The sequence below is a fragment of the Mus caroli genome, unplaced genomic scaffold (genome assembly GCF_978045245.1).
Source record: "Mus caroli unplaced genomic scaffold, Mus_caroli_1 scaffold_4, whole genome shotgun sequence".
NCBI classification, from domain to species: Eukaryota; Metazoa; Chordata; class Mammalia; order Rodentia; family Muridae; genus Mus; species Mus caroli.
The window spans coordinates 14,869,251-15,157,608 of record NW_028227259.1 but is presented as its reverse complement, the minus strand read 5'-3'; the positions used below and the strand labels follow the sequence as shown (position 1 = coordinate 15,157,608).

The window sequence follows — 288,358 nt, the reverse complement described above, 5'->3', positions numbered from 1 at the left end:
GGAGTGTTTGTGAACCCCAAAGACCACCAAAGAGCTGATTCCAATGCACACACTAGGGTGTCTTTACTCAAGCTTGAGATTGGACCACACCACCTTCTCAGAACCAGAGGGTGCAACAGCAGGTCTAATTTTAAGCAGGTATTTATAAAGGCAAGGGGGTATCTAGGTTGGCTCACACCTGATTGGAGGGCCATTATGAGCTTTAACATAATTGGCTGGTGCTGGGAGCTAGCTAAACTTAACTTCTGTTTTTTCTTCTGATTGGTGGTTATTAGTAAGTGAAGTGCCAGCGGCAGGCTTTGTAACCTAGAGGTACAGATTTGTTGGGGAGTGACTTGGAAACTGGTGCTAGGTGCCAATTTGTTAGTTAACTCAAGGTCAACTTTAGGTCAGGTTCTTTAAGGTGGAGTCTGAACCCAAAAGATCTGGTCTCTCAGATGTACATCAGTGTTAGGAGCTGATAAAGGCTAGCTTTAAGTGTGCCAGGATAAGACGCCCCATGATTTACACAACACCAGAAAATGTGATATAAAATCCAAAGTATCAGAAATAGACAAAAGCAATGGCTGGAGGAAAGGTAGCTCTCACAAATGATGTATAACAACATTTACAGAGAAAGCTGAGCCTGAGGAAACACCAAGTAAAAATGATGAGTAAACCCACCCAACATACGCAGATGAAACTATGGGTGAGCGTGGTCTGGTCAGTGGGAAGTGTGTCCAGTCTCTGCTTGATGGCTCAGGTCTCCTCTCCAGACCTGAGATCAGAGGAGGAGGAAGAAGAGATAAGTTATGCAAATGCATCATTATAATCACATGTCAAATATTAATCTCTGTTTTACCTGAATGGTGATATTCCTAAGTTTAATTATACATTAAATAATCTGGGGATAACTAGCGAGATAAAACCAAGCAATAGAGAAAAGATTAGGAGAAAATCAGGGAAATGAGAGAGAAGAGAGAGAGAGAGATGAAGAACTTATTCAGAAAATGGCAAGTAGAAAAGAAAAATGTACAAAGAAAATAAAGGCACAGAAAGTAGATTGAAACATTCCAATATCCATTTTTTTAGCCTACTAGAATGATAAAATGAATAGAAGCTTGCATTCAAACAAATAAATTCTGAGGATTATAATATTTAAGCTAAGCATAAATCTTCTAATTTAAAAGATGCATACATAGCCCCACACACATGTATCAGATGTACAGCTTAGTCTTCATGTGGGTCCGTAGCAACAGGAGCAGGTGCTATCCCTAAAGCTGTTGCCTATCTGTGGAATCCATTCTCCTAACTCAGCTGTCTTGTCTGGCCTCAGTGGGAGAAGAAGCGCCTAGCCCTGCAGACTTGATGTGTCAGGGTGGGGGATATCCAGGGGACCCCAACCCACCCAAAGGAGAAGGGGAAGGAAGATCAGGGGAGGGAATGTGGGATGGGGGACAGAGGGGAGACAGTGATCAGGATGTAAAGTAGATTAATTAATTAATTAAATGAAGAGGTATTTGAAAAACAGCACTGGGTATGAAGAAGAAATCTATATTCTTTCCTTTATTTTCTGTTGCCATTATTATAAATAAAATGCCGTGGATTGAACACACCCACCAAATGTTTTAACGTTAGATATATATAATTAATATATACTATATTAATCATATTATAATAATAAAGATATAATATATTAGCCGGATGGTGGTGGCACACACCTTTAATCCCAGTACTTGGGAGGCAAAGGCAGGCAGATTTCTGAGTTCAAGGCCAGCCTGGTCTACAAAGTGAGTTTCAGGACAGCCAGGGCTACACAGAGAAACCCTGTCTTGAAAATCACCCCCCCAAAAAAAGATATAATATATTTAATGTTATATTCTATATAAATATATATTTATATATGTTACATTATATATAAAAATAAAATATGTAAACATACACCTCTGCATAAATACACATACATTGTAAATACTTTATTAAATAGTATTATAATTTGTCTTTTTTTATATGTTCAACCTGTGACGTGCATCCTAATTTATTTATATGTTATACATATATATGGCCATCTATATACTCAGGAACACACATATACCTATACCTATACCTATACCTATACCTATACCTATACCTATACCTATACCTATACCTATACCTATACCTATACATACATATAGAATAAATAATGTTAAAAATAGTAGTAGTTTCATGTTAGCACCATTATTCTCATTTGGTTAATCTTAAAATAATTACTGACATACTTTAGTGAACAAATTTTCAGGGTTTGGTGTAAAGGTCAAAAAGTCAGTCAATCAATTTTGAGCAAAAGCAGGACAAAATTTCCCAAACAACCTTATCTCTGGACCACATACAATAGCATCCTGTGGAGCAGATTCTGTCATAGATGCAAGAGACTATGCTAAACAAGCCTCGTAAGTGAACAGGCTGTGAGATTTGTTTATTTACTTTAATGCTGCCTATATAGATTGCAGTCACTTTAGAATAAAGTCCATTTTAGGAGTGATATTTTTGAAACAGAAAGCTATATGTGAATTGATACTTTATCAAAAGCCTTCGTATCTCAGACCTCAAGGTAGAAAGAAGGGCATTCACTAGCACTTGAAAGGAATTGTCCTTGAAAACCTCCATGAAAAGGGCTTTCCATTTTTTAAATATACACAATTTAGGGGGAAAAAGTAGCAAGTTGATTCGAAAATGTCAATCAAGTGGTAGATATAATCATTTGTTCTTTAAATTTTATAATGAAAATTTAAAATGGTAGTATATCCTATTTGAAAAATTCAGTAATTGTTGTCATTTAGTATACTAATAATTTTCTAAGAATGATTTGAATGTCTTTCACAAAGGCTTACAATTCCGTAAAGCAAAAAAGTTCCACTATGAACAATGAACTGGAGAAAACTGGAGAAAAATCAAGCATCAACTATAAGTTGAGAAACATTTTCATCAGAAGAAAACGATGCAGGTATATGAAATTTAAACAGAGGATGGAGTATCTTATTGTGACATATGGTCCGATGAGAAAGGTCAAGATATGCCCTCATGCAAGGTACCCTGCTGAGGGGACTTGGGTGCTGACATTAGTGTTCCTTTGAGGGAGGCAGTTGTTACAGTGAAAGTATTATCTGGCGCATAGTTAAGCCAGTAGCTTAAGTTCCTGAAAACATTAATTATCCAGTCATCCTGTGAGTCACTGAAGTAATGAAATTCAAGATGGGTTGATTTGACATTGTTTAGGGTCTTGAAAGAATGTGGAAGGGCCTGCGCTGATTTGAGGGATCAGGCCAGCATGAGGTGTGTGGAGAATGTTGCAGGCAAAACAGCGGCAGTGAGTCATCTCCAGGCTGCTGTTGGCTGAGTCACTCCTCTGGGCTTCACAGTATCTTGTATTTCTCCAGGTGGTCATGGCCACTGTATTTCCCTGCATTCCAAATCCACCATCTTTTCCTGTCCTTCCTTTTAAATGACCTCTTTGGGTCTATATAGCTCTTTTTTTCTAATTCAAAACAACAACAAAAAGGATATGTGTACAAATGTCAAAGAAAGTTGATAAACAGACAAAATATGGAGGTATACCTAAAATTTTAAAAGTTTTTTTACAAGTTTAAAGTTTTTTAAAATTTCAACACTGTGACAATATTTTTGAAACAGTTTAATAAATCATGGAATCATATTATGTAAATTATATTAGTGTGAAACTATAACTTATATAAAATATATTATTTGTAACATGGTACATAGATATTTATAGATTATTTCCTAAAGTTTTAAGAACAGAAAGAGAAAAAAATGTATTTCTTCTTCCATTTTCAGGGTGTTTGATTCCGTTTTGAAAAACTAAATGTAAAACCTTACATACAACTTTTGTTTGTTTGTTTGTTTGTTTTGTTTTTTGTTTTTGTTTTTTGAGACAGGGTTTCTCTGTATAGCCCTGGCTGTCCTGGAACTCATTCTGTAGACCAGGCCGGCCTCGAACTCAGAAATCTGCCTGCCTCTGCCTCCCGAGTGCTGGGATTAAAGGCACCATGTATGTGCAGTACCTATGAAGGACAGGCCAGAAGAGGATTTTGAATCTCTCTGAACTGAACTTGCAGGCAATTGGGAGCTGCCAAGAGAGTTCTGGGAACCCAAGACTGGGTCACCTATCGGAGTAGCACGAGCTCTTAACCTCTGAGCCATCACTGCAACCCCATGACTTTTCCAAAATTTAACTAACTTTTACTGTTATTTATACTTTGAATAATAAATATTCTAGTTCATGTGAAGTATTGTTTCAGTATAACTTTTCATTTCAATAATAATAATAATAAGCATTTTCTATATGCTTGCTGAAGTATTCTTGCGCAGATGCCTACACATCCATGTACAAATTATTATCACCATTTTGAAAGCAACTTGTTATTTCTTCAAAAAAATTAAGCAAAGTTGCTTTATGATGCATTGTTCTACTTCTACACTTCTATGGGTGTGTCCAAAAGAAATGACAATAAGTGACACTTGTATATGACTACTCCGTGACATTATTAATAATTATCTAAGGAGTTACAACTGAAAACATGCCCATTGACTGATAAATGGATGAATAAATTTTACTAACTCTAGTACTGCTAAGTCCTTCACCATTAAAAGGAGAGAATGACTGATACATGTTAGACCTGTGAGTAGTTTCTGGAAACATTGTGACACATGAAAGAAGGCAGTCACATGAAGCCATATGTAGGATGATTCCACTGACACCGAAAGGTCCTAAATGAGAACTGGGGAGTAGTGGCTAATGCATATGAGGTCTTTGGGGGCACTGATAAAAATGCTTTTTTTTTTTAAGTTTTTTATTTTTTTTTATTTTTTTTAAAGATTTATTTATTTTTATTATATGTAAGTACACTGTAGCTGTCCTCAGACACTCCAGAAGAGGGCGCCAGATCTTGTTACGGATGGTTGTGAGCCACCATGTGGTTGCTGGGATTAGAACTCTGGACCTTCGGAAGAGCAGTCGGGTGCTCTTACCCACTGAGCCATCTCACCAGCCCTAAAAATACTTTTAAAACTGGGCCTGGGAAATTGTTTATTATGTTAATGTGCTTCCCGGCAAGCTGCTGACCTGATTTAATCCCTAGGATCTACATGGTAAAAGGAGAAGACTGACTCATGGGAACTCTCCTTAGACATTCACATGCATGATATGACACGCACTGCACACGCGCGCGCACACACACACACAAATAAATATAATAACAATATTGCAAATTACAGTTATAGCTATACAATTGTGGGTGTAGCAAGAACCACCACATTGTACTGTTTCAGTGAATACTGAGTGAGACTATTCAGTGAAAACTGTATTGCAATGAACCTGTTTAGCAAAAGAGAAAGTACAGATGGAGATCTTGTCTTAGTTTGGGTTTTATTGCTGTGAAGAGACACCATGACCAAGGCAACTTTTATAAAAACAAAAACAAAAAAACCCAAAAAACCCCAAAACATTATTTGGGGCTGGCTTACAGTTTTCGAGGTTCAGTCCATTATCATTATGGCAGGATGACAGTGTCTAGGTACATATGGTGCTGGAGAAGGAGCTGAGAGTTCTACATCCTAATCAGAAGGACCCCAGGAAAAGACTCACTTCTGTAGGCAGTCAAGAAGAGGCTCTCTTCCCTCCCTACTGAACAGACCGTGTACATAGAAGGAGACCTCAAAACCTACCCACACAGTATCATATTTCCTTTAGCAAGGATACACCTTCTCCAGTAAGACCACACCTCCTAATAGTGCCACTTCCCATGGGACAAGCATATTCACACCACCACACTTTCCTATGATTACGACTTCCCATGTACATGACCTAGCTGCTAAGATGCCATAAGTAGGAAGCTCATTTGTCTGTAGCCAGCTGGACCACATAGCAAGACCTGTTTCAAAAGCATGACTCTATCGATCTCACCTCTTTAGTTATGACATACTGCGATGTGTAGAGGAGTGACTAGGAGGTAGAGCTGATAAGTGACGTGTATGTGGAATGAGATAGACAAAATGAATTCTGGGTTACTAGAACTGAATTACTGCACATTATTCCTAGGTTTTGAGATATTGATGAGGTATAAAAAAATGTAGATAGAAAAAAAATGACAGTCAAATTGACCTTGAGGTATCATAGGAGCCTAGCCGAGAAAAAGGTTACAGCTTACTATAGAGTATTGCCCTTCAGTTCCCCAAACCTCCAACAAGAATTTACTACTGACAGGCATATTGTTATTATTAGAGCTCTCTGCCAGCCACAATTGACTAGACCATAAATAAATTCTTGGCCAAAACTGCTCCAGATGTTTTCTCCCAGGAATTGAGAATTTGGATTTAGGTGGGTGTAACGTGAACTGAGGGCTGTAAATTTGAGGATTACATGTCTGCCATCAACGATTATCTATATGGAGAGGACAAGAAAGCCAATCTGGGAAGATGGATGTTAAAAATGGTACCCAGAGAGAAGAGACAAGATATGAAAAGCAGACACTACTTGGATACAGAGAATTCTGTCCGATCCACTGCTTGGTTTAAGTAGGGGTTCCTCAATTTTGTTAGCTACTCCAGAAGTCCTCCAACAAAATTAACCTTTCAGAAAAAAAAATGATTATAAGAAGGGATAGAGCATGAAGTTGGAATATTCCCTCCTATGGAGTTATACAGCAAGACCACAAAAGTTTGAGATTAAGCAGTGCAATATTTGCTCTAGTAAATTTCATGTCTTCATATTATGATTATTTACTATGACATTACTATAATAACATCTAATCATCTCCAAAAAACAATATGTTTTTCTTAGACAATACCTAACAAACTTCATTCGATCCATAATAATGATTTTTTTCCACACAGAAATTGATACTTTTAAGTATCAGTTGATAGTATAAGAAATCAGAACACAGAAATCTCAAGCTATTGGGCAGGAAAATGTTCAAATGTTAGGTAAGCACACATAACTACCTGAATTTATTGCCAGAATATCCACACTCATACACATACACACCCAAAATGTAGCATGCATAAGTTATCCCAGCACCCCTGCAGTATGGTGGGAGGCAGACAAGGGAGAATCAGAAGAATCCTCTATCACCTAGCGCTATATAGTTGAAAACTACCTAGCCTAAGTACTCAGTAACAGTACAAAAGACATCAAGAAGATCCTGACCCAACACGGTGGAAGGTGACAACTGGTTGAAAGTTATCAGTTGTGTTCTGACCTACACACACAAACACACACACACACACAAATGCCCTCAGATGTACACAGCATATATACATAAAATAATGATAAATACTCCTTTAAAGTTTGTGGGAATTCATTTAAATTCGAGGCTTAGGTTTTGTTTCTCTCAATGTTCAGAGCAATGCTTTAGAATAGTTAATATTCAGTCCATATACATATTAGAAATTTCAATTTAGAAAGCTTTAGAAGCGAAAACTGATAAGGAAGCAGTCCAATTAAAATGCTTAAATTGAACACGGATTTGAAAAATTACATGAGAATATGGAGAAAGATTTTCAGAGCTTGAATTAGGTAGTATGAATAGAAAGAAATGGAATAACATTAATAACTTTCTTAAAATTTGCTTACCACTTTTATAGTCTTCTAGCCAAGAATGAAAATCTACTAGTTCATTTTATTATCTGAAACTTTGCCCAGTACCTTTTTGTTTGGATTGATCCATATGCATTTTAATTAATATTCTATTTCTTTTTTGTATTATCATTCAGAAGAATTTAGCAAAGAACATAACTCCTTGTCACTCATCTTAGTTCCCCATATACTCCTCAAGGTGGCCTCACAACAGTAGGAACAAGAACCTCAAAGCAGATAGCTGCCATGCTTGGCATGTGGTAGATAATGAGAGGAGGACAGAATCTCATCACTACACCAAGTCATTTGTACTTACAAATGTAACGTACACAGAGTTTTGCGTTCTGGGTCACCCATGCTAATTTTCCAAATAGAAACATTTTACATATTTGAGCAAGACTGATGGATGCAGATAGTCTAGTTGCTGATTTTCATAGCTGATGTTTTTATTATTATTGCTCTAACTGAGGTAAAGCTGTCAGTTCACTTTGCCATAAGTAAATCTATTAAAAATCACATGTAATTTTATTAACCTGTTCCAACATGGTTCTGAATCTTAACAATAATTATAACCTTTCCTACAGTATGGCTATGGGCTTCTCTAACATTTTACCAATCGCTTGAAGCTGTCCAGATGGTACAGTAGCAATTACCCCACAGCCTATAATTCTAGATTTCTCTATAATTCTAGAGATGACACAGAGGAATCATTGCTCTTGTGGGGGCCATAGGTTCTGTTCTTGGAATCCACATGGAGACTCACAACCAATCTTCCTCTAGTTCCAGGGAGCCCCAATACCTTTTCATCTCTCTAGTGACCAGGCCCACAGTTGGGCACATAAATGCAGGCAGGCAAAATACTCATACACAAAGTCAAATGAATACATTCATTTTTTAAAATTAAAATGTACCACTCCTGCCAGGCAGTGATGGCCCATGCCTTTAATCCCAGCACTTGTGAAGCAGACACAGATGGATTTCTGAGTTTGAGGCCAGCCTGGTCTACAAAGTGAGTTTCAGGACAGCCAGGGCTATACAGAGAGACCCTGTCTCAAAAAACAAACAAACAAAAAACAACAAAAAAAATTACCACTCAATGTTATTTAGGCAAACTTTAATTTTGGGCATTAATGAAAGTATTAAATATAGAATAACATCATATGTACAGTACTATTCTAAGTCTAGTTTTACTTGTGCCTCCTTTAACCTTCTCCATTTTTGTATCTGTCCTTTGGGCCCTTTAGTTGTTGTCTAGGTTCTCCTAATCATTTTGTCTCCAGAGCCTGACATAAGGTCTATAAACAATAGATCCTCACGAACTAGATCCATAATTTTAGAACATTTCTCGTGTTTCTAGTATTTCTTGGGGTCAGGGCTATGGTGGAGCTGGAGAAACTATTTGCCAAACGAGTCTGACAAGCTGAGTTGGATCCTTGAAACCTTTGCAAAACAAGGTAACAATGGTGCCTATCTGAGTTCCCAGGACTTCAGTGGGGTGGTGCAGTCAGAAGAGGGGAATTCCTCGGAAACGTGCAGTCCAGCTCACCTTGAAAGTGCAGTTCAGCAGCAAACAGGGGACTCAACTTGGGCATGATGCAAGATGAGAAATGACGCCATACCTTGGGTTGTCTGTTCTTCAACCAAGGAGACACATGCACCAGGGGACACACACACACACACTCACACACAAAGACTTAATTAAAATATTTTCAAGTTTTATCTATTGTCAGGTCCTTCTTCTAGGTAATAGATGGTAGACTGTAGTAAACTAATTTAAAAACAAACAAACAAACATAAAAAAATCCTACTCTCATGAAGCAAACATATTGCCCATAATCAGACAGGTAGAAGTTTGCTTGATTTCATCCCAAGCATTAAGATATAAACTCTAAGCCGGGCATGGTGGCACAAGCCTTTAATCCCAGCACTTGGGAGGCAGAGGCAGGAGGATTTCTGAGTTTGAGGCCAGCCTGGTCTACAAAGTGAGTTCCAGAACAGCCAGGGCTATACAGAGAAATCCTGTCTTGAAAAAAAAAAAGTGTTGGCATGTAGGTATTTTTTTCAGTTCCTCTACAGTCTTAATTTCCACCTCAGTGCCCTTCTGTTAAAAGAATATTAAAGTTTCAAAGGTAGAGGTTGCTGAAAGAGTTAAATGAGTAACACCCAACACCTGTGTAGTGTCTGCCACTCCTAAGAAACACCACATCATCCTGACTTTCCCTCAAAGCTATTGATAGGGCTCACCATTAGGGCAGGGAAAATAATGGGACCGAGAGCTTTAATAAACTCTGAATTTCAAATCTCTGTAAACAAAAGACTGTAACCTAGGGGCTGACAAGAAAGGGACGTAGGTGGGTGGTACAGAAAGACTGCAGGATTAAGGATGCAATTAAAAGAAGAAAAGACATGAAGGTGAAGGTGACCAGGACCCCAGCAGTGTCAAGGACAAACTAACAGTGGATGAAAGGCAATGGCCTCTAGTTTTGCCCCTCTGAACTATTCACCCGTTTTCAATTGTAAATCAATGAGGCTTAAAAATGTTAAACCTGAAATTAATTTATTTCTCTGAATCTCTACCTGAAAATTCAATGTTCTTGATATTTTTGCTCTCCCCTACCATCCATGTTACTTCTCTCAATTTGTTTCCATTTTTACCATCACCAACTAGAAGTAGGCCTTTGTTAGTTAACTTTGTATTGTTCTTGCCCTTGCTTTGCTTATGATCCAGTTTATATTTTATTCTGTTCTATTTGAAATGTAACTCTATCTGATTCGTCCCCCCCCCAAGCTTGATCATAATAATTAATGTTAGCTATTATTTCAGAAGGAAGCTAACTGCTTTGGCCTGACATTGAAAGTCTTTCTAGGTTCAGACTGAAGACCGTCCCAAATGTGCTGTTATAAAGAGCAGAACATTGTGTGTTCAAAGCATCAGCCCTTGCCTTCTTTTCTCATCTTAACTGAATTTTCCCTCTGTCCTCAATGCTTAACAACCTCTATTGCTTTCCAGAAGTTTTGTCTTTGCCAACTGGTCTTCTGGATGCATTGTGATTTAAATTTTGAGGAATTATGCCAGAGAAGGACTTGGAGAGGGGTTGCCATACCATGGGTGGGCAAAGAGTTTTGCTTTGATGGGGAAAGGAGGAAATAAGCAGGTTTTTAATATGAAAACACTCAGCAGGAGAGAAAATCTACAACTTTGACACCCCATTTTATGAAGGACTGTCTCAGTATTCCACCTAAACCATGCAGGAAGAGGATGGGAGATGAAGTTTAAACTGTAACCATGCAATTAGCATGTGTATGACAGGTCTGAAAGCACTACTGCTGCAGGGTTCTTCCCCAGAGGCCAGCAGTATGGCTTTGCTCATAAAAATGGGTGACCCAGATTTGTACATGAATGACTTAGTCTCTGCCTTGGCCCTCTCCATAACCTCCCCACCCATGGACTCTGAATTCCTACCATTGTTGAAGCAAATAAGGCTGAGGTAGAGAGAATGGCTACTGTGCAACTGCTCAATAAACAGAGATGAATGCCCTGAATGCTGGCGCTAAGGACCACCTCCAGGGTAGTCACGCAGTGGGAAGTGATCACAGATGCATATGCTTTTCCATTGTGGAACAACAAGCAAGGTCCTGATGACCCGGATTACAATTTCCATTGCTGTGCCCAGAACTCCTCGCCCCCATGGCAAGCCAATCCAGAGTTCAAGAGGAGGCCTTTCCCTCCCTGCGTTTGTTTCCATGGAGGTGTAGAGGGTAATGAGTGGGTTTTTCTTAGTGACTGCGCACTGATCTGTTGATGTTTTAAGAACAATAGTTCTCTTGGGCTGAATCCAATGTTTATCTTTAGACGACCAAAAACACTGAGTAGGCTTAGCATTTTTTAACTTGTGTCTCAAGTGTTTGATGGCAATCTGCCCCTCTGAGGGAAAGAACGCAAACTATGCAAACAATGCTTCTTAGCCTGTGAAGAACACAGGCATTGGGAGAAAATGACTTTAAATTCTAATATTAATTTATTTGTTCTCCCTTTAAATTTCTAAGAGGAAAAATTTTTAAGTCAAGTAAGGATTTCCATAGGTATTTCAGGATAAACTGAGGGAGACTAGAGCGCAAATACAAAGTACTTCTTGATATTGGAACAAAGAGAAAGCCTGCCATCCTTTCACAGAGAGTGCAACTGACAGGAGCACTGTGAGTTCAAGGTCACCTGAGCTATGAAGTGATGAGCTATGCAGTGGAGATGGGAAAGAGGAGAAGAAAAAAATGAATAAATGAGAGAGAGACAGAGAGACACACAGACAGACAGAGGCACACAGACAGACAGACAGAGACAGAGAGAGAAGAGAGACAGAGAGAGCATGTTGAAGGTTTGTGAAACATGAGAACATACAGACAATGAGAAAAGAATTATTTACCTGTACTTTTCATCCCTGTCTTGTCTTCCCTTTGCTAATGATCATTCAACTGCTATGTCCTTTCTCTCTTCTATGGCCTGGATGTTTTCACAATTCTCACAAAAATCTCAGGATCCAGCAGCCCCCCAAAGCTAGGCTTGATTATCCATCCTAACACAACAATTATCAAATGCCTAATGGTGAAAACAGGGTGAGAGTTATTGCTGGTGGCCCTAGAGGGAAGAAGAACAAATAAAGTGTTCCACAAAACCTGAGTCTATCTTCCGGGTACTTATATGGGCTTTACATTTGTTTATGCTAAGAAACAATTGGGGTAGGTAGGCCAGAGGTATGCATACTAAGCAACTGCAGGCGAAGTGTGGTCTGGTTCTGCAAGGTGGTCCCGAGGAAGCTGTTATCACAGTCATTGCTTGAGGGAAACAATCTGGCTCTTGAGATGATTACTTCTGCTCCAGGATCCAGCCTCCCTATCATGGATAATTGCCCCTATTTGGATGTAGTCTGTCCTGCTGGCTGGCTGATTGCTTGGGGGTAGTTTCAGTTATATGCCACAAAGATGTTTATCAATCAGTCCCTTTGTCCTAGTAATTCAAGGTGACTCAAGGGGGAAAGGTTAAGAAGTCAAAGAGAACGACAAAACAGAGTGACCCGAATGACAGTGCTCTCGTTCACAAGTGAAAAGCTGTGATAGCATCCACAGCCTATGAATCTATAACAAAATGTAAGCTAGAATAAAAAACATTCATCATGTCATGCACAAAGGAAATTCTAATCCCCAGACTCCAAAAGGCAGTCCTGGATTATAGGATCTCTTGTACGTAGATTGTTTTACATGCAAAAACAAAGCCCTGCACACCCAAGGGAAAAAACCTTTACACATAGTTTTCCTAAGGAATGCACGGCAAGGTAGATATGGGATTGCATAATGGGAGTAGGGGATTTCCCTTTAATAGAATGAAGCAAGAAAACAGGAAAGCCTCTGCTCGGATTCTCCCTGGCTCATCTGTAGCATTCATCCCAGGTGTGGGCCAGGACCCTTCCTGGATGTAAGGAGAAAAGAGAAAAGGAAGAGTGAACTCCTTCTGCTTGGTTTGCTTTAGGATAGATGGTTTCTGGTTTTTATGATCTACCTTATTTGGGAAGAGGTCAGAGAACAGACTACGGAAGTCAATTCTTTCATGTATGTTCTAGGAATCAAACTCACATCAGCAGACGTGTTCACAGAAGGCTTTGCCTGCTGAGCTACTTAGCTAGTCTGAATTTTTAATTGTCTAACTCTTATTGGGGTAAAGAAGAGACAAAAAACAGGATGGAAGGAAAAGTAAGAGACGTTCCTATGGAACCATGTGATTGCTTTACTTGAATATAGCCATGTGCTGCACAGCACTGTCTCAGTCAAGGGCAGACTGTACATGACAAGCCCCAAGAGATTCTATGTCCAATGACATAGTAGCCTTCTTTGAGTATGTAAGCATCCTGCATGGCACTCCCACAAAGACAAAATTGCCTACTAACATGTTGTTCTCAGAATACATCCCTGTCATTAAGTGACATGCATCTATACTTAGCAGTACTGAGCTTGGATCTCAACCAAATCCAGGTTAATTTAGAATTGGAAAACTACTGGAGGTAGAGGGAGCAAAGAAAAATTTAGTTGGAACAAGTTCAAGGATGATTCCTTTTTCTTACTGCAGGAGACAGCATTTAGCAGCAAAGAGTAAGCAGCTGTTTCCACATGAAGTTCTAGGTAATGTTTACATGTAGATTCTTAGTCTGGCTTTCATTAGAATTTTAATTGCAGGTAGGTCATATGATAATGGGAGACTAGTAAAAATAAGACAAAACAAAACCAAATAAACTAGAGCAGACACCAAACACCTCCTTGAACTATCCTAACCACAAACACTATTGATTCCTGAGGTGAGAACCCAGGCAAGACAGCCACACCATCAGCTCTTGGTAGAACTGATGGATCTGCTCAATCCTCAAGGCCTGATATTATTCATTAATCAAATTATCAGGAAGTAACCAAGTTACTGCCTTGGTTAACTTCTTCAGTACTTTTTTACCCTTGACTTTTATTTAAAAGACAACTTATACTGTAAACTAAAAAGGTACTATAAAGCAACTTTCCAAATTGTCGACTTCTATTGCATTCATTCCACTTGAGATGAGTTCTTCCCTCATCCTTATTTGAAAAGTTAGGCCTTAATTTTCATATGCAATTTCAAATGTTCCCTCCTCAAAGCGTTTCTAATTTTCACAAGGAGTTCCCTAACCTTCTCTGAACATTTTGGCCATGTAACACTGGCCACATCCTCCTACTGTCTTCTTTCCTATCAGTTCTGAATAGAAAGACTTAGAGCAGCGACTGAATCTCATTCCTATCTGAGACTTTAGAAATAGCTGCAGCGTGGAGATAAGCTCCAAACCGTCTTCTTTATAGATGAAGACCCGGAAGCAGAGAAAGCAGAAGTGGCTGACTGAGAAGCAGAAAAACAGCAGACATGAAGCCAAGTACTGTATCTTTTGACTCAAAGTAACACAAATCCCTGCATACCATTTGAAAGAAAAATAAGTGCCTAAACATGTTTGATGTGTACATCATTCAACAAATGGTTCAGGAGAAAATAATTTTATAATAAAATAGATATAAATCAAGAAGGTATGGTTTTTTTTTTTTGGAAAATTGGATCTAATGTATATTTAATTTGAGATTAGCATTAAAACAAAGAATATTCTTATTCACTTTTTTAAAAGATTAATTTATCATTATATCTAAGTACACTGTAGCTGTCTTCAGATGCACCAGAAGAGGGTATAAGATCTCATTACAGATGGTTGTGAGCCACCATGTGGTTGCTGGGATTTGAACTCAGGACCTTCGGAAGAGCAGTCGGTGCTCTTAACCACTGAGCCATCTCTCCAGCCCTCTTATTCACATTTAATGGCTAAGTAAAATATATTGACTTTAAGAATTTCTGTATAGCCAGGCGTGGTGGCACATGCCTTTAATCCCAGCACTTGGGAGGCAGAGGCAGGTGGATTTCTGAGTTCAAGGCCAACCTGGTTTACAAAGTGAGTTCCAGGACAGCCAAGGCTACACAAAGAAACCCTGTCTCGAGAAAAAAAAAAAAAAAAAGATTTTCTGTACATTTGTAACTTAATGAGGTAATAAGGAAGATACACATTTACAGAACATATAACAGTGTGAAATTCTGCAGCCACAGAGAAATTGGTAATTTTACACCATAACTGGAAATCATACTGTTAGTACCAGCTGTGGGTTTTTTTCCATATGAAATTTTAACTTATACTCAATGAATTTCAGAGGTTTTTTTTATAAACTTCTGGAGATATTTATTTCATATTATATACTGAATTTTTCATAGTGACTTTATTTTCCTTGGAAAAGATGATGTCAAATATTAGTTTGATGAATTATAATACAAAATATAACTTTCTCTTATTTTATTTTTGTAAAGCTGATTGTCAGCATAATAGGTAATGGTCCAAACCAATCCAAGTTATAAATACATAAAATTACATATTTATAATTTTTTTTCATTTTTATACACACTAAATATATTGTAGTTGTTTTTTTGTAAAGTAGCTCCCTTTTTTAGATGACAATTAACCCTGTTGTTTCTAAATTTGTACACATGAATTATAATTCATGAAGACAATTAGCAATACATTTCTATGCTTCAATGTTTCCTAAATTCCCATTCTAAAGATAAGTTCCTCATACAAATGTAATGTCTCATGACTCAACTTCCAGTTCTCTAGCTCTTCTATCTTATGAGCAGATGAACCTATTTGCATATCTCTTCCTGTTGCCCTTCTCCCAGTTAGAGAGCTAGATATAATCTCTCTAAATAGCCCTGCTGACCCCACTTCCTGTACCTATGACACAGCTATGTTGACTCACATCCCATATTCAGGATTCCTTTCCATCACCCTGCTCCCATCTCCTGGGTTGAACATAGATATTCTAGATTCCATCTTTTTCTCATGGCCCTGTGAAATATGCTACTGTTTCTCTCTGAGATCTGCACATCATAAACTGTTGCAGCTGCTTCCTGTGTTCTGTAACACCGCCTCTTCCATGTCTCACCTATCTAACACACAAGGACACCTTCCCCACTCAGTGTTTTCCTAGAAAGAAGGAATCTTGGTACCAATAAAGTGGACACAGGTCAGATGAGAGCTACAAAGGTGTTTGCCAGTATGAGCAATTTTCTTGTGAAAGTGATCCCTGGTCATAGGTCAAACAATTAAGCTTTGGCTGTCTGCCAGAATAAATAACTATTCCATGAAAAACACACTATAAACACCCATGACAAAATCTCCCTAAATCCCATCAGAGAAGGATTGGAGTTTATAGCTTTTCCCTAAGAGACTCTTCAAATACAAATTAGTGAACACACACATGTGCTTCTGTATGTTCATGCATGCATGAGCACACACACACACACACACATACACACATACTCTTAAATATCTTGAATCATAAAATATAAATTTTTACGTGACGCTTCTTTTCATATTTTCACATCATAAAGAACAATGTCAAGGAATGGGAGTCCAGAAAGATTGGGATTTTGAATACACTGCTCTGGAATAAATTTGTGCTTACACTAAGCACTCATGCCAGTATAACTAACATTAAGAATCCAGATCTTTTAAATCTTGAGATAGATTTTTTTTTCCTAGGCCTCAAGTGGTTCAACACTGTGTGTTTCTCCTTCTTCTCCGGAAGCCCTCAGAAGTCGAGGTGTGGCACTAAAGGATCTGACTTTAATCAAGGGACCACGGAGTGCTTGATATTCAGAATAACTTAGGTTTCTTCTGTTTCTCTTCTGCATTAAAGGTCATAAATTTCTAGCAAGAAATTGTTAATATTACACTGGATTGTGAATATTTTAACTTATGACCTGAGTTTATTTTAAACTGTGTTTCACAATTTGCTGTCTGTGTAACACACCATCTCAGAAAGGTGTAGGAATTCAAATAACAAACTCCACACTTATCTCAGCCCTTTGATTTCTGTTTGAAGGAACTGGGTATTTTAGACTTTCAGGCAACCAAAGGATTTGCTTTAATGAGGGATTGCAACTATTTTTACAATGTAACCCAATTTCACCCTTGCAGCCAGTGTTATGCTTAACACAAAATACACTACTCATCATCTCTCCTCTAAACGGTTCTTCAAAATGTTTATTTTAAGTAAAGAAAATGTCTTAAATATTTCTGGAGTTCACTATTTAAACAAAAAGTACACAAAATACATGTTGGAATGAATATTACACAGAGAATTGTCATTACAGCAGGCAGACAAGCATAGAGTGAAAGGCAACTTAAAAATCAAAACTAAACAAAATCAAAGCCACATACTACCCCCAAATGCAGACACTGACTCCCAAGGGATAAAGAGCCACCCAGAGAAGGCAAAAATGAAGTGCTCCAGGACACGTTTCAAAGCCTCTCTCATCATACTCCCTCCTTGTCCTTGAGCAGGACTGAAGAAATTCAATCCTTGGCCTACATCCTGTTTAGTGAAAGTTTTTATGATTGACAACTTCAGTAGTTTTCAGATCAGTTATAGTTATACGTATGAAGAATATAAATTTTCGGTAAGTACATAAGAAAATTTGATGATGTAGCATACAATAAGTAGTTTCATTCAACTATATTGTTTTAAAGCTATTCTGATTTTTTAAAATATTTTTATTAGTATTTTCCTCATTTACGTTTCCAATGCTATCCCAAAAGTCCCCTATACCCTCCCCCCACTCCCCTACCCACCCACTCCCACTTTTTGGCCCTGGCATTCTCCTGTACTGGGGCATATAAAGTTTGCATGACCACTGGGCCTCTCTTTCCAGTGATGGCCAACTAGGCCATCTTTTGATACATATGCTGATTTTATTATTTAAAAGGAAAAATTTTTAGGTTTTAGGTATTTAAATTAAATAGTTCAGTTCTATAGTTGGCTTGCTGAATAATGTTGGGGAGTATGCTTCTCTGATCCACTGCTCAAAGCCGTTCACAGGATAGTGAAACATTTATGCATCTACTACAAGATAAAGATAATCCTATTAGTAGCTCCTCAGACTTCCCATTAATTTTCCGAAGGAAAATATCTGATTGTTCATTGATAGTGTTGAGATGTTTTTGGACTCATGGAGGAAAGAAATCATCTCTTAAATAATTACTGACCAAAATAAACAAATAAGAACAATTGAAAACATAAAATAATTAATAGCTAAGAGAAAGGTAAGAATTACAGTATTTAAAAACTCAGAGAATGAAGGTATTAGACAAATCAGAATAGGCGAGGAACTCACCTATTATTAGTTTGATTGGGAAATAGTAAGAAATAGAATTCATCTCATGCATTATTTTAGCATGCAAGTGTATGAAACTAGTCATTATAAATGATTAAGAAGAGTGAGGACACAGCTCTTGCTTTTGTTGAGTAAAAAGTTTCAGATGATCCTTTATTGAGACAAATTTATGGTGTAAATTTGCTCTAAAGAAAACACTCTGTGGCCTGGAGAGGTGAGGCACATCTTTAATCCCATCACTGGGGAGGCAGAGGCAGGCGATCTCCTTAAGTCTGAGTCCAGTCTTATAATCTTTAAAAATAAAGAATGAAATAAAAAATCTTTATTTTTTTGGTAGCCTGCTCTACAGCATAAATTCCAGGACAACCACAGCTACACACAGAGAAACCCTTTCTCAAAAATCCGAATCCAACCAAAATAAAATTATGAATTAAGATTAAGATAAATTATGAGATAATGGTCCAAGATTCTCCAGACCTAATTTTATGCCTCATTTATTAACTTTTTAATCTTGAGGATATTGTTTTAAAACATTATTCCTCAAGTTTCACATTTAAAAATTACAGCTATAGGAATATTAAACATGATGGTGATATTCTTACTTTTGGAGGTGTGCAGTAAATTATTGTTTATTATAGGTAGAAAGCTGTACTTAAGAGATCTATCCTTTGACATTTCTTTTTTATTTTTTTTATTTTTTTAGAAAGAGAGGGTTTACTTTGGCTTATGATTCCAGAGGGATAGCCCATCACTGTGGGGAGACATAGATTGGCAGGCATGGCAGCAAGAGCAAGAAAGACGCTTAGAGCTCACATCATTAAACAGAAGCATGAAGCAGAGACCGAACTCTCAAAGACTACCCTTCCTCCAGCAGAGCACACTTGAGACCACGTGTTCAAATACCTGAGCCTACAGAAACAGTTCTCCTTCAGACCTCCACAATTTACCCCCTGGCTCCAATAAGCTCATGGCTATACTATAATGCATGTAATACAAATTCAAATGTCCTTTAACATTTCTTGATAGAAATGTTATGCCTGTAAATCATTTTATATTCCACACCACAGCGAGTTAGCCAACTTTCTTTCTTTTTAAAAAAAAATTTATTAGTTATTTTCTTCATTTACATTTCAAATGCTATCCCAAAAGCCCCTATACCCTCCCTCCCCCTCCCCGCCCTGCTCCCCTACCCACTACTCCTACTTCTTGGCCATGGTGTTCCCCTGTACTGAGGCATATAAAGTTTGCAAGACTAAGGGGCCTCTCTTCCCAATGATGGCCGACTAGGCCATCCTCTGCTACATATGCAGCTAGAGACACGAGTTCTGGGGGTACTGGTTAGTTCATATTGTTGTTCCACCTATAGGGTTACAGACAGAGCTCCTTGGGTACTTTCTCTAGCTCCTGCATTGGGAGCCCTGTGATCCATCCAATAGGAGAAGGAAGGTAGTCAGAGAGAATAAGAGTAAGAAAAGAGGCAAACAGCCACTTTTATAGTAAGCCAAGCCTACCTGGCTGTTGGGGCAGATCCTAGAAGAAATGCTAGCACAAGTGAGCCAGCATCCTGATGGTCAGACTCCCTTATTTGTAAACAAATCTTTGAACCATCCTTTCCTTTGGTTCCAGCTAGCACCTCTTTAGTTAAGTACCACTAAATATCTCAGAACTTCTCTCATCTACTGTAGTTATGATTCAAGCTGAGCACACTGTGAAGCACCCCTGTTCACCACTTCAACCTCTCCAACATGCTCTATTCCTATTACATAAAGCTTAAGATGCTCAAATAATAGAGCTAGCCATTCCTAGAAATCAATCCCGGATCTCTCGTTTTGAACTCTGATCTTAGCTGGAACATGCTTAGTGATGGACAACTTAAACTAAGCACACCCAGGAATGTGACCTCAAAGTGTTGTTTCTGTAGACTGTATGGGCTTCTTGAATAAAACGTCCATGTGTCCTTTATATGTAGTTAACTTTTCTCCACTTTTTAAAAAGTATCTGGTTGTATTTTCTATTTAGCATTAACCTACACTGTATTTAGTTATAGACTTATTAATTTGTAGCTAAGGGCAATTTACTAAGTTTTGTCAACTAACATGAGCTGATTCATTCCTGATACTTAGACTACTAAAATCTTCTAAGTTTATTGACCTAAAGGGTATGAAAAGGACAGAGAAACTAAACCTACAGATGATCAGAGTTAGAGATCCAAGGCTCTCTTAGGCCTCAGCCACACCACAGAGCAAGGTGCTTGGTGCTAACCCACCTACTCCCACTTCTTGGCCCTGGCGTTCCCCTGTACTGGGGCATATAAAGTTTGCAAGACTAAGGGGCCTCTCTTCCCAATGATGGCCGACTAGGCCATCTTCTGATACATGTGAAGCTAGAGACACGAGCTCCGGGGGGTACTGGTTAGTTCATAATGTTGTTCCACCTATAGGATTGCAGATCCCTTTAGCTCCTTGGGTATTTTCTCTAGCTCCTCCATTGGGGACCCTGTGATCCATCTAATAGCTGACTGTGAGCATCCACTTTTGTGTTTGCTAGGCCCCGGCATAGCCTCACAAGAGATATGGGCACAAGGGAAATTTTTCTGAATAGAACAGCAATGGCTTGTGCTGTAAGATCAAGATCTCAGAAGATGGAAAGATCTCCCATGCTCATGGATTGGCAGGATCAACTTTGTAAACATGGCTATCTTGCCAAAAGCAATCTACAGATTCAATGCAATCCCCATCAAAATTCCAACTCAATTCTTCAACGAATTAGAAAGGGCAATCTGCAAATTCATCTGGAATAACAAAAAACCTAGGATAGAAAAAACTCTTCTCAAGGATAAAAGAACCTCTGGTGGAATCACCATGCCTGACCTAAAGCTGTACTACAGAGCAATTGTGATAAAAACTGTATGGTACTGGTATAGCGACAGACAAGTACACCAATGGAATAGAATTGAAGACCCAGAAATGAACCCACACACCTATGGTCACTTGATCTTTGACAAGGGAGCTAAAACTGTCCAGTGGAAAAAAGACAGCATTTTCAACAAATTGTGTTGGCACAACTGGCGGTTATCATGTAGAAGAATGTGAATTGATCCATTCCTATCTCCTTGTACTAAGGTCAAATCTAAGTGGATCAAGGAACTCCACATAAAACCAGAGACAGTGAAACTTATAGAGGAGAAAGTGGGGAAAAGCATCGAAGATGTGGGCACAGGGGAAAAAATCCTGAATAGAACAGCAATGGCTTGTGCTGTAAGATTGAGAATTGACAGATGGGACTTCATAAAATTGCAAAGCTTCAATAAGGCAAAAGACACTGACAATAAGGCAAAAAGGCCACCAACAGATTGGGAAAGGATCTTTACCAATCCTAAATCAGATAGGGGACTAATATCCAATATATATAAAGAACTCAAGAAGGTGGACTCCAGAAAATCAAATAACCCCATTAAAAATGGGGTACAGAGCTAAACAAAGAATTCTCACCTGCGGAATACTGAATGGCTGAGAAGCACCTGAAAAAATGTTCTGCATCCTTAATCATCAGGAAAATGCAAATCAAAGCTAACCAGTATTTGCTACTCACTGTGAACGACCTAAGACTGGAATCTAGACTCCAGTCCCTTCTAAAAACTTGTATCACAACAACATATAATTTTACCAGTTTTCTTGTTCTATTTTATTGTTATTGAACTTTTTTACATTAAGCATAACTGACTGTATACTTACAAAACTAACAAAACTAAAACAATCAAATTACAATTTGTGATTTCTGCAGTACTTACCGTATTTAAAACCAACTTACAAGTTTCAGTTTAAGCTGCTCAAAGAACCAGCACTCGGGAGGCAGAGGAAAGCGGATTTCTGAGTTCGAGGCAAGCCTGGTCTACAAAGTGAGTTCCAGGACAGCCGGGGCTATAAAGAGAAGAGAAGCCCTGTCTTGAAAATCAAAATCAAAAAAAAAAAAAAAAAAAAAAAAAAAAAAAAAAGCTCAACGATTAGGATTTTTAATAACTAGTCAAACTCCACATTTTTCAAATACTGAACTGAGGCTCAGAGTGGCAAAGTTATCTCCAGAGGTTATGCAGTTTCTGTGATCTAGTGCAGAGTGCGTGCCTATCCTCTGATCCTATAATGTCCTTAAGTTTACGTTCTTCGTTGCATAATTAGGTAGCTGTTACAGATGCTTCAGTTATTTACGGTCATAATAAAGATTACACCACAATTTTAAGCAACACTGTAATCTGAGTAACGCTGTCTGGTCCGTGCCAAATCTGTAGATGCGCTTCTTAGATAACGCACTCACTCTTTGACATCCTCCTGCTCCTCCTTGTGTTGTTTGTTTGGATTTATTTCAGAAATGTGTGCTGAAGGAACGCCAGGAGGACGCAAGCACTGAGTGTTGAGTCTTCGCTTTGATTTATGGGCAAATGCTGGCCCCACTCCTACTGAGGCTTCAATATCTCCAGTCTGTTGAGGCCTGGGAAATAGTGGAGAGCTTCCTGCTGTTTCAAAGCCCTAGGTAAAGAGGAGAGTCCACATTCCATCCATTCCTCCCTGGAAGGGAGTCTGTTCCTGTTTCAGAACAGGTTGCAGCTGAAACCACCAAAAGGATTCCCACAACACTAGGTTTTATTAATCCTGAAGCTCTGCCCAGTATTTCTCTAGATCACACCTGGGCACCTGCACCTTTCACCTCGGGCAAAGCAGATGTGAGCCCCTGGTGCTTTGTGAACTTTCTCACAGCTACTTAACCAAGTGTTGCTACACCCTTAGAATTTCAGTACAGTGAGCTTTCAAAAATCTGAAATTAAGGAAGTAACAATAGAGCCAAAAATGTAACTAAAAAGAATGATTTTCTGTAACTTTTTATATATCTTTGAGATTTTTTTTTTTAAACATAGCCAATAACTCACATTATGCTGGAAACCCAATAGAATTTAAATTACTTGGTAACTAAAATCAACTTAGTATTTCCCTTGAGAAAGCATACAAATAACAAATCAGTCCTACCAAATCGATTCAAAATTCTAATTATTAATCTACAGACTATGAAAAGTTATAAAAACTTCTAAGTTCAGTGATATCATTTCAATAACTGTATTAAAGGAATAGTTTTTACACGGAGATATATGATATTAACATAGTGCAGTCCTAACTAAAGATCCTAAAATGTTTGTGAGTGCAGTAAAGCAATTATCTATAGATTCTATTTTTTTTTTAAAAAAAAAGGGTTATTTTATTTTTAATTTGGTGTGTGTGTGTGTGTGTGTGTGCACGCGCGCGCGCACGCGTACATGTGTGTTGGTGTGTCAGTATGAGTGTAAGCTACAAGTATGTTTATGCCTGTAGATGCCAGAGGCATTGCATTCCTGGAAGTTAGACTCACAGGTTAGTCACCTGACCTGGGTGCTATGGAAGAAGAAGCTCTCTTGACTTTAACTCCAGTATTTAACTTCTGTATTAGTCAGGGTTCTCTAGCGTCACAGAACTTATGGGGAATCTCTATATAGTAAAGGAGTTTATTGATGACTTACAGTCTGCAGTCCAACTTCCAATAATGGTCAGTAGCAGCTGTGAATGGAAGTCCAAGGATCTAGCAGTTGCTAAGTCCCACACAGCAAGCAGGTGAAGGAGTGAGAGAGAGACTTCCTTCTTCCAATGTCCTTATGTAGTTCTCCAGCAGAAGGTATGTGCCACCACGCCTTTATTCCCAGATGATCGTGAACTCACAGATCTTCCTGTCTTAATCTTCTGGAATGTGTAGCCACTATGCCTCAAGATCTCCATATCAAGAATCTTCAAAAAAAATTGCCTATGAAATATTTAGGTGAAAGCAATGGTCTATTTTATGTTTTGCTTTTTTGACCATGAAGGTTTATGTATTGGCACTTTAGTTCCTAGTTATAATCTTCTTTTATCCTCATGTATTTGGGAGTTTTGCCTGAATGTATGTCTGTGCACTGAGTGTATGCCAGATGCCCTTGGAGGCCAGGAGATAGTGTTAAGTCCCTTGGAACTGGAGTTAAAGATAGCTGTGAGCTGTCATGTAGTTACTGAGAATCAAACCCAGGTCCTCTGTAAGAGCATGCAGTGTTCTTAACCACTGAGGCATCTTTTCATCCCATTCCTTTGCATTTTGTCTATTGATTAACAACTCAGTTATGAATATTCAATATTTTTCTCTTACTTGTGGAAATTACAGAGAACCTTTCTATATAAAAGTTTCAATGTAGTGGAAAGATTTTCTTAACATATCACATATTAGTGCGAAGTAATTACAAACTGTCACATTATACCAACACTCCTAATTTATTTTCTATATTGAATTCAAAAGCTTTGATTTTGAAACTGCTGAACACAACAGTATGATTTATTATCTTTATTCTTCTCACAGACCAGAGAAAGCTGGTCATAGTGTATACTCAAGGTGAGGAGTCATTTGGGGAATATGGGATCATATGTTATATGATCCTAACATTATATTACTTTTTCAGCAGTCATAATATATCTTATGTGTCTATTAAATGAATGTATTATTAATCAAATCAGTGACTGCCACAATGTAATTGTCAAAATCAAAATATTGTTTGGATTTTCTATTTAATATTGGTTTGTACTAGTCTCATATTTTTGACTACTTTCTTGAAAGCTTTCATTCTTCTCTTAGTTCTTCTATGTTCAATATTTGAATTTTTCTTCCTTTGTTCATTCAGAGTTTTTCTGTATAAAGCTTAAGTATTTCTGCTGTTCTGGCTTCTTCCTTCAGTCAATTTCTATGCTTGCATTTCCTTTTACCAAATATTTACTTCTAGTCTCAGAACCCCAATCTCAGGTGAAGTACACAATTCACAGACTAGTCACTTCAATTCAACACCCTCCAGTTGTACATAGACAGGTTGCAGAGAAAAAAACAAGGTAGACATAGATGAAGACGGAACAAGCCATAGAATAAGAAGGAATGAGAAGACTGGAATGTTAGTATGAGGCCAAGCAGAGCAATTCAGGAGAAGCCAAAGAAGCTAGATTGAATCAGTTGGCTTGGAGAGCAGTTTGAGCCAGAACAGCTTAGTTGAATCAGCCAGCCAGAGATCAGATAGAACTGGGAAGGGATGCCCTTATTCAGCAGTAAGTTTCAGAAGCTGAAAACAATCTAGGGATAGATAGGATTGTATAAAGGCTATAAGCTCCCAGGACTTGGCCTAGGTTAACAGACAGAGGCAGAAAACCTCAGAGAATAATTACATCAGGTGAATAAAAGTTCTTTTATTCTTCCAAATAAGTATAGTATCTGATTGATGTATAGCATAAGGACACAATCTCTTTATCATCTCACTAGGACCAATCATTTCTCTTTCTCAAAGTCTTTACTTTTCCTGTGTTCTTTGACAAAATGCATCTGACAGGTGTGTGTATTTCTATGGTCCTTCCATGTACAATCACTTCAGAATCAGTATCCTAAATCCCAAAATATGGTAAAGATTTTAAGCTAAGGGCTTTGGACTCAGAAATGGGTAAATGATACATATATTTTGTGGGTTACTAAAATAGTACTTTGAAACGAGTTACATTGCTCTCAAACTTGAAGATATGGTGAATGTGTGGAAGTAGGAACGCAGGCCCTCTCATATGATATTGAATTTGTTAATAGAAATGTTTTTATTATCTTTTATATCAAGAATAGTAAAAATTAAAGTTTTTTCCACGTACTCTTGACAAATACCAGATACTCCCAGTAATTGGTATGGATAACCACTTTTATGTAGAAATAAACTAGAAAATTTGTCTTGGTGTAGAAGACAAAAATTTGGGGAATATGTGCAGATCTTAACATTTATCATATTTGCTTCTACATTAGAAAATATCATAAGTAGGGAGGAAACAGCAATAGATGCTAAAAATATAACCACTAACAATAAATACCAACGATTATGTTAAAGGAAATATTGGGCACATAAAATGTATATTATAATTAATTAGAATTACAAAAATATGAAAAACACTAGTTTTTTTTCTGATCAAATAATTTAACAATTATATTTGGATATAACTTTTATATTTGTTCATTATACAACAGTGGAAGTGGAGGGTCATACATATAATTTTCCTTTTCCAAAAACCTTAAATAAGAAATTCCTTAGAGCTAAGAACAGAATCTTATTCATATCCTGTCCTGTATACATGAGAGTTAACCTTCGCCAGTCATGAGGAGGAAGCTTTGGTTTCTCTTTGACTGTTCTGCTAAGATCTTTAGCAACTCACTGGAAAAACCAGGGTCAGTAAGAATTCCAATAGATTCAAATGTGCTTAGAAACATTGGAAAACAACACATCAAATACCAATCAACTCCTGAAGCTTAATCCATGGACAATTAAAATGATTGCCAAAAATGAAAACAAGGTATTTTTCACCTATTAAATAGGCAAAATATTAAGCAGGTGCTCATAAAATGGATAATAACCTACCACACTTCCTGGTAGGAACCTACATTGGTACAATGTTTTTGAGGAGTATTTAGTGATAACTATCAAAGACTTCAAAAATGGAAAAACACTAGTTTTTGCCCTAAAAACTTCCAGTATAAAAAAAATTTTCAAGTTGTGTATACTGATTATTTTAGATAATAAAATTTCTTTCCCAGAGAGTACTTTTATAAGCATTTCCCAAACTTTATAAGGAATCACTTGTAAATCTAAAAGTATGTTGATTTGTTACACTAAACCTTTATGCCAATGGACCCTGGGTACTCATGAGCTTTCTGGATATAAAAATAATATCCATTTTATATTTTATATAAAACGACTACTGCAATTTAAATTTTTTAACTTAAAAAGAACGATTTCATCTTTATTTTATAATAATTAAAATTTGTAAAATGGTTCATAAAAGACTGAATGTGGTAGTGACAATCTTGGAATTTTTTTTCTTTGAAAATCCTAAGTATTCTACAAATATGTTCTGGTTTTAATTCCAGGTGTGGGATATGGAAGTGCTTCAGACTGCCTGCTGCAGCTGACTGTGATTTGCCTCATGCTTCAGGCTGCCTGCTGCAGCTGACCATGATGTGCCTCGTGCTTTAGCAGAAGCCTTGTTTTGCCAGCTGCAGATAGTTCTGTGATCCAGAAACATTTGGAATTGTGAAGGTTTTGAGAGGGTTTATAAATGCTATGACCCTGAGAGGCGGAGCTGTTGTTGTTGGGAGGTTGATGATTGGTTGTTGTTCATTATTGTTAGCCACAGTTGCTTACGTAGTTGTTAAGAAAGCAAGAAGAAGAAATTGGATATCTTATGGTGAAGATTAAACTTGTCAGAAGGAACTTGATAACCCTAATCAGCAGGAAGTACTTTAATGATAATGTTGTCAATCCCTTTCCATTCCCTGACTTTATTCAGGGATCTCTTTTGTTTCCCTTCTATCCTTTTTTTCTTTTGCCCAGTATTAGGGAGGTTGAAAGGGTGGGATAAATGGGTGGAGAGAAAGGTGGAAGAGGGAAGAATCCACAGTGTATCAAAAGACCAGCTACAGCTTATAGTTAGGCTAACAATATGATTTTAGTACGTTAATATGCATACAACATATAAGTGAATGAGGGAAAATAGGAACCTTCAAATGTATAAATAATTTTTATTTGTTTTAAAAAATTAAGGGAGACATATTTATGTTGACCTACAGTTTGAGAAGAAACACTCTAACACACGGGAAAAGAAGAGTCAGGAGTACCTGGAAGGAGGAGGATGCAGAGGGAGGTGATGCTGGAACAGTTTGCTTTCTCATTTTTCCCTGGTTGTTCAGTCCAGGATTTCAGTCCATGTGATGGTCTGTATACTTTCAGGGTGAGTGTTCCCTTTTCAGTTATGCTTTCAGGATATGCTCTCTCTCTCTCTCTCTCTCTCTCTCTCTCTCTCTCTCTCTCTCACACACACACACACACACATACACACACACACACACGCACATATCTAAAATTGTGCCTTACATGTTTTAATTCAATCAAGATGATAACTGAAGTTAAGTCTAAAAGTGAAGTTGCTTTTAGCCCCGAGCTGGAAGCACAGGTATGAAGGCATTGAGTTGTTGTTCGACTAATTTGAAGATGATATCACTATTGCTATGATGTCACTGTTCCACTGGCTAGCAGATGCCACCTCCTAAGTTATTTCCTGTGCTAGAGAAGGAGGTTATGTGTAAGGTCTATAAGATCATGAACTGAATTTCCATGAGAAAGCAGGATTCTGAAGAATTATGACTGAAACGTGGTGATCATGGAGAGTGAGAATGCCTGGGACAGAGCACCAAAATTATTGTGGGCAATTGTGGATTTCAGGCACTGCCTCGTTCCTAGCTACCCCAACTGGTATAGACTTCCAGTCTGAGCCTTGCTCTGAGTGACTACATTTTACAAAACAATATTTGTCTCCATTTCGATTGTCTATTCAGAAGCAGAATGCTTTTTATTTCATTTGCACATATACACACCACCACTTGTTCAGCATCAAACATAAAGCACAGACTGATAAATAACTTGTACAGGTAAAAAGGTGCATCTATGAACTTGTCAAAGTAGATTAGAAACATATGAACATACTAGCTTCATTATGAAATGACATCAGAAGGCTGGAGAGAAGGTTTGCTGTGTAACAATTAAGAACACTTTATGTTCTGCCAAAGAACTGGGTTCAGTTCCTAGTACTCACATTGCAGTTTAATAACATTGCCATGACAACAGCCCCATCAACCTGTCATTTAAACATCTAATGAAGGTGAACAACTAGTGTAGAGATTGTCAGATAGAGAACAATTCACTATTACCTATGGCTTCAGCTCATCAAGATGTCAGATTCAATGGCCTCCATGTAATTATTGGATCAACACTCTTTACCATGTCTCTTCTATGACAAATAAAATTCCATCTTACATAAAAAAGAACAAAAAAAACAAAAACAAACAAAACAAAAAGCCAATCAAACAAAACCAGAACCCTTCACATTTGAAGCAGTAGTATGGTAGTGACACTTTGTAGATGCAGCACAGATCTTCCTTTATATAACTACTGATAGGGATCACACATTCCTAGTATAATCAGTACAACTGACTTCCAGTCAGTTCAATCTTGCATAAATCTAGAAGACAGTAATAATATCTTTATAGATATAGCAACTAACATTAATCTATCCCTACTGTGAATGTCCATTGCATTTTGATTACCTCAACTGTATGTGTGTGTGTGTGTGTGTGTGTGTGTGTGTGTGTGTGTGTGAGGTCTCTGAATAGGTTTGTTAGTATTCTGTTCCTTAGTTTTAAATTCTTTTTCTTCTCTCTCTCTTTTATTTCAGTGAATTATAGTTCAGTTGATTTGTTTGTTTCAACAGTTACGTGGAACAATCTATTTTAGTTCAGGAATTGTCAAACATATTACAAAACCAACTATTATGCAATAAAAACTAAGTGTTAAAGGATGAAGAATTTATATTTTAAATAATTTGAAAGTTATATAATTCTGAAATAAATAATCTTAAGAAATCATAATTTATCTGGAGGTGGCATTGAGATGGAGCATTTGATTGGTCCAGTAGCTTCTTTTAGAAACTGGGATAGTTCTAATGAAAACTTTTCACTTGTGGGAGACAGAGTTTATATTGGTCAAGTTAACCATCTTTTCAGTGCTGACTCTAAAATCGTACCCTCTGCCTTCCTATCTTAAGGAAAGCTTACTTTCCTTCTCCTGTCCTGGGAGAAACAGCAGCCAGTTGCATCCTATTGTCAATCATTATGATCACTTTTGTTTCTTTCTTCCTTTCTCAACATTTGCCTACCAAAAACTCTTTCCCTACCATCCCTACCACTTTAAATGACTTAGTCGATAAATTTGTTCTTCCAGATGTTCAGGCTATACTCAGATGTTTACCTTATACCCCATATCCAGTGGATTAGCAAATTCTGACAGTTCAAAAATAGGTCCAGAATCCAAGCTGGTTTTCATCATTTTCAATACTCTGTCTTTCTCTAGTCCAAGAATACATCATCTTTTCTAGACAAAGAGTTTGATTTGCTAACTGGGTTAGTATTTCCTTGCTCTGTTCTCCCTCTAGACTATCCTCAAAGGTCAGATGCTAAGTCAGAATTACTCTCTACACAGTCACACTTATTTTAACCTGAACTTCTACTCTATGCCTCACTACCACTTGAGATGTATGCCCTGTACTCTTGGCTAGTTCTCTATCAACTTCCTTTCCAGGTCTCCTCACAATCCCAGGAGTCAGGAGTTTCCGCAGGAGACAGAGTAAGCATAGAATGAGAGGTTATCATTGGGGACAGCTTTACTGTCTACAGGATGTTTTATTGTTTGTTTGTTTGTTTGTTTGCTTGTTTGATAGCTGGCTCTGAACTCTCTATATAGTTGAAGATGGCTTTGAACTAATGATCTTCTTTGCCTCCTTCTTATGAATGCTGAGATGACTGGCATAAACAAACATGCCTGGCCCAATAACCCAATTTTCCTCTTTGATTTTTTTCCCTGTATTTCATTAACTCAATATAAACTTATATATCTTGTTTATTGTCTTTCTTTCTTCATAAGGATAGTTCTTCTAGAACATTGTCCCATGAGTCTATTGTTGATTTCTCACTAAGTACAACAATATTTCAAAATAATTTTGGTTTAATATATGTTTGGCAAATATAAAATTTCCTTGATGAGTATTCTTTTACATTATTAAAAGTTGAAGTAGTTACTCAGAAAAAATGTGTATTTGGCCAAACCTTGGTAATCAGAATTAATTTGGAATCTAGAGACAAAAGATCTTGTGTTCAATGTTTTTATTTCTCAAGATATAGACTACATATCTATATGATTAAAGAAAATGCCCACTTCAAGGCATGATCTAGTTATATTGATTGAAATCAATCAAGCCAAGGTGTTTTGTAAAGTTCCTGGTCATACTTACCATTGCTTGTACTAAAAATACAAAAGTCGGTGATAAAATGTGACTTATATCTTATATAGGGAATCTTAACTTTTGCCTACAAATAAGACATGAACTGCTGTTGCTTCTGGAGACTCCATAAAACCTGGACTCCTCCAGTCCAAGAAAGGAATGGCAAGTTTGCTGTTTTATCTGAGACAGTGCCACGGCAAGTGCACACCAGATATGTCTTCCTCTATTTTGCAGTTACTGGTGCTCACTAGAACCTACTAGAAATATAAACAAAGAGTACTGTTCATTCTTATGAGTATGATGGGAGACATAAGAAAATAAAATAGTGTTATGAATAAATTCTCTCTGAAACCCTGGGCTGTTCAGGAATGGTGGGGACTCCTTGAGTGGGTTCCAGCTCTGCAGATCCCTATAGGCCTTCAGGGTGTTCACTTTCCATCAGGGTGTTGGTCTGTGACTCAGGTTGAATCATCAGAAGGTTACTAATTTAATTATTTCTATTTGTAAGGTTGCAGGAACCTCTTTGGTCTCAGGCTGTTAGAGGACTCTTTTATGTTGGTGAAATGGCTTCGACCTTTCAAAAGTAAAACATAATTCTGAACTGTTTTTAGACTTGTAAATCTACTGTAGGCCCAATCCTCAATTACAAAAAGTGGAAAAAATTATTACTCCAACTCTCCACTTAGAAACCACTCACATTGCTACTTACCAGTACATGCTAGCCTAAAAAAGAAAAAAGAAAAAGGGGGCGGGGGAGATTAACCAGCAATATGGTAACATTTCAAAAACAGCTTTGCTCATAATAGAAGAATTTAAAAAGGAATTAATCTCTTGTAACTCTAACATTTATTTCTGTAGGTTTGTTAAGGTCTATAAGTATAGTTGAATGGGTCTGAGTTACTCTGGACGAATATATTTTATGCTATTTGTGGACGTGTTTGCCTGGCAGTGGTAGTAAAGTATTCAAAGACTAGAGATGGCTTTGGCTTAGTTCCCAGAAAATACAATATTCTGTAAAGGAAAGCAGAATAATCAGTTTCTTATGCTACCCATTCAGGTGCCTTGTGTTTTGTGCAAGTTTAAACCAGATACTAACAGTAAATGTATGTAAAACATAAAGAAATAACTAAATACCTACTGTAACAAACAATGTTTTGGGGACAAGAAGTTTCAAAGCATGAAATACATAATTGTCATAGAATTCGTGGAAAAAAAGTGAATGTTTACAGAATTGTTAAACTAAACAAATTTTGAAGGTTAAACAAAAGATCAATTTTACCTCCATAAACATCATCATCAAATAATTCCTCACTGAATTCAATGGTAAACAGAACTGCTAATCCCGGTTCTAGTGGGAATGTGCCTCCTTTAGAGGAAGCAGTATTCTTACAGTAGGATAACTTCAACTAAACTATGCAGATACACACACGCATACACACGTACACACACTATATGTAATTTTAAGCAAACATGAAATAAGATCATTTTCTATGGCTTTTTAAAGCACACTTAGTGTAATTGATCCTTCTTCCCTCTCCCTCTGTGTTGCCCTCCCTCCCACCTCCCCAGGTAAATAAATCTCTGACACCTATTTTTCCCATTTACATAGCAACCTTATTCTATTTCCCGCTCTAGACCGACTTCCCTTTCCACTTCCCACCCCTGTCATAGTTCATTTATGTTTTTCTGGTATCTGTGGTTACTCCAGCTCAGACCAAAACAAAACAAAACAAACAAACAAACAAACAAAAACAGTGCTAGGCATGGGAAAACTCCTTTTTCCTTCTGGGTCAGGGGAGTCCAAGAGACCTCCTATCTAAACTGTATAGGCCATTGCTGTAGCCCTTAGCTCCCTTCCGGGGTGGGGAGGAGGAGGTTAAGACCCCATGACTGAAGATATCACAGTACTACTTCAGGCAGAAGACTTAAAAGACAAGTAGCCTGTAGAAGATGCTACAGGAGCTGCCAAGGGGGGTGGGGGGTGGGGGGTGGGGGATGGGGGGTGGGGGGTGGGGGCTGGGGAATCAATAATCCCACGCAGCCTATGATTCACAACAGCAACCAGCAGGGTAATGTTGCACCTTCATTCTGTGGGTTACCAACAGCTACCATATTGGATTTCTGTAGGAGAAAATGCAGCGTGCTGCATGATCCAGGCCAGCTTACCTGGAACACTGTGCTTCTCAATAAGCAGTATGGCACAGCATGCTCCTGAGTAGTCTGAACTCCTGAGTAGTCAGAACACTGACTTGTCCCCCCCATCCCCACCCCTACCCCCTTCTCCCTGGATGTCATAGGCTCTCCATTACAGAATGCCCAGTCAAATGGTCAAACTGATCACAATGTAACAACTGACTGAAGGGTGGTACTCTGACCCGGCCCCAGTTAATACAACTACGCCTATTGTTAACGGACCATTGTGAAAGAGAGGGGTGGGGGGAGACTGAAAGAACCAGAAGCCCAGGACATTTGCTGTAAAATAGTCTTTTAATTTGTTATTAGAACTAAACAAACAAATAAATAAAAGGAGGACACAAATTGGAGGGGTGTGGGGAGGACAGAAAAGTTATGGGAGTACGGATTTTCAAAAAACGAATAGGATGTTATATTATTGAGAAAAAAGAAAAGAAAGCAATGTGACTCATAGAAATCAAATGAATGAATATGTGATAAAAATATCTGTGAGGCAAACTGAGATTTGCTGAAACTCAAGATTTTGAAAGTCAGCAAAATGTCTAAAATTAGTTGGATGGGTAGATTATTGTGTTTTGTAAAATGGTGATATAACAGCATGGTGGGGAACGTGTTGGGTGGCCCATGCTGTAGTCCCCCTACACAATCAATCCATGCAACAGACCTGGATTTATTGCGCTGGGGGGGGGGGGCGCGGGGGCGGGGGGGGGGGAGGGTACCTGTAAAGGAGTTGAGACAGAGAGAGGTGGGGACAGAGAAGGACAGGAAGAGGGAGAAGAGAGAGAGGAAGAGACGAAGAGACCCACCAGGAACAGAGGGGTCACAGAGGGAGAGAGTAAAGAAGGGAGGAGAGAGAATGGGAGATGGAGAGAAGGTGTGGGAAACCTTCTTATAAGGTCTTCTTATAAGGTCTTCTTATAAGCCTGGTTTGTACTTAGCTGGCAGAGACCAAGCTGTTGCTAGGTAGCTGTTAGGAGGAGCCTAGCGGAAATGTCTGTAAACCAGCATAGATAATCCCACATTATTGTTCAAATATTTAATTTCAAAGCACAGTTTTCTGTGTGTTTTGTTTTGCTTTGCTTGGTTGAGATGGAATTTCTCTGTGTGGCTCTGGTAGGGCTGGAACTAGCTCTGAGGACCAGGCTAGCCTCAAACTTGGAGATACCCCTTCCTCTGCCTCCCAAGGGCTGGGACTAAAGGTGTGCGCCACCACTGCCAAGCTGTAGGATGGGTTCTTAAGGAATTTTTTATCATCAGGAGTTCCTTAGCTTCTGTGGGCATTTCCAGTCTTACAGTTATTGGGACATATTATATCATCTCTTATCAGCTGACAGCCAAAGTTGGTGGTCAACCCACAATGAAGATGCTATCCCAAGAAAAATGCCTTACATTGCTTTGTAATACTTTGTTTATTTTTCATATAGTCAAGATCCTTCTAGTTATCTTAATCTACAATCTCATTGCACATTACACATAAACATTCTTTGCATATTTCCCTATGCTAGGTTTACCTGGAATACAACTACAGAGTAAATAAAATTGCATACTTATTTATGCATGTATTTACTTGTTTTGTGACCCATACCTAAAACAAATCACCACTCTCTGTATAGTTTAAACTGGAATTCAACATACTGGTACCTTTCTGGACCTTTGTCCTCAGAACAACCATCTTTGTTAACCAGAGGCAAGGAATCTTGGTTCAGGGGAAAGAACATTTCTTGCAAGGCCTAAAAGAGCTATAATAACCTGGGCTCTGTGCCTCCCTACCCCTGCTATGCTAAAGGACCTCCCAGGGAGATGTAATTGCAAGCTCATCCTTAACACCTCCCAGCCTGAGGGGAAAGAAAGTAATTTCCACTGTATGGTAAGTCCAATCAGAGCAAAGTTTGTAATTGCTTTGCTGTTCCCTCAGCCTTTCTTTTCTTTTCTTTTTTCTCTTCTTTTCTTTTCTTTTCTTTTCTTCTCTTTCTTTCTTTTCTTTTCTTTTTCTTTTTTTCTTTTCTTTTCTTTTTCTTTTTTTCTTTTTGACACAACTATCTGTTTTGTGTCTCTCAATGATAAGAACCAGTGGCCTATACAAGGGCTGCGGTAGCAGAAGGCCACCACATATGTGTACCAGAGCTACTTCTGTTGTTTTGCAAAACAGCTTGGAGAAAAGCTCCCAGAAAAGGGAAACAAAATCTCAGTAATCATAATCTAGTAACTATTACACATCTTACAGGTATATGTGTCACTACTCTGTTATCAATGAATACTGTAATGGCTTTGTTTTTATGTATCAGCATGCTGAACTTTTCTTTTATTGAAAATAGATTTTTTTTTCTCTCACATAATGTATTCTGATCATGGTTTCTCTTTTCTCTACTACTCTCATTTCCTGCCCACTTGCCCTGTCTGGTTCCACCTCATTTTTGTCTCTCATTAGAAAACAAACAGACTTCTATGGGATAATAATAAAAAAAGATAAAAAACAAACAACATGATAAAGTTATTTCTCCCCCATTGAAGTGAGCCAATTCAAAAACAGATTAGATTATATTAAATGCAGGTTTATTGGGAAGCTGCTCTCAGGAGAGTTCAGTGGCCCCAAGGACTGAGGCCAGGGAAGTCAACATCTGGGGAGAGAAGGGGTAGGGTAGGGACAGGGAGAGAAAGAGAGAAGTGAATGCTTCCAGAGAGAGCTGAGAGGAACAAGAGAAAGGGGAGGGCAACCCCAAAATAATAGGGTTATATAGGGAAGAGCCTCTGGGCTGCAAAGTTCAGGTTTGGGGGCAGGGTATGCCACATAGGGATTGAGGAATGCTGGGAGAACCTGGAGGCCAGGTTTTCCTTGATATGTAAAACATGCACCTCAGTCCCTAGTCCCTGGGTCTGGAACCAAACACACAACACCAAGATGAACAAAACCCAGCCAACCAAACAACCAAACAAGCAACCAAACAAGGAAGAAAGCCCAGGACAAGGCACAAGAAACAGAGATCCACTCCTTTGCATACTCAGGAATCCCATGAAAACACCAAACTGAAAGCTATATATATATAAAGGGCCTGTTGTGTAAAAAGTGAGACGAAAAGATATAAATAAAATGTAAAAATAAAAGATAATAAGGTAAAATTAAAAAATGAGAAAATAAGAGTCCTGACATGACATTGAGACAAGGAAGCCCCAGCATTGTACAGCTGAGCTCCTTTCTGTTGGTCATCTACTGCCAGCATGCAGTCTACCCTTAAGACTAGTTTGTTTCCCCATTAAGACTTTCTTGGAGGAAACTAAGTTTCCATTTAGTAGTGGCTATCAATTGGAGATTGCTCTGCATGAGGTATGGAGGGCATGTTTCTACTTCCTTTAGGTCTAGGACCCCAACAGGTACAAACCTGTACAGATCCTGTACATACCATATTAAACATTTTATATATGCTAGAATGTTTAGATATTTTCCAGTAAAAATTTACAAGAGTGCAATGCATTCTCTGCCCATTTTCATTTTTAGTGATTTCCAGTAAAAAGAAGCTGTTATATTTTATACATAAACACATGTACACACACGCGGAGACAGACAACGATTCTAGAATTGAAGCATAGTGTATGTATTTTACACATTACGTCAACACAGTTTCTCAAGCTTTGCTGACTTCAGTACAGGTAACAGATGCTTCAACAGCATTAACGTCACTTGGAGTTTGATTGAGTTGCTGACATCCAATGCCCAGACTCAGAATCAGCACTCTATGCATTTTTCTAGACGGTTTTTATATACTCAAATTCAAACATGAATGACAGTGTACGTGGATCAGCAAGTTTCTGCAGATGTCTTTTGTGAATCTACTACGTTCTGTGAAACATTCTCTCTCTAAACTACTCAGCCTGAACTCTGTAACAGAAAAGTGCCCAGTGGTCACATGTAAACAAACAAGCAACTTGTGACCCATTTTCCAATTGTACCTCATGAGCATGAAAGTCATTTCAAAAAATGTTATTGAATCAGTTCTTTTTCACATTTGAAATTGTAAGAGTCCTCCTAGCCCATTCTGCATTGCCAGGGATCTGGGTGCTCTAGTTGCTGAGCTTTGCGTTGAAGCACACTACCCTTTGGGAAGGTGGCTATTTATCGAGAGGCAGCAGAGTCTCTGAGAAGCAGAGAGTACTACTGCATGTAAAAGAGATTGAACTTCAAACATCTGAGGACGTTAAGGTTAACTGACAATAAAGAGACAATGCAAAGAGAAGACTATGTCCCTCATTATGCACAAAAGTCATGCATGTGCAAAATGCCTATCCAAAAAATATTGAAAAATAAGGTGTGCTGGGCAGTAGTGGCACACTCCTTTAATCCCAACACTTGGGAGGGAGAGGCAGGTGGATTTCTGAGTTCGAGGCCAGCCTGGTCTACAAAGTGAGTTCCAGGACAGCCAGGGCTACACAGAGAAACCCTGTCTTGAAAAAAAAAAAAGAAAGAAAGAAAGAAAAAATAAAGGCGAAAAGATGGTTATGCATATTACTTCCCTCAGGGACACACATGATTATTTTCTTAATCTATTATTTACAAGATATTATACAATCATACACGTATTAGTACAGTTATAGTTTTATGCTACTTTCAAAGATCATGAACTTTAGCGACCGGCCAAGGTTCTAAATAATGACATGTCTTGGTATTTTTAAAAGAGCTACAGAAAATACACAGATGACTACACGCTAGGAGAATGAGTAATACTCAGATTAACATGCCAAACCTAAAAAAACTCCAGGCATTTTTGTTTTTTTGGGCATGTCTCTACTTACAGGATCTACTAACTAAGTAAGGGGATCAACTTGAAGAATAATCTTCAGGCATGGTGGGCACCTGTACATATGAAGGGAAGGTAATAATCCATTTTTCATTGCAAAGATCATTCATATAGGAAGTATAACATGCGAGAGATGTCCAAATACTTCTGGTATCTTCCTGAAATGAAAAATAAAAATAGAAAGTAAAGTTAAACACAGCAACCAGAAGAATGTAATGTCAGAGCTACTGTAACCAAGAGAATCAAGATAATAAATGTGTTGACACCATCCAGAATTGCTGCTAACATACGGACCATACACTGTGTCCTTGAGGACAAAGTATGTGCTAAAATAGAACTTCTTTAGGCAGGGGTAAAGACAAAGATGGTGCAGCAAATACTAAAATATTAAAATGAATTTGCTAATTGTGTGTGCACCACGAAAAATGCTGTTCCATTTGCTAACTCAGTCTATCACTAACAAGAAAGGGAGCCCTAATCGTCTTCGTTTTAGAAAGATATAGTGTTTTCTTCTAAGTCAGAGATGGAAAGAATTAACTAGTGGGAGTTTAGTTAAATTTTATGCAGTTTCAAATCTCAATTCTAAAAACATTATTTTATGTAATTAAATTTGGTTTTAATCTAACAAGTTAATTTTGTAAACATTTCTTCAAAGTTTTCTTCAAATTATCAGTTTATGGAGAGGCACAATGCATATATGAGTTTTTGTTCCTTAACATTAAGCTACTTTGAGTATTTATTATTCATAGATGAACCATTATTAAAGGACTGACTATTATCATCTAAGCTGATGACATATAATTCTCAGGATATAATTTTGCACAATTTCAGAGGAGATGAAGTTTTATTTGTGAAAAGGGAAAATTGTGTTATTTATTTATTCATTACATCCCAATGGCTGTCCCCCTATGGTGCCCTCTCACAGAGTTTCTTTCTCTGTTCCCCCTCCCCTTCTCCTTTGAGGGGATAGAGTTCCCCTGAGTACCCCCCACCCTAGCTCATCAAGTCTCTAGGCATATCCTCTACCACTGAGGTACGACAAGGCAGCCCTGTTGGGGTGGGGAATAGATTTGACAGAGAGGTAACAGCTTAGGGACAGCACCTACTACAGTTGCTGGGGGACCCACATGGAGACTGAACTGCATGCAAATGCTATGTGTGTTCTTGGGGGCCTCAGTTCACCCCGTGTATGATGAAAAGGGCGAATTAGTAAGCCAGCTACTGTAGTTTCTTTTCTTTTCTTTTCTTTTCTTTTCTTTTCTTTTCTTTTCTTTTCTTTTCTTTTCTTTTCTTTTCTTTTCTTTCTTTTTTTGTTTTTGTTTTTTTGTTTGTTTTTGGGGTTTTTTTTGGTTTTTTGTTTGTTCGTTTGTTTTTTCGAGACAGGGTTTCTCTGTGTAGCCCTGGCTGTCCTGGAACTCACTCTGTAGACCAGGCTGGCCTCAAACTCAGAAATCTGCCTGCCTCTGCCTCCCAAGTGCTGGGATTAAAGGAGTGTGCCATCACTGCCCGACTTACTGTAATTTCTTCTTAAGAGTACCAGTAAAACACTAAAAAGAATTGGGGAAAAAAATGAAAAAAAAAAAAACAACCAAAACCAAAACCCTATTTTGTTATAACCAGTCTAATATATTATTGTATATAAATTCTAAACTGAGTTTTAATTATAATGAAAGTATTGCTAAGAATTTATATAAACTATCATAAAAGCACAGTATATCTTAAGTGACATTATTTCAATTTAAATTATAAACACTGAAAAGAATACACAGATAACATGAAAGACTAATTTTTAATAACAAAAATGTACCATACATGACTTAGAATACATTTCTTTCTTTTTATGAAAATACTTTTTATTAGTTCTTATAAAACTGCATACAATATATTCTGGTTATATTTATTCTGATCTCTCAATTCTTTCTAGCTCCATACCCACTTCAATATTTGCCCAACTTCTTGTATTCTCGTTCTCTCTCTCTCTCTCTCTCTCTCTCTCTCTCTCTCTCTCTCTCTCTCTCTCTCTCTCTCTCTCTCTCACCCATTAAATCAAACTTGCATTGTCAAGTACTCTTGGGTGTGATGCTGGACCTGCATAATAACCTATGCTGGGTCACAATATCACAATATTAAGGAACTCTCACTCTTTTCTACCAGCAACTATCAAATTCATGTAGCTCTCCATCTAGAAATAGCGCATCATGCCCACTTCACCCAGTTCTTGCTGGGATATTTATTTATTTATTTATTTATTTATTTATTTATTTATTTATTTATTTGTTTTGAGACAGGGTTTCTCTGTATAGCCCTGGCTGTCCTGGAACTCACTCTGTAGACCAGGCTGGCCTTGAACTCAGAACTCCACCTGCCTCTGCCTCCCAAGTGCTGGGATCAAAGGTGTGCGCCATCACCTCTGAGCATTGCTGGGATTTTGAAAGGCTTCAGTTTGTGCAAGTCTTGTACATGCTGTCACAACATCTGTGAGTTCATACATACATCTGTTCTTTAATGTCTGGAAAACACTGGGTTGTGTGTGTGTGTGGGGGGGTGTTTTTTGGTTTTTGGTTTTTGGTTTTGTTTTGTTTTGTTTTTTAATTTCTTTCTCTCTACCACCTTTGGCTCTTACAATGATGTTTCTGTCCTCTCTCTTTTCTGCGATCCTTGAACTTTGGGGATAGAAGTTCGATATGGAATCCCCTATTGGAACTAAGTGCTCAGTACTCAGTTATTCTCGACACAATGACTATTTGTGGGCTTCTGTATGAACTGGCATCTACAGCAACAGGAAGTTTCTTTAAAAAGGCCTGAGAGATACACAGATGCACTAATCTGTGGGTATAACAATACGTTATTAGGCTTTACTTGTTGTTTTAATTCTCTGCCCATTTTTCAGAGCAATGCTACTAGGTTCTCCCCCTAGGTCTTATTTATGTTCTACCTATACGTCTTAGCCCTAAGTTGAGGTCAGCTATGGGTTCTCCTTCATCACGCTGTCCTTATAACAATCACAGAGTAGCTTATTACTCTCATAACATGTGTGCTGCCTGTGGCCATCTCTTACCAGGCCAGGATTCACAACTAGGTAAGAATGATGGATGGTTGATTTTCTCCTCAGGTACCATATATTAACATGCCAGCACTATGAAAGCTAGGGAGTAGGAATGAAGTTTCCAGGTTAGCAGAGCTTTATTTCATATTTTCTACATCTCAAGTATGTGGTATTTTCTCAATAGAGTCTTACCACCAAATTCTGGAAAGTACAAAGAACAAGGGTTTTGTTACTCTCAGAGCATTCCCTTTTTATAGGTGAAAAGCTAAACTCCTTAAGGAGACGATTATTTATATCTACTCACATATCTAGAAATTTTAAGATTGTAAACAATTTTAATTGATGGAACACGTAAACTGATGTTACAGATGATCAGAAATGTCAATAAGTCTGTCTTGACATTTTGGTACTTTGTATTTTCTTCTCTGAAAAGGAAAAAAAAACAATAATTCTAGTAAGCTGTTGCAGTTTCAGTTTTAGTTTTAGGAAGCCAAGTTTTAGAACAGAACATGATGACTTAAGTTAATTTTCTTTCCAAATTTTTCCATCACAGGATTTCAATGATATAAATCTAAAAATTAAAGGAGTTCAATTTTTATCTGATATTCTATTTATCTTTTTCTTTTACTGAGGCCTAAATGTCATACAATAAGACACATTGAGTACATATAATTTGATAAATATGACACATGAAAATCTTTATAATCAAGATCATGGGCCTAGAAATAGTGACTCAGCAGTTAAGAACATTTGTTTTTGCAGAGGACCCAGGTTCAGTTCTTAACCCCCATACCACAACAATCCATAGGAACACATCTGGTGCACATACATATTCACAAGCAAGGTAATCATGCACGCAGAATGAAGTAATTAAATGAAGATAGTGAATATGTTCATCACCTACAAGATTTTGTTTATGGTTTCTAATACTTGTAACAGCCTGATTTTTAAACTTTTTTTTAAATGTGCCTTGTGTTGTTGTTTGTGAGTGTATGGATGAGTGTGTGTGTGTGAGTGTGTGTGTGTGCACATATTTTTTTATATTGGTGACCTTGGAGGCCAGAAAATGGTGCTGGATCCATTGATTCAATTGGACTTATAGGCAGTTATAAGTCAGTGAATGTGGGTTCTGGGATCTTAACATTGGTCCTCTGCAGGAATAGAAAGCACTTTTAACCACTTCACTATCTCTTTAACCTACCACACAGTCTAACTTTAACTTGTTGTACTTGATATATTTTATTTTATTCATTCTTGTCATTTTAATAAGTTTATATTATATATCAAGATACATAAGTACCTAGATTTTAATGATAGTCTTATAATAAAGGAATACAGATTCTAATAGTAAACATTTTACAAACATGTAGCTAATTGATATTTTTTATATTTCTTGATTGGTCTGTTTTTTTTTTTTTTCTTCCAACAGTCAAACTCTATAGAAAAATACTCTAAGTGACCAACTTTATAGAATACATTCTCTTTTGCAGATGCATTTCTTCAGCATTTTTTTTCAAGGCATTTTTTATTCTGATATTCTGACAACATGGAAATGTGCTAAGGTTATTCTTCTATTGATTGTGGGATATGAGCTGCCTTTCATCCTGAGAGCTGTATTGTCTTTCTGTAAAGGTCATTCATTTCAGTAATGGGATGAAGAGGTGTTGAGTTGCCTGATGCACAGATCTCTTCAACACTATACAAGAGTTACTCTATATCTTTAGTAATGCCTCTGAAAATATAAAGCATTTGCAAATGACACAAAAATAAAAAAAACCATGTATGCTTCCTGTAAGGCTATTTTCAGTGGTGGCAGTTTTTAGGGGAAATAATATTTTATTTCATTGTTCATATAGTAAAAATTTGGTTCCATGAATCAGATACTAGAGGTCAGGTTTGCAAGGCAAACACTTTTCCCCATTTTCCCATTGAGCTATTTTCACACTTTAGACAGAAGAAGGCAAACTTATTTTAATAATTCAGAATTCTAATGGCAAAATAGAACATAGACATGATAATCTCTAAAAATAAATATTTAAATACATTTATACCTTTCTCAGAACACTTACATTTTCCACTACATTTTGCATATGCTAGATTGTAATGTTCCAAACAATAAATATTTTGATTAAGGACACCACCCAGCTGCATGATATTAAAACAGAATTCATACCCTCCCTTTTACTCCAAATATTGTCCTAGGAATTATTTTCTATGCTAAAAACATCACTGTAAATATTGTCACCTAGTTTAAATATAATAAATTAATGTTCAACATCACAAAGAATAATTATATTTAATATTTATTTATTTTTCCTTAGTGATTGTGTATTCCTGAGTCTCTTGCTTTTAATAAGAAGAGTTATTTTCATATGGACATGAAAGCAGCAGGATCCCAGGCCTTGAAGCAGGAATGTGCTTAGTAAGGCAGAGAATTTCCAGGAGGCCGTAAGTGTAGCATGAGGAGCAGAAGGCAGGGAGATAAAGTTAAAGCAAAAGCACAATGCAGAAGCCTGGATCAAGATGGAATTCTTAGACTAGTACAAGGGTTTTACTCTTTGGATTGGCATTGAAAGAGAGAAGATCTAAATATTTCATAGACGAAAACAAGTCTCAAGATGGAAGGAAAGTTACAAACCAAACTTGTACTTTGAAGATGTTAAGGTAAATTTGTTGACTGAGCATCTAAGCAATGATGACTGGAAGATGCTGGATGTAAAGATCTGAACACGAAAGAGCTGCTGGTTTGTGTTTGCAGATATAGATTGGTATCTCATCTCTTAGATATGATGAAAAGTCATGGTCTTGCTTGGGATTACCAGTCATTGAAATCAAAGGACCAGCATATCTAGGAGATAAACATGGATTTGCTACAGGGATTTAGCCTGAACCATTTGTGGAGGTTGGCCCATAACTCTTTGTTGGGTGGTTTTCTTCTTGCCAGGGACTGGATTTGGAGGACACATGGCAGCCAGAGGAGAATGGAAAGTGTGGAGAAGAAAAGCATGAAAAAGAACGCAAAGACAGATGGAAACCAGCCTGGCTCTGTTTCCTCTGATTTCAGTAATGCCAATGTTTTCCAGAGGCTTCATCAGGCCTTCATCCTGAAGCTGGCCCAGGGAACCAAAAATCTGAAAGGGATGGGACCATTGCAGAAAGAGTAGCTATGTAACTAACCCATCAGTTACCTGCTTCTGCTCTCTATACTTCCTAGGAACTTCCTTTTTGATTTGTATATCCAGAAATAGAAACAGAAATAGAAACAGAAATCTTAGAAAGGTTGACCACTTTGGGAAAATGACAGGTTGTACATCTATCCAAAAGGGTTCAGTGCAAATGGAGACGAGGTAAAGCTCAGTTGTACATGCTCATTATGAGGATATTTAGATGTGAAAAGCACAGACAATTTTAGGAAGAGTCTTCAAAAGTAAACAATGCATCTTTTTCATTACATCATAATTATTACTTCTTGGAAAGAAGATGTGATGTTTGGTGTCTGCATTGTGATTTGTTGGAGATGAATCATAGAGGGTGGGAGAATTCCCCTCTAGAACGTGCTTATGTCAGACACCTGGACATATATGTCATTGATGCATTATTCCTAATAGCCAAGTTATAGAATCAGCTTAGGTGAACAGTTAAATAATATGTCGTTTCTACACAGCAGAGTTTTACTCAGCCATAAAGAAAAATTTAAAATAAGTTTTTTATTAGAAAAATGGATGGGAATGGAGACCAGGGAATGAAGCACATAAGCCATTTTTACAAACCATAGCATACATGTTTCTCTCAAAGGTGGAAACTAGGCAAAAGCAAACTGAAAGCAATGGAATTTAAAAGGGATTATTAGCCAGTGGTCATGATGCATACCTTTGATCCCAGCACTTGGGAGACAGAGACAGGTGGATCTCTGAGTTGGACCTGGTATACAGAGCAAGTTCCAGGATAGCCAGGGCTACACAGAGAAACCCTGTCTTGATAAACAAAACAAAACAAAACAAACAAACAAAAGAGGGGGGGTATTAAGAATGTGGAAGGGAAAAGGTGAAGGGTGGGGAGAAGGTGAGCAGATAGAGTACAGACCAGAAAGAAAAAGCAAAGTACAGTATACACATACGTAGAAAAGTCGTAACTCCTTATCTTATAGAACTATTGCATGTTAGTAGAAAACAGAAAGCTCACATCAGAAGCAACCATCACTCTGCCATAACAGCTCTGAACCTACTGCATGTTGTCTGTTTATGAAACCAACTGTATCATAATTATAACACTATTATTTGTGGGTCTTTGTATCTGGTGGATTTGTTTGTGTTTTTCTACTGCTGACATTAACTAAGAAATATTCTCTCAGAGCAAACACAGTGTGAGATGAAGGAGTGAAGACAGCTTATACCCAGCATTTTGAAGGATTTTTTTTCGATTTATTTATTTATTATTATATGTAAGTACATGGTAGCTGTCTCCAGATGCAGCAGAAGAGGGTGTCAGATCTCATCACGGGTGGTTGTGAGCCACCATGTGGTTGCTGGGAATTGAACTCAGGACCTTCGGAAGAGCAGTCAGTGCTCTTACCTGCTAAGCCATCTCTCCAGCCCCAGATTTTTTTTTAATCAATTTTTTTAAATGGAAAATAGATGTTTATCTGGAAGGTAAGTTAAGTTAAGAATGGTTCATTTTTAAGGTAGAAAATGTAACATTTGTGAAGCTGAGGATTTCTAAAAGAGAGGAATTATTTAATTATATGAAAAGAATTAAATTAATACAAGGAATTATGCAGGAGGTTGTGGTAGAAATGGGAAATTCTAGGAGAAGCATTTAAGTTGAAAATTTATTCAGAACAGGGAAATTTACTCTTGAATTATTTATACCTTAGGTCAATGGTAATATTGATACATACAAAGAAAAGTACACCACACAGACTTTGAGAATTTATATTAAAGCATGAGATAACTAAAGGATATATCATATTTTAATGCAGTAAAGAAGCAAAGATGGCTTTGTTGAAAATCATTGGTAAAGTAGGCACGTTTGCTTTAAAATTTACAGCACACAATAAATATTTAATTTGATCTTCACCTTTATTTTTTAAAAAACACATTGTTTCTTGTATTTCAGAGCTTATTTAGCTTCTTATAGGAACATAGTGCACTCAATTACATTTTCCTATTTAAGTATTAATATTTCATGTGACAGTTTTTAATAAAATTCTATATAGCCTTTTCTTTTCTTTTTTTTTTTTTTTTTTTTTTTTTTGAGACAGGGTTTCTCTGTGGAGCCCTGGCTGTCCTGGAACTCACTCTGTAGACCAGGCTGGTTTCGAAATCAGAAATCTGCCTACCTCTACCTCCCAAGTGCTGGGATTAAAGGAGTGTGCCACCACTGCCCAGCCTATATAGCTTTTCTTATGGGGAGAAATGATCCACCTTCAGATGATTAAACATGTTAAAAATCCTTGTAATTAATTCTGACCACAGTTCTATGCATGTACACTAATCTCTCCTTGGAAACACGCTAGTTTCTGGCCTCGTGTACTACAAAGTCAAACTGTAACTTGAAACAGTCTTTGTTTGAGAGCTCTGGGTGATGACACTGCTTGGTTTTATTTTCATTATTTGGCAGAAAGGATGACAGTGAGGTTTAGGGTACTTGACATTTTCTGTTTTTAGTTTTGAATTTTTATTTCCAATTATAAAGCAGATTACCTAAAAAAAATATATGTGGCAACATAATTATCCCATAGAGGAGTGATACTAGAGATGGCACAGGTATGGGCATCTGACTCACGAACCAGGCCTCCTTAAATACAGAGTTTTTCAAACTATCAACATTTCAACTGGGTTTGATTATGTTAACATGCTAACCCACACATCTTCACAAGGTATATTTTTTTATATAACACTTTAGTTTATGACATATCATCTTGTAAAAATTCTAAGATATTTAGTCAAAATTATTTCTCCAGGAGAAATTGTAATATTCTTGAACCTTAAATATTTTATTAAAGTATTTAAATGCTTGGCTTCTTACCTGGAATCACCCATTCTACCAACCATGAGACACAGCTGGGTTTAAAATATATAAATTTACATTCTCACTGGAAAATGTATTTTTTTAATTTTGTAATAATACAAATGCAAAAATTGAATGTGTAAATAAGTTATTAATAATCAATTTCATTAGTAACTAAAACCACTCAGTACCAGGCTTTGCCTGCACATGGTGCTAGTGCTGTGTTCTGACACAACTCTCAGAAATACCTATCACTCTGTACCCATCTATAAGAACATTAACAGATTTGATTATAAAGGCAGTATATCTGAGATCTGCCTATGTGTGAAATCTGGCTAACCCACAGTAATGATTTTGCTAAGTTATTTGTAGAAATTACAGTGAAGTCAAATAAAGGTGATATGAAATGATTACTCAAGATTTCCTCTCCCACTGGATAGAGGTGACACATGATGACAAATGCCTTTAATCCCAGCACTTGGGAGGCAGAGGCAGACAGATTTCTGAGTTCGAGGCCAGCCTGGTCTACAGACTGAGTTCCAGGACAGCCAGGGCTATACAGAAAATATACCCTGTCTCAAAAAAAACCAAAAACCAACAAAAAGATTTCCTCTCCCATCTCTGGATCTCACTAATGACTTCACGGGCACTTTCATTTATCCATACATTGTTTTCTCCCTACACTGGATGGTTATTGGGTATATGCTAAGAAAATCAAGTCCTTGCAGAGAAAAATAGGGTCACATACTTACATATGTGTCTGTAATATATTCTTTGTAATGGTTATTGTAATTGTTTTGAAGTCTAAAAATTACTTTCAAAGCCAAAACATAGCTTATTTAAAACATCTTGATTTTCCATTACTGTCTTTGAAAATGTTAGTGTTTGTTTCCAATCTGGCAAGGAAGGTACCTGACTATAGGAAAATGTTCACTATTTGTTTCCCTAATTTTTAAAAAAATATGTACTGATGTGCAGCTTGGTCTTCATGTGGGTCTGCCAACAACTGGAGCTGGGGCTGTCCGTGACTCTGTTGCCTGCCTGTGAATCCCATTTCTTTCACTGGGGCTCCCTTGTCTGGCCTCTGTAGGAGAGGATGCTCCTAGTCCTGAAGTGACTTGAGTTTCCAGGGTGAGTTGGTAGCAAGGCGGGACCTCCCCTTTCTCAGAGGTGAAGCATAGTGGTGGGGGAGAGGCTATGTGAGGGGCATACTGGGAGGAGAGGGGGGCTTCCAGACGATGTAATGTGAATAAATAAATAAATAAATAAATAAAAGTATGACTGGTCTCAAAGTCTACTTATGAGATTACAGACACAAAGTGTTAGACAAACCCATTGCTATAGTTTAAGGCATTTATCATTGGTTTCATCATTTACTTTTAAGCAGACAAAAGACTTTTAAATGTTTTGGTTAGCTAGTTTAGAAATAACACTGTTCGAAATTGTTGAAAATTTCCCCATAAAATATCATAAATATCTGTAAATCTTTATACATGATTATCTTTAAACCTTTTTTTGGAGATGTCTTTCCTTGTAATTAAATGACACATATGTATATCTGTGTGTCCATATAGTACATGGATATGTTTATGAAAACACAATAACCATTATTACCTCATGATTCTTCATAAAACTTTCATTTTCTTAGTTACTTTAGAATGTATTCTTTAATAGTTTTCTCTGCCATATTTAGCTCCAGTAATTGCTAAGTCAAGATGACTAGTTAAAACACGCCTGCCTAAAATGGTCAATTTTCTACCTTCTGACTCAGCCAGGGATGGAGGATACAGCTGGTGATGTCACTCCTAGAGGATGATTGTTGAGGAGCGGAGCAAGCACCTAGAGAACTTTTTGTTTCAAAACGTAGCACAGTGGCAGTGTTATTGCCATGTCTTAAGGGTAAGTCACAGAAGTGGGAGGACTTGGAAGAACTGTGATGAAATTTTGCCTCAGGAGTATTCTCTGAAGCGTGAGGGTCCTGGTTGGAATTGAGACTCTGGAATCAAGGTTTAAGATGGGAGTTGTTCTTTCTTAGAGAGCTTCACCACAGACAAGCTATTGGCATCCCTGCCCTATGTATGAGAAGCCTTGTTATGTGTAAGAGCCTTGCAAAAGGCTGCTCTCAGAGTTCAATCAGATTCCACACAAATGTCCCTCAAGTGGTGGCTAGCATGTAGAAAACAGCATATCAGCAGTCCTCATTACTTTTACTCTGTGACATTGAACTCAACGCCATGTACTGAGGATGTTAGCAAAGCCCTGGGAGCCTCTCAGCAGAGACAGCGACAAAGCTGGAAAGGCCACAAACAGATGCCACAGCATGCATGGAAGACACCGTATTCTTTCAAAGTTGCTGTGTAGCTTTTAAATGTGGAGCTCTGTCATTTAAAAATAATTCTCTGTGATCCATACAGAAACGGAAATAAAACCTGTGTCTAAAAATTAAAGGCTTTTCAGAATGAGTCACATCCATAGTAATTTCATTTTGCCAAAGTCGGGGCACAAGTAAATATTGTTCTTAGATTAAAAGCCATTAAAGACTTGTTTTACATTATAAAATACTTCACAGAAGATGAAAACAAAGTTTAAGTCATAAGCAAAGAATTTGAAATTTTTATAAAGGATTTTTTTAATCCAATTTCCCACTCTTCTTCCTTGTTCTCATTTTCCTCCTTCTCTCCCTCCTCCTTCTCAATCTTCTCCTAGAATGGTTAGACTCAATAAAGGCTTATTTACTGACTTTTTTCTTCTCTTCTCTTCTCTTCTCTTCTCTTCTCTTCTCTTCTCTTCTCTTCTCTTCTCTTCTCTTCTCTTCTCTTCTCTTCTCTTCTCTTCTCTTCTCTTCTCTTCTCTTCTCTTCTCTTCTCTTCTCCGAGACAGGGTTTCTCTGTATAGCCCTGGCTGCCCTGGAACTCACTTTGTAGACCAGGCTGGCCTCAAACTCAGAAATCCACCTGCCTCTGCCTACCAAGTGCTGGGACTAAAGGCATGTGCTACTTCCGTCCAGCTCTGACTTTTCATCTAAATGCGGACATTAGAATGATACCAGTCAACAGGTGAGTAGATTGGACCCTGAGTGGTATTAATTGGTGTCTTGTCTTTCTGTCTACCACCAACAGAAGCATACAGTGGAGAAGAATTCAGGTGTCTATTTGTCCTCTACATTTTAAGTGACAGAATGGGAGAGATAGTTAATACAGTTGTACATCTTGTGAGACAAGGCAGCGTCAATGACAGGCCAATAAAAGAATCAACAGGTTTGGTCTGTAAAGCTTAGCCTCAGCGGTAGGGAGCAGCAGCTGCGGCGTTGATGGGACACTTGAGATGCTCTGCACTGGAGATCCTTGGCATAGCAGGCTAGCAGAAGTAGAAGGATTACTGAAGGCAAAATTCCATGGCTACCATAAAGAAATTTTATCTCTAGTTTTGAAAAGGCTCAACACCATTGCTATTGGGATACTATGGCCTATTAATAGCTTTAATCATGACGTTCCTGAGATGTGGTTGCATGTTGTTCATAGATAAATAGTGTTTATGACACTTCTCAATAGTGTTTATGTATTTCTGAATACAGTACTCAACTGGAAAAGCTGAGGGCACATCTCACTATACTAATAGAGACTCCAGAAATCAATTAATCTCTTATTTAGCCTCCAAGTGTCCATACCATTCTCTGGCTTTACTGCTGACATCAGTAACAGACAGCAAAGGGAGATGATGGCTTTCTGATGATTTGCCTGCAAGAATGATTACCGAAGGAGTAGATTAAGCAGATACATATTTAGCCAAGGGAGTTTGTGCTATGATATGGTACAAAATTTAAAAAAAAAAAAAAGCTTAGCATAAGTTTTTGATTCCTTCTCATATAACATCTGTTGTGTTTCTGAGTAACTTTCTCAAGAAACTGCCTCCAATATGGTGATTCAATAATCCAAGATGCTTCAGTTTCCTGCCCCAGCATTCATTGTTTAGTCCTCCAGGCTTGCCACAAAAAGACCTGAGAATGCAGAGTGTTTTGGGAGTGTCTATTTCACTGTCTCAGGCTTGATATAATAACTATCACTTCTGCTTTTATTTCTCTGATCAGAATTAGACAAATGTTTTCACAAATTACCCAGAGACTAGGCAGATTGACTTTCATATGTCCAGAAAGAAAGATGGGAAATTCCTGGTTGCATCGACAAAGTGTAGTCTCCCAAGGTACACGTGACACTTTTTTTTTTTTTGGTTGTTTAAAGATTTATTTATTTATTTATTTATTTCATGTAGATGAGTACACTGTAGCTGTTTTAAGGCACACCAGAAGAGGGCATCAGATCCCATTACAGATGGTTGTGAGCCACCATGTGGTTGCTGGGAATTGATCTCAGGATCTCTGGAAGAGCAGCCATGCTCTTAACTGCTGAACAATCTCTCTAGCCCCACAAGATAATTTTAAACTGTGCAGAGGTACCAGGTCTCAGCGTGTATTTGGTTTGGCTTATATCTTAGTAGCTCATCAATGCTATCAGGTAATCATTTTATTTTATATAAAGTATTTTAAATAAATAAATTTAAATTACCTATGCTATAAAAATGAAAATAGTTAATGAAGCATCCTGATGTAGAATGTTTAGATAATACTGGTAAAGGGATTTCTGTAAACCAAATTTAATATGTAAAACTTCAACAAAATTGAAAACCTGGTATAACAGGAATCTGTTCTTTTAATAGATATTCCACATGATTCACAAAATGGGCAAAGGCTACCTCTCTGAAGGATTGTGTTAGAGGCCAGTTGCTCTTCTGCTCATAAGACTGGGATCCAGTGATTGATCTATTTACACCAACACACTTGGAAGGAGCTGGAACTTCTGATCTTAAATCCCTACACCCCACCTTTATCCCTTATTTCCAGTTTGAGATTGTTCTTCATACAATAAGATTAATATTGCCAGGTGGTGGTGACCTAACCCTTTTATCTTAGCACTGAGGGGACAGAGACAGACAGATCTCTGAGTTCAAGGCCATCCTGGTCTACAGAGCTAATTTTAGGACAGCCAAGGCTACACAAAGCAACTTTGTCAAAGAAGAAGAAGAAGAAGAAGAAGAAGAAGAAGAAGAAGAAGAAGAAGAAGAAGAAGAAGAAGAAGAAGAAGAGGAGGAGGAAGAGGAGGAGGAGGAGGAGGGGGGGGGGGGGGGGGGAGGGGGAGGGGGAGGGGGGGGAGGGGGGAGGGGAGGGGAGGGGAGGGGGAGGGGAGGGGGAGGGGAAGAAGAAGAAGAAGAAGAAGAAGAAGAAGAAGAAGAAGAAGAAGAAGAAGAAGAAGAAGAAGAAGAAGAAAAGGAAGGAAGGAAGGAAGGAAGGAAGGAAGGAAGGAAGGAAGGAAGGAAGGAAGGAAGGAAGGAAGGAAAGAAAACAACAAAACAAACAATCAAAACAACAAGAATCACCACCAATGGGAGATTTAGAATGAGACATTTTTTTTTTTAAAGATTTATTTATTTATTATATGTAAGTACACTGTAGCTGTCTTCAGACACTCCAGAAGAGGGCACCAGATCTCATTACGGATGGTTGTGAGCCACCATGTGGTTGCTGGGATTTGAACTCTGGACCTTCGGAAGAGCAGTCGGGTGCTCTTACCCACTGAGCCATCTCACCAGCCCCAGAATGAGACATTTTATTTGACAAGAATAACTTTGTTACTGGCATTGGTTACCTGTAGCAACATAGCTGCTCTGGCAAGGAACTACATCCAAATACCTTCCTGATCTGTGTGATTGGCCTGAAAAACACACTTTTAATTCCTCTGTTTGGAACATAAACAGATGGATTAATACATACATTTAATCCCAAACAACGAAGATAAAGTTAGTTTGAAGAAGGATGCATCCATGTTTGAAATCAGTGTCTAATTGAGAGGCAGACAAAGTGATGAATCAGAGAAAGATTTGACAGAAAGAGTCAGAGATTACTCAACTCTCACCAGGAGAGCACAGGAAGGAGAAGGTATTTGAGAGCAGCACAGGAAGAAGGGTGAGTCAGTGGGGAGTCAGTGCAGTGAGTACAGTGCAGAGGAGCTGAGTTCATTCATGAGTTCACACAGCTCAGTGCAGGTCAGCAGAGGCAGTTGAAGCCAGACAATGAGAAGGAGCCAGAAAACTAGAACAAATTGCCAGAGTTAATTTGAGGCTAAGCAGAGCAATTCAGCAAGAAGCTGAGAGAAACCAGATTGAAACAATCAGCTTAGAAAGGGGTCTGAGCCAGAACTGCTGGATTGAGACAGTTATCCTGAGTTCAGGATGAACTAGAAAGGATGAGCTCATTCAGCAGTAAACCTTCAAGACAACAAGGACATCCATCAGGTTAATAAAAGATATATTTACAGTTACCTGTTTTGTTCTCCCATGTCTGTATATTGCTCAGACTGACAACCTGGAGCATCTCAAATCAAACATTAAATCATCAAATACTGATGTTTATCCTTAAGACCCACAATCCACGGGTTTACCCACAATCCACAATCCACCCAAAATTACTATTGAATTTATTTTATTTTTTCAATTTCAGAAATTTCCACAGTACATGGGATTCTTCCCAAGCATTGTGCCTTTCATGTCCTGGTTTGTCTATATTATTCTTGGATTGTACATAATTACTTTTTAAAAATCCACTGCTCAAAATGTCATACTGAAATGAGAATCTGAACGGCAAACCCACTTCTGAATTCATATTTTCTGAAACTAATTATTCTTAGTTTCTTTCACAAAGAGAATAGCCAATTTTGTCTCAAAGACTATTCCAAAGGATAGTCTAAAAACACATGGAGGAATCTGACAGCCTCGTGAGTACTAGATGTGTAGTTTTAATAGTCATTTTAATTATTAATTTATTTCACATTATCCATATGTTTTCTATAACACACACAAAAAGGTAAAAGGCCATAGAAAGGGTTTGAAGGGACACATAATACAAACATGAAAAGAATAAAACAGAGCACATTTTGTGATGGACAAAGGAGTGGATTACTGTGGTAAATGCTTTGAAATTGCCCATGCTCACTTTGAGGAAGTGAGAAATTTTAGCATTAATAGTACTTATTCTCCCATTTACTTTGAGTCTCAATGAAGTAGCTATGACCGTCTTTCTTTAACCCTATAGCAATCTTAGGTAGATGTCAGTTGAATAAGGATATTAATTTCAGTAACCAGTGCACAGACCCTGCCCTTAGGTAATGCTGATGAAGTTGTTATGTATGTTCTAGTTACTTTGGTTTCTGGAACAGAGTGAAATGATTGTGAAGTTACAGTATGTTACAGTTAGGTCTGTAGCTCATCTCCCTGGCTTTTAAGTGTCTACAAAGACCACCCCGTTTTAAAAGTCTACATACTTCATGTTGTTAAGCACTGTTTAGAGTTTGTTATCTTTTGTGAACCTTGTAAATCTAATTATTTATAATCTCCAGTGACATTTACATCTTGCTAAATATACTCTGCTTGAATAAGGACATGTTATCCTTTAAACATGGGTAAAGGATGCCTGGTTGGACTTCTTGCTTGTATAGAATGTAGGATATTGGAATGACCTAAGTTATCTTTTTGTTATAATCAAATCATTTTAAGCTCATAATTCTGAAAACCTGTCCACAGCCATTGCTATATATAAAATGAAGAATAAGAAGAAAAAGCCATCATAGCTGATATCATTTGTTTACTATTTAACTTTCAGCTGTGAGACCAAACAGCTATTACAGCTTATTGCTATCTTGAAATAATACAATTCATTTCCATGCCAGCAGCTCTAGAATGTTTGGTTTAGTTTTTGAAACTGCTTGAAAGTAGATGGAACAGCTGACCTATTGTGTTAAGTTTACTTACACAAACATGGTGTCATGAAAATAAACTCTGAGAGTGCACAGCACTGACTTCCAAGGTACTTCACATCCTGTGTTAATGCTTGCCTGACCCAGGCCCACCAAGTAGAGAGTCTCAACTTTACCTACACCTCTCTACACCGAGACACCTCTCTCAGAAGACCAATACCTTGACCTTTAATCTTTCTTAAATGTGAGCTGAGATATGTTTATGTTTTAGGAAAATGAATATACGGCAGATTTTTTCATACTAACTCATTTATGAAACGATGGAAAAGTGACATTTTACCCCTCTGGCTCTTGAAATACGCACTTTCCTCAAGAGTCAAAAGTAACATTTCTAAGATGGAAAATACAGAAAACTTGAATTGTGAACAAGGTTCTGTGGAAACAGTGAACAAATTAATTTGGCTCCCGGATAGTGGTAGATTTAGACTGTGGATTTATTCAAAGATGAATGAGCATTTCAAAGTCCTTCCTGAGGCCATGGCTCAGCCTTTCACATGCTCAATAGTCAGAGTATTCTGCAGGTCTTCCTGGCCCCGCCCCGTCAGGGTGAGGACCTGTCTCCCTTGCCTGGCGGGCGGGCCAGAGCCGGGGAGATGCGGCGAGGCACGTGGGCTGGAGACACTTCCTAGAAACGCGCGCGGGCTCAACCCTGCCTGAACTTTCCTGTAAACAGAGCGCTGACAGGCGGCATCCCCGCTGGGTGGATCCCGCGCTCCTGGCGCAAGTGGCACTTCTTGCTTCTAATTATCGAGAGGAGAGGCGAATACGAACTAGCTGCTCGGCAAGTCAGTGCAGGAGGCTGACTTCTGGGAGGCTGGGGGAAGAGCTGGGGGAGGCTGCTGCTCTGCTCCGACTGTTTTCTCAATGAATAGCTGGCGGGGAGACTGAAGCTAGCCACAGCCTCCTCCTCACTCCGCGTCTGGGTGACGGCGACAGCACCAGCCCGGACCTGGCTCTCAAGACGCGCTCCTTGGACGGTCCTTTGCTCCGCGCTTCTAAACACCGGGCCCAAGGACAGAAAGGTTTAGCGGATCCAAATATTGCCCGGCAAATGGCACTTGGGAATGGTATTTTCTGATGACAACCCCTTCTGTTTGTGACAAAGCCTGTCGCCCGCAGTTGCCCCTGGAGGGAAGTACTAAGTAAAACTCAATACTGTCTTAAAGTGTGGCTGCAGGGGCCAGAGGAGAGCCAGCACGCACCATGGCACCGGCCGGACACATCCTCACCTTGCTGCTCTGGGGTCACCTGCTGGAACTCTGGACCCCAGGTCACTCCGCGAACCCCTCCTACCCCAGGCTACGCCTGTCACATAAAGGTAGGTTACCTTTCCTTATCCTTTTGTTAGGAAAATGACCGAATGGAAAGTCACTTAACACAGGTCCATGTTGCCCCCAAACCCCTCAAAGTGCACCTGAAACATATTGCAACACTCACCCAGGATTGTAATCACCTCGAGTTAACATATCCTACCTCATCTGGAAAAAGTGTTAAATCGCATGCCAACTTGGAGGTGTTATTTTTGCCCTAGAAATATCAGATATTATTCTGGAGAAGTTCACTCACCGCTGTGCAGAACTGAGAAGGTGGGGCGCAGTTGCTAATAGCTGGAAAGGCTAAATCCCCCAAGTGAGCTGTAGCTACTGAAATACCACTACTTGCACTATGGGAGGCCTATGGGACAGGCTTTAAAAGTAGAGGCACACTGTTGTTGCTGCTGTCGTTGTTGGGTGTTTTGTTTGTTTTCTTTTTAATGAGATTGAGAGGAGAAAAGAAAATTCCTGAGGAAAAAAATGATATCATCCCCGGTGTAATTAAAATGACTAACAAATAATACAAATTAGCCTTCACACTGAGTTGATTATTAGAATATTTTAATATGTGGCAAAATAAAGTAGTTTATTGGCAATCATGATAAAGTGACTTGTAATGATTAACTATTACTATGTACTAGCTGTTTCTTTAAGTGTGCATTCATCTATTTTTACTGAATGCTTAACAGAATGTTTATTTTATTCTGCACACAGCTCCATCATATTCATAAATAAATGATCAAAAGATAGGTTCTGCATCAGGACCAGTCAAAGCCAATCATCAGTCCTCCTGTCACCAAACAAATAAGGAGCAAAACCTGTTTTAAGAGGAAGTGATTTTGTTGACTTGAAAGGAATTTGGAATAAATTATTGGGAATGAAGTATTCATTACCACCACCAATTAAGACAGAGAACAGATGCAATAATAAGGATTACATAAGAGCCATTTTATTCAACCGAGTAAGCTTTTAAATTGTCTTTCACTATGGAAAGAACATAATCTGCATTTCTGAATACAAGGGAAGACTTTTTAGCAGAGGATGGAACCAGAAGGTCTGAGTTTAGTATGACATAAATGGCCCTTTTGTCTTCTTATTGGGCAGCAGTAAATGTAATGGTGGCTGTAGAAATTTCTCATCTTAATACTTAAAATTATGGGTATCTTCTTGATTTAAATAATGTTCTTGTAACTTTAAGTTCTAGGTACCAAAAATGCATTAAGTATATACACATAATTCATTTGTAACATATTTAAGATGTAGTGTCCTGCATTAACACACGCCTTTTGATTTGGGTCGATATATTATGACAGAGAGAGCAAAGTCTCTATTTCTAAGAAGTTATAACCAAATACATCAAAGTGCGAAATTTGACAGGATGGAATATGGAGAAATGAAGATGCCAGAAAAGAATAAGTTGATCCTGAATCTTATGAGTGGTATTTATCCTAGTGCTATTACGAATGAGTTATTTCTTCCTCATTTATTTTTCTGAGTGTACACTGTTGCTATATATGAAGCCTACAGTTCTTCATATTGTTTTCATGAGAAAAGTGAAATCACAGAATTTACAGGAAAATGTATGGACTTGGGAAGTATACCGTTAAGTGAGGTGAACCAAACTCATGCAAGAAAGCATTGCAGGTTCTTTCTGAAATGTGGATCCTAGCTTATAATATATGTACTGTGTGTGTGTAAACAGCAAGCAAGCATAGCTAACTATAGGTGTAGTGTAAGACTTAGAAAGGAGAGCAAGGAAGGGTGACATTAGGTAATGAGGAAGGATGGAATGTAGGCAAAGGGACACATGAGTCATGAAAGGATATAGGGCTTGTTTTTCTCCCTTCTAGTTTCAACTCTGCCATAGTTTCTTTCTTCCTTTTTTTTTTTCTTTTTGTGGTGGATAACTGAATAAAAATGTAGAAAAAAAGGAAGACAAATGGATAGGCTGTTGGTTTTGACATGCTGCTGTTCTGTTGAGCCTTCAATTGACCTTTATACCTCAGGCAGACTTGGCTTTTGATAGCTCCGTATCAGTCAGTATGTTTTCCAAACTGCTTCATTTGATTTTGTACCGGAGAGCTTATAATTTGGTCAGTGTACCAAAATTCCATGGTATAGTCAATCTCATTTAAATATTTTTTTTTAATCAAGCTCATCTTCAAGATGTCTCTCTTAATCAGGGAAATCAGTGTGACTGATTTTATGAGCCATGTCATATGTTGTGGAGAGGACCTGCATGTATTTGTGTGTACTCGACTGAGAACTCTCCCAGGATTTTTTTCTGGCATGTCTTCTCCACTTATTGGGACTGGCTAGGCAGACAATTTTATGGTGATAGCTTTATATGAAGACAGTGTAGTGATATCTTCGAATAAAATGTTCTTACTTGTGAATTTTAGTTAGGATAGTCAGCTATGAGATCACACCAGAGAGGCAACTGGGAACAGCACATGCTTGCTGTACCACAGGTTTCTCAGTGACTCGGAAGGCAAGGAATGTCAGAGCAAGGACATGTAGTTCAGTCAGCATGAAATGAACTACTCTCCACACTCTGGAATTCAGTCGATGGTCCAAGAGTCTTCAAATATTAAGGATCATGCAGCGCAGGTTAATCTTCTGAAGTATTGCATGGTGACAGGAATTTAGGGTTTTCAGTTGTAGGTGGAGTTAAGTGATTGATATTACCAATGGTTGCTCAGTCTTTCAAAGTAAGATATGCAGGTGTGTAGGACACATCACCTCTGTGCTGCTGCCTGACCCTATGGGGTGACATGGTCGGCTCCCTAGAGGGCCCATGTTGTGTACATCCATCATTCTTCTCATGGCAGTGGTCTATGCCATGTGGGAGAAGGGCAGCCAGTTTTCTTTTACTCTCTACTTCTAAGATCACGGCAACAACATCAAAATTCTTTTCTTTCTTTCTTTCTTTCTTTCTGAGAAGGAGGAGGTTTAGCTGTCATATACAAAGCTTGAGTTATTTTCTAGAAAAGTATATTCACAAACATGTTGAGAGACCAACTGGTCTTTTCCTTTTTTTTCCCCTTTGCTTTCTGTTCTCTACTTCTGGCAATGGTCTGCTCTTAAATAAACCTTTGCAGAAGAAGGCTTCTAAGAGGCTTCTACTTTAACAGGTAGAGAGCACCTCTCGCTAGTTTCCAAGCATTTTTCACCTGTGATGGGATGGATGGTCCTCAGTCCATCTTAGTATTTAGAAAATGTGTCAATTTGGGGCAAATAGAGGACATGAAAGGACAAGGCAACTACTATTCTGGGAATACATGTATCTCTTGATGAGTTTTCTAAGAACAAATAAGGTTATTTAACAAGTGAAAACATAAAAAAAAATTAGGTGGCAAGATGTTATCTCCCCCTGAAAGAATTTTTCAGTCGAGATTTGAGTTGACTATATAAGGCAAAAGATTTAAAGTCCAAGGGTAGCCATACATCTTGTGCATCATAGTCCTTTTTTCTAGCTAAGGAGCCTACTATTGGGGAGATTAATGGAGAATGAACTTTCTGTTCAGAGAGTTTTCTTAAAAACTGTTTGTGATTCTCCAGAAAGAGCAACTGGAAAGAATGAGGAGGAGCCCTGATGAACTGTGTTGCTCCATGTTGATATCTGTTCTTTCCTTATCTGTCACCATCCTGCATTAATGAGGTTACTGGGAAGGCAAAAATAAACTTCTCCAGAATGGAGTTGAAAGAAGGAACATACAAAAAAACAAATTAGCAAAGAACCAATCACGAGAACTGTAGAAAGTCCCAGTCAACCAAGACTCCAATCAAGGACAGTCAATTAGGAGTGTCTGGAAGATAGGAGTTCAAAGTCCCCCTGAGGAGTGACAGTCACAGAAGACACAGAGAGTGATTGCTTCAGCAAGACAGACTTCTAGGATGTTTGAGGAAGAGGCAGTTAAGTCAAGATATGTTGACATTATAAATGGAGATTTAGGCTTTGAATAGATACCTATGTACATAAAACTTGCAAGTGTTAATCAGTATGACTGTATTCTGTACACCCCTATCTGTCATAGTTCAGAGAGCTCGGGATTCGCCATCAAGAGCCTCCACTCCATGTCCTACTCTTTCTCCTAATAATGGCAGTTCCTGAGTCAATGTGAAAACGACTGATTGTCATGGTGCCTTCCCTGCATATTTCATAGAGGGTTAGAGAAGAACTACTGTCACTAAAATACTTGTGAATTTTTTTCCCTTCAAGACAGGGTTTCTCTGTATAGCCCTGGCTGTCCTGGAACTCACTCTGTAGACCAGGCTAGCCTCGAACTCAGAAATCCTCCTGCTGGGGCTGGTGAGATGGCTCAGTGGGTAAGAGCACCCGACTGCTCTTCCGAAGGTCCAGAGTTCAAATCCCAGCAACCACATGGTGGCTCACAACCATCCGAAACGAGATCTGGCGCCCTCTTCTGGAGTGTCCGAAGACAGCTACAGTGTACTTACATATAATAAATAAATAAATCTTTCAAAAAAAAAAAAAAAGAAATCCTCCTGCCTCTGCCTCCCAAGTGCTGGGATTAAAGGCGTGCACCACCACCACCCGGCGTGAATGTTCTTTATAATCTAAAATTGTGTATATTATTAATAGTTCTTAAGCACCACTGTGAGTTGATTATTTTGGAAGGCCGCCTGTTCTAAGGCTAGTAATCCTGGGGAATTGTAGGAAGTTAGATATGGGCAAGGGTTTTAATAGTGCTGCCCTACGAGGAAGAATTGGGTCTAAAGTACTATAAAAATGTTATGGTTGGTCCTCCTAGACCATTGATTCTAAATGCCACCTTTCTACCTTTGGTCTTGAGTTATGCCAGCTTGGAAGAGCATTACTCCATCTTCATTTTCAACATTTCATAGCTAATATTTGCTCACATTTAAAAATTCTTCACATTTATCAAACCAGGGCACTAAAATACAGTGTCAAGAAAAGCTGTGTGAAAATGTTCCAGAGACTGGTGTTTATTTTCTATCCAGAAAAAATGAAAAAATAAATAAATAAAACAAGGCAGTGATTAAGCTGGTATTTTATGACCCAGCTCAGAGTTTTGGTTTTAGCCAGTAACTAAGCATTATCAATGGTGATATTAGTCACACATCTCTGGGTGTTAATAAATAAAAACTGGTCATACGCATGATTCATAACCACAGTAGTTAAATAGGACTCGGGAGTAAATATTAACTCACATGCCAGACTCCATTAGGGAGGGTTGGTGAGAATTAAATGATGGTTTTATTAACCAACAGTTTAAGAAAGAAACATGGAACAAAATGTGAAGAATTATAATATGTTTTGTGGAGTTGGACTTAACAAAAAATTTTTTTTCTAATGGGAAATCTATGTAAGGGTGCTTTCTTTCCTGACTAATGATTTCAAGACCTCTTTTGGGACTGTGAACTTGCCTTCTTCCTGTGATGCGCCTTTGTTGGTCAAGACAATTATTATTCAAGAACAGCTGTGTGTGAAGTTCTCTTGCGTAGATTAAGATCTTCCCACCTATTACCTGGGTGCTCTAGACTGCAGTCTTACAGGTTAAATGCCAATAGCACCTAAAAAATACCAGAGAATCCACTGATTTACTTGAAGATTTTTTAAACTGAAAAATGAGATTTCACGTCTATAGGCGGTACCTTACTTACATTCTCAGCCATGACTGCTCTCTGCCTAAAGGTTTAGGAGTGCAGGAATGGTAAACAGAACAAGTACTTTAGGCTCAGACATTACAAAACACTCTCACATTCCTATTTTGATTGCCTTGATCCCCCTAGGTTTTGATGAAGCATCCCTAATTTAAATCTTGCTTCTGGTTCTGTGGCTTGAACAAGTAACTTATGTTTTGTGACCAAGAGCCCTCTCTGTTTTAAAGCAGTGCAACATTTAATTTGCAGATTGGGGGGGGGGGGCGGGGAGGGGCGGGGCTGGGAATCAGGGAAGATGATACAAACGGATGTGGTACAATACTTCGAGGCCTTTCACAAATAACTCAATGAAGCAGAAGACACTTGAGCATCATGCATGCTGGTTTCCTTTTTAGATGTAAAAGGAACCATGAACAAAACTCTCAGCTTCCAATTTAAAATACTTTTAAATTGAAGATACTTACTCATCACAGGTTTTCCCTAAAAGCAAGAGTTTTCCTTAAAGGCCGTTGGGACCACTGTAGGTGACTACAAATTGCAGGCATAGTTGGAGTCCCTTGCATTTATATGTTACTGTAGAATTACTTTGTTAATAATTTAAAGGAAGTTGCAACTTTGCCAGCTGCCACCTGGGAGACAACAGATCAAATCCTGAAAATACCTACCTAACAAAGGTAATTGTAGGCCCGCCATTGTAAAGCACAATAGAGCTGATATTACAAAAGCCAGACCACACTGAGCAATGTTAGTCTAAACAGTGTCCGGTAGGCGGCTATCAGCTCAGCATGTGTTGTTTGCTTTGAAAGTGAAAGAGAACCTTCAGCTCTGTCTTTTCTGGCACAAACAAGGTAAGGTGGCTGGGACAGAACTCACTCCTGACACTTAGTTGGAATTCCGTGAATGCCCATTGCCATACAAGCAGGGCTAAATGTCTTAGACACTGATTTCCAAAGGCGAGGGTAATGGGATGGGGTGAGAAAGGTTCCAAGGAAACTGAGGCATCCTGAGCAACTGTTTACGGCTCCTTCAAAGGATGCATTAGAAGAGGGGCTTAGCCAGGTCTTTCCATTCATCTCCTTTCCCCTTGGTGAGCGAAACAGCAGGGCTTCAGGAAGTCCTTTGGAGGCATCTCTCACTTTCCCATCTATGCACAAACTTCTATTTTTCTAAAAACACTATTTTGCATGCATGTGCCAATCTTGCGTGATGATACGCCTCCTCTTTTTTGCTGGCTTGTTCTTGTGCTACCCAATGTGCTCTTGGCAACAACTCTCTCCCAGCTCTTCCCAGAGAGCGATTCCTTATCTTTTTAGGCCAAAGAAATGAAAAGAGAACAACTTATAGTGGATGAAAGGTAGTCATTCATCCCCAGTTTACCTTCAAACTTCATTTAATTGTCACCCAAGTTGATAAGCAGAAAGCAAGATCTTTAAAATTTGTTGAAATGCATCTTATAATGAAATGCACACCATACAGCCAGAAATTGGCCTGTTTTTCAGGGTCGTGGCTGATGCTGAAAGGTGCCGTGATTCTGAGGCAGTGGGATCTTCGGGCGGGGGAGATTACGATAGGAAGCTGAACCTGTTAATTGACATAATCTGTAGCTAAACTTGAGTTAGGTGAAAGACAGACTTCATCAATGCAAACCTATCAACTTCAATGCTCTGTGTTTTGAGCGTTAGCTTGGGAAAACCAGAAGAAAAAGAGGGTTGAGTCATAGGTTATTGTGGGGGCATAGAGTTTCTAAGAATAAATCCCACTGGTGATTTCAGGTAGCCATAGCACCACAGCCAGATAGAGTGGCAACAAAGATAAAGAGAAAAAAAAAGAAGGAGAGAAGAGCACTCAGCTGGGCCTCCTGACCCAGCTGGAAAGGAGGGAAATGAAGAGGCCTTTAAATTGTGAGTTCAAAACATACTGTAGATCAAAAGGTCAAACCAGAATGTGTTCACAACGTTGCTCCCAGCTTTTTACTGCCCCTGATTGCTCCTTTCCTGAGTGAAAAGTTTACTGTGCAGTCTCAGGCCCTCCCAACTTCACAAATGCAAAGACTCCTTTCTTCTCCTGATGGACCTCCCTGTGTGCTTGATTTCTCCAGAACCTTTAAAACCTGCACACCTGGGACACAGCATGCTCTACTGGGACATGGACAGATTCATGATTTTTAAGTTTCTGGATCTGAACTCACAGTACATCTTATTTATGCTTCGTTATTCTTGTAAGTCACCGAGCTGAGCCCTCTCTGAGTCTTATTTTCCTCAGCCTCAAAAAGAAGCTAATGGAAATGTTCTGTGCCTTGAGATCCTTGCAGAAAAATGTATCCCAGCATAGAGATACAACTTGATATTGTGGCCTTTATACTGCTCCTTAGTTTACATGATTTTAAATGTCTTTAAGCTACTTGAAGTAGGGAGACTATTTTGTGATGCAGTTGTATAGTGAATAAAATTACTTCTTCAAGTCATTTTTGAAACCTGCAGTTATTGAGCAGTTGGTTACTATGGTGGTTTTGTTGGTTTTCAAACAAAACCCTTTTTAATTTAGTTAGCTTCCATCCTCTGGTCAAATAAAAGCCAACTTGATTTAAGACTATTACTAAATATAGTATTTTTTTGTTTGTTGTTGGTTATTTATTTATTTATTTATTTATTTTGTGACAGGGTTTCTCTGGGTAGCCCTGGCTGTCCTGCAACTCACTCTGTAGACCAGGCTGGCCTTGAACCACAGAGATCCACCTGCCTCTGTCTCGTGAGTGCTGGGATCAAAGGCGTGAGCCATGACACCAAGCTAGTATCTTACTATCCAAATTGTTGGGTTGGTCATGATAAACACACTCATAGAAAAGCTGAGCTATCATACTGTTCCCTGATCATTTTTAATTAAACATGGTGTGTATGCATTTATTGGTCACAGGGTAATATATAAATACGTTTTATTCATTATTGATGTTATAAATTGGGGGCACATATTGCTATATTAAGTTCAGAACTTTGGTCAGTTTTGGAGAAAGAAGCATTCTGAGAAATTCAAAAACATGTATATCACACAAAGACATGTTTTCCTGGACTAATGACAGCCAGTGTCATCACAATTTAATCCCTGTGCTCTGAATCTTGGTCTCTCACATTGGAAATTTAGAAATTTTTAACCATTCAAAAAAGGTGGATTCATTTAACAATAATACCTTATTCTGTGAATATTTGTTGAGCTTTATCAATGTTTTAGAGACTAAGCACGTGGCTAGGATTTTAGAATATAAGGGAACAGTTTTATTAATATAAATGATATACTGGATGGGATTCTGGAGGGAGTAAAGGGTTATCAGGTGAAAACTAAGGAAATCTAAGCACGGTATGGATTTTAGTTAGTAATTATTCATCAATGTTGATTCATTAGTTGCGATAATGTTACCATTAGGTAAATGTTATTAAATGGAAAGCTGGGTCTAAGCAGTATGGGAAACTTGTGTATCAGTGTATCAATTTCAAAATTAATATTTCTGTAAACCTAATATTATTCTAAGATAAAGTTTTCTGTCTGTTTGTCTGTCTGTCTGTCTGTCTCTCTCTCTCTCTCTCTCACACACACACACACACACACACACACACGCTCATACACAGAGAAGCACATACACAGAGAAGCACCACGTACATGCAGCCATGCATCAAACCCTATTCCCAGGAGGACTGAGATGTATTTGTAAAAAGACTTACAATGATAAAACAAGACAGTTTAATGTATTGAGTATTAAGATGGGGAGCTGGACCTTTGTCTGGATGACTAGTGGGTGGCAGCAGGTAAGAGTCAGTCACTGGCCTCAGTTTTCTAACTTCTAGCCCCTAGCTGTGCCCCCATAGTCATCCCAGTCTATCGAATGATTGTGCCAGAGACACACTCTTCTAGATGTCTACTTACCTATTTTCTCATTTGTACGTTTACCACACACACAAGTATCACCTATGCCATTTGCTCAATCACCCCCTCCCAATACACACACACACACACACACACACACATACCATTTCTGTGAAAATTTGAGAAATTTTCATTTACTTAGTATGAGGGATATATAATTAATGAAAATTCAGGTAGATTTGGATATTTAAAAAAGACTTTAGTTACATTTATGTATGTGTGTACGTATGTATGTATATACAAGTATGTGGTCTTATGTGCCATGACCTGTGTGTAGAGATCAGAGGACAAATTAGGGGAGCTAAGATTCTCCTTCTATAATGTGCTCCTGGGAATCCTACTCAAGTTATTAATGTTGGCCACCTGTATTCCTGGAGCAACCTTGCTTTACAGCTTGGTAGCAGTTTTTATTCTTTAGTTTGTCTCTAATAAATGTTAGCTATGTAATATGATTTATTACATATTGTAATATCTATGATATAATTGCTCTACAAAATGTCATTAATTTTATCTATTTGATTTTTTTTTTGGCTGGATGTCACTTATAAATATGTTCATATTAGACATCACAGAAAATGAAATGATTCAGCTCAGGAGCACATCAGTGAAAGGAAAGATAGGAAAATTTACCTTTCACTCCTTCTTCAAAAGGGTCTCTATTTCAGAAGTTCTGAAAAGGATCCCAAGTGCTTTGAAACAATCCAGAATACACTAAGAAGCCGATATCTGAGGAGTGCACCGAAGCAGTCTGAGGCACATGGGGGCTACACAAGTGATTCCTTCAGCGGCCCATCAGCTCTCATTTGATCCAGTGACCATCTCCCAATTCCAATACAACATCTTGTTGATTCCCACACTGATAAATCCTGACGAAACAGACACAAAGAATCAATTAAAAAGCCGGGCAGTGGTGGTGCACACCTTTAATCCCAGCATTTGAGAGGCAGAGGCAGGCGGATTTCTGAGTTTGAGGCCAGCCTGGTCTACAAAGTGAGTTTCCAGGACAGCCAGGGCTACACCGAGAAATTCTGTCTCGAAAATCTAAATTAAAAAAAAAAAAAAAAAGGAGAGGGAGAGAGATGGCTCAATGGTTAAGAGCACCGGCTGCTTTTCTAACAGTCATGAGTTCAATTCCCAGCAACCACATGGTGACTTACAACCATCTGTAATGGGATTTGCTGCCCTCTTGTGGTGTGCCAAAGACAGTGTGCTCATATACATAAGATGGATAAATGAATCATTAAAAAAAGAAAGAACGAAAGAAAGAAAGAAAGAAAGAAAGAAAGAAAGAAAGAAAGAAAGAAAGAAACAATAAAAGAGCCCGTGACTTCAGCTCAGGAGAAGTCACTGGAAACAAACAGTGACAAAACAGGGAGAGGGAAGAGAGGGAAGAGAGAGCTAGGTAGAAATGGAAACCTGAGTAATAACTGCTGGATTGAAAACCTAATAACAAATCTCAAAGAATGGCAGGAAGAAGAAAATATTATTATTTAGGCAATTGTAATTCCATTTAACAGAAATAAATTTTATCCCCCATCATATCTCTCACAGACAAAGGTTATAGATTGGGCATAGCTTTTGAGAGATTTTCTTTTTTGCCATTTTTTTTCTCTCCCTCTACAATGTGTATACCCAAATTGAAATCAGATGTATCATCAGGATTGACAAAGACTTTTCATATTTGAAGGGGAAAAAAAAGACAATGATTTAAATCTTAAGAATAAGTAAAATTGAAAAATAATAAAAATAAGAAATAAACTGGGGAAATTCATATCAACATCTTTAGGCTAAAATGGAAATACTTGCTTAGAAAGACATCAGATACGTTTTTAGTGCTGTAAAATAAATGCTATACTAGGATTTTTATTATGTGCAGTTTTGTTTGAGTGTACACAATTATTTTTACTAGACAACTGCATCTCTGCATTAGTCAACATGTAATACCCCACCATATGTGGTCCTGGATGAGCGATGCTCTTTTGCCTTTTACCTCTCATTTATTTCCACTGGATCATTAGAACAAACCTTGGTGTAGCTTACTGTTGAATGTCTGCATGGTGATCAGTAATGGACTGGGAGTTGCTATTGGATTAGTTCTGTGAGGGGTGGGGAAAGCTCTGGCCAGCAAATGCCCTCCTGGGTATGCCCCTGAGGATGCTTTGTCAGTACTGCAATTTGTTGTAACGTCATTGTAGCATCCTGCTCCTCAGCCCACCCGCACCCCACCTCCCAAATTTCCATTCATACTGCTAGCCACCGAAATTGCCCTTTGTCTTCCCAGCCTGCTTGCCTACTTTACAAATAAGCCCAGCTGCTCCTCAGCAGGTTGTTTACTCCTACTCCCCCGTCGTCCTGCTCTCCAGGAGGATGGCAGCCAGGGCAAAGAGTAACAGCTGGGCTGGGCTTACTCTGGCATCCAAGTAATTTGGGGTGGGTCCATTCCTAACTATTTCATTCAGATTTATAATCTTTCCTTCTGTTGATCATTACAGAACAGATAAATGATATTTTTCTAAATATCATCTGCCAATATATCTATCCATTCAAGACAGAAAAATTACACTACTTTACCGATAGTTCTCTTCATTCCTTTTAAAGACTATTTAGAAAACAAATGAGGGGAAATGTATTAGTGTGACTTTTAGACATAATATACAGCAGTTGTTTCATTGGTTGGATAAGGATTAACTGAAAGAATTTTTAATGTCTTCAGAATAGGACTTGACACATAGTAATTGCTAAGTTGGTATTTAATAGGAAGGAAACAAAATGGGTGAAGGGAGTGAAGAAGAGAGGAAAGGAGGGATGAAGGGAGAAAAACAGGGAGGATCTCCAGGGGAGGGAAGAGAGAGAGGGAAGAGAGAGCTAGGTAGAAATGGAAAGCTGAGTAATAACTGCTGGATTGAAAACCTAATTGTACTCGGGTGATTAAAACCAGTATGATATATTTAACGTTTTCTTTATCTACTTCAAAAGTAAAGTAAAATAAAATAAAATCACCAGTGGAAAAAAGGTATTGATTTAGGAAAGATTTTGAAAATTCCCTGTCTGCAGCCACTCAATAATGATCAGGTGCCCACACACCTGCTATTTGTACTTATTCAGTGTAGCTCTTAATAGTCTAGTGAAAAGAAAACAATTGCCAACATAGTCTCAAATGTGAATTATTGCCTCTTTGTTCATGTCACTCCATCTGATATTATCCTTTAATGTCTCCAGGACATGAGTCTTGCTGGACTGACAAATATTTAAAGGTGCTTGCCGTGGCCTTCTTTCTTTGGAGACTTCAGACATTGCCGTGCTCTGGTCCTGTTCCTGTTTGCCACTGTTCCTCTTCACCATAATTCCTCACCCAGTGAGGCCTGTCTTGCTCACAGGAGAGTCAGGCTTTTTAATCAGCAAGCTTTATTTGTCAAGGCCACCTGGAGTTGACATGCCTTCCTTGTCAAATATGCTTTCTGTTCATTTGCATTGAGATGGCTTTCAGCCCTTCTGAGAGCTTTGCTTAGCCCCAATAAAGCCAGCCTCTTTCTTTGTTATTTATTTTATTTTACACGTGTGGTTTCTTCATTGAAGTTAAGGAAAGCTCTCTTCTATTCTTGTCAGTCTGTGTCGATCCTAAGCAGCATGACAGCACACGGTTGTGCTCCCAAGGAAGGACATGAACTTGAGCCAGAGATCCTTCATCAAAATTCTATGTTTGCCTTAATTTGCTTAGCATCAGTTTCTACATTTATTATCTTCAGAAAGTTAGAAATGACAAGGCTTGCACTAGTTATAAAAATGCTTTTAAAATTATTTTCTCTAATATAAAATACGCTGATCATTGGCTCTATCTAAATACCAGTAATTGGAAAGAGATTTAAGAGATTTTTTTTTCCACTAGATTATGTAGCATGTGTGCTTTTGGTGTTTATGGAATATGGACCAATAAATACCATTGCTTCCTGAAATAGATATTGTAAATTTATATAATTATAGTTAATGAAATATGAATTTGAGATTTCTTAATACGGAGGCACAGATTCTTTCTTCATAGCTAAAATAAACAGGAGACTTTGAAAATGTCTGAACAAATTTTTATGTAAAAGGAATCTGGAATGGTCACCACACCAGAATGGCAGAATTAAAATACCACCATGGCTGTGATTGCTTAATTTCATAACTTTAATTTGCTGTCGTTTTGTAGATTTGCCAGTCTCTCTGAGTATGCATAGCAAGTCCTGTGTTGTAAAAAAGAGGCATGTAATTTTTTTTTCAAAAAAAACCCCCAAAAACCCAAGTTTTTATTAACTCCTTGTAATTCAGACAGGAAGCTAAAGGAGACCATTCTTGAGAAGATTTTACGTGTGTAAAGTACTCTTGATTGCTTCTCAGTTAAAAAAAAAGTCTTGTGTAACCCAATTTCCTTGTAGTTTTGATTCATTTTTTTCCTTATAATAATTGGATCCACCTAATGCAGAGTTTTTAATGTTAGTAGTCTATGTATGTAGTTTTCTTTGTTTTAATATACAGGAACAATGCCACAGGACTATTGTATGAATAGTCAATTATTGCCATGATAATGTAGATTTCACATAACTATGTGTTCTCATCATCATACTGTCATTTTTTTAAAAAAAGATTTATTTTATGTATATGAGTACACTGTAGCTGTCTTAAGACACACCAGAAGAGGGCATCGGATCTCATTACAGATGGTTGTGAGCCACCATGTGGTTGCTGGGAATTGAACTCAGAGCCTCTGGAAGAGCAATCAGTGCCCTTAACTGTTGAGCCATCTCTCCATACCCTGTCATTTTTATATTAAGAAATTAGTGAGAGAGTTTCAAATTCTATGTTGTGATAAAAAAAAAAACGGAACATATCATAAGACAGACACCCATGTGCAATATTCCCATCTTTTCTTCAGAAGTTGGAGTTTATACTAACACTAAGTTTTTAAGCTGTCTTCAGACTATTTACAGTTAGTTCTGCCCTACAAGTTCTATGCATTGATGAAAAGACAGCCTTTGCTGCTGCTTCTACATCACTTAATGTGGCAGCCATATAAGTTTGAGGAAGTGGAAAAAGTAATCACACACATTCATATTATTATAAAAATGGTTGCTCTTCTTAATATACTATAATTTATGCATGCATTTGTATTATTATGGACCATTTAAGTTGTTCTATTTTTTTTCTTGCAGTATAAATACCCTTATGTTCTTATTTGCTTATCTCCTAACATCTAACCTATTATCAGCTGAAATGATGCTTTTGCCCTGTCCCGGTATAAATTTAGAATAATATTTATCCATGTTTTTATCCAAATATCACCTCAGGCACTTTAATATGCCTACATTCTATAAGCAAAATGTATTCAAGGGTCAATGCTAAGTATATGCCAGCTTTGATTTATGTGGGTATTAAATACAACCCATAAATATATCAAGGTTAGTGAGGAAAATTATCTTGCAAAATATTGCATTGCATTCATCATCTGGACTATTTTCAGTACAGGAGTCTGCAGAAATTCTTACAGAATGCAGAACAAAGGCTACATGTCCATTATTCATTTTATCCATCATAAGCTGTGCGGGTGATGGGGGAGCTACTTTCCTCACCGCTGGGATATCTTGTTGGGCCACTTGTTCATAGGCTTTATATTGGCTTAGGGTTCCCTTGGCATCTTGCATAACTCTTTATAGTATCATGACAGTTTTCAGCGTAGAAGCTTCCAGGCCAGTTCCAGCTGGGGTCCTCCAAGTCCTGTGTTCAAAGTATGACATGTTCAGAGTAGGCTTTCCATTAATTTCTGGGAGGTAACCATTGGCAGCAGCAATGGAGAGAAATTGCTCATGCTTGACACTGTTTTGTGTTTGCTTCTTGATAGTCTATTGCTCTTGGGAGGAGTATTATCACATTGGGTAACAAAACCCCACTTAAACTATTTTCACATGCATATATATGTATATATATGTACATATATATATTAGCACATGTACTCATATATAGATACATATATATGGTAATGTTATAAAAATAATGTTTCCTTGTGGCATTTTCAAACACCCATGTGTTAGTCCCTTTCTTCTTGATCCCCTTTTACCATTTAAAACCTCTCTTCCCCATTTTCCCTTTTTCCCTTTGTAGCACCCATGTAATATCTTCTTTCTAAAGCTCCTTCTCCTGCATGGGTCTGTTAGACCTTTCTGTGCCTGCTGTTACTCTGTGGTGCATGCTCCCAGTTGAGGATTTAGAGCTAGGAACTGCAGATAAATGCGAGCACGTGACATCTGTCTTTCTGAGTCTGGATCACATGACTCTGTGTTTTCTAGTCCCATCCATTTATCTGACAATTTTATGATTATATTTTTTCTTTATAGATGAAACAGTATTTCATTGTGAATGTGTACCACATTTTCACTATTTAGTCATCTGTTGAAAGGCATTTAGGTTGTTGCAATTTTCTGGCTATTGTGAATGAACTGGCAATGTACAGAACTGAGCAAGTAGCTCTGTAGCAGGATGCCAGGGAACCGTAGAGCTGGGAGTACAGGAGATCTACTCTGAGTGTTTTGAAAATTTCCTACAGATTTCTAAAACAGCTGCAGTAGTTTCAATCCTACGAACAGTGAAGAGAATTCCCTTTTCCTTGAACCTTGACCAACATTGTTATTAGATGTCTTCTCTCTTTTTAGCCATTACAATTGAGGTAAGATGAAATTTCAAAGTTATTTCAGTTTGTATTTGAATAATTATGAAGGATTATGAACACTTTCAAAGATATCCCCTTCGCCATTTTAATTTCTGCTTCTGAGAGCTCTCTGTTCACATCCTTAGCACACATTTTAATTGAATCATTGCATATAAATACTTTTCATAAATTTTATCATTATTTTTATTCATCTATGGGAAGAAGCTTATGAATTGTTTTTACTTTCTCTTTAATATATAGTTGTACTGGATTTTACTAATATTTATAATTAGAATGATAAAAAATCATTTTACTTTTATTTTAAAAGTCAGAGAGTCACAGGCCAACTTGCCTTCCTTTAGCTGACTCTAAGTCAGTGTATTCAGAATTGGATGTTATTTTCTACGATGATCATCTGTCCCTTCCTTTTTGTGGTCTACGAACTGCACATGGATTAACCCAGCTGGTCCAGTCCCACAGGAACTGAGGATAATTAATCTCCATCTCCTTCTTCCTATCTCCTGCCACCAACAGTCCATCTGTTCATGGAGAGTGAGATGGCCATACAGGTGGCTACTGCATTGTTTTTCAAGTCTCTTTCTAGCTTTCGAGTTCCATCAATGGTTTGGAAGGTGAGCATTATAGCAGTTGTTTCATGATTGATATTGTCCTTACCAGTAAGTGACTCTTCTTTGCATAGCATAAGCAAAGTGATTATTAAAAATTCAAACCATTTCTGCTTCCATTCCTCAAAATAACACTAATGGAAGAATGCATAATGCAGTTTTAGAAAGATGTATACTTGGCATGATTATGCTGTGCTCTTTAAGATTCAAGAACTTTCCTTCTTGTCATATTTTCGAACAGTTCATTTGGTTTGATATTTAGACAGGGTCTCATTCAGTTGCTATGGCAGTTTCTCAAACTCAAAGGCAAACAAAAAACAAAAACAAACAAGCAAACAAACAAACAAACAAACAAAAAACCCTCCTGTATTCAGACATCAAGTAGCTGAGATGATATTATATGCTACTATAACTAACTTGCTATGCATTTTTACAGTCTCATTTTCTGGTGATACCGAACTCTTGACTACTCTTGAGATCTGTCAAGCATTCCTTGCCTACATGTCTCTGTTTTTTCTGCCTTTGCTCCTTAAAATGCCTTTTTTTGTGTGTGTGGGAGGGGGATTGAGACAGGGTTTCTCTGTGTAGCCCTGGCTGTCCTGGAACTCACTCTGTAGACCAGGCTGGCCTCGAACTCAGAAATCTGCCTGCCTCTGCCTCCCAAGTGCTGGGATTAAAGACCACCACTGCCTGGCTTAAGATGCCTCTTGCTTTTCTTCATACACTTCCTGGTCACTATGCTATATATTACCACCTTCTTATCATTTCACCTTGATGTAGACATACCAGTGCTCATTGTACCTCTGTACTGTTCTTTGTAAAATGAAAACGGCTTTGTAGTCATGTTTACCTAGTCTTCCTTAAGCAGCAATCCAATCTTCTTTGCATACTATAAGCAGAGGGTTTATTAAAAATTCAAACCATTCTGCTTCTATTCCTCAAAGTAACACTAATGGAAGAATACATAATGCAGGGTTAGAGAAATGCCCTAGAGTAAACTCGCCAGGTATAGGGACAGTATTTTATTCACGGTACATTACAGCACTTATTAGAAGACCTATGAGAATCAGGCGGTGGTGGCTCACACCTTTAATCCCAGCACTTGGGAGGCAGAGGCAGGCGGATTTCTGAGTTTGAGGCCAGCCTGATCTACAAAGTGAGTTCCAGAACAGCCAGGGCTACACAGAGAAACCTTGTCTTGGAAAAAAAAAAAAAAGACCTATGAGAAGCAGCCATGTAATAAACACATAAAGTCAGTGAGTTAGCTGTGCAGGGCTAACTGGCCTTTCAATTCTATACAAGAAACATGTGGAGAAGTATCCACATTTTACACAAAAGAATCTTTTCTCTAGCTCAGGAGATAAACAGCCTATTCATAAATAGCTCCAGAATTACCCACAGTTATGTGCCCATATACTTAATCATCTCTAGGTTGATGTGACGTTTTCCTTGCTGTGAATGAGTACCTTTCCAGCATTACTTTGTGTGAATTCCAGACTTTACTCTGTCTGAGTTCCCGATCAATATCTTTGGCAAAAGCTAGTATGTAAAGCAAGCTTGTGAAAGCCATCAGTGGTTTACAATTTCCTCTTTCATAAAATCATTTAGTTACTAATATATTCAAATTATAAATTCCATAAATGAAATGGAAGCTATTTATACTCTGTGATTTGATTATGGAAGAATATTTTGAGGGTTAGCTTTATCACTCTATAGTTAGCTGCTTTAGAGCTTATATTAACCTTCATATATGAAATGGAAATAAGCATTCTCCAAGGAGGGCTATTAAATTTCCTCTTTTAGAGTGAGCATTATACAGCAGCCTAAAGCATTAAGAATATGAAGGAAGATTATAATGACCACCAAATATTTTAAATTCTAAAATATATTTACACATTGTGTTTTTTATTGAATTTATTCAATTTATTTATTTATTTTATTGAAAAGAATGATTCTTAAGATATGTTAAAATTTTAGCCACATTAATTATTAAAACAGACAAAGTGTATTATTGGTTAGAGTCTTTGAAGACTATTTCTTGGCATGGGTGGGATCTCTTGCCCAACCAAGAGGGAGATTCTAAATCTGAGTTTCCATCATTTCAATAATTATAGTCAGCTGGGGTGAATTCTACCTGCTAATTGTATATGAGTCTATCTCCTTATTTTGTGAGAAATGGGTTAAATGTTTAAAAAAAATGTCAAAATGGGGTGTCCATTATGATGACTAATTATAGAAGTCTTTGATTATTACAGTGATCTAACCAAGGTAAACCATCATTAGATATCTTTTTAAAACTATGTGTACTTTTTTCCTTGCCTTTCCTATTTTTTTTATAAGGAAACTCTTCATCAAAAGAATTTTATGCGGGTTATGCAGTATTTGACCTAATGTTTTCCAAGGCAGTATTTAACCCCCCAGGACTCAAGTGCCTTTCTCCTTTTCTTTGTCAGGCTGATCTTCTAGTCAACCTTTAAGCAGGGTTTCTTAGAAGCTCTTCTGGTGATAAAAATGGTTACATTTAGTGCTTACATGTAGTGGCTCAGTTTGCTGCTGCTTGCATCATCCTATAGCTAAAACTGATTCCTTAAGATGTGGTTGCTCAGATGTGGTGGCCCACACCTTTAAGCCCAGCACTCGGGAGGCAGAGGCAGGTAAATTTCTGAGTTCGAGGTCAGCCTGGTCTACAAAGTGAGTTCCAGGACAGCCAGGGCTACACAGAGAAAACCTGTCTCAGGAAAAAGAAAAAAAAAAAAAAAAAGATGTGGTTGCTCCTGGAGAGCAGATGCACATGTACTCCAGTGATGCCATATGGCTAGAGCCTGTGGTTGAGCAGTGGAAGAAGTAAGGTAGGACAGGAGGTTGGAGGGGAGGTCGGAGGTGGGAGAGAAAGGAGGGTAGATAGAGACCACCATGGACCAGAATAACATGGTGAGGAGAAACAGCAAGTAACAAGGGGCTTTATAACTGAGGGAAAAGTTAGAATTGCCTAATATTTGGCTTATAAATAAAATATCTGGATTGTGTGTGTGTGTGTTTTTAATATGGACTTATTAGAATACTAATTCCAACAACAGTTACAGAGTCTGGAGAGAGAGAGAGAGTCTATGATAGCTTAGTACTGACTTCTGGTTTGTCTAGAAAATCTCACAGAACAAATCATTTGTGATATTTAACTTAGCCCCTTTGTGTTTGCCATTGAGATCTAGTTCCCCTAGCACTGTATAGCCCATGCATAGTAATGGAAGAACTCCTTCACGTTTGATATGATGTGACTTTAATGTGGATGAGTGTGGTAGATCTGTTCAAATCTTTCCCCTCTGTTTTAAAAATAATAATAATAAAAGGAAGGAAGTAGAAAAGTAATAACAGCATTAGGCTAATCTTCTGCTACTCCTTTTCCAAAACTCAAATATCTGTCTTTTCTTCCCGAGTTCCAGTGGCGGCTCTATTTGTCTATAGCTAGCACCCATTGAGCTCAACTTTTGTCAAACTCAAGCTTTCTATATTTTTCTTTTACACTATTTCCAGGTCCCTAGATGACATACTTTCCTCTCAGTAAAGAATCCACAGAACCTTTCACAAGAATTGAATGCTATATTTAAATGATATAATTAGAATATTTGTATTCAAATATGACTATTTTGAAGAGTCAACATTAATGGTAAAAATTAAGGATAATTAGGTAAAACTTTAGGCTGCTTGAAAAATACAGCATACACAGTAGCCACAGATGCATTTGAACAAGGGCAATGTCCACCTCACCTCAGCTGTAGCTTATTGGCTGTGGTGTGGTAACTGCTGTTGCAGTATTGTCTAAGTGTGTCAGGGCAGGAACTGTGCCTGGTCCTTTGTTTTTCCCCCTTGGACTGTAATGCTTTCTTTTATGTAAGATGTGTGTTTAGAAAGCTTGTGTTGATTCAACCAAAATTACTTTAACAGCACAACACTGGAACGTTCCTTACATTCCTGAATCTTCTCATGTTTCATGGGGTATCATTGTTAATAACTTTTCTGTCTTTTGGAAGTTAGTATGGTTTTGTGGCTTGCTTTGACCAATTGAATGGAAACAAAACTGATAACCAAATTTAATGACTACCTCTCTAAACATAACTCGGGGGCCTTATTGTTTAAAGAGTTATTGTTAATTCCCTTTTTCCTACACCTATAGACAGTTTCAAACCCACGGGCCTAGAATGAATCTTTCCTGCTGCGTCTGGACTTACTGGTAAGGCAGGATTCCCTTGAATACCTCTTTGGATATATCAAATAAGATACATATAGACATGTGTTTGAAACTATTAAGGGTCTGTTTTGTTTTGTTTTGTTTTGTTTTTCTGCCATAAAGTGTCCCCTCTTGACTGACAACTGGCAACACACTTGTTCAGGAAGACAATATTTTGACAATTAAACACGACCAAGCAAATTATTTTCTCGGCACACAGATAACTTATGTTAGGTGCTACTCTGCATAATTGATGGTCTCACACCAACTTTCCTACTCTGGAATGTGTCAGGATTCTTCCTAAAGGGGAGAAGCACAGCAGATGTTTAAACAGGAAAGCTGCTGCTGGCTGGCTGTCCACAGTGCTGAATCTGGAAGAAAGTCTCGCTGCTACCCCACCCCCCTTCTTTACTTTCTATCATTATTTATTTATCTTTCTGATTCCACGGAATGTGAGGAGTCAGATTTACCTACATGATCTCTTTTTTTAAAGTTTCAAACTCTCATTTGAAGCATTACACAGGGCTGTTGTGTGTTTCTTCGTAGGAGATTGCTGATTTAGCACACCCTCCTGAATTCTTCCCCTGCAGCAACTAATAAACAAACCAAAAGCAAAACAAAAAGCTTCAGTAGGGAGGGAAGCCCTGAACTGTGCAATTAACTTCATATGTAGTAGTTATGATGTAAATCCTTTGGGACTTAGCAAGCACTACCATTTTTTTTTTCCTGTGAACAAAAAACCCCCCTGCCAGGTAGAAGAAGTGACCCTCCTCACTTCCTCCTTACTTATTCTTACTTCCTCCTCAGTTCCCTCCTCACTTCCTTCTCACTTCCTCCTCACTTCCTCCTCACTTCCTCCTCACTTCCCGATCACTTTCATTTGTCTGTCTCATATTCTTCTATTTTGCTTAGAGAGTCAGTCGATGGTGGTTACCAACTTCTTTTGTTCTTTATTTTAATATATGAATATTTTGTATCTCAAATTCTCTACAAGATATCTTTATCACACCCTTAGATTCTTTTCTTTTAAAAATAGTACAGTTGCTTTATGTTTTTAATGGAAATCAGTAGGAAACTAAGGTGAACTATTTAGGTTCAGGAGTAACAGAAGAAGTTGTCTTTAGCATACAGAATTCTCTTTAAGCTATGTTAAGTTAAACGAACGGACTTGTAGACTTTGTTTCTGTCATCTTCTGAACTACTGATTTTATGTTTAAGAAATTCTTGCCTAAATTTAACTGCTTGGTGTTAGGACTAAAAAATTTTGTTCTAAATAGTTGAAATAGGGACTGTAGATGACAAAAAAATAATTATCATAGAAAACTACTGATATTCTTAAGGCAAAAGCATTGCTAATCGTATTCGTCTGATTATTTTTAGACCTGAATGCTTGTTTTCATGTTACTATAAGCCTGTTATCTATGCAGATGGTAAATAGGGCTCTTGTTGGTTCAGTGTTGGATGAAACGAGTAAAGAAAGAGTACTTTATAAAACAGTAACCGGTTCATATTGTATTGTGGTTTTACAGTGGTTTACTTAAAACAGTGCATTATTGTTAGGCTTGTGGTTAGCTTTCATAATGTTTCATTCAGAAACGAGAATTGATCATTCTTTCCTATGTATTATTTCTGTATATCATTAGTTATCTTCCTTTATGTTATTTTCTTGTTACGAGGAAGGCAGGCTGGGTGAAACACAGTCAGTGGATACAGAGAAAGGACAACAGTCTCCATTGCTTTCAGAGTAGAGACGTTTCTGATATTAGGTCACACTCCCCATCTGAGTAAAAGGAATCATCAGTAAACATCTCTTCTGTTGTCAGAGCTTTAAATGATCAATGCAAAACCATGCCACATTTATTATTCACTCATCAACTTAAAAGAAGGTCAGTTGTTTAATGAAGACATGTAGCCAGCAGATGACATTGTCTTGTCTATACACTGAGTATAGTGGGTTCATAGGAGAAGGTTTTAAAAGACTGTTCACACTTAATATATCATAATGCCTTCTCCAGTGGTAGGGAGATTGCTCTTCGTTGTGTTTTTCTGAATGAAGCATTAAATATGGTAAATTTTTCAAGGATGGAGAACTCTTACTGATAAGGATATTGTGTGAACTCCAAAGCATTGAGTCTAAAGGCTTGGTTTGGGGGTTGGAGTGAACCTATTCTAAGCATTGAATCTAAAGGCTTGGTTTGGGGGTTGGAGTGAACCTGTCCTAAGCATTGAATCTAAAGGCTTTGTTTGGGGGTTGGAGTGAACTTGTCCTAAGCATTGAATCTAAAGGCTTGGTTTGGGGGTTGGAGTGAACCTGTCCTAAGCATTGAATCTAAAGGCTTGGTTTGGGGGTTGGAGTGAACCTGTCCTAAGCATTGAATCTAAAGGCTTGGTTTGGGGGTTGGAGTGAACCTGTCCTAGAAACAGGTGCTTATGTAGCTTACCAGTCCATGGGAACACTTGGAGCCCCCTGGTTGTTAACATTATGCAGATAAGGATTTAGCAGAACAAACCAATATTATCCAATCTTACTCTTAGTATTAGAAAGGCACTGGGGATTGAGGGAGGGTATTTTGCTTGCCTAGTTTTCTGGTTAATTGAAGTAGAGATATATATAGCTGTGTCACCTCCAGGATGGACTGTGTTTCACAGTAGTACCTGTGTTTTAGTCTGTTCAGGGTTGTTCTTTGAATTAAACATTACATTTAATGCTTGAATTACAGAGCCAGACATATCACAACCTTAAAATTGTATATATTTACCAAGAGCACGAAAGCATAGTTAAGGAAATGTTTAAAAAATTTTTATGTTTAAGAAATTCTTGCATAAATTTAACTGCTTGGTGTTAGGACTAAAAATTTTTTTTCTAAATAGTTGAAATAGGGACTGTAGATGACAATTTCTCCTCCCTTCCTTTCTTTCATCTCCATCCCCATCTAGTTTCGTCTCTTACTTTATTTTTTGAATAGTACTCAGAGTGAAATAAAATATTTATTATTATTATTATTATTAGCAGTAGTAGTAGTAGTAGTAAGGATTTATTTATTTATTTATATGAGTACACTGTAGCTGTCTTCAGACACACCAGAAGAGGGCATTGGATCCCATTACAGATGGTTGTGAGCCACCAAATGGTTGCTGAGAATTGAACTCAGGACCTCTAGAAGAGCAGTCAGTTCTCTCATCCTCTGAGCCATCTCTCCAGCCCTAAATTAAATTTTAAATTAAGCAATTTCAGGGCAGGGCACTGCAAGGAATCTCACACACAGTATGGCCGGGGAGAATGTCTCTGGTAAAGTGGTATCTAAGTAAGTAAGTATTAAGAAAAATAACATAAACGTAGTCAGAAAACATCATGGTTGGAAGAACTGTAAGTGAATGCTCTGTACATATGTCATCCTCAAACAGTGAGGATACAGTAATGTCTGCCAGTGTCTCTTCCAGTCTTACACTCCCAAATAGAAGCCTTCCTGTCAGGTACTTAAACGAACGTGTTGGTTAATATTCAAGACATACAGAGAACTCACACAATGCAGTTGCAAAAAAGAAAAGGCAAAAGCTGGGTGGTAGTGGTGCACACCTTTGGCCCCAGCACTTGGCAGGAAGAGGCAGGTGCATCTCTGAGTTCAAAGCCTGCCTGGTCTACAGATCAAGTTTGGGAGCAGCCTAGAATACACAGGGAAATCCTGTCTAGAAAAAAAACCACCACCACCACCACCACCACCACCACCACCACCACGAACTACAAAAAAGAGAGAGACAGAGAAAGAAAAAGAAAAAAGAAGAAGGAAAAAAAAAGATAAAATCCCACCGGAACAGGTAACTTTTACAAGGAAGCAGAACTGACCAGCCATGTATGTGAGCAGACATGGTTTGGGCTGTCATGTCTCTCTAGCTCGTTTTAATTGTATTGCTGTCATAATAAAAACTTCCTTGTCAAGAAAAAAATATAATATATTATAATTTGTGGGTTTTTTGGCTCATAGTCATGTTTAGAAACTTTACAAAAATACTTTGGCTTTATTTTTTAGTTTACTGTAAGCATTCACATGGCTGCACTGATAATCTATTAGAAGATGACTAGCACACAACATTTTATTTAACTACCTTTCTGAAAAGATTTCATTTTCAGACTAACTTGGTAGGGATAAAATATTTATTTTACTTTATATAAATGGGAAAAATATTATCTTCTTTCATGAAAGAAATAACAACCTGTTGGGTGTGGTGGCATACACATTTAATCCCAGCATTCAGGAAGTAGAGGCAGGCAGATCTCTGTGAGTTCAAGGTTAGGCTGGTCTATAAAATGAGTCTAGGACAGCCAGGGCTACACAGAGAAACCCTGTCTCAAAGAAACCAAAAGAAGAAACAGAAATAACAATCTGTAATGCCACATTGTTCCTCATGAGTTTTATGTCACAGAGAAAACATGTGACTTGACAAATGAAAATGATTACCTCTGTGTTGCTTGTCACTCGTGGCCCGAAAGATACAACAACCATACTAAAAAAAAAAACAGCTGGTGTGGTTTTTAAGCATTGTAAGCTAGAATGCTGGTATTTCCTCCAGGATAAAACAATTACTTCTATTTAGAATTGTCTACTTCAGTCAAGTTTTAAAACTCAGTGAAAAGTCAATCACCCAAAACGCTTTACATAATTTAGGTGCCATATGATGTGATCATTTGTCTCTGAAAACATAAAGACAAGTTAGGGACATACATTTGTTAAGGGACACCCTGTACCCCAAAACGTAGCTTCATATTTCTCAGTAAACATAAACATACTTTTTCCCTTATTAAATAGAATTTATATCTTTAAACAGAATCGCCAATCCACTTATAAAGTAGGGACTAATGTACGTGATTTTTATATAACTTGTTTGTATTGCTGATGTAGCAATTTCAACATTTGTGGTGGTGCTATGAGATAGAATAGTTTTGTAATGAGCAAGAAAAGATATGGAAATAATAGCATACTGTTTAAGTGACCACTTATAATTCTCACCAATCTGTCAAAAATAGCTCTATATTTCAGTACCTGAAAGTTGTTTTCCAGGTTTTTCATTTTACATATTGGCAAGCTTTCTTTAAGATCTTCAAATGAAAGAAATTTTAATCTACAGTTTGCACCATCATACTAACTCTATGTTTATCAAAAAACAACATGAGATTTCTACCAGTTGTGAAGGCATTTTGGGTCCATAACCATTTCGGTTTGATATCATTTGAAACATTTTATTAATACTTCCAGTTCTGCAGAAAGATTCAAAGCTATGCATGTACATTAAATGTGTACATAAACTTCAAACAATTCATGTGTTTCTGAGGGACAACATGACTATTCATAGACTGTAAGTCATAGTTCTGCTCATCAATATAAAAGTAGGCTGATCCATTTTGATATATTATCATGATGCATTATAACCTACAGAAGAAATAGGAAGGTTATACTTAAGGAACAATGAATTCCTGCAGTGTGGTATTTGTATTATAATGAAAAGGTGCATCCTTTGGATATAAATATGCCAAAGCTCATGTATACAAATTAGCTTTTTAAGGGTTATAAGATCGTAAATATTTTGGTGCTCCTTTTAGAAATCCTTTACCATTTTTGATTTTAGATTTCTTCATTTTACTTCATGTGTATGAGTGCTTTGAATGCATGTATGTATATACATAATGTGTCTACTGCCCATGGAGTTCAGAAGAAAGATCCCTGATGCTGGGGTTACAGATGGTGAGGAAGCACCTTGTGGGTGCTTGGAAAAGAACCCAGGTCTCTGGGAAAGCATCAAGTGCTATTAATCACTGAGACGTCTCTTCAAGGCTCCTCAGACATTCGTTTTAATGCTATTACAAATGATACAGTAATACAGATTAAAAATAACACAGTGATATGAGCCTTAAGGAAAAGTGACAGTTTACAGGCTGACAAATGTCACCATCCCTTAATTGCTCATCAAGCACTCATTCTGTCAAGTATTTTCTGTGCTGTTGAATACATCTGCTGGGAGTGTCTATCTGCTTATCTGTACTTCTGAATAGAGCTTCCAAGGGCTTCTGATTATTCCCAGGATAAAAGCCCCGAAGGTGATTCCAAAGGCCCTGCTTGCTGAGATGCCTGGTGCCATTTCACCAGTCTTCCCAATAGTCTGCCACTGTACCCTCGGGGGGAAATGCTTCCTGCTCTACCTTGTGGCTTTACTTAGTCTCCTCATGGCCACCCTTTCTCTTTCCTTAGATCCTCCTCAGCCTTTGGAATTTAGCTTCCAAGTCAGTTTCTCAGGGAAGGGCCTGTGGATTTCTCACTGTGATCACAGACAGCCTTCTGTTTCTGGTTTATGTGTTTTCTTTAAAACAGGATCTTACTGTGTCTTCCTATCTGGCCTGGAACTCACAATATAGACCAGGCTAGCCTTGAACTCACAGAGTTCCCTCAGGCTCTGCCTCTGAAGTACTAGAATTAAAGGCATTAGTCAAACATACACACACACACACACACACACACACACACGAATGAATAAACCAATTTATATTTCATTGCACATTAAAGTAGCAGACTAAAAATTATAGATTTGGAATTTTCTACATAAAGATAATAATAAGGATGAACCATTGAAGTTTTTAATTTGCTCCATTTAGCTCTTTCTGCCACTCCTGTTTGTATCTAAAGGCTTATCAAGAGATAATTGCTGCGATTGGTTAACTGCTCAGCAGTTAAGAACACATATTTCTATTGTGAAAACCGATTTGAATCCTACCATCAGCATTAGGAGACTCACAAGACTTTATAACTTCATATCCAGGTAATTCATCCCTTTTTTTCTGGCCGCCAGAGTTACCTGAACATATGTACACACACACACACACACACACACACACACACACACATACAGACACACTTAAAAACAAAATAAATCTTAAAAAATTGCAAGAAAAAATGCTCAGTGATTTGGAGAAGACATTTAAAACATTTAGCATGTATTTCTTAAAATTTAGGCTGACAGCATGACCCCAGTCTTTCCAGTGATTGTGATTTTTATATATTCAGAAAAAGAAACCGAATTGTCTTGAAAAGGACGAACAAAACACATAACAGTTGTCTGAATTTCTGGTTTTTTAAGGTTATGTACGTGCAATTTTCAGTCATTTCACAGGAAGATGGTTCAAATGCAGACTCAAATGAGCCCCTGGGCAGCCTCTCAGCATCTTCTCAGCTGTTGGTACAACATTTGCTTCTGCTAGTTTAGAAGTACCATCCTCCTGAACTATTTTCAGCTTCATTTCAGCAAGCAGAAGGTGGCATTATGTCACTCATGTGCACTTAGGACTTAAGGAAGAACTGAGAGCATTGCCGCCATTACATTTCCCAAAGCCTAGCTTCTGCACAGACCATAATTTGGCTTTACCTTCATAAAGTTCATGGAATCTCAGTTTAATATTCTTATTCTGTTATCTACTATTAGTCAAATAATATGCAAAAGAATGCACATACTTTAAAATAAGAATGTCAAATGTTTTTGAAAATATTATATTTCCAACACAGCAAATATCACAACATCAACTCAAGGCTTTTAAAAAACTGAATGATTCATTGCTATATATATATATATATATATATATATATATATATACACACACACACACACACACATATATGCTTGTAACAACAGTTAATGACAAAAAGAGGCCATGAATTTTAAAGGAGAGTAAGGACAGGTACCTGGGAGGGTTTGGTGGGAGAGAAGGGACAGGGAAATATGTAATTCATAATTGTGTAATTACAATATCGAAAATAGTATTAAAAGTGAAGATTATCCTACTAGAAATGACTTTTCTTGATATACCTATTCACTGAAGAGGTATAGCACATCAGAGAGACTAGTATTCAGTGTAGCCTACTATCCCCAGCTAGTCTGTCCTTATACGTTGCCTTCAGAAGAGATGAACCAATCTTATTGCAACTTCACATCTCATTTTTGCCTGTCTGTCTTTCTTCCAGCTGATGACCCCTGTTGAGCAAAAGGTATTCTTTGATTTATTTGTTTGTTTCCAACGCAGCACAAATTCTTGAGATTCTCTGATATACTTCCAATAATGGATAGATTCTGTTCTTGACGATTAACTTTTTAGGTGATTTATTCACTATTTGAAGTAGACTTTGAAGCCAAACTCAAATTTTGGTAGGTGTGAATTGAGTGCATTTCTTTATGAAGAACTGTGCAATTAATAAAAAACCTTTGTTGAAAAGATAAAAGAAGAAAAGTCAGTAGAGAGCCGCATCAAAGGAGTTTTCAAGTGAGTGTATGATTTAATCACACAAGATTGATGGGAAACTGAGTCTTATCATGATGTCAAGCATTCTATAAACTTACCTTGTAAAATGTCCATTGCTGTTTTGAAAATATCTGTTATATATACATGGGTTTACCCCTCAAATTTAGAGACAATTAAAAGTTGTTATACTGTGGTGGCGTACGCCTTTAATCCCAGCACTTGGGAGGCAGAGGCAGGCGGATTTCTGAGTTCGAGGCCAGCCTGGTCTACAGAGTGAGTTCCAGGACAGCCAGGACTACACAGAGAAACCCTGTCTCGAAAAACCAAAAAAAAAAAAAAAAAAAAGTTGTTATACTAATCACTTCTTATTTGGAAACACACACAACCACTAACACTGACAAGACATCATGCAATTCAGGCTGTGAAATGTTGGTTGAAGGGTCGTAGACATAGACCTTTGAGCAAAAGTTTGAATTATTAGGTTTATCTTATTCAGTAATTCTGATTTTTCATAGAATTATTTGGTTGTGTGAAAATGACTAATGCTGTACACACTCATTGCTAAGTCGCAAGCAAACACTAGCCAGAATGTATACTTATTTTTATTTGATTCAACTTGGTTAGAACTATTCATGTTTATGTTAAAAATAAAACACAACTTAAATTCAATTACTTTCATAAAGGACCAACCATGTAAGCATTTAATTGCTCTGTGCCAAGTTTTCAGCAAAGTTAGGCTACTTGAATTTGAATACTCAGTATAAATGAACTATTTTGGCATCTGTTAGTTTAGAATGCTAAAATGGCTTCTCTCCTGTGTCTCATATTCACATAGTAACTTTTGTACTTAACCGCAAAACACTTTACCCTCTCGGTGAGATAACTAGTTCCATAGCTTCCTAATGAAAGGAACATTGTGTTACCTGTAACTAATGTCTCCTCTAGAATTACTGTTTTAGGAAAGGGCCAGAAGTGGAAAATATTAAGCATTAGCAACTTACAATGACATCATTCTGTGTTTAATTAAAATGTGTCCTTAATATTTCATCAAGGTGTTCAAACCATACAGCCTTATCTGATTTCACTTCTTTTAACATAAACTATTTTTAGTTTTCATATTTGACACTTACTTTCTGAAGACTAATGAAAGGTACCTCAAAACAGTTAGGAAAACTCAACTCAGAAATACCTTGCATAATTTTTTTTTGAGAATCTGTTTATAAGGAAAAAATACATTGTTTCCTATACACCATTTAACTGTATATATGATTTTAGGTCATATGGATAGAAAGGTATATAACACAAGAAGAAATTTGTCATAAAATTAAATACATGGCCTATGACAGAACAAATGCTAAAAGACATTGTCGCATCAATAGTTCCCATAGGCTTTCTGATCCTACTTTTCCCATGCAGTTGGTGCCTTTAAGACAAGGTTTCCCCTTTCCCTGCCCATGCTCTGCAGTACTTGAAGCAGCAGACTGATGTTCTTAATACAGCATGTCCTGTGGAGAAGTAGTGAGGCTGTATAATAGCATCATCTCATCACTGATATTAGATACAGAAGCCCTGAGCAGACAATATATATGGGCAAACAAAACATGAATGAAAAAACATAAATTCTCCTTATAAAAGGCATTTCAATGTCTTCTCTCAATAGGTTATTTACTAAAATCTAACAGTGGCCATCAGAATAGTAAAGTGGCCTCATTTATTACAATGGGATATATAGATATTAGTTTGTTTTGCATATTGTTTTTTTATTTTTATTTTGAGACAGGGTCTCTATGTAGCTCTGGCTGTTCTGGAACTCACTATGTATATCAGGCTAGCATCAAACTGAGGGGTCTACCTGCATCTATCTGCATGCCAAGTGCTTGGATTAAGTGTCTTAGCTGAGCCCTTGCTCATGTGAACGTAAGATATTAATGTTGGAAGAGATATATGGATTTACCTCTAATAAGGAATACAGTTATTTGTTAAATAGACGATGGTACTGATAACTCTAAGTTGAGCATTATCATTCTGTTTCATAGAGTCAAATGATCTATTCATTCACTGAGACCTTTGACTGTAGCATGTGGTGTTAAGTCGGCAACCTGTAATCAGGGAAAATGAAGGACTGCTGGTGTCGAAACTTTTAGGAGGTGAGAGATCGCTATACTCCTCCATGTCAGCAGTCATTTTCACCTAGTTGGACTGACTCTTGATAACTGCACTTCTGTGCCTGGGATAATTTTAGGGAGTAGCCAATGATTTTTCACAGGTTCAGAAAAATATTGAAAGATTCAAATTTCACAAATGAGATTGAAGGTCACAAGAAATGGATAGAAGAGAGATTGATGGGATCATGGATTTGAATAAGGAGCTGGGCATTGGTGAGTAACTCATCTGAAGATGGCAAAGCCAGGACATAAAGATGGCTGGTAGGCCAAGTTCACAATTATTCTTATAAAACGCATATATACACATCAAAGATAAAGAAATAAATTCCTCCTTTAAGATACATATCTATTATATAGTTAAATTACAATAGTGTGTGTGTGTGTCTGTCTCTCTGTCGATCTCCTGTGTTTACTCACTGAGGGATCCTGGAATTAATGACATTTAAATAGTAAAACCTTTATCCACCAAATACCAATCTTATTAAAAGGAATCAAGGATCCTTGTACAAGTGGCTTGACTGAAACATAGAAAACATAAGATGAACCTTAGATATTGATGCGCAAATTAAGGAAGGACGGAAGGAAGGAAGAAAACAGGGAGGAATACCAATAAGAGACTAAGAGATGGAGGAAAGGACTGGAAAAATATATAAGATTGATGTAATGTCATATGTAATGACATGCATATATCAACATGTGCATATACATACATTAGTATATATGTATGTACTACTGGGATAACATTGGATTTTAGGAGTAGTCACTAGCCAGCGGATTTCTCTTCTGTATCTATTTAAGAACTGAGAGCATGATGCTGAGCAATTTAAAGTTGGTTTAAATGGGTAGACAAACATAGGCCAAGGAAGGAGAACTATGTATTAGGAAATAATGTTCACTGTCCATTATAAAATATTTTTCATACTAAATTCATGGAAATCATCTGATATTAATAAAGATTTTGATTGACATAAAATGCTAGGTTCTCTAAATTACATAGCTTCATAGACAACTGTCAAGGCTGCGTTTTCTCTGTCTGCTCCACGGTGCTATAATTATTTCATTAGCCTAGGAGGTAAGTTTATTAATCTTTGAAATTCCATCACTGATTAGTCTGATCCCTTTGCACATGTCTCAATCACCATCTATGGAAATAGCTCCTTTGTTTACACACATTTGGCCCAATTCCCACCTCCTAATTTGATCACCTGCACCTGGAAAAACTGGTAATTTCATTTGACAACTCAGGTGCCCTCATTAAGGAACAAAGCATTACATAAATGCTACCGAACAAATTTGGATTGTTCTCACATATGCACCTCACTTTCCGACACACAAAACGTTCTGTGAAAAGCACAACAGAATCGTATCTTTTGGCTGAGACTAGAAATACTCCATGCTGTCTAGAGGAAAACACCGTGCAACTGGAATGAGCTGGCAATGTTCTTTCCATTTCTGGCATGGTTCAACACGAGGAACAACCTCTGCCACCAAAGTGGCTGGCGTGGGTTCTGTGTTAAAAGAGACAGCTGGCTTATGGACCTTGAAACACAAGCGTCGGTTTTCACAAATGCGAAATGAAACAGTTCTGACTTGTAACTTTCATCATTGAAATATAATTTTGAGAATGATTTGTATGTTGTCGCAGCAGCACTTACGGACTTAGGGACTTTATTTTCTGCTGTGAATTTCCATAGTCTGCTTCGACATGTTTTAAAACACAGGTGTTTCCCCTGCAAGGTGTACACATATCTTCATTTATAGATACAGTGTGGCTCTACTCCAAGCGGATAAAACCCGGTGAATTAGATTGTTCAAAAATTTAATCAATTGCAATATAACACAAATCTATACCTTCCTCTTGTACCTCTTTGTAATGAAGGAGTGGAGGAATCTATAAGGCAAGAAATCACTGCCCATATGTAATTTTTTCTGCTGATTCTTAGCTTCAAGATGTAGTTACCAAGTGCTATTGGTTGTGTATCTAGTGTTTAGTAATCTCTTAATCTGTGCTTTGCCGTCCATTCCTGCAGTCCCTACTTTTACTCTGGACTATGGCTCCAGATTCTCCCCATTCTCTGGATACACTCCCCTTCCCTCTCCTCTTCCTCCTCCTTATTCTCCTCACCTCTTCCCCTCCCTTTTCTTTCTTTTTTCTACCTCCTCTCCCACCCAGTCTTTTGTTTTGTCACTCTTCTCAGTTTAGATAGCACATAATTAACGTTTTTACTAATCCTCACATCATATCAGATGGATCACTACTGTCTAGTGAGTAAATTTAGTCAACAAACTACCCCCAAATTTAGGACAAACCATCTTGACTCATATTTACCACAAACATCTGCTTTTCTGGTATTCCAGATAGCTTTACATCTTGGTGATTCATTTTGAAAATATCATCTTGTTTTTGCCATTATTATCAAATATATTTCTCTGTCGGTTTCTAGATAGCCCTTCTCTTCTATCTCACTTCCCTATTTGATTAGAATTTATTTCCATCTGCTCCTCCTATTTTAGCCCGTGCCTCCATGGAAATTGCTCCCAAATTTTATACCATCAGCTGAGTAACTTTCAGGAAATTTAAACCTACACACCAACCACCTACTACTAAATTTGTATTCTTGGACAAGAAATCCAACTTATCATCCTGTCATCCATTTTGTATGTCCCTTTATGTCCAATCACCATGCTATAACAAATAAAACTCAAATAATATAGTGGTGTATGGGAGTTTTAACGCCTTTAGCTTGATCCACCCAATTGCCACTAGTAGAGTAAGAAAGGATATGGAATATATAAAAAAAAAAGTGTGTACCTTAGGATTTGTTGTTTGAAAAGGACATCTCAGAAAGAGACTATAAAGATGGCAGAATAGACAAAAGGCACTTTAAAATCTTTAGATCTTTTATGTGAACAAGAAAATTATCACTCAAATAGAAATGCAAAGTAACTAAATCCTAAACTGCTTTTCTATCCCCTTTGTTACTGTTTCTTTTTTTCTTTTTTTTTTTTTTTTGATGTATGTAGTACAAATGTGTGTACGCATATTTTTGTATTTGTGTGGTCACCCAAGTTTGTATGCCTGTGCGTTCACATGGAGGTTGCTGTTGGAAACGATCAGTTGTTCTTCCACTCATCAGTTTAGGTGATATCTCTCAATCAAACCCAGAACTCACAAATATGGCATGCCTTTCCTGGCAGATTTTCTGGGGATCCCCTGACTCCATCAGATTACAGGGAGTTACTAAGCCCATCTGTAATATATGTGAATTTCTGGGATAAGACCTCAGTATAATGCTTGAATGGTAATTGCTTAACTATTGAGAAATCTCCCCAGCCTTCTTCTTCTCCCATTCCCTAATTTTCCTCTTTTCCATGTAAATGATATGTTAAAAACATTACTATATCTAGCATCTCAAAATTTATGCTAGATGTAATTTATTTTAGTATGCTCTTTACAATTTTTTTTTTTCCGAGACAGGGTTTCTCTGTGTATCCCTGGCTGTCCTGGAACTCACTCTGTAGACCAGGTTGGCCTTGAACTCAGAAATCCACCTGCCTCTGCCTCCCAAGTGCTGGGATTAAAGGCGTGTGCCACCACTGCCCTGCTGCTCTTTACAATGTGATAAAGCACACATTAATTAACCCCATGATACTCTAGAGGACATACTTGAATGTGAATAGAACACAGTATAAAACAAGCAAATTTGAGGTTGCATTTTCTTATAACTTCATATACAAGAATGAACTAATGTCACAGCTGGAGTTAACATAAGAAAAGTGATTTGAGTCATTGCCATTGAACAAAATCCTTAATTTACTTCTGTTGTATTTGCTGTGATAAATTTGTCAGATTGAATGTAGTTATAGTTTGCTTACTGTTTCAAAGTATATTTTCTAATTTTTTTTTTTTTTTACTACATCCATGATGCCTGATGTTAGGATGCTTTACGTTTCAAGTACCTCAAACAGGACTCAGTTGTTTAACAATGAGTATATTAAGACACCCATTTTACATAGGTAGAAATGATCCAGTTTCTTGCCATTCCTTGGCCCTCCAAAGCTTGATTCATCCCCTTGGACTTTTAAGTTTGTTACTTAAGAACTGCTCCATGGCTTCAGGCATAAGATGTTCAAGACAGACAGAGTATTTCTTTCATACAGCTGTGTTTTGATTTTATTGCAAAAACTAATCATTTCCTTGTCTTTTGTTTTTACTGGACACAAGTGCAGCACATACCTCTGGCAAGTCAGTCATTGGCTAGAAAAAGGTAATACCTAATTGCCTTAGACTAATCAATATTCTCCATTTTAGTGTTTCTCTTTGCACAAGGTAATTGGAAAGTGAGCTGCAGGATTCAATGGTGGCTTTGTCATCAACAAAGAAAGCAGTGCCTACGGGTAGGCAGTCTGCTGTTCTTGATAGTCATCAAACATGTTCATTCACAAGGCCTTGCTAATGAGACTACAAGTCTTCACTGCAGGGAAGAAAACCTATACCAAGTGCTATAAATGAATCTAGGTATTAAATGCATTTTCTGGACATTTATAGAAAACATTTATAGAAGGATACACAGTAAACCTCTGAGTAAAGAACAGAAGAGATGTTCTAGGGGACTACAATTGCACTCTTTAAAGTTTTATTTTTCTATCTGTCAAACTTTTTACAATGAGACTCTGTCATTAGTCTTGTACATTGGAAACAATGATTATAGTGTTCCTTAGCTGTATATTAAAATATAAAAGCTCCTGGATTAAAATATTCTTCCTGCAATTAAAAAGTCAGAATAAAGTGTAATGGCAGAGAGCATTCTGCTAGTCAGTCAGCCAAGAAAGCAATTTCTGGAGGTGTAGGAGGGTGATTATTAAATACAATGGAGAGAGAGATGATATTTAAAAAATATTAAAGGATCATACCAGGGTAAGCCATCAAGCCACTTTAAAACCAGCATTTCTGGACCTGTTAGTTCTTTGCCAACCAGTATGTAGCCACTGCCCACAGGAACCCATTGAACACTTGAAGTCTAGCTAGTTGAAGTGAGATGTGCTAGCACTATAAGAAACACACTCAATTTCAATACACTTAAATAGGCCTTGAAGCAATATTCTGGATATAGTTGGCTTCTCTAATACCAGATTAAAATTATATTTGTCTGCTCCAATGTATTTATTTACTTAACACTTACTTATTCGTTTATTTTAGCTCCTAAAGCTGTGAAGGTACACAAGTGATTCATCCTGTATCTGTCATAGTCCAGTGGTTCTCAACCTTCCCCATGCTGCAACCCTTTAATACAGTATCTCATGTTGTAGTGACCCCCAACCAAAAAAGCATTTAGTTGCTACATTATAACTGTAATTTGGCTACTGTTATGAAACATAATGTAAATATCGGATAGGCAGGATACCTGATATGTGACTCCCAAAGGGGTTGTGACCCACAGGTGGACAACTGCTGGTCTAGAAGTTACATGATGTGACTGTATGAGCTTTTCGGTTGTGGGGTTGACTGGCCTCATGTTAACACTGGTAGCAACAGTTAGATATCTTGGGAGCAACATCCATTTTAATAGCACAGATAAACAGAATCTAGATGGATGTGATCTATACAGAAACAAGATAAGTAATCCCAGGTAGGGAAGAAACACTTTAAAGACACAATGACTTTTAAAATCAGGATAAAGGAATGTTATTAAGAATGCTATGAAATTCTATCAATCAGATAAATTTCTGGGTGTGATAACAAAGATGGATACAAATACAATTAATTTAAGTAAATGGTAATTGAGTGAGTCAATGTTTTATACTCCACTGCACTTGATTCTGACCTAATGATGACATTGCGATTAGCAGCGCATGGAATTTCTACCTCTTTTCAGTTCAAGAATTGTAAGTTTACTGAGACCCCATGCTTAAAAGGAAAAAGAAAGACACTTTCACTGGGAATTTCTGATAATATGAAACTTGAGACTCAGGGGCTTATTAGTCCTTCTGAGAGACATCTGGTGTGCAGAATTTTAGGACAGAAGGATGCCCTGGGAACCTCAGGAAGTGGCTGTAGGAATTTCAGGATAAGCTGTTGGCAGAAGCAATATTTTAAATACACTGGGCTGTTCAGATATACTTTTAAAATTATATGTGTTTATTACTTATTTACTCATTTGTTTATTTTAGCCCCGAAAAGTTGTGAAGATATATATGTGATACATCCTATCAGTATCATCTTCAGAAACTTTTCATGATAATCACATCCAAAGCTAACATAGACTTCAGTTTAGAACTGGAGGGATATGTTTGCAGTGCTCAGGAATGAGGGACACTGAATATTCAGTGTATACATTCAGGACTCTAATTATATGAGCATCTCCCTCTTTAAGACCCTCTGAGACTGATAGTTCCATCTTCCCACCCTACCGCACCCCAAATTTTCTGGCTGAATCTGAATATCAGCTTCTTAATACCCATTTGCCGAGTGTCCTAGTTTACTCTTGTTACTATGATAAAAATCCTAACCAAAAGCTATTTGGGGAGGAAAACATTTATTTTGCTTACACTTACATTTCATAGCCCATCACTGAGGGAAGACAGGGCAGTAACACCAGGCAAGAATCTGGAGGCAAAGACCATGAGGAAACGTTGCTTGTGGGCTTGGTCCTCATGGCTCGTTGAGCTTCTTATTGTATGCAATCCAGGATCAGCTGTCCCCAAGTGTGCGAACCTTCTCATATCCATCACCAATCAAGGAAATGCCTTAAAGACATGCCCACAGTCCAATCTGATGGAGGCAATTTTTCCATTGAAGTTTTCTATTCTCAACTGATACTCTGTGTGTCCAATTTGGCAAATAAATCAGCTTCAAACCCAGGGAACCAACTCATAAATTCTTTTTCAACTTATAAGTGATTTTTAATATTTTACACATTTTGAATTTTACAGATTTTGATTCTTATAAATAAAAATATTAAACTTTTAACACTAACCATAAAAAAGTATCTACAAGGCTTTTAGTACAAATAGTGTCAATTTTCTACCAAATTGACATCAACTGCATACAAGAAATCACACGAATGCAGTGATTTCTTAAATATATACATTTCATGAAAATGTAGGTGCTACTGTCTGGAGTTTTTATAGGATTTCTTGCTTAGATGAAAGTATTTATAACATGATTACACCTACTTTAAAAACGAGTTATTTATTTTTAATTTATGTGTACATATTGGATGTATTTCAGTCTACATCTGAGTTTACTGCCTATGGAAATGGTAAGAGGGCATCAGAGCCCCTGGCACTGCTTTACTGATGGTTGTGAGGTGCCATGTGGGTGCTGGGAATTAAACCACACTCCTGCAAATGCAGCTTGTGCTCTTAACCAGTGCTGGGTTGTATATCTCGATTCTGAAATTCACTTCCATTCTTCTCATGTAAAAACTAATTATTTATTAATAATCAGATAATAAGATACTTTCAAACAGTTATATAAATATATAAGATACAGAAATGAGTATATTTTTATAATTTTCTATATGCAATAAATACATGTATATGTAGATATTTATACTTGCATATATGTATTAATGCCACCAGATAACTATACGTTTTTAGACAAATTTAGTGTCTTTTAGATGCCTTTTCATTTTCTGCAGTTTACCCTAAATTTTATCACATTATATAATAATATAGTATTTATGAACTTGATTTTCAATAAGCAATGTATTTAAGGTCATTCCACTTTTAACATATATATATCTATATCATTCTATGAAAAGCTACTTAGGCTTATGTAGTATGTAGAAGTATTTAAAATATATTTCCACAAAGTCTGAGGGAAACCACTTGGGTTATTTATGAATGAATAAACTATACTTTTACTCATGCTCTTAGGCATTTCTGCTTTAAGAGGTTGGTGTCTATTTTCCTCTACATTTACAAATAAGACAATTCCCAGCAAACATCAACCCAGATCAGTCAGAAAGTGTCACTCTGGCATGGGATACTTGGCAACCTTCATTTCTGTCTATTGGATTAGAGCAAATTATATTGAATGAAGGATATAAGAAAGGATAGCTTTCCAAACTGCATAAATTGCTGTGATAACTATTTACAATTCGAAAAAAACTCAAGACTCACTAGATATTGCGAAATACAGGCTGTGCTTGTTAGAATAATGGAATCACAATGTCTAAATGACTGCCCCAGAATTTCAGCTTCATTTTATAATGCACAGATACACTGGAGTAACAACCACCTTTCTGCTTTTCTGTTAAAAACATACAGATCTAAAAATAGTGGAAGAAATCTCCAGTTGTTTCACAGATGGTGGAATAAACAAATGGACAATGGATTCCCTTTATTCCCTCTGATACCTATAAGAACCTGTACGACTGAAACACAGTCCAATAATAGCACAAGGTGGAGATATTTGAGTCCAAGTCATTGCTAGTTACTGTTAACCATGGCCCCAATCTCTATCTTTTTTTTTTTTTTTTTTTTGCATGACCCTAGTCAAGCAAACTTAGAGACTGAAGGCAAATTTAATTTTTCCAATCCACTTTTTATACCATTTTAATTACATGCAAGTATTTTGGGCGAGCAGTACAATAAGGAACTAGCAAGGCAGTAAGAGAAGTCCTGTGATTACTCCCATGACAGTTGTTTAAAAAGGCTTGTCATAATGACCAAAATACTTGAGCCCACTTCCTTGTCCAAGCTCAAAATCTTGCCTGAAGCCTATTTCTTCTGTTCTACCCTAAGACTAAAATTCCTGCCTTACCCTACTTCCCTATTATAGCCTAAAGTTAGGTTCTTGCCAAAACTTACTTCCTTATTATGCCCTAATGTCAGATTCCTGCCTGTGCTTACTTCCTTGTCATGGCCAATGTCAGATTCCTGTCTGAAGCCCATTTCCTTGTCCTTGGCCAATGTCAGACTCCTGCCAAGCAGTATCCCAGAAGCCTTTTCACATCTCTCCCCTTTTAATTTAATAAACAAGACTGAGCCTGTCTTAGGTTGTTCTGACAAGAATGCCTTCCTTACCCATCCTCAAGACATGCACAACTTGTTTGTGTTATATGAATAAACATGGCCTTTTAGTGTTTGTTATAAACAAACATGGCCTGTTAGTATTATGAACAAGAATGGCCTTTTGGCACATGCCTCTGTCTTAGGTTGGCAACAATCTCTGTCCTTAATTCAGCTAGTTTTATAAGCCCCAGCAATTTCTTCTGGTAGGGGGTAGCGATCACATCAAACATAAAATGTTTTAGACATATTTGATACATTTCACAGAGATATTGCTATTTATCAAATAATAAGCAACAGTTACACTCCTATATTCCATAAGCTGTCATTCCAGATCTGCAGATTTATTGCACATGGTTCTCATCCAGTAATTCAGTTGGACTTTTATTCTCTTCATATATTATTATATTCCTAATGAACAAATGAAAATTTAAGTTTTTTTAATTTTCAGGAGGGATTGCTAAGAAATTCATAATACATTTTCTCTAAGCCTTAAGTTACATAAACTTATATTAAATTGAAAGGGTCTTTGAACATAGGTAGTGCGTTTGCAAGAAGGTTTGGCATACAATTAATGGCATGCTTGGCCTGTAGACATTTGCTTCTTGTGATGTACAAAAAGTAGTTTCTGCTTGTTATTTTAGGAAGGAATAAAAGAGAGAAAATAATTTCTAATAACATAATCATATCTAATCATCCTCATATAGATGTCCATTCTAACCCAGGTTTTATGGGCTTCGGGATACAATGTAATGATGCAGATGTTCCAGGAAATACAACCTTAAAAGCCTCCAGCACTGAAAGAAATAAGGAAACTGGGTATTTGTAATTTGCTTTCCTTTCTCTCTCGTCTTGAATCTCTGACCCTTTAACTTGAATATAGCAATTTCAGAGCTCAAGGAAACCTGGACTCTGTATTTATGTTGTTGACTATAGAGATTACTTCCTTTGCTGGAGCATGGTGGGTAATGACAGGCCATACACAAGAAAACGGAAACCTGTAGATTTTATTATAATGTTTAGAGGGAGATAAGTTTACTTAAAACAATCTCTATTATAGTCCTTTCTTTTGCTTGCCCTTTGTGTACAGAGGAAGGATAGTACTGGTTAAAATAGCATGCCAAACCACTTGGGTTGCTTTAAAATGATATAAACCTGAAATATTACACCAACATCACAAACAGAAAGGACATTCACCATTCTCAAAACCTGAGGTTTTAAGGTCCCAAACTTAACTGACATCTGATGAAAGTATGTAGATTCTCTTCAGAGAGACCTTAGGATATAAATGTAGCATTTGCCAGTAGGCAGTGATGCTTCAGAACCCAGAGGTGTCCTTCCAAGTCTACTCTTAGAATCATAGCTTCTAATCCGGATCAAAGTCAGAGATAATAAGATGATCTAATAAGATAGGTTTAAGGACACAGGAAATAAGAATAAATTACCTCTACAATGTAATGTGTCTATTTGAATAAATACGTGTAATACTACATTTGCCTTTCTAATGTATATAAATTGTGATCAGGTAATGTAGCCCCTGCCTTTCAATTTTATAGAAATCATTATGCTTTATGAGAGTATTATAGGATGGAATTTAAGGTGATGTCACCCTGGATGTACTTATTTACATTTACAAATATTCTTCCCCAGTAAGATGCCTTCATGTGCTCTAGTATATGAAAAATGTGTTAGGGGAGGAATATCATTTAACACATTATGATTACCATTTATGGATCAATTGCTAGGAGCAAGGCATTGGTTGTATAATTTCTCTCTATATTCGTAAAATCCTCGTATTAGCTATAGTTAATGGTAGAGTTCTTGCTGGTCCTGTGTTCATAACTGCTTGAATATGAAAAAAATCTCAAAACAGACATCCCTTAGAAGATCATCATTTATTGAACTAGAACACATATCAACATAATTACCAGGAAAAAGTATTTACGTGCCCTTAACATATATTGACTACCCTATACTGTGACAAATTCAGATGGTTCAATGGTTTAAAAGAAGGTAAATGCTAGATGTATCATCATGGACTGTGTATTGCAATGGGACAAAGAGGCTTCAAAGAAAAGATATATGCAATGAAAGGTATTTCTGGATAGTACAGTGAAAGCTATGAAGGATTTGTAAAGAGCCTTGTGTAATTGTGAGCATTAGAGAAGATCACTCTGTGAGTAGAGCATTGCAGCAGAGATATAAACAAAGAAAGAGACTTATCTAAGAGAAGAGGATAAGAAACCATCAGTGCAGAATAAGGGAACATTGTGCCCACGTGGCCCAGTTCCAGAAACTATTTAACATTTGTAGAGAACTAAAAGCAATGTTCAGTTCAGGGACATCAGATAATGTGAGGGAAGTCTTGCATTAGATCAGGAGTGAGGATTATTCTCAGGTATACTGGAAATATCACTTAGTTCTTTTTGGAAACAATATGGTTGGTTGCTGTTCTATGAAGAGTGGATGGGAGGGTAGCCAGATAGGAGGAAGAAGAACAAAAAGAGAGATTATGAGAAGTTGAGTATATTTCAGCAATCTAACTTCACATAAATCATGCTGACACTGACATAGAAGAGTGCATTGTATATTAAACTATAGGAACTAATAACTATGGTTTCTTTGGGAATTCACAGATGATAGGATAGTACACATAAGAGACTCCAAATTTTCTACCAAAGAACTTCTACAACTGATAAACATCTTCACCAATGTGGCTGGAAAGATTAACTCAAAAAAATCATTAACCCTCCAATATACCAAAGACAAATGTGATGAGAAAAAAAATGAAGCAAACAACAACCTTCATAATAGCCACAAATAATGTAATATCTTGCAGTAACGCTAGCCAAGCAAGTGAAAGACTTATATGAGAATAACTTCAAGGTTTTGAAGAGAGAAACTGAAGAAGATATCAGAAGTTGGAAAGATCTCCCACATTCATAGATTGATAGGATCAACACATTAAAAATGGCCATCTTATCAAAAGCAATCTACAGATTCAATGAAATTCCCACCCAAGTGACAACACAATTCTTTACAGAACTTTAAAGGACATTTGATATGGACAACTTTATATGGGGAAAACAAAAACCCAGGATAGCTAAAACAACCCTATATATTAAAGGACCTGCTGGGGATACCACAATCACTGATTTTAAGCTTTATCGTAAAGGTGTAGTAATAAAAACCACATGGTATTGTTATAAAAACAGACTGGTTGATCGATGAAATTAAATCAAAGACTCAGGCATAAATCCACACACCTACAGACACCTAATTTTTAATAAAGGAGCCAGAGATATACAATCTTCAAAAAAATATCTTCAACAAATGCTGTTGGTTTAACTGGGTGGAAGAATGTAAATAGATCCATGTTTATCACCCTGGGTAAAACTCAAATCCAAATGGAAAAAACCAGATAAAATGTGTTGCAGCTATGTTGGAGGGTTTCGGGTCTGCTGTGGTAAAACTGGTGGGATCTGGTGGAGACATATTGTCCTGGTTATTATTGTGTTCTTAAGCTGGTGCTTAGGTATCTGGCCTTGATGTAATTATAGGTCTAGATGATGAGTTCTGCCCTTGTCTTTGTTGGATAGTTGTTTTGTTCCTTGGTTTCTGTTTCCTCTGAATTTTCAGGGAGTTAGTTTATTGTGCATGGCTGGTGTGTTCTCAGTGAATGCCTGCTTGTATCACAGTGCTAGGGGCTAGAGTGAGGGATTTGATCTAGGAGAACAGTGAGAACAGAGAACAGAGGACAGGCTACCTTGATTTTTTAATGGGAGTGGTCTATGTTAAGAAGGGGATGTGTTTTGAGTTTTGGACTGGAACACATTGATTAGTGGGAGGGAGACCCAGAGAGACATAGGCAGGGGATGGGGAAGGAAGCCACATCTGGTGGTTTGTTGCAGAATTTAGGAGAAGACTAAGGGATTTGGTATGGAAAAACAGACTGTAAAGGTATTCTGGCTGGTGTGACTGGTTGTTGACCAGGGGCGTCTGATTGAGTTGGTGGTTAGAATACAGGAAGAGTGCAGGGAGTGTAGTAGGATATATAGTCTGTGAGATTCATAGGATACATGAGCAGGACAAAGAGAGGCTGCAGCTGGTTTTCTATTGCAGAGCTAGGGACAAATCTGAAAAATTAGGCTGAGGGGAACAGAAAGAGTGGATCAGGTCATCTAACTTGTTTTTCTTGCAGGCATTGTCTGCATCACAAATAAGAGTTCTTTTTTTTTAAAGATATTTATTTATTTATTTATTTATTTATTTATATGTAAGTTTACTGTAGCTGTCTTCAGACACATCAGAAGAGGGCATCAGATCTCATTATGGGTGGTTGTGAGCTACCATGTGGTTGCTGGGATTTGAACCTTCGGAAGAGCAGTCGGATGCTCTTACCCACTGAGCCATCTCACCAGCCCACAAATGGAGTTCTTAAGTTGGTTTTAGAACAAAAATCAGAGTTAGGAAACTCCATGAGCCTACATCCTAGTGTGTCTTTTTTTACATATTAATTGGGAAGCCTCAACAATATGAATAAAACCCTTTATCTTTCTAATCTCCTAACCTACAATTCAAGCTCCCTTGCTAATCTAATTCTCCTAACACAAGAGCCTCTGCAGTAGTACCCACCCAGACATTCAGACAAAAAGAAAAGATACTTTGTGTCTCTTCTCTTAGGTCTCCTTAGCATATCCAGGAGATTTCACCTAGTACTAGTATGCTAGCAAAATTTCTTTTTTGTCTCATCCTCTAACATGCCAAAATTTAGGTGAGTCAGTGAAAATGAACGGCATTGACAAGACAGTCAGAAGTAGACATTTGACTACAGAGCTTGGGATGCAATGCAATGACTCAGCAAAAATGGGGAGGGGCTGGACATGGAATGCAGCTCCTGGCACCTGGCTCAGAATAGCTCCTCATCCCTCTTGTGCATTCATTCTTTGGTTTTAGGCCTAGCACTGCTTTTTGTCTATCAGAGATGAGCCATTTTTCAATATCCACGAACACATGGAATTCCAAAGGTTATAGCTGAAGGTTTTAAAAAATGCATCACACAAACAGTATGTAGCCTTGCAAATGAGCTAAGACCATATAAATATTGCATATAGGAACTGTTGACTTAATTAAATAGTAATAAATGTTTAATCATATTCTAATGTCAAGATCAGAGAAATTACTGTTTTCTGATTAATTTATAATTAATTAATTTCTATGTTAATATAGTTATGTCAGAAAAGGAAGTCATCAAAAGGAAAGGGTGATTTTTTTTAATGTAACTGTACCTATACATATTGAAACTAAAATTAAGATATCTTATTTTATGTTACTTAGCTTCCAATGTTGGTGTATATTCCTATGTACAGTTATATGTAAAATCTGAGAAATATTTATTTTAATTCTATGGAAAGATGAAAATTTATTTAACATTTATTTCTAGAGAGAGGTTAGCATACTTATAATTACAAGATAACCCTGTTGCAGTAATTCCCCTACCCAAATATGCCCAGACAATGAAAACCCAACTCAGTTAATATGAATACATGCTGTGCGCCTAGATTAGGCAGATCTACCACTACACTACCATCTTCCCCATCTATGAGACCCCTTCATACTTGCGGTTTCTCCAGGATACGTGCTCCTCCTTCATCATCCCCTCTCTCTCCCCTCTTCCTCCTCCTCTCTCCCAACTTTCAGTTTCACCTTCCCTTTATATACCCAATCACACCAGAAATCACCTGAGTGCTGACTCATTTCTTGTTTATAGCCCCTCCCAGGAGAATGAAATTAGCATCAAATTACAAATGGCCCAAAAGCTATCCGCAAGATAACCCTGTTTTTATTTTTATTTTTTGTTTTGTTTTTGTTTTTTTTTAACATCATCTGATGAAATAGAATTCTTATCACTGAAAGATGTGTTTTAATGTTGTTTTGGTGTATGCTGCTGGCAAGATTTAGTAGAATTCACATATTATATCCAGCAGAAACCATTGGTCCTCAGAGAAAGCAACCAGAAGTGGCTGTAATTTGCATCTAAGGTATTATGCTCCTAAATTCATCTCTAAAACCACAGACTTCATTAGTTTATTAATTTGTATCTACTGATTTTATTAATTATGTCTATAATCTTACTTAGATGCCGGGTTGTGGCCAATTGTTTCGAATTAAACTTTACTGTTATTTTTGTTTTCTGGTTTTTATCCTTTAGCATTTGGAAAGGATACTTGCATTTATGATTGAAAACAGAAACACTATTCTCTGTACTCCTGGGCCACTAAGGGTTCCTAGGAAGTAATAACTCCTCATCAGATTTCTTTTAACAAGTCAGCATTCTTTAGATTTGAATTCTCTTCCCTTTTTTCTTTTTAGCACATTAAGAATAATAATATTGGTAATTTTGTAGTTAACTTAATTACTTTCCACTTTGAAATGATGATAAGAGTTCCTATTACTGTGAAAGTCCTCCAACGATTGCCATTAATAAGCATTATGGACAAAGCTTGTGAATGAAATAGAAGCATGCCAGCTCATTCATGTCCACACACACACTGAAGCAGATGATGATGTCACATGGAGTTTCAGAGCATGGCCTGCGCTTTCTACTCCAGTAGCAGTGTGATGATCAGTGGGATGGCTAGTCCTACTTCTCCATCTCAAGCTCAGTGCTTGCAGTGATATGAAGAAGTAATATCATTTTATATCTTATTTGCACTTAGGATGTTAACGATCCTTACAGTTTTTTTTTTTTTTTTTTTAAAGATTTTATTTATTATATGTAAGTACACTGTAGCTGTCTTCAGACACTCCAGAAGAGGGCGCCAGATCTCGTTGCGGATGGTTGTGAGCCACCATGTGGTTGCTGGGATTTGAACTCTGGACCTTCGGAAGAGCAGTCGGGTGCTCTTACCCACTGAGCCATCTCACCAGCCCTATAGCTTCTGTCATAGCAATTTTTTTTTTTTTTTTTTTTTTGGTTTTTCGAGACAGGGTTTCTCTTTATAGCTCTGGCTGTCCTGGAGCTCACTTTGTAGACCAGGCTGACCTCGAACTCAGAAATCCGCCTGCCTCTGCCTCCCGAGTGCTGGGATTAAAGGCGTGCGCCACCACGCCCGGCTCGATCCTTACAGTTTTTCACGCTGAAAAGGTCAGTGTTCATTAAATTAAAAACTCTCAAGATAGTAATTTGAAAAAAAATTAAAATGTTAATTCAATTAAATAAGCTATTATACTATGGAGAACAAACCAACCAAAATGAGATCTTTGTAGTTAAAATTCAGATGTCTGTATGGATAAGACATGTCCTTCAAGTGGGAAAATTGTGATGACTTTACCTGGCTGTTCTTCTGACACAGAACTTTACATTACAAGAAGACTATTTTTGGACCCTGAGAAGTGAAAGGGTCACCTGTACTGCAGTTGACAAATACAGTGAACCACTAACTAGAAAAATAAAAATAAATTGGAGAAATAAATAGTTCTTATCCAGCTACTGCTCCCTAGTTCAGTTTATTGTTCCTGCCCCCTCTTCCAAATGTACTGACTGAAAACACCTGCCTTCTGCATTTGGGGTTCATGATTCTGGGTTTGGGATGAGTCATGTATTTGTTTGATGATAGCCTCACTGGTCTTTGCTGGCCTTCCTCGGGTGTGTAGTTAGCTGCAAAGTTGGCTGGTGTTGACTCACAATGGCCTGAAGCATGCCTGGCTACTGCTTTTTTGTGGCCTCTTGGTTGTTGTCTGAGTTGCTTCAATTCTGAACACAACAATGGTTTCTGTATGAGATTAATGCAGGGTTGCATTCAAAGTGGTTGCTAAAGGTTAGCAAAAAAAGAGAGATACCATACAGGCATATGCTCGTGAAGGCTCTGATTGTACAGTCTGCTTTTCTCGAATTTGCCTAAAAGTACACATGATTAAGCTCAAGTTTATGTGAATAAACATGCCCTTAGGTCCAGATGCCAGACAGCTTACTGGGGCATAACAATTTGTTTATTCTCCATTTGAATGTATTCTTTTGTGAGACTTCCAACACCACTATCCCCACCCGCCATCCCCACCCTCACCCCCATTAGTTGTTCTTTTTGTTTGTGAGTCTCAGTCTCACTGTGTAGCCCAGGATATCCTAAACCTCACTTTGTAGCCTAGGATGGCTTTGAGCTTTCTATAATCCTATTTCCTGGTCTGCCTCTTTTATTTTACTAGTATAATTTCTTGACAGTTATAGTAATTAGGATACTTAAAGAAATATGATAATAATTGAAGACTTAAGGGTAAACCTTTGTTAATGATTGCCTTTGATTTTTGCCTAATGCTAGAGCCATTTGTATATGTACCACCTTCCAATCTAGTTAAATAGAGTAAAGGGAAGGAATTATGTTAAGGAACAGGAAAGCTAGGCATTAACATATTAATTTCCTGAAGGCTGGAATTTAGCAAATGTCTCAGCAATGATCTGGGTTCATTCTTTTGCTCTGTGTCATTTAATATTTCTGTTCCATCAAGATTGATCCAAAGTAGAACCATAATTATTTGTGAGTATTTATTGGTTATTATTAAACACCAGAATGGGCTTATCGCGGTGTAGCTGGTTTGAGTTCTAATTTTCTTTGAACCCTATAAACTGCAATATAGCAGCTATCACTTTCCACCAGAGAGACACAGTTAATTCAAAGAAAGCACGAGGAGTTTAAAGCCTGGTAGCTTATGTTTGACTAATGTTGTAGTTCATGTTTTTAAAAAAGTTATATATTTTTATTCCATGTGGATTGGTGATTTGCTTGCATGTATGTCTGTGTGAGGGTGTTAGATTCCTTGAAACTGGAGTTAAAGGCATTTTTGAGCTGCCATGTAGATGTTGGGAACTGAACCCAGGTCCTCTAGAAAAGCAGCCAGTGCTCTTAACCTCAGAGACATCGCTCTAGACTGTATTTCCTATTTTTTAATAAAGAAAATATTTTCATATCTTGAAATATAATTTGGTGATGACATGACATTATTAATCATTGCTAATGAAGTTACTTGTGGAGTTCTACTTTTCTGATTTTAGGTTATTACAATAAAAATATTATTTTATTATGGTCTTTCATTAGCATTGGTTGTCAAGTATGTTTTTATTAAAATATATTAGAATACTTGCTTTATCTCTGAAATATAGCCATAATTTAAGAAGCCCATCTGGTATATATCTTTACTAATTTTGGTAGCACTAATAATTTTTATTCAGCATAATTTAATAAGTGTAGTTTTGAAATGTAGATAAATATATATTTTTAACATTTTCCCTCTTTTAAAGCTATATTTCAAAATTTAAAGGGAAATTACTAAGTAAATGCTCTTTGAACAAGTCTATATCTTTTGAAATCAAATGCCAGTAGCACAGGAGACTATAAAGTTATTTGGTAAAATATTGGTACCAGTCTCTAGATGAAAGCAAGAATGAAAAAAAACCTTTGTTTTGAAATTTCAAGGTTGGTGGGTTTCTTCACATTCATATTTCCCTGAATCACCTGAGTATACATAATCACTCTTGCCATAATAGAGCTCTGTGATTTCTTCGAATCTTTGCTTTTTAAAAAAATACTTGTAGTTCTTTTAAGGTTCCTTCAGCAATATGGAACTTACGGAGGTTGTCTACCTCATTCCATCTGCTTTGCTGTCTACTAGCTTACAAATGTAGAAGTTACTGGGAATATATTTTCAATAACAAATCAGTGCAGGATGTAATTGGACAGCTGTTTCGATTTTGTTCTATACTCTCAATACCTTAAAATCATATTTTGCAATATACCCTATTTAATAGAAAAATCATATCTCCTTGTTTCATAACCTATTTGGGTATATGTACAAATAAGATGGTAGATATACAAACAATATGTTTTGGACATTCCAAACCAAATCCAATCCCTGTTCCCATGACTGCAGCTAGAGTTGCATTTCCTACTACCTACCCAGCAATGCTAGCGCAGAAGCATTACAGAGCCGTGCAAATTGGCCTGCCCGACTGTTAGATAAGCTACTAGCATCAGTAAACTCTTTTGTCAGAAAGTCAGGCAAGACACCGGAATATGCTTCTTTTGTTCAGGCAAGACACCGGAATATGCTTCTTTTGTTTGTGCAATTGTCAAAATCTTTATTTTCATAGCATGCAGAATTAAATTCATTTTAATTTATAAAATGTCCCCAAAGTATTTCCTGAATAACATGCCAAAGATAATCAATGGGCATTTTCTGTACTTTCTGTGTCACTTGATAGTTTTGGGATAATGAGTAACACGAAAAGGAATGACCACTGCTTATTAGTGTTAATTTTACATAACAACAAATACTGAAATGTTTATAATGTGAAACTGAATAAAGTATAATTAATAATGTTGGGTAGATTAAAATTTTATTTTGATATGCTTTATTGACCTATACCCTTAGTGTGTGTACTAAGTAGTGCTCCTTTTCATTATGTTCTGTTTGGAGATTCATGTAAATTAACTATTACTTATGCAATAAAAATGAGAAAAATTAATATATTATAAATCTAATTGGAATGCAGACATGCAGACAGTACTTTAGCTATTTCCCACTTTCCTGCTTCTGTGCAATATAGCCCTTAAGCTGGTCTTTTTTAGGGGAGTGTGTTCAAGACAGGGTTTCTCTGTGTATAGCCCTGGCTCTCCTGGAACTCACTCTGTAGACCAGGCTAACCTCAAACTCAGAAATCCTCCTGCCTCTGCCTCCCAAGTGCTGGGATTAAAGGCGTGTGCCACCACTGCTAGGCTAAGGTGTTCTTTTAAAATGCATCATATAATTGAAAAGAATTATATTTGCTAAATACATTTTGTACAAAAGCAAAGAGACTTTCAAATAAAATGTATTGTCATAGACTTTATTGATTTTTTTTAGCATAAGTCTTGTATTTATTCATTAATGTATTAATAACTCAGTAACCGATTTAGTTTATTCATGTCATTATAGAACAATAGTTGACACTGGAGAATTTGTAAACATCAGAAAATTATTTCCCACAGTTCTGGAAGCTGGGTGTTCAACATGAAATTTTGGTGAATTCTGTCCCTGGGGAGAGATTGGTCTCTTCTTCCAAGATGGCGACTTAATATTTTCTGAAGGGTTAGAAAAAACAAAAGCAACAAACCATCTAATCACGTCTCTCCAGCCTATTGTAACTCTCCAACCTGTTCATAAGTACTCCCTTCTCAAGGTGTAATCACTTATCAAGGGCTACACATCTTAATCGCGTTACCATGGAGATTAAGGAGCAATAGAAAGGTTCGACAGCATACAGTTATACAAACTTGAGAACTAGACCGACTCATCAATAAAGCTACAAATTTGTATCACACAATAACTTTTTAAAAAATCTCCACAAAATACTCTATGTCATCTATATGCTGTTTATACTTACAAGTGCTTTGAGGGCATGTTCTCTATTAAGCTAAGTAGAAGTCATTAAAATGTATACTGTGTTTTCTGTCCTCCCCTCAAAATTTTGGCTTTCATACCCAAACAGTTTTCTCACAAAATATAAGGCTTGTGAGTCTGGAAAGATAGCTCAATTAATAGTTAACAGCACTTGCTGCTATGGCAGAGGACCTGAATTTTTTTCCAGAACCAACATGGGGGCTCATAATTCCAGATCTAGGGGATCTAACACCCTCTTCTGGCCTCTACAGGCACCAAACATGCATGTGGTACACACATGTACATACAGGCAAACACTCACAGGCATAGGATGAAAAACACAAATCTTTAAGAAAGTCTAAGATCTGTGAACCATGAATAATTTTCTATTCCCTTCCTGGTATGATGTGACTCTGATACTGCCTGATATTTAACAATAGCCTCAATAAATAGCAGATGTATTAATAAATATTACTGGTAGCTATTATGGTAGGTAATACAAGTTGAATACCTGTAAAGTGCCAGACTGGATCCCATTTTTATCAAAATACTTAAAAATAGTCACTTAAGCAAGAGAAGAGAACATGCAAGGAATCACTAATGACCTTTGGGAATAAATTAGTAGAATTTTACTGATATGAGCATTTCCTGTCAGTGTTGAAAAAAGTCATAATAGCAGCGAGACATGTCTTCCTTCCTTCCTTTAAGATGTTGGGGTGGGAGAGTTGTAGGAAGCGAAATGGATACCTTTAATCTCATGATGTAAAAGTAGAGGATGTTAGGGTGGGGTGAGGTGCTACACAGCTCTAATCTCAGCAGTCTGGAGGCAATGGAGGGCAAATCTCTGTGAGTTTCAGACCAACCTGGTACATATTGTGAATTTTAAGCAAGGAAGAGCTCCACAGTGAGACCCTGTCTCAAAGGAAAGTAACAGATTAATGAGTTAATTAAAATTCAGGGATGACCATTTGGTATTGGATAAATAATTGGGGTGTTTTCCCCAAGGAGGACTGTCCCCTCTCTTCATTTCCTAGTTTCTTGTAGCATTTCGTCTACACACACACACACACACACACACACACACACACACACACCTACAATTAAAGAAAAAAGAGGCCATGAATTTGAAATGGAGCAATTGGCAAAAGAGGAGTGTAGAATGATTTGGGATTTGGGCAAATGATGTAATTAACATTTTATTTTAAAAAAAAGAATATGAAAATGTCAAGCAAAGTGCTGGAGACAATACACATCCTTAGAGTAAAGCAGTTTCTTGGCAAGTTCTTTATGTGATTCTCCTACTCAGTAGGTGATCAGTTTGGAATAAATTAACCCATATTATCAAACTTGGATGTGGGGCAGCAGACATGGGGGACTAAAGCGGCTGTAGGAGAGAACCCGTGCTCTCCACGCGGCAGGAGTGGGTGTTTGGCTGTCTGAAGCCATGGACCCAGACCTCTGTAAGGTCTCTGGGCCTCACAGAGGCCAGAGATAACAGGTTCTCAGTTTCAGACATCCCAAGTGACACTATATGTCACGGAATTGCTGAGAACAAAGTGGGGGCCCCATGGGTGGGGTGGCTCGGTTGGGTAGGGGGTGAGGGGGAGCTGAAAGTTTCCCAGTCCTTGGTCTGGTCCGTGGCTGGAGTGTAGGAAGGCCTTCTGGCAGGAGGTTAAACACAGTTCTTTAGGGTAAAGCCTATTCCATTGTTCAAGCACAGTGGGCCTTGATGAGCAGAGACATTTTATGGTTTTAGAGCTTTATTGTAGAAAGGCAGAGAGAAAGAGAGAAGGTAAAAGAAAAAGAGGGGCCGGCCATGGCCATGTGGAGAGAAGGGTGAAGGGAGGGGGAAAGGGAGAGCTAGAGATGAGAGTAAGAAAGGTGACAGCTTAAGAGAGCAGGAAGGGGCCAAGCAGCTCCTTTTATAGTGGGCTGAGCTACCTTACTGTTGCCAGGTAACTGTGGGGAGGAGCATACCTGGCTGTAGTCAGGTAACTGTGGGGGTGGAGTCTAGCCAGAATGCCAGGAGCTTGGGACATTGTCTGAGTGACTTATAGTCACAAGATTGTGGAGTTGGGGGCTCCGTGGCTGTCAGGCTCCTATGTCTGGCAAGGTGGCTCACTATTCCATCCCTTGTAGAGTTTTCTACTGGGTCTCCGAAGCGAAGCAAGCTTTGCTCAACCAAAACAGGCTGCCTTTCACGGTCCCACACATGGGTACAAAGAAGCAGATAGGATTCACTAATGCACAGGGAAAATAACATCCTCTAAGATGCAGAGATTAGAAGGCATCACGAGAATGGGAAACAAAAATCTAATTTTCAAAATAGTTAAGCCAGTGTTTCAGTAGGGGCTTTTAACATGTCCAAATTATGGGAAGATTCATCTATTGATTTTTATCGAGATGATGATGATGATGATGATGATGATGTCTCAGTGAGAGAGTCATGGGGATGCTGCATGCCAGCTTTCTTAGGTTCAGTCTCCACAAAAGGGAATATAGAAACTGGAAAGAAGAATCTTTTAGAACATGGTCATTTCAGCTAACAAAGCATATATTTCATGTTAATTATGGGAAATGCTTTGTCTTATAATATGATCCTTTTTATTTAAAAAAAAAGATTTATATATGACTGCTCTATCTGCATGTATATCTGCACGTCAGAAGAGGGCGTCAGATCCCATTATAGATGGATATGTGCTACCATATAGTTGCTGGGAATTGAACTCAGGACCTCTGAAAGAGCAGCTAGGGCTCTTAACTGTGGAGCTATCTCTCCAGTCCCATGACCCTTCTTCTTATAGAAGCATTAATTGAGAGAAATTAATCAGGGCATAGTAACACATCCATCACTTTCAACATTTTGATATAGAAAGTTGACTCCAAGTAGATTCACTCTGTACTTATCATTCACAAAATTACACAAACTGTATGGAAGAGTAATTTCAACATGTCAATTTAAGTGGTTTCCATTAACTTGAATTGTTTTCTGATAAAGACTCATCTTAATAAATTGTGCTTAATCTGTCTGTAAAAGGAAGGTTTTAGAAATAATAATAATAAAAAAGTACAGTCCCTGGGAGTGGGAGTTTCTTTTAACTTGTGTCATGGTAATTGCTCTTAAATTAGTAGATTTGGGAGTGTTCACAGTCTATTACATTTGTTTATCCTGAATAAAAAATTTAAAGTATCATACGCCTTCTTATTTCCTACAATTTTCTTGAATGTTTGTTTGTAAATTTTTAGAGCAGTAAGAATTATTAGGCTTGGTTCTGTGTAGATGTTGGAAGTATTAATTGTGTACACATATCTGTAGCCGGAACCTAAAGGGATGTGTGGGTATTCTTATGTCAGAGGCTATTTGACCTCATTGTTTCTCCCTGAATTTATTATTCCAAATATTATTTGTAAACTGATAGCCTGCACTTAAGATGGCTGTTTCAACTTAAAAGGGAATTGTGGAATTTTATACTTTTAAGTCTTAAATTGGGATTAAACATTAATTAAATGAAATAATGTTTCATTTCTACATTTTTAAAAACATCTGTATATCATAAAGGTGTTATTTATCTCCTCCCGTCTTTCCTCTATTGCCCAACTCTTTTTCCCTTTCTACTTTTATATCTTTCTTTTACCCATGTAGATTTCCCATATAAGACAAAGCGTGTGATACTTGAGGCTCTCGTTCTGGCTCATATCACTTAACAGCATGATTTCTCTTGTTCCATTCATCTTCCTATTCATTAAAATATGAAAAAAATCATCAAATTATGTTTTTATTCATTTGTTTATTGATGGGCACTTCGGCTAATTGAATAATGAATGTGTGTGTGTGTGTGTGTGTATGTGCACACACACGCACCTGAGTGTAACAGCCTATTTAGGCTAAAATGGAAGACAGAAAAAGAATGATTTCTTAGTGGAAGTGAAGCATTCATAGATATATAGTTCATATAATCCATAGAAGCATTGTTAGAAGTCAGAATAACATGTGCATTTGTGAAGAGGAAAGTGGTTTTTGGTATATACATTCTGGCAGTCTTAGTGTACATGCATTTTACTGACTCTGAATCATACATCATGCACAATGTAAAAGCATCTGATGAGTAAAAATTACTGTGATTAGTAGTGCAGGTGATGTGTGTATGCACATCCATCTGTTGGTGTGTAAAAGTGGCGGTATCAGGATTTTAAAATCCCAATATACACTTGAAAATACAAGCAATATGATTTCTTGGAGGTTTCACACAACCTATTCATACAGAACAGTAATCTCAAGTAGATACAGTTTTGCCCCAGGAGACGCTTGAACTGTGTGCTGACATTTACTGTGTAATTACTAAGGAATATGTTTTATAAAGTGTCCAAGGAAAATGAGGGTGCTACCCTGCTGTGAGTGAGACCTCTATCTGAGAACTCCCTTTTCCATCAAAAGTTCTCATTGTGCTGAATTTTATAATTTCCATTCTTGCTGCTGGTGCTTACTTTATACTTTAGTAAAGAAGTATATTCTATATGTTCTTTTACTATATGATGTCTTTACGATAGCTTGCTAGAGGTTTTTTTTTTGTTGTTTTTTTTTGTTTTTTTTTTTTTTTTTTTTTTTTTTGTGACAGGGTTTCTCAGTGTAGCACTGGCTGTCCTGTGTCCTGGTCACTCTTTTTAGTTTTTTGAGACAGGGTTTCTCTGTATACTCCTGGCTGTCCTGGAACTCACTTTGTAGACCAGGCTGGCCTCGAATTCAGAAATCCGCCTGTCTCTGCCTTCCAAGTGCTAGGATTAAAGGCGTGTGCCACCACGCCTGGCAGCTTGCTAGAGTTTTAAGATACTCTCACACAGATGTGAATAGCCATATTTCAATGTTTCTACTACTACATGTTACTGTATGAGGTAAGCTATATTAACTTTATAAAGGCATGAACTTATTCTTTTGATGGAAATTTGGGCTGGTTTCAGAAAATTCTGGGGCAAGAAACATAATTTTTCATCAGTATCTTTGTATGTTGTAACACGTTTTGTTTCATGGTAAGTTTCTTTTTATATATGTAATATAAAAGGCTATATGTGTATACAAATTTGTGTGTGCATCAGAATTTAAGTTTCCTATGAATACAAATTTCTATATATCTCTGTATCTATATGTCCTGTTTTTCCTCTCCCTCCCCCTTCTCTCATTCTTTCTCTCCTGGAAGCAGATGTTTACCGTGGTGTCTCTTGTAGCTCAGGCTGAACTTGAACTTGTGATGTAGTTTAGGAGGAACTGAAATTCCTGATTCTCCTGTGTATAGATCCCAAGTGTTAAGATTAGAGGCATGAATCACCAAATCTAGTTCTACAACACTTTCTTTAGGATATATGCTTCTGAGTAGATTTCAAACCCATAGGGTATGTGAATGAATGTTATGAACAATATTTTTCCAGAAGTTATCCTCATCCAAGGCCACCTATAAGTATGTGTGAGTGTTCCCTTTATCTATATGTTCATCAACACTTCAAATGATCTGATTTCATCAGTTTTTCTAATTTTTTTAAATGTCTCAGACAAATTCTTGCTGAGGTCTTTAGTATGTTATTCTTTTGAGGTTGCACATTTTTATACATTTACTCCCACCCATATACATCTTTTTATAGTGAAATCCCAGCCAAATTTCTTTTCCTTAACATCGGAATATTTGGATTTTATTATGGAATTATTGCACTTTTTATATGTTTGCCAATCCTCTTGTGCAAAGTCAAGGATTAATTATTGCAAGAAATGTCAGTGGTTTCTATTTCTGTTTCACCAGAGATCTTTAATGAATGAATGTGGTCTCTAATGAATGTATCATAGAAGAATATATACAATAATAGAAAGATATTCAACCTGGTAGTTATTCTGTAGTTTAAAAAACATATATAAAAAATGCCTTTCAAGGGATGTGTCTCCTTAATAAGTAAATACAATATTTCTCATTACATGAAGGCTGTCTACTTCCCACGTAGTAATTTCTTCTTAAACTCAGAATATTTTATGATGTGTACTTGTGACAAATAATTGTTTAAGAAATTCTATCAATCAACACAGGTAAAGAGACTAACAACTATGGTGTTGTGATCATGGGGAAGGGTAAAAGCTCTAATGAAATAATGCCTAATTTCTTCTGAATGTGTAAGCAACCCATTGATATTGCTGGGTACCACACATATACACAGAGATCAGAAAATTAGCCTACTGAAGTTGAAAAACATAGAAAAAAATTTGATCAGTTTTTAAATCAAGGGTGTTGAATCCATAGAAATTATCATGACATATTCAATTGAGATTACAGGTGTTCCCACTTCTCCAGTTTATAGTCAATCCCATGTGTGTTTAATATTATCAGGAGCTAGATAAATGGAGACGGTTGATTTCCTTGGCACTGAATGTTTCTTTAACATATTTTCTGTGGAAGGATTTGTGTAACTTCAAACAATGTAAATAAAACTGTGGTCTTTACTTTGCAAAACTAATGGACTAAAGTAAATGTATTGCAGAATAGGGAGAGGGTGTTCAGACATGCCAAAGTTAATAATGTAGACGGCCGAGCTTGTTTGATTTGAACTACAAGTCCCTTGATTTTGAAAATGAAAATGGCTCAGTCTAATTATTTACAATTCACAGTTGAACTGAAATTGGTAAGGCAGTGGATACACAAAAGAAATGGAGGTTGAAGGAATACATTTTTCTAGGGATCCTCTGATCATTATATTCTGGGGAAGAAAGTGAGCATCCATGTTTGTGGCATTGGTGCTGCAGGAAAGACTTGGTGAAGTATTTGTCTGGGGTCTATAAAGGAAAAATGATAAGGGGGGACTGGGCATTTAAATATACTATTTTATCTTTGATGTTACACTCACAGCTCATAGATTTGGGTGTAACAAAAGAGGAGTAGTACGTACAGATGATAAAACATCCCTGGAAACGAGTGGAGAGTTAAAGAACAGTAGCCCCACTCCTTTCAGTGATAATGAGAATATTGAACGATGAAAACTAAATCATTTGAACAATCCTGCTTTCATATTGAGAAAGTTATATATGTCAATGCATGTAAAAGGGGGGAAATGTTTTGGTTGATTTAGTTATCAGATTAAGCCGTGAAGATCCCAGCCCAGAGTTCTCTGACAGCAGATTCCCTTGACACCTAGCTGCAGCCAAATGATATAAAATAGCATCATCACAGGATTTATAGAAAGGGAGAGTTGTATGAGTTTGTTGAGCAATTAAAGATAGATGTTTAATACAAACTAACGCAATTTACACAAGTAAAGTTCCTAAGTATTGTTATTTAGGATTCAGTGTTGAACTGAAATTTGCATGACAATGTATGGAGAAAAGTGTATGGTTAGAAAAAGTGGTGTAGAATATTGTTGTGAATGTCTCCTTATGATTTAAAAACTAAATTTTCATTGTGTGATAAAAGTTAATTTCCAAGATAAAAAATTTGTCTTAGGTTGGAAATATTTTTTGAAGTGAGATATAAGTTTCTTATGTGACACTTTTGATTCCACTGTCTCGGAACCACACATTGTGTTAGCAGTGTCTTGACGAAGGTAAGTCTTCTTTCTGTACTTGTTTCCAATCCAGTTTAGACATTGAAGAAAAGAGGTGGGAATCAAATGTGGTTGAGCCACATCCATACGATCCATTGGGTCAAGGCCTGGAGGCATTAGGAAGTAACTGGGTACTTAACCTTTATCATTCTTCTTGCTCTGGGAATGCAATCTTGGTTTTCTATTCAGAAGGCAGGTTATAATCTAGGTAGGGACAATATCCTAGTCCATCTGGGACAGTGTAGCAGGTCCCTACTGCTCCAGGTACTATGATTCTCAGCCTGAGTAAGATTCCCAGTTCCCAAGTTTGGTGACCATCAGAAGGTCAGTCTTATAGGTAGTATGTATCTTGAGGCCACAATATATTAGAAGTGGCGAGATAAACCCAGGATCAGCAGTCAGAGGACCTTTTTACTGGATATTGTGTCTGGATGTGAAAGGTGTAGCACCTCCTCAGCACTTTCCAGCAGAGGAACATGTCTGCGTAATCCATCAGTTTAAAATCCCTCCTTCTTGTTTAACAGAGCCTGAGTCATAAATAGGGTGATGTAAATGTTTTTACTTCTATGAAAAAGACAAGTCTTGAAAAAATAATAAATTGTGTTATGTGTATAGCTTGGGGTTTGTTTTTCCTGGTGAAGTCTGAGCGGAAACAATGTTAAAGTTACTGCATATATCAAGCGTCTAAGGCATCAATGGCGGTGGGATTTGTGATCAAGTTCATCTCATTATGCTTCTTTAAACACGATCTGTCTGTCTGTGAGAGTAGAGAAAGCCTAGGAACAGACTGTGCTACAACTGAGTAAGTAAAAGAAGATTGATCTAGGAACAAAGACAGGAAGGACATGGTGAGCCTAAAGCCCTGCCTGGTGAGCCACACAGAAACCAGGTCCAGAAGGGAATCTACTACCAAGGGCAGCAAAGTTCACTCCTCCTGTTCTGGGTGCTTTATCTAGACTGAGAAATGCTACCAATTCCTCATTCCTCTGTATTTTATTTTCTGTTGAAAGATTGATGATTACTTTAGTATCAGAGTGGGCGGACTTTTTCATATGTCTGCTGCAGGAAGCCTACTGGAGTCTGGCAGTGTTCCTCACCTGGCAGCTAAGAGGCAGGATATACCCTTGTGAAACTCTGTGGGTGGAAGAAAATTTGTCTTGGCCCATGTTTGCCTTAGAGAAACCTACTAACCACCATTTCTAGCAGCAACCAAGAAGTTTGGGCAAGCAGCCAATTTCCAAAGGTTACGTATAAATTTTTAAATATGATTTGATAAGAATATAATACCATGCATTCTTCACTTAGGGAGCATTTAAAACATGTGTCTGATCACAGCAGACCAAGAAAACCTTCATACCATAAATTGTCCTCCTTATTTTGGCTACAGATGAGAAATCTGCTGTGAAGATGAAAATTCATATACTAATTGGAGCTAATGGCATTGTTGCATAAAGTGTAGATTTTCTTAAGATGCTAACAGCAGTTTAGCAAGTAGGATCAGGAGGGAAAAGGGAAACAGATTAATGTGTACGCTGATGGCATCTCTCAGAGCTGGACTTTATGTTGTTCATGGAGTTGAATGATACACATTTCTAGTAACTGTGACTTCTTACTGCCTAATTACTCATAAAGTATTCATTTACAGTGTAACAGATTAATAAGTGCAGCTATTCAGAATAATTATAATGTTTATTAGAATTCTGAATTCTTATATGATTTTTTGGATCCAGTTAATGTCTATAGGCTTTTAAAATCGTTAATGTATCTATGCACATGCGAGGGATTGAGCTGCTCGTCGCTCTCTGTTGCTATTCTTTTTGTGAGATGAAGCATTATGTTTGCTTCATGCTTCTTCAATTAATTTTACCTTGTACTTATTTTAAGAGCAACTCTGATATCACCAATGACTATCGACCTAGACATTAATTTTAACTGCTTTGCTTTGGATCTTCGTGCAAACAAGCCATCTCTACTGATAAATAATTGTATATACACAGAACACAAATACATTGGATTCTGCCAGGTCTGGAAATTATGTTTCCTATTAATGTACTTATGGCTATCACTTCATTTCTTCAATTGATAACATTTATTAGATAATAGCAAAGACTTAGTATTGAGAATGTTTTATACATTACCACAATCAATTCTGTGAATTTAGAAAAAAAATAAGCATTGGAGTCTTTTTTTTTCAACAATTATTATTTGTTTAAGTCAAAGAAGCCATTAAATCTTGAGTTTTTTTTTAAAGTAGCAACCGGATCTGGAGAGATGGCTTGGTAGTTAAGATTGTTGGCTGCTCTTCAGAGGATCAGAGTTCAAGTCACAGGGACTACAGAATAGCTCATAACTTTCTGTAATTTCACTCTCAGGGAATCTGATGCTCTCTTCTGGACCCCAAAAGGAACCTGGCATGCATGTATGTGGTGCACACATACATACAAATGAAATAAATGAATTATTATTATAATATAATATTATTATGCAAAACATACCTACACATGAAATAAATGAGTAATTAATTAAAATAGCAACTAATCATGTGAAGTGCTACGAAACAATGATATGAAGTGTCCCACTTAGATAAGACACAAATATTATGAAACTAGGTCATGAAGGCCCTTTCAGTTTCATAGTTACAAAAGCCCATTTGAAAGCTTAGATTCAGGGTTTCTTATTTTATCTCACCTCTGCTGGTGTGTTAGCAGTATGTGTTTGGGGGAAACTAATTAAATCTTGGGTCAGGTTCCCCATAAAACCAGTATTTACAAGGTTGAGTGATTCCTGACATTAATAAGGCAATACATCTAAAATACTTGGAATAAAAGGGGACATGTTGGCGCATGCACATTCACCACCTGACACTGGTTCCATTACCTGGGGTGTAGGGCACAGCACAGTGGGAAGGTATTCCTTTTGTGAGTGAAGCTTTCACACCTCGCCAAGTGGAACAATCTTCCACAAATCCCACAAGTAAACAGTAATCAGCCTGGAGCTCTCAGATGATTATTATTTATGTGTGCAGCTGTTCAAATGAGGAGTTAAGATGGCTTCCAAGTGATATCATTATTTGATATCATATACACTGGATTTGTTCAAGCACTATGATTTTCAATTATCTTCAATTAAGGTTTTAAAGAAATGGTGACGGAAGGAAACAATATGAAGGATTTACAGATCCCTCTTAAGCATGTTTTAACCTTCCTGTCATTAGAAGCCCATAAAGAGTTGTATTTTCTACAAGGCAATTATACAGATGTCTGCGTCTAAGAGGTCTTATGAAATCACAGGAAATAATTTAATTGGCACTTTACAACATTTTTGGTTAATGTCTTCATTCTAAATGAACCTGTTCTATGAAGTGGAAAGAGAAAGTAACAATTGAAACAGTCTTTAGGGTGAAAGACTAAATGGAACATATAATGAACCATGGATTTTTGACCCAGGTAATGTATAAGGTTATAGTAAATGGAGTAAAACAGGTGAAACCAGACTGGTATAGAAGCCACTCTGACTTTGAAGTGTTATCTTCTTTTCTCTTTGCCCAACACTCAACCCAACAGTGGTTCTCAGTTCTAAAGTCAGCATGCCTGGTGCATCATCATTTATAGGAATGCAGAACAAAGAAAACAGTCATTCCCCTGCCCAGGAAGAGAGCCACATCTACCCAATTCCCCCACTTCTTTCCACCGATGTCATTTTCTTCTTGTCAGGAAGAGTTCACGTTACTGGTTTAGTTATAAGCTAAGCTGCCTTAGCTTGTCAGTTTCCTACAAGCATTTTTACAAGCATATATCACCTTGAACGTCTCTACCCATTAAATCACACCCTTCTCATTAAAAGGGAGCTTGTTAAGACGATCGGAACTGGAACTTTACCTCACTGAGAGACCAGAACTGTAGATGTGAATTAATATGAGCTGGATACATCACCACCGGCCCAAAGTTATCACAGTGGGAGGACTTCAGTGGCTGTAACCCTTAACTCTGTTTGTTCTTTTCAAGAATGTAACAGAGAAATCTCCAAACTTTTTCTTATTGATACTTCTGCCATGATATATCACATAAGTTAGAGTATCGATGAAATATGTGAGTTTTTTTTCCTTGCTTTAAATAAGATATCACATGTATTTTGTGGTGTGTGTATGCGTGTGCTCCACAGCATGTGAGTAGAGGTCAGAGGGAGACAATTCTCTTTTTCCACAATGTAGGAGTCAGAGATCAAACTAAATTCTCCAGGCAGAGTAATAAATTGTATTTGCCAGCTGAACTTTTTAGCTAGCACCCAATGCCTTTTTTTTTTCTTTCTCAAATACCTTTACATTTCTTTGTGCCAGTTATCCCCACACCAAAATTCAGTTCATTTAGGTATCAGTAAAATACTGTTAACAATGGCAGCCACTTGTTGAACATGTGCTCCATAGAAAGTAGTTATAAATTGTTTGATAATAGCCTTATAGGTGGTAGAGTTGGGGTAAATGAAGAATTATGTCAACACATAAGGTATTTTCCCAAAGTCTTATGATGAGTAAGCTTTAAAAAATGGATCTAGACAGATACAAAAAAGTGGATATTTTTGAAACTATAAGCCACAAATTTGCTTTCATTAAAATTTTCATTATCCCTTTTCATGTTATCAATTTTTATCTTTAAACTCATATCTATTATGTACCATCTAAGTCTTATCATTTAGAAGTTTAGAGTCTAGTGAGAGGTACAGATTTTTAAAGCTGATCATAACACCAACTAATATAGGGGAGAAAAAGGCAAAGCTGGGCGTGCACATTAGTGCACACATACAATCACACATTCACAAGCTTTGAAAAGAAAATGCAGGAGAATCATGAGCTTCATGCCAGCCTGGGTTACGTGGGAACACACTGTCTCTGGAGGGAGAGGAGATAAAATTGAGACTATAATCTTTGACAGCAGGAAAATGACTGTATCTTCTACTTGCTTTCTAGGCTGAATTGTCACATCTTATTTTTAGTCATCCTTTGGAAAAGGTCAACTCTTCTCTGTGCATTTAATTTACCTATCCAGATACTCAAAATTCTCAAAGAATATGACATTGATTTCTATGTGCTTGCATCTTAAATCTTTGCATCTTTGTAAATATAAAATAGAGTTAACGAAGAAAACAACGATTTCAACAGCTACGAACTCTCTAATCGTCCTTGGAGCTTTCTGTCGGTTTATCTAACTCTAGTTTGGAGAGAGCTGCTTCCTTCCTGGCTCTCAGGAAGTCCCTCCAAAGAAGGACCTTCTGGGGAGCTAAACCCTGCAGAGATGTGGCTGACTGCAGCAGCAAGCTGATTTTGCCAAGCTCATCCAACCTGCTCTCTAAAGACTGTACTTCCGCCGGTTTGCTCCTCTGGGAGCCTCTTCAGCAGTCTGTTTTCGTGCCCTCTTCTCTAGGAGGGCTCTTTGGGGAAATGTCTCTTCCCTAACTTAGAAAATGCAAGCCACCTGCACTCTGCGTATTTGGCTCTCTTAGGATGTATGCCAGTGTGCAGCTGTCTTTTCCCACGTTCTCCGAGGAACTGGAGGGTTGCATGAAGTAACTCCTATTTTGCTTCTTTCCAGCGGAGAGGAGGAATTGATGAAGGGAGCTGGGCTCCCAGTCCTCACTGACTGCAGTAGCATTTTCTTTCGTAACTTTTGTACGCTCTTGGTTTCTTGGGAGTACAGCCGCTCGTTCTGAGGTGTAATTAGTTTGCTTATTTATTCATCTTACTGACCTCTGTGTGGAACTGCTGGCTACTCTGCTGAATGCTGAAACACGACAAGGCACTTGACAGACATGGGCCCAGCTTCCCCCACTCATAGAAACGTTAATTACCACCCTCATGCCACTTCAAAGCACTTCTGAAGAGCTGAGAGATGAGCCCAGCCCAGGCCCTTTAGCAAGAAACTCAGAAGCTATATTTGAAAATCTAGAGACTTCTTGTACTCTGGTACTCGCTCTAAAGCAGTGAAATTAATATGCAGAATGTCTATGCCTATCTCCCCATAAGCAAATTATCCACATGTGTAAATTAATTTATTTCTAATGGATTTGCTCATCTTAAAACAATTGTGTCTTCATTTAAAACATAGGCAATTCAGATCTTTCTCTTAATATTAGGATGTAACCATTCTGTGGAAATTAACCTTGTACTCCAATTGTCTCACCTTTTCTTCCAGAAAAAAAAATTGTTATATATAAACGAAACCTCTATCTTTATGCGACTTGGGCTATTAAAATTTTATCAAAGCCTTAATATAAAATTAAGTCTATAACTTTGTTAAATGTGTTTTGATTTCAACATAATTTTTTTTCATCATATTACCCGGGTAGTTGAATAAGTGGTCAAATCCTCTAATTTCACCCAAGAATTCCTCACACAGTGGCTTTTGGATGGTGTTAAAGAGTCTATGCTTGCATTTAAAAATTTCAGAAGGAAAGCAAAACTCTGTGGAGAAATATTATTTTAATTAACAACTCTCTATCTGTTCTTAAATTACAGCTGCAGAATGTCTAATAGAGGATCAGATGTTGACTACTCATCAATATTGAAAAAACAGAATGTTTCTACTTTGTACTCTTAGAATAAAATAAGATAAAATCTAAAGAAGAAATTCTATAAAATGTTGAATCACACACACATATATTTACTTAGATGAGTTATCATAGTTTAATATATATTGGATTATTCTCAATTCAAGGACCAGTAGCCCTCTTGAAGTTTTCAATGGATAAAACACTCTAAATTAATAGGATGAGTTCATTAGCTTTTGACTGCTGTAGTGTATACATGACACAATTTAAAAGGAGAAAAATTTATTTTTATTCACAATTTCAGAAGTCTATGGTCACTTGACTCTGTTGTTTTAGAACCTGTGGTTTCAGAGAACACCACAGGAGGGTTGTGTGGCAGACCAAACCACACAGCTCCAAGTAGGAGACAGGGAGATGGTTCTGTGATGGCTCAGGAACACAAATGTGTTCTCTCTTTAAAATATGTAAAGATACATAGAATTTTAACTCATTCTATTATTGATTGATTGATTGATTGATTGTGGAAATGTATATGTGTGTGGGCTTGCACGTGCTGCTGGGAAAGTATGTTGGCCAAAGCACAGCTTGCAGAAGTCTGTTTTCAGTTTCCACCAAATGGGGACTGGGGCTTAAAGCCAGGTTACCAGGCAGGGCAGCACACATCTTACACTGAGCCGCCTCACCAGCCAGATACCGATTATCTTAACAGTCAGCTGTTTTCATTCACTGAAATATTTGTTTTTAACTTTTCTTATGTTAGAAATAATGGAATGTCCAGTTGTGTGCAATTAAGAGTGGATTTTGCTCAAGTGTTGGTAAAATACCCTGTTGCCTCCAGATTTTTAGAAAAGTTCTTTTTCCACTCAATTGTGTTTTAACAAGCTGCTCTTCCTCCTCTGTGCCATAAACCTAAATGTTCAGGACATCCAGGAAACAGTGGATATCTGCTAATAGAAAAGAAAATGAGAATCTTAAGTATTTTGTAAATAGACTATCAGTAAATCTCAGGTATTAATTAGGCTTGTGGTAGCTGCTTTAACCCCTGAGCCATTTCACTGACATTTTAGATCAGAAATATTTCACTGTACATCACCTTTATGCCACCATTCTACTGTTATGGGTTGGCTATTTTGGGAAGAGTCTCTGTGACTGGCCTGGAACATGTTTTGTAGATCAAAATGGACTTGAACTCACAAAGAACCCCTTACCTCTTTGTTTTCAATGCTAGTTTTAAAGGCACTACAATATCTAACAGTGGTTTGGATATTGAACCTCTCCCAGGGACATATTTTAAGAGCTTGGCAAGCAGTCCCTGGAACCACAAGGAAGGGATCGAACCTTTAAAAGGCACAGACTACATACAAAAGGAGTTAGGAGCCTAGGAAGCCAGTTTCCAATAGAAAAAAGGAAGAGGATCTTTATGGACCTGTCAACCAGAGATCTCCAAATAATATGTCAGACCACATGGCTCACAAAGGTATTTATTCATAAGAAAGCAAAATTTCCTTTGATGTTTTGACAGGTCTTACAACTAAGAAAAAAACATAGGTATAGGGCAGTGAGACCCACACAGAAAATTACAGACCTATGGCAATCATTCTGGAGTAGTAAGTGTTATCAATTATTCTCTTCTTTTTTATTCCTCTCCTCAGCTTTTATTTATTTATTTAAGTTAACATTTGTTTTCATACAATACATTTTGATGTTTATTTCCTCCAAGGTCTTCCCACTTCTCTCTCCACTCAACTTTAACAAGACCATTTTTTTTTAAATTTGATATCCTTATATAGTAAGTTTAAAATTAAATATTGTATCTTGTGAGGAGAGTGGAATTTGCAGATATGCTTGCTAAAAAACGTTTGGGTATCGTGGGAGACAAGAAATCTTGAGTAGACATTTTCCAAAAGGGACCTACAGACAGCCAACAAACAAAAGTTATTTAACTATTAATCAAAACCACCTTGACCTGTAGAGAACTAGAATTATGAAGGTAAATAAAAGAGAGAATATGAAAAATCAGAACTCTCACACTGCTGTTGGGAACCTACAAAGGTAAAGATGTTTGTGGCAGCTCTTTCTCAAACAATGGCATGCATAGAGTTGTTACAACCATGAAGTCCCACTAGGGATGTTCAGCTCTCTAGGGCAGTGGTTCTCAATTTTCCCAATGCTTTCACCCTTTAATACAGTTCCTCATGTTGTGGTAACCTCCCAACCATAAAACTCTTTTCATTGCTACTGTAATTTTGTCACTGTATTTTTGTTATGACTTTGAATTGTCATGTAAAATCTTTGTTTTCAGATGGTAGTAAGTGAAGTGAGAGGGCCATTCAGCTGTTGCTGTAGGGACTATTCTCCACTCCTCATGTCCCTTCTTCCTGTCTTCTGCCATTACTCAAGGCTGTATACTCACATGTAAAGAGTTGGAGCAAAGAACTACACATACAAAACTGTGACTTTTCATTTTATAGGCCTGGGTTACAAGGTTAATATAATGCCTTTTAGATCCACCCATTTGCCTGCAGATTTCTTGACTTCATTTTCTTTATAGTTCCGTTGTGAATATGCATTGTATTATCTTATCAATTGTTGTCAGCCAACAATTTAGATTGTTTCAATTTTCTACCTACTGTGAGTAGAGCATCCGTGAACGTGGCTGAGCAAGCATTTGTGGGTGTCTAGGTGTTGAGAATGTGAGAAGGGGTGATGTTGCTGGGCCATATGGAGGCTGTTTTTAGCTTTCTGAGAACACTGCACACTGATTTCCAGAGTGGCTGCACAAGTTTGCACACCCAACACAGTGGCTGAGTGTTCCTTCCTTCCTTCCTCACCAGCATTGTTGTTGGGTGCTCCGCTTACCTTTGCGTTCTCATTCAGGAAAGATGAAATCCCGAAGCTGTTTCTATTTGCGTTTCCCTAATTGTTAAAAATGATAAACGCTTCTTGACATATATTTTAGTCCTTTTTCTTTCTTCCATAGAGAACTCTCTGATCATAACCATAGTCCATCTTTAAAATTGGATTATTTGTATCCTTGAATGTTTTTGTTTTTACTTTTTAATGTAACTTGGATATTAATCTGTGTAGCTGGCAAAGATTGTCTCCCATTGTCTGAACGTTTTCTTCATTAAGCTCTTTCCTTTGCTTTCCAGAAGCTCTTGGACCTATGCTGCCACAATTGTCAATGGTTGGCTTTAACCCCTGGGCAACAGTCCTTCCATACACCTTCACCATGTAGGGCATAGTCTATGTTTTCCTCCAACAATTTAAGCATTTTTGAATTCATCTTGAAATCTTTGATCCATTGGAAACAATTTTTGAGCATGGCACTAAATATGGGTCTAATTTAATGGATGTACATGTGGGCATTCAGTTTTTCCCAGTATCTTTAAATGAAAATGCTGTTTCTTTTCTTCAGTATGCATTTTTGTATCTATCTTTGTCAAATACTAGATAGCTATTGTTATATGCACTTATTGATTAGATCTTCTATTTTGTTCCATTGGTGTCATGGAACCATGCTGTCTTTATTCTAGGATCATCCTATCTTTCCAACTACTCTGCAGTATATCTTGAAGTGTGGAATTTTAATCTTTCCAGAATTATCTGCATCGCTAATGGTTGCTTTGGCTATCTGAGATAATTTATAGTTCCATGTGAATTTTAGGATACTTTGCTTTATTTCTGTAAGAAATGTTGTGGTGAATTTGATAGGAATTGCAGTGAATCTGTGAATTGCTTTTGGTAGGATGGTTGTTTTGCACAATGTTAATTTAGTTTAGTTCATAGCAAAATGTAACACTGTATAAAAGAAAAAGTAAGTGTTGGATTTTGTTTAAAAGAAAACAGAAAAGTTACTTTTCTCTAGGGTTGCTTATGAGGACATCAGTTCACAGATAAGATTCCACTCTCATGGGACTTTATTGCAAATAATAGGGATTTCCCCATCCTTAAATTTTATAACAGCTTAATTTTCATAGTTATTTTATTTCAAAGTTGGTGGTGAATTAACCAAAAAACCCTCTCTCAAATTATCTAGAGTAGCTTTTAATAACAGGGGTGTTTTAAGAGACATGAATATAATTTTTAATTTATTTGCTTTATTGAGCTTAAGATATACTTGAACACACATCACTATGCTATATATATTTTTAAGAGTGACACTTGGATAAAAATCACTATATTTTTATAAGAGTGTAACTAGAAAAAGTTCCATAAGTAAAATATTTACCTAATTTTATGTCAAGCAGTTTTGAAGGAGACTTAAAACACATTGCTATCTCTTACTCAAAGCCTTCACAGTGGTGCTAATAACAGACAATAGTGACAGTTGACCTAGGACCCTGTTCTTACAAACTAAGTCATTCGATGTCGCGATATTTCCAGAGACACGGATCCTCTTACAAGCTGCTATTTCATCAAGTCATTGTACAAACCAAAGCGTTTTGATCCAGGTGATCAAAGCATCATTTATATTTTTAGCAAATTATTCATCTTCTTTTTTCTCTATACATTCATCAACCTATATAAGAAACAACAGAGCAGGTACATTCGCAAGAATTACCTCATTTATCAAACTGACATTTTGGCTGCTTCTCAAAAAAAGCAGATTCCATCACTGGTGTACAGGGAGGCAAACTCAAATCGAATCTTGTGTGCCATTTGGGGACATATGATTAATGAGTATGTGCTCAGTTTTATTAATCTTTCTGAATTCTTGACATCTTACTCTCATCACATAACCTCTCATTTTGGGAACCACCTTTATTTTCTGAATGTTTAATGTAGATAAAAATGTAGGTTTGGAATTTTTCCTTAAATTTAAAAATTATACTGCTTTATGAGACTTTTATTCCTATGTTAAATACATTTATCTACCCTATGCATATTATAAATAGCCATCTATTTCCCAGCTTCTTATTAATAAAACACACTTGGCCAATCATATTTAAATGACTAACTGGGGCTATCACCTGAAGCATGTGTTGCTGGCCATAATTTCAGAATATATAGAGCTATAATAAAGTTTTCAATTGTAATATGATAACATTTATTTCAGTAGCCCTCACAAGGCCTAGGACAGGTTCTTGAATGCAGCCTTTGAAGCAGATGTAAACAGTCTTAATCACCATGTAAAGATGTGGAGGCAGCCCCCCTTAGCCATCCTTATCTAAAGTCCAACAATGTTTGAGGGTACTCAAAAGATGGAAACATTTAGAATATCTGTCAGTAAGTAATTAACTTTTTGGAGAAAAGAAAGTAGATTTTTTTTTTTAAATCTAGTGAGTTTATAAATACCATAGTGGGTTCCGGTAGGAAATGATCAGTCACCAAAACAATCTCTAAGAGAACAACTAAAACCCCCTTCTAGGTAGATACAATATGTGTAAGGAACATGGGACAATGTTATGAGCTGCTTGATGAGGCTCAAGACTTGTTACAAATACGAAAGAAGTCATAAGTTTTAATAGGGTCATATTTAAAATAGGAAAGGGCAAAGTTCACATTTCGTGGGCTCAGAGAGGGTCAATTGGTGGAGCCTAGCAATGCACAGAAACAAGATGTGACTGGATCTCTCCTTAATGAGCTCTGTTTTGAGGGTGTCAGAACCCATGAGAGAGCACTTACTAGAACAGAACTTCATCCACAAATGGGGTGATTCATCATCAACCTAGAACCTATTTGCCCTCTCTCTCTCTTTCTCTCTGTGTGTGTGTGTGTGTGTGTGTGTGCGCACACACACACTTGTGGAGAGAACAGCAGGAAGGTCGAAATTAGGGAGAGGAGGGAGGGGTGGAGGGAGAAAGGGAGAGAGAGAGAGAGAGAGAGAGAGAGAGGCTTTCCCTTTCTATATGACACAGAACAATTTATATAAGTGTGATAAAGGGCATCTCAGATGCAGGAAAGCCTTCTAGAAAGGTCAGCTTAGGTTAAAGCACAGGGGGCATGTCTGGCCCCCGTCTACACTGCCCACCTCAGCCAGCCAGGTTCAGAAGTGCCTTACACTATTTCCTTTTCAGTTACTTGGGTCTCAAGTAGGTAGACTGGTAAAAGCAAAGGTGCTTTTAGAATCAACTTTTCCTACTTAAAGCATAGCTAACCTTGTTTGCGATATACAAAAAACCAGAAGCTCCTGGCTCACTGTCTTTTCCCAGGTGGAGCTACCTGACGCTAAGGTCTAACTTTTTTTTATCTGTGTCTGTAGTAAAAGAACACCTTAGGATGAGAGTGAGTTGGCTCCATTTTGGTAATAGCTACTGTACTGTGTATGATTCCCTAAGGAAATTGGACAGATGAAGGAGAGAACTTATGAAGGAAGTGATTGCAGAATTCGCTAACACAGTATTTGTGTTTGGGGGAAGGAGAACAAACAGGAATTTTAACAGAATGAATGTGAAAGGACTGGAAACAGCAGTAATATACCACAGAGATAAATACAAGTGTGTGTGTGTGTGTGTGTGTGTGTGTGTGTGTGTGTGTGTGTGTGTCTGTGTGTTAACATGGAGGCTAGTGGACAACCTTGGACCTTGGATTATAGGTATTGTTCCTTGGGTACCATCTACCTTAGTTTTGAAACAAAGTCTCACTGGCTTGGAACTGGCTGAGAGGCTATTCTGCTTGAGGGGTGAGACACCTCCCCAACACATACCAGTAGGCCATGCTTTTTATATGGTTCTGGGAATCGAAGTCAGCTCCTCATGCTTACACAGCAATCACATAACTACAAACCGTCTACATGCCATCCACACAATCTGTGACTATGAGACATTCTCATCTAGTAGATCAATTACATTCCTCTTCAATCAACAAAAATGTGCAAAATAAAATAGTCTTATCTTTAGTTTTGTTGCTTTTTTGTTTATTTAGACATGCTGTGATCTAGTCTCATTCTGATCTTAAAACTGGGAATATTTTCAAAACCTACAAAACCATATCATTAAAAAAAACTCTTCTTTTTCAGCTGATGTACTGAAAGAATTATTCAAACAATAAGTACAGATTCCAGTTGTTAGGATTCCTGGTTGGGAATTTCAACCAGGGTAGAATAAAGAAAAGTGATGTCTGTGGTAACAACCCATTCAGCCATTAATTCAGTTTTTAATATGTGCTAGTCCCTCTTTTAAGAATGAGATACAGTTGGTGTCTGCCCTCTTACATTCATCTCTTACAGGGAAGAAGAATGGTAAATCACCATTCCAGATGCAAAGACTGTTGAATATAGCTTTCCATGGTCATGGGCCTGGATATTAATTGAATCTGATTGTTAAGAACATGAGAGTAGCCCTTTATCTTCATTTTTGTTTCCAACTTCTAAGAAAATGTGTCATCAATTTAACAAGAAAAATCACATAGTAAAATGAAGAACCTTAAACTCTGAAATGAGCTTGTCCTTTTTAAATATCTTAAAATTTTCCATTGATGTATCTCTGTCAGGCTTCCCTAATATGTGCATGTTTTTACTGAGAAGAAATAGCAGACAGCAACATATGCCAGTTTTTAAAATTCAAATTAATCACACTGGTTTGAGAACCCAGAGCCACATGTCCCAGCTCTTAAGAATCCCCGGATGTAACCGTGGAATGCTAACATTTAGAATCAAGTCATTTTCATAGGTGCCAACCTTTTGTTTTAATCTGGTTCAGATTAATAAAGAAAGACTATACAATGCTATACAATTTTCCTGTCATATTTTTTGCCGTGATTAAAGTAAAATACTTATTAAATATAAAATATGTTGACAACTTAAAATTTATGCATTTTTGTACTTAATATCTATTGGAAGTTAAAATTTAGCTAGGTTAATACAGATTTGCTGGGGATATAATGATTATTTCGATGGAATGTAATAAACACAAAGCTTATTGTTTAAAAATAAGTTAGCTTTGCTTTTGAGGTGTGGCATGTCAAGAAAATAAACTAATATAGGCTAACATGTCCACATTTTCCTGAGATCTTGTTTCCTTGTTTGATTTTTGCTACAAACAAATGTAAAGAAATAAACAAACTATTGTCCTGTGCTTGTTTAAACGAGTTCTTCCAGTATGGAGTAACCATGATGATAGGCTGCTTTCATGTTATACATTCTATTTTATTATAGTCAATACCAAGATAAAGCTTTAGACTGGACTGCAGACATATTCTTTGTTATACGAAAATGTATAACAATTTGAATGAAAAACATTCTGTGTATTTGTGTGTGTGAGTATACATACAAAACACAATAGACTCCTGCTGACTGAATTCATGAACACTTGAGTTTAAACAATATATATTAGAATTTGTTGCAAACAGAATAAGCAAACCTACACATGCTTTTCAGTGGTGATATATGTTTCCTGGTCAGAAAACCCTGTGATTTATATTTAATCATGATCTAGATTTATAGCTGAGGAAAGGAAATCTAGACTAACGATGTGAAGCTTCCGCCACTGTCTTGAGAAACTACAACACATAAGGCTTCAAAGGAGGTGGATTTCAGTGAAGATACCCAAAAGCCAAGCCACGTTGAGTACTTTGTAGATTTATTTTAAATATATTTGGGCCACTGGATGGTCATGCAGTTTTGTTTGATACATTCATGGTATGCATTAATTATGCATTTTATACAAAATATGAATATTTGAACAGATGCTTTAAGCCCTCATAAAACCATATGGTACCTAAATTGGATTGCTTATGATACTGTGTCAATTGGAGTCCCATGTAACAATGGGCTGAACCCAGGTACCGGTGGCTGACTCACTCAGTGGTAAAGCTCACGAGGAAAAAGTTGATGCTTGTTTCAATAATTGTATTTTATGATTTTGTATTCCTGTGCTAAATATTTTTACAATGTTTTATTTCATGATTGTATCAAGGCCATTTTAATTAACATTCTTTTGAAAGTTTTGAAAATAAAAGCAAAATAAACAGTCTCATATGAAAATATTTTGATTACTCTTTGAAAGACTAAAAAATATGTTTTGGATAATGTTCTTTTAGTTTCAGCATAATGTTGCAGTATTTTCTGTAGAAGCTATAATCTAAACAACTATCCTAATATTATTTAACAATAATAATAATAATCTAAACAATTATCCTAATATTATTTCTCTGAATAAAGAATTTTGCAAATACTAGAAATATTTATCTAAAAAAAAAGTCTTAAAATATGCCTTAAAACACCAGGATCATAGTGTTTGGTAGTGAAATTATTATGGCTATTGAGTATGGTTCTGTTACTCATCAGTTGGCAAGAAATAAAAACAACAAAATACAAAAAGAGAGAAAACAGTGGAAGAATTCTTATTTGTTTACTTATTTATTTATTCACTTTACATCCCAATATCAGTCCCCTCTCTCCTCCCAGGCCCTCCTCACAGCTCTGCCCCCAAATGACCCTCCCCTTCTTTTTTGAGAAAGGGGAAATTCCCAGGGTATCACACCCATCCCCAGCTCTCACTTCTGACCCCCACCCCCACCCTACTTCTACCTTTGGCACATCAAGTCACTGCCAGACTAGGCAAATTCTCTCTCACCATGGCTAGACAAGGCAGCACAGTTGGTGGAATCGATTCATAGGTAGGGTAACAGATTCAGGGATAGCCTCCACTCCAGTTGATGGGGGAAGCACATGAATACCCAAGTTCACATCTGCTACATATGCGTGTGGGACAGGGGGAGGCCTACGTCTAGCACATGCTCACTCTTTGGTCGGTGATTCAGTCTCTGGGGGTCTTTCAAAGGTCCAGGTTAGTTGACTCTGTTGGACGTCCTGTAGAGCTTCTATTCTGGAAAAACAAATATTGTGCTAAACTTTGATGTAAATTGCTTTTAGACTCTTGATATGGTTTGGATATGTGAAAAACAAATGTAAAGATTAGGGTTAAGATAGTAGAGTGTTCTACTGGGATTAAATGATGCTACATTGTAGGCTTAAATTTTTCAAAAGCTACTTTAATTATTCAGCGAAACCAGAAATTCCCACTTCACTACACAGAATCACAGAAAGAACCAACAGAGAGCATAGAATAAATAACAAGCAAAGCCTTTTCGTTGTGGTTGCTCCCTCCTCCCATCTTGTCAAGAGGAGAGGGAAAGATACTGCTGCCTGTTTTTCCATGAACCTGACCTTAACCTTACATATTTCCTTGTGTTTATAGGAGACTCGTTGACAAATTACATTTTCCCAAATTGGAATTAATATTGGGAGATGATGAATGTAGAGTTTCCAGAGAAGTGATGTTTGCAGGAGTGGTGAGGTGGGAGAGTGTGATCTTAGGGACCACAGGGAAGGCATGGAAGAAACAAGGCTGAGTGAGGAGAAGCTAGGTAATGCACATGCTTCCAGCCACTGCATCCCGCAGGGAAAGCTTTGAGGCTGCAGTGATCTTTGGCTTTACCTGACTCTGACTTTTACCCCGACATGGAGCAGTCGCAGATGTGAGCTACCCAGGGAAGGAGCATGACCTTGGGCAAAGTGCCTCTCTCCTCTCCCTCACAGACATCAGTGGAAAGTTTTTACAGCTGAACTTTGTTGGCAGTACTCTCAAAAACTACAGGAGTAAATTTTTTTATTCATATAGGATGTTGTCTATCACACATTGTAGTTACTGTCATTGGACAAGGCAAAGAAGGAAGGAATGACCCCAGAAATCCATCAAAGAAACAAAGGCAACTTATTAAGAGGATAGCAGATTAGAAAGGTGAAGGATTTTTGTAGGGCACTGGATTCTGTACTTATCCACTCCAGACACTACTAAATACTCTCTAAAGGAACAATTCCCATTATTTGTTTATAATCAAGAGATTACCCAATTACACTTCATTCAGTAAGTATAACACTAAGAAAGTCACTTCTGGTGTTTGTTAGTAATAAGAGGAACTTCTGTGAATTGTTTCAAAACAAATATTCTGAGCCTTGTATTGTTACTTGAGAAGTTTTATAGGGAGCAATTCTATTCAACTTTCTAATGAAGAAAATGGAGAAAATGATGTGGCCTACCTGCAGGCAACTGTAAAGAACAAGTATATTAATATTAGCATGTCCCTTAGAATAATGATGTGCATCAAAGCATAAGGCCCACTTGAATATCATCTCCTTTTTTTTTAATGTAAATACATGAGGATGTTTAATTACGGAGCTCCGTGTCGAAACATATCTCACACAGGAGACAGTGGATTCGACCACGAGGCTTGGAAGCTAGGGGTTTTTATAGAAAAGGAGTGGGGCTGGGGGAGAAATTGGCGCCGTTTCACATGATTGGTCCATTCAAACATCAGCAACAATATCATCTCCTTTTGATGAGTACATTAATACCAGGCCAAGCAAAGCAGATATCACAAAGTCAGTATCAATGTGTATTCAATTTGATATTGTGTCTACACGATAATCACAAGATATAAAGAAATATATGAACCTTGTTTTAAAACCACACAGCAGATTCAGTATATCTTGATTTGCTTTTCGAGGTTCAGTTAAACATGTTGAATATTGGAGGGCCTCTAAGTAACAGAAAATGTTGACTCCTGAATTTGTTCTATGTGCCAGTCTGTTTTATGTTACTGTATTGAAACACCAGAGGCAGTTTCAGTCCATAAAGAAATGCTTCTTTGACTCAGTTCTAGAGGTTCTAAAAGCAAAAAGCTTGGTGGGTTGGTAAGGTCATAAATTGATAAATTGCTAACTTCATCTCTTCCCCAAATGCCCCGCCTCCCACTGCACCTCATCACTTACTGCATGTTGAGATCTCACATAATAGAATATGTGATCACGTTGCCAAACCAGTAGTAAGATAGTGGCCGAGCCCCACAGTTCTGTCACTTGACCCAAGGTTGCCTATTAAATCCGTCTCTTAAATGGGCCACTGCTCTTAGTGCTAGCACCCTGAAAGCAAAGTTCCCAACCCATGATCACTGGAGAGCAGTTTACTTCCAAACTGCAGCGTCCAGGGCTCTATATCTTTACTTTCTTACTTTTCTCTAATTTCCAACTGAAAACAGTTTGGGGAAGTTCCATAATATCTAACTATATAGTAATGCTTTTATCCATTAACCCTTATTTATTGACTTTTTTGGTTTTCATTCAGGACAGTTTAGTTCAGCCAATTTATAAGTCTTCATTTGCTATATTTGTGATTATTTTCCTTTGTCTATCTCTTGAAAAACTTTGGTGATAGATTTTTATAAACTTTAACAAGCACCCAAGCCCTACTTACCATCCATGAAACTCAGTGTAAGAAACATAACTGTGGATGAATGCCTGAGTTGTCCATGGTACTCTCATCATTAAAGATGACAGACAGTTAAGCAAGCCAATTACTGAAGAAATTGCAGATGGAATGTGTTAAAGAGGAAATCGCTGAGTTTGCCCTCATCATGACTGTAGCTGACAAGAATAGGCATGTTGAGGCCAAGGGTGCAGAGCCTTTGAAAGACATATCCACAGACTAGCACATTTTATATTTAAAAAATGTGAATATAGTTTCAGTGATGGAAAAGCATCCAGGACATAATCGCTACACTCTACTGTCTTCAAGTTCAATTTCCCCAGGAACTTTAGACAGGATTATTTACTCCAACACTTTGACCGAGTCCCTAGATAGTGCCTACAAATACATATTGTGAAATTCATCTTCTTAGAAAAAGGCTAGGTTCTAGTCTATCAAGGAATGGTCTGGACATCAGGTAAGTTTCAATTAGTAGCCACTTTCTTCCAGATACCTTGCTTACCCAGCTTTATGCTTTGCAATGTGGTAGGACTATTTTATTTTATTTTTACAATTATCTATCTCAGCTAAGGCTTTCTGGAGAGCCTCCCTCAAAGTCATATAGATTGATGCTTACTATAAGTGGATACAAGTCTTGATATATTTTTCAGTCGCACAGCATGTTGGTGCTCTGCAATATGAGTTAGACTCAAAGGATTAATGTGAATCTATGTTCAGTTAATCAGATTTGTAACCCTTCATTCTCTGACATGGAGAGAAATTGTCCCTGATTTAGAGTTGAAAAAGGTCTGTCCAAGTTGTATTACTGGCCATTTGGCAGCTCATTTTGGCCACATATTGTCTAGAGATAGAAAGGAGAGAATATAATCAAATACAAAATTCTAGGAGGAGGGGTGAGGGAGGGGGAGTAAGCAGGAACTCTTGAAGTTTCCTTTTTAATACTCTGCCCAATTAAAGAAGTGTTTCTATTCCTAACTTTTGCTTTAGTGATCACACCTCACATTTTCATCTTTTCACTTAAAACCCACTATAGTGGTTTTCCATCATTCATTAGCTTTGTCCATTCCTCTTAAAAGACACTGTAGACCCTTCATCAGTCAATATCTACTAGTAAATGGTGAAATGTTCTAGTTGGATTACAATATAGCTCTCTACTTAAACATGGTAAACAGAGGGAACACCTGTACACACAGGTCATCTACGTTTGACAAACATTTGACAAATTAGAAAACAACATTTAGTCCTAATGAGAAATTTTACCTTCTTACCATACCCTGTTATATATAATTTATATATTTAGTTTATGACAGATATTCTACTAATTATCAGGAGTGTGCAAAGAGAATCCTCAGCTCCCCTATTCTTCTGTTGCCCTCCTAGTTCCCTTAGCATTTTCAGAAAGATAGAGGGATAGCCAAATACATTGACACAGCCCCTGTGGCAGTGTGAACAGAATGGTCTCCTCTGAGTATGTCTACTTACAAGGCTGTGGGACAGAGGAGAAATGGCCTTTGCAACAAGTGCAGAGCCTCCAAGCACCTGGAGGCTTACTTCGGAGAGAGTTACCAGATTCTTTAGTTGCTGCTGAAAGTACTTATGTCACATTCCAGTGATCACTATGTGAACGATTTCAAACACTCTCTCAGACTGATAGCCCTTCACATGCGGTAGAATAGGCAACTTGAATATTCTTTTAATCTCAAGCTTTGTCTGGGGGATTTCTGTAAAGACACAAAGGACTCATTATCTAGAAAATATTTACTTCGTCACTTCAGAGCATATTTTCCAGACACTTAAAGCTTTTACAGTATTACAGTACACTAGGTCCCCCCTCTCAGAAGTCTTGCAGCATAGGGAAAACTAATAAATTTTCATGGAATTTTGTTACAACAGTTTTTATTTTGTCCTCATGTGTCCTTCTGAAATATATTTGTTTTAAATATTAAAATTCAATTGAGAACTAATATTTAAATGATTTGATTTTAGTCAAACCATTTTGCCAGTGGAGTTAGTAAATGAAATTATTTAAAAAACTACTAGTTGAATGAGAGTAGCTTTGATAATAAGTTTCTCTCAGACTTTCAGTGAGAATATTTATAATTGTATATATCCTTACATGAAAATGAATATTGATTTGACTTGAAGAGGAAGCTTGACAGTAATATTTATCATATCAATCTTTATGATTTTGACAGTAACAAATTAAATTTTGTACTTGGCTATTCGCTCTCAGGTTACAATCTGTAATAGCAATTGTTTAATAGATTAAATAATTGAGGTGAAATAGATAGGAATTTAAACATTATACTCAACTGAATCACGGTTTATCTGTATCATGCTTACGTTAGTACTAATTGACTAGTAAATCTTTTGCTCTCTGTGCTTACTTGCTCCAAGGAAAGAGTGAGGCCTCGAAATCGTATTGTTCTTGCTCCCCAGGGATGACACAGAAATGCTCCATGGACTCGATTCCACTGAATAATAGAAATCTGTTCTCTCGTGGTTTTTGAGATTAGAGGCCAAAGTAAAGGCCTAGGGGGCCATGCTCCTTATGCAGGATCTACGGAAGCTTGTCTCCTTGCCATTTGCCAGTGTATCACTCCACTCTTTTCTCACCTTGTCACTTGGTGTTCTCTGCTATGTTTGAGTTTCAAATTTCCTTGATCCCATGAACACCCCCCTCATCAACGCCAATATTCTTTCCTTGATTATTTGTGCAATAATACACCTAGATATTTCTAATCAGCTCACCGATAATTCTCTTGTTCTTTTTCTGTAGAATACATAGAAAACAAAGCAGAATTCTTGGATGGTGGCCTTTATTTCCCCAGTGTTAAGCGTGTAAGGGAGAGCAATAGTTAAGTGCTACACTTTAGTATTGTAATCTGCTTGCATGACTGAGGCACACAGATTCCTTTGCTCTGCAAGTGTTTCAGTTCTTATGAAGGTCTCAGATATTCTAACAACTTGTCCATGGGCAGTAGTCAAAGTTACAGCTCGCAGCCTAGAGCCTGACACTTGGCTCTGAAGACATGACAATTCCATGGCTGTCAACAGCTTTGTATTTTCGTCTATGAATCCTTACAGACTTTTATAAACTCTTCATTTCTCTCTTGTCATCTATTTCATGCCCCAGTTCCTCTTGGGATGTTTAGCTGCTTCTTCATTTGTTGGGAATCTGGCTGATTAATTAACTACTGTTACACTTAGTTGATACCTTCGCCTTGACCTTGGAAGCCTGGTTGTACTAGGAATGTGTTTAGCGGCTGAATTGAAAACATTGGCACTCTACTGCTGCTCAAGAATTATGGGATACCTCGTAACTGGATGTGAAGGACATTTGACATCACAAAGGCAGAGAGCAGAGCCCATTATTAACTGACAGCTAGATCCTGTTGGTGGATAGTGCCAGGAAGGTTCAGGGGTGTGGGAAGTCCTCTTGCATTTTAGCTGTCATACTACTTTTAAGTCAGCTGATGCTGTAAATATAACACAGAGATTGCTGCTTTTTGCTGAATTCAGGCCATTAGTTTTTTAATTTCCATGCTACCACTGTCATTGTCCTTGCTGCTATTGCCATCTCTACGTCCAGGTACCTCTGCTGCTTCAGTTCATTCATTTTACCATCTAGATCTGATCTACTGAAATGAGGCAAGAAGAGAAAACACGAGACAGCTATACTGCGCCTGATGTTGAAATACCCTTGGGAAGGCAGCCCAAGGAAGTATCTTACAGCCCAGTCACCTTGGAATCCTGAGTGGCCTGTTTATACAGCACTGGAAGGGATGTATGGGCTGATCATAGCTGCTTATTGGGCCATTGATGGGTCTTCCATTTTCATCATTCACAGTTAGATTTGTGTTTGGGGCCAAGGATTTACCTACCATGACAGTAGTCCCTCTAGTAGGGGATGGACTCACCCCTGGCCATGTTGGAAATGGTTTTTCTAGGCACATAGGGTTCCAAAGAACTCTGGCAGAGGCAGTGCCTCCCAGAAGTTCATGTCGAGGGATGGTGGACTTGTTTGAGAAGCCTGGTCCTGACATCATTGTTGTCTTGACTGATGTTTAGACTGGGATCCCCTTTGCTTAAGTTGTGTTCACTTTGGACACATGTCTCTGACTATGAAGTTGGGAAGAAGTGCACATAAACAGCCTTTATGACAAAGTTCATGACAGGTGCAGCCAGTCACTGATTGAGGACTATCTGCCTTTTCCCTTGTAACAATTCAGAATGTTAACTGCCTTCCATAAACACCAGTAGGCTACTCAAAGAGAACTTACTGTTAACAAGTTATTATGCCTTGCTTTCTTAAGGAAATAGTCTGCCAATGCTGTCTTAGTCATTCTTACAGTTGTTAGGTCTTGACACATGGCTTTAAAAGCTAGTGTTCTTGAGCCCTTCTTAACCATAAGCATGTAACCCAAGAAGGTTGGAAAATTGAGAGGGGCTTCTAAGATGAAATGTACAGATAAAATTATTTAAATAGAGAAATATAGAAGGAACAGAAACTGTTTTTATTACGAGAGGCCTTCCTACAAACTAGTGACGGTACTGCATATAGGAACCAAATTCAAATTCTATTTTACATGGGAGTAGAAAAGCAACTGCTCTGTGGTTTTAAAAATGAAGAAAGTATAAATAGCCCAAGGGCTGTTTTGAAAATTAAAATTGAGAAAGTAGCCCATGAGTGGAGAAAACAACCAAAATAAATGAAGAAAAAAAAAAAACATGATAAATTGACGCCACTTAAAAAGCTCAATGAGGAAAAAATGTAGAAGGAAGGCATGACATGTGGTAGACCCTAAAGTCACTGAAGGAAGTTTCTTCTCAATACAGAAAGAAATATGCTGTACTCAGATGGCCAAATTTATTGAAGTCACCGTTCTAACCCAACGAAGATCATCTTTGTGACATTTTAGAAAGACAGATTCCCTGAGGCATGAGGGAAAAGAAACTACTAATGTCTTAGAGTTCACAATTGCTTGTTAGATGGTTTCCCTAAAGATTCAACCCCAATTTCAAGACACAACAAAAGCTGTCTTCAAAATTCAGTGAGAAATACTTCTGATGTTGAAGTCTTTATACAGTCAAATTAATTAACCTGAAGGAGGGTAATTAACAAAATAATAGTCCAAACATGCAAGTCATCATGGAGATCAGTTTTATGTGCCATTTCAGAGAATGCTGTCATATGATGTACCCTGCCAAAACAGGAAAATAAACAACAAGAGAACTCTTGAGTCAGGAAGGACTGAAAGGAACATCAGAGCTCTCAAGGCAGAGTGCCTGTCCAACAGCAGGTGATGTAGTAAGCTGCTGTTGGCAAAGGTGGAGGAGACATCTCAGGGCGGCGACACTGATGGGCATCCCGATCCATTTGGAGTTGCTGACAAAAGACCCCAGACAACAGCTGGAGAGTTGGGCGGTACATTCATGAGATGGGGAAGACAGAAAACCTAGACATACAGAAATAAGGGGTAGGTGGAGAGCATAGTATCAGAGGACAAAAAGATGGGACATCGAACCCCAGGACCGAAAGATCAGGAGGAAACTTTATTTTTATATTATATAGAGCTTCATTCAGAGATAACTTTTAAAAAACTCACACTACCATGAGTAACCCGGAGCCTGTAGTTCTACATGACACACACTGATGTTTAAATTCGTTAAACATACCACCTGCTTCTTGGAATGTAGCTAGCTCCTCACAAATGTGCATTCCAGATTCCTAGAATTGCTAACTTGCTGAGTAATGAGACAATGTAGCCTTTCCTTTTCCTTTTCCTAACACTCAAACAGCAGAAACGTTTCAGCTTTTGAAAGAATTAACATACTTTACCAAGGATAGATTTTGCTTCTCTGTTTCACCTTCTTAACAGTTTCTCTTTCTCCTTCTCTGCTGTGAACACTTTGTAGGTATCATTCCTTTGAGATCTCTGAGCTAGGCTTAGAGTAAATGTCTCTAAGGTTTGCATTTCCAGTTCAACAAAAAATTACTGCTGTAGCTTTCATAGGGCACACGTGTAGGTAAATATAAGTAAAAGATATGCTTTTTCTGTAACCTAGTTTTACTAAAATAATGTTTTTTAGTAGTTCACAAATACTGGGTAACAGTCTTTAACTAGTACATAATGTATGTTTATAATTTACAAATGTGATTAAGCAAAAGGAATTTTTAAGTGTAAATTTTTGTTTTTAAGATATAGTTTCTCTGCATAGCTCTGGCTGCTCTGGAACTTGTTCTGTAGATCAGGCTAGCCTAGGCTGCCTTGAAGTGTAAAATTTTAAAAAGGAATTTAAAGACTTTTTTCCCCAAGAAGTACATGTGAACTAGTTTTTGTAGAACATTCACAATAACCATGTAATTTGTTCAAAATTCAATTTCTGGTTGCCTTGTAGATTTTAGCAATGGGAATTTTGAAAAGCAAGATACATCCTTGCATAGCTGTGAAGTAGTATCCCCAATCCTAGTAAGCTCTTATTTGTTGGAGAATCTCATACATATATACATTGTATTTTAAGTGTAACACCTTCCATCGCCTCTCTGACTGCTCTCAACCCCTGCCAACCCCTCTCCCAATATCATGTTCTCTTTTCCTAACCCACAGAATCCAACAGTGTTTCCCATATGCTCTTGGTTATAGATCTGCCCTTGAGAGCATAGGTGATCTACCAAGAGTTATTTTCCTGTGGAAACTGGCTCTCCCTACTGTAGGCAGTGTCAGATATTTATAATTTGTAATGTTATCAATGTTTCCTGAAGTTTCATAAGATATACTTAAAGTCCTAGATAACATGTTGAAACATTAAAGAAAAACACCCTGAATAGGAAAGTTCTTAACTATATAATAAGTCAGGGGAAAACTAAGCAAGAAATTTCTGCCAAGGAGATAGAGGGATTTACCAGAGAGAAACATGGAAGAAAGGCTGACTTCAAGTAACAGAAAAACTTCCACAGAATGAGAGAGCTGTTGACATACAGGTTACTAAATGTAAGTAAGTAAGAAGAAAAGAGTTATCTTCCTAGATGAAGTTTTCAAGTACTGATAACGAAGACTTTCTGTTCATACACGAATTTCTGGATTTCTTTGTACTCCTCAGGCTCCCCATCAGTCATGTGGTCTGACCCACTCCTTGAATATTTTCCTCTGTGACTAACTAAAAGCAAACAGTCTGTGGATACATCTAGAAATTGGTTAATATCTACACCATAAGTAGTTGAAATCAGAGAGGGCAGGTGGACCTCGGCCCTCCTCAGTGCTTTTAGGCATAGTGAAGGAGCTACAGAACCACACTGGGTACACTGGACTGTGGATACAAATCTGGAATCTCTGAGTCTCATCTTCTATGCCAAGTTCTTCCGAGCTCTTTTGCCTGCTTCTGTCTGCTCTCCTCATTCTATTTTGCTGTGTCTGCCCATTTTTTATGGCATCTTGCACTTTTCAAGTGCATGTACTTAGTGGATGAAATCTTGAGGATTTTCATGTCTCCAGTGTACCAACTGCATTTCCATCAATTCAGAGAATGTCCTCTGGAGTTTACTAAGGGACGTTAGTAAAAGACTAGGACACCAAGTAAGAGAAGCATTGGACAAAGTGTAGGGGGAATGTTCAGAATGTCCCAAATGAGAGAATGGACCAAAGATGAGAGGATTAATTTCCAAGAAAACAACAGAAAAACACACATCAGGCTGTTAAGTCCAAGAGACAATATAGCACGTACTATATAGTATGCTGCCTTTTTCCATTGTATTTCCTTAATGAAGTGGTTGATGGTTGATGTAACTTTAATGTCTATGGTAGGGTGTATTCCCTAGAAGATTCTTTTAAGATTGTGATATGGTTTGTCCCTAATATGTCCATGTACTGGAGGCTTGATCATCAAGTGGTAGTGCTAGAGGTAAAAGAGTCTTTAAGAGGCCTAGATCTAGAGGAAATGGTTAGAACACTGGAGTATCTGTCCTTGAAAAACTTTACAGGGGTTTTCTAGGTACCTAACTGTTGAAATATTTTTTTAAATGAATTCCTTCAGCAGGCTCATTACCTGCCTCAATGGCTTACGTTCCCAAATGAGGACATACTTAGTCTTTATATTTTAATATGCTTTAAACAGCACAATAGCTGGGCCATTGACTAACCTCCAAGCAGTTAATCCTGAGTTATTACTTACTAATTCTATTTTCTATCTTGGCTGCCCTGGACCCAGGTGTGAGAGAGCTGTGTTCTCCTGGCCCCTTCATTTGGTGGCTATGCCTCTCTGTCCTGGACTCTTCTCAGACATGGCATCTCTCTTTTCTTCCTCACTCTTCCAGCTTGGTGGATCTCTCCCTTCCTCCTCCTCTCAGTCCCAAGCCCAAGAGTCATAAAATCCTGCCTCTCTCTTTCCTTTCCAGCTGTTGTCTTCTTTATTTTCCAATCAAAACCAACTGGGGACAGATTTCCAGTAGTTACGAGCAGATGTTCTCCTGCAAACACTTTCTTACAGGAACATAGTTAGCTTTAGAATGCAAGCAGCTACACCTAACTTAATTCTCAAAGAAGGGTCTGCAACGTGAAGCCTTAGCCCTCAGGTACTCAGTGAGTTCCTTTTGTAATTCTTTCTTGTGACCTAGTCAAGGGGCTCTGACTGGAGACCAGGCAAATACTGTTACTCAGTCTTGGACTTAGGTTTCCAACACCATGAGATAAACATACCTCCCTTCTCTCCTTCCCCTTCCCCCTCCCTCCCTCCCTGCCTCCCTGCCTCTCTTCCTTTCTCTTTCTTTCTTCCTCTCTAGTTCTTCCTTCCTTGCTTCCTTGCTTCCTTGCTTCCTTGCTTCCTTGCTTCCTTGCTTCCTTGCTTCCTTGCTTCCTTGCTTCCTTCCTTCCTTCCTTCCTTCCTTCCTTCCTTCCTTCCTTCCTTCCTTCCTTCTTTCCTTCTCTCTCTCTCTCTCTCTCTCTCTCTCTCTCTCTCTCTCTCTCTCTCTCTCAAAGACAGGTTTTCTCTGTGTAGTCCTGACTGTCCTGGAACTCTGTAGATGAGACTGGCCTCAAACTTATAAGAGATCCTCTGCCTCCCCAGTGCTAGCATTAAAGACGTGCCATCACACCCGGCCAATATCTCTTATCTTTATGAATATTTATATTTAAGCATTATCTTATAGTAACAGAAAGTGTACTAAGGGAGACCAAGGCTTGCATACTGGTGTGCAAGTGCATTATAGAAAACCTTCCAGGAGAAGCAGGTCAAGTTGGAGGATCAATACAAGGGAGGGTGAGAAAAGACAGATAAAGATGTAACCACAAGAGAAAATGCCCCAATGTTCTAAATTCTCGTGATAAACTGTAGGATATAATTTAAGTACCATCTATGCCAGATTAAGGAAAGGGATTTGGTGCTTCTATGCCCATGAGCTGATCTCATATTGGTTACTGACCGAAATGCATTTCTGACTTATCCTCCAGTTCTTTTTCATGTTGACCACATAGCTTGGTAACTGAGAGCAGTGGCCTGAATAGACATAAATCTAAGAATAAAGGAATGAAAGCCCATTGTGTTCGAGACTATAGGTAAGACTATGCAAGCAAAAGGATAAACAGTGACTATAAAAGTAAAGCACTGACAGGATCTCGAGCTAACTTTATTGCTTAAGACAATGAGAAATGATTTGTGATTTCTCAAAGAGCAACTATGGGACACATGATCCATCTGAATTTACTTTTGATCATTCCTTTTAAATACTTTTCTGTGAAAAATGATATCATGTACTCAATAATGGAATGGAGATTTTATATATGTATATATGCATATATATAATATATACACACATATATATACACACATATGAAAATATATGTATTTATATATATATGTATATATATATATATATATATACACACACACATACGCACATATATACACATATATACACACAGATACATGCACACACATCTCTTGTCTCTGTCCTGAAGGTTCTCATGCCTTCCTTATACATTAGATACCGGGGAGCTTAATAATTTATAAAGGTTTCAGCAGTAGACTGAATAATATGTTCCAAATTCATATGAGAAAACCCTAAGTACCCAGTGTGAAAATATTCAGGGTGAGAAAATATGAGACCACATGGGGTCTTGTTAGAATTAATATCTTCTGTAGAAGTAGGTGCAAGCATGCTCACTTTCTATGCTGTGTGAGGACCTCTCGAGATGGTATTAGAGGCCATGAAGATCTCTGTCACTGGGAAATGCACTAGGTGACACCTTTGTTTATGGATCTTAGACTTTCTGGAATCAAAAATTGTGAGAACAGAATTTCTGTTGTTTAACCTATCTTGTTCATGTTTTCTTCTAGGAGAAGCCTGAACAGTCATTTTTGAACATGATTTGTTTTATTTAAGATAAAATAAAACTTGAAACAAAAGTTACACAATCTTCTAATACTATCTCTATCCTACCTAGTGAACCATAATGCAAATTTAAGTTATTTTGTATATAATCTTAATATATTTGTTATTATATGTTGTACAAAAAAATCAGAAATGTGTGTACTTTGTTTTGCCAAGTTGAACCTGAATGTTACTTATGGTATTTTTATGTATCTTATTGGAGATTGTCTTTAAGACTTTCCAGAAAGGACTGTGATTTACATATTGGCAAGAACTACTGGAGAGCTATCTATTAAACTCTCATTGACATTTTGAATATTGATACATGGGTCCTAAAGGTCTTAAATAAATGTCTAGGTGTTTAAAAAGAAAAAAGACTGGAATATCTTTTCATTACTATGAAAACATTGTGTTTATAGGCACACTGTAGAAGAGGGTGTTAGCGCTGTGGCTGACACATTCACCCCTCACCCCATGCTTCATACTCTCAGAGTGTAAGACTGTAAGGCAAAATGCTGTTGGGAGCCAGCCAGCAATACTGGAAAAATTTCAACTTGCTTTCTAAATCTGGTGCCTCAAACTGACCAGTTCTGCAGAATGTTAATTGGCCAATTTGTTGTTACCAAAAAACAAGTCCTATTTTGGGTTTAAAATTGTTCTTGGTAGTGATGTCTTTGAGTGAACTCAATAATACATTCTATACTATTTATTCCTGTAAATGGTATCTGTATTATGTAAGAGATATTTGTGTCCATTCCTTAAGTTGGAGTTAGCAAACTAGTGTTGATGACAGAAATGATTGGTTCTTTAAGGTCTTTGCCCCTTATCACCACAGACTGTCTCAGCTTCTTGTCCCTGATCCTCCCATCACTGTCCATCATGTATACAGGATCTTCTCACTTTGTTCTATTTCCACAGAAGAAAGGAAGAGACAGAATGGCAAGTGTTGTGGAAATTTCATGGGCTTTCATCACGTTTGATAAGAAGGGATGAAAGAATGAAAGAAAACTGCCATTGAGTCTACTGTCAATCTTTTGTCTCTAATGTATTTTCAGTGGTGAAGGATCTTGCTAGCTGAGACAGAAGCAGCTGGCCTCTCAGACCCATTCTTGACATTCTCTATTTTCTAATGACTTGAAAGAAGAGTTGTAATTGGCAATAAATATGTACACAAATGAGAGAGCTCTCTAGCCCATGGTGTCTTGGGAGCTAATTCTACACAGAACACAGATGAGATATGTTTCTCAAGAAGGAGGTCATTTTGGCAGTACCCAGGACAATAAATAGAAGATCTGAACTTATCATAAGCCTTTCTAAAATGTAGCTAATTCATAAGTTTTCCATCCACCCAATAAATGAAAATGTACAGAGACAAGCTCTTAGGCTTGTATGGTATTTAGAAATGAATGGCTAGATTAGGTCACATCGTTCCTGTCTCAGTTCTGAACATACCTGTCACTCTTTTGTAGCAATTTCATCTGAGATAAGCCCGGTATCTTGGAGGGAAGCTCATTATAACACAGAATAGATCAAGAAAGTCCCTTATGGCACAGGATGTTCCGGGAGGAGGCAAACATTCTATTCTTCAAGGAAGCTAGTTAAGCTCAGAAAATAATTAAAATAGTAAATGGTAGATATTCAAAAGTAAATAACTTGGAAGAAAACACCTAAAACCAAACATATACATATGTTATAAGGTCACTCAGAGAAACTGAGCTATGAGGAAGAGACACAGACCAACTGAGCTATCTGGAAATGATACCCTCCAACCTGTTGTAGCGCCCTTAGGTTGTGTGGTATGTTCCAGATTTCCAGCTTCGTTCAGCTTTCACCCATGCTGTGAACGACTTTGGAGCTGTAGCTATCCGAATCACTTCTGTTCTTATAAGTAACTCTTCACCCATATTCCTGCAAGTAAGCCCAGTGAAACTCAGTGGTTCACTTAGTTGGATTTTGGTGGTGTCTTAGGGAGGGTTTCCATTGCTCTGAAGAGACACCATGACCAAGGCAACTTTCATGAAGGACAATATTTAATTGAGGCTGGCTTACATGTTTAGAGGTTCAGTCCATTGTCATCATTCCAGGAAGCATAGCAGCATCCAGGCAGCCATGGCACTGGAGAAACTTAGAGTTCTATATCTTTTTTTCTGAATGCAAACAGAAGACTGGCTGCCAGGTGGCTAGGAGAAAGCTGTCTGAAAACCTACCCCTACAGTGACACACTTGCTCCAACAGGCCACACCTATAAATGCTCCAGCTGTGAAAAGAGCACATAACACATTATGTCTTATTGTTATTTTATACTATCATTAGGCCATACTAAACTATAAAGAACCTTGAGTGTATTCATCTTGATTTCTATATGCACAGAACCTGAACCTTGAATAACCCAAGATAATAGGAATTATTTCACTGAATATGTGCTGCCATGTGCCACATATAACTTATACTGAAAGCAATGGATCAACAGAGATATTTAAGGAAAAAATGATAAAAATGAGTGAATCATTTTTATTATTAAAGTATTAAATCAAATAAATTTATTAATTTTCTCCAGTTTGTGTCCAGCACTTCATGTTTTCCAGCAAGCGTTCTGCATACCTCTTTTTCATGTTGCAGCCTGTTACATGGAGACTTGGCTTATATGGACTCACTCCAAACTCCCAAGTCACAACATTCATAATGCTTTCGCTTTTTTAAACAACATGCATTTCATTACATTTCCGATCCTTCTAAAATGTTTTCTTCTCCTTAATTGTATACTCTTGCCCCTCATGGTTCCCTTCTTCTTAAAAAAAAACAAAACAAAAATGAAAGCTGTGGAAATTCCCAGCCTTGAATAGATTTAACAACTCTAGGTTTTCTCGTTGTCATCCAAATCCATTCTTTAACACCATAAATAACCCTTACTGTACAGACTTGCTCTCATTCACCTCACATCAAACCTTGTGTTCTTGCTTAGATTCAACCTGCACATAAGAAACATGACATCACACTTTTAACTGCATGCCTATGGCATGTACTTCTGAGCCCTGGCAGCTTCGCATGTGTGTTCAGGGTGTGGTGATGAGCCTGAGTTTTTGCTCTCTAAAAAGAGCTTCACCCATCCATTCATTCTCTTTCCCTTATCCCTGCCTTTTGCCCCGTTCTTCTACTTAAGGAAAAATTGCTTAGTTAGCCTTCTTCTACCCTCTCTGTAATCTTGACACTATTCTCCACCACAAAGGCAGTAATTAGGCAAACAAAATATCCTATCTTTTAGAAGAGGTGTGGAGAGATGCCCATAGCTCGTGCACTGCAAAATTTTTACTTAGTGATCGAGTTCTAGTGTAGCAAAAGCAGCATTTCCTGAAGTCTAATTGTAGGGGATGTTTTAGCGATGTGACTGTTCTTTCCCTTTTCTAAAACTCCTGGGTGAAGGAAGGTTTCAATGTTGTTGAAATTAGTTCCAGTTTTTAAAGTGGCATTACTTTTCACTGCTAGCTCTTCCTCTGTAGATGCAAAGCCAACTTGTATAAAGTGCATAAAGGCTACAGAGAAAAGGCTTTCATGCTCTATTTAGCGTAAGGCAGCTGCAAAAACACATGATTTGGAGCACCAAGGCTATTCCTGATGTCTTTCTCCACTGCCACAGATGTGCAGTCTAAATGCATTGGTTGTAGACCCTTGAAGTATAAGGTTGAGCTGTTATAGGAACACTGAAGATGTGTGTTCCTTTATTTTTGCAGTTTCAAAACTAAACTGCATTCTGGGAAGTCAAATGTTCTGTGGAACAGACACATTTCTCTGGCTACAGAAAGCTCCTTTGTATAGACTACATGATGCCCTATTTATTACATGCTGTGTGAACATCCAAGGCACATGCATGTCATGCCTATGATTGTATAGTCTTACTTCTACTTCTTGAATTGAATGTTAAAGTTTTCCTGGAAGAAGTCAATGAAAACAAACCCTCTCAAGCATTCCTGGCAATTCTGACACAGTGAAAGAACAGTTGGGCTGGGGAAGCAGGAAGACTCTATTTCTACTTCAACGGATTATTTTGCCTCCATTGATGTTGAATGTTAATTTATGTGTTGAGAAGATCAGAATTGATTGGCCTAATCATTACACTAAGTATATTCTCTCTCTTGTAAGCACTTACATAATGATTTTTTTAAAAAGTTTACATAAAACTGATGCATCTTTTTCAGACGAATAACCAAACATTATTTTTCTTGACAATGCCACAGACAAATGCTAAACCAGGTATTTCCTGAGCTTTCCGGAGTACCATTTCCATTCCGAAGTGTTGCAGTCTCACCTTTTCCTCATTGGAAAAGCACATCTCCTCCTCTGGAATCCAGTCTTTGTCTTAGGATTTTTTCCAAGTAAAATCAAGTTGGAAAAGGTGGACCATAAAGTTTTAATTTTTTTAATCTTTCATCTTTTCTATCAAACAATGTTAAAGACTCATATTTACTTGTTTATTGAGGAAGAGGTTTTAGCTGTTTAGAGGAGAATACAGCCTTGGCTTTAAAGGGCAAAGACCAAGGAGAAGCCAAGTCTGTGACTATTTTTCATTAGTGGGCCTGAAAATCAAAGTATGAAAATGCTCTTGAAATTAATGACAGAAACTATGGTGTCTTATATGTTATTGTATTTAATAATGTTGGCATTTCATCTAGGCTTTGCCCCACAGGTACCTGGCAACACCCAGGTGTTCCTGACTCACTATCAAAGGGGCTGCCTGCCTCCTCCTCTCTCTTGCTCTTGTGCTCTTCTCTTGCTCACCCTCTTCCCCGCTCTCTCCCCATTCCCCTCGCCCGCCCGTCTTTCTCCAGGCACTAATGGCTGGTCTCTACTCCTCCACTCCTCTACTTCTGTGCCCTCCTCCATTTTTCTCTCAACTCCCCTCCTCATGCTCTGGATAGCTCTATTCTGTACCTTCATGAGGTCCCTCAGAGGGTAGGGATGGCTCAGCATGGGCCTGCAAGAAGCACTCCCTTCCCACCACACCTTACTGCACCTTCATCAAACCTATTCTTTCTCTCTATCTTTTTGTAAAACACAACAAATAACCTAAGGAAATCATTGAATTTAAAAAAGTGCTTTATGCAAAGATTCAGTATTTGGACCAAAGCACATTGTACAAATGCAGATTTTGCAATGGAGCATTTGGCAAAGGTCTACTTCTGCAGTTTTGTGGTGTGAAGATGCTCATGGCAGGAACATGTCAAGTCTTGTAGCAGACAGGAAGGCAGCATCTAGGCAGGCAGAATGATTTTCAGCTTTTTTTCTTGATATTTGGCATTAGTGTTTTAATCAGTTATGAAAAAGTATCCAACTCCTGCTGACCTGCCTATTTAGTCGATCTTAACCCCCTTTCCTCCTGTAAGTGAAGCCCTTTGCTGAGTTTTAAAACCCCTGTCCCGCAGGTGTTCCCAGAGCCTCAGCTCCATTCCAGGGAATAGGACAAGGAAGAGGAGAAGGAAGGGGAGGAGAGAATGCAGAGGACTAGGAGAGGTTACAATATGAGTCCAGAGCCATCACTTTGCTCCACCAAGGCTGCTGCTTAGTTTAATTATCTCCTCTCTGCCCTGGCAAGGATAGAACACAGTTCAATTAGTCGACCTTCTGCTGGCAATAGAAGGTTTTTTTGTTTGTTTTGTTTTTTGTTTTTGTTTTTGCTTTTTTTTTGGGGGGGGGGATAAGCACTGGTTGGGAAAATAGATTTTATTCATTTATTTCTATATATTTTTTGTTTTTTTGTGTGTAAACAAAGAGAAAAAGTATATAAACAGTCATGGGAAATATATAAATGATATTGATTATTCAAATATGATTAGATTTCACCTTCCACTTCCTAGCTCTTTTGATTAAAACATCCAAACACCCGCACACATACACACACATACCAGATATAACATATTTGAGTGAGTGTGTGTGTGTGTGTGTGTGTGTGTGTTTGTTAGCTAAGGGATTCAGGTCAAAAAGAGTATTTCAATTTCATTATAAATTGTTGCAGAATGTCTACTTAATAATGTTATGTAATATAATCTTACTTTGTTAATACTTTTTTGTGGGTGTTTTGTCTTATTTTATTTTATTTTGTTTTGTTTTGTTTGTTTTGTCTTTCTCTACACAGGAAGTTTCCAATTAAGGAGGGAAATAGAACGTAGGCTGGGTATTTACTGTAAAATTGAGTCTCCCAAGCAAGTACTTATTATAAATGACCCTGAGCAACATATCAAACTTTGTTCTTTGTATTTTAAAGAATCCAAATCTTAAAAAAAAACCAAAAAACAAAAAAACAGTAAAAATGCTAGAAACTAATATCCCCCAACCATGAAGCAGTGGTACATTTACATTAACTGCCTGAAAGAGCTTGTGACAGCATTGAAGAGATTGGATCAAAATAGCATGACAGTCATTGGAAACACATATAACTGGTTAATGCGAGTTGAACTCCTAATTTTAGAAGACTTAAAGCATATGGAATGACTGCTTTTCTGATTGTTCATACTGCAGTACTTACTGGGGGTGGGGAGGGGAATCTTATATTGATTGGAAATACAGCTGTCCAAATGCATGTTTAGATTTTTAAATAATACCAATATTTTGCCTTCAACGATACAATATAACTTACGTGTAGTTTCACAAATTTTAAATTTTATAGCAAAGTCATCTTCCTTTAGAAAAGATGTCCTTTAAATGCATACAACTTTTAAAAGTATTTGTGTTCTATATCTTTAACAAAAATTATACTTGTGAATTCTTGTTAATTTTCTTTTGTAAATATATAATTCTGTTTTGCTTCAAACTTATAACATTTGTGGTTCCTCTGATCTGATTTCCCTAGGAACTGCACACGAGTATTTGGAAATGCAATCGGAAGGGGCAATTATGTTCTTCAGAGGATTTGACAGGGAACAGAGCTGAAGGAGATTAAAGTAGATGTGATGGTTGTAGGGGTCACAGCCTTGATTTTGAGCCAAGACTTAGTATCACTGTTTTAATTGAGCCTGAAAACTCAAAGGCTACGATGTGGTGGCCACCTATTACCACAGAAGACATGGCTCACTAATTGGAAATGAGCGATCACGGGCTTCTTCCAGGAACAAAGACTCAGAGCAGCCAAATATGAATGGCAGTTCATTAAAGCAAATGTGCAGAGACTTGCAGACTGTAATTGATGTGGAGCTTTCCTTTTTATATCTCAAAAATATGAACTCCTCACTAACTCTTTCTCAAAGGCATGTACATTATTAGTTTAACTTTTATCTTAGCTTCAGTATTGCTATAAGAAGATAAGAGGAATCTTTTCCATTAGTGATGAAGAAATTTCCCATTGAAGGGATTTTTGTGTCTGTCAAATACACTTTTTAAAAATTATATTGGTAAGGTTAACACACCATATTACTTTCATTGCCATATCAGAAAAAAATTAAAAGATAGGAAAATGTATGTAGTATATTCTCATCCAAAGCACAGCAGTGGGCACATGGTGGCATTTAGAACATCTTCCTTAGCAGAATAAGTGCATTTTGATTGATCCAGTTCTTTTTTTCACCACGTTCTATTGTATGTACAAACCTCACATAACAGAGTGCTAATTTCAGATGCTATTAAATAAGACTAAGTTTGCAATTAAAATAATTTGTGGTGCGTTAAAAGAAGACATGTATTCTAGGCTTAATTCTTCACCTCAAATAGATGTCAAGCACAACTATATTTAAAATATAATTGAGTTTTTTTCCTTTTCTCACTTTAACATTATATAATATAGAAATAAAACATAGCTTATTTTTGGAGGGTGCTGGCTTTCTCTTTGCTATTCCATATCCAAAGTCTGTGTACTCAATGCTGAATGAGCTAGTCCTCAGAGTGTATTTCACGAAGTTTCTCGTTCATTAATTCTTCTAGATTTGGGCTAATGTTCAAAAATTCTGTCATAAGTAATTTAACGGGGGATAAATGCTTTTTGGGGTTGCTAGCCCACCTCTTCCAATGATTCTTTCTTCTTTAATGAAACAGTTGTGCATGGTTTCTCCAAGCATGGGATCTGAACGAGGTTGCAGGTAGCTTTTGCTTTCCTGCTTAAGCTCTCAGAATGGGCTGGGCTACCATCCCCTGCCAGGAGACTATTGGCTGTGCAGATGAAACACACACACACACACACACACACACACACACACACACACACACACACACATACACGTTCAATTTCAACCTGCTTTATTGGCTCAATTGCTGGACACTACTAATCTACTGTGGCTAGCATGCTCTTCCCAATACTCTTAGCTCATCACTTCTCAAGCTGCCCTAGCTTTAGTTGTTTAGCCACCTTCAGTCCCATTTCAACAGCCCAACTTCCACTGTAGAAGAGGCCTATCGCCGCTCTGCCAAAGATCTCACATGACTGGTTGGCTTTTCTCCCTCCAAAGCATGGCAAAACTCTTTTCTTCTCCCCTGCCTCTGCTAGCTTGCTTGCAGGGATCTTGAAGTCCCATCTATTCTGCACAGCAATTAGCCTCTAGCATCTTTATTAATGGATCAAGAATTAATTGGGGAACAGGACCTTAGCATAAGCATCATCCCTATATATAATGATGAACTGGAAAAGCGAAGGTGGTCAGCTACCCAGTAACCAACCATTGGTCACCTCAGAGACCACTGGCCACCCCAGTGACCACCACCCATCCCAGAAGCCTCTGGATCTGAGTAGTCACAGGATTTAGAAATAAGAATTAGTGGACAAAACTCCCAATATATATAAAATACTCTTACACCTATGGCTCAGGGAACAGCGTGATAGAGGGGGAGGAAAGATTTATGTGTCAGATGATGAGGAATTTTGCTTTGAGATTGTTCGTTAGACACACGAGGGGCTCATCAACATGACCACTCAAATGTAAGCTGAACAAGGAGGACTGTATCATGAGGCGGGGAGTGGAGAGAACCCATGAGTCATCAACCCTACAAAAGAATACATAAAACATGCTGTGAGTGGAAGAGGTATTTCTTCCCAGTCAAGAGCACACTAAATTGTTGTCCAGTGCCAAGCAATCTTCCCTAAAAGAATACATACAAGTAGCATTATATGGACTCAACAGGTTATATTTGGAAATATATGTGAGAATACAAATACAAATATGAATGCTACAATAACTGATGGAAATAGGGAACATGAAGTTGAAGAGAGGAAGAGAAGAGCATATGGAGGTTTGAGAAGGGAGAGATGTAATTAAAATATAACCTGAAGAATAAACAAACATCTATAAAAGAATTATTGGGCAAATGTACTTAAAGGGTTTTAATACATCCTAGTTCCCATTTTACTGATTATTGACTTTGGGGAAAAATAAAATGATATTAACAAATGATATGCTGTTACCTCTGGCATTGAGAGGATGCATGTATGCTTCTTGATCATGAAATCTTTGTCAGAGTTTACAGCACTAACAGTAGTCAATAGTCACTTATTTATTGTTGCTATTAGAAAATAGATGGAAATTCTCTTCTTCATCTGAACCTCAGCTGGTGGAGAGATAGATCCCAAGTATTTCCTGATCAGCCATTGATGAGATTAGATCAGTTCAGAGCTTTAAAAATGCCCATCTGAAAAACATTACTCAGCCATTGGGACTAATCAGAACTTTCAGGGCTAGATTAAGAAGAAAATAATGGAATTAGAACAATGTGATGCCTCTATTTCTTGGTAGTCTACTTTCTTTCTTGTTATAAAGTAAACATATTGAAGACATATGCTGGAAGTATCCTAGTGTAATACTAATGTTAACATTCTATCACTGTGATAAAATACCTGAGGCAATCAATTAAAATGGAAGATGTGTTCATTGCAAGTTATTGGTTTCACAGTTTCAGGCCATAGTCAATGGGCTATGTTGAGTTTCTCTCTATGGTGAACTGAGATATCATTGTAATGAGCATATGCAAGCATGAAGAACCTTGACTCATAATGGCAGGAAAACAGAGAAGAGAAGCTAGTGTCCCAATATTATTTTTGAAGACATCTCTCCCAATGGCCAAACTTCCTTCCACTGAGCCCCTTCTATCAAAGGTTCTACCATCTCCCAATGACACAACACACAGAACGCAGTCTTTACTGTCTGGACCTTGGGTGAACATGTAAGGTTCAATCCATAACAATTGGAAAGTATTCCCTACTGTGTACTATTATTACCTTTTTTATGACTACATCAGATAACTATGGCCTCAAGTATTTTAAATGATTTAGTCTTGTGAAATCAAGGTCTATGTTAGTCAAATTTTTGTTTCTTGATATCTAAATGATTTTATTAAGAGACAGATTTATTTCCTCAGAGTCTCAGCCCATGGTTGGCTGCCCTCACTATTTTTGGCACTATATAAGAGGGAAAGCCCTGGTACTTGGATCCTCCTGAAGAGGAGGCTGCTCTCTACAGTGTGGTCAGGAACATAAAGGTAGATGTGAGAAGCAGAGGGCAAGACTAAGCCCTTAAGAGCAACTCCCAAAGACCTATTCCTTTCAGTGGGGTCTCTTCTCCCAAGATTTCATCACCTCTCAATAGTCCATAATATTTGAATGCTGCTAACGGATTAATCCATTAGTGATGCAAGAGCCCTCATACTCCAAATGCTTTACAAACCCAAAGGACACATCTCAGAATATTGCTGCACTTAGGACCTAGTATGGAGCCCATGAGTCTTTCAAAATACATTTCATACCTACAGTATAATAACAAAATTAAATGTTTTAGAGTCTATAGGAGAGGGTGAATATTTATTAGGAACACTGTAAAGTCAGAAGCAGCTTAAAATTAAACTGGTGGAATGTAACACAAACATTGATTTTTTTTTAGCTTATCGTCCTTTTGTCATAATTATGATTGATTAAACACCCATTCAAGCGACAAGAAAAATAAACCTTCTGCCAACTGAAATAAACTTTAGCCATTATACAAATATGCATGTTAACATAAGTACAATTATTTCCTTAGTCATTCAGAGATTTATACATGAGAACTACCTTATGGGCCATATGACAGACATTCCACCATATGCCACCCAACCAAATTACAGAATACACAGAAACATTTAGGGAAAGCCCCATTTAGTCTTTAGATTCCAAGGCCTAGTTTGGCACACATTATAAAGATTTTTGTCATTTGAACAAAATTTCTGATTAGGGTTAAAAGCCCTAGCAGTTACACTGGAATAATCCTATCACAGAAATTTTGTTTTTCTCTGTGGAAAATAGAGAGATTCAGTTTCCTCTCTAGAAGATTAATATACTGATAGCCTTAGAAATATGTGGCATTTCTTTGTTCAGCACATAAAAGGAAAAAGGGAAGCTTACGAGTAAACTATATTCATACTTTCCTACTGCTCATTGATCTGTGCCATCAAAAGACGACACGTTAAAATTAAATAAGTGCATGAGTTCCCAAGAAATAGCAATCCCCAAGTAAATTAAAATATAAAGTTAGTCTAGAATATTCCTTGGAAAAAATACATATCAAAAGAAATAAACTATAGAGATCACCTTCTTCTTTGTAAATATCAAATATAAAAGGAATGGCTTATTTTTTTATTTCTCTAAGATAAGTATTTATTCCTTTCTTAATTAAAAATGGAACAGATTTGGCAGGAGCATGTCTCATGAATAAGTTTCTGTTTGAGTTTTTATATGATATCTTAACATTCAGAATATTGACAGCACCTCTCAGGAATGTGCTTCTTAACATTTTTCTTCTCATATTACTATGTTGATATAACCCCTTCTTGATCTTTTATGCAGTTTCAAAGAGAGATCAGTCTTATTTTCCAACTAGTATTGACTTGGGATTAGAGGGTGGTTAGAATATTTTTACCATGTCTGGCATCCTGGCAATTCTGTGTACTTTAATGCCAAGAGTGTGTGAATAACTATTTATACTTATCTATGAAAAATTTTTTACATAGACGTTCTAAATCTTCATGTGATATCATATATACAAGCTAAATAAAATACTAAGAACATATTGCAGGAAATTTTTAAAAAGCGAAACTTTGAATAAGTCCTCAGGCTTTGGCCAAAGAGAACTATGTCGTTATATCAATCAAATGTTTAGTTAACATATTAGAATTGTTCATGGCTCTCAGTATAGCTATTTTTAAATCAGAGACTTTTAATAATTTAGGAACAGAACTTCGTAAACATATGTGTGGTAAAATCACAAAACTCTGGGTGTTATACTTAGTGGTTTACCAAGCAAGTGGACACTTCACTTTGAAATGACAGTATTTTGATTCTATATTCATATTAATTCTGCATCGGTAGTAAGAACTGAATCTAAAAACTCATTTCTTCATCATGTCTACATTAGTTTTAACTGTCATCTTCCCTTTTTCTGATTAGAATATTGAGGAAAACTTTACCATGAAAATTTGTTTGCCACGTGGTTGCTTCTGATAGCTGCACCTCTGAGATACGGCTTTCAATTGTTCTGTCATCATCGTTTGTCTCCCTGTGTGTCTCTGTCTTTCTCTGTCTCTGAAACACACAGACACACGCACACACATGCACATGCACAGACACACGCGCACACACACGCACACACGCACCTGCATGATGATGGTAAATCCTAGTCCTTAACCAGGAACATTGTGGAAAATTGCGTCATTGGACCATTACCTAGCTGGATACCCCTCAGGCAAGGAGGGTTAATACATTTGCTCTTTGTTCTTGACAATGGCAGAAAAAAGAAAATTGACTTTTTGTTCCCAATTTCATGTGGAACTTCTTTTTCCAGATAGGAGCAATGACCTTGCCAGAGGGATACAAGGTTTTTTTTTTTTTTTTTTTAAATCATGTTTGACTCGATGATGGATTGCCAGCTACCTGGTTGCATGCATCTGTTCTGACAAAGTCAAGGCTGGGAAATGGGCAGTTATATGTTAAATATTTCCCTTTTGCTTTCATCTGGCAGAAACAATACTTTGAAAATTCACTGGACATGTTCAAGGGTGATATTAAAAAAGAAGCAAATATCTTGGCACATTTGGCAAATTAATGCTTTCTTTTCAAGGATGTATTATCACCTGGATTTATGGAAAGTTAATAGAGGTAGATGTTTTAATTCCTTTTATTTTCTTCGAGTTTTATGTTGTGTGGTATTTTCTGAGTTTACAAGTTGTCGAGTTTCTCTGGAGTATCTGTCTGCTGCTCTGTGAAATGGGACTGTGGCCACTGGGGAGAGATAGGAAGGGTCATGACCCCTGCAGGCTGTTTTCTCTCACAGTCTCTATCACATCCCACAGGAGACTTTCTATGAATATGTCTCCCACAACCTCTGGATTTCAAAGAATGCATGGGTGATCTTCTAGCTATTATTTGCTTTGTGACAGGTTGTAAACAACAGTGTTTTCTGGGAAGGGAATCCGGTGCTAATTGAGAGCTTCCAGAAGAGGTAAAAACAGAGGAATTTGTGAACAGCTTAGTTATTACTAAGGCAACTTATTTTGTGAATTTTGTGAACATCAGTGAATCGTACGCATAGCAGTGGCTTGTCTCCCCTCTCCATGTTGATCTCAGCCCCATCTGAAGAATACCCTTGCACCCAGGGGCCGATTCCCCGCCAGGAGCCTCGGGCTCACTGAGCTGCACCTACAGTAACTGAAAGGCATGCGATGAGACAGGAAATAAGGTTTTTGTGGCTGTATAGCATTTCCAAATCAATCAAGTAGTTACAGATACCTCAAAACCTCCTTTCGACACTCAGATAAATAACCCCCAACATGATTATTTTCTTTCTTCTTGTGTTGTGAGCTAGTGGTTCAATTTTCATTTCATTAGCAATATATACAAGATCGTAGAGTTGTTTCACTGTCCTCATGGATTTGAAATTCATTACAATTCTATCACTTTTGTAACTAGGAGAGTGAAGTGTTACTATAAAAAGTATCTAAGATTTACACTAGGCATTAGAATACACTACTACAGCAATTACAAACTATTGCTATTTTAAGCTACAAATGCAAGATAGAGAGATCACTTCTGGAAGCTGTTCATACAAAATTATTTGGTTTGAGGAATGATTTTTTTCGATATAGGTGAAAGTATAGCTTTGTTTTGGAGATCAAGATTGTGGCATAATGGCACCTTGGTTGTGATGCTGAAAAGCCACACAAAACCATCCACCTGTGTGGAAATAGACTCTGTTCCAATCCTTACAAAACAGAATACATACCAGGTTATAAGTGGAAAAATCAATAAATCTACAAGATTTAATGGCAATAGTAAAAATTATTTAAGGAATATTTGGCTGCTTTTTTGTACTTAGAATTTATATGTGACAGGTAGATTGGAAACAGCTCTATGTAACCAAATTTAGATAGAATTTCATAAACAAGTAGATAATAAAAAATGAAGCAAATTTCCTGGGGATGTAGGGCATATTTCTCCCTTTAAACTGAAATGGATGTGGGGGGAAAGAAAAACTGTAAAGTTAACCTAAACATTTCCTTGTAACCAAGAAAACTTGTAGTCAAGTCAAGTTTTCTCTTTAAATATGTGTGTGTGTGTGTGTGTGTGTATATATATATATATATATATATATATATATATATATACATATATGACTTTTTGTTCCCAATTTCATGTGGAACTTCTTTTTCCAGATAGGAGCAATGACCTTGCCAGAGGGATACAAGGTTTTTTTTTTTTAAATCATGTTTGACTGGATGATGGATGGCCAGCTACCTGGTTGCATGCATCTATTCTGACAAAGTCAAGGCTGGGAAATGGGCAGTTATATGGATATATATATATATATGGATGGTATTTTCACTGATTTAGTGATTGAATACTTACAGAATTACTATTTAATGTTTACCTCATATTATGAGAGTAACCATATCTTTATGACATAATCTAATAAGAAATGTGTATTTATTTCTACAGGGAATCTGCCATTATTAACCTCTGTCTTACAGTTTATCAGTGTTGTAGACAAGGAAAATAATCCTATTTATATTTGTTGTCCTTTAGATACTGTGGGATTCTTTCTATATACTGTAGGAGATAATGGGATTTGTACACAAATCTGCCAGTTAATTATGACTTCACAATATGAAGTTGAGTCACAGAGAAATTTATTCATTTAACAACACATCTTTAGTATCCACTAAGTAACATGTATGCAGTGGTTTAAGTCTGAATGATATCACAGTATCCAAAATGAAGAGCATGTCACTCCTGTGTAACTTATTTTATATAAGAAGAAAGAATACATATATATGAAGAACAAAGGGAGAGCAAAAAGGGCTTGTTCTACACTGATAAATGTAGGCGTCCTCTGAGACTCTAGGGAAAGACTTCAAGTATGAAGTTGCATAAATAAATACAGATCTGGAACTAAATACCAGGGTTAAAACTTTAAAGATGAATGAACTTTATAAATAATAATCAAATATGTATTTTCTTTGTTTATCAACATAATTATTTTATTTATCACCATTATTAGAAAAACAAAGTTTGGGGAAAAGATCAGTATCGCTGTTCCTAGTGAGAAGTGTAGAATTTTGATAAAATCATTTACTATATACTAGTAACCTACATACATTACTTTGATGACTAAAATTATCAAAGGCAAATTAAGAAATATTTAATACTTACTCAATTTAGGTGATATTTTAACATGAAAAATTAAAATATAAATATACATGGTACAAAAACTGTAGGTTTATCACATGGAATGTGTGTGTGTGTGTATGTATGTGTGTGTGTGTGTGTGTGTGTGTGTGTGTGTGTGTGATATGTACATGAGCGTGCAGGTATGCGTCTGCCATGAGGTAACTTTTGGGAATCTGTTCTCTGTTTTCACCTAGCTGAGGCAGGGACTCTCTTTTGTTTCTGCTGCAACTTTGCACACTCAAGGCTAGCTTTCAGATGATTCTGCCATCTCTATCTGCTCTCTCATCATGCTGGGGCTAGGATTATAATTATACTGTGCCTCTTGTCATAAGGCTGTGTGGCAAGTACATTTAGCACTGAGCCATCTCTCCAGTCTAACAGAATATTTATGAATTAAAAAAACCCTGTAACATATTTACATTGTAAGTAGTAGTGATGGTTTCAATTATTTATATATTAGTCAACTTTCCTCACACATATGTATTTAAAAATGAATTTTTGATAGTACTAATTGCCAATAGCAATAGTTGTTAAATATGTATATTGATTAAAATAAACAAATATTAAAGAAACTAGCCATGATCCATTTACTTTAAATGTAATTTTAAGAGCAAATATCATATAAATTTATGAGACAATATTATTCTACTATTAAGTTAAACATGTGAGTTATATTCATCTGTGAAGTGGCTTTAGGCTAGAAAAATGGGATTTTAAATATTCATGTAAAATTAATCTTATCATAAGAAATGGTCCTGTGCATGCCTATAATTTCAGCTCTTGGATGACAGAAGGAACAGGATTGCTCTATGTTAGAGAATATTCTAACTGCACAGTGAGTACATCAGGTAACAGGTCAGCCAGGACTACATCACAAGAGCCTGACTCAAAACAAAACAAAACAAAACAAAACAAAACAAAACAAAACAAAACAAAACAAAACAACAAAAAAACCCCACCCTCATATTTAGATGTCTAACTCTTTCAAATAAGTGAAAATATAAATAGGCAAAGCTGTGTCCACAGTTTCATGGAGTACATATACATTTTTGGGGAGATAAATGTTTAGATAATGGTGAAAGCCAAGCCTATAACATGCTATTACTAATACTGAATGCTGCTGTGTCCTTGTCCAGTTCCAACTGGCACCAAGGCAGTGAAGAAAAGGACAGACACAGGAACACAGAAAAGCTGGCATCAGGTAGTCTGGGGTATCCAGTGGAGAAACATCAGCAACACGGGGAGCTCAGCTCGTACATTGTCCACAGGTGAATAGGTGGAAAGTATTACTGCATACAGTGGGACAACGAGGCCAAGTTAGACAGTCTCTGTAGGAGATACCTCTGTAACGGAGCAGGCTACAGACATTGAAGTGGGAGGAAGCTATGGTGGACATATATTGCATGGTCAGTATTTGCATGAGAACCCCAAGGAAGGTTTGGCCATCCCTCTAGGTAGAGCAGCACACTAGATCGAGAGTATCTTTGCCATTTCCATGAGGCACAGTGGCAGGATCTTTGATGAAGTGATAGCCATGTCTATAGCACATATTCACACAGGACCTCTCTCAGGGCTTTTTGTCTTTCCCGCAGAGAAATTCTTGTAAATGTTCTAAAAATCTAAGTCTTCTCTAAGAAAGTATGAAAGACTGACCTCTTAGAAAATGTTATAGCTTTTCGCGTATGTTCCAGGCTTCTGTAATCTATGTTTTGATTATGTAATGTTTTATTGTATATTTCCCTCCAGAATTCTTGAACTCTCATTGTTCTCTAATAAACAATGTATAGTCAGGATTAGGTTAAATGTACATTTTGAGTCATTTTTCCTTCTATGTTGAATAATGAGTTTACATTGTGGGCAAGGCTATATCTTTCTCATTTCCACTTAATGCCAGAGCTGAACATGTATCCTTCGTACTGTCTTCTAGAAGCTGGGAGTCTCCCTTGTCTGCCGTCATAGCCAGAACATTTTGTCTATGTCTTTATTAATCCAGCATGTTTTGGAAAGTGTTCATTGCTGAACAGGTTGATTATGTCTGATAATAATTAACACTTGAAGGCAAAATTGAAGGGAAAAATAATTCTATTTACTGATGTAAAGACACATCACATTGAAATACTCTTCTAACATTGTCAGAATGCAAGTTTTGACATTTATTGAAGTACCTTCCTTCATCTCTCAACTGTGATCTACAGAAAACATAAGTGTTTGGATGTGTGGTTCCTTAGTTACGTCACAATCAATGGAAAAACAGCCAATGTGTACAACAAGGGAAAAATCACACAATAGTAAGACAGAGTACACCAAGATGTCTGCCAATATGTTTCATTTATTCTAAAATGTGTATTGAAAATAATATCATATAACCCAGGTCAGATCAGAAAAAAATATTTAAACTAGAGTCAAACTTTTGTCGGGGAGACTTGGAAGCACACTGATTCTACATATAGCAATGGAGTTTAAAAGTATAATCCCAGTGGATGCAATTCTGACACTGCTTAAGAAAAGTAGATTCATAATCTTCTGGTATACATTTAATATTCTTCCACACTTCTTTTTAATCCTGTAATTTCACTCCTACAATTTAAATAAAAACATTCTTTTGTTTACAGCTCTCTCTCTCTCTCTCTCTCTTTTTTTTGTCATGGATCTGGGAGAGCAGGGCCTAAAAATAAGTTTTTTTGCACTAGCTAACTTTATTTAGTGTATCAGACAATTTTATATGTATATGCTGACAGTTAACAAGGGACACCTGAGTAAAGGGTACCCAAGGCAAGCCATATGTGGCCAAAAACCATTTCTTATAGAGGCATGTGAGTCACAACACCTGAGACAAACCGACTCTTAACCACTACATCAAGAACAATTCTGTTTTGAAGAAACTGAGGTCACAAGACTCTTTTCTTGTTTTCTCATGAGAACTTAGTATTCCCCTTGCATGGCTCTATTCTTGGACTGTGGTCCAACACGCTTTCTCTCATTTTATTTTTTAATTAATTAATTAGTTAATTAATTAATTATTCTTATTATTTTGAGACAATTGTGTAGACCAGAATGGCCTTGAACTCAGAGATCCTCCTGTTTTTGCCTCCAGTGTGCTGCCATTAAAGGCATGTGTTATCACCACCCGGCTCTTCTTTTTATTTTTTAACAGCGGGATACCCAGGATGATTCTGATTTGATATCTTTCAGAGAAATCTAATCGTCTTCTGATGCATGAGTATCCCATAAGGAAGAAAATCATAATATTAGAATGGTGAAAGCATTGTGTGTAATACTCTACCACCAAGAACAGGGATGCAAATTATGTCTAGTAGTATTGGTCACATTCCTATACAAATAGCAATTCTCAGACTATGTTCTAACATACTTGTACATATGTGAATTCACATACATTGCCTATTTGTATACATATGTCACTGTATTGTTTTAAAAGAAAAATAGAAAACAAACACGTCTTCCACCAGTGATGTGAATATTCTATAATTACTATCTGTAGTTTATATGTATTTCTATTTTTAATAAGTGTTGAAGCTATTAAATATCACTAGAGAATTTTCAAACAAAGTATGTTTTAGTGGATTCTCCTTTCCCTTTAATATTCTTCCACATTTCTTTTTAATCCTGTTAACGTCCCTCCTCCAGTGTCCTATCTACTTTGATGTCACATGTCAATTGTCACATGTCACACATTGTTTCCCCACTTTCTTAGTACTTCCTCTCACCTTCTCTTGGTCTATTTCTGCTTCTTTTGCTTTTATAATTTACATGAATTTATAGACACACACACAAATTTCAAATGTAAGATTCACATATGAGAGAGAATATGTAGTTTATGTGTTTCTGAGCTTTAGGGACAATGATTAATGTTTCAAACTCATCTATTTGCCTGAAAGTGTCATAATTTCATTTTATTTAGAGCTGATTAGAGTTTATCTCTCTCTAGCTACATTTGATCATCTTCATTTATCTGTTGGTGCATATCTATGCTGTTTATATTTAAACTATAGTAATGATCATGGATTGGCAATTCTCGCTGTGGTAGAGTATGGATTTCTTTGGGTATGTGCAAAGGAGTAGTATGGTTACTTTAGAATCACAGTTATATTTTTAATTTTTTGAGAAACCTCAGATTTTCTTAATGTTTCTATTAGTTTAAACTGCTACTAACCATAAACAAGGGTTCTTTTCTACCCCAGACACTCAACAGAGTCTGTTGCCAAATGTCTTTGTGGTAGCCATTCTGATTGAGGTTGTTTGGTATTTTGAGGTAATTAGTTTTTATGTGCAGAAATATTGAACACCATTGAGAATACCCATTGCCCATTTATCTCTTCCCCTTCAGCTTTCAAATTCTGTCCTCACGATGCCTGCTGCTTTGTTTCCTTCCATCCTCTATGTTTGCTCATGAAAGAACCATCTTCAAACATCTCTCGTCTTCTATTGCTCCTTTCTGATTTATATAATGCACATCCAAAGCCATCAATGACTTTAAAGGAAGTCTGATCATACCATTAGAGAACTCAGAGCTCATTCTTCCCACGTTTATAGTAACATACCCTAGGTACAAGGCCCTCAAGGATCATAGAAGGAGTGCCTCCCTTGATCTAAGTAGAGAATACCACCAAGATATTCCCACAGAATTCCTGCATTTGGTTTTTAGTGAAATAAAATATAGTCATGGTTAGATATATAGATGGCATTTATAAGAACCAGTTTAAATTGTTGACTTTTATTGGATACTAACTATTTTGCTTGATTTTCTTCAGTTAAATGATTCAAATTCACACATTTGTACATACGTTTAAGATATACTTAATGATACTATGTAAAGATGACCCCAGTGTCTTCCTGATAACAGAATTCAGAGACCAGAAAGCCAGAGTATTATATAAAATATTAAATACTTACCATGTATGTAAGATAAGAACTCAAGGCATCTTAAAAGACTATTTACTGCATACCCTATGTACATTTGAAATTATTTTATTGCATTTGAAAATAGGGTTAATTAAAATTTTTAGTTCACTGAAATGCCTTGTTGTTACCTTCAACTTGTGACAAAGAATTTAAAATTTAAGGAATGCATGACAAGGCTAGCATTGTCCATTAAGAAAAAGAGCACTGTACAAATGATGGCATTCCCATTATTACATCTTTTAAAAAGCTAATTGATAGTCTTTTGGCTTTTTGCACAGTTTGGGATGCATGTATGTGAAGCAAGCTCTCTGTTGATAAACTGCATTCTCAACACATCAATTCTTTCCATTAAAAAAAACTTCATCTTTTTCAGCATTACTTGCTGTTAGTACTCATCTGTCATGTCTGTCAAAATCATCAAAGGGTGCTGCAAAAAATATTCCCATTTTAAATGTGATGTTGAAGTTTTTGATGGCTATTTCCATATATTATTTTTAAAATAATTTTGGTTGAATAAACTTACAGAAACCCTAAATAAAATCATTGACTTGGAAAATAATGCCATGTTTAATTACAGAACCAATTCTCACAGAGTTCTTACTTTGTGAGTTGACAGTGGAACAAGAAGTGTGTATTTAAGAAGGAAGCAAACCTATTTAAACTTGTGAGTTAGATAATATGCATGCTGTCCTCCTGCATGTTACGTCTTACACACACAAGTGCAGCACTTAAATACATCTTAACTGTTAGAGAAGGGTGCCTTAATATATCTATGCCAGTGAGTTTTAACACCGTGAGCCTTGCAGGTTAACAAGAAAGGCCAGGAAAGGAAATGAGTAAATCCTCCCTGTAAATCTTCATTGACAGCTGATAATTAGCACACAGCTTAGCTGTAATAATTAGTTCCCTCTTTAGAAAATTTCCGGATGAACTCAGAGTTGGTACATTTCGTTCTGTCTTGTTTCTTTGTCCTTCTCTCCCAAGTGATTCATGTTATTTTTAGGGAGAAAGAACTTAAGATGCCACTCTTCTTCAGAGTCCGTGCTGCCCAATACTGATGCCATCTTGTGGGGATTGACTGGGATTAGAGTTCCTTTGTCCCTTTCTTCCTGTAGATTTTGTTTCTTTCCTCCAGACAGCTTGAAGAGGTGGGGGATAAAGAATATAGCCACTGCTTGGTAAATATGTCAAGTCCATGGGATAGCTGAAGCTAAGATCAGAGAGAAAAGTCCTCAAAAAGGGAGGGAGAGAGACCCTGCTTGCCAGTCCTTTGTCTGCCTTGGTGTGCATCAAAACAGATTTTGAAACTCTGTACCTAATTAGGAAATTAACTTTATTTTTAAAAAAATAAGATATCTAAATCTTAATATGACACAAATTGATAAATAAAAGCCATGTAAAAATCTCTTTGTTATGCAACTCTTTGAAAATGCAAATTAAAGGTTTATAAAGTTGATATTAAGGTGAATTCTTTTTGTTTTCTTTTTAATTATATCAAATCAAAATGTTAAGAAATTATAGCAGAGCTTCCATTTTAACTTGTGTTCTCTATGAGGCTGTGACAAAAACAATTAAGTTACTGATACAGTATAATTTCATTATCGACTAGACATTTTTTAGGTTTATTTATTTATTTATTGTGTTTTATGTATATGGGTGCTATGTCTGCATTTCTGTGTGCATATCAAAAGAGAGCATTAGGTTCCGTTATAGACAATTTTGAGGTGCTATGTAGGTGCTGGTTATTAAACTCTGGAATCCTTAAAGAACAGCCGTTGCTCTTAACTCATGAGCTATCTTCCAGGTCCCCACCCCCTTTGAAATCATTTATTTATTTTTATTTTATGTGCACTGGTGTTTTGCCTGCATGCATGTCTGGGTGAAGGTTTGGGCCTCTTGGAACTGGAGTTACAGACAGTTACAAGTCACCATGCGGGTTCTGGGAATCCCACCCAGGTCCTCTGGAAGAATGGTCAGTGCTCTTAGCCACTAAGACATCTCTCCAGCCCTGACCAAACTTTCTTTTTCTTTTCTTTTTTTTTCTTTCTTTTTTATTTTTATTTTTATTTTGGTTTTTCAAAGGCAGGGTTTCTCTGTATAGCCCTGGCTGTTCTGGAACTCACTTTGTATACCAGGCTGGCCTTGAACTCAGAAATCCACCTGCCTCTGCCTCCCAAGTGCTGGGATTAAAGGCATGTGCCACCACGCCCGGCTCAAACTTTCTTATAATAAATTGTAAAATATACGTTTAATTTATCACTCATCAAGTCATTATTAATACAGAGAAAACTTGTAATAAATCCCGCAATTGTTTTACTTTTGGTATTGGGAACAGAGGAGAGACTGGGTTGTCTGAGATCACATTGATGATTTCATTTGGAGTTTTAAAATTTGTATTTAAAACTTTTTCTTTATATTATGAGCACATTTTTTTCTCCCTCACCTTTGTCATCAAACCCCAATATACCCCTCCTGACTTTTTTAAAATTTACTTTTTCTTTGATTGATGATAAATACATACATTTGTGTGTCTATGTGTATATATATTCCTAAAACTTGACAATCAATTCCTCTGGCTCAAATTTTGTACCCAAACCAACCAAATAACCTTATCCATGCACTGACTTACTATAGTTCCCAATTTTACATGTAGAAAATATGTAAAATATGTTTTTCTGGAGGTCAGTCATGTTTATTTAATGGGGTAATATATATATATATGTATAGCCCATTAAAGATGACCCATGACAACAATGATTGAGAATCAACTATTAGCATCTTGATAGGCCATCTAGAATGAAGAAATTTCACCACAAAAATGGAATGCCTTGTGAGATATAACTCTGATTTTAATTAACTGACTTATGTTCACTATAGAAAATTTGAATAAAGTAAAAATGTATGGAATTTTAGAGTCATAGTTTCATTAGTTTTTAATTTTTAAAATTCTATAAAAATTGATAATTTATACCAGTTTTGTAGTAAGATTATGTTTAATTATTTAAAATGTTACTAATAGAACAGAAACAGTAATGGTTTCATTAAACAGTAGTTTCTACATATGAAAAATATCATAGATATTTTTGCTTGTATATAAATAATTTTATTGTGTTTATATACTTTCTAGTGATTGTTTTTCTGCTCTTTACCAAACTTGTTGACTGATTTCATGTTTAGAATGCCCATTTCACAAATTCAACATATTTCTATTCCTGGAAAATGCATGTGAATGAAGTAGATGGGTTGGACACGGGGGACCAGTCCTTACTCTTTCTCTAGCAGTGACAATGACTCTGAGAATCCACTTTGTATTAGAGAACATATCTCAAATCAGTGAAAGAAAATACAATTTCAATTTGAGGAGAGGTTTGTTCTCCAATATTCAATAAGATGATATTTAATATCTGCATCCATCTAGTCAACTTATTTAGTCCAGTAGAAATACGGACTGTAAGACATTTGTCATTAAGTAGGTTTGCCTGAGGAATTGAAACATAGCCTTTGTGGTGACTGCTCTAGTGTTGTTTAATTATAGGGACCACACAGTTCATCACATGACTTCCACTCTTCAGTACAGAATACTTAAATAATTGGAGCCAATTAGGGTGATAAAGTTACCTGGAAGAAGCCAGATACTGATGAAGTGTAAACACTGATGAGCCAATTATATTATTTGTCTTGGGAAGTTGAATTGAGAAGTAGAGGAGCTATTATCATACAGTGATGAGTACCAATCAATTGGAGGCCAGCAGCGATATTCAGCCATGAGGAAATTAGTGAAGGGACCTCTCAAAAACACTACCCTGAAGCATACAGGCATACTGGTGTGTGTGTGTGTGTCTGTGTGTGTGTGTGTGTCTGTGTGTGTGTAGAGAGAGAGAGAGAGAGTATGTGTGTTAGTTCAAATTGGACGATTTCCTCTCAGATATCCGTTACACAGATTTTGGTTCATTTTCTAGTTACCAAAAGATCTAGATCTCTGCCCTAGGATTTGCACTACTTAATTTAATTTCCATTTTCTCAAAAATTATGTTCTTGAATAGCATGGCCACCTGTGGTTTGTACAGTTACTTTTGTTAGGCCTAAATTTTTATATAGATCAATTGGTTTTCATCGAGGACTTTAATTTTGGGAACAGTTATGGAGCATGGCACCCTATTTATTTGCAGTATCAGAGATTCGGTCTGGTATTTTTGAGCATTCCTCTTCAGATCATCTTAGTAGAAATTTCTACTAATCCTTGGCACTTAATGGTATTTCTATCCACATTGTTTTATTCCGCTATTATTATATTGCCCTGACTTCTTCCTTGGGGCTAGGGGAGCTTAAGGTCAATTTGGGGAGAGAATTTATTTTAACAATATGTCCAATACTCGAGGAATATTTTACAGTTACAGTAATTCCTTTCATCTGTTTTTACATTGTTTACTTCTTCCCTTCCCTTGTCTAAAACATATACTTGTTAATTTAATTGAAAATATTTACATATAAAATTTCAGATCCATATGTGAATGAGTTAAATAAGTAAATAAAGTAGTATAGTTAGTGCAGGATAAATATAAAATTAAATAAATACATACTTTTCAAAACACAGTTTGATAATGGAATGTCTGGGTCTCTTATTACAGACATGTCTAAATCTAAAGCACAAATCTTTATGCATAATCAATACTGTCAACTTTTGCTGGCTAAGTAAAAGAAGCTTATATATGACTACCTTTTAGGAAGGATAGCTAAATTATACTGAACATATTGGAAGATTAATGATAAAAATCAGTTGTTTTCTATGAGAATGAGTGAGGAAATATAAATCACGGTAAGAATGTGTTTTGTTTCTCTTTCTGGTTCTGAGATGAGTGATTGGTCTGTTGACAAACCCGAGCTGCTGTTGAGCCATCGCTGGGGCTATTCTGTTGTAGGTGACGATCACGGTCAGGAGCGGCTAAAACATTTGATGCACCTGATCTCTCCCAAATGTAAAAACGGTTTAAAGAACATGACATAGAACACTTTATATATATATATATATATATATATATATATATATATATAAAATCACTTAGCAATTGTTATGGGAAGTATCTACATTAACAAAATAAAATTCCTTGACTTGTTGTTTAAGATGTGTGAAGGCCATTCAGTTTTATGTATCATAACTGCTTTGGCAGCATTGTTTTCTGAGGAATATGAGTCAGTAGGGATAAATCACTTCAAATTTTTTGTAACAATAAGAAAACACCTCATCATTTAATCATTTAAATATTAAAAATAAAACAAATAGTTTAAATATTTCTTTTTGAGCAAGGTTTGATTCCAGAAATGAGGCTTTTTCAGTTGAATATACTATTACATTCTAAGTAATACATTATGGACAGGCACTATTAATTCAATGGCATATTTGATTTTTTTTTATACTGTGATGTCACCTTCACTGTGAAAATGCAATTAATGCAATCAATTAAAAATTATAAGAGTAGAAAATGATAAAAATTTGAGGAATGCAAACCAGAGAGGTTTAAAGGCTGTTCAAAAGCTGATCTTTAACTAAGATCAAACTCACAACTAAAATTTGTTTCTTCAGATTCTTCTTGTAATAATTTGATTGTAATGCATATGTAATCTGTAATTGATTATTATTTTTAATAGGTAATCTGAGTGTTATCTCCTTGTAATAGCATTTACCTTTTCGAGACATTAAACTTGGAGTTGCCTAATTTTTCATTAATAAAATGAAATCAATGATAATTTAAACTATTATGGTGTGGTAGCTCATTGTGTGTGTGGGGGGGGGGTGGGCAGGGGCAGAAATAGTAAAGGTCGCTGAAATTTAGCATGTACATCATTTACATGAACTAATGTATACTCTAATTCTTATCTTTTGCTTTGCTTTGTCTAGTTTCTACCCACAATGGCACAAGTGCACTTTTGAAACTTTTGGGTGCTTTAGGGATATAGAGAAGCCAAAAGGGTCAGAGAAGAGGTTAATTCATCAGAGTAAAGGATGATTGGTGACATAGTGAATGGCATTACTGACTATTAACAAATAAATAAGAATCTTTAATCATTTAGAATTATATTAAGCTTATGCAAGTGGAAAATTCATAACAAGTAGAAGTTAATATCTATCTTTTCTTGGATATGGGGAGGTAATGAGGTGGTATTGACCTTATTCAAAACCAAACAAGGACCTGCATAGAAGGACTTAACTCATGAAATAGCTATATAGGTTCTCACTCCAATTCCACATTTTCAATAAACAATCCTGGCTTTATAAACTCTGATAACAGTTCAGGCAAGGGGCCTCATATCAGAAACCTTTCATATATTTTATTTATTTATTCCATGAAATTTAATTTCCTGAGCATCTCTATAGCCTAAAATGTGTTAATAACTAATATGTAATCATTCTTTGTTTGAATTTACTCATTTTAGAAAAATTTCTATTATGCACAGAAAGTAGAAAATATAAGCATATTATCAGAGTATCTGGTGAAATTCTTATAGAAAAGAGTCCATTTAGTAGGGCTCACATGGAATTATGGGCTCTCATTTATAACAATTAAAGCATAATGGCAGCCAAGAACCTCTTTCTACGTTTCTCCTGTGATATTAAAATGTACTTTCTAATTGGTGAATGTCTAGTAAAGAATATAGTAGTTCTTATAACTTTAAAAAATCGTACCTGGGACCTTTTCTCTTCTGGAATTTATGGGTCTCTATCAAAACTCTCTCTAATTCCAGTTTTCTTTACCAATAAAATACCTGGTGTTCGATTTAGTCTAAAAGTCTTTACTTAGGCTAAGTGGTTCAGTATCTCATATGAGATGTCTATATGGAATTTTGAAATCGTGCACTATTGCTTAATCTAAACAAGATTTCGAGGTAACTCTACTCGGCACAATTTTGTGCAGAAAACTGGATAAGAAACACATTCTTTTTCATTCTATTGTTTTCATTTTGTGGATTTGAAACCAATCTCACTAAGTAACCCAGGCAGGTCTTGAACTCTCACCCCCTCTGCCTCCTAGATTCTTAACAAAGAGTAAAAGCAATTTCATATTCAGTGTTATATTTCATACTTGCGTTTACTGCTTGTAAGTATCCCAATCAGTAAGAATCTGCGTGCTCTATGAGCTGCTAGGTATTAAATTCTTTGAGATGACTTTCTCTGTTTACTATTTCCCACGGAGACTTCCGCCATTATGTACTCAGCCTGGTTTTAGGGGCACTATTCCTTCACATCACCAAAAGCTCTCATATGTACAATTTAGACGTCCTAATTACTCAGCTGGCATATTAAACTAAAGGTCGTACCTTCAACAAAAAGTATACACAGGAGACTTTGCCAGATTCTGATTTCTTAAATTTAATATACGTACCCAAAATATATATTGTTTGTAATTCCTGGCATAGGCAAGAATGCATGAAGACAGACTTCTCCATAGTCATGGAAAACAGATACCCAATGGGTTTTAGGAGTAATCAGGATTGTGATTACAACTCATTCTTGCCAGGGTTGTGCAGTTTGATTTGGGTTTGATTTTCAATATCAGTTTGAGGTAGAAATATAACTTCCCTGAGTTTTTATTCTTTTAGAATTAACGAGACAGAATTGTGTATATTTTGTGTAGATGTTACATCTTGCTAGGCAAACAGAAGCTTTAAAACGGCCTTGCACTATATAATTGCACAATTATATACAATTGTACTCTGCTGTACCTATTATTATTAATAGTTTTGTTCATATTTTAAAAGCATTCCATATTTACCTTACAACTAAGTTTTACTTAGGTACTCAGATTAATAAATTAATAAATATATTAATGCTCACAAATATTATGTCATATGACTATATAGTCAGATACTCCCTTGTATCTGTGGGTATTGTTTCCAAAGATTCAACTATGGATGTAAATTTCTTAAAGTGTTATACCTATCGAGAACATACCAGCATTTTTCTCATTATTCTCCAGACAATAAGGTATAATAGCATTTCCAAAGCGTTTAATTCTCATTAGGTAGCTTAAGATTCTAGAGATGACTCAAAGAATAAGGAAGAATATGCTTAGATTATAAGTAAAAAGAGTCTCAGTTTGTAAAAAGGTCTTGGGACATCCTTACATTATAGTATTAGAAGACCTAGGACAGAATCCATATGGATACAGAGTGTTGACTGGATAATTCTTTTTTGTTTTTAGTAATTCAATTTAAGGATTCATATTTATGAAACAAATGTGACAACTGGACTTTGAGAAAAGTGTTATAGACAGCAGTATGTGTTTTCATGTACTCATCTTAGACCTCTCTTTTCATTTCAGAACTTTTGGAACTGAATAGGACTTCAATATTTCAAAGCCCCCTTGGATTTCTTGATCTCCATACAATGCTGCTGGATGAGTACCAAGAACGGCTCTTTGTGGGAGGCAGAGACCTTGTCTATTCCCTGAACTTGGAACGAGTCAGTGATGGCTACAGAGAGGTATTGAAACACCAAGTGTTTAAAGTGAGAAAGAAGAGAGAGGTGGTATAAGTGGGTGTTAGCTTACGTTTTCCCCATTGTGTCTACCACTTTAAAGTTTTGAATAGTTGTGTAATTGAAATAAAATATTCACTAAGTAGGAAACAATTTGGGTAAAATTTGTAAAGCATCAATTATGAATTTTCTAGCCCATCAAAGATATCAAGACGTGTAGAGAGGCACTTTCCTTGTTATTTGACCTTTTCGGATAGTGAGTGACCATTTTCACCATACCCACTATCTTGAGACCTGAATTGCAGGATTCTAGATTAATAACAGTATCTATAGACTGTATTGTTCTAATGTTCAAATATGGACATGTGATATTAGTATAACTATGTACTGTTGTTTTTTTGGCGAGATTGTTAACTCAGATGGATATTTCTTAAGCTTGCTGGAAAGTAAAATATTAATTGAGTAGGTGGTGGCATATGCCTTTAGTCTCAGCACTAGAAAGGCAGGGGGACTTTTGAGTTCAAGGCCATCTTGGTTTATACAGTGAATTTCATAACAGCCAGGGCTACACACAAAGAAACTTTGTGATGAAAAAAACAAAACAAAACAATAGCAACAACAGCAACACAACAGGTAAGATCATGTGTTGGAAATAGTTAACTGTGCAAAGGAAAACGATTTATACAAAACAGAATTGGGTTACATCTTCAGAGTTGTATCAGTTTTATATGAAACATGGAGAAATTTAAATCGTATTTTTTGGCATTAGTATGCATATGAAATGATCCACTTTGTTTATGCTTTATTTTTATGTTCATCAAAATGGGCCAAGTATGTGTGTTTTCAAATTAAAAAAAAAAAAAGAAAAGATGACAAAAAGCAGAATCTTCTAGTTTTTGCCAAATCCTAATCCATAGAGGAAATAATTTAAATTGGTTTGCTGTTTCTTTGGGTTCCTTTTTATTTTTGTATAAGACGTGTGCTCTAGGATCTGGGGCTAGAGCTTAGTGTGTGTGTGTGTGTGTGTGTGTGTGTGTGTGTGAGAGAGAGAGAGAGAGAGAGAGAGAGAGAGAGAGAGAGAGAGAGAGAGAGAGAGAGAGCGTATAATTAGCACTCAATGTCCTGGGGAAAGCCCCATTTGTGTATTGTTGTCCATTGATAGAGTTGGTGTTTGAGTTTATGTAATATCCTTTAACTTTTTTTTTAATCAGAGACATCCAAGCATATTTTCATCATCTGTTGCCCTGTGATTTTCTGTGAAAGAATATATAATGTTGAGGCAAAAATTAAATTAAATCTCATAATAATAAGCCTTTCAATATCCAAGAGTTGCTTGATGACAAACTTAAGCGGCCCTACCTCCCCTTGACCTGTCCTTCATTTTCCCAATATACAAAGTCTAAAATTTTTGACTAAATAATGATTGAATGTTAGAATTTTTAGAACCATGAAGATAGTTCATAGCATCTTCACTTCCTTTCCACATATCCTTCTTTTCTCTTATCTTATTCCTTGTCTTCCTGCAACATTCCTATTTGTTGGTAAAAGTAAAATTGTGTTTCATATCATGCTTTAGTTTTTGTTCTCACTGATGTTTTGACAAACCCCTAAGAGATGTTAGATCCCATTAATCTAAGCGATTAAATTAGACTTCTTTCAGCATAATATAGGTCATAAGTTATTGGGGTACCCACTGGGTCTCTCACCTATGTAAATGTTCAGCTGTTTAGAGCCACATCTTTCTGGCTTTAGTCTTACATTTTTCTGAATCATACCCTCTGAGGAAAAAAAATCAGGGTCAACTTTGAGATATATGTATATATATATATATATATATATATATATATATATATATATCATCATTAAAGTTAACAGATACTGCCCAAATTCAAACACCAAATATATCAATGCAGAAGAGTACATATGAGTTGGATTTTGTATTTGTAGGAAGAGAAAGAAGACTTTATGATATATATATATATATATATATATATATATATATATATATTCCTAAATATGTAAATACAGTCTACTCAGTTCATATAAAACTACCATTACAGATATTATTTCATGGCTGACCACTTGTATTAGATAACTGATGACATTCATTTGAGTTCAAATAAGCATATTGACTGCCCTCTTCTTCTCTAAATACTTTTGTACTTGGATCCAGATACATCCACATGACCTTCCAACTAAGTTCTCCCTTGCATATTGGATTGTCTTTTTCTCATCTTAATCTCTCTCTCTCTCCAGGTCACTCTCAGTAATGATATGCCTGTTTATTAGATTTTCTGTGAAAGAATATCTGATGTTGAGGCAAAAATTAAATTAAATCTCATAATAATAAGCCTTTTAATATCCAAGCGTTGCTTGATGATGAACTCAAGAGACCCTACCTCCCACTGCTAAACAATTTGCTACTGATAGGTTTAGACAGAGGGGGACTCATTGCCAGCAGTTGGGTACCCGCTGGGATCACATCATCCCCCAGTGGAAGTTAGTGTACAGAAATGGCACTTGTTAAATTAAGTGGTCACAGGACCAAATTGCAAATCATGAATATTGGAAAGGAGGTAGTAGGAGTGAGAAGACAGACCTTGAGACAGGAGGGAGATAAGAGAGGATAGAGGGGAAAGTAATCAGAATTCATTTTATGCATGCATGAAATTATGGAAAAAAACAAAATATCATATGAAGCCAAATCAATCTCTATTAAAGTTGCTAGATTTTTGACTGAGGGGATGGCACAGCAGGTATAAGCTTCTGATATAAACTTGACAACAGGAGTTGTCTCTGAAAGACTTAGGAAAGAACTGACTCCCATAGCTCTCCTCTGACTCCATATGCATTATGGGACATGTCCACCCCCATCACAAGATAAGAATACTTTTTCAAAAAGACAAAGGCAATTTATTTTTATTAGATATTTTCTTTTTTATATTTCAAATGTTATCCCCTTTCCTAGTTTCCCTTCTGAAAATCCCCTATCCTCTCCCCCCTCCCCCTGCTCCCCAACCCACCCACTCCCATTCTTGGACCTGGCATTCCCCTACACTGGAGCATAGAACCTTCACAGGACCTAGGGCCTCTTCTCCCATTGATGACTGACTAGGCCATCCTCTGCTATATATACAGTTAAAGCCACAAGTTCTGCAATGTGTTTTCTTTGATTGGTGGTTTAGCTCCAAGGAACTCTGGGGTTACTGGTTAGTTCATATTGATGTTCCACTTATGGGGCTTCAGACCCCTTCAGCTCCTTGGGTACTTTCTCTAGCTCGAAAAAGGTAATTTCTAATCTTTCCATTCTAGCTTTGTAGAATGTGAATTGTATTTGCATTACAGACATGATTTTACATTGTAATCTTTGGACAGGATCAGGTCATCTCATAGGAAGGTCCTATAATCGGCATCTTAGGACACAGTCTCTTGCAATTTTCCTCAGCTGTTGTCTTCTGCTGCAGTCACTATCCTGATGTGATTTCCCTTCCAAGTAGGGAAAATTGGATCTCATTCTTATTTCTCATTTATTGTTTTGGCCTAATTGTACCCTCAGGCCTTTAAAGCCAGAAGATGAGATTTTAATGAAGGAAATGACCCGTGAAAATAATATAGGAGTAGAGGACCTGGAGCATACCAGGGTTTTTTGAACTGATTCTCAGGGAGGCAATTGTGTCGTATGAGGCCATAGAGCTTCAGGGCACATCTAGCAAAGATGCCTATGAAAGTATTTTATAACACTATTAAATCGAATGTCTTTTCTACACTGAAGGAAACATCTTGATTTTGTGGTGCTTAAAGCTTACATGTTCTTTAGAGCTTTTTACATGTAGTTAATTCAAACAAAAATGTCAACCTTCCAAATGTCCCTCTCAGGTCCACAGCAGGGCCAGATCTCAGCGTGTTGGTTGCACTGGGGTTTATGCTTACTTCACTCTCAGGTAACTTCTTCCATGCACACTTCTTATTCTGCACTTGTCCTGCCTGTTGCACTCAAGTGATAGTAACACAGCTCCTAGTGACCCAGAAAGCCCTGTTCGATTGTTTCTGCTTACAGGAGAACCACAGTGAAGTATACTTCACAGACTATCAGTTTAAAAGGAATGGGCTTACCATGAGTTGAGTTCTTCAGTGATCTCAGTTCTGAAAATCTGTGATTGGACAAATGTCAACAGTTATATTTTCAATGCTTTCTGCTTTACTTTCTCTACCCCTGGTTTGTCAACATTTGGATTATGCCTTCCGATCTCTTGAACCATTTCTATTAGGAAGGGTGGTTTTCTTGAAATGCATCCACAATCTTTACCCAGTAGATACCAATAGCATGTGTGATGATCTGAATGAAAAATAGCCTTTATAAGTTCAGGCCTTGGAGCACTCTGCCTTCAGTTAATGGAGCAACCTGAAAAGGTTTAAGAGGGGGAGGTTTCCTGAGGAAGTATGTCATTGAGGAAGACATTGAGAATATGGACCTTAACCCTGCTTTCAGTTCTCTCTGTCTCTGTCTCTGTCCCTCTGTCTGCGTCTCTCTCTCTCTCTCTCTCTCTCTCTCTCTCTCTCTGTCTGTCTCTCTGTATGAGTGTGTATGTCTATCTGTCTCTTTGTCACTGTCTCTCTGTGTCTCTTAGTCTCTCTTCTTCTTGCTTGTAGTAAAATGTGGTCTCTCAGCTTCCTGCTCTGGACACCACATCTGCCTGGGGCATATCCTTTTGAAACTATAAAGCCAAATTATCTTTTCCTTCTAGAAGCTGCTTCTAATCATTTTCAGAAAAGAAAATATCTCTAGTCGAGTACAAATAATCTTCAATGACTTGATAATATAAGAAATGTCTCCAGACATTATTAGAGTATTACTCTATCATTTAATAGACCCTCCCATTAACATTGCTACCACCCAAAACCAAACATAGCTTAGTTGCAGATCTACTTGATAAATGAAATCAATTCTTCTGTTCTTTAGATCGAGCACTTTGGACAATAGACCTTAGAGCACTGGTTCTCAACCTTCCTCATGCTGCCTCATGTTGTACCTCACGTTGTGGTGACCCACAACCACAAAATTATTTTCATTTCTACTTCATAACTGTACTTTTGCTACTGTTATGAATTATAATATAATCTGATATTCAGGTATCTAATAAGTGACCCCATTAGTGGGTCTTTCAACCCGCAGGTTGAGAATCACTGCCTTAGATTATATAATAACCACTAGCCACCTCAAGAAGAGGGTGTCACCAAGCTTGCTGCAAGGATGACTATACTTATCTTCTCTCTACATCTCTATCCATCTTCTGCCAAGAGAAGTAGGTACTGTTTCTTGTTTTTAGTTTTCAGAATTATTTTATCAGGTACTCTCTATACATTGCTTCTATTAGTATAGGTAATTTTAGCTGTGAAAAAAAAAATGACATGCAACAATATATTGTAATTTCCAGGACTGTTTCTTTCTTTTGCTCAGTTAATGTTATTTTGTAGATTTAATCTTTTTTTACGATTTATTTATTTATTTTATGTATATGAGTACACTGTAGCACCTGAAGAGGGCATTAGATTCCATTACAGATGGTTGTGAGCAACTGTGTGGTTGCTGGGAATTGAACTCAGGACCTCTGGAAGAGCAGTCAGTGTTCTTAACCACCGAGCCATCTCTCCAGCCCTGTAGGTTTAATCGTATTCATCATCCTTGTTGATTCCTTGGCAGTCAGAAATGGAATGGCAACCAGGGAACCTAGTTTAATTTTGAAGTTCAAATATTGAGTTGGTATATGTAACACTGGGGGCATCCCTTTGCTTCTTTTGACCTTTGTTGCATACTTGTAAGAAACAAATATTAGTCCCCTTTGAGTATACAAAATTTGTTTTGGTATAAAAGACCATGTGAGGTTTTTAGGTATAAAATAAATGGTAGTTATTATATACTTTGAAACTGTGGAATATTTTCCACCATATAAATATAGTATACTCTTCATTCCCAGGTCACTAAGAGTGATGCACTTAACTTTGCCAAATCTTTTCCCACTAGTGCATGTGGTGCCAGTTCACTGCAAATTCACCTATGTTTTCCCACTGGTCTCCATGACCCACATATTCTTCAACATCTTTCTTGATTCATGTATCTCTGCATGAAAACATTACTATGTTTAGAACTGCAAATCCCGTCTTAGTTATTTTAATTCATTTGATTATAATTTTAACAATATTAGTAGGGATGATATACAGTGTAAAACTTAGAGTTAGTAGTAAAAAAAATAACATTTTATAATATTAATAATGATAATTACTACAAGAAAAGTAAAGTGGCTAGAAGTGGGGAAGAGTATAGAGGGTGCTATGGAGAACAGCATGGGCAAAAAGATAATTTCTAAAGAAGAAAACTTGATAACACACTGTACTTCAGTGCTCAGTTACCAGCTGTGGCTTGTGGCTACTGAACTAGACTGAAGGGTGGGAGAATGAAGTCATGGTTAATTTGGAAAACCAGATAATTGGGACAATTAGGGATCAGGAACTGAATGGCTGGTGTGATAGATGGTAAGTCATGTTTGTGAAGAGAAAGACAGGAATGTCAAGAGAAGAGAATTTTCCATTTTAGAAGAAGGAGCACCAACGATGGTTTGAGATGACTTTAAGAGTGAGATGAGTGTGATTCTACACATTTCTGAGTAGAACTTTCCTTTCACTGCTATATTTCAAGATTTAATTGGGAGAAAATTTGAAAATATAGACCATATTTAAACAAGAATAGGCAAAAACAAAACAAAACAAAAACAAAAACAAAAAACAACTTAACCAGAATAAGAAAGTCACTGGCATCTGGTACGGTGCCAGTGGTCTCAAGGGGTGAATTGGTTTTAATTAAAAGACGGTAAAGAAGAAAAATGGCAAAATAAGGAGGAATGTGTTAATGGTATTCCAGAGGATTTAACAAAAGGATTTAAGGCTTTTAGAAGGGGGAAGTCAAATTAGGGGCCTTACAGAGCCCTATGGGATGTGACTCCACGTATTGATTATTGACCCGGGGTAAGGGTCAGTTGCCCATCATGACCATAGTCATCAGTCAACAGGGATGTGTCATGATGCATTAGCCTGGATGATCTCCCAGGAAAGATGAGTGACTACTAATCTTCCTTTAGATCATTGAAATCATCAATTTGATTGGTCCTCACTGTCATCAATCAGCAAATCAATCTATGAGGCTTCTTCCCTCTTCTCTCCTGTTACCCATAGAGGATGCCTCTTGTTCCATAAGGTGACACTTGTTTTTTTATGTGATATGCTTATCTGCCTTTATAATTGGTTATTTTTCCATCCTTATTTGTATTTTATATTCCCCTCTTTGTAAAAATCAAACAAATGTCCTTTTTTGTAGTTCTTAATATTTTGGGCTCCTGTTACTATCTATAACTCTATCTATCTACAAGTATATGTTGAATGTTCAGTAATACTTACAGGTATAAAGTAAGAATACAGAGTCACCAAGGAAAATTTTAAGGTTACTGAGACATACAGAATTCTAAGATTTCTGAGCAGAATTAGAGCAAATATTCCAGATTAAAAAGTAGATGATAGAAAACTGTTACACTTAATCTCAGCTTATTCACACCAACATGTAGCTAATCAGACTACTTCTGTTTATTCTTCCTTCCATGATTATGCTTTCAGGTTTCCCTTAAATCTCCAAACTATTATTATTGTTGTTATTATTATATTTGCAGAGGGTTCCCTGGTCTTTTCTTATCCTCCTGTATAATTTTGATTCCTACACTGAATAATGATTGACTATGTACTGGTCAATCTACATGCTAAAATGGCTCATACGTGAAGGTCCTGATTAGGTCCATCTATGAAGATGTAGGTAGGTCAAATAACATCGCGTGGTGGTTTAATGAGAATAGCGTCCATAGGCTCCTATGTCTGAACATTTGGTTTCCAGTTAGTAGAACGAAAGGATTAGGAGGTCTGGCTTTGTAGACGGAAGATTAATCCTCTCTCCCTGTCTCATGCTGTTTGCGGTTTAAGATGTGAGCTCTCAGCTGCTCCATCTCCATGCCTGCTTGCCTGCTGCTATGTTCCTTGCTCACAACATGGTGATAGACTCTTATTTTTCTGAAACCATAAGTCCTAAATAAACTCTTTTATAAGATGCCTTGGTGATGATGCTTTATCACAAGAATAGAAAATAACTAATACACATACAGTGGAAGAATAAAAGTGTGCGCATGCATATATCAAAAACAATACCATAAATCATCATCTCTGTCCTCTGTACAAATCCTCCTGTATTTATTGTCAAAACCACTTTCCAAAAATATATTTTCTAATTTCCTTAAGGTTAATTGTATCTGCCTTCTGTGACTACCACCTTACTCAATTCTTATGTGTGCGCTTTCTGCCCCCTCCAATACTGTTCTACTTGTGCCAGTAAATTCAGCCTTAACTTCACCTTTGTAGTCATTTAATGATCTTGTAAAAAAATGTCCATGCCTTAACCCCACCCCTGAAGTGAATTGAGGAGTACATGTTACCCCTTCAGCCAACCCAGGTAACTGTAATGTATATCTAGACCTTATATCTATTTACTGAGAAACAGTAATCAAATTATGTAGTTCTAGATATATAAAATTATATTTTAAACCGAACTATGTGGACATATAAGACTGAGTTTTTCCACTCACACACAAGAAGAACCTACCGTTTATAGGCACACTGAGTTATGTAGTTTTTAGGAATGGCATATTTTTAAAATCTCATTTATTCACTATACTTATCTAAGCATGCAATAATATTTTTTAATCTTTAAATACCATGCTATTCTATCTTTGTCATATTCATGAAGCACATTTAACTTTCACAGAAAAATAAAGTTGAATATTTATGCTAAATCTTTCTTTACATTCTAAGACTTTCAATTTATAATTCCAGTTACTTTATATGAGAACTTGCCACTGCTAAAATTTATATATCATTCTCTGTAAAAGTCTCAAAATACCCCCAAATTATGTCAGAATTTTTAGGTTTCAACTCTGTTCTCATCATCTCGTCAGTGACATTTTAAGAAAAATTTAAAACGCAAGCAACCTCCCACTGTTTAAAGAAAAAGAAAAACCTAAAACCCTCAACTCCAAGAGAAGGTTTGGCTGAAATAGACAAAAACATGTTCTGGGTGAAATGTATTGCAGCATCTTGAGATTTCTGATCCAGATGTGACAATATTAAGATACTAACATTGAAAGAAGAGAGAAGTGAAAAAAGAGAAAACATTTCCTTTGCCTACAGAGCAGCACCCTTCTAGGTAGGTGTGGTCTATGATGATGCTCAATCCACAGCTTCTGTATTGAGATTGGTGTCCATTCACAGAAAATCAGGGTTCTTCAGGCTTAATGTGAAACAAGTTTTGTCATATTTCCTATTTCAATTATAATTTTGTATTGAGGAAGAAATTCTGATTTAGAATGTCTGAAACAGTATATATACAGATATATCATATGCCATATACATGTACATGTGTATATGTACATATACATCCTTGAACTCTATGTCAAGATGAAACCAGAGAACATAGTGATTTATGTCATATTACATTTTCTGACCAGCAGATTCATGCTTAGCAGCAACACATTTTGTTTTGCATTAATATTGAATGTTGTTAATTCTTTGAACATCAGGATTGTTTGATCAATATTTTAAGGCTTAAATGTGTTAAGCATAGAAAAAGCTTAATATGTTAGACAATATAATAGCAACCCCACAGATTCTATAATTAGTTTGCATGTAGTCCCATCTTAATTTTAGATTATTAATTAATATTAATATTAGATTATTGATGTAGACATTCTTATTCCTTCTCCATAGTTTTCAACCATAGACAGACTAAGCATAGTACCAATTTCATACCTGTTTTGAGAGGTTTAAATGAGTTAGTACATGTCTAATACAGAGTCTCAAACACGATAAACACTATGTAAGTACTTATCATCAGTACGATTTTAGGCATCTGATTTCTTTTTTTTTTAATTTTTAATATTTTTATTACATATTTTCCTCAGTTACATTTCCAATGCTATCCCAAAAGTCCCCCATAGCGCCCCCCACTTCCCTACCCACCCATTCCCATTCTTTTGGCCCTGGCATTCCCCTATATTGGGGCATATAAAGTTTGCAAGTCCAATGGGCCTCCTTTCCAGTGATGGCCGACTAGGCCATCTTTCGATACATATGCAGCTAAAGACAAGAGCTCCGGGGTTCTGGTTAGTACATCATGTTGTTCCAACAATAGGGTTGCAGATCCCTTTAGCTCCTTGGGTACTTTCTCTAACTTCTCCATTGGGAGCCCTGTGATACATCCAATAGCTGACTGTGAACATCCACTCCTGTGTTTGCTAGGCCCCGGCATCGTCTCACAAGAGACAGCTATATTTGGGTCCTTTCAGCAAAATCTTGCTAGTGTATGCAATGGTGTCAGCGTTTAGAAGCTGCTTATGGGATGGATCCCTGGATACGGCAGTCTCTAAATGGTCCATCCTTTCATCACAGCTACGAACTTTGTCTCTGTGGCATCTGATTTCAATGTGTCACAATTTCTAAGTAAGATGTAGGAAAGAAGGCAGGGATTATAGAGATACAGATGAGAACAGGACCCAAGGGGAGAAGAAGATGGTAATGAAGCTGCAAATGGTTCACTTAGACAACAGACTGCTTAGCTGCTGGGACTCTATCTTATAGTCACTGTCAGTGTGGATGGAGCATTCTGAACACCAGCAAAGCATAGTTAGAATCAGAGTTTACTTGTGTTTGTGTTGCAGCAGCATGTTAGAGAAATACAGAGAAAAACCAGAGACATGAAGTTAGTAAGCAGTAGCTAGACCAGGAAACCAGACATAGCTGTCTCAGAAGCCTCAACTCTTCCTACTGGACTCCATCTGTGGATCTCTGTAATTACCACCCTTGTCTCCTCTGTTGGCCTTTTGTGTGCCATTAGGCCTCATGGTTGCCTCTTTTGCAGTTATGTAGCTTCCTTTTATTCTTCCTTGCCTTGCTGAGCTGCCATTTTTTAGCTTAGCAGTGCTTAACTGATGGAGTAGTTTGTTGGTGATGACAATGTTAAGAACTAGCAAGGAACTCCAGCACTTTTCATTACTAATAGCAGTGCAGAGCTGACAGCCCCAGGAGGCTACAGCATGCAACCCCAGGTAGCAGCTGGATTATCTGTGTTCTATCCTTACCTCCTGTGTTAGTCTTTTCCAGGAAGACAATTACTATGACTTCCTGTGAAACAAACTTACCCTCTGGATAACATCAATTCTAGATTGAAACATAAAATTTTATTTTTCTTTCCTATGAAATGTCAGAAATGGATATTTTCTTTATATAAACTATATTTTATAAAGACACAATTTAATCAATACTTAGCAGTAAACCTTTAGTTAAGAATACTTTGGAAACATATTTTGCTCTTTAAATTTCTAAATCTCATCTCATTTTGTTGATGTTGAGCTAAAATTGAATTATGTGATTTGGATATCTGTTCTTATGACTGTCCTTAGAAAATTCTATTTTAAAAAAAAACTATACACAATTTTCTCATTTGTTCAAGGTTAGAAAGAATCATGTAGTTTAAACCTAGTTTTTGATTGAGTGGAAGGAAAGCATTAAATGTTATTTGCATATGAAATTTTAGAGGATAATTCACATTAATGACAGCAATTGAGAAAGCTTCGTACATAAAGGATGGCATTTATCAGGTCACTGACGTTTGTGTAATGGGCAAGTTCTGTTTGAGTCCAAATACTTTGGAAAATAAGCCTTTCAAGTATTGATTTTATCTAGAGCTCAAAAGATCATAATCATGACTTATAAACAACTTGGATAATGACAGTCATTATAATTCAGTGCAAAGGCAAAAGCCCTAGGAGTGATTTGTGTGAGGTTAAGGACTACCATTTATAAGCCATTAAAACTATTTTAATGTGCTATATTTAAACATTTTTAATGATATTTATGACATATACAATTTAAGTTTATACTAATGATTCTTTTTATTATACAGAGATAATAATATATATACAGTAAAATCAAATTATAAAGCATTTATCATTAAAACATTGAAAATCTGAATATAACATTGCATGAAATTAAAATAGTATCATAGTTGTATGCTTATACTCTATGAATATAATTTATGATGGCTGAATCATTTTACTTAGTTTTAAGTATAACAGACATTTTAAAATAGTTAAATGATTCTATCTTTGTTAATTTGTTTTTGGTCCACTAAATCTGAGTGTATTACAACAGCGATCTGTTAACTCCTTAATCCCGGTATAATTATGAAACTCGATGGGAAGCCCAGAAAAATGACTTAGTAATGTAATTTATATTTCATCTTATATTACTGTTTTGAGATGTGCGAGAACAGTAAATGGCTGTTAATGTGCAGGGGGTGGCTGATTTATACATCAGAAGTATTGTGATAGAATGATGCATAGTCAACCTTCTACATTTTGTACATTTTTTAGTACAGAGAATTTGGAAGCAACATTACCCTGTTGTTTAACTGCCTTTAAAATTGTTTTGTGCAGAATAAATCACTTAGTTTTATGTTTTTTTTTTTTGGATGCTGAACTGTGGAGCATGACCAAAAACCATCCAGACTGCGCAAAGCCAGTGAAGGAACGGTTTTCCTCATTAGCTTGGCAGAGCATTTATACAAGAGGACTTTAAAAACTTTCTATTTTCATTGAAGTCACTTTGTCTTACTTTGTCATCCAGTTAACTTTTGTATACAGCCTTGAGAATGTTTAACTATTAAAACATGCAAACAAAGTCCCCCTAAAATAAACCCCAGAACAACAAAACTTTACGGAAAAATTTCACATGCATGGACTTTGCTATAGTGTTTATAAGCCAATCTCTTGTCCTTCTCTTTTTAATTAGAATGATCTCATGATTTTCCCTTTGTGATCCTACTGTGATTTTACTAGTTACAATCTTAACAATCTTTGGACTCTAGAGTCACTGTGACTAGGCTACAGCATCCCCCTGCCATCCCCGCCCTACATGATAAACCAGGAAATTTTTACTTTTCCGTTGACTTTTGTTGAGACATTTTCTTGTCTATGAACTGTATCTCTCAGAGTTCACAGTTAGATCGTTTTAGCTAGATTGTCTTTATAAAGAATGTGATAAGGTGACAATTATTAGACACTGAATAAATAGGCCGTCTAAACCATGGGTCCAACTGACATTCACAGGCTTTGTTCCATGGATTGTAGTAAGAGAGCTAAAATTAAATATATAAATCATTGTAGTGTTTTCACAAACAAGAATGTCAAGAGGGATCAAAGTAAGAGAAATATGGTCTGATGAAAAGATATCTGGAAAGGTTTTAGTTGAGAATCGTTGTGCAAAATGCACTTGCAAGATTGGATTTATCATCTTTAGAATAATTGCCCTGAATACATTTGCTCTAGGACCAATGCTTACTCTGAAAATTTTAGAAACAGTATTTATTGTCTTGACTACTACATAATACACTCTTTTGTTTGGTCCAAACTGCTCAGGGCTTGAGGTTTTACATCATAATCAAGAGAAGTTAGTTTGTATAGTTTCATACACTTCGTTATAACTCATTATCCTCCTGGGACAAGAGACAAAGTACACTTGCTACTTAGAAATAGCAGGGAACAAGATCCCCAGGACAGATTTGACAAGCAGCAATGCCTAGAAGCCTCAGTAGACACTGTTAAACAGCGGATGCTTTACATTTCAGGAATCTCAAGCTCAGAAAATCTGTCTTTAGACAGAGGAGCAGGCTGTCAGCTAAATTTTAGCCAGAAAGACGTTTTTTCCATTCCCTGACTAGTGAAAAAATTTCCCTTTTACTTTGCATAAAATTTTGTCTCTGTCTCTCCTACCTATTTGGAAAGATAGTCTAGAATAAAAGTCATCAGAACATAAGTAGAAATGCTGAAGAGATTTGCCATCAAAGCAGCAAGTTTGGAAATAAATCATTATGAAGATGTAAGAGAATATGTAGTATATGTTCTCAGAATACACTTTAAAGAAATCATCATTTTATGATAAAGTGCACAAGGAAGGGTGATAAAATTTTGAAGAGTCCTATATGTTAAGGTTAGAAGGCATTATTCTGAGTTATTGATGATCTTTATTCTAACTTGTTCATATTAATAAACCAAATCATAAAATGATAGACACATAAAAATGAGTTTTTACCTTGTTTAAGATGTATACATGTACTTATGCCTACATGTATATGAAGTCTATTTATATATATTTTAACACATAAATTTGACTAAATTCTGAATCCACAGTAATTTCATAATTATCAAGTTGGTAGAATAAGTTTTATGTCATTGGAGAATATTCCTTAGGCAATTTTTAAGAATATATAAATAAATACTAGATCAGATAAACCTCCTGAATACTGCAGATTCATGTCTGGTATCCATACCATCAACACTCTTATATTATGTCTTTATTCATTGCATGTGACTCACTGATTGAAAACCTGGAACAACAATGATAAGATTTTATGTATATGCTTTATATTTTTGTTTGTTTGTTTTAGTTTTCCAAGATTTTTTTCCTCTGGGTTATATTGTTCTTTGTCTTGTCTTTTTGTATACCACCAACAACTACTACAACAAAGAAACCAGTAGGCTTTCATGTAAGATTTATATGATGCACTGTGAAAGGTACAAATAAAATTCTGACACTGAGTAATTGCCTCCAAGAAACTCTTAAAAAATCAAGGACCAGCCAAAATTCAAAGCACAGAGTACTCGCTCAGATTATAATAAACTTAGTCACATGCAAAAATATGTCATGGCCACTGCTTTGTAAGTTCTCAATATGACTCCTGCTTCAAGCCTGGATCAGGCTATATCCTATGTGACTGACATAATGAACCCCCTACTCACTTCTGGAATAGAATCCCTTTTTATGGTGTTCCAGCTTTTAAAAGAATACTTATATATTAAACATAGGTGGGATTTAAATATAAGCATCAGATTTCAAAAACTAACCAGCTTAGAAGTATAGTGATTGGTGAAAGAAAGCCAGCCAACATACTTCAATGAGTACCAGCTCCACTGAAACATGACTGCAAAGCATCTTAGCCCTGGTTTTACTACACAAGGTATAACCTGTATAGCCTGCCTTTTGATTTCTTTTGGCGGCATCAGCAAACTTGATATTTAAACAGGAATTCACATTCCTGGTGTTGACCAACTGTTAAATAAAAGGAAATATCTAATGTTCAGCTTCATAATTAAAATGCTTTTGTAGACAAATGTGACTCAGAATATAGACAGGAACAACGAGAAGTCTAAAGGAGTCATAAGAGGCATGAAATACTTCTATACTCCCATAGACTTAGTTTAAAAATATGAGGATGAGATATTACATCAATTAGAAGTATGAGTCCAATAGCAATAGTAAGTACTTTAAAAGACTGTGGGCAAGCATGAAAAATATATCCAGTAACAAGTTACAACAATGGCCCCCTTCATGGTAAGTCAGATGGCTAGAATAGAAAGGAAGAATGAGTAACCAAAAGTCGGGAGGAGGGATGAATTTCAGGCACCTGATGATATTGAGCAGTGGCTTAAGTCGTGTTATAAACTAAGACCTCTGTGTACACATTTATAATGTAAAAGGAAAAATAGATTATAATTATTAGGGCAATGTGTGGCCCCTTGTAAATTGATTCCGTAGTCCATACAAAAAAAGAGAAAAGGGGAGATTGGTGAAAAGATAATGATAAGGAAAGCCATTTTGTTTAGTAATAATATCATAAAAATTATGAAAAAACTAATTGTTTTGTTTCATTTTTGTTTTTTGTTTGTTTGTTTGTTTGTTTTTCTTTGTTTGCTTTAGTCTCAGCAAAGTGCTAGACACTTGACAAAGAGGAAGAAGGCTTGTTTTTGTTTGTTTGTTTGTTTTGTCTTTTATATTCTTCTCTTTAAGAAGCCAACAAACTTGAGATATCATGACAACTTCAAAGCCATGTGGAAACCGGAACAGTTAAACAGTTTTGTTTTGTAAGGCAGTACTGCGGCGACAAGCATGGCTGACCACAAACTCACTGTATAGCCACCCATAGCTGTGGTGTGTCTGACAGGTTGAGAACTGCTGTTCCAGCACGACTGGCTCTGAAGGCCTAAGACGTGAAATGAACTGACAGGAAGATTAAGGATTGCTAGAAAGATTTTTCATGAAGTGAAAGCTCATAGCTAAGTTTCTTTATCACCCAGACAATTATCTGAAGAGAATAAGGTTTCATTTATCTTTTCAGAAAGTCGAACAAAAATGCTAATGGACTGAATTGTAGAAGGAAATGAAACGGTTTTAGTGAGGACTACTTCTAAATACTGTTGCCCTAATCATAAGTTATCTTCAATTTCAGATATACTGGCCTAGCACAGCAGTAAAGGTAGAAGAATGCATAATGAAAGGAAAAGATGCAGTAAGTACCATTCACTGTACATAAACAAATCAGATTCTATTCTTGCTTACCTAGAAAGACCTGAATCAACAAAGTTTTACTTTCTTTTGAAAGACATATATACAATTCTGTTCATAAAGGGAGAAAATACACAATAAATACATTGCTCTATAAGACTAATTTCAATATAGAGATCCTGATTGGAGACCACAAAGTGTGAGAAGATGAAGTAGGAAAGATAATGGAGTCATTTTACAAAGCTTCTTTGGTCTTTCCTGTTGTTAGAAGCAAAGTCTATCTTGTTCAGAGTCCATGAGGTCCAGGAATGAGAAGTGCTGTTCTCAACACTCATCAGATTCTCTCAGACATGGCAGAGAGGCTTTCGAATGTAAGGAGTGGCCATCCCTGAGGGAATACATGCCTTGGAGAGAGGCCATAGGTATTTCCTTGAAAGCAAACTTATCTTTGTTTCTATTAAGCTAAAATATGTAAACGACTGACACATTATTAGTAACTCCCAGTTCTCGGTTGCAGCTGGAGTGTAGCCAAGTAATGAATCAACTCTCTCTGCTTCAGTCCACACTGAGATGCTGAGCATTGAACATCCTCTCAGCCCATGTCAGTCTGTGCTCAACTGAGCCAAAATGTGACCAGATGAAGTATGTATTTTTCTAAGGACAGTGTGTCAATAGAGGAAAAAGCAGATGCTTCAAGCCATGTGAGGACAAAAACCTTTTGCCTTGTCTACATGGTCAGATTCTATTAACTGTATGGGGTCACACACTAAGCAAAATGTTAGGTATATGAGAAGTTAAACAATGTCAGGCAAGCCCTGTTTGTCTGAGTGGATGTTTGGTTATAAGTGAGTTCAACAATGAATGAGTTAAATGTTGTTCTCTGTAAACATGAATTTAAAACTAGTGTCTAAGGAGGATTCCTTGGAACATGGTCCCGTGGCTTCTTTCCTTCTATTGCTAAGGCCAAGCATGAGTTGGCACAAAAAGCCAACGTTATGTACCAAGATGTTTGACCCTTGGACTTGCAATAACAAGATCCTCAGAGCAATGTTACCATCAAATGTTATTTCTAGTGGTTGGTTTTATATATAAAAAAAAAATTCTTACTGAAATTACATTTTATGTAAATTTATCATTTCGAGGCTTAAAGTACTATTTTGCCTATGAAAACTCTGTAGTGCCAGTGGAAACTTCTACACCTAAGGGCGTAGTTTTCTAATTTAAGAAATAATTGCTAGGCTTTCTGTGTTACTGCTCTCTCCTGGGACTGTGGCATATTGGTATTATGGTGCAATCTTAATCAGAATTACTTTCGCCAGTTAAAAAAATGTAAAGCTATTAAAACACGCTATAGTGCCCTACTGTCTAGATCATATATTTTCTTAATAATAATGCTTTTTTCCCTAATTACTGACTTTCTAATTTTTTCTGGCTCACTGTTTATATTGTTCTTTTAAAATGTAAGCACAGGGAATACTTTAATTATATAGGGAACACATTGAATGCAAATCAGTATAATTGAATCATTTTTAATGCATTTGTGATCCTTGTTTTTTTTTAATTTCCCCAATGTGATATTATATAATGAAATGGTCTACAGTATTATAAAAATTATAAACATTATGTCACATATCAGTGCACATTAAAGTGTGACTTACTCTAGCTTCCTTCCCCCAGGTTCTCATCTTCTTTATTCTCTTCCTTCCTTTCCCTCCCAATTCAGACTCACATTCTAGGTGGAGGGACAGCAAAGATCAAAGGCAGGTTAAACATTTGTTTCATTCTAACTCTGTCTGTCCCTTTTGAATCCTCTTTAGAATGAGTGTGCCAATTATATCCGGGTTTTGCATCACTACAACAGGACACACCTTCTGACCTGTGCTACTGGAGCCTTTGATCCACACTGCGCCTTCATCAGAGTTGGGCACCATTCAGAGGTAAGAAATAGACTCGAAAAGAAAGTCTGTGCTATTTCCCCCATGAAAGATACAACCACTGAGTGGTATCTACTTGACTGACCTCTCGGTATCTTTAAAATCCTTGTTACCTCTCAACCTGTGAGCTAATTAGCCTGCTGTGTATTTATCTGTGCATTTATTCACCAAACAATTTTGTCTGCTTAACTTGTCTGCTTGAATCAGATTTTGCAACATCAATGTGTGTTGTCTACTGTACTCTTACATAGAAATTCACCAAAACAGAGTATATACGTTTGTGGCATGTGTGCGTTCACGTGCGTGCACATGTTTGTTTGTGTGTGTGTGTGTGTGTGTGTGTGTGTGTGTGTGAACAGACAGATTCAGAAAGAGATACACATAAACAAAGAGACATACAATCTATATGAATAAAATGTTGCACACTGTACTTTACAAATGACACATAAAGCTTTTTGATTTTATAATTATGTTCTTTCTAGCCAGGGGAAGTGTGGAACACAGCAGAGGGAAAGACTTCAAAGTAATAGAAGCTGACTCTCAGTGTGAGAAAGACATGCATCTTTTCCCCAAACCTACATTAGGCAATATGGTGCTTTATTAGCAATGACTGCAAATACCATTGCTACTTTTAACAAGATAATGTTTGCCAACAAGGAGTCTCAACGGTTAGGTTCCTACCTGATTCCTGTAAGCTGAGTGAGCTCTGCTTTATCCTGCTCATACTTTGTAGCATGTTTCATCATGATTTCATTTAGCCGTCTGCAAAATAATACTCTGATTTCATGGCTTGCTGCCTTTCATGTACATGAGAAGGCATAATTGAATATACCCTATAATTTTATCATGGCATGTATAGTATATATATATATATATATATATATATATATATATATACACACACACACACACATATGGTATTAAAAAGGCATTTAATAAGGTATTTAATACATTCTACCTATGAAAATGCAGTATTGACTGTAATTTATATCTCACAGCCATAATATAAAGAATGTCATTCATTTATGCTAATACTTCTTTCAGATAGTACTTATACTACTTAACACACTAGGTATTAATAGGTAGGAATACAATTAGCAACATCAAAGCACTTACTAGCTTCCTCCAGAGCCTGTCCCTGATTGAGGTACTGTAGGTGTGCCTAAATAGTTGTAAATTAAATATAAGTATCACACGCAAACACATCTCAGTGCACTGCTTGATATTTCTTAAAGATCAGACACAGGGATGGAATTGGAGAACTTTAGGCAGAGATACAGAAGGGAAATTGTACCAGTGCAAGGTCAGATTACATAACTGCATAGCATAAATGATATAATATGCATATATGGGGATGCATGCCCATTCATTTTCTGTGTGTATTTGCTAGCCATGTGATCTCTGTTGCATTTATTTAATGGCACACTTATTGATCCTGAACTCTCTTTGAGCAGAGGATTATCAATTAAGTCTGTTATATTAATCCTTTCAATATTTTTAAGATGCTTTGGCATCTCTATTTTTCTTTACTTTTGATTATATTAGTTCTTTGAGAATATCATACAACATACTTTAATCATATTCACCCCTCCAACTCTTCCTTATCCTCATTGTACTGGCTAGTTTTGTGTCAACTTGACACAGCTGGAGTTATCACAGAGAAAGGAGCTTCAGTTGAGGAAATGCCTCCATGAGATCCAACTGTAAGGCATTTTCTCAATTAGTGATCAAGGGCCCCTTGTGGGTGGGACCATCTCTGGGCTGGTAGTCTTGGTTCTATAAGAGAGCAGGCTGAGCAAGCCAGGGAAAGCAAGCTAGAAAAGAACATCCCTTCATGGCCTCTGCATCAGCTCCTGCTTTCTGACCTGCTTGAGGTCCAGTCCTGACTTCCTTTGGTGATGAACAACAGTATGGAAGTGTAAGCCGAATAAACCCTTTCCTCCCCAGCTTGCTTCTTGGTCATGATGTTTGTGCAGGAATAGAAACCCTGACTAAGACACTCATCAACCCAATGTTGTGTCCTAAGCCAACAACAGCAAACAAACAAGAACAACAAAAATCAATGAAGACCAGTTGTGTTGCCCAAAACGTCTTGGATGTGTCTGTCATCTAGAGAAATGGGACTCCCTTTCCCAGCAGATAGTTCAAAGGTTGGGGATACGATTAGGTGCCTACATATCCTCTCCATACTAGGACATGGTCTGGCTTGGGAGATTGCATGCTGTCACCTCTACCATGTGTCCTCATGTGCAGCTGCCCTCATGTGTACAAAGGAATATATTTTGGGGCAGTCATTCACAGCCTCTGGCTCCAATACTTTGTCTCCAGCAAAATCTCGGCACTGGGAGAAAGATGAGTGGTGTATGTTCCATTTAGAGGTGAATATTTGCTTCATTCACATTGGTGTTTACTTGTTATCAGTGGCTCTTTTTTGTTTGTTTGTTTTCAAAATAGTATCCATCTTTGCTTTTCAGCAAGTCATTTAAAACGGAGTTGTCTGTGACAAAATAATAGAGAAATTTCCTAGGATATAAAGACATGAGGTTTATATCACCTACGTTTATGTTTTATAAACTTTCTTTGAGTAACAGTTCTGCACCAGTCAGTCTCTTTTACCTTTCCTGTAGAGGCTTCACCATGTATAGGTATATGTTTGTCATCTTTCACATCACTAACTCAGTTTACTCTTTTTTCTCAGTTCATTTTTATTCAATCAGTTTTTCTCCTTAAGTCATCTCATGCAGGAAGGTTATTTTTGTTCTTGAAGAACACAGACTATCCACCATATCCCTTCCATTGAACCCGTGCCTTTCTTTGTTGTCTTAGCACATGGGTAAAATACCTTCTGATCACTGGGGAGACTCTCTGCCAGTCATCCTTCTGCTGCTCCTCTTTTCTGCTTGACCATAATGATAAGAATTGCTAATTCGTGTCGTAGCTGAACTTAAAGTTATAGCTGTCAATGTTTTTCACTTTCCAGTAATGGTTAGGGTCTGCTCATATATATAATTCATATAACAAATGATTTGGAATGCAATTTATGCCCAGTGTGCAGAAATTACAAACAACCTCAGGTCTTAGATATTGCCCTCGTTTTCCAATTGAGCTAATTTTATGCCTTTGCTGGTGATTTCTCAAGTCTTCCACACTGGTACTCACCACTACCCTGTACAGGAACTAGGTGATGTTGCAAGAGAAAAAGTCTTTGCTCTTCAATAATCTCCAGTGTATCCAAATAGTTTTTTCCCATGATTATAGGTTATTTTTGTACATATCACATACAAATTAGATGTTATTTTATATGTTATTTTTATTGGATATTTCATTTATTTAAATTTCAAATGTTATCCCCTTTCCCAGTTCCCCCCTCCAGGAAACCCCCTATACTGTCCCTTCCCCCTGCTTCTATGAGGATGCTCCCTAACCCCCCACCCATTCCCACTCCATTGCCCTGGCATTTCTTTACATGGGGCCTTCATGGAAACAATAGCCTCTCCTCCCATTGATGCAAGATAAGGCCAAATAGCTTTTGTTAAAGATTTTTCTATTTTACTTTAATCACTGTGGAGAAGCTTTTTCAGTACAAAATCTGCTGTATTAACAAACTAGAAGCATATGTAATTAAGCTTAATGTCCATAGGACTGGATGTTTGATGCCATGTAGTCCAATGTGAAAACTCTACGTGTCATAAACGGAAACTGTAGCTCCATGATAATAAGCAGTGTGGGATCTATTCCCAAAGCACCACGGGGACCTTGGAGCACTAGCTGAGTGAAATGCAAAGTTAACCGCTATCATAGTTAATGAAATTATTTAAATTAAAAGGCTTCCAGAGGCTCACTATGGGATGCGTTTGAGAATATTTGACTAGGTTATATATGGAGAAGTAATGGCTGATGAGCTTGATGGAGGACCTCAATGGCATATGATGGTACTTGAAAGTTTTCTGAAATCAGAATCGAGAAGATGGAGTTTTGAGCAGAGTACTCAGCTGACCCGTATGTAATTTGCATTAATTCAAACAGGAAAAGATGAAAGGCCCTAAAGCATTTGAGCCTATCATAAGCATCCTGAGAGATCACAAGGTGTTTACCGGGCATTGCTGCTATAGTCGAGAAGCACGCGTTGTGCACCAGCAGACTATATACAATTTTTATTTAGATTATGATGATAAGTGAGAATGAGAATTAAAAGCAGTTCCAGTTGTACTTCTTGTTGATTGAGGAGAGATTTAGCCTTTAATGTAGAAACACTCAACTATGCAAACAGTTCATTCCTTTAAGGGCATCACAAAGGCTCTGGATTTATTTATTTTTTTCTTCTCATTCTCATTTACAGTCATATGAAAAATTGGGTCTTGGCCAAAATAGATTTATTAACACAGATTTAATTAGTAAGTTATCTAGAATGGGGATGAGGGTCGTCGCTGAATCTCTACTATCCAACTTCAGTTTTACTTCATCTTTCACTTACAGAATGTTTCACGTATATCCATGGAAACAGAGTGAGAAGAGATGTGACATAATTAGGGTGGTATAAATTCATACTCATATAGGAGAAAAGAAGATCATGATTAAATCAGTAGGCAAACACTACCAATCAGTACTACAGGGAGGACAGTTTTGATTACAGGAAGCCAAATGTGGCTAAAACAGAATACTAATGTCTGCTTAATGGTGGTAAGACTTGCCAGGCAATAAATGAATTAAGGGAAAGGTATGGGCAGGTATAGAAGTACAGAGATTACTCTTATTAATGTACTAGATAGAGAACTTAACTCTCTTCCCAAATCAGAGCATAAAACTGTCATCTTAGAGGCAAGGAAGTTTGGGAAGAAGCAACTGTGCCAGAGACAAATACCAGAAAATATTTAATCAATACATCTCAAGTGTTGTATACTAAAGATCATTTTTCAGGACTGAGGCTCAAGGGGGAGGTATATTTGACCATTCATTCCTCACTACTTTGAATGTTTGATTGTGTACATTTAAATTTGTGTGTAAGTGTGTTTGTGTGCATACTGAATCTTCAGGTGTGATTCATTGCCTGGGAGAATTTGAGAATTTGAGAATCTGTTCTATTTAAAGCTTCTCAGGGTTGAAGCACCCATTAGACAAGGAGTGACTTAGATGTATGCAAGAGGAAGGGCATCTCACTGTAGTGTGCATGTGAACACCGGCTTTCTAGAACAGAAGACCAAAGCCAGACAGCTCTTGGATCACTTGGTTCTCTTTCTTTGCTTTGTATATTTTACTTTTAACTCTTAATTAACACAACATATAAGTACAAGAAATACAAAAATATGTAAATGTTGAATTACTTGTGGTTAGGATCAGTGGCTGTTCTTCTGGAGGCAGTAGGTTCAGTTACAGATTGTGATTAACAACCATCTGTAATTTTAGTTCCAGGGGATCCAAAGATGTCTGCCGGACTTCACAGGCATCAGACATGGTGTTAGTATATTGCTATGGGTATGAGCTTTATTTTATATATCAAATTATTAAAACTGTAGTTACCTGCAAAACTACATAATTTATTTCACAGTTTTCATGGGGTAGGGCTCCAGGTGCTACTTGGCTGGTTCTTCTGCTCAGGTTTGCCAGGCTGAAATGGCGGTGTTGCCCCGATTCTGGAACCTTTGGTTGTGTTTTTGTTCATACTAATATGACTTGATTTTAAGTTCTAAGACTGAGGTCTTCATCCTTTTGATAGCTGGCCTCTCTCACCTGAGAGAGGTGGTAGCAGTTCCTTTGTGAGCAGGCTTTATTATAGCATGGGAGCACACTTCTCTAGGACCAGTCAGAGGAAGTCACGTAATAAAAATTGTTCAGTGAACTAAGTTTCCCATTACCTGTGCAACAGGAAGTAATAACCATCCAGGTTGGGATTCCCAGCCATTTCAAAGGATCCTCCCACCACACACAAGGAAAGGGAATTTCCCAGGGAGTCCTTTCCTGGGAGTGGAAATCCTGCCTGACATTGGCAGTGTTCCCATCTTACACCTGTTCTTTTCATCTTCTATGGACAAAGAGAGGGATTGATTAATGCAGATGGTTTTAAAGTATCTGGGGGAAAAGACACATAATGAAGGGCTTAAAGAGAAGACAGTCTTTTCAACTTTATTCAGAGGCCTCCTTTTTGTTTTTTACATGGGAAGTTACATTTTTTTCCTTACAGGTTTTATGAAGATGATTGGGATGACTATATTGGCCACCTCCAGAATCTGTAGACCCAAATATGGCAAATTTTGATTGTCCTTAAGGGCATATGTTTTTAAATGTAGACTGCTGCCATGTTTTGTAAGTATAGAGTATTTTTTTTAGTGTAACTTTATGTAAAGCATATTTATATCACTTTTTAAATATGCAGACTAAATTAGTCATGCAAATGTATTTTGCACCACGGAAAATTAAAAATGAACTTTAGGAATTTCAGCATGTGATTTTGATAAGTTTCTCCTCCTGCAGAGAACAGCAGCTCAGCTCTTTAAGTTAGTATGTTGCTGGCTTTGCAGTCACCAAGACTGTCTGTCTACCTCCAGAAGAGTACAGATGTACTGGAAAATATGTTAGAGACAGTACTAGTGACATTTTTGCCAGAGTGCATCTGAATCTTGTTGACTGTAAATTATTTCTTTTTCTACTTGTGTATAGTTTCCATAACTATTCAAAGGTTTTAGATATTATCTTGCACTTCTCCTAACTTTGGAAATTCTATTTTAATGGAGCCTGAAAGGATGGATATCTAAAACATTTTAAAGACATATATATTATAAATATGTACATTTTGTTGTTTGCTTGTTTATTTGCTTTCATACAGGGTCTTGATATGTAGCTCAGGTTGGCCTTGGATTTATAACCCTCTTTCTGCTGGCTCCTGAGGTCTAGGATTGCAAGCGTGGCAGCACTGGCTAGCAGGATGGCATTTTTAGCAGTATGGATATGTTTGTCTCACTGGTGCTTTACTAAGGTTTGTGTTTTAATATATTAATCTTTTCCTGATAATAGTTCACACCAAAAGCCCCACTGCAATATTAATAAAATTTTATAACACTTTTCAAGTTTTCAAAAGTTGCCCATTAGCACTATTTGTCTAAAACAAGTATTTTATTTTAAACAACTATAGTGAGTGTAGTCATAAACTTAATAGTCTTGGCATTTTACAAGAAATATGCCCACTTGATTTAGAAAATTATTTTGTTCACTATTATCTCTTGTTTCTCAACTCATAAAAATTTATTCAAATTTATTCTTATTATTTCTGTTAGATCTATTTAGTTTTCTATGTTCAGATAAATATTTTAATAATAGCTTAAAAATAAAGATATATAATTAGAAATTCTCGTAGCCACTAACTATATGAATAAAATAGTTCTATTTAACAACGTTTATACTTTCATACAATTTTTAGATATTAAGTCATTCTTTGTTTAACAGAAATGTCCAAGTTATAACTCCTATAAGACTGTGGTGATTATATGTTGATACATGCTTATGAAATTAAAATATTTTGTTGATTTTTAGATAGATAGCATATGGGAATGGTTTATATAAATGTACATTGTATTCATACTTTCTTACTTTTTTATTTGAAATAAGTGATAGAAAGGCAAATGTGTATTAAATTCATATTTTGAATTTAATCTATGAAACTTTTGCTTTCCACTATAGGAGGTATCTGTAAGTTTACATATAATGTTTACTAGAAAATGTAATATCTATTAAGAGCAGTAAGAATAGTAATCATTTGGGGCTAGAAAGATGGCTCAGTGGTTAAGAGCACTGGCTGCTTTTCCAGAGGTCCTGAGTTAAATTCCCAGCAACCACATGGTAGCTCACAAACATCTTCAATCTGATTTGATGCCCTCTTCTGGTGTGCCTGAAGACAACTACTGTGTACTCATGTACATAAAATAAATAAATAAATAATAAATAAGTCCTTAAAAAGATCATTTGTTGATACATTTTTAAAGTGGACTGTCTTATACTTTGTGATGGATATCAAATGTTAAATGTAGAAGAGGAAATTACACGAAGTCAGCAGCTATCAAACATAAATGCTATAAGATTAGTCCTGTAAAAAAGACCCTTTTTCCTCCTGTTGGCCATTATAAATCTCATCATATCAAGGTACATTGATTATAAAGTACAACTGGAAGATGTAAGCAGTAATTATTTAAGAGAGGTTATGTATCTTCTCTATCAGGACACCAGTCACTCACTATATTGTTTCATTTGCTGCTTGTACATAAAATCTAGACATTCTTCATTAAAAAGTAAACAGACATTTAGACCCTGTTAGTTTTGTGATTTTTTTTTTACAATCCCCAAAGTTGTGTTAAAATGTCTCCAAAAACGAGGTTGCTCCTTGACACCTTCAGCTGCTATAAGTCTCATCAGTGAAAAACTGGTTAAATTTCCTTTCTAGGGGAAAGGAAAACAGGGGTCTCCCTGCTAGTTTTTTGCCAGTGAATGATTATCTTGTTACTGGGGAGGCCGTCCCCACTTTGCATATTCTCCTTGTGTGAGGCAGTCAGTATGAAACCTCCTCTCTGTGCCAGGAGCCTGTATTTTGAGATTTCAAAGACAAGTAGGAGGGTGCCTGGGCTGTTCAACAGCCCTCCCTTTGGCCACTGGAGAATGAGGGTCCAAAGGAGACTTAGGGGGAACCAGAACTGTAGCTAATTAAACAACTGGCAGGCCCAATGCCCATGGAACAGTGGTTCTTTTGTAAGATTTTTTTTTAAACCTAAATAATGAATGATGGAAAGAGTCAATAAACAAATACGTGAAAGTTTGCCAGTGCCAACACCTCCTCCTGGGCACTCCTCCATCGGATTGAGTTAGTATCACTCAGAGCATCATGGGCACACACTCACATGTGCACACACGGACGAGGAGATACATTTCTACTCCCATCATGTCAATGGGTATAAAACTGTAAATCCTGAGGTGACAGTGAACCAGGAGGAAAGTGGCGCTCCTGTGGCTGGGCATCGAAGGGCCAAGAGAGTGCTCAGGGCTGGGACCCAGCAAGCATTGTGTCTCAGACTTTATAAACCAGGAGCCATATGCCTAATTCGGCTCACAGATGTGCCCCGTTTGTCACAGCCAGCGTTTCTTGTTTGTTTGCTTTTACTGAGAGTACATTCCGAAAAAACCGCTTGGGTTCACATAGTAAATTGTGATTTCAATTGGACCCGCATGAAAAGATCAGTGGGAACCCAAGGCTTGTCGACACACTCCCCACACAGAGGCCTGAGCCTCACAAAGCCCCCATAGTTCGAGGTCTCCACCACTGCCACAACAAAGGCTTACTAGATCCGGGATCCAGGCTGCCCCTTTTCATCTTCACCTGGCTCTGACTGACACTGACATTTGTGACTTAAAGCACTAGAAGGATAATAAACTTTAAAACCCTTAAGTACTTTCTTGCCTAGTAGTTAGCCACTAACTTTTGGATGAATGAGTGAATTGTGACTGCTTTTATACTTTGATAAAAATGTGGAATTCTCTTTTTTTAAATTTGCATTTTTGGCATTTTTTAAAATTATTATTCTTTAATCTTCTTTTACAGTCCAGTCATTATCCCCATCCCGATCCACCCTCTGTTCCTCATCCCATAACTCCTCCTCCCAACCCCCATCTTCAAGAGGATGTCCCCACTCCCCCAGCCCCACCGCACTAGACCTTTCCACTCCCTGGGACCTCAAGTCTCCTGAGGATTAGAACATCTTCTCTCACTGAGTCCAGACCAGGAAGTCCTCTGCTGTATGTGTGTTGGAGGCCTCATATCAGCTGGTGTATACTGCTTGGCTGGTGGCTCAGTGTCTGAGAGATCTCAGGGGTTCAGGTTAATTGAGACTGTTGGTCTTCAATGTGGTATTCTTAATAAGTTCAAATTAAGAACATTTTGTTGGTGGTGTTGTTTTAATATATAAAGTTTTGGTTAAATTTGGCAAATTTAATTTGGTTAAATTTGGAAAAATTGGCAGAAGTATATATAAAATATAAAAAGGTAACAAAATATAAAACTTCTCAGTATATTTTTGTTATATAGATTTCGTCTTACTCTTGGAAAGCTTTGGTAGTAACACAACAAACATTTATTTATTTTACATTTCAGACTTTAGAATATGCAGATACATTCTTTAAGTTCACTGTCAATTAAATTGTTAAATGCATGAATAAAACGGTCCATTCTTTTTAAAGTACCCATGAAGAGGTTTCAAAATTTGAACATACCTGTTAACCAGCATTAGACCAAGAAGGGAAGCCCAGTGCCTCCCAAGGCCATCCCTTTTCTGCACTGTCCTTTCCAGCAGGCACTTTCCTGACTACACCAGTTTCCTGCACTTTTCCAGCAAGCAGGCAGTGTCCTGACTCTGTCACCATGAGTGGTTGCTACTTTTAGAATGCAGATGGATGGATCGCATCGTATGCATGAGTGCACTCTTGGGTTCAGCTTCTTTTGCTCAAACCACAGTGTATAACCGCAGGTCATGTACTATTGCTGTGCAACAACATTTTGTCCCAGATACACCTCAACTCTTTCTTTTCCTGACCTTACAGATCACTCACAGTCCTGATCTCAGTTTGCTGTTCTGAGCATCCTTGCACTTGTGTTTTGCAGACATGGGTGTGCTTTTGCTGATTCTATTCTAGGAATACAATTGCCAGGCCATAGAAGTTGCCTGTGCTGGCCTTCAGTAAATCCCAATAGACGACTCTCAGGCACGGTCCACTCTCAGTCAGTTCCCAGTCAACTGCACAGCCACACAGTGATTATGTCTTCTATTCACTTCGAATACCACAAGCTTGCTATTGTCTCTGTATTCTGATGGCTTTCTAGTGATATCACATCGTGGTTTTAATATTTGATGACTAAGAAAGATGGGCACGTTTTTCCCATGCTGAGGTTTAGGACTTCTCAGTGACCTTTGGGGACTTCAGTTTAAGGGCTGGTAGACATTTGCCAAATGACATTGTCGGGGAGCAGTTTATGGGACAGCAAGTGTAGAGTATCCGGGTGTTGTGCACAGTATTCAGAAAGTCCTCTGTGCTTCCTATCACAAGCAATTCTTGTTGCCTTTTAAAACAGATAAAATTCAGGCAAGGATTATACTAAAAATGGGTTGGGGAAAATAAAGTGAGCAATAGACTTAAATATACAGTGGTGCCGGGAATAGAGGAACAGGGAGTGGAGATGAAAACAGTGTTGAGCTGGTAGAGATCCTTCTTGTTACCAGACAGTAGTGAAAGTAAAAAATTGTCTTCTAATAACCACATGCATACATTGGAACACACAACACACACACACACACACACACACACACACACACACAGAGTAAGTAAGTAAATGTAAAGAGATTAACACAGTATTTTTCAGTCATGGCATTTAAATTCTTCGCTATATAGCTAAGTCCCGAATAATGTGTGTGTTATTGCAGCTCTGGGTGAAACTTTAGGATTGAAAACACCTGAGCTTCAGGGATAGTGTTTATACAGTAAAGAACATCTAAAGGGCCTCTATAATCTAATCAGGTACATTACAGGGATTCAGTAATACTGACTTTGTAACATCAATGCTTCTAATTATGCGTCTAAATATATATGTAATCAATACTATCATGAAACATGAATATTAAAAATATAGTTAAAATCACATATCTTTCAGGGATTAGTACAGTAGTAATTATTATTTTGAAGTATGCATTTTATTATATATTAACATTTGATATGTAGTAGCATTTTCTTTGTAAACGGAGCCAAGTCTGTATTGAACAGTGAGTATTGTTCAACGTTAGCACCATGCAAAGAAACAGTAAAAGCGTTCTGGATGCCGGCCTCATGCTCACGCCAAGGGCTCACTGTGTTCTAACTTTCTTACTCTATAGGAAATACTATGGCAACATGATAGTTTATTTTCATTTTACAGTAGATATCATAGAAGAGGTTTAGCCTTAGCATTATTACCTTACAATGGAAAAGTCATATAAATTCAGATTTTAAGTAAACGACAAAAAAGTCTTAAGATAGTAAAACTCTCTAATGTAAAATTTTTTGACGTTCACTTGAAGTCAGTGATTATAGACAACACATTCTACCCTTGGGAAGCTTTCTTATTTTTCATTGTATTTTCACTTAGAAATTTGAATAATATCAGGTGGATTAATATATTCTTTTTCCTTACTACCAATTTGATTTTTATTAGTGTAGTCAGATAAAAGTTCTAAATTAAATCACACACAGTGTGATAAATGATAGACATGATATAGAGCAGATGTTCACAGAGGAAAATTTGGTGCCCTAATTAAATATCTGCCCATCTAAAATGACTTGCTTGTTCCAAGACAGCGTGCAGAATTTTGTCAGACAATTTTTCTCTCAAATGAAAAACAACGCTCGTTTTAAATGGAAATGAGTGCCGATCTTAACTCACTTGTGTTAAGTCTCCTAATTCTGTGTGGATATAGTTTCTTGATTGTTATTCTTAGCATCTGCATGGATCACTGAAGAGAAGTGGATGAACTGACAGGATGAACTGACAGGGCTATGGGGATGCAGCTGATCACATGACTTTCTTAAAGGAGCTGCAGAAGGAAGCCATGGAAGATCCTTCTCATCCTGCTGCCGGGATTTGCACTATCTGCCAGGCACTCGTGTCCTTGTTACTGTACATGTTATTAAACTGACTTCTTTCCCACATCCCTGCCACTCACTGTAGCATCACGTGTCGCGGAGAGCAGGTTGATGCTCTTTTGCATTGTGCTGCCTAAATATCGTTTCTTTATTTGCATTAAATAAACAGGCTTCGATATTCACTGTTGTCTTAAGCCCAGCAACAACGTTGTTTACTTCTAAGATTAAAACGTTGAACATGGTTTCATGTATCCATCCAGGTTCACACATATTTGAAATATTTGAATTGGTATTCTAAGCTGATTACTTACGATGTTCAGATTCAGGTTTTATTTCTTGACTAAAAACAGTAGGCCCTAAGGTTCAGGAAAATGGTAGCAGTATGTCCTCTCACAAATCTCAGTCTCATTAAGAGGCACCATGCAAATTACCACTATTCTATATGGTGGATGAGAAAAGATTAATCCAGTACAAATATAGGCTCTGGGATAGTACATGTGCAATTCAATTCAGGATTCTCCTAACTACTTATTTTTTAACCATGACATAACCTCTCTAAGCTTCAGTTACCTCATGTTCAATCTGAAGCTATTTTTTTTTTATGCCCAGCTTGCAAGGATTCTGAAGTCTTATATGGGAAACTGTTGTATTGGAATTGGGATGTATTAAATGCACATGAGAGACAATTTATTTTCCGTGATGCTTACACAGATATTAACTCTGAGCATTCAAGTACATTCCTATTTCTCAGAAAAACAAAACAAAACAAAACAAAACAGAAAGGAGGTATGGCTCACCTGGAAAGGCTTGCTGTGTGAAAGCTGAGAGACACACATTCGGATACCCAGAACCCATGTAAAGGCTTTCCGTGGTAGTCTAGGTCTGTAATTACAGTACTAAGGAAGGAGAGGCAGGTGAGTCCCTGAAGCTCACTGGCCAACCAGTGTAGTAGCTCCAGAACCTACCTCAAAACATAAGGTGGAGAATCGTAAACTAAGACAGCCAACGTCTATGTCTACCCTGGAGATATCACACACACACACACACACACACACACACACACACACACACACACACATGATCAAATGTACACTGGGGAGTACATAACATAAAGAGGTTGAAGCTTTCTTCACTTTGGCACATCTAAATTTAAATTCTTGATGCAGCTTGTTTCTTTTTTTTTTTGATTGTTTCCATTTTACCTACCCACCATCCTGTCCCCTCCAATTCTTTCCATCACCTTCCCATTATTTCTTCCACCAAACTTCCTATGTTCTTCCAAACAAAACAAAAACACTGAATCTTTGTAGTGCTGCCACATTTGTTCCGGGACCACATTTCTAAAGAAAACTGACTCTTTCCCCCCCTACATGTCACCAAAAGTCAATAGATCCTCAGCTAGGGGTGGAATTTGTGAACCCCTCCTTATCCATGTTAAGATTTTGTCCAGCTTAATCTTGTGCAGGTCTTAATGCCTACATTCATAGCTTCTAGGTGTCCTTGTCACCTCTGGAAAACACTGCTTAGTGGAACAGTGTTTTCATCCAGTAGCTCTGGTCCTTATAATCTTTAACAAACTCTTCCACATGATCATTGAGCCTTTAGGGGTTGAGTGAGTGATATAGATGTGTCATTAATTGTTCTATTCTCTCTGATTTGACCAGTTGTGAATCTCTAAAGCAAATGACATCTATGGCAGAAAATAAATCTCTGATATGGGACGAGAGCTGCCTTAATCTGTTGGTATGCAATACTTAGGGCACAGTATAATACTAGTCACATTTAACAGAATAATAGTTCTTCCCTAGGACCTATGACCTACTCAGCCACGGGTTCTTGGTCCAAGGTAACAGCAGCAGATATGAATTCTGTCTTTTGGTGAAAGTTTTAAATCTCATCAAAAAGTGATTAGCTACTTCCATAGTATTCATATTTTGTCAGGCCAGTTGTGATTGTACAGTTAAAGATTGACACATGAATATGCTTATTGATTACTTTCTTCCTCTAATAGCATGCACTGCATCTTCCAATACGCTGAAAGCTAGGCAGTAGGCACATGTCTTCTATGTCATTACCCACTTGATGTCTCCACGTTCTGTAACTCAAGTCTGTTGTCTATTCAGCAAAATAATCATACTGTCAAGATTTGGAGGGTCATCAATAACAATGGCAAGAACCAAGAATGTCTGTGGGTATCTGAGACACCAGTAAACAAGAACTTGAAAAGAAGTAATCCATACATGACACTGAGCTTCTTGTTCAGTATCCTGTGGGACCGGGAAGAGAACTTGTCTGCCTATATAGAGTAACTCAATTTAAACTCATTTTACGTGTGTGTGTGTGTGTGTGTGTGTGTGTGTGTGTGTGTGTGTGTGTTAGAAAGCTGCTGAAGTAGTGGGTGTCCATATGCATATTGCCAAGCTTATTTAGTTTTAGTAATCCCTACCCATATACGTTCCTCAGCTCTGCCTTTCCATCACCAACCCCACTTAATACTTCAAGCTCCATTTTCTCCTTCCCTCACAAAACTATTTTAATATTTTCTACTCCAAAATAGAAAGAAAGAATTTTCAAGAGTCTCTACTTGACCTGAGAGCTTGTTTCTGACCTCACGGCTTCCTTCGGAACAGCCTTTTCTAGTTTGTCCATGAAGCGCTTACTGCATCCACACCCATGTACTCTGCAGCCATGAATGCATACATACATTCATACATGCATACACACTTACATATCACTTTGTGGAAAAGGTTTGCTTAACACGGTCACTTTTACTACTACTGTGCACAGTATTTCTAATCTTTCTCTGAAAGCTTTCCACTTTTACCTTTTAGGACCATATCTCTCTATGTTAAAAATAATCCCATGCGTTTAGACATTGATGATAATAGGATTTTAACCTGGTGTGTGTTCTACCATTTCTACTTTCCTTGAGATGCTTATTTATACTTCGACTTTATTATCTATTTTGTGACTACCATATTTTATCCCCATTTTTGGTCTCTATGGAAAATCAGAACATATAGCCTATAGTTATAGTACATATAATAATTTCTAAAGGACACTGTCAGGTAACATTTTAATAATGAGGAAAGTAGACTCATTTTAAAAAGAAGATTTTTGACAGGAAAGGGAATGAACCAATATCCGCTTCATATCTCTCTTTACCTTGAAAGAGAGGCCCAGGGTCCACCAGCCAAATTGTGTACCACAATTTCAAAGACATTGCTTTCTCCACTGTCCCATGGTTTTCCACGTGTCAAATTTTTTTTACTTGGACATCACAAACCGTTCTTCTGTGCTTAGAGCACTGTAACTCAGCCTGCAAGAGTGCGATCAAATGTCATAGCGTCTACTATATGGGTCTTGCCATGCATTAGTTGAAGTTTAGAACTTTTTTCCCCTTAGGCTTTAGTTTTATTTGAGGAAAACCCAATTTGCTAACTGTTATTTTTTTAAATGTCAGCATATCACTAGGGAAGAGACTGGGATTTCTACCTCTATGTCTTCATGTCTGAACATAACCCTGGCAGTAATTATGAAAGTAATTCATTAAAAGCATACTAAGCAAATATGCCAAGCTCATTATTTTGTTTAATCTAGTGACTCACAATCTATTATATTCTAGAATTTATGCAAATTGTTGAATTGATCTAAATTTGTAAAAAAAAAATGTGCTGAATACACTTGAGGGTTTGCTCTTTAAAATTAAGAGCGGGTATTATCAAACGATTAATCTTTATTGTCTTGCACTTTGAGCTATCACTTACTGAACTATAAAAAATTCACACATATATAAATACATGTATAAATATGCATTTATGGTTATCTTCCCAACTCATTGAACTTATTGCTCTGAGACTTTTCCCTTTTCCATGTCACTACTTATGACTTTATTCTGTATAACTCGGATAGTAAGGGACTATGGCTTCTTTTGCAGCATCTCTCTGTACTTTTACTTGGGAAGAGTTGCAGTCTAGACAAGGAAAACTTATTTAGCTGAAATTGTGTGTGTGTGTGTGTGTGTGTGTATGTGTGTGTGTGTGTGTGTGTACACATGCTCACATGCTTGAGAAAAGTGTCTGCAGTGCGCCCCCACTCTCCCAGTGGTTGGCTGTTTTCCTGATTTCTTAGTCTCACTTCTAGTTTTATCACTTTTCTTAGTCCTGTCTCTGCTTCCACTTCACTATGCACTGGGAACAAGGCCACACCTATTCCCCATCCTTTGTTTTCTTGAACTTGTCGTTGGGGTGTAATAATCTCTCACAGGATGACTGCCTCACTGCTAAATATGTCTTGTCTTACTTACTTTTCTGACTTTACTATCCTGCTGCTGCTGGAACTACTGGCCTACGATCTTAACAATCTCATATGTCTGTCATATCCTCTTGTTCCCTGTCACTAGCACCTTCACCTACCCTGTCACTACATCAGTAGGCTTCACTGCCCTCATCTGTTAAATGACTCAGACAGCAAAGCAAAGCAAAGCAAAGCAAAGCAAAGCAAAGCAAAGCAAAGCAAAGCAAAGCAAAGCAAAGCAAAGCAAAGCAAAGACCAAACTTTCTTTCACACACTAAGTCTAAAATTTGATAGAAGAGATAGTGTAAATCAGTTAGAGAGAGATGAAAACCAGCTTTTAAAAAGGAAAGGAAACTGCTGATATGCTTTGGGGCATATGGATAATTTAATAAACCTTCTATCTTTGACAATTCATAACAAATGTTTCAAAAGGTATTTCACAAAATAAGGATTTAGTTTTAAAGAGTCATAAGCTTAACATGTTAAAGTCTAGAAAAATCTAAAAAGCATTAGAAATATAGCAGGAAGTTAAGAAAGAAAGAAGGAAAGAAAGAAAGAAAGAAAGAAAGAAAGAAAGAAAGAAAGAAAGAAAGAAAGAAAGAAAGAAAGAAAGGAAGGAAGGAAGGAAGGAAGGAAGAAAGAAAGGAAGGAAGGAAGGAAGAAAGAAAGGAAGGAAGAAAGAAAATATCAAAATAATTCGAAAGAGTGAATTTGTCTTACTGAATAAGCTAAAGGTGCAAGATCATTATAGTCAGTGAGGGCACAGTAAAATAACTGTTGTCTTCAGAAAGTTAGCAAAATAATTTAAATATATTCAGTTGGATATGGGTGTCTTGAGATAGGACTTCCTTGTGGTTGTTGCTTACAGGAATAGAAGAATATATGAACATTTTGTTGCTTCGTTCAAACTTTCACTATTGTTTTCATTATTGTTACTTAATTTATATCTAACTTTATGTCTTCTTCACTTTAACTTTTGCCCTTCATAGGTACAGGTAACCACCACTACTGATGTGATTATAGTCTTAAAATCTAGACCTCCCTCAGGCACTGGCCACCACCAAGTAATTGACACAACAGTTTTGTGAATTTGAGGTTGATATTTTATTAGAATCATATGGAAGATGAAGTTGGACACCAGTTTCTTTCATGTAGCATGAACTCCTTTGATGTATGGAAATGATTATACATATCAAAAGTCTGTTCTTTTAAAGCTGACTGATGCATCATGTTCTAGACCTACCACAGTTTGGTTGTCCATTCACCCCTCAAGAGACCTCTGTGTCATTTCCTTTAATGTAGTCGTCTAGAATGTACCTTGAGGGAAGATTGACTAACACAGTCTCCCAGGACTCGTTTCCTTATTCTGGTCACTCTTTTCTAATGAGCACAACATGTAACTTGCTTTGGCTGCGTAGAATATGACACTTGTGACAGGACATCATTACTATGATGAGTTACGTGACAGACACTGAAGGATCTTATAGATTAGTCCCTAATTCTAATCTTTCACATTGGCTAACAAGTTAAGTCAGTTCATGGCACTGAGATGCCCTCTGGAGATGAGAAGCTCACCTTGTGCCTGAAGAAGGATTATTCACCAAGCTTCTGAAGAAAACACCTCTAACCTTTGCTTAGCCCTTGCGCTTTCATTCAGTGTTGAGTGAGTGCCTGTGACATAGCCTTCCCCCACATTAATTCAGAGCTGACCACTCTGATGAAGGCACTGTGGTAAGTCCTGAGGTTCTTAGCCTTTGCTCATCCCAGTTCCTGTTTCTCACACCTGACCCTTATGTGACACAGGCACACGTACACACACACACACACACACACACAGAGTCATGGACTATGGGGTCTGTGTATCTAGAGAATCACTCAGGTCCGAAGGCTACTAGTACACTAGTTACTAGAGACGGGCATACTGACACTCTGTGTGAACATGTCACCATGTGACACCAGGTGAATATTTGCTCGCCTAGCAGTTACATTCTTCACTCTTACCTTTCCCTCCATCAGTAATATTTTCATAGAGTTTTCCCTCAGCCCTTGATTGCTTCTGTATTCAATTTCCTAGCACAATTAGTAATTGTTCATGTCAGTCTGATCTTGTATAATTCGCTTTATTTCTGGCCTCTATTCCCTCTAGAATGATATAAAAAATAACCTACTCTATAACTTAAAAAATCAGTGCCTTGCTAATCTTATTGAAATGAATGAAACAATTTTATCAAAAGAGAAAGCTTGGATGAGCCTAATATACTACAGAGACCAATGCTACCATGTGCTGGTAAGTTCATGGACATTTCATTAGATATGCCATAAACCCAAACCTTAGCTACTACCATGCAGCAAATCAGTGGACTCCTCATGGGAAGAGGAGATGATGTAGCAGTTCATAGGCCTTTGCCAGAAACACCAGCCAAGATCCAAGCAAAAAGATGCCATTGTATCCAATATACTTGCTAACCTAGTTTTAAAATAGTATATGAACATGGAAAGATCTAACACAGGCACAGACTGAAGCTTGACCCTTGTGTAGTAACTTACACCAATACGGAAAGGCACCAAAGCCCACAAGCAGAGACAAATAAAGAAACAAATACTACTGGTATTTTCTTAAAACTCTCATTTCTTTTGGTGAAAAAGTGTTCCTGTAATAATAAGAATTTCAGGGGAGTATGGCAAAGAACAAAAGAGAAGGAGCTTAGTGGTAGTGAGATGATGAATGGAAAGTTACTCTCCCTGTTTCTAGATAAAACCAGGTCTTGTGGATACTCTAGTGAAGTCCAAATAATATCAGTGAATCCTGAGGCTGAAGCAACTCTACACAACAAATGCCATCGTATTGGAGACTAAACGTGGATGAGAATGGACCCAATTTTAAAAGAAAGTGAAACCAGCAGTAGTGAGATAGCTCAGTGAATAAATACATCGGTCATCAAACCCAAAGAAGTAACTCAGCTTAAACCTTGGGACACAGCAGTTAGAAGGTAAGGACTGGCTTTCACAAGCTGTCCTTTGACTTTTGCACATGTCCTGTACTATTCACACCTCTCATTACATTAATAAATAATCTTATTAGGGTTCTTGTTGTGATAAAACACCATGATGAGGAAGTAGCTTGGGAAGAAATAGGTTTATTTCATCTTATACGTCCACATCACAGGCCACCATGGAAAGTAAATCAGGGTAGAAACCTAAGCAGGGCAGGAGCCTGGAATGAAGGCAGTAACTGAAACAGAAGCTGTAGAGGAGCAGTGCTTACTGGTTTTCTCATTTCTAGCATTCTCAGCCTGTTTTCTCATAGTACCCAAGACGGCTTGGAGTGGCACCAGTCAGTAATCTTGCCCCTCCCACACCAAGCATCAACCAAGAAGATTCCCTGCAGGCTTGCCAATAAGACCAGTCATTTTCTGGATTGAAGTCCCTCTTCCCAAACGACTCGATTGTGCCAACTTGGTATAAAACTAGGCAGCTTGTAAGTAAATAATGAAATAAACATGAAGCAGAACCCACTAGTTTTTACCTCAAACAATAAGAATAATATGAGTTCTAGGAAATAAGATATTAAAATATCAGAAAGTTTGATATGACTTCAATAGCACTTATCTATAAATAATAATAAAAATCATTTTCAGCTTTTGTCTGTTTGTATGATATTTTGTATTCTAAACTCATGTAACCTGCACGCAGTGAACTCTTTCCGGCTATATTTTCAGTTTTTAATATCTATCATCTCTGTCTGTCTGTCTATCTATCTATCTATCTAATACCATCTATCTATCATCCATCTATCAATCATCTATATGTCAATTTATTATGTATAGGTAGATATGTTTTTGTCTCACATAGGACTATTTTCATACATGTAGCTCTAAATTTATCTATATCAAATTCCCATAGGGAGTTATGGCAGAATTCTAAAAGAGATATAATGGTCTCCAGCTGGTCATATAATTTGGGGCAAGTTGTTCTGTGTGGCTCAGTGTCCTCCTGGATTGAACAGAAATTATAATAATGTGTGATGTATAGAGTTGTGAAACTAAATTAAGGTAAATAAAGTAACTAGAAGTAGTTCTTGGAAAATAAATGCTCAGATATCAGTTATTGCCTTCATCAACTCCTCTGCTTTGCAATATCTTACTTTCCCCTGCAACATCACCTGCTATCACCCTTTACAAATCTGATGGAGTGCTGGGATTAAAGATGTGTGCCACCACTGTTACTCCTAACATGTCTTGTCATAATTCTTTTTCTGCTGTCACCTTAAAAGCACCCAAACTGACAATCATATTCAATGTGTGATGTCCTTAAAAACCCATTCTTCCATTCCTCACAACTGTAACCCTGCCTTTTTCCTTTCTGCTTCTGCCTGTAATCTTATTTGTAACCTCTCTCTGCCAAACACACTGAATCTGACTGTATCCAACCATTTTCCAACCCACTTCTCTTTCCTCTTGCACACCAGGATCATTCTTATCTCAACTGTTCCATCAGGGTGACATACTTCTACCCACATTATTTCTAATGACAAATTCATCTTGCTAATCATTGTCTCTTCACTCATTTGTGAGTTTCTGTTGGACCATGATGGAAAAAATCCAAATGCCTTATCTCACTTAGCCAGCGTCCCTTCCAGCCTGGCTTTTCTACAGCTCCCTCAGTCTTTGTTTCCCTCCTGCTTATTTATCTTGTGATATGTGTTTGTTGAGGCAACGAGTATTTGTTGTGGCTGCTATCCTCAATCTTTCATTTCTGTTTATATTGAAATGACTTATTTATTCTTCTATGATATCGTATGTGTATCTTATTAGCAAGATACATGCTAATAAGATCTTTCTCTTAGTACATGTGAATTTGGATATGTTTGTTAATAGATCTGAGACTATGACTCTTTATTTGTAAACACAGGATAAAATTACATATCTTGTTGTAATAGATTAAATACATTAAATAAAATTTTAAGAAGTGGGAGAGAAAGTGTTCCCAATATTGGATCTTAGAAAACTGCTGTTTTCATTTCTTCATTAAATCACCTTATAATATTACTAATACTCCCCCTCCTCTAAAGCCAAACAACCCTAACCTCAGGGCCAGAAATAGTTTCAAATATTCACATGACACTTTTACTTAAATAAGACTTTATTATAGAAGATATTTACATGGAGTCCTTCATTGGACATTTTGGTTTCTGTTCAATGAAAAGTTCACTTTTGGTTTATGATGTTCTTTGTAGGATCACTGTACATTTAAATTGTTATATTTAATATTTGTTATCAAAAGTGAGGGAAAATAAGATTGGCATAGTGGCACATACCTTTTAATTCCAGCTTTCAAGAAGCGGAGGTAGTCCGGTCTCTGTGCATAGTTCGACACCAGCTAGGTTTACATAGTGGTATCTTGTCATAACCAAAGTGGGGAAAGGAGGAAAATGTAGGAAAGCACTTAGTGTTTGTGAATTGCTCTGAAGAAACGAATAAATGAACATTTGCATAACAACACAGCATTGTGCACAGAGCAGAGCCTCTTTGACTTGAAAACCTGACCTATCATGGAGTGGTCATTTGATGAAATGTTCACTCTGCATTGGTTTGTTCGGTCTTTACCTACTTATCAGATGCTTCTACTGAAAGACCCTGCTCACCTAATTCAAAGGTTTATATAATTCTATTAGATATAGTGATCTTTTTCATATATATATATATACATATATATATACACACACATAATATATATGATATAAATGTGTATATGTAGCAAGAGAAGTAACTGTATAGAGATAAGTAAATATATAGAGAGACATAAATCCTTAAAATGAAATATGTTAAGGAGGTTATTATTCTGTTTCCATACGAAAATAACTCTCTTATACTTTGGTAAATGAGGTATTGGGAACAAAGAGAAAGGTTGGAAATTCAAGCTCAGATTCAGCACCAAGTCTTGTATCAGAGATTCGCACTTCACATATAGACTTTGCCTGTGATGTAAGAATCCTAATATTAGAGAACATTATTTAATTTCTTGAGGATCAGAGAACAATTTAGGAACAACATTTTATGCAAAAATAAGATAGCTCAACCAAAGCATATTTCTTGTTCTGTATATTTCTTCTTTCCTGCAGAAACAGCCAGGGGGCTTTTACGAAGGCTTCTCTGAGGATTATGAACATCTTTGTCCATTAGCCCTATTTTTTCTAATTTTCTTTGTTGACATTATTATGTCCAAGAGCTCTGTGGTTTCAGCCGGGCTGAATGACGAGTCGACTGCTACAGAAAGCATGCTCTGCCATGCAGCTGTCCTGTCCCTACTGCACAGATGGCGGATTTATTTTCCCTTTTACCAGCAGCCCCTTTCTTCCCCACACAGGACTGTGATCCTTTGTGATTGTGTATGACTCAATGCAAAAGTAGCACTCAGCCTTGAGGAGTTTTCAAATGTGCCCAAGTAAAGGGGGACGGGGAGTGCAGAACTGGGGTTGTTTCCAAGACTCTCTGCATACTAAAAAGGGCTATGACCTCATGAGAAGCAGATATTCATCCTTTTATAAAAAGCATCTTTGTCCTAAAAACAGAATTATGATTTTTCCTTCATTCTGCATGGTCGGAATAACAGTAGAGCAGTCAGACTGAGGGATGGTCAATAGGGGGAGCAGGCAGAGGAGAATATCCAGACCTTGCAACTTAGCTGGAGCTAAGATTAGTGCTTTCTTGCCATGTATTTATGTCTAAATAATTTTATCAAACTAACAGTCAAACTTTTGAATGTATATGTGTTCAATCAGAGCTTTCTATATAATCCTATATTATGTTAGAAATTAACAGTTAGAGATCATTTAGTCTTATATATAGCTATACATATATAATTCACATATTACACGTATATTAATGTCCTTGTATATCACATGTTTAATAAAAATCAGATCCACTATTACTCAGTTCTTCAGTATTGCCTGGTCAGCTATCTTATATAATGAATAGAGAAATTAAATACCTTATACTGAAAAACTTGTAACTATACTATAATTTCTACAAAATTATATACAGTAACTACATATCTGAAACTGTTTAAAAATAGCCCATTGTAATTGTTAATGTGCTTGGTATTTTACTCAGTAAATGAAATGATGATGGTTGGACCATGAAGCCAGTTATAACAAAAGTTTGTTTTTTTCTCCTGTTGCATACACAGAGACCTGCTTGGATATTGAGTGATTTGTTTATGTAAAGAGAATCCAGATAATCTACCTATGAATCTTACTATGGACTGGTGTTTTTGTTTCAATTCAAGCTGCAGATCAGAAATCTTTATAGATTGGTTAACCATAAGTGATGGATTTTTTTTTTTATCACATTAGTTAATCATTTTCCAAAATCAAACCCAGATGATAATAAGATGAATAAATCAGAGTCAGATGGAGATGATAATTGAAAGAAAACTGTGCTGGCATTTCAAGTAATAAAAATTGCATTTGTTTTCTTAATCTCGAAATTAGATGTTTAATTGTGATTTTAAATTTATCTTTATTTAATTAAAACATAATTACATTATTTCCCTTTCTCAATCTCACTAATCTCTCCCATTTTCCTCACAAACTTATGGACCTTTCTTCAATTATTGTTTTACACATAGACATACAACTAAATATGTAAAGGTAACTAATGAATCTGTTGATGTTGCTTCTTTGTGTAGAATTGAGGGGTTGACTACTGGTATTGGATAACAATTTATAGGATTCTTTCTCAGTGAAGACAAATTTGCCCTCTCTCAGCACTTGTTAATTGTTTGTAACTCCTCATCCAGAAATGTCAGCTGGTGTTATTGTTTAGGTCTTGTTTAGGCAGCCATATTGTTGAGACTTCATGTATGCACCTTCCCTGTCACATCTTAAAGATACTCTCAAAATCTGGTCCTCTTGGCAGGTATACTCTCTACAAACCCCTCTTCTGTACTGTTCTCTGAAACTTACACATAAGGATTGTGTTATACATGAATTAATAAAACTTATTTCTGTATCTTCACATGCTGTTCTTCCTTCTGCGTCCAAGAGAAGCTTGTTTGATGAGGGGCAAGAACTACACTTGTCAGTATTTAGACTGCAGTTACAAATTCTACTAACTTAGAAAAATGGCCACAGTACATTCTTTTCTAAGATCTGTGATCTCACCAGCCTTGGGTAGCTGGCTAGGTTTAAAGTACCAGACATGATTTTCTTTCTGTTTAGAAGGACTTAAATCTACTTAGACAGCTGTTGGTTACTACCGACATGTAAGTGCCACTGTTGTGCCATAAGGGATATCTTACTGTGCTGGTCAGTCTTGTGGTTTGTAAGCATCACAACTGGGTCGGACTACTGATAACATTCCTCCTTTGTCAGCTTGCATAGCATCTTCCGGTATCATGAAGGCAGTCCCCAGGAGGAGGTTTTTCAGGTCAGATACATCTCAATTCCTGGGTCCACTTTCCAAAATGCATGCTGCCTTCAACAATAGAGACCCCTTCCTGAAGGCAACTCGGGGTAATAGCAGTAGCCTAATAATGGTTTTGGAGTCTTTTGGACTCTCTTACCAACAGCTCCTAAGATGGTTTCTCATGCCTGTCACTAGGCTTTCTGGTGGATAGGCTCATGGGAAGGAATGCCTATATCCTCACGTGGTGCAGCTTCATAGGTAGAATGGACACACACACACACACACACACACGCACATGCATGCACACACCTTTTATATTATTGTAGTAAATACAGAATAATGATTGTCTATGACTATTTCAAACATCCTTAGAATTATGTATCCTTCTTCTCTCCTTCTCTTTCCATACTGTGCTTTCTCCTGTCTCCACAACAAAAGCCCTTTCCTTCTAAATATAACTTTTAAAGTGCAACTGTACTGGCTAGTTTCACAAATACTACCCATGTATGCCTGTTTATATTCCTAAGTTTATTCTTACTTCACTCTGTCAAGTTAGTATCCTTTTGGCCTCCCAGTTCATTTAGTCTTCATGAAGTGGTAGTATGTAACTAAAATGTCATGAAGATAAAAATCATAATTAGAATTAAAGATAATAAGATATAAATTGACTAGAATATTAAAGTTGGATACAAAAATTATCAAATTCTACTGTTGTAAGTGATTTTTATAATCTACTGTGTATGTATATATTAAATTACTTTATAGTGTCTGATTATAAACTGAGAATTACTGTGAGCATATTGAAGAATATATTAAAAACTCAGAATTTTCCAAAATTTTGCAGTGTCTTATGGTGAATAAAAGGGTACTTGTACTTTAACAAGTATTTGCAGAAGTGGTTCAGGAAGTACACAGTTTCTGTGAGCATGCTGGTACAAAGGCTCCCATAATTGCTATTTTTTAAAAGATTTATAAACTAATAGGAAATCATTTTAGGGCCTATAATATTTTGTGTGTTTTGAAGGAAGGTTAGGGGCTCATAAGAATGTTGATAAAAAGCACTTGAGATCAGTAAAGCTGAAGTAGGGGCAAAAGTCAGACTGGACAGATGTGTCCCAGCTGTGTCTTCTGTGCAAGCTCTGAGACAATCAGTTCTCTTTATGACCATATTAGTTTAAGCAACCTCCCCAAGTACATATTTTTTGAGTTTTAAAGTTCTTTTTAGTCCAAAAATCATAGTCCCTATTGTTATCCAATATTGATTATAACTTGGGTTTTAACTACTTAGAATGAGGCAAGTTTCATATACGTTATAACACACACACACATACACAGAAAGAATACTTTATTCATATCCACAGCAGACTCATGAGGTCAGTATTTATGTTAGGCTCACTGAGATATTATGTACACATCATCACGCCAATAAACCTTTTGCCCTGGTGTGTTTAAATAGCTACTATCCCTGGACACACCTGAGGAGGAACAACATTCCTGCTGCTTCCTGAAATCCATGTTGGTAGAATATTTGGACCATAGACAATTAAAGGTGCTGTAAAGTGTCTATGAGTACAACCACATAGCAGTATAAGTAACGCTACAGGGGAGGTGGCATAGACTCTGCAGAAAGGTGCTTAGAAAAGAACTGCGGGATATCAAGGACGTCGTTTTGAAAGAGCAGGTTCTTATGGGTAGAGAAAAGGAATTGTGGGATTCTGTTTCCATCAGGAAAATTGCAATTCAGAAACAAAATATTATCAAAAAATAATTTGTAATAATTAGGATATGCTAATCCAGTGCTGACTGGATGGGAGAATCAGGAATGATAAATGTGAGTTCAAAGAAAAGTCCTGACTGCTGCCCTAGGAGTTAGGTTTGCTTGACAGCAGAAGGACCATTTGTGAGAGAAGATGCAGAGGAAGGCAGTAGTGAAGAAATGGAGATGCTGAGGTATACCAGCAGGCTGGGGACAGCAGAGTGCAGCCCAGGAGCATGTTCCCACACACACCCAAGGGGCAAGGGGCTCAAAGAATTAGGAAGGAATGAACACAGAAACAGGAATGGCAGAATAATGTTAAACCAAGTAGGAGGGAAAATGAATACCCTAGGAAATCATTATGGGAGATAATTTTGACTTCAAATATAGATTAAAGTGAATGTTTGTATAAAACCAGAAAATTTTACTTAGATATGTTATACCTGATGTGTTTATAGAAAGATAAAGAGAAGGGGGTATGTTCTATGGAGGTGTTGTCTGGTATGGGGGAAGGGGGTGCCTCAGGGGGCCCATGCTGAGGTATCCCTTCCCTCTGCGGGACCAGTCACAGGATAGTATAAAATAGAGTTTATTCAGGGCTTGGGGAGGGGAGTTTAGAGGGTCGGGGAGAGAGAGAGAGAGAGAGAGAGAGAGAGAGAGAGAGAGAGAGAGAGAGAGAGAGAGAGAGAGAGAGAGGAGAGAGGAGAGAAGTAGAGGCTGGCCATGATCACAAGGACAGAGAGGGGGAAAGGAGGGGGCAAGCAGCTCCTGTTATAGTGAATCAGCCATACCTGGCTGTTGCCAGGTAACTGTGGGGTGGAGCTTAGACAGAAAGATAACAACACCTATATGATGAATGCCTTTAGTGGCAGTTTCTAAGCCCTTCCCCAAATACTTAAGTAAATATAAACATTTGAACACACGTCTAACAAATAATGAGATAAATATTCTCCTAATTGAAAAAAAACTTAATATTTATCTCTACTGCAATCATGCATTGAGAACCTCTTAGAAGATGCCCAACAGTGCTCAGCAAAGCAAACACACACACACCCTCTTGTCTGCAGTGTCAGAAGTGAAGAAAACTGAAATGATCATGGATATACAGTAGAAAATACTCCCTGCATATTGCTTCGGAGTTCCACTGGAAAGGTGCTACTTGCCAGGAGTACCCTCTGACTTTTATGTGATTACTTTGAGAAAGGAACAAAAATATATTTGCAATTTTTTCCCTACATTTTAAAATACTATACAAACCTCAAAAGTTATCAGTAGAGAAAAAAATAATGGAATCAAAAGGCAAAACGATTAACTTTAAAGTCTAAACATTAATTCACATTTTACTTCTTTCCCCACTTGCTTCTTTAATTTGGGAAAGATTTCAAATATTTGTTAATGCTTGAATTTCATGTGAGAAGAGCAAAAATTAATAGTAGAGTAACCCATACTACAAATGTACTCGTGATATGCATTTTTAGCGTCCTCTCATGAAAAGAGTTACGGTGTAACTTTCATGACTGAAAGTTCTGAATTAACACTGCAGATATGTAAGGAACTTCAGCTATTCCACTGCCTTAACCCAACATTAGCAAAAGCTCGAAATGATTGTCAGAGTTCTCCTGTATTCATACATTTCAGGTTTCCCCCTACATTTCTCTGAGAATGTCCAAGTGACACACAAAGGAAAATTAATGATAATAGTTTGAGAAACTAATTACTAGTTGAAACTATTTTATTTTATTGACATTACACTTACTATCTAACCCATAATGACATACCGTTTTTGAAATCAAACATCTTTTAGGCTAGCTGGGTTCTAAGGGCCTGCTGCAAGTTTGAAAAAAAAATTCTGCAAACAACTACCATTTATATATAGAAATATTTTTTAGTTTTATATGTATATCTGTCTGTCCTTATTACTATGCTAGATGTCCATATCATACTGAAGTGAAAAATATAACCCATATGCTAATACTAGTGATACCCTGTAAATTTAAACTACCCCATTTAGACTGAACTCCAGCTGTTAAAAGACAGATAATGAAAAACCAGTGTAAGTAGTGACCAACATCCTCAATGAGGTTAAACTCCAGAATCAATCATTGCTTGAATTGTGACCTTGATTGCTTTGGGGTCACTGACAACAGCTCCATGCCTCAAGTTCTCTGGCTCAGTAACTGAATTTCATGGCAGAAAATCATTACTTGATTATCAGCATATATTTTTGTTTATATATATATATATATATATATATATATATATATATATATATGTGTTTGTGTGTGTGTGTGTGTGTGTGTGTGTTTACATTATTTGCTATGGTTATGGTAAAGACAATATGTATACACACATATATATAATGTATATGGATATAATACATATATTGCTTTTATCACAGCAATAGCAAATAATGTAATTTTTAAAATTTTCTTGTATGTACTTAATTTTCATGTGAGTTGAATAATGCCAGAAAGCAGTTAAAATTTGAAACCTGCTTGTTACTGCCATGATGTTAGTACTCTTTGCCATAATTTTAAATTACTATACTGAGTCTGAGAAAATTTAAGATGACCCAAATCAATGTGGTTTTTCTGTCCCATTAATCAGGCTAAAGGAGCTTTAAGGTCATGATCTAAATGAACAATTAAACAAATAAAAGCTACCATCACATCAGCTGTTTGATAAAAATATATGCAATGTCTTCAGCAGTCATCATCAAAACAATATGTGGAGGGAGTGAACAGGAGAGAGAAGGTGAAGGAAGAGAGAAAGAGGGTACTTTAGTGATAATCACTCCCTCTGAGTTACACTCATACCAACTTCAAATTACTACCTGCTGTCTTCAACAGTGTCTATAGGGGTAAAGCAAGTGATCTGTACAATTCCTCCATCTTCAGTCTTTAATTTCATTTTAATAGCAGCCATGACTCACTCAGTTATTTTCTATTCATTTCAAACCTAATTTATTAAACCTGGAAAGCATCCATCATAAGTTGTAAAAACATACATAAAATATATTATCTTTGATGAATACCTAGGGCAAGGAAGAACATATCTGTTCTTTCTTTGATTTGGCAATCTAATCACACAATGAAAGCCAACATCTAATAATGCAGAGAAGAATTGGACCATATTTATAAGCATTTACAGACAGCTACATTAGGCATGCCCAATGTACAGATAGACTAATTTCAGATAAACACCTAAAATCATACCTATGTTTTATAAGCTGGTTTGGAAGTGCACTGTGGAGAAACCAGATAGGGAAATTGACTTCTGGTTGGGCAGTACTGAGTCAGACAATATACACAGCTGTGAAGTAAGGACTTGGTGCCAGGTATTCATTTGATGTAGGAGATGCATAGATGGCAGTTGGAACATTTCTTCAAGCCCAGAGGTGGCCTATAAGGGAAAAGGCAAGTAGATAAATATGGTTTTTTATGTTGAGATGTAAAAGCACTATGATAGGCAGTGGGATCAGATAGGGAATCCTGGGCTGCAAATGGAGTCTTGAGTTCTTGATAATAGATGGGCAATATTATCCTAAGTGCATTATTGGGCTCAAATAATAAGAAGGAGAAGGGGAAGGGGGAGAGGAGGGGGAGGGGAGGGGGAAGGGGGAATAGGAGGAGGAGGAGGAAAGGAGGAAGAAGAAGAAGAAGAAGAAGAAGAAGAAGAAGAAGAAGAAGAAGAAGAAGAAGAAGAAGAAGAAGAAGAAGAAGAAGAAGAAGAAGAAGAAAATCCTTAGAAACTGGCAAGTCCTTCAGGACAGCTGGTACACAAACTAGAAGAGAAAGTGTTGGAGAAGGAGAATCACTCCAGTGTGCAGCACCGTGTCTGAAAGCCAAAGGACTTCAGGCTGCACAGAAGAGATCAAGTTGGGAGCTGATACGAGGAAATTTATATTTCAGAAAGACAAGTTCCTTAGTGGAGCAGAGGTCGGAGAGTCCAGTCATGAAGACGATCCATGAAGCTGTGATAAAATCACGATGATAATTCTGAAAGGAGTGAGACAAATAAGGGCCAGAGAGAAGATGAAGATGCTAAAGGAAGGGACAATGAATATAGAGGATAAATGTGTGTTTAAGTCTGATGACAATGAAGTGTCGCCATTGTGATTGGTTCCATCTCTGTAGCAGACTTAGGCACTAACGTGTGGAGAACTGACAAAACCATCTTTTACCTTGGAACATAAATGGTGAGAGCCAGTTTTATACCTAAGTTATTATTAGGCAGTCTGCTAATCAGAGAAATAACTTCTTGAATGGACTTTAAAGGGAATTTCTAGGGAAACAAGTTACTTGCCAATTTCACAGGTTTGGTTCAAATCATGCATTTCAGTGACAGATTTGTTTTCAATATTTGAAATCTTTAAATTAAATTCTTCATTGATGTTGATTGTGCTATCCGGAATGCAGATCAATTACAGATAAATTTGTTTTATTGTTCTTCAAAATATTAATGTGTGTAGTATGAAAAATTAGACATATTTAAGGATTTCCTATGGTGCCTCACTCTGAGCACAAATTGTGAAATGTGCTAATCAGGACAAGTGTGTACATCTCCTCAAGTATTTATTCTGTTTTTTTATGGTGAGAACACTGAAAATTCTTTCTTCTAGCTTTGTTGAACAATGTTTTCAATTGTCATTATCGATAGTCCCTACTGTGCAAGAAGACCCCAGAACTTGTCTATCTTGTTGTAACTTAGTATTCATTGTTTCTATTTTCTCCCTCTAGACTCCTCTCATTTCACTGTAGTCTTTGTGGGTCTGTGTTTCCAACATGCTGCTGAGGTTCTGGGCAGATGAAACACTGTGTGCTAGACACATGTACTCTGTGCTGGCTCCTTCAGGGGTGGGAAAATGCAGCCTAGGAAGTGAGAGGCTGAAGCTAGGGGTTCCCAAGCTCCCTGGGGTCCAGTTGACAATGGAAACTGCATGGAATCTGGAAGGAAGGGCCCTGGGGTGGGGTGGGGTGGGGGGAGCGTCCACGGGCCTGACACAAGGAGCCTGGAGCATGGTGGTGGTGGTGGGGTCTGGCTCCCAAACTCCTGGACATCCAGACTTCACTGGTTCACAGCGAGTTGGGAACAGAATGGACCTGCAGTCTTCTGGACATCCATGTGCTTCTGGATGTTGCAGAGGAGCTGAGAACAAAGGCTGCCCACAGGGTGAGGATGAACCTGGGGGTGGGCGGGTGGGAAACTCTGGCTTAGCTCATGGGCAGAAGTCCTTAGCTTAGAGGTTTTTATCTGGGACACTGAGGTGAGGAGTGGGGGTGGGAGTGGAGGGTGGGGATATTGAGTTAGGAAGGGGATTCTGTAGGAAGCGAAGGCCTCTTCCATGTTCCCCATGGAGATTCTTGATGGAAGAGACAGTCCTTTGTACCAAAATGTTTATTGATTGTTCTTTGTGGAAAATGGGTACATTTCCACCTTCTCAGGGTAGACCAAAGATTTAATACCTTTAGCAGGAAGGAATGTCTGTGAAGGGATGCTTTTGGCAAAAACTTCAGGGCCTCTAGATACCTTTTTAGTATGGAGAACTCTGTCCTGGACTACATGACCCTAGGTCCTGTTTCCTATGTGGAAAGTGTGGCACATGTTTATGCCAGGAATCTGGTAGGGAGCAAGCCATCTCAAGTGGGTGCCCTAGGTGCTGGGGACTCTGAACCCACAGTCTTGAGTGTCATGTAATTCATGATATTCTCCATTGTCATTATGAGATTTGGTTTAATAATATGGAAATTAGACATACATGCTGAAAAGAAAAAGACATGAGACTGATGAATAGACAGAAGGAAAATGTGTGCTTTATGCTCAAATCTTGGGGGCTGTATGGGTCAAAAAAATACTTTTTAAAAATACTTTTTAACATTATGAGTAACTTTGTAGCAACGTTTGGGGAGAACATGGTAAGCTAGGTCCATAGAACATCTAAGCAATTGCAAGGATGACAGAGATATGCATTTGTGATAAGATTGAAGGCTCGTGAGCTCTCAGGCCAGGCAACTGAAAGGATAAGAACCATCAGACTAGATTGTGGATGTGAATATTTTCTACCATTATAGAGAACCGAGCAAAAGAAAAGCACAGGCAAGTAGCAATTTTGACAAAATACAGATGTTGTGAGCCTCCACGTGGTTGCTGGGAGTTAAACACAGGACCTTTGGGAGAACAGTCAGTGCTCTTAACCACTGAGCCATCTCTCCTACCCCAGTGACATGGATCTTGATACGAATGGGTTTTATGGTTCTGGTTTGCAATGTGCATTATGTAGAGAAAATATTAAGAGAATGCTTAGAACACAGAGTTCAAGAGACAAAAAAGACAGGCAAGCACCACTGCCCTCTTGAGAGCTGTACAACTTTTTCTATGCCATTACAACAAACAGTCATGAGTTTCATGGCAGAAACACCATATTGTCTAGCTCATAATTCTCTAAGGGAAAACCTAAAATGTATCTTATTAGGTGAGAATTGAGATGTTAAGAGGACTACCCAATTGGGAACTTACTTTATCGTTATCAGCAGCTTTGAGGGATCAACTGTGAGCTGGTATTGCCCCATTTGTCCATCTTTAAAGGAAGCACTGGTGGCCCTTATTTCCCCTATCATAAATTCCATTGCATAGTCCTGTTTTTAATCATCAAATCTTTCTCAGGAGTTATGTTATTATATGATATCCACCTAGAACATCAAGTAGTCTCCCCTTCTCAAAATCCTTAAGTTATGCATCTTCAAAATGTCTTCGGTCGTATTAGTCTAGGAATTAAGCCAGACAAGAATTCTGTGTCTCCATTTTTGTGCCTGTTATAGTATCTCTGACTTAGTTATAGAAAATAAATTGAGACACATATTACAAATTGATTGCAACTGTGTTATTTCAGAAGACATAATGAAAAGTCTCAGAGATGATATAAAATTGGAACAAAATTGTGGCATTTCTATTAATAGTAGAGCCGATGAGATGCGCCTTCTTAAATTATCTATCTTCTGGTTTATTTATTTACTAGGAACTTTATACTTGCTATCAGCAGACTGATGGGTTTAAAAATTAGATGATTTTCAGTGTGTTCACAAAAGAGGCAAAGTCTTTTTAGGGTTATTTAGCCTTAACCACACACAAAAATTGTTTTATATCATAAAGCATCATTGACATTGTATGTGACAATTTTATTTCTGATTTATTCTTGCTTTAACTTTTAACTGCTCTAAACTGTCAGGAAGCTTGGGAGTACAGATGACTTACTTAGGCAAAATGTCTGACAGCCACTTAAATATTTGTTATAGGCAGTTGGGAGGTGGTGATGATGCTGATACCTCAAAAGGAGAGGAAATGATGACTTCATACAATGTTGCCTATGATCAGAGACTTAATTCAGAACTCAGGTCATTACAGTAAACTTAGTCCTTTGCTTGCTTTTACTATCAGGTGTTTGGTGTTTAACAAGCATATTATTATTATTATTTTACATTTTTCTACTTTTATTAGATATTTTCTTCATATACATTTCAAATGCTATCCTGAAAGTCCCCTATACTCCACCCACCCACCCTGCTCCCCAACCCACTCACTCTCGCTTCCTGACCCTGGCATTCCCCTGTACTGCGGCAAATAATCTCCACAGGACCAAGGGCCTCTCCTCCCATTGATGGCTGACTAGGCCATCCTCTGTAATAAGCATGTTATAATAGCCCTTGTGAAGAAAAAATAAACATACTGTTATGACTTCATGTGATTCAGTAGCTCAAGAATGAACTTAAAAGCAGATGTAGTATTTTGAAGACATGCTATAATTAATATAAAAATGTTTGAAGCACCCATATTAAAATTCTGCAAGAAGATTTCCCACATTCTGAGCAGTAGCGTGGAAACAAACAAGTATACAAACAAACCCGAATAAGACAATGATATTTTCATTTGTGGACCAAAAAGAAGAAGTTGCAAACTTACTCGTTTTTAAAATCGAAATGATAGACTGAATGGACTTTGAGGGTAACAAGAATATACGCCTTTTACTAGAGAGGTGAAATAAAATAAAAAAGTTTAATTTGTTTTTAGAATGAACATTTTGTTTTTAAAATGAACAATATTGACCCCGGTTTAGCCACTGAACAAATAAATATGAAATCTCCAAGAAAAGGGGGAAATGCTTTTAGTCATGGACCTTCTCAATGTTGTCTGGCATGAGGTATTGATGTCTGTCTTGTTAGGGTTTTACTGCTGTGAACAGACATCATGACCATGGCAAGTCTTAGAAAGGACATCTGATTTTGGCTGGCTTACAGGTTCAGAGGTTCAGTCCATTATCATCAAGGCAGGAGTGTGACAATATCCAGGCAAGTGTGGTGTGGGAGGAGCTGAGAGTTCTACATCTTCATTGTAAGACTACTAACAGCATACAGACTTCCACGAAGCTAAGATGAGGGTCTTAAAGCCCACACCCCCAGTGACGCCCCTACTCCAACAGTGCCACACCATTTAATAGTGCCACTCCCTGGGCTGAGAACATACACACTGTAACAATGTCTAAGGCTCAGGATTCAGTGTTAACATTTATGTCTTCTCACTGTGGAATTTGATTTAACGAGTCTACGTCTTCTGACAGCCTCTGACAGGGGCAGATGTTACATTGATGTGCTTCACATAGGATGAACATTCCAGCATGATTATCCATTAACTAAATTATTTTCAAAATGTCAAGGCCATGGGTTTCTTGGTTGATCAGACACATGCTGAAATCCAAAATTCAGTCTAAGCCTCAGGAGCCTATGTGATGATTTCCACTAGGGAAAACTCTCAAAATTTTAAAGAAAATTTAACTTCAGTAACTCCTATGCCACAAATCTAGGAGTTTTTTGATGACTATTTCCTTTGCATTTACGATTTCTTTCACTCATGTGAAATTTAAACTCACTGTGGGATTCTTCCTCAAACAAACCAGCAATGTTCTTTTTACACTTTCCAACACCTTCAATGTTGGTGCTATGGTGTCTAATACTATCTGTGAGACACAATAACATCATTTGCAGCTTGAGATGAGAAGGTAAATATCACAGAGGTCTAACCTATAGAAGATTTTGACATTAGCTAACATCTTGGAATTTTCTTTCTTTCTTTTTTTTTTTTAAAGATTTATTTATTTATTATATGTAAGTACACTGTAGCTGTCTTCGGACACTCCAGAAGAGGGCGCCAGATCTCGTTACGGATGGTTGTGAGCCACCATGTGGTTGCTGGGATTTGAACTCTGGACCTTCGGAAGAGCAGTCGGGTGCTCTTACCCACTGAGCCATCTCACCAGCCCTTGGAATTTTCTTTATGAGTTCTCTATAGCCTTTAAAATTTATATGCCTTTGTTGTTTGTTTTCTCAAATACTTCACAAAGAGACAGGACTTGGAGGGGCAGGCAAAACCCACACTCACACACTTGCTATCTTGGATGGAGTGCCATGGGTTTGCTCTGCAAATTTATATGAAACTCTCAGTATCAATATTAGCTTGTAAGATCTCTAACTCCTTCTCAGTTGGCCAATTTTATTCTCTTGCCTCTGAAAATTATTGTCCATGAACACTTAAAGAAGGATCTCCCAACTTACTGCCATCTATACTGTCTTCTAAGTTGTGTACCACAGCTGAAGAAGAACACACTACTGCTGAGCCCAGTGAGGCAGCCATACCTCTGTGCTGTTCTACAGACAGTGTTTCAGATTCAAAAATAAGACCAGATGGCCACAGGGACCAAATGAGCTCAGCATTTACTGGAAGGGTTTTGAAATGGAAAAGTCAGGATAGTGATCTTAGACAACCACACAGAGAAAAGGCAATATATAGAATAGGACACAGAGGGTAATGGGGTGCCCAGAAACTCACAGTGAAGCTTAAGAGAAGCATGTTCAACTGCGGTCAGCTGCCATGGTGTGCTCCCAGCAGACTGCACAGTCCTTACTAACAGAATGTTTTACTGAAAAATTTTTTCTACAAAAGTTTTTACAGTTACTATTGCTACTTTCTTATATGCCTTTCTTGTACCCAAACCACTTATGGCAGACTTGCCGGATGTTAAAATATATATGAATGAGAATTGTGAAGTCTAGGAACAGCCAGGGAAATTTTCTGTAAATACATTCATGAAATAGAAGCCAATTGTATAATTGTATTTTTGTGGAAATATCTTTTTTAATAATCTATTAATGTGAAACATATTACAAATTAAAAATGAAATACTGAAAAGAATATGGCATTAACTCATACATGCACATTGAAATGAAATTATGAACTAATCATTCTAAATTATCAGTATTGAATATTTAATAACACTTAATGAAAATTATTAACATAAATATTGTAAGCTATAGGTAGAAAAATCTATTTTTACTCTTTTCTAAATTATTCTAAAAATTAATAAGCCACATTAGGGATAAAAACCTCAATTCTCCTTTTAACACTGAATTGCTTTTTCAGTACCTTCTTCATCTTGTTTCTTCTTTGGACTATTTAGCTGGCTTATCTCAGTGTAGCTAACATTATCTAACTGATTGAGAAAACCTGCTAATTTTTCTCATCCCATCTGACAACAGTGAGTTTGCATGAGCATCTGCCAAGCCTTTGCTTATTTATAAAACTCAATGTGTAACTACATATCTTCCTCTTATCAGGGTCCCGATGACACCATGTAAGTTGTTAGTGACTCAACTTACTGTGTTCTATGTGAGCAATTAAACTCTTATCACAATTGGCACCTTCACAATGTCTTTCTGTTTTCTTTCCAGGAACCCCTGTTTCACCTGGAGTCACACAGATCTGAGAGAGGAAGGGGCAGATGTCCTTTTGACCCCAACTCCTCCTTTGTGTCCACGCTAGTTGGTAATTATCTTTGACACAGACATCAGGTGCCAGCCATGGTGATTTAAAATGCATTTTCCAATTTCCATAAATTCCTTGGCATTTCTTTATATACTTTGCCTTGCCGAATCTATCAACTGGTATCTGGAGAAATGATGCTGAATTTCAAGTCATGCTATCTTTGGTAATCTGACTCTAAAATAACTGCAGATGCCATAAAGTACTTATGTCTCATGGTGAAAACCGAACATCTACAAATACTTAAAACAGAATGATTTTTATGGTGGCATTTAGCATTCAGGAAATATAACTTTATAATGGTTTTTATAAAAACATAGCCAAAAAATCAACTATTTTAAAATATGCCAATTTTCTATCTCACTATATGAAATAACTTAGACAATTTTATGGGTATGTGTGGTTGTTGTATGCTTATTTTACATTTTTGGTTATCCACAGTATTCACCAAAAACTCAATCTAAAGTTATTTATTTAAATTCTTATCTTACATTTATTCTCTCTCTGTCTGTCTCTGTCTTTCTGTCTCTGTGTACGTGTGCGTGCGCACATGCATGTGTGTGTGTGTGTGTGTGTGTGTGTGTGTGCGCGCGCACTCGTGCGCCTGCAGAGATCAGAAGATGATACACAGGTGTTTAATCATTCTTTCTACCATGTAGATGTTAAGATCTAGGTCAGATCATCTGAGCCATTTCCTTGTCCCCATTTATCTAAATTATTCTTAAGCTAAAATATAAACTATAGTCTGATCAGCTCAAACTCACACTAAATGTGTGCATTGAAAGAATGCAGTGAGATTGTGCTGTGTGATAGATGTTGCAGTTTAATTCAGATTAATTAAATGAGTTTCCTAAAGATCTCTCTTTCTACAATAAAGAAGCACGCTTTTCTGTATTATTTAGATTTGAAAACAAAGTCAAAGCACTTCAGAATTGCAACATGAGAATTCCTATATCTAAAATGGATGGAAGTAATTCCTGATACCTAACAAGTGAGCTAAGAGTTCTTAGCATGGAGAGACTCTGAGGGTCCCTATGAACAAGATGCTATTATTACACTTTCATTGTATATTTTCAGTTGATTCTATATATGCTCATTTCTCATGACCATCAGTGCTCATTTCTCTTGGAAAAAAAAATGAGAAACTGTAAGTTGTAGAGACATCATATCCTAAGAAAACTGATAAAACTTGGAATAATTTGCTGATGTTTAAAAATATACTCTGAAGGGCTGGAGAAATGGCTTGTTGTTTAAAGACACTGGTTGCCCTTGCAGAACTCTGAGATTCAAATCTCAGCACTAACACAGTGTCTCACAACCTTCTCTAATGCTAGTCCCAGGGACTCTGATGTCCTCTTCTGACCCCACATATACACAGACACACATGCAAACAAAACACCCATACAATAACAATTACGATTTAAAATATAAAATTAAAATATGCTATACTTGATTCACACGGTACTTTGGGAACTCTGTTTTCTTCAAGTGTTCCAAGACTTGATAAGCCCTGTATTCTACTCACTACACTTTTCTATCTGGATCATTGTTCTCAGACCAACAAGAAAAATTTTATAGAGAACTAAAATCTGATGTTACCTTTATTAGTCAGAAGCTATGGCATTAACATTATAATTAAAATATTCTAAAATATGAATTTCACATAGTAAGTTGAGACTTGACTATGTATTTTTAAAATGTACAATTTAAAAAATGTCTATTTAAAAATATTTTATCTCTTTTATAAATTTGTACACAAAATGTGGTGTGTGTGTGTGCGCATTTATGTAGAGCATGAAGAGACCTTAAATATAAAAACAGTGCTCTTAAGACAACTTTGACAGTAGTAATCACAACATTAGGAATGACATTCTTGTTGAATACTATATCCATATTTGCTAGACATTCCACAGGAACTGGCAGGATCTGAGTGAAAATGCTTACATTTCATACACTGAACGTCTGGATGGAATACAGACTGAGAAACTTTGGCAAACAGAAAACAAGTTTTTAGATACTTCTCTTATTAAAAAGATTTGAGGTTGGATATTACACACCATACGTTCCTATACAGTGAAATCCTCAAGTGTTTGGAAGTGAAGACCAATCAATCATTCAAGCATTTTGTTGAAGTGGTGAACGTGGTCATTTCCATAACCCTCTATGCCACTCAAGGGACAGTCTCTCCAGAGCGTGTTTATTCATGGACTCAGGAACTTAAAGCTCCAGTATTTAAGAGGAGTATCATTACTGAAGGGGCACTGCCAAGTGAATTTCACTGAACTACTAAAATCGAGTTACTCTGTGCTAAAATGTGAAGTGCTTGCCATCTGAGGGCTGTTTTATTTATTCAGACGAGAAATCAAATAAAAATAGCTCTCCAAGCTAAACACAAGTTGTAGAACAATCCCTCCAATGAGAAGAAATAAAAATAAAATTCTTCACGTTTGTCCAATTTCCCTCATCCCCAAAGTACTTGGGAGAGATCATTTACTCCGTGTGGAAAGAGCTGTAGCCACTGGACTGGAAACCTGATAACCTATGTTAGCCACAGCTCTTTACACGATAGGAAGTAAAAGGAATTCACTTAGTTGAAAAAGCAGTAGAAATTGAGCTGGAAAAATGGAGCTCCCTGACTTGAGACTTGGCAAGTTTGGTGTTGCCTACACGGACAAAGAAGAATGTATTAACGGGATATTTTATACCACACCTGTTCTGTTCTGGTGGATTAAATCAGGAGCCCAGCACAAAGAGGACCAACTATGTTTTAATCATTCCTTGTGTCTTTTTTCCCTGAGTGACACACAATGGATAATGAATGCCTCATGAAGACTGACATAATGAGAAAATACTGATAGAGAGCAATACTCACAAGATGAACAGTATCGTTTCTATTCTTTGAAAAAAAATTCACATGATGTGTTTTGTTCATGCTCTCTCCTCTCCCAACTCTTTCCAGATCACACTCCTATCCCTAACCACCCAAGTCTGTGTCCTTCTTTCTCATCCCCATCAAATCCAGTTTGTGTTGCCAATATACTCTTGGAGCTATGGTTTTCAACTGGCAAGGAATCAATTGCTCATACCTCCTCCTCTAGACGTGGGACTCCTTGTCCACCTGCCCTCTCCATGTTGGAATTTTGTCTCATTGAGTTTACACAGGCCCTGTGCATACTCTCATAACCACTGTGAATTCAAATGTGCATATGTCCCATACATGGATGGAAGCTCCTCTAGGAGTATGCTTCTATCTGACTTCTTCAAGTGGTCTGTAATGTGGTTTACTCCTCTCCATGTTCTCTCCTCTATTCTGTGCTTCCACTCTTCAACCCAAGCATTCTTCCAAAACAATGAATATTACATAGCATTTTTTAAAGTTTATTTATTGAACCAGTCTCACTATGTAGCCTGGCCAGCCTGCAACCCAGTATGTAGACTATACATGTCTTAAACTCACATACATCCACTTGTGTCTCTCCCTTTCAAGTTCTGAGAATAAAGGTGCGTACCAATATGCTTGTTTATGTCTTAACTTTAGATACGAGTTTAATTTTAGTTAAGTAATTCTCTTTACTTAGGAATCTCTGGAGTAAAACTGAATATTATTACTAAGAAAGTGAAAGAATTCAATATGCACGCTTTTATTAAATTTTGAAATAAAAAGATAACAGCGTCTGTTAAAAAGAATTCAATGGTCATGTGGTGTCTTGCTCCCTATGATCAGAATCTAATAAAACTGAAGTTAAACATTAGTATAGCTTGTTCTTCAAATGTCACTGAAACCTGATGTATTTTGGTAGCATAGATAACAGCTCATTCCTCAAGCACAATATTTTTTATGTGTTTAGCCAATTTCATTCCCCAGGGTATTCACAAATATTCTACCAAAAGCTGTTTTAATAACCATTAAGTATTTAACAGTTTAAAGCTACTGATAACCTGAGATTTGCACTAAACTCGGTTGCTGTGTTACTTCCTTGTGGCTTTCTAATACCCGGAGGCAACTTAGCACTTAACTTATCTAGTAAAATAAAAATATTAAGCACATTATTTGGTGGTCAGCAAAATCAGAATCTGTGAACTGTTTTCTTTGTGTCCCATATTTTCTTTCTTTTCAGCTGTTATGTTTAAGGCAATATACCTTAGGCTTTCTTGTACTCTCTCTTTCAATCATATGGATACTTATGTTTTACGTATTATTTTCCCCATTAATTTTGTTAGATTTTCTGACGTATTGTAATCCTACTACATCTGAAATACGTATACCTTACTAAGATGAAAGGAACTTTTTAGAGAAACCACTTGGCTGTGTCATGGTTTTTATGTGTGTTTGTGTACCTGTGTGTGTATGCATGTATGTGTGTTGTAAGCACATATGTGTTCATGGGTACCTGTGCCTCTGCTCGTGTGTGTAGTAGATAGTGAGGACGTTGGTTGTTCTACATTAATAGTTTGCAATTCTTTCCTTTGACAGAAGGTTTCTCATTGACCTGGAGTTTGCCTGGTATCCAGGCAAGCCCCAGCAACCATCCTGTCTCCAATCGTACGTTTCTGTGTATATGATTAGGCACGTGTGAGGACATGCCAGCTTTTTGCATGGGCATCCAGAATCCAAACTTCTGTCATCATCCCTGACTAGGAACTGTTCTAACCCACAAAGCCATTTCCTCAGCTCTGCATCTGTTAACTCTTAATAGGACATTCTCAGGGATACAAATTGAAGACTTAATATTTGATTTTAGTAAATAGCCAGCATTAAACAAATATTTGGTGAGGTAGCAAGATGGTTTAGCAGATTAAAAGTTCTTGGAACACAAGCTTGATTGTAGGCTTGAGTTTTATTTGTGGATTATACAAGAGGACAGATACTTCTGATTTCCACATGTGTTCTGTGAAACACTCATATTCTCATTCTGATCTGCTTGCGTGCGCACGCGCACACACACCATATACAATAAATTTTAAAATATTTTTAAATGATTCCTTTTGTACATTTATGGACCCAGTGTGAGGTTTTCAGCTAATAAAACTACAATGTCTATAAATATTAACATTTTTTGAAGTTTTATTGAAAATTATATTTAGATATATACACTATTACCAGTTCTATGCATTAAAAATAAATGTTAATCGAACAGAACATAATTGAAGCTCATATCAGGAAAACATAAGCAATTGTTTCAAGTTCTTAGTGGCAACAATTTTAAGAATAAGTAATCATTTCCACTGAATTAAGTATATTTATATCAAGAGCAGTTAGGAATGAATATTTATTTCTCGAATTCACCCCACCAATTGCATAGCTAGAGAATTCTAGTTACTCCCTTACCTCTTTTCCATCCCCTGAGAAAATCTTATTCAAGTCTGCTGCTCCCTCACATTGGCAAAATGCCCACTGTCGACTCGCTTCCTGCAGCTTCTGGCCATGGCTGGGTCTCCAAAGAGCTATTCAAATACTTTGCTTATATTAAAACTATTTCCTCAAATAAAAGGAAAAGGAAAAGAAACACTCAGTGTCTCCCTAAAACTATCCCTACTGGCCAAGCTTACGTCTCCATCGTGTCCCTCATGAATTTAATTGACCATGACCCTATTGATTGATGTCACTGGTTGCCTACCAAGCAAATACAGCTTCAGTCATGAGTGTCAGCTAATGAACACTCTTTTTCTTTAACATTTTGCCCCAGAAACCACTTTTATTAATGATGGGTATGACTAGTCAATTGGCAAGACAAAAACCCAAATGCCCACAGCTAGCTACCTACTGAATTTCCACTCTCTGTGGGCTCTTTCACTATGGATGGTCAGTTATAATTCAGAAGGCTGATGCATTTGTCATTACTGTGAATCTTAGAGCATTTATTTATATGATAATAGGAGAAACCTTGGAGTTAACTAAAATAAGAAGGTTGCAGATAACTATTGTGAACTGCTCATACTAGACAATTAAAATATGTATTCCTACATCGTGAATAAAGATTCAGAGGATGAACAACCCATTAATTAAATTCACATTGCGTTTCTTAAAATAATAAAGGGACACTACATCTAAACTACTAATAGAATTCCATTATAAGAATAAATATACACAATAAATACACAGGTATACAGAAAAGTGTTTATTGCATATTTTACCTTTACAGTGTATTTGTTTTGAAATATGACTTAGAATAATCACCTTTTCTATTTTTTTGGAATTTGGAATTTGCAATTTATTATATACACAGATTTGCAATAACAACAATGTTTTGAGGCTGATACTACTGTGGGCAAATGATAAAATACAGTGGAATTTCAGGCTTCATGATTTTAAATTATGATATTCATTAGTGGTATAATATTAATAATTAACACCGTTATAATATTCACATTTAATGTTCTTAATTGTTAAGATTAAGATTAAAATAAAAATTCAAGAATTCATTAATTCATATAAGTGTCTGATAGATTCCTATCAATTGATTTTTTCCTGCAGTCATTCTAAAAAAAATAATCTATGAGTTTGAGGAGGGGCACAGAGGAGTTGGAGGTAACAGATGAAGAGATGGAAATGATTTAATTACTCTACTCATGAGCAAAATTCTTAAATAAATAAATAAACAAATAATTCAGGTAAAAATAAATTCAGTCTTATTTGGAAAACTTTCTATTATATTTTATAGTATTTAACACCTAAAGGGAGGTGTAGATACATGTGATTGTTAATTCATTGAGATGTTCATTCATTTAATACATACTCATTTAGCATCATCGGTAACCCAGAGTACAATCTCAAGTACACAAAGAGCCAGTTGAAACACAGCAAGATGATTCGTATGTTAGCTGTAAGCCTGGGGCTCGAGGTGGAACTAAGCGTCTGTGGAGGAATTGAACAGTAGCCATATAAATGGTAGCACAGAGAGTAGAGGGAGACCCCGTGGATTCCACAAGTAATCAGTACATTAAGACAATAAACAGTTTTCTCAGGGTCAAATTGGAGATTTAGACCTGGACATTTAGCTTGATTCCAGTGCAGAGTTATATCCATCACAGTGTTACCTATGTGTAGTGGTTAGAATTGAGTATAATAAGTTATATCCTCCTGTCAAAATGTCCTGAAAACACGTGTCTTATGTTCTTGTGTAACGAGTTAGTGACCTAATATTAATACAACATCACTTACCATTCAAATCTAGTTCTATAACAACTAAAAATCATTTGGCATAAAAATCTACTTGCCTTTATTCAAAGACATCAAAATAGATTGGACATAAGTTAAAACTTTGTCTAAGAGGACATAGAAATCTAAACTTTGGATATTTAAGCCCTGACTGTTGAAACACTAAAGGACATTTTACTCCACATATGAATCTACTTCCTTTTTTAAATAAGGAAAATAACATTAACCTAGATGTCATTTGTTTATTCTAGGAATTACAAAATATTGACTTGACATTTTAATGACACCAAATATTTATAATTTTAAGAAGTATTTTTAAAAATGCATTTACTTTCTTTAAGTGTTGTTTTCTTTAATATAATATAGAATAGCTTCTCTCATTTAAGTAATTATTTATTAATCATACCTAAAGCTTAATTCAAATTTATTTATATTTCTTGGTATTGTATTATCTTCTTTCAAGATTTTGATGAAGGAAGGCAAGGAATGGTTTGCCAAACACAGTACCCACTATTATAGCTCGATTTGGTTTTTGTTCTTGTTTTTTTCACAATGATAATAAAACATGAAAGCAGAAACGTTTTCTCCTGAGGATCAACTAATGTGCCAACCCAAACACATTTGGTTGTTTCCATAGCTTACGGTGCATAGCACCTGGCTAGCTCCTTTGAAGTTTAAATTAAAAAGTTTATATTTAGTTATTTGAATTTTCATGAAGTATTTTCTTTCATCTAACTACAAAAAGAGAAATTGGGTGAAAATGAAAATATCTCATCTTGAAGGATACAACCTGCCTAGATAATACATTATTTGCTATCATAGGGCTGCCATCTACTGGCTGATATGGTTATTGTTTGGCCTTGATCAAGACAAGCAGAACTTTGAAACTGAAGGAAAGGAAAAAAAATCATAATATTTTAAAGACTTAGTCTTCATAGAAATACATCTATATTTTAATGTAGATTCTATCACTTTTTATCTTATTTCCTTATTATCACACTTCTCACTTTGCATGTGTTGATACTCGACACGAACACAGCAGACCTCTCTCCTTATTAAAACCTGCTTTCTTGAGGAAGTTGAATATAGATCCAAGGGCGAGAGGAGTGAACTGGGCACTTGACACTTTTCACTCTGAATTGCTGACTGTGAACATTCTGCTCATTTGTTTTCCCATTTCTTGTTTGTTTTATGAAAATTATACCCTCAAGTGAAGTCCTGCGAGCCCATCCTTCATTCATGGTGTGTGCGTTGGAAGCTCATATCCAAGCTGTCGACAGTTCAGAAATGCACAGTACCACTGCCACGCTCAGAGATTTTATTTTACAGGCATCCTCAGGGTTCTCTAACTCTGATGATCTTTCTTTTCTGCAGTGTTCCCTGATCCTTTGTAGATGTCGCATGTTGGGATTGATACTTCAGAGTCACTAAGTCTGTCCTTTGATCAGTTATAAATTTCTACAAGAGCCTCTATTCATGGCAGAAAGACATTTTTTTGATAACCAGATAGTCAGAGCTTCTCTGATCTGTGCCAATGAAGATAGGTATTTAGAAACAGTTGGATTCAGGGTTAATTTAGCAAAATGGTGGTCGTATTTTCTTCTCTAAGGCCTGTGACCTCTCTATCCATGGGTTCTTGCCTAGGTTTACAGTTGCAGGCATGAGTTGTCTCCAACTGAGAAGGTCTCAAGTCTAATGAGACAGCTGTTAGCTATCCCTAAGATATTAGTGTTAGTATTGCCTTCTTGGCGTATCTTGTTGGGCTGATCATTACTGTAGTTTATAGGATTAACTATAGCGCTGATGGCTACAAGGGAGAGAGATCCCATTTTCTGCAGGGTCTCCTGATTTCCTGTGCTCAACAGGTCAACACTACCTATATTTCTGAACACATGATCCAGAATAAATGTGGTCTGTAGAAGACAGACACACAAAAGCACACACACACATGAGTACATGTGTTTATAACAACAAATAGTTACAAAAGAAAATGGCATAAATTTGAGAGATGGATGTAGGGGAAGTGTAAGATAAGTTAAAAGTGGGAGAGTTTTATAGAAAGATGTCATATATATATATATATATATATACACATATATATATACCTATATATGTAAATAACTATATACATAAACACATAATTGTACATAATAGATATAATTTGTTAATATATAACTATATTATATATTATATAACAAGATATAACACATACTACATTACATAGTATATATATTATATGATATATAATATTTGTACATAGTTAGTCAGTGCCACTAAAGTAACAAATGTCCTCCAGAATAAAGCAAACCATTTCTGTAATATTTTTGGAAAAGACAATAACTCTTATATTAAACGGAATTTTGACAAGATGGTGAATATATGTCCAGAATGAAGGGCAGGCTACTAACAAGAAAGCTCTCTACTAGAGGCAGGGGCTGTGTTTATTCTCTCTACTACTTGTCCCACCTTTATAGACTTTGGTTATTTTCCTGCACATAGCCCAAGAGGATAATTTCTTTCTTTTTTTTTTTTAATTAGATATTTTCCTTACTTACATTTCAAATGTTATCCCCTTTCCTTGTTTCCCCTCAGAAAGCCCCTTATCCCCTCCCCGCCTCCCACTGCTTCCCAACCCACCCACTCCCACTTCCCAGCCCAGGCATTCCCCTATACTGGGGCATAGAACCTTCACAGGACCTAGGGCCTCTCCTCCCATTGATGATTGACTAGGCCATCCTCAGCTTCATATGCAGCTAGAGCCATGAGTCCTACCATGTATTTTCTTTGGTTGGTGGTTTAGTCCAAGGGAGCTCTGGGGGTACTGGTTAGTTCATATTGTTGTTCCTCCTATGGGGCTGCAAACCCCTTCAGCTCCTTGGGTCCTTTCTCTAGCTCCTTCATTGTGCTTCATCCAATAGATGGCTATGAGCATCCACTTCTGTATTTGTCAGGCACTGGCCAAACCTCTCAGGAGATAGCCATATCAGGCTCCTGTCAGCAAGCTCTTGTTGGCATCCCCAATAGTGTCTGGGTTTGGTGGTTGTTTATGGGATGGATCCCCAGGTGGGGCAGTCTCTGAATGGTCATTCCTTCAGTCTCTGCTCCGAATTTTGTAAGAGGATAATTTCTTAGAAATCCCGAAGTCCTGGCTACAGAATTGTGATATCAAGACTTAATAAAAGGGCAAATATTCAAGTTAGAGTCCATAGAATACATTTCTACTTAGTCTATTTCAAAGTAGCATTTGAAAAGTATGTTTGCCTAGTTGAAAACTGAATCTTTAAATAAATAACATTAAATAAGCATTGTTTTGTTGTAGCAAGCAAGTAGGAAACTGAAAATAAATAACCAAACTAAACAAAAGAGTGGATTGTTTTTTAAGAAGACTACATTTAATTTACAATATATAGTTTTTTCACATATAGATTTTAAAACCCATTTTGTTTGTGTTTTGTAGACAAAAGGTCTCATTTATATTTGCTATTTTAAAAAATAATGAAAATTAGTTTATTGCAATAATACTTATAAATACTTCTTTTAAAATTTCGAGTTGGATTTAACTCCTTAACCTATTTCTCACTGGTATAACAAAACAATTATTTTTTTAAAAACAATCAGTAGTTAGCTCTTGTTGGAAATAAACATCTTTATAAATTGCCTTCCAATTTCTAGGCTTGAAAGTAAAATGATGCTAACTGGTGCTGGATAGAGGAGCCTTATCTTTTTTTATGGCAGCTTGCTATTTTTGTAACATGGTGATTTGGTTGAACACAATAAAGTGCAGTAGTAACTGAAAAAAAATTGCCTTCTATATAACTCAGTTGACTACTTATCAAACTTTCTACCCTATAAATGGATAATTTGAATGATTTTATCTATTATTATTATTATTATTATTCACACTTCCCTAACCCCATCTACCCTCCCATACCTCCTCCCCACCCCTGGTCTCCATGAGGATGTCCCTACCACCCACCTAACCATACCTCTAAACTCCCTGGGGCCTTAAGTCTCTTGAGGATTAGGTGCATTATCTCTGACTGAACACAGACCCAGCAGTCCTCTACTGTATGTGTGTTGGGGGCCTCATATCAGCTGGTGTATGCTGCCTGGTTGGTGATCCAGAGTCTGAGAGATCTCGGGGGTCCAGGTTAGTTGAGACTGCTGGTCCTCCTACAGGGTTGCCCTCCTCCTTAGCTTCTTCCAGCTTTTCCCTAATTCATCCACAGGGGTCAGCTGCTTCTGTCCATTAGTTCGGTGCAAGTATCTGCATCTGACCTTTTCATCTGCTTGCTGAGTCTTTCGGAGGGCAGCCATGCTAGGTCCCTTTTTGTGAGCTCACCATAGCCTCATTAATAGCATCAGGCCTTGGAACTTCTCCTTGAGCTGGATCCCACTTTGGGCCTGCCGCTGGACCTTCTTTTCCTCAGGCTCGTCTTTATTTCCATCCCTGCAGTAAAAAAGTTTTAATTATTTTATGTTAGGCAAAATAACAACAACACAAACTCTGAAACAGATCTAATAAATTAAGTTTGTAGGCAGTACCTCCGATTTTCACAATTGAGTTAATATATTTGGTTAAATTTTTTTTAGATTTATTTATTTTATGTATGTGAGTACAACTATAGCTGTCTTCAGACACACCAGAAGATGGCATTAGATCCCATTACTGGTGGTTGTGAGCCACCTTGTGGTTGCTGGGAATTGGACTCAATACCCCTGGAAAAGCAGTCAGTGCTCTTAACTGCTGAGCCATCTTTCCAGCACCCGGTTAAGTTTTTATAGTGGCAATATTGCTTGTATTAGTTTCAAAACGTAGAGCAAAAATGATACATTAATTTAGAAATATGATTATTGTGAGCTTTCTCAAACTCTGAAGTTCTTTAAATCACCAGTGTACACTTTGGAATACATTGTCATTATTGGAAGAGCATCACGGGGGGCTAAGGAGAGGCTGAGTTAGGAAAGTGCTTCAGCACGGATTTGAGAACCTGTGTTTGAGCCTCACAATCTAAACCGTCCAGCCTGGCATGTTCTTTTAATTAATGTGCCTAGGAAGCACAGATAAGAAGACCAGCAGGTCTCACTGTTCATCCACTCTAGTTGGGTCAGTGAGCCCGAGTCTCAGGGAGAGAACTTGTCTCAGGTAGTGATGAAAAGGATGGTGGTGGTGATGATGATGCACAAAAGACAAGAAAAAATAAGATACACAAGGAGTACCACCCAAACTTGACCTCTGACTTCTACATACTGGCAAACACATTTGCAGCCTAGTGTATGCCAACACGCATGCATAGGTATGTATACAAGTGTAAGAAGAAAAAAAAAGCTATCTCTCAAGCATCGTCTTTTCTGGGTTGATTTTCAGTGCCAGCTGCAGTTCTGGGCACACAGCAAGGGGATAATTTAACCGTTCTAAAAGAAGTCCCTATTCCCAGAGATAGGCTGCGACTATTGGCGTCTTTGCCAGAGGCATTCATCTGGGACAGATCAGGACAGCGAGGCAAGGAGTGCCCAGAACGGGCCTCCTGGGCCCGCTGATGCACAGGGATTACACTGTGGTTCTGAGAAGGAAGAGCGTTCAAAGTCCCCTACCTCCTAGGTGATGATAGCATTTCTGCGGCCCAGCCATACCCTCAGGTGTCAGAAAAGAATCTTGTTCTCTCCTCCTAAACTACCGTTAATGTCTTCATTTCTTTCTCTGAAAACACATTGTGATTTTTCAAGGTCCCACATAAACTTGAATAATCCCAGGACCTTGCTTCAAATCTGCTGCTGCTCCTCGTGCTGCAGCTAAGGTCAGTCAGTCGTGCTGCTGACTGTAGATGAGTCATGAGCTCTTTTTACCAGTCTCCTCTGACTCAGCTACAAACTCACCGTATTGGATGATTGAAGATACTGCTTCAACAGACTTTGTACTTTTATCGTATTAAAATCCTTGTAAAATCATATTAAAGTCCTCAGATTTGGTATAAGAAGCACTCGAATTAACTGAATCACACGTCATCCGTGTACAACGACCACGATAAAACAGTTGGTATCGAGGTTGAAAAAGTTAGCCAAAATAAGAATAGCGGAGACAGCGTCACCAAATAGGTGTCAGCATTCACCAGTGTCCCCCAGCGCTTTTCTCCTAACACTGAGTGCTGTGTTTTCGGTTCAGAAAGAAATGGCTCCCAGGATACACAGCGAAGAAGCAGGCACCTCTCTGTGGTGGTTTCATTCCTGCCCTGAGCGATACTGTTGACAACCTCAAGTTGAATATGTGTTAAACCGGCATGTTTGACCTGACAGTGGCTTCTACCCAGCCTCAGATTGGGGGACATACACTGACTTGTCTTCCTCTGGGTCGCCTTTGCAGGTAATGAGCTGTTTGCGGGACTCTACAGTGACTACTGGGGCAGAGACTCAGCGATCTTCCGCAGCATGGGGAAGTTAGGCCATATTCGCACTGAGCATGACGATGAGCGGCTACTGAAAGGTAGAAGTGAAGAAACAGAATGGAAAACGAATTTACGGTCCATGACTGAGTCTGCGATTTTGATAATAAAAATGTTAACTCGAAATAGCCTTTATAGCTATCATATTCTCGAGTCCAAAATACATATGTTGTTTATCACTTTATATATAAAATACCCTAATTATGCAGTAAGTTTATTTATAACAATGCTTAGATATCAAGAGTTAAATGAAACGAACAAGCTGAGTATATGAAAAGTAGAGGCTCATTTAATAGCTTCTGCCTGTCTCATTAATGGGCATCATTGCTGCTACCCTGATGGCGCCCCTGCTGCTTTAATAGGATCATGCTGCACTTTAGAGATAAATAAAACTTCAGGAGTATCACTTGCCACCCCCTAACCAGATTCCAGAAATGTAAAAAATATATATCCATATACATACACGCACACACATATATAAGCTTACGTGTAAACTTACACATTATATAAACATATAAATGTTACATCTACGTTCACATATATGTGAATTTTATATTTTGTCACATAGTGGTGTATCTAGGAGTGAAGATACCAGGTTATATTGGGCATATTCATAATTTCCACGAGTCCATGATTGAGTTTCAGCACGCATATATATTATCATTTAAAAGATCAGGATCATATCAATCAAAGCCACCTACACAGTTTCTGTAGACTATAAAGACAAAATCTTAAATTTCTCACTTTAAAAATAAGTGATCTTCCATGGGGCTTATTGATAAGCTATATATAAATTAAAAATAAATAACAAACTACTTTTAATTTTTTAATATGGAGCTTACATGTCCATTTACCTTATATAGATTGAGAAGAAATTCATAGATTGTTTTAATAACGCTTTCTGCTTTTTTCACTGAATATATTTTGTTTGCAACATACACTATAATGTTTTCTGAAACCATGACTCTTACGGTTTCTATTTAAATTGCATTTTTAAATGTCTATTGATTTGCACATAAAACAAGAATGATTATCTAGGTTTCAATAATCATCTAAAAAATTGAAGAACGTTTGTATTTTCTCACAAGTGGATGAAAGTTTGACAATCAGTTGATAAATAATTTATGGGGGATGACATTGTCACTGTACCATTACATGTAAAAATTTTAAACCGTTTATGTTTGTTTTTTTCTGAAGAACCAAAATTTGTAGGTTCATATATGATTCCTGATAACGAAGACCGAGATGACAACAAAATGTACTTTTTCTTTACTGAGAAGGCGCTGGAGGCGGAGAACAACGCCCACACGATCTACACCCGAGTGGGGCGGCTGTGCGTGGTGAGCTGGCGCGACCGTGGCGTTATGCTTTATTTCCTCAGTTTACCTCCCTCACCTCCCTCTGTATAGCCAGGCCTCTGTTATATTGTTTTACCATTTCGTTGGTTCTTTTGAGAGTTCCATACGGCATGCTTTGATGATATTTGTGTCCCGTCCCTCAACCTTTCCACGGTCCACATAGTCTTCTACTAGAAATACATAACATCTTTGTTTGTTTGTTTGCTTGGTTGGTTGGTTTTTTGAGAAAGGGTTTCTGTCTCAAAAAGTATTGATAGTGTTTGAATGAAAGCACTACACTGAGGGACTGAAGACATAGCTTAGCAGTTAAGCGTACTTGATGCATTTGCGGAAGACCTCAATTTACTTCCTAGCACCCACGCCCAACAGTTCGTTACCACCTGTGTGACTCCAAGTCTGGGGGTCCAGTGACCTCTCTTGGCTGGAGCACCCCCTCATATACGATGTAGACATGTAGTCGGTGAAACTCAACCTAAACAACCTTTGTTTTAAAAAGTACTGCATTGATAAGACAACGCAAGGGAGAAGTGAGAAGGCAGTATGTGCTTTCTGAGAATTGTGCTCAATTTTCCTATGTAAATAAAAAGAGCCACAGCGTCTGCCCATTTCGCCATATTAAACCTTGTTTGGTAGATGTCCTTGAAGTCCTCGTTTATCCATTTTGTTTTTCACAGAATGACATGGGAGGACAGAGAATCCTGGTGAACAAGTGGAGCACTTTCCTTAAAGCGCGGCTGGTTTGCTCAGTGCCGGGAATGAATGGAATCGACACATACTTTGACGAACTAGGTAACAATTACTGGAGGAACTAATTTGTTTAAATAAATACATTTTCTTTGCATGAGTCGAAGGTTAAAAATCCAAAATGATGGAATGGTTTTTCATTCTTTCAGAGGATGTGTTTTTACTGCCGACCAGAGATCCTAAGAATCCAGTGATATTTGGACTGTTTAATACTACCAGGTGAGAAATTTATAGTCAATAAAACACAATAGAAGATTTGTCACACCGAAGTTCCTTTCATGGTGTACATTACTCAGAAACACTGCTGACCCCCTTGTCATTCCCATCCTCTCTCTGCACGCTTTAAGTGTCTGGCTTCTCTTTCTTTCCCCCGACTGCAGCTGTCTGTCTTTCAGCTTCAAAGCCGCAATCTAAATCTAGACCTTATTGTTTTGCTTGTAACATGCTGACATCCTCATGCAACCACACTCCCAATCCCTTTAATTACTCATGGGCAGCCATTTGACACTTTTGATTGGTCGTTATGAGATATTACTTGTACGCTGTCAGGTCTAGGGTAATTCTTTTACTTATTTCTCAGATGAAAATTTCCAATCTATGCAGGCTTTCAAAGTGCTCTGGTAACTGTTCAGCTTCAGTTTGGGAGGGTTTTTTTTTTTTTTTTTAATCTATGATTTTTCTCTCTTTTTTTTTTTTTTTTTTTTTGGTTTTTCGAGATAGGGTTTCTCTGTGTAGCCCTGGCTGTCCTGGCACTCACTCTGTAGACCAGGCTGGCCTCGAACTCAGAAATCCGCCTGTCTCTGCCTCCCCAGTGCTGGGATTAAAGGCGTGCGCCACCAACACCCGGCGGTGGCAAATAATACCTTGGCAGATCTCAGCATTGACAGTGGCAGGTTCTTAGCACTGTATCTTTTTATTTACTGTTACTGTTGGAAATGACTCTCCCGTCCAACTTCAGTTTATGTCAGTGCTATGATATGTAAAAGTAACTTTAATTCACCTGATGTAATTGTTGTCTCTGAGGCTTACTGCGTCCTTCCGCTAGCCTATGCCTAGTTCTGGAAGCTTCCAGCCTCCACACAATCTTATCTTGGCCTAGAATGTTTTCAGCCTTACTGTTGAGTAAGGTCTCCATTCATAGTTCTTCTGGTCTCTGGTCAGCTGTTGTTAGTCCTCTCCAAGATGACTAATTCACTCTGGCTTCTCTCAGTTTCTCACTGGATTACTCTCCTTGGCATCGCAGTAACTTTGGCAATTTGTTCTAATCTTCTGGCTCTTTCTCATTTTCTGGTTTGTCCTATCTTCCCCTGTGACTAGCTGGTTTTCTCTCTGCAAGCAGTATCTGTATAACTAACTGCTCCCTCTCCTTCTCCCTCTCTGGACTGCTCTCTCTTAAGTACCCTGTCTTTGCTTCTGTTCTCAATAGAGTTGAGCATATCTTATTCTGGCAAATCCTTCTGATTTGTCACTTTGCCACTCAATTAGACATCACTTTCAAACTTGGGTGCAAACTACAAATTAACTTTTCCTTCACTGTTTGGGATTAAAGATGTGTACTAAGGCTGAGCCACACCACAACTAGAAATGGGTTTTTCCAGTAAATGACACAATTTCAGGTTCACAGTGTGATCAAATATCCCAAAACACTAATACTTGCTATCCTTGTCCAAGATGTGACCCTGAGACCTTAGTCAGGAGTGTTCTCTCACCCTTGTGCTTGTTGTCTTCATCCTCTATAGACTCATACTGAACAAACCCTCATCATCTGCTCTTCTTCTGAAAATGCAGTGCTCAAGTTTAAAGCTTATAGATATGTTTCTTCTTCGAATTTTTGAATTTCATATATCTATGGAAGAGTACTATAAAGTAATGTATCACATATACTCATATGTGAAATAAATACTCCTAGAATAGATTTCAGTTGGAAGTTATATACACAACTTTTTGAATGATTTTTAAAGGAAAATGGTAGCACCAAGAATAAAGACGAAAATAATCTCAGTATTCCAGTAGAGCTCAATCACCAATGAATTAACTATAGATTGCAATATGAGCCTATCCCTGGTACTTACTTGGGGGTCTTTCCACGCTTTTGCTTAGGCTTTCAGCAGGTGTTTTTTAATGATCTCTTTGAATTGAAAAGATTGAAAAGCTCTTTGAACAAGTATTTCATTGTAACAAGACCTTTTCTTCCATAGGCTAATATGGAAAACAGTTCTTTCTAATAACTATACTTTGATGTAAATTTAAAAAGCTAACAAATATTGGTAGTCAACACAATGCACAGGCAGTTCTTTTTACTTCATTTTTCTGATGCCAGAAAATAATTTTTAAATCACATGATAATTCTTTAAATGATAAATTCTATGAGACGATCTGTATATTTCCATTGGTTAAAATGATCAGTTTAAAAGCAAATCTCCAAAATGATAGCATATTGGATCATTCAGAGAAATCAAAGCCATGATTTCCTTCCTTGGTTTCGACTTTGTTCAATTTATATATAAATCTGAGAGGGGAAAAAAGCTCCCAGCTGTACCTGCCACGGAGGCTGATATTTGTAGAATGGTGATCAAAGGTTTATTGCCACTTCAGCTGAGACTGTCTAGTTTTTGCCAGTATCACAGGCATTTCCAATTGCTTCAAGGTGTGTTATAAAATGTGCGAATTGATGTCCTAAGACAGTAACATGACTGCTGTTCTACAGCTGGCCCAGGGTGCAGGAAATATATTTGCACAGAGTTTGCTTTTACTAAAGCTCCTTCACAAACATTGTTTATCTTAATTCACATAATATGGAGGCAGCAGAATGGTGAACTTTCAAATCATGGCTCTCTGTTCAAGTAATACAGCACTAACTTTTCATTAAATGTGATTCTAGATGCTTGTAATGACTTGTATTAAACACTGATCTTGTTCCTCTGTAGGAATAGAAAAAGTAGAACTTCTTTCCATTTTAAAAATCATTGATCTCTCCTGCACGTACATATCAAGTATCTGAATTTGATATAATCTTTCCATAACTGAACAAATCACAAAACACTGTACTGAAAAGTAGGTCAAAGGCTAACAGGAAAATCTAGTACAATTAACAGCATGGTGATTAAGGGAACTCTATTTACGTTCAAGATGTAACGACTAGAAATACTTCCTTTAAATGACAAATTTAAATTTCTATTAACCTCTAAAAAGACATTCAAAGGGAAGCTGGAAAGATGGCTTATCAGGACAAGAACTTGTGTCCAAGCCTAACATCCTGAGTTTGATCTTTAGAGCACATATGGTTGAAGGAGAAAATTGACTCTTGAAAAATGTCATCTGAATGCATACACATTGTAGCTCATGCCATTCCCAAAGAAGTGTGTGTGTGTGTGTGTGTGTATGAATGAGAGAGAGACAGAGAGAGAGAGAGAGAGAGAGATAGTCAGACAGAGAGAGAATAAAGTGAAAACAATTTAAATAAATTCAAAAACACAATATAGGACTTAACAATTACAAAGTGAAGTTGCACAATTTTATCGTTAAAATGTCATTCACACCACTTACTAAATGTAAGTGGGAAATGAAGGAGTGATAAAGTCTTTCGGTCTCATTACTTAAAATATTATAATAGTTAATGTTTCTAGAATATTCTATAAGCGCTTTTTACTCAAAAGACTTAATGCTAATACACACACACACAGTGTGTGTGTGTGTGTGTGTGTGTGTGTACTTGACCAAGTGAATTCTTAATTTTTATTCTTCAGCAATATATTTAGAGGCCATGCTATATGTGTGTATCACATGTCAAGTATCCGGGAAGCCTTTAACGGCCCATATGCTCATAAAGAGGGCCCTGAATACCACTGGTCACTATATGAAGGAAAAGTCCCCTATCCAAGGCCTGGTTCCGTAAGTGTAATCATTTAACATACTGTTGTTATGTTTGAAGACTTTGTTTCATGTGTTCTGTCTTACTTTACAGTTAAAGTGATTAAGAATTTCATATCTATAAGAATGTTCAAACAGTAAAGAGCTGCTGAATACATGTTGAATTTTATGCTAAGTATTTAATGCAAGGGACATAATCTTGAGTGGCTACATCTTAGCAGCATTATAAAGTATGTCCCCACTGATACTCCAGTCCAATAGCAACAACTGAATTTTCAGTTGTTAGGGTGCTGGTAAGCACGGAAATATTCAATATAATAGGGATAGTATAGTTTTCTTTGAGATTTGAGAGGATAATTATTACCTCATATCACGTTAAAATGAAAAGTCCTTTTCAGTTTTAATATTTTGATATCTGTGTTCACTTCTGTATTCCCTAGGACAGACTTGCTCTTTAGTTGTTCCATCCTTTGTCTCTGCAACCTTACTACCTACCAAAGCTCTAAGTATTTATATCAACTTGTGTACTTTTTCCTAGGACATGTCTAAATCTCACAATAACGAAGACGGTGATGTAGGTTTAGATCATGGATCACATAGGCAACTAGATTGGAAAAGGGTCTACCACTGTGTATTTTATGTGAGTCACAGTGTGCAAGCATTTAGCTTGTCAAGCAGGTCATATCTTCATTTTAACAAGCAGCTGGTGAGAGTGAGTGCCGACGCTGATTCCATGATTACCAAAAACTCATAGAGAAACCATTTTTGTAGCGCCAACGCTCCAAATCACAGCAAACCTCACCTCCATTAGCAAGTGTAAAGCTTTATCACCATCATCACCCTCACTGACTTAAAATGATTACTTCCAGTGAGACATAAAGTATATTTTATTTCGCTCTGTTGCTTGGAATTGCAATGTATATGGGGAGCCCCAGTCCTGTGGCTTAGCTGAAAATGCTTCGTGAAACCACATGGCCTCAGAAAAGGTTGGAGGACGGGATTGGTTGTTGAACTTCTTCCAAGGTAGACCAAAATGTTTCCAAGAACTCATTGTGCAAGTGCAAGCAAGTGCACCATTCATGCCAAATTCAAGCATAGGGGCTGATTTTTTAAAAACAAACCATTATAAATGTCCCCTTTATGGAACCTGGTTACTTAACTACTGCATTTATACATTAAATCAGAATAAACCCGAGATATTCTTATGCTATGCTGATTCTGGAGGAGCACATGTGAAAGTTAGAAGCAGTTGTTAGGAAGCCAAGATCAGTGTGAGTGATCTGAGCAGTACGCCTCATGATGCTATGGGATTGTATGTTCTAGCAGGGCACCGTGTAAGCGCAAGTAACTAGTTTCTTTTGTCAGTTTCAAATACATATAAAATAATACAAAATCATGCAGATTATTATATCAGCACAAGACAAAGGGTCTGTCTTCTTAATTAGTGATGATGGAATTGAAATAACTCTGTACCACAATGCTAGAATTATGCAGTTAGAATGCAAACATCACCACATCACCACAAAAGTTTCAGTAATAAGAAACCTATTTTATACAATTATGGTCAGTTCATTCATTCATTCATTCATTCATTTCTAATCCATTTCAGCAACAAAGGATGTAGAGTCCCTAAACACTACTGCATGCACTGTTCATTGTGTGAGACTGTTTGGCTTCTGTAATTCTTCTTGTTTGTAGTCACATGTTTGCTTTTTGGATGTAAGAGAAAAAAAACAACCAAACCAAAAAAAAAAAAAATTGAATTAACCCATGTGCATTTCAGTGTGCCAGCAAAGTGAACGGAGGCAAGTATGGGACCACTAAAGATTACCCCGACGACGCCATCCGGTTCGCAAGGATGCATCCTCTAATGTACCAGCCCATAAAACCTGTTCATAAAAAACCAATACTGGTAAAAACAGATGGAAAATACAACCTGAGGCAACTTGCCGTGGATCGGGTGGAAGCGGAGGATGGCCAGTATGATGTCTTATTCATTGGTACAGGTAAAGTCCCAAGAAAGCATTGATGCACTACAACTCACCTTCAAATAACATGTGCTGTGGGAAATGGTTTTTAAAAATGGCCCCATCCGGTGCTACACAAAGCTACTCTCTGCCCCTGGTGGTCTCACCGCCTCTAGGCTAACCCCAGTCAGTGGTCTTCTCAGCTTTGATTCGTATGCCTCAGAGCTGCTTGTACCTTCTCAGCCATCAACCTCCTGCCACTAGTGGTCACAATTCCCCTTAACCCAGTAAATCAAAACTCTAGAAGCTTATAATTAATCAGTCAGATTTATATATCAATAAATTCTCAATTCACAAGATGCCCAAACAATAATTTCAGAGCCACTTGATAATTATATAAGCTGCCCACCTAGATCAGACAAGTTATCCCAATTATTCTACCCTTTTATGATATTCATAGCTATGTGTGGCTATTTAAAGCCATGCAGAATCTGGATTGGCTATCTCTTCGTCCATCTTCCTTCGTATTCCTCTCTCCTCTTCTCCTGTCCCCCTCTCTCAAACTCTTAGCTCTGCCTCCCTTTTCCCTGTTCAATCACAGGCTTCTTTTTGTATTAATATTTAAAATAATTGGGGGACAATTCTGCTACAAATGTTTACTAATCGTCACATGGCGTGTTGTCTCACTGACCCATTTGCACACTGATACAGATGAGATGGCTAAATGAATTCATACCTTCTACTAATGTCTGTCACATTAAGTCTTATTTATGGGAAGAAACTTGCAAATTCTTGAGATCTGACGAACACAATCTGTATGTTGCCTTAGCTTTAAAACTTCCCTTCTCTTTCTGTAGCACTGCACTGGTCACAGCAACGACTTTATAAAACATTCTTAGGTGCTCTGCTCTGTGAGGTGTCAAACAAGACTTTGTCTGGCCTAGAAGATGATGCATTGCTAAGATCTGCTGTTCATGCTTCTCCAGACCACTGCCTTTTCTTTTTAAAAAATAAAGATTTAAACAAAGAAAACTAAACTAAATTTAATAGACCCACAGTGTAGGCTGTATTTTATTACTGTTGATAAGGTTAACAATATGCTCTGGCAGTTCAATATTATCATAAGAATCAGCCCTTTGTAAGAAACCTAAAATTACCTGATTAATAGTCCTCACATGGTGATTTCTGATCATTAAAAAAAAAGTGGGAGAAAGACCCAAAAGCAAGACTGAAGTGTGATTAAAATAATTTAAGTGTTTTATTTTAAATGCCTTAGAAAGCAAAACATACATTCTACAACCCAACAGCTATTTTTCTCATTTGATTTACCAAAGCTCATTTAGAACATTCAGGAAATATCTTCTACGTCATATTTAACTCATTGATATTGTCACATTGGGCCACAGTCTTCCAAAAACTCTTTCCACACTGATTGCTCAACTTGCTTTTTCACAGACACAGGAATTGTGCTGAAAGTAATCACAATTTACAACCAAGAGACAGAGTGGATGGAGGAAGTCATTCTAGAGGAACTTCAAATATTCAAGGTAATGTAATCAGTAATAAGACTAAGATTCACATGGCATGCACAATCAAAGAGAAAGCTGTGGTACCGGTGTCGGTGTCAGGAGGTTTGCTCTACAGCGTTTTGAATGCAGAGAAAATTGAAGTGAAGAATACTTTAAAATCTAGTGTTTCTCTCTCATTGTCAGAATGTTCAAAAGTGCCAATATTCATGTAAAAACGTCTGTCACTAGCCAACCACTGTCCTAAGGGCACACTTATCACACATGCAAATTCCAGAGCAACTACTGAGGACTCACATTTTGCACAAATTTACTATTAACACTGTCGCCAAGTAGTACTTCAAAGACTGCACATTGTGGCAGGAGGGCCATGTGACATTTAACTGTAATATGTTAATTGCACATAAAAAAGCCACCACAAAATAGAAATTATATGGAAAGAATAAAACAAATTTTTGACAATATATATTTGTGTATATGAACTTATAACCAGTACATATATACTATAAAATGCTACTAATGAAACAGATACCAGATTTACGTCCATATATCAATCCTGACTCATATTTCTGCCCACAAGGGTCTTATAAATTTCTGATCACAGTAGTTTCATCTTAACAATTCACAGTCTTGCTTGATGTGTGTTTCTGTTTAAAGTAACATAGTCCACATCAATGACAACATAGTACTGAGTTCAGCATCAATAGCATTATAAGTCATGGTTGAGTGAAGTTTAAGTCATACGTAACTGTACATTATATCACTTGTGCATTATGTCGCAGCTGTTTTGAGTTTTGGAAACACTTCATAGCATATCAGTATCATGCTTGGAGAATGTTCTTGGAGGACCAAAACACTACCAAAAAGGTTACAAATAAAACAAACTAAAAACCTATACTAAATAGTCTATGAGATGAACACTTACTTAGACCAGAGACTGAAGAATTTGAAGAGCCACTGTATTGATCCAGCTAGGAATGTATATATTCCATACCTCAGCTTTTTTACTGCTGTGTTCCTGCGTTTGTCTGAAAAAGCAAAGCGCAGACTTCAGGTTTTAATATTAGGATTACAATGGAATTCAGTAGGTTGACATATCAGAATTTACAAATGATGATGACTAACTACATATGATTGTAATGAATTTCCTTTAAAAGAACTGGTTAATGGAACATGAGGCGTTTTGGTCTTTGCTGTCATGCAGACTGGATTTCCCTTTTGCTTCTCACTGAAATAGCCTCCCTTCTACCTCAACTCCTCCAAATACACTTGATGACTTTGCCCTGTAGGCATCTATGTAAGATTTGATTTCACATTTGGGACAATAGCTCTCATTTTCAATACATAGCAGTGTATCTTTTCCATACTAACTCTTTAGGAGAATAGCTGCCTTGATGAAAACATGAATAATGCCCTCCTGTGCACAGGAGGTACAAAAAAGTTTACACACACACACACACACAAATAAATAAATGAATAAAACAAAAATAAGACAAAAACCGATAAGGTGGGAGAGATAGCTCAGCCACACATGATGATTGTTGCCAATACTAAGGTCCTGACTTTGACCCCAGGAACCTCCATGGTGGAAGAAAAGACCAGACTGCTGAAAGAAGTCCTGTCACCTCCACATACACACCATGGCACAAGGACATGGACTCAATAAATACATTTGAAGAGTAATTTTAAAACTAACAAAACAATCAAGGAGTTTCTTTTAAAAATTAGTTCTTCAAAGTATAAATATTTCCAGAGTAAATTCCATCTGCCTGACATTTCTCTGCTTGTAGGAGTAACATAGATTTTCTTGTGCTCATTAAATGGCTTGGCATTAAACAGCATTGTTAATCTAATCTGAAGGCCTCTCATTATATACCTTGGACTGTCCTTTCTCTATTGTTACCCTAAGAAAATGAGGGTCTTCATATTGGTCAAAGAATGTACAGTGATTTACTATGGTCATTCCAGTACACACATGCTCCATGCAGGCTTGAGTTCAAGTAATTAAAACCACAAAGTTTACTAGCCATAACAAGTATTCTCAAATACAGTATACTTCTATAATTTAATGCTTAGTAAAACGTTTCCTTTCTAATTCTAAAGCAGTTACTATTTACTTCGGAGACCAGGAATAAGCTGAGTGTATCTGTAGTTGTTTCTTATATGCACAATTGTTTCCACTCCATTAGAAAATAATTAACGGGTGTGTTTTAATCATGTTGGATTTACATAGTGTTGTACAAAAGCAAGAGATACAAACTGCAAGCATAGAACCTCTCATAAATATTTTTACTTCTTTTAAAGCAGCTATTTCTATATTTACTAATGATAAAACATTTTGTTTTATTTTAGGATCCAGCCCCTATCATTTCTATGGAAATTTCTTCAAAGAGAGTAAGTTGCTTGCGTGTCTAAGTCTTTTCTGTTTGCTGGTTAAAACCAAAGTGTTTAAGAATGTCAAGACGTGATTTATGTAAGGAAAGAAGGTTGCTCACTATTTTCTATTATTACTATACAACCGAGGGGCTATCTCAGGGAACTCTATAAATTCATCTCTGCTAATCTTGTTTCTTATAGCAACAGCTTTATATTGGATCAGCCTCTGCTGTGGCACAAGTCAGATTCCATCACTGCGACATGTATGGCAGTGCTTGTGCTGACTGCTGCCTGGCTCGAGACCCATACTGTGCCTGGGATGGCATATCCTGCTCCAGGTACTACCCAACAGGTGCACATGCAAAGAGGTAAGCCACTCACTCCTCTGAATGTTTCCATTTTCAGGGAAAAAAATATATGTGTGTGTGTGCTCTGATCTTTTTTTTCCTTTTTTGTGTCCAATCAATGAAAATTACATTTTTTAAGTCTCAATAAACTACCCTACTTATATTGCAATCATAAAGGTAAGCATTCATACGTGAAATTTTTCTTCACATACTGTTGATGCATTACAATGTACGCTGACCAGACATGGTCGTCCCATTTGGAGTTTTCCTTTGTATCTCACTTTGCATTAAATCTCCCCCTTCTTTTATTCTTTTCCACTGCAAAATAAACTTAAAGCATAGAAATGGCACGCCACCACACGTGAGGGATTCAGAGACTTAAAAAGAAAATAAATAAATAAATCCAAAAACACAGCCTGCAGTTTCCCATGGCCCCTCAAGCAGCTGCTCTTCATTTGTTCATTTAGAAAGTGAATAGTTTAACTCCTAGGCAATCGCATGACCTGTGTAATTAATGAAACGTGTGATTTAATTCAACACAAATGAAAGGTACCAAGAGACCTCTGAACTCTAATGTCTATAGCTTTATGAAGTCATTGCCATTTGCAAGGAAAAGTAAACTCAGGCTATATTTAAACAGGATTTTAGGCTCACAAAGCCCTTTGAAGGTTATTTTTCCACTCAAGCTACACGAGGTTGTATACATATTAAAAAATAAATAAGAAAAAAATCTTATATAATAAGGAGGCTGCTTTATCTCTCATGAGGAATAAATAACACAGAGAAATATGTAAAAGTCTCTCAGAAAGGAAATTTGTATGAATTTCAATTACTTTTGCTATTTAATTTTGGTCTATTTTTCCAAATATATTTTGAATCAAATTGACTCCAAATCAGTATATTTATCCTTTTAGAATCACACAAAAATTTCTCTCATATTCTCTTCCCCCCCTTCCTCCCTCTCTCCCCCTCACACACAAAAACATAAAAGCCTTCATCAATTCAACACTTTTTTAAATTTGACTCCAGGAAATTAACATTCTAAGAAGGATTTAAATACAGGGTAGTATAAGCCAAAGATGAAGTGAGACTTCCAAAGAAGTGTGGGCAAAATAATTTATCAACTGTACTAAGTATGTGGGTGACTCATTTCATTTTGTACAAAGGCATGTAGGTATTCAAACCCATTCTTGAAGGATACAGCTACAATAGTGCTTTAAACAATGAGGGTGCTTTGTCGACCTACTGCAAGTGCACTGTCCTGCAAGCTTGGCATATGAAGAAACAATGCCATGACCTTTGTTACAGGAACCCATAACATCAGGTGCACAGAGAGTGGAACCACAAACAGCTCTGGTAGTGGCTCACCCTCACCTCTGAGCACTGTGGGTACTTGACCAAGTGCAGTGTACAGTATGTTTTATTGCATTCTCTATAAAGCTGAGCACACTCTTACAAAAGAACCTCCAGGTTCTGGCTAAAGGAGATGAATTGTGCAAAGGCATGAAGTGTTCAGATGGACCAGGGCAGTCCCTGACCCATACCACTACAGTCCTAGACCAGGAGAGAATGAAAGACCAGGGCTCCTCTGAAGAGATTGCTTTAAACTTGTGGGTTTTAAATTTTTTGCTTAAATTTACATTGTACTGAAACAAAATACAGAGATATACAAGCTATAATAAGATGTTGCCACATATGTATATGCTGTGTAATGAATAAATTAAGGTAAATACACGTATCTTAACAAAGCTTGCCGGGGCCTAGCAAACACAGAAGTGGATGATCACAGTCAGCTATTGGATGGATCACACGGCCCCCAATGGAGGAGATAAAGAAATTACCCAAGGAGCTAAAGGGAACTGTAACCCTATAGGTGGAACAACAATATGAACTAACCAGTACCCCGGAGCTCTTGTCTCTAGCTGCATATGTATCAAAAGATGGCCTAGTCGGCCATCACTGCAAAGAGAGGCCCATTGGACTTACAAACTTTATATGCCCCAGAACAGGGGAACCCCAGGGCCAAAAAGGGGGAATGGGTGGGTAGGGGATTGGGGGGGGTGGGTATGGGGGACTTTTGGGATAGCATTGAAAATGTGAACGAGGAAAATACTTAATAAAAAAATAAATTAAAAAAAAAAGAGGTAAGAGGTGAGGGAAGTTATCTATGGCCCTTGGTTTCTTCACAGCCTGAAAAAACAAAAAAACAAAAAAAAAAACAAAAAAACAAAAACAAAAACAAAAAAACCCCAAAGCTTTATCATTTAAAATCCTCTTTAAACTTTTAAAATCAAGGTGTGCATGTCTATGAACAAAGGTCATTGGATGTTTCTCTAAATTCCTTTATTGTCTATCTTTAGTCATGCTACATAGCATATTTTACAAATATGACCATTTTTGATGCATTGTCATTGGCAATCATAAAAAAAATGTTTGTAAACCTTGCACCAATTGCTCATGACTTGTCCACAACAATGTTAGGTTTTCACTGAGCAATTTCCAGGGCTAGCACTTCTTCATTTGCTGTGTATCTTTTAAAAGTATGAAACCACATGGTTGGTAATATTTATGAAACTAGGTTAAAAGAGTAACTTAGAAAACATCAGATAATTGTACAAAATGTCAGACACAGGATAGCATGGGATATATATAAGGGATAATATGCAGAGTCTGAAGCCTTGCTTATACACGAATTAACTCAGGTCATGGTGCTAGAGATCCTTCACTGTGTCAGATTCCTTTCAGCCATCACTCCCTCCTAAAGGAAAAGCTTTTGGGTAAGTTCCAGCACGTGGAGAGAAAATAGTTTGCTTTTATAGGATCATGTCTGCCTCAGACCCGAAGAGAAGCTGCAAGAGAAAACTGTTCATTTACATAAACATTTTTTTCCTGCTCACAGAGTGAAAATGAGTCAATAGGGGCAATACTCTACTTCACAATCAGGCCACTTCCTCACATGGCCTTCCAAAGTACACTACAATCTATGGAACTGGCTCCTTTCCTCCTCCTGGCTCTCCTTTTGTCTATTTCCAGTGTCCTCTTTAAACGTTTCTAAGAAGTAAGGGATATAAGAAAAATATGCAGCCTTAAAGAATGCGAGACTCCTTTGCTCAAACATTCTTGCTTTGGTCATAACAGGTTTGATTTGAACCTGGTACAAAGGACAATTATATTGGGGTACTATAATAGGAAACGAAAGCTCTCAGGAAGATGCAACCTTTCTATAAACGTATGTTTCCAATTAGTTTCAACAAATTTTTGAATTATTTATATACCATTCAAATAGCTTATCTAGAATGATCTAGAATAGTGTTTTTATTATCCTCAAATGGCTAGTATAATCATCTCGATAAAACATCATCTCTGCAATATGGAAACTATTTCCTTCCTTGCTTTTCAATCCCCTCTCCCATTGTGCAGCAGAGCAAAGCCATGGTCCTCTAAGAGAGGAAGCAATACTGACAGTTGAAGTCACACCTCAACTGGCATCAGTTGTGATTAGTTCTCTACACAACTATAAGGAAAAAAGAACCCTGAAACTTGCTACCTTCACTTTTATTACTATAAGGTTTCGTTCGGTCTAGCTCAATGCAATGATACATGAGGAAGTCCCAACTTGAATTTTGTAAATTTCTGGGTCTTTTGGTTATGTTCTCTGATTGGCAATCAATTTTAAACAAAATAAAACCACTCTTCTTCTATCTAGAGAGCATAACCCTGAGATTTGGTTGGTAATATCTTCGGCTTTTGCCTTTCTCATATGAGGAAAACTCTCAGGCCTTGACTTGTATTCCATTGACTATGACAGTATTACAAACAGCGAAGGGACTTAAGAACAGTAGCTATGAGCACTGGAGACCCTAATAAGTTAAAATAGTTGGATTCAAGTGTCTTTTCTCTCCTGTGCTTCATTTTATGTAAGGGATTTATTACACTTTCTACTTAATAAATAATCCCATTGGAATTATCTTCACACTCATTGTCATGCCTTCGCAAACTAAAAGTTGCTTGTCGAATTAAATATTTGACAATGCAATGAGAAATGTAATAAATTACTATTTGAGGGTCTGGAATTCAAATTTTTGTAAACATTTAAAGAAAAGTGTTGTATAGATCTTTTAACCATCAGAAATACTCCACAGAAATAAAAGTGTAGAGCTTGGACTTTATGCTAATTTTATGTAATAGATCATTTTTTTTTTCTGACAACAGAATTTTGCTGGAATCTTCAATGTGGTTGGCTGTATTTTGAACCACAGGAAATTGAAATCTCAGAATGTCCTAAATTTTCTTTCTTCCAGGAGGTTCCGCAGGCAGGACGTTCGGCACGGCAACGCTGCCCAACAGTGCTTTGGACAGCAATTTGTTGGTAATTCTTAGAAAAATCAATTGTTATGATTTACCTAATGTATTATAAAGATGGACTACACATTTCTTTAAATGAATCATTTTCCTGAAATACTGTCACTGCATGTGTCTGTTTCTCTCCCGTATATTTAAATCAGTGTATGGTATTATACAGAACTAGCAAAACTGGCTCCAGATACCACCGATAAAGCAATCTGATATTACAGATCAAGATTGAAGAACATTAGGACCAGAAAGCAGCATGCCAGTGACTGATGGCAGTGACTTTTGGGACTTACCTCTTTATAGCATTGACAGTCCTGGAACTCACTCTGTAGACCAGGCTTGTCTTGAACTCAGACTTCACTTGTCTCTGCTTCTATGAGTGCTGGAATGAAAGGCCTGTCCCACCACAACCCAGCTCACATGTACTTTTACTATGTGTGATGTAACCTATCACCTTTCGAACAAATGAAAACTGTTTCCTCGTCTGCTACAGCAGAGTAATTTTAGAACTCTTATTAGTTATCCTCAGATTTATGCAAAAATGAGAAAGTTAAACAAGACAGGAAAAATGATTTTTGAGTCATGTCACAATGGGTGATGCCAAGCTGTCTTATGTTATTGGGCTCAAGGAACCATGGATGCCATCGCTGGGAGCCAACGGCGCTTTTCTCAGAGAATGTGCAGGCCAGATTTTTGTGTTTTGTTTTGTTTTGTTTTGTTTTGTTTTGTTTTGTTTTGTTTTGTTTTGTATCCAAGCAGACTTGGGATTCAGGGCAGGAATTCCAGCTTCTAGGAGTATGAGCAAGTGAAAGTATGGCTGGAATCTTGGGAAGTTTAGAGGTCAGGTTTGAACTGGAGGGTGAAATCCTAGGCAGTCAGATGCTGCCTTGTTTCAACATCTGATATGCCTCCCTGCCTTGTCAAGAAACATTGTCTCTGATTTCCTGTGAGTTTCCCTTTGATGTACTTTATCACTGTCCTTACTGCTCCATATTTTAGAGCCACGTTCCCAGATGCCACATTCTAACCCACTTCATCATCTACTTGCCCTCTTAATTTCTGTATTCTCAGTGACTGACTTAAACGACTGCCTAGAAATTAGCAACCAGGAAAGAGCTATTTACATTGCTGTATGACCTGAATAGAGTTTTTTAAATTAGCAATAAAATCCCAATCTCAAAGCTGATGCTATTACCTTTCTGTTGTAGGAGACGCGTTGGATAGGACTGAAGAGAGACTGGCTTACGGCATAGAGAGCAACAGTACTCTGTTGGAATGCACCCCGCGGTCACTACAAGCAAAAGTCATCTGGTTTGTACAGAAGGGACGCGACGTAAGAAAAGAAGAGGTAACTCAGAACGATATATTCCCACTTGGTGTCTTAGCTAGAGCATGCAACTAGAAAAATACTTTGGGGTATTTAAAATGAAACCACGTTGGGCTAAACATGTCTTACTATTTCTAGAATATAAAATACCCAAACTTGGTGAAGTGAGTTTTAAATCCCAGAGCTGGAGTTGGGAATGCAGGTTAATCTTGGGAGCTTAGGATCCAGCCAACCTTCTTTCTGATCTCTAGGTTTGTGAAAATACCTGTCTCAAGAACACAGCATGAAGGGTGGCTATGATACTATGGTTGTCTTCCAGCCTACGAATATACTCCTGTCCATATGCTTGTCAACTCACATATAAACTCAGTTTTTAAAAAGTAAATTTTAATTTTTAAGTCTTACTAATGTACTTAGAAAATTGTATAATATAAATGTAGATTTTATAAATATAGTGTGTACATTTCATTTAGATTATTTTATACACGTATATGAGTTGATATTGTAAATTATGCACATTGATATTTCCTGTATGTCTAACTGAAAGTACTTACAGCTTCATGATACATTTTATGACAATGTATTACACCATATCTACCAAGGCAGCATTCCTGAGTAATAGCAAACCAAATGTATTAACATATAAAATAATAGTGATGTCAATATTAATAAAGCTTTAAATCAATATGAGACACTGACACAGGGTTCTAATCCACTGGGAACAAAGACAAGCCTTACCCCTCTCCACATCTTGAGTGGTTTTGGAGACCATTTTTCTGAGGTCATTTAATGATTCGAGGCAGTGACTTCGGTACTTGGAGGGACAGGGGAGGGGACAGACTTGTAGCACAGCTGGAATGGCCTGGAGGTGGTTATGAGAAGGTGAAGGTGACATGGGAGAGTGGGTTGCATCCAGGGCACAGAGCATCGAAGAGGAGAGATGGCTGATGCATATTGAGGATTTAAACTCTATTCTCACAAGTGGAATTTCAAATTAGCAAGAAGAATGTTCATAGCAGTGCGGAGATCCTGTTGAATACAGTGCAGATGGTCTTTGCTACAAAGACATTTTCTAGTTGAGTGATTAATGGGATTCCTTGTGCACAGAGGAGAGGCAGGAGTCCATGTCTCAGGTGGTATCAGTAGGGATGACTATTGCAGCCTTTCCCTGGAGATAAATCTACAAAGTTCCCCCTCCCCAAAGCATTTCTATTTTTAGGCTTCGGTAAAACTAAAAACCTAACACCCTTAGTCTGTAGTCATATAGTACATTTTTGAGGTAATGAAATTTATCAATTCTGAGGCTCCCTGAATATTCATTAGATAAAAAGACTTGTACTGGTTCAAGCCAGATGGAGATATGGCATTGAAAGGGGGACAGAGGCACAGATCCACACCTAATCAAGAAGCTGTTTGCAATTGATAACTACTGGCAAAAGAGGAAGATTGATTTTTTCCAATGCTGTCACTGGGTATATCTTCCCCTCACCTCTGTATATGTGTGTGTGTGTGTGTGTGTGTGTATGTGTGTGTGTATGTGTGTGTGTGTGAGTGTGTGTGTGTGTATGTGTGTGTGAGTGTGTGTGTGTGTGTGAGTGTGTGTGTGTGTATGTGTGTGTGTGTGTGTGTGTGTGTGTGTGTGTGTGTGTAATTTCTTTCTTTTTTGAGAGAGAAAGGGAGACAGAGAGACAGAGAGACAGAGAGAGAATAGAGTTGGATGGGTAGGTAGGTGGGGACATCCTGGGTGAGGAAAAACACATGATCAAAATATGTAAAACAATATGATAAAAATGTAAAAACAAAAAATTTGCCAGGGCCAAGAAGCGGGAGTGGGTGGGTAGGGGAGCAGGGCAAGGGATGGTATAGGTAACTTTCGGGATAAAATTTTGAAATGTATATAAAGAAAGTATCTAATAAAAAATAAATAAATGGAAAAAAAGAAATGCAGACAAATAAAATGATAAATAAAAATTAAAAAAAAGAACTTCGTCATGTTAAGGCTTAGAGATAATAATGAAAGTTTATCAGGAAAGAAATGCTCTCTTACATTTTCATGGCAGAGTACCAACACACATATCGGGATAGCAAATGCAGCATACCACACCGAATTAACTGTTTACTCATTGCCAATACATTTCCAGTTCCCAAATGTGAGATGAAATGCTTTGTAAACTCCATCATAACACTTGGCAGGAGGGGGCCTGGGTATAGTCCACAGTTCCTGCAGTCAGAAGGTTTCAGAAGACAGGAGTAATTCTTTCATCAGTAGACTTCTTCACTCTGGGAGCTCTGGTTCTCATTTGGAACTCAATGTAATCTGCCTCATTTGGAAGTCATTCCGACATGGTGCATCCATCAGTGTTCAACTCTGAGCTTCTTTCCCCTCTTGCTGATTTTGCCTACCTCCTTTCCAACTGCATGCTAATTTCTCTCACATATATAGCTACTGATATATAGAATTCAGCATGTACTCTCTGCATGAAAATCATAGCACAGATAATTAATTGTTTCAATAGTCATAGCAATATATGCATTTAACTATTCACAAGCTAATATAAAACAAAAATGCTGACTTCATCAGAGGCCAAATGCATAGATTCTATACTGAAAGCATAGTTACTTAGATAGTAAGCCCTGAGTTTCATTTAATGAACCTTTTACATTTATTATAATTTTTATGTCTCATTTACTCTGAGACATAGTAATCATATTGCCAAGTGTAGACCATAATGAAGGATGCTGAATCTTGCTTAGTCAAATTCTTAGCTCCTATGAGGTTGCTGTGTGCACTACTCCTGGCAATAACAATCAAAATTCATTCCGCACTTCATAAACTTGGAAAAGATCATTAACTTCTCAGACCATAGGGTACAAACCCCTTCCTCCTATTGAACTGAAATCTTAAGAGTCTAGGAATTTTACTCCTTTGAAGTATCTATAAATACCCATTACACTGAATCTTGTTATCTACAAGTAGAATATTAATATGGATAAAATATTTGATCATGTTATTCTTTAAAAGTGTATACCTGAATTGCCATACAACATCTAAAATCTCAGTTGTGTGCCTTATAAACTCTGGGCACCAGCATTGCTCTCAAATATATATCTTATAGTTTCCTGTTTCCTTAAATACACCATGTGGAACCAATCTCTACATCTTTTATTAGGTCTTTAAATATTAAAGTATGCTTTTCTAAGTATTCCATATAGGACATATTCCATTGTTAATCTTGTTTTAATAGTTACTGCAAGGATATTAGATACTCAGTGAATAAGTTAAATATATTGGTTGCTATACATAACATTGTGATATTCTTAGAGTACTTTTGACAGAAGAAGTTGTTCTTTATTGCAAACCTACTGAACACGAGTCTATGCTAGGTGTCCTCCTCTCTCAACTGAATAGTGGATGTGATTATTCTCTTGTTACACTTACAGAAACTGAAGCTGAGAGGGTTATGGTTTATACACAATCAGTGACATGCCCAATGTTTAAACTCAAGATTTCCTGACTCAGTGTTAGCTTAGAGTCATTCGTCGTCTGAATATTGAGGACTGTATAGTCTATAACAACCATTCTAAAAACATAGTTTATAATCAAAGTAATTGAGACCCAGAATGTGTAATAACTCACACTTAATAAAATAAACTCAGGACTAGGCCTTGTTCTACTAAACGTTCTTTCTACAAAATGACAAAATCCTCTGAAATCAGAATATAAATACAGTCTCAGATGCTCAGGAGTGAAGAGCAAGTGGGAATCAGCTCATGGCAGTAGTACAGACAGTCGACACCTGCCAGTGTAATCCCAATGAACTCTTCAGAAGGCTGCTTCATCTTCCCTGACAAAGCCATTATTATTCACGTACATCTAAGAGCCCTTGCCACAATTTGACCTTTCCACACTCTAAGCTCTGATATCAGGAATCATGGTTAATAGTATGTGCAACAATGGGTTTTCATTTTTCATGTGACTTCTGAGTCTTCTACTCTGTGTCTGTTGTTAAACAAGGGCTCTTGCATTTCCATGAAGTGTTGTATCCTCTGGGCTGTGTGCTTTCACTACCTTGAGCATTTTATGTCCATTAATACATTTATTCTCTGCAGTGGTTTGGTGCTGAACCCTTGCAGGTAAAGAAACTGAAGTAAATAGAAATTGGGGTACTCATATAAGAGCACATGGGCTATGAAGTTACTGTGTTTTGAGTATAGCCTGGTACTGGTTTAAGATGGCATGGGGCAGAGAATGGGGCTACCTCCCCTTCACAGCTTGAACAATGAACAATTAAGAACTAAAGGGAGCTAGAGCTATGAACAAAGGGAAACATCATATATTTAAGAGGAAATTAGAGGACAGATTAAAAAAAAAAGTACAGAACAGGTAATCATTACAGTTATCATTCATTCAATGTTTCTTGTGTACCCTGAGCTGTTCTGAGCATTTTATACACAGTAACCTACTTAAAACTTCCAACATTTCTCTGAAAAAGTATTATAGTATACATTAAGGAAATGAAATTAAGTTGCTAGTAATTTTAGAATAGACTGCTTTAAGTGATTACAGACAGGAAGGTCAGACAGCGATATGATAGAACCTACGAGAAGAAATTGGGTAGATATGGTAATCAGAAACATCTTTTGCAAAATGCTGAAAACACATACTCAGTTTATAGCAAGTATAGTGTGTAGTGGGACAGCTACGGAAGAAGCCATCAAACAAAAGGGTTAGGAACACATGCATCTGGGTTGAATGAGAAACAGTCAGCGCAGAGCGTTGTACCAAACCTAAGATGAGAGAAGAGAGGAACTGGAAGACAAGGGGAACCATGAGTTTTAGTTTGTTTCTTTTGAAATATGGGACTTGGCTCTGTTTGTAGTTGAAAGGAAGTAGCCAAAGGGGGTTAGGATGTGCAGCTAACTGGGGAAGCAAGATAAAGAACATGTGTGAGAGAATCTAATCACAGAGAAAAGAGACAGGCTGGATTCTAAAAGAAGCAAAGACTGGACTAGAGACATGACTCTGCCATTGAAGGCAAAGCTCAAAAAGACAAGAAGCAAAGATGTCTTTTCCTCTGACCGGTGTGGAGGCGCAGTGGCAACAGTTGATTTAAATGGATAGTGTGATTTCATCCACACATGAGGGGCAGATGGTTCAATGGTCTGCTGTCATTAATTAAATTTGGTAGGCATATATGTTTTTACATACCATTTTCATTAAAGATAACAGACCAAACGTCACATGAAGCGGATGTAAATTGTTATTTCTTATGGTTGCAAAAACAAAACAAAACAAAAAACCAAAAACACCCTCACTTTTATAAGGAAATCTAAATCATCACCTTTCCCTAGTATGTTGATCCCTAATTCCTACAATTTTGTATACTTGAATGTATAAGGCCCCCAAATAACGGCAAATTTTTCAGTCCTAACATTATTATGGAAAAAAGTATTTCTTGTTAAAATATTTAGCTGTGCAGTTGAAATATTTTCTTTCCCTTGAAATGTATAAAAATTATATTCTAGAACTCAGTAAATGGTAGATATTATAACAGGCATTATTTGCTAAGGTTTGTATGCTTAATAATTTAAGAATACTGATAGTAGAGACCATAATTTGCAAGGAACAAAGTATTTACTATACAACTCTTTATGAAGAAAATGTTTTGACCCTAGACTTAAAGACTAATGAAAGTTCTAATACACTGAAACCTTACTATTTAGTAGAATTGTGAAAGTTATCTCTGTATTTTAAAGAAAACAACTTATCAGGAAGAACAAACTCCTCGCTTTTTGGTGAGCACTAGGTCTTTGAGAGTCAATCTTCTGGTCTTTGTTCTTTAGTCATAAGATATCGTAATGATACTGTAAGAAGACTGGGTTTCAGGGGTGAGTTGAAACCCTGTCATAAATTTCTTGGGGGAGATTTGGGGAACAATCTGAAGATGTAATTCACTTGGTTCCTATGATCAATGCAATCATTTGTACAATCTCTCTTTTGGTGAATAGAGGGGAGTCATTGTCTCCCCTTCGTATTGATCTTACCATTGTGAATATTTAGTTTACAGGGAAATGCATTTTGTATGTTTTAAAAAGAATGTGACTTCAATCTAGCATACTGTGAACATTGTGTCAACTTTAAATAATACAAAAATGTATCTGTTATGGAAATTGTACAAAATGACATCAGCCCCATTTCTTAAATTACAACTTTTCCCCAATATTATTTTAATACCATCACCAAGGTTACCAATTTTACCTCTGCATTTAGTCAATACAATAAGCTGTACAAATTAATCAAAGTCACTTAAATCCTGCTGAAAATTCAATTGTCATGCTTAACCCAGTTAGTGACTCCTTCCACCTAACTATACAGTTCTTGCTTCTGTGTTTACTGTATATAGTAATGCTATATCTTCGAAAGTAGAAGAGTTACAGAGTAAGGCTCCGTATTCCATCCACCATCTTGGTTGCTACTTGACTCATTCTTCTGATACTCATCAATGCTAACCAAGGACAAGAAATGTAAGGGATCAAAGACAGCCATGTCTGTGCTTCTGTCACTACACACATGAACGGAAAGCACAGGGTTTGGTTCTATATCAGTGTCCTTTGCTTTTCCTTATTTTCACAATACAAAGTGTAGGAACTATGGCCTTGTTTGAAACATCTGCTTAGTAATTTTGATGTTTGGGGTTTTTTTTTGATTTTTAATATTTTTATTACATATTTTCCTCAATTACATTTCCAATGCTATCCCAAAAGTCCCCCATAGCGCCCCCCACTTCCCTACCTACCCATTCCCATTCTTTTGGCCCTGGCATTCCCCTATAATGGGGCATATAAAGTTTGCAAGTCCAATGGGCCTCTCTTTCCATTGATGGCCGACTAGGCCATCTTTCGATACATATGCTGCTAGAGACAAGAGCTCCGGGGTGATGTTTGTTTTAACCCATTAAAGTGTTCTTCTTTTAAAACAAATATTGTTTTGCAGTTGGCAAATATTCCGACCTTCAGTTTCAATGGAAAAGAAAACTTCATATTATCAAATGTCTTAACTATGTTCTTGTTCTGAGATAATTAGTCATTTAGCTTGCTTAGTTTGGTGAAAATCTAAAGACCTCAAACAATTCCTGTACTATGAATACAGAACACAAATGCACCTAGAGCTTAAGAGAATTCTCTCTTTGGTTAATTCTTCAAGCTAACACTGAGAATCTTTGGACATGAACTTTATCTCCTTGTATCTATAGAATCAGATGTATATGTGCATTTTCTCCCTCTGAGATTAGTCTTGTCAGGGTTTGATGAAATCAGATAACATGGCCATACAGGAAGCCCTCTACAGACACATGTGAATAGCAAACTCTGCCAATTCCCTTCGTTTCTGACTGCTCTTGTTATAGAACACGGCTTCTGTGGTCTAGAAAATTAAATCTCTGTGAAGATAATCCAGAAGAGAGCTGTGCATGTGAGCATGTATTTTAATCTAGATAGCTTCTGTTGAACTGCCCTAGGGCGTCTCCCCTTTATCTACACTGAGATAATAACCTTTAGGAAATCAATGTATTATATTCACTGCTGCTTTCTGGCACATCTTTTGTTTCATGATATATAGTGGAGATTTCCACAGGATTCAGTACCCAAAAGATGTACTTCCCCAAAGAGTACATTTAAAAGGATGCTTTAAAGATATTGCTCGTATGTTCCTTGTTACTTTCTCCAGTAGGGATCCCAGAGTTCAGTTGTACTTGTAGGACAGTTGTACAGTTCCCTAGGTACAGTACATGCCTTTAAAACTTAGTTTGATCCGAGTTTCTAAGTGCCTCAATGATTATGTATGCTTGGGTCTGAACAGAACCTAGAAACCAGGTTAGTTCATTTGTTCACCAGAGCAAGTTACTGATTATACAGAAACCCTGGACTCACTTCTCTTTGTGTCTCTAGCTCTTATTTTTGTTTTGATCCTTCTTTTTTACTCTAGTTAGATAAATTAGTTAATCCTGCTTAACTATTGACAAATTGCTATGAATGCCTACAACATTTTTCTTTTTTGCTTTTATAGTTCCTCGAACACCTTTCTCCACACTCCTCCCTTCTTCCCAAGGTGTCCATTGGAATGATTGAAAGCAGTCCAATTCCATATTTGCATAATAGATAGCTACATAATAGACATACATTGGTGAGCTGTAAAAGTAACACTGCTGTTGCACATGCCATATTTCGTTTAAACCTCCTCACCATGGTTCATATCATATCCTTGATTCAAGACATCTCTCTTTCATTCAGGTGGAAATGGAACATCTAGCAAGTATATATCCATTGTAACTTCTATTGCTTTAATAATAATCTTTCTTCAAATGACACTGGTAGACCCAAGTATGAATCTGTCAGTATTGTTCAGTTCTGTGACTATTGTCTGTGTATGTGTGTGTGCCCGTGCACATATGTGTACATTGCATGGAGTATGATTTGTATGTGTGAATGAGGTCATGTAGGTGATGGTCAGAAGACAATGTTTAAGACTGAGTTCTCTGCTTCTTGGATTAGTTATCAAATGTAGGACATAAATCTCACATAGAAAGAAATTATATTCTAGAAGCCAATTTGCACATGTTGGATGTTTTAAATATGGTGGTCACACTAATTTGAACTCTCATTTATGGTGATTTTCAGTGTCTTCTGATAGAAAAAAAAAAAAACCTTTCCCTTTCCACATTTGTTCCCTGTATATTCCTAGACTTCCACAAAGGAGACAAGAAGCAGTTCACTCTCTCGTTGCTCATTGGCAGTAATCTGTCATCCACGTTTAAGCATGATTTAGTAAAAGAAAATTTTACTTTTATCTTGTCAGATACATTTTTTCTATTAGTCAATCTTTGTTTATGTCAAATATAGGTTAGATAAACAAAACAATATGCCGTTGACCTTTATTTTTTACAAATTTTTGATTTTGTTATTTTTTTATAGTATATTCTGTGCCAATCCAATTCAAGGCCCATGTCTGTCTCTTTCCATTGCAAGAAATGGAACCAGGAGGCCTGGAAACAGCAGCCGCTGCTCCCTTCCGACCAGCTTCCACATGTGCACAGCTCCTGGGACAGCTACTTTTTTATTTGCTATAATGGCACATCATGAATCAATCTTTATAGTAAAAAAAAAAATTAAACCATTTTTTAGTAAGAAATTCTGTGTTTATATAGATTGCCCAAAAGAACATTTAATAGAATGATAGAATTGTACCATCTTCTTGACCACAGAAATCTGGACTGCAGTCAGAGAAAAACCCCAGCTGTGTGAAAACAATCCTGTAATCAAGATTTGATGTTGGGTGTGCCTAAGTTAGCTAATGTAGAAGGATTAAATCACAGAAGGAATGCAAGTACAAAGTTCTAAGTCATATTTATTTTTAGGTATCCATTACCCATAGAAGGTACATTCGACTTTTAAGGCCATCTAACTTACATAGTGGATACTAGGAGTTATAATAACACGTATTCCTGGGATAAAATGTGAGTTTACTGTAACCAAGAAGGACAAACAAAATTAGGAGACTAGTACCATTTCTGTTGTGCAAATAACCAATGTAGAACAATTCCCATGGTAACTGTCGTGTTTCTGTTAGGCAATCTGGACTCTATAGGCCTACAGTGTGGTGCTTCTCAAACCTGAACATGTAGTTATGAATGAAATATTACCTTATAATATCAGACATCAAATATTAAACAAAAACACACGCAATTTCAGGTTAGAAGCACAGGTTAGAGCTCATCTATTTTTCATTAAGTAGCTGATTAGGTGCAGGGTCATTGTCTGCACATCTTGCATTTTCTCATGTTTTATTCACTCTGACAGGAGACAGGAGGGAGACAGAAGATGCTCACTGTGGGTGCATGGTTTTTCTTACGAAGCCAGTGTCCTGGACCTTCCTAACATATGTGTGTTGAAGCTGTCTTTCCTGACTCATGGGCTCTTGCTGGAATCATTCTGTCTTCCTTGCTATTCAAATCACTATTAGGTAGTTCTAGCAAATGTGGATGTTGGATCCATTTTCATGGACATGCAGCACTGCCTTGGGTTTTTTCACCCAAGGGCAAATTGATATGTTTTGCTTACACTGTATTCCGACTCTGTGTTATGTAATGACTCGTGAAAAGTAAGACACCCTTTCCCTTCTCGACCTTGTAATGGGACTAAAGAGGAGAAAGTTGCATTGAAAAAATAAATGACTTAAAAGTATGTTAAACAGCTTGTATGTTACAAACACCAGCGATGTTAAGTTGTAAAAAGACAAGAAAGATCCTTATGTAAGGCTGTAAGGGAGTTATTATAAAACAAATCAAATTTAAACCTAGGACAAAAATTTTAAACGCACTAGCATATACTGAAAAGAGATTCACTGAAGAAAAGAAAGAATAAGACCAGCATAGAAGATGAAAGAACACTGGGAAAGCCTTACTCCTAAGAAATCATCTTGCTGCTGTGTGAAATGGCTCAGTGGGTAAAGGTGTTTGTTGCCAAGGCTGAGTTTGCTCCTGGGACCCACATAGTGGAAAGAGAGAATCCACTCTTACAAGTTGACCTCTCACTGTTACATGCATACCATGGCACATGTGCTGCTTGTGCACACACACAACAATACATACATACATACATGCATACATACATACATACATACATACATGCATGCATACATACATGCATACATACATGCATACATACATACATACATACATGCATGCATACATACATGCATACATACATGCATACATACATACATACATACATGCATACATACATACATACATGCATACATACATACATACATGCATGCATACATACATGCATGCATGCATGCATACATACATACATGCATACATACATACATACATACATATATGCATACATACATACATACATGCATACATGCATACATGCATACATACATACATGCATACATACATACATACATATATGCATACATACATACATGCATACATACATACATACATACGTACATGCATACATACATACATACATGCATACATACATACATGCATACATACATACATACATGCATACATACATACATACATACATGCATACATACATACATAAGCTGGAAGAGGAAACAAGGTGGTAGTACTAGGAATGAGAGCAGATAGAGTTAGGGAAGGGAATATTTGTTTTTTTTAAGTATTCTGGCTGTCCCCATCATATGCCCTCAAAAGTATAATGTCTGCTTGAACTATGACACATCTTAAAGGCTTTATTAAATATTTAGAAGAATAGAGGAATGCATACATTTGTGTTCTTGTAGCCTTAATTCATATATGATCTTTCGATGTTTGAAATAAGACATTCTAATATTGTTGAAAATTTTCACAAATAAGAGATTTAAAAGTCTGCATACTCTTAAAATTATTCTTTAGTATGATGCTTTTTTTCCATTGAAATCACTGTCTCCATAAGATAATATGGGACAATAACTATAATGTGTGTGTGTGTGTGTTTGTAACTTTCTTCTTATTGCACTGTATGTCATATAATAATTTCATATCCCAACATTTAATTCAAATGTTTCCAATACTTTTTCTGCATTGTACTACTTCGGGATGCTGTTTTGGCATACTTGACTGGGACATATCATCGATGTAATGAAAGCATCTTTGCTTCCTTGTGCTGATATGGATTGTTTTTCTCCCCTTTAATGAGATTCATTAGGGAGAAAGGTCTCTCTTGCGCCTGCTAGTGACTTCTTAATGTATTGGTGGGAAATGACCTCACTATCATCCATAAATGTAGTTTCCAATTTAAATAATCACTTGGTACATTTGTAGACCACCATAATTGTATGGTGTGATCACGAAAGAGAAAGAGTATTTAACGGGAAGAAACCCAGGTTGATATTTTCTGGACTATACGATACTCGTTGCTATTTACTTATTTGTTCCTTTGATTTTGGTTTTTCAGGTGAAGACGGATGACAGAGTTGTCAAGATGGACTTGGGCTTGCTCTTCCTCAGAGTACGCAAGTCAGATGCAGGGACCTATTTTTGCCAGACAGTAGAACACAATTTTGTCCATACTGTGCGTAAAATCACGTTGGAGGTGGTCGAAGAGCATAAAGTGGAGGGCATGTTTCAGAAGGACCATGAAGAGGAAAGACATCACAAGATGCCCTGCCCTCCCTTAAGCGGTATGTCTCAGGGGACAAAACCCTGGTACAAGGAATTCTTGCAGCTGATTGGCTACAGCAACTTCCAGAGAGTGGAAGAATACTGCGAAAAGGTGTGGTGTACAGATAAGAAGAGGAAAAAGCTTAAAATGTCTCCCTCCAAGTGGAAGTATGCCAACCCCCAGGAAAAGAGGCTTCGCTCCAAAGCTGAGCACTTCCGCCTGCCCAGGCACACGCTGCTCTCCTGAGGACGCCCTCTGCCGGCGGCTGAGGAACCTAGGATGGAAACATTTTTTTAAAGGGGGGAAAAAAAGACTGAAAGCATGCAAAGTCTTTCCATTATTTCAAAGAACTTCCTGTAGTACTGAGAGGCTGGGAAGGTGTTTTAAGTTATTCTGCATACTCATCTGACTGTACAAACATCTCTCTCACAGTACTTAAACGAGTGTATTGCTTTAAAAGGCTTCACGTATTTATCAACATATGATCGGGCTGTAATTTTGAGCTTGCTTTTCAGGGAAATTATTTTGCCACTGGGATATGTATTATAATTATAATATTAAAGAAAAGGTTATAGGTTTTCATAATCAAGAAAAATGTAAAACTCTTTCTGGAGTTTTTTTTTCTTTTTTCTTTTTTTTTTTCCTCTTTGTAGCCATAAGGTAAAATATACAGAATATCAGAACTGTAGAATTCTCGTGTGAGCTTTCTGGTCAGTTTTTTTTTTTTTAAGCCATAAGTTTTATGTAGCTGTGTTGTGGTTGCTATAAACTGTACAAGAAACCTGCGACCCATCCATTTTGAGGCTTGTTCTCTTCATGAAACACTCACTAAACTATATTAAAACTATTTCTGTTTAATAAACAAGACATATTTTTTAAATTTCACTTCAGTGTGGAAGGATGGAAGATAGCCTCTCAGAAAGATATTTTTAAATATTTTCAAACCATGAAAGTAGAATTCTGTTAAAAAGGTCTGTGCTTCCCTCTTGTGGTAAAAGGAGGCATTGCATCTCTCAATGCCGTTTCCATAATTTTCCTGCAATGACTTGAAAACAAAATGTATGAGTAGATACATCTAGTTCATTATTCAGAAGACTCAACTAAAAAAATAATTTTATATAATAATTTAATATGGAAATAGCATGTTTCTGGTTAATTCATTACTTCACAACACAACAAAGATGTTAACTGCATTTGAGCTTTGAAATAGTAGAAAGTACCTTCCAGTCCTACCCTGAGACAAGACACTCTGAAAGTGTACTTTACCCGCAAAGAAATTATCAAAGCATTCTTTCTCAGAAATGAAATCTTCCTAGTTTATATTTACTTCTTGGATTCGTTTTACTACTGACATCTTTAGAGAATCATTATCTTTGTCTTATGAAGATAATCAAAATTTATATTTTTCAGAATGTTTATTTCTTGAGATTTTTCTTCTCTGTATTTTAAAGAGTTAGCAGCTTCCATTCTAAAATATGAGTTTTATGAGACTTTTCAGTTCGGTAAGAGTAAAGCAAGTGGAGTGTTGTAAGAACAATTATGAATATGCATTCAGACTTAAATTTAACTATTTATGTCAGCCATCTCAGTATGCTATATAATTAAGAATATAAAGTGTTGAGAACTTCTAATGGATTTCTTTTTCTGTCTAAAATTAGTGAGTACATAAATATTCCACAATTTTGAAATTTTAAAATTTTGGAAATTTTAAAGTCCAGAATTTCTAAAACATCTAACTAGTATAAATAAAGAGAATGTTGACATCCTCTGAAAGTCCACATGTTATTGACTGTAGCATCCACTGTGTGCCATTGTTCTCCAGCAATAGTAGTTGGCAAAAGGGAGTATTCAAAGCTTTTAAAATACTGTAGTTTATGAACACAAAGGGGGGAGGGAAAATTGGTGAATTAAAACCAAAAACACATCACTAGTTCCTAAGGAAGTGATATGTCTGGAATATTACAAGAGGGCAGAAAAATCTATGGAGAAGTTTTTTTGTTATTGTTTTGTTTTTGTTTTTTTGAGACAGGGTTTCTCTGTATAGCCCTGGCTGTCCTGGAACTCACTCTGTAGACCAGGCTGGCCTCGAACTCAGAAATCCGCCTGCCTCTGCCTCCCAAGTGTTGGGACTAAAGGCGTGTGCCACCACGCCCGGCAGGAGAAGTTTTCAAATGGCCCTTCCACTTAGCAAATTACAGGTAAGGGGAGAGTTTTATCTTAACAAATAACATAAAAATAAAAACAAAATAAAGTAAAAAAAAAAAAAGGAAATCAAACATCTATGAGTACATCATTTTAACCTTAACTCTCTGATAGGCAGCTAAAGAGGAAATGATCTTGTTGTGAGCTAAGTAGAATTCAAAGAGTTTTTTTTTTTTTTTTTTTTTTACAACTTGAACAGTAAATGCAAATGAAGACCATTGAATTAAAAATCAGACATTAATCAAAAAGTAATCTAAAATATACTGATTTAAATAAACATGATAAAATTTCGAGGGCTTGGATCCAAATCTAGGGAGAGCAGTAAATTATATATAAATATGTATTTATATGTACATATTGTCATGTATTATACATCCTCCTGCACACCCATTTCTGGTAAGAAAACTGGGAACAGACATAGAGAGACAGCCAGAGAGACATACAGACTGGGGGAGAGAGAGAGAGAGAGAGAGAGAGAGAGAGAGAGAGAGAGAGAGAGAGAGAGAGAGAGAGAACAGGTTCCAAGGATATAACTGATGTACCACTGTTTCTGTCCCTCTTTCCTCTGACCATTCTTGCATGTAGACCTCCAAGAAGTGTAAGGTGCATCGCTAACCCCTCTCAAAGTTCATACCAACAGAACACAAATCTACAGAAACAAAACTGTTTTGAAAATCTGAACCCTGCTACATAAGCATCACTAGTCTTTTGTTGGGCCTATGGGGTTAGAACTCAAGACTCTCCTTTGAAAAGAATTCTTTTGAAAAAAGCTATGATGATTCCACCATGAACTCAGGTATCTGTAGGACTCTATAAAAGTAGGAGCTCACCTTGAGATGTCCAGACATGACCTTGGCAAACAAAATATGTCCCCAAAATACATAGCACACCCAAGAACCTAGCCTCCCATCCTTGTTCCAAAGAGGCCCTTGTGTATAACTAGTTCCCTGCTTCCCCAGGTCTCATGGTACCATCTAAAACAAGTAGGCACTCCCTCAACAAAATACAAACTACCCCTACAGAACCAGGCGCATGAAGAACACCACACTTAGAAAGATATCAAGACTTTGGAAATATCTCTTCTTTTGTTTTAAATGTGAATATTGCAGGGAGAAGTTTCCAACATTGATAAACAGGCAGGAAAACAGAAATAAGTCCTAATAAATCCAGAGCAGGGAATGAAAAGTCTACACTTGCTTTGTGAATTTCAATGCACATAATATATGGTAACATTATGTTAAGTGTCTTCCTTTCCACAATTGACTACATCAATAGGACATTTTACGGAGTATATAACAATTGTTGTGGGGTGTAGGGTTTTGTAAATCTTCATAGTAATTATGAATATTTGTAAAATTTGTACAATATGACAAATCATTCTGGCTGTTAGTCTGAAGCATGAGAGAAACAGCAGTTGTTTCCTTAAAAATGATATATTTAGCCTCTCAAGCATATGGAGTACTTAATGATATATAGATACTTTATATCCCAGGTAAACATCACACTCTTGTGATCAAAACCAGTCACTGGTTCCTTCAAAATATACTGCTTGGTTTCCAGGCCAATGATTACTGATCTGGGTCAGATACAATTGCTATGTTCCTTATGAATGCTCTTTTGCTTGTTGTAGCATTGTTTGAATTGCTGGTTGGTTATCTTACGGTCTTGGAAGAACAGCGTTAATAGCCACCTTCATTATACATAATATGGCTTAGCTCTGACTAGAGCACAATACTGGGGTGTCTTTGTCTCTATGGTATCTGTTGTCTCTTTTACAGTCTGTAAAGCATGTGCCATATTGTTTCTTTCCACTGATGATAAGCTCTGAGACTCATTCTTACCTGGTAATGGGCTACAAGGGACCAGTGACTGTGTGTCTCCTTGACTATCATGTAGAGCCTCCACCCAATACTACACAAAGTCTGTATTATTGAATGGAATTTCTATTTCATTTGACTTAGATGAAAAAGAAATAAATATTCTCCAAAGCACTAAGTGCTATCAGAGAAGTACTTTCTACCTTCCTTATTCTACCCTCCCTGCCTTGCTCCATTCTTTTATTCCTCCTTTCCTCTTCCCTCTCTTCCTGCCTACCTGCTTCCATCCCTTCTTCCTTTCTTTCCTTCTTCCTTTTCTCCCTTGATCCCTACAATCCTCCTGTCATCTCTTGATTTTCCTTCCCTCCCTCCTTCCTATTTTCCCAGTTGAATGTATTTCATCCATCCAGCCTGATGTGAGCTCTGAGGCCCAGCTGAAGCACTTTCTTTAACTTAGAGAAGAATTCAATGTTCTTTCCGAGAAATTGTTGTCAATTTTTCCAAGAAGGAAAAAAATATCATTAATCTCTCTTTATAGCAGAGGAGTTTATTTAGGCCATGCTAGTTTTCTAGAAACATCGGGGTTGGGGGGGGGTATCCTTTCAGCATTCTATTCTCCAGACAGAAGTTGGAAAATGAGCATGCCCCCAAATAGCAACTATTTGTGAGTTGGGTGGTAGGAGATTACTAAAAGCCTCAAGTTCTCTTTTAATGTATCCAAACGTCTGTCTTCCCTACTATATTTTTAGAGTAGGGAGAGATTGTTTAAATAAAATTTCAAATTAAAAGAATCTCTATTTGAGAGGTTTGTTTTGTAGTCAAATTTTATGCTGTTGGTATGTACAATGTTTAAAATAATTTGGTGCCAAATTCAGGAATAGTGGGAAAATCATTGTGGCTCTGCCATGCTGTAAACAGTGCATAACTTGAGTATGCAAACATACAGCTATCATCTCTAAGAAAATAGGAGAGAGTTTATCCTGGAACCCGATATGAGTGACCACTGACTTGGAGCAGGGATTTGAGTTACTACAAGTACCTTGTTCTACTGTAGTCACAGAGTCACAATGTTTTTATAGTAAGAAAACAACAGAAAGCAACAGATCAAGCCTTCTTCAAATATATTGGTGGAAAGAATTGGCTGGCCAACTACAGACAAGTGAGGACATATGAGCTGTGCATTTCAGATATGGTCTGATGGCATTCTTATTAACGTTTAGCCGAGTGCAAAGTAGCAGTCTGTTAATATACTCTAAAAGAATTTACCTGATAGCCACAAATATGTGAGTCAGAGATCCAGCCAATGAGTAGCTAGCTATCAAAGGGATAAAGATACTCCGAAGTAATTTGATTTGAGCCTGCAACATTTTCATTCTCCACCATCATGTTAATCATGTTAATCAATCTTGTAGAATCGTCAATGTAGGTCTGGTAACTTGTGGAGTTTAGGTTTAAGGTCTATACTTGAAACTTGCATATTTCTATGTGTCATTCAAGGCCTACTATGTAGGCCTCTTTTATGTGTAGCACTTGATGAGACCATCTAAACTTCTCAATGTGTATAATGTCTTTAGTAAAAAGGAAAGGTTTTGTTAATTAAGCAAGAGGTTTTGTTTAAATGAATGTCTTTGCTAGTTTTGTTTCTGATATATGGGGTCTAATCCAGAGCCTCAGACAAGCTTGGCAATGACTCATCTATCCTCTGGATTCTAAATAACAATGGCAGATGTTGAATGAGGTTCAGACTGGAACCTCCCCATAATCTCCTACTGCACATAAAGCAAATTCAATACCTTATATAGCTTGGTGTCCTTGGAGGACTCCCAAATGTGGGAATAGGTGAGTGTCTGACTCTTTTACATACTCTTGGGACCCTTTTCCTCCTACTGGGTTGCTTGTGTATTTGTGATATGAGCATTTGAACCTAGTCTAATTGTAACTTATTAGGGCATGTTTGGTGGATATCCCTGGGAGCATTTTTTTTTTCTTTTGAGGGAAACAGAGAAAGAGTGACATGAATCTAGGGAAAAGGGCAGGTAGAATGGGGGCAGAGACTGGTAGGACTGAAGGGAGGGGAAACAGCAATAAGGATCACACACACACACACACACACACACACATACACACACACCACAGACAGATGATCTGTCTTCAAAGATTTTCACTGGCTCCCTTCTAACCTTCAGCAAAGCAGGTAGGCAGGACATCTGTTTTCTAGGTAGCACAATATGAAACCAGGCATGTTTTTGTCATGACAGGGAAATGAGACCCAATATCCAGTAGAAACTACAAGGTCTGGTTTTTAGACCAGAATGCACAGACAGACTCTTTAGACCTACACTGGCATTAGAAGAGCTGTGAACAAAGAAGACATACCTTGGTTTCTACCAAGTCAACTCTAGCCTTGGAGGCGACACATAATCACCCTCTTTTCAAGACAGGACACACTCCTGTGGCTGTGAGATTCAGCTGTAGCTCAGTCTCATATCACACTTCTTAGACAAGTTGCTTTCATCATTACCCATCCTCCAATGTTCTGCAACACTGTATCACTAGGCCAGTTGTTGGGGAAAGGATTCTATGCCACCCTAGCACCAAGCTGAGACCAGCAACCCAGCTGGGCAGCTTTGTGTTGTGTCCTGCACCACGCCAGGCTAGGTGTAAGTTCAGTGCCCTTCTAGGGCTAAAAAGGTCTGTGGAGCCTCACATTAGGTTTATCTAATTTAAGGAAATTGTCACAGCTATGTTGAGTCTTGTCTCCAAGGCAACAATAGATCCTGTTAAGTTGACAATAAATAAATATAATCATCATACTCCTGGTGGCTAAAACCACCTTGAACCCAAAAAGAGGGGAGCAGAAAACATTACAGCCTTAATTCAACACACATCACAAAGCAATAGTCTACAATATTACATGGCATTGCTATTGAAACAGTCACATAGAACAAAAGTTTACAATAAAGACCATAAAGTTAGGCCACACCACTTGCACAACTGATTTTCAGCAATGGTGTGAACAAGAGACAATATTCTTTAAATAAATGTTGTGAATTTTTGGTATCACATGAAGAAGCATGAGGGTAGACACCTATCAGCCTAGGTGGTGGGAACAGGAGAAGGGCCTTATGTACTTCAGGCTAGTCTCAAAGTCTTCATGTACTCTCTTTTATTCTATCATACATTATACTCCCCCCTTCCTACCACCATGTTCTGCCTTCCCTCTCCCTCAGATCTATTCCCTACCCCTCAGAGAAGAGTAGGCCTTCCACAGGGACAAAAGAGTCAGGAACAGCCCTACGCCCAGTGTTAGAGTTTCCATAAGAACACCACGCTACTTAGCTATACCATACATGCAGAGAACCTAGGTCTTTAAATCTTTTAGGCTCCCTGACCTCTGCTAGTTCCCATGAGTATCCATAGGTTGACTATGTGCATCTTGTTCTTCTGTCCATTGTAGGCATAAAGTTTTTCCAATCTATTTTAATAAGTGTTCAATCTCTCCTCTAGCCCACCACCCAGCAGAGGTAGTAGAAGAGAAAAGTTATTAGGGCACAGGGAAGTAGGCATGCTTAGAAATAGTTCTTTAGTGGGGAGTCCAATTCTTTGTTGTCAGGATATCAGTAGTTCAGTCCTGTAGCAAACACCTAATGGCGCCATCTGTAGCATGTAGTTTTAGAAAATGAACCGGCTAGGCACTGGCATCAACAGTTTGGCCCGCGCCCATAGCCAGTCCCAAGTGGCCATCTTGGCCTAGTTCCCTAACCTTTTGTGAAGCTGCTTGTGCTTCCCAGGTCATCCAGCCCCCTGTGGCTACCCTGCAGAAAAACACCTACCCCACACTCAGATCAGATCTCCTCAGATACTAGCCAGATTTATAACAATAAACTTCTAGCCCCAAAACATAAAACTCAATTAATATAAATGCAAGATACACACTTAGATTGGGCAAATGCACCCTCCATTGCTCTATTCCCCATCTATGAACACTTTAGTTATTTATGGCTCCTTCAGGCCAGGTGGTTCTAGTTCATCTTCTTCTTCCTCCATCTTCTTCTGTCCTCCATCTGGTCTATATTTTTCCTTTCCCATCTCTAAAACTTGCAGCTCCATCTTTTCCTTCCACTGCTTAATCACAGGCTCTAGCCTTATCTGACCTATTACGATTCCATCTGTCCTCACCTGAGTGCAGGCACCCCTCTTGAGGGAGCAGAAAATAAAAACGGCAATCCACAACAGATTTTCCAAACAAACCAGAACTTTCCACTTCTGTCCATGACCCTTCTGGTTCCTCCAATCCTCCCTGCTCCTTCTCAGCAGGATTCCTCAAGCTTCACTAATGTTTGGCTGTAGGACTTTGCTCTGCTCTGATCAGTTGCTGGATGAAGTCTCTTTGGGGATACATCATGCCTGCAGATGCCAGACCTAACACTGGTTTCTGACAGGAACCAAGTGTGGATGTTCCTTGGGAAGTCTGGCCAGCAACTGACCAATGCTACGCAGATGCTTTGAGCCAACCATCAGACTAAGCTCAGGGAACCTGGTTGGGGAGTTGGCAGAAGGACTGGAGGAACAGAGGGGGGTTGCAACCCTATTGGAAGAATAATATAGGCTGGCATGACCACCCAGTTCTGCCAAAGTCTAGACCACCAACAAAGAGTGTACCTGGAGGGATCCATGGCCCCAGATACATATGTAGCAGAGGATGCCTTGCCCGACAGCAACAGGATTGGAGGTACTTGGTCTCAGGGAGGTTTGATGCCCCAGAGTAAGGTCATGCTGGAGCGGTGGGTCGAGAGAGTGTGGGTGGACAGGGAACTCTCATGTAGGCAAAGGGGAGGGGAGGGCAGATGTGGGATGGGGGATTGGTGGAGGAGTAACCAGGGAGTGGAATATCATGAGATGGGAGGTTGGTAGAGGTGTTAACTGTAAAGTGGGATATCATTTGAGATGTGAATGAATGGAATGATTAATAAAAGAAGAAAAGAAAGAAAGAAAATTCTGCTAGGCTCCAGTCTGTAGCTTACTTGGCAGGTAGGATAAACTAGATCAAAGGTTTTGTGGCTGGGTTGGTACCCAATCTCTTCACTGAAGGCCTTGTCTGGTTATAAAAGATGGCCAGCTCAGGCCCTGTGTCCCCCATTACAAGGAGACTTTGCTAGGACTGCTCTCATAGATTCCAATAGATTTTCCACTGTACTAAGTTTCCACCTTAACACCCAAATGTCTCCCAATTCCAGTCATTTCTCCAAGTGTTTTCTCTCCCTCCACTTCTGATCCCTCTTGTTCCCAACCCCATTGGTTCTAGTCCACCTTCCAGATATACTCTACTTTTCCTTCCTACAGAGATCCTTGAGTCCCCTTTAAGCCCTCTTTTCTGCTTTGCCTCCAGAGGTCTGTGGACTCTAGCATGACTGTCTTACTTTATGGCTGATAGCGACTTATAAGTGAATTACATACCATGTTTGTCTTTCTGGGACTGGGTTATCTCGGAATGATTTTTTCTAGCTTTATCAAATTGCCTGAAATTTTTATGTCACTGTTTTTAACAGCTGAGTAATATTCCATTGTGTAAATGTACCACATTTTCTTTATCCATTCTTTGGTTGAGAGACATCGAGGTTGTTTCCAGTTTCTGGCTATTTTGAAGAAAGCTGATATGAACAGAGTTGATCAGTTGTCTTGGTGGTAGGATGGAGTGTCCTTTGTGTTTGTTTTTTTCCCATTTTTACTTTGTGGAATAGTTTGAAAAGTATTGGTATTAGGTCTTCTTTGAAACTCTGGTAAAAACAATTTTGCTGAAAGGACCCTGATATAGCTGTCTTTTGTGAGGCTATGCCAGTACCTGGCAAATGCAGAAGTGGATGCTCACAGTCATCTATAGTATGGAACACAGGACCCCCAATGGAGGAGCTAGAGAAAGTACCCAAGGAGCTGAAGGGGTCTGCAACCCTATAGGTGGAACAACAATATGAACTAACCAGTACCCCCAGAGCTCGTATCTCTAGCTGCATATGTAGCAGAAGATGGCCTAGTTGGCCATCATTGGGAAGAGAGGCCCCTTTGTCTTGCAAACTTTATATGCCCCAGTACAGGGGAACGCCAGGGCCAAGAAGTGGGAATGGGTGGGTAGGGGAACAGGGCAGGGAGAGGGTATAGGGGACTTTGGGGATAGTAATAGAAATGTAAATGAAGAAAATATCTAATAAAGAAAATTTTTAAAAATTAAAAAAAAAAGAAAGTCTGGTAAAATTCTGCACTAAAACCGTTTGTCCCTAGCCTTTCTTTGTTTGTGAGACTATTAGTGATTTCTTCTATTTCCTTGAGGGTTATATGTATATTTAAGTTGTTTATGTGATTTTGATTTAAGTTTGGCAAATGGTATCTATCAAGAAATTTTCCATTTCTTTTAGATTTGCCAATATTGTGGAGTAGAGATTTTTGAAATATGATCCAACGATTCTTTGAAAGTTATTAGTGTATTACCAGGAATCATTCGTGAATCCCAAAAGACCAATCAGGAGCCAATCAGATGCAATCACACCAGGGTATTTATTCATAAACTCAAGCTTGGGGCTTATCTTACTGCCAACCCACAGGATGATTCCAGTGGAGAAAAAGCCCTGTAGACCCATCAGGACAAAGTTTTATTGAAAATGGTAAGCAAGCAGTATTTCTTGCCTTGCAAGTGTCTAATTGGGGAGTTACTGTGGCCTTTAACATAATTGGCTGGTGCTGGAGCCAAACCTAAACTTAACTTCTGCTTTTCTCCTGGTTGGTGGTTGTTAGCAAGTGACGTGTCAGGTACAGGCTTGCAAACTAAAGGTGCAGATTTGTTGGGCAATAACCTGGAAACTGGTGCTAGATGCTGGATTTGTTGGGATAAATAACCTAGAGATTCAGGTCTTGTTGGGGGGTACCTTGGAAACTGGAGCTAGGCTTAGGTTTTGTTGTGGGGTATCCTGGAAGCAGGAACTAGGTACTGGCCTATTAGTTTACTTGAGTTAAACTTAGGTCGGGTTTTCTAACATGGAGTCTGAACCCAAAATCTTGGTCTATCACTAGTATATAAGCAGAGGACCTGGTATACAGACTGTATAGGCCCTGGTTTTTGGATTTAGTCTATGTGAGTCCATATAAGCTTTGCTCTGTTGTTTTAGAACTTATTCTCCTGGGGTTTTTAATGACCTCTCTCTCCCTTCCTCTTTTCTGAGTGTTCTTCCATGGCGTTCCCTGACTTCTGAGAGCTCTCTCTCCCTCTCCCTTTCCCTCCTCTCTTCCCCTCCTCCTTTTCCCTCCACCCTCTCCTTTCCCCCTCCCCCTTCCCCTCCCTCTCCCTCTCTCAGCATAAAATTTTTGCAACCTACTTTTAATAAGGATTCAACCTCTCTTCTAGCCCACCACCCAGCAGAGGTAGTGGAAGAGAAAAGTTATTAGAACGTGGGGAAATGGGCCTGTTCAGCATAGTTCTTTGGGGGTGAAGTTAATCTTTGGCAGTAGTTCAGTCCTGCAGCAAACACCAATACCACTTAGCATCTGCAGAGCAGTTCTCTAGGTAAGCAGGGACCAGGCACAACCCAGCAGCTACCGTCCAGTACTTCCAGCGAGCAGACACCAGGCAGCTTTAGTTCAACTCTGAATTAAATGCCAGGCTCGCCAACCAGCCTAAGGTGAGGCAAACTGCCACAGGTTTTTTTGTTTTTGTTTTTGTTTCTTGTTTTTGTTTTTGTTTTTACATAGTGTACCATATTTCCTTAATGTTTTATGTTAGGGACTTTTTAGATTTAACATTTTCTTTGACTAATGAATTTATTTCTTCTATCCTATATTCAACCCTTAGGATTCTTTCTTCCAGGTCTGTATTTTGCTGGTGATGGCTGCATCTGTAATTCCTATTTGCTTACCTAGATGTTCCATTTTCGGAATTCTCTCAGTTATGTTTTCTTTATTGCTTTTATTTTCATTTCCATGTCTTTGACAGTTTTCTTCACCTGTTTGCCTTTTCTTGGCTTTCTTTTCTTCAATTTCTTTAAGGGATTTTAAGAAATTTCCCCTTTAAGGAATTATATTATCTTCATAAACTTGTATTTTTACACCTAACCAATGGACAGAAGCTGTTGACCTCTGTGGTTGAATTAGGGAAAAGCTGAAAGAAGCTGAGGAGGAGGACAACCCTGTAGGAGGACCACCAATCTCAACCCTGAGATCTCTCAGACATTGGATCACCAGCCAGGCAGCATATACCAGCTGATATGAGGCCCCCAATACATATAGAGCAGAGGACTGCTGAGTCTGGGTTTATTCAGAGAAGATGCACCTAACCCTCAAGAGACTGGAGGCCCCAGGGAGTTTAGAGGTCTGGTGGGGTGGGAGTGGAGTGGGGACATCCTTGTGGAGACAGGAGAGTGGGAGGAGGTATGGGATGAGGAACAGTCAGAGGGTGGACCAGGAGGGGAATAAAAAACAAACAATAAAAAAACAAACAAACAAAAACCACCAACAAAAGATTTTTTAAAAGGATTGAAATATTCAGGTCTTGCTATTATAGGATAGCTGGGCGCTGGTGATGCCATATTGCCCTGGCTATTGTTGATTATGTTCTTACACTGGTGTTTAGGCATCTAGGTTTGGGATGATTATAGGTCTAGATGCTAACTTCTCAGTTTGTCTTTGTTGGGTGGGTGTTTTGTTCCTTGTTTTCTATTCCCTTTTTTTTAAGTCTCCTGTTCTTCTGGGAGCTTGCTTCACCTCTGATCCACTAAGGAATCTCTGATGAGCTTGGGAGCTTGTCTGTTCTGACTGGTATACCCTGCACCTGAGCAGCAGGAGCCTTCTGGAATCAGCAGGAAGAGTGTGGCTATGGGGGAAGGAGAAGTGTAGGAGGAAGGGTTGAAATGGGTCTATGGCAGGGTGCAAGTAAAGAAAGTGACACTGGGCCTGGGTTGAGCTTCTGAAACCTCAAAGCCCACCCCTGGTTACATGCTTCATCTAACAAGCTCATACCTTTGATCATGCCACTCTCTCTGAGTGTAAAGGTGCCATTTTCACTCATACTACCACACTGTGACCTCTCCCCAGGCAAGTAAAACTGCTCTACAGCATGACCCCAAAGTTCCTCCATAGTCAAGCTTTGCATGTGGCCTCTGCTCTTTTTGAGAAAGTTTCATAGCAGCAATAACGCTTTGTTCTTCTTTGTCCCTGGACTTAGTATAGCCATTAGTTGTGGACACTAAATCACTAATTATATTATGAATAAATTAATTTATTGGGCCATAATTGTCATAAAGTGATACATGAATATTCTGAAATTATAATTAACTTTAATTCTGGAGCAAGGTCTGCATGGCTTTTATTAATTATTAAAAGAATCATTGACCCAAAGTTCAAGAACAAGTCTATTATATAATCCATCTAATTATAGATTGTAACACAAATACACTGGAATGTCAAATGACTTTTTAAAAGAGAAGACCCAGCATGAGATGAAAACAGAGAGCATCAAATATTTCACTATCATATAAAGGACACACCGCCCTATCCTCTCAATTTAAACTTAACATAAAATTTTTAAATGAAGGAACAAAACACTTGAGTACAACAACAATCAATGAATATTGCATTTGTTATAGCAGTCTATAAAGCTCTCAGTTTATTTACCCATGACTCCAAGGTAAAGCATGTATTGCTTATGGTGGATAAAAGAATGAGTGAACACAGAGATAATGGATGAGCCATTAACCAATAATTGGTTATCATAATTTTGACACAAGTACAAGAAGAAGTTTTTAAATTGTAGACAATATTTATTCTCATGCATGGCTGGGCACGAAAAGAAAAGAATTTCAGGGATAATAGGCATAGCAGTGACTTCAATGGATCAGGTGATTTTTTAATTGTTGGGTATCAACCAGAGAAGATTGCATGGGCACAGGTTTAAGACAAAAGCATTTTTTTTTTTGTTTTTGCCATCTGGCAACCACACTGGCTGTTTGGGACCCCATTGTAGGACCCCGACTTTCTTAGGGTGAGATTTTAAGTACAAAACCCAAATTCTGTGTTTCCATAATTTATT

The 288,358-nt window shown here is 37.3% G+C and overlaps 1 protein-coding gene across 1 annotated transcript; it reads left to right on the top strand.

The window, feature by feature from the left end:
• Positions 1 to 55,868: 55,868 nt before the first annotated feature.
• Sema3e (semaphorin 3E) lies at positions 55,869 to 276,535 on the top strand. The gene is made up of 17 exons (XM_021163140.2): positions 55,869 to 56,542; positions 174,085 to 174,245; positions 190,666 to 190,725; positions 192,539 to 192,658; positions 230,533 to 230,626; positions 244,144 to 244,263; positions 245,420 to 245,562; positions 246,255 to 246,369; positions 246,474 to 246,543; positions 250,071 to 250,215; positions 251,978 to 252,200; positions 253,617 to 253,708; positions 256,040 to 256,081; positions 256,265 to 256,431; positions 260,712 to 260,779; positions 261,972 to 262,111; positions 274,064 to 276,535. The coding sequence occupies exons 1-17, from the start codon at positions 56,428 to 56,430 to the stop codon at positions 274,514 to 274,516; spliced, it is 2,328 nt and encodes a 775-aa protein (XP_021018799.1). The 5' UTR covers positions 55,869 to 56,427; the 3' UTR covers positions 274,517 to 276,535.
• The last annotated feature ends 11,823 nt before the right edge of the window (positions 276,536 to 288,358 follow it).

Coding starts and splice junctions, on each gene's coding strand:
- Sema3e (XM_021163140.2), top strand. CDS start 56,428: ATGGCACCGGCCGGACACATCCTCACCTTGCTGCTCTGGGGTCACCTG. Junction 246,544..250,070: donor GGACTGTTTAATACTACCAG/GTGAGAAATTTA, acceptor TTTATTCTTCAG/CAATATATTTAGAGGCCATG. Junction 262,112..274,063: donor GCGACGTAAGAAAAGAAGAG/GTAACTCAGAAC, acceptor TTGGTTTTTCAG/GTGAAGACGGATGACAGAGT.